This window comes from Homo sapiens, chromosome 11, assembly GCF_000001405.40.
Source record: "Homo sapiens chromosome 11, GRCh38.p14 Primary Assembly".
In the NCBI taxonomy this organism is placed as follows: Eukaryota; Metazoa; Chordata; class Mammalia; order Primates; family Hominidae; genus Homo; species Homo sapiens.
The window spans coordinates 125,872,364-126,154,947 of record NC_000011.10 but is presented as its reverse complement, the minus strand read 5'-3'; the positions used below and the strand labels follow the sequence as shown (position 1 = coordinate 126,154,947).

The following is a 282,584-nucleotide window of genomic DNA, read 5'->3' as shown; positions in this document are numbered from 1 at the left end:
TGATTACCCGTTGCTGGCCCACCTTCTCGTTCTGCTTCCAGCAGGAGCTCATGGGTCCTGCTGAGTGAGAAGGAGCTTCTTTTTATCGTATCAGTCATTGCTTCCTGGTCCTTCTAGCTCATACATGCCTGAGATCAGACCAAAGGAAGTCCAGCTCTTGGTCCAGGTCTCTCCTTATGAGCTGCACTACCTCCTAGGAAAGAAATGAACTCAAGGGAGAGCAGGGAAGGGCCCACTGGAGTAAGGGTCTCACTGCAGTTCTTCAGTTAGCAGAACATTTCTGTGTAATGCATAGAAGGGACTTTATGTTTACAGATGTACTCACCCGACTCGGATGAGATCATGAGTCCTTTCCTCAGCAAGAGGACACCTTTTCCCATAATACAGTGCTACAAGCTGCGTCCCCCATAGTACGGCAGGAAGCGAGGCATCTTGGGGTTGGAGGTGTGCAGTACAATGTCATCAGAGGTGGGACAGGGCCCATCACAGGGCTTTCTTCCCTAGTCACGGAGCAAACACAGTCCCCATGGGATGGTAGAGATACAGGGAAGAGGCTGCAGCCATTGACAAGTGGGTGCGCTTTGCACCCACTGCCACGCCCTGCAATCTCCTCTTCCCCTGCCTCAGCTGTATCTTCCACAGTCCTCAGCCCTAGTGGAAGTGTCTTCAGATTTATATGGTGCTATTTACTGGCGCTCTGCCAATTAGTGACACTTTGAAATTCCCTTATATGACGCACTGCTGCTCTGACAATAAACAAGTCATTAGCTGGGTCGGAGGGCAGCTTCCAGCTGGTTTTGATTCATTGTTTCTGAACCGGCTCAAGAGGCTCATTAAGATGCAGGGTCTCCAGTCCAAGGCTTGGGAAACCCTGAAGCTAGAAGCAGATGGGGCTTCTGCACAGCTAGGTACTGGGTTGCTGTTCACCTGCCCTTCCCTTCTGATGCCCCATGAGACTCATCCCCCACCACTGTAGGGGATACTAATTGCCACCACAGTGTCACCCTCCTTTCATAAGATACAGACACAGGACAAAGGCCTCAGTAGGGAGTAGATGTGAAGGGACAGCAGGGAATGGTGAAAGGAGGCTGGGTGGAAAGGAGAGACCTGGGTGCTAGAGGAAGGAGCGGCACGGGAGAGCTAGAAACTCCAGTGGGTGATCTGGGGTGGGGAAAAGGTGGCGGACATCTGGGCGAGAGCCCAGCCCATTATGTCCAGTTCATGTTCTTCACTTGCAGCTCCAAAGGCTGTGAGACCTGGAAGGGATCTTGGACAGCACCCAGGCCAACCCCTCATCTCCATTTTACAGATACTCAAGAAAGACGAAGTGACTTCCCAGTTCACTCAGCTCATACATGCCTGAGATTAGACTAAAGGAGGTCCAGTTCTTGGTCCAGATCTCTCCTTATGACCTGCATTAGGTCCTAGGAAAGAAACAAGCTCCAGGGAGAGCAGGGGAGCATCCTGCTCCAGGCACGTGCTCACTGCTGCTGTTTCTCCTCTTCCCTGTGCTTGCAACCCCTCCTTCCATCATGCCTCATGCCCTTGCTGGCTTCTGGATTCTGCACGTATAAAGGAGTCCTGTTTGGGTCTAAGGATGTCGAGTATGTGAATGGCTAAATAAGAAGGCTCATTACAGAGCACCATGCTAGGCACTGTAGGAGAAAAAAAGTGCTTGACATTCATGACCTGGAATGGAAAGCACAGTGAAAAAATTACCACTAAGTAAACATAGAACGTAAAGTCTGAGTCGTGAGCTCCACCAGCTGAAGCCATGGTGCTATTCCATGAGGGACATCAGGATGGATGTAGCTCTAGGTGCTAGGCATTATGGTTTTGATGCTGCCCTGGGGGCAGGTGACATGATCTCTAGTTTATAAGAGGAAGATAGCTAAAATTGAGACCTATGCAAAGACTGGGACCCTGTAAGAGATATAACCTCAGACAAACCAGGATCAAAAAAATACCAATCACAGGCTTAGGGTAGGGACAGTTAATCTTATCCTGACTGGGACTCTAAATAGAAAAAAGTCTTCTGTGAGAAATAGAAGCTGCAGGCCTGAACCATATGTGACTACAGTGTCTGAATTTCCACTGCTGGAATTCCCAAGCTGAGAAATTAATATAAAAATAGATCCCAGACCAGTAAAACTCATGGTGTATCAAGAGAAGGAAATACACAGCTATTCAGGAGGAATGTGCCCCAGAGCAACAGCATTTCACAGCAAAATCTGATCCCCTTTGAAGTTGCCCAAACAATAAAAAAATTACAAACCCACATCAGGAAATGATATACTATTAGAGAAAGTCAGCAAACATATCAAACTAGTTTAGCATTCCAATAAATAAAACAATGTAACAATCTGAAAGAGACTTTAAAATAACTATGTTTAAAATGATTAAAAAGGTGAAAACATAGAAACATAAAGAAAATATAGGATATTTTGGAAGAAACAGGCAAATTTGTTAAAAAACAAGAACTTTCTAGAAATAAAAAATATAGTCATTGAATTAAAAGCTCAATAGATGTGTCAGACAGCAGATTAGATGAAGCTGAGCAGAGAATTAATGAACTGAAAGATAGATCAGAGGAAATTACAACAAATGTAGCATGGAAACAGGAGAGAGAAAAAATGTGGAGGAGAAGCCAAAAAGGCATAGAGGATAAAATGAGAGGATCCAAATTACCTTTACAGGGAGTTGCACAGGAGAAGAATATAGAGAAAGGGACATGGCAACGTTCAATTTTCCAGAACTGATGAAAGGACACTGTCCTCAGATTAAAGAAACATTGGGATTTCTGGGGGAAAATACATAAGAATAAACCCACAGAGATATGGTAGAGTGAAACTGGATTCAAGGAAATACAGCCAGTGTGTGGAGGGATTAAGGAGAAAGGAGAGGTTAAATTTGTCCAGGAATATCTGTGAAAGTCCATGGAAAACTGAGACTTGAAGGTCAAAGAAAATTTTAAGAGGTTGAAAATATGGTAAGGCTGATGAGATTTAAGAAATAGGAAGAAAATATGAGGTTTCAGGCTCTCTGATTAGTTTCTAAGTAGGTTTTAATGCAATTCGTTTTGAATTAAGTTACTCTTAAGACTCTGGATACCTATTTGTAAACTAAAGGTTTCAGGGGAAGCTCTCCTGGCCTGCACATTTATTTCAAACCTAGTCTCTGTTCTTCCCAGTTGGGTCCCCTGCCCTGTCCATGACTCTTCAGTCCTGGCTAGGCACAAGTCACCCAGCTGATCCTATTCCACTCGAAAAACCACTCGTAATCAACAAATTGCCCTTTGAGGCCTCCCCTTCCTGTTGGGGGCTGAGTTGAAATTGGACTATCCAACCTTCCTCCCTCTACCTGTGGTCCTTGGGGCAAAGAAAAACCCTGCTCTGAAGTGGACAGCAGGGGCATGCCCTACTGCATCTGTGCCTGGTTAGCAGTGTCAGTGGCTTCAGAGGAACAGAAAAACCTGGGCATGGTAATTGGCTCATGAAAGCTGCATGTTGCTGGAGCGGGCAGGAGGGTCTGGAGAGGAATGGGCTTAATGGGAAGCAAATGCTGCAGAAGAGCCTGTGCACACCCTCCCCCAATTCACGGCCATTAGCATTCCTCAGACACCTGCAGGCGCTTGGCCCTAGCTGGGCATGGGATGTGCCGGCTCCTCCCTGCTGGCGCACAGAACAGAAAGATGAAGTTTGGTTCTCATTAAGGGGGCAGGGGTGGATGCGAGACAGGAGAACTCTTTCTTGTATCTTTTAAGAGCACGTGCTTTTCTTTGGTTGTTGTCAAATTCTGCTTCACCTTATGGTTGTTTACGGGTTCAGAGAAAGAGCACTAGACTTTGGGTTGAGTACCAGATCATCCTTTCCTAGCTTTGCAACCATAGAAACAGCACCAAATCTCTCTGGTCCTCAGCCTCCTCCTGGTTAGGAATAATGAAGGGATAATTCCTACGAACAGGGTTATTTTGAAGAATAAATAAGGTAGACCATTTGAAGGCACCGGGCAGAGAGGTATTATGGAATGGACACTCAGAAAATTTGAGTTTCCTTTATCCCAGATCATAAGTACCTTTGGAGAAGGAATGGTGTCTTATTCATCTTTGTAACCCCCAAGGCGTCTGTTGTGGTGCCAGACACCCAGAGTAGAAGACTGAGTCAATGGGGGTGCAGTACCCCCGATGCTGAGCTCCCCCACCCTCTCACTGGGACAGGACAAAGGTCAGCTCAGAAGCCAGATGCCAAGAAGAAAAAAAGACCGGGTCCTTGAAGAGTCATTGAAATGGGCCTGGTGGCAAAGCAGCAAAGGGGCAGGATGTCTATGAGGCCACTTGAAGAACCTACTCCACCTGGGTGCTGGGGGACGTGGTCCTGCAGGAGGCCAAGGGGACTGCACCAACAGAGGGACCAGCCCTGTCCGGGGAGGGACGGCATCTCCCTCTCCTCCCATCCCACGCTTGCAGGTGCCGGCTTCCGGAGGGTGCCGTGGTCTCTGGGGCTGGCTCCCTTCAGCCGCAAAGACCTCTCTGGCGGAGGCTTCCATCCACCTGCTCTCCAGCTGCTGCTGGTAGAGGCTTGGTTGACTTAGGCATCTTCCACGCATCTTTAATCTGTCTTCACTCAGTGCCAAACATCTGCGGAGGGGATCTACTGGCTGTTTATTTTCTGTTTGTCTTGGGTGTGACACAATCTCTATTCTTCACTTTAATGGCTCTTCTCTTTATTATTATTGTCTCAACCCCTCTATTTATTTGCTTTCCCCGAACACCAACTACTTTCCCTCTGCTCTCCTGGACTGGCCAAGGCCCATGCCAGCCCTCCCTGCTTCCTCTCCTCCCAGCTCAGGGCCCTGCTCTCCTGGCTATGAGCCTCACTCAGACCAGATGTGGTTTCCTCCTCCTCTCCTCCTCCTCCCTCTCCCTGTCCCCCTGAGTTGCCAAGGGCTGCAGGGGGTCAGGGGAGCAGAGAGGTTCTCCACCCACATCCTGTCCTGCCCCCGCCGTCTACTTCCCTGCCCAGCTCTGTGGCCCACACTAAAGAGGGAAGGGAGTGCAGTGCATGCCAGGGTACTGTTTAGTCCCTGTGATGAGGGGTGCTGGCAGGACTCCTACCCCTGACAGTATGGTCAGTAGGGGGCCTTGGTCGCCTCTCTGCAACACAGCTGCACTGGAAGGATTTGGCACAGTCCATGCACACTCTAGATCACTGATGGTGTCAAGGCCCCTCGCTTCCATATTGCCCAATGAGCAATATTTTACAACTGTGCTTTTACATCTACTGTCCCTGCAACCTTCGCCACAGCCTGGATCCTCACCTCTTCATGCCAGAGGAGTCTGAGGTTCTAGCATCGCTCAGCTGATAAGAGGCCAAGTCAAGATTTGAATTTAAATCTGGTTTGATGTGAAGAATGGCCAATTGGCTTAAACACTGGGGCCCGACTTTCTTGACCTGGCCTGGTCTGACCTGTCCCAACACCTGGGAATAAACCTCTTTTGGTGAATAGAGTCTGGGTTTGGGGGCAGCAGCCAGCCTGGGACACTTTTCTGTTTCTGGAATTATTTCTACCTCTGGCCATAATGGGTCACTGAAATTTGACCCCTGGGATTTCAGTAGAAGTGATAGTTAGAGATAATATTATGGCTCTCACTGTGCAAAGAATATAGACTCTACAAGGATACGGAATGCAAGAGAAACTGAAGGTGAACTTATCAGAGGGGAGAGTTGTGGCAAAACTTCAGACTCAATACAAAATCACCAATCAACTGTTCAACCAGGAGCAAAGCCAGGCTTGGCGGGGTCTGAGCTTTTACAATTTGGTGGTGGTGGTGGGAACTCTTTTTAAGTAAAAGAATTCACAAGTATGAACACAAATGTACCAGGATTCCTCCCAGGGCCTTGCAAGGATCCTGTGCAAAAGCCATTAGCTTCCTGGAAAATCCAGCCCTGAATAGGGCTAAAGTGACTTCAGACTGAGCACCTAGGCAGATTTTCAGCTAAAGCTGTAGTTTGGGACCAACTAGGACAGTGGTTCTCAATTCTGGTGGGCCTAAAACTCACCTGGGGACATGTTCAAATGCAGACTGTGCTTTACCCCCAGAAATTCTGCTTTAGTGGCGGGTCTGGGGAGGGGACTTGAAGTCTGCATTTTTGACGAGACCTCCAGGGGATTCTGAAACTGGACAAGTGGGAACTAAACTCTTGAGAAACATGGGGCCAGAAGTGGTGGCTCACACCTATAATCCCAGCATTTGGAAGGCTTAGGCAGGTGGATCACTTGAGACCAGGAGTCTGAGACCAGCCTGGCCAACATGGCAAAACCCTATCTCTACAAAAAATTCAAAATTAGCTGAGTGTGGTGGTGTGTGCCTGTGGTTCCAGCTACTCGAGAGACTGAGGTGGGAGGATTGCCTGAGCCTGAGTCAAGCCTGCAGTGATCCGAGATCAAGCCACTGCACTTTAGACTCTGCTCTTTGAGACTCTGTCCAAAAAAAAGAAATAAAGGGAGAGAAAGAAAGAAAAGAAAGAAAGAAAAGAAAAGAAAGAAAGAAATCCAGTCCCCACACTGTCATGAGGAATTCAGGCTGGAGAACAGGAATGTTCACCAAAGTCAGACAGCAAACAGGGGTTGAAGGTATAGCTGGGATCGGGGTCCTGTCCCCAATTTCTCGTTCTTTCCTCTTGCCAGGCTGTCTCTGATCAGACTTCACTTCCTGAAGAAGGTGAGTTATTAGCGTGGGGGGGTTTGCAAAGGGGACATGAAACTGGGCTTTCTCTAGCAGCTTCCAGAAAGAAAGAAGTCCTGGGCTGCCTGGGACTCCTGAAAGGTGAGAGACCCCATGGCCCCAGAGGCAGGGCCTAGATCCCTGGGGAGGGAAACTTAATTGCTGGCAGGTGCTGTAGGAGTGGGGCTGGAGCCCCTCCCAAAGTGCAGTGTCCATGGGACTGCAGCTCAAATGCCTTCCAAAGCTCCCAGGTCAAAGGTCACCATCAAAGCATTCAACTGGCAAGGCACTCTCATTAAGTCAAATATTGACTTGTCTCAATATGAACTTTGTTTGTTTGTTTGCTTTGGCCAGAGGTCTAGTCTAAACATGTAAATGACTCATCTGCTGATTAATGAACCTCTTCCCAGGAGTCTCTTCCTAAGACCCCTTAGCGAGCAAGAAGGCCAGAGGCAGGTAGGGAGGACTGGAAGTTGTCTCATCACTGCTCTGAGGAACAGGGGGGACAGTGGAGAACAGTGGGAATGGGGAAGATAGAGAGGCCTGGACTGATGAGAGCCACGGTCCCTCTGGTGTCTGGGGAGCCCCTCTGCAGGGGGACGCTGCCGCCAATGTCCGCTCTCAGGCTTGGGCACTAGAGGTGCTCCGAGCCGGCTTCACGCTTCTTGGAGGCAACTCCATCAACCCCACCAGGTCTGGGTCCTGCGGGGCAGGTGACAGCCTGCAGTGTGGAGGAAGCCAGCTCCCTCCTTGGACTAAAGGGAGGAGGAAACTGCTCAGTTTCAAGAGGGCTGAGGAGCCCAATAGGCTTAGAGTGTTGGAATGAGCTGCGTTCTACTGGGGGCTCTTCATTGCACAACCCCAGGGGGTGCCATCCACACAGTGTTCTAGAGTTGCGTGGCAGTGTGGCCTGCTCCTGAGAGCCCCACTGCGCACTCCTGCCCTGTTTACAGCAAGAAAGGGCAGGGGCAGTAGGGAGGGAGGGAGGGAGGAAAGGAAGGGGAGGGAGGGAGGGAGGGAGGAAGACAGGAAAGGAAGGGAGGGAGGGAGGGAGGGAGGGAGGAAGGGGCGAGTCTTCCCTGAATGCCGCTGCGGGTCAGGCTGTGGGTGGGGGCGCTCAGGTGGGCAGTGAGCGATAGAGGCTGGGCTTGGCTGGGGTTGGGAGAGGGAGGCCGCCAGAGGAGGGCCGAGCCCCTTGAAAGCTGCTATTGTTTGAGGTCTATGCTCAGAGAAGCCCTGAGTAAAAAGAGCTTGTTAGAGAGGCCCAGGCTGGAGACAAGCTGCTCTCAGAGAGCCAGTGAACCGTGCGAAATGACTTAAACTAACATCCCTGACTGCACCGGGCCGGGACCCAGGAGTCAGGGCCGTGGGCTCATCAGAAATTCATAGAAGGTGCCCCGCAGCTCAGCTTTCTCTGGCCGCCTTGTTCATTGAGCGGTTTTTTCTTTCCAGTCCCGCGGCTCTGAAAGGGAGACAGGGGCTGCCTGATGGGGAAGATCAAGTGGCCTTTGAAAACCTCTCTCGGAGTTTATTAAACCCAGGGGCCAGGGCAGGCCAACCTGGAGGCCCAGCCAGGCCTGGCTCCGCCCACCCCGGGCTCCCCAGAGGGGACCTGGCCTGTTCTCATGTCCCAAACTTGGCAGGTCTGTGCAGAGGGATGAGGGGGTGGGGGAGCGGGATCCTGAGGAAGATGGGAGGAGGTGAGGGAAGGGGCTGAGCACGGGTGGAGACCTGTGGCCCCCACAGACGACAGGGCCTTCTCTCTCTGGGCCCCCAGGACACCCCCTGCTTCCTGCTGGAACTCGTCTCTCCAGGAGCTCTCCGAGTGTTTGTGCTCAAGGTACACAGAGAGGAGAGTGGGGGGAGGAAAGGACTAGGGGGTCTCTGGGCTGCATCACAGCTTCCTGACCAAGTAAGGGCAGGAACGACGCTGCTCAGAGGATGCCTCAAGTTTCCAGAAGTCCCTCAGAGAAGGAGAGGTGAATGACCTCACCTGCCAAGGCCCAGGGTGCTCACCCAATCCCCGTCCCAACACACATCCCAGAGGGACTGGCCTTCGAGGCAGCACCCAGAACAGGGGGCTGAAGTAGACCCCTGGCACAGAACACTTCCCCGAGACTGCCTGATGACCCGCGAGGCTGAGTCCCTGCCGAGGACAGCTACGGGGGAAGGAGCCTTCCACAAACACCCAAATGAAAGCCTTCTGGGTGCCAGACCCCATCCCAGACACTGGGTACACAGGGATGAGCAAAGCAGTGGGTGTGTCTTGTTCCTGAGAAGACATGGGACCCTCTGTCATCAACATGTGTGAGTTCTTTTTTTTTTTTTTTTTTTTTGAGATGGAGCCTCGCTCTGTTGCCCAGGCTGGAGTGCAATCGCGTGATCTTGGCTCACCACAACCTCTGCCTACCAGGTTCAAGTGATTCTCCTGCCTCAGCCTACCGAGTAGCTGGAAATACAGGTGTATTCCACCATGCCTGGCTAATTTTTGTATTTTTAGTAGAGACAGGGTTTCACTATTTTGACCAGGCTGGTCTTGAACTCCTGACTTCGTGATCCACCCACCTCGGCCTCCCAAAGTGCTAGGATTATAGACATGAGCCACTGCGCTCGGCCAACACGTGTGATTTCTAAACCCCGCTGAGCCACTTCCTAGCCAGGTGACCTCAGGCAGTAACTGTACTTCTCTGAGTCCCAGTCCTTAGGGTGGGTGCAGAGCTGGTGTAGGGAGGGCTGCTAATCCACATCAAACTATAGTAACTCCTTTACCAGTTTATATCCTGGGGATCTGAGGGAGATTTCTTCTGAAAAGGTAATTCTGCTTGTTTAAAAGGTTGAGGCCGGCACACCTGTAATCCCAGTGCTTTGGGAGGCTGAAGTGAGAGGATCGCTTGAGACCAGGAGTTCAAGACCAGCCTGGGCAACATAGTAACATTCCGTCTCTCCAGGCGCGGTGGCTCACACCTGTAATCCCAGCACTTTGGGAGGCTGAGGCAAGTGGATCACTTGAGCTCAGGAGTTCGAGACCAGCCTGGCCAACATGGTGAAACCCTATCCCTACTAAAAATACAAAAATTAGCCAGGCGTAGTAGCTGGTGCCTGTAATCCCAGCTACTCAGGAGGCTGAGGCAGGAGAATCACTTGAACCCAGGAGGCAGAGGTTGCAGTGAGCCGAGATCGTGCCACTGCATTCCAGCCTGGGTGACAGAGCAATGTCTGAAAAAAAAAAATTTCCATCTCTTCAAAAAATATATATATGGCCGGGTGCGGTGGCTCATACCTGTAATCCCAGCACTTTGGGACACTGAGGCGGGTGGATCACAAAGTTAGGAGATCAAGACCATCCTGGCTAACACAGTGAAACCCTGTCTCTACTGAAAATACAAAAAATTAGCCAGGCATGGTGGCGGGCGCCTGTAGTCCCGGCTACTTGGGAGGCTGAGGCAGGAGGATGGCGTGAACCTGGGAGGCAGAGCTTGCAGTGAGCTGAGATCGCACCACTGCACTCCAGCCTGTGCGACAGAGCGAGACTCTGTCTCAAAAACAAAACAACAACAACAACAACAAAATATATATATATATATATATATATATATATATATATATATATATATATATATATGTATGTATGGTGGTGGTGTGCACCTGAGTCCAAGCTACTCAGGCAGCTGAGGCAGGAGGATTGCTTGAGCCCCAGAGATTGAGGCTGTAGTGAGCTATGATCATACCACTGCACTCCAGCCTGGGAGACAGAGTAAGACCCTTTCTCTAAATGAATGAATGAATGACGTCTTTAACCGTCAACCAAATTCATATCCCTCCTACCTCGCCTGCATTCACATAAGTCTTTTAATCTTTTCTGCCTTGTTTCATTGACAGTGGCCCCTCCCAGATCATTCCTGGGCCATGATGTGCCTCCTTCTCCCTGAACCCTCACTGGATGCCTCCAGAGAGTTCCTCTTTCCCAGCCCAGCTTTGGATTTGGAATCCAGTTCTGTCTCAACCCCTTTTTAGACTTCCCCTTTCAACAAGTTCAAAGTCCTTTACAGTTTTTCCTGAGCATCTTTTTCTCACATATATTTTTAGAGAATAAACAGATGGGAAGGGTCTGAAGATACAAACTGAGTTGTGTATGGTAGCAGTCCCTGAACCTTGCATGGATGGCAAGGTGTGAGGAATGGCCCTATTCTTTGTAGGTTGTAAGCCTCTTTCTCTAGGGCCAAGGCAGCTAACAAGAAGTTTGAAGGCCTTATCCCCCCACTCCCCCCACACCCCCCCTATTTAAGGCCAGGCCTACTTGGCCTGTTAAAAATATGGCTAGTCCTAGATCCTTGACCTAGCAATCCCATTACTGGGTATATAACCAAAGGAGTATAAATCATTCTACTATAAAAACACATGCACACGTATGTTTATTACAGTACTATTCACAATAGCAAAGAGTTGGAACCAACCCAAATGCCCATCAATGATAGACTGGAGAAAGAAAATGTGGCACATATACACCATGGAATATTATGCAGCCATAAAAAAGGATGAGTTCATGTCCTTTGCAGGGACATGGATGAATCTAGAAACCATCATCCTCAGCAAAGTAACAAAGGAACAGAAAACCAAACACTGCATGTTCTCACTCATAAGTGGGGGTTGAACAATGAGAACACATGGACACAGGGAGGGGAACATCATACACCAGGGCCTGTCGGGGCAGGGATGGGGGGAAAGGGGAGGGAGAGCATTAGGACAAATACCTAATGCATGCGGGGCTTAAAGGTGCAGCAAACCACCATGGCACATGTATACCTATGTAACAAACCTGCATGTTCAGCACATGTATCCCAGAACTTAAAGTAAAATTAAAAAAAAAAAATATATATATATATAACAGGTGCCTTGTCCAACAGATCCAGGAGCCAGGAAGGATATTGGGATGGGGAGGGACAGTGGTATTCCTTTTAGCTGACATTCTTGGAGTCAGCCAACCAAATCTGGGCTAGCAGAGAGGTTTCAGCTAATGTACCAATTTGTCCAGATTGAGGGTAACTGCCTGGGCACTCTGTTTAGAAGGACCCCAAGACTGTGTTGTTGTCATTGTTCAGAGAGCGTTAATAACTAACTCATGGTGCCTGTCATGGGCACAAGCTGGACGCATGGCAGAACTTGTGGTGTGTGTGTGTCTCCCATTCCTGGACCAAATGAAAAGAGGGGAGAGTTACAATTCCTTATGCTGGTCATAATTTTTCCTTTGAACAAAAGAATGAGAACAAATGATTTGACAACAGCCCAGGTGATTTGAATTTGAGAACTATGCCCAAAAGTTGTTACATGTGTTCACTGCGGGTTTCTTTTGGGAATGGTCATTCTTCAAGCTGGTGGGGAATTCCAAAAGAAATTAAACCTTAGTGGCTTTCAAACTATTCTTTTTTTGTTGTTTTGTTTTGTTTTGAGATGGAGTCTTGCTCTATCGCCCAGGCTGGAGTGCAGTGGCACAATCTCGGCTCACTGCAAGCTCCATCTCCCGGGTTCACACCATTCTCCTGCCCCAGCCTCCCAAGTAGCTGGGACTACAGGCGCCCGCCACCACACCTGGCTAATTTTTTTGTATTTTTAGTACAGACGGGGTTTCACCGTGTTAGCCAGGATGGTCTCGATCTCCTGACCTTGTGATCTGCCTGCCTCAGCCTCCCAAAGTGCTGGGATTACAAGTGTGAGCCACCACGCCCAGCCTCAAACTATTCCTTTACAGGCTTACAATGGTAGGCTTTTCTTTCAAAGAAATCTTACACAATGCATAAACAAATACAACAGATAAAGCTGAGCTGCTCTGGTTGAAATGGGGCCTGGGCATCAGGATGCACTACCAGTGCACCTTGGGGCCTATTTGAAAGCTACTAGTCTATTCTACTCTCTGCTTTTACGGGGGCTATTTTTATTTTATTTTATCTTAATTTTTGTATTTTTGAGACAGGGTCTGGTTCTATCGCCCAGGCTGGAGTGCAGTGGTGCCATCACGGCTCACTGCAGCCTTGACCTCCTGGGCTCAAGTGATCCTCCCACCTCAGCCTCCCGAGTATCTGGGATTACAGGCAAGTACCACCTCTCCTGGCTAATTTTTTGTATTTTTAATAGAGACAGGGTTTGGCCATGTGTCCCAGGTTGGTCTCCAACTCCTGGGCTCAAGGGATCCAATTGCCTTGGCCTCCCAAACTGCTGGAATTACAGGTGTGAACCACCACACCTGGCCAAGGGGGGCTATTTCTAAATATTTTTTGTAGAAATGCAGGACTTGAGATCCAAGAAAATATGACTGAAATTGCATAAAGATCTTAGCAGCAGTGTTACCTTTACATACCTACACACCCCACCATGATTCTGAGCAGTATCCTCAAACTCGCTCATCCTCCCACTCCCAAGCCATGAATGACCCCTGCTGGCTTATTTATTTCTTTATTGTATTTTAAGATGTCTTCATCCAGGCAGTTCCCCCACCTTGCTGTGCACCCCTTGATAATCTTGTCACATTCCCCCTCCCTCTTCATGCTCACTGCTTAATGGGCATCCCATGCCCTGGTCATTCACCTGGGCTGCTCCTCGGTGCCACTGTGGCTCCTCCCACTTCCCCAGCACTTGGCCCCCTCCCCTTGCTCTATAGGTCCACAGTGTACCTCCGATTCTCTGCTAGTTGGATGGGGAGGATGCAGTAGTAGCTCAGGGCTCTCTGCTGCAGTTCCTGGACAGCTTCTAGCTCTATGCCCAAAGCCCACTCCAACCTTCCCCATGTCCTTTTTCTGAGCTGTTCCATGCCCTTTACACGTACTCGCTGTCTGGATGCACCATCGTCTGCTTCTCTTGCCCCTCCCCTGTGCTCGTGCCCACTCCACGCCCTGAGATCCCTTCTGTCCGAACTTTCTCTTCCATTCCATCTAAGAGCTTTGTGCATTTTAGTTTCTTCCCAGGAGTCTCCTTGGATTGAGAGAAAAGAAAGTCATTTTTCCCTATCCCTCAACCCATTCATCCTTGCTTAGCACAAAGCCAGCACCTCGTGCTGGGCATCCTGCCAGGCATAGTTTATTTTGTACTCGGGCGCTGAGCTCTGGTGTCTTCCTGATTTATTTTGTGGTCTGTGTGTCTGTCCTCTGCATCCATCTGCATAAGCATGGCTGTTTGAGGCTGCAGCCCCTTAGGCAGGCATTTAATAAAGCTGAGCATGACGAGAGAAATAAATGGCTGTATTTTGCAGAGCGCAGGAGGGCTGGTGCGCACCAGCCGGGCTGGGATGGTTGGGATAAGGAGGTGACTTGTATTTCAGGCTTCTCCTCCTTGATGGGAACTTCGGGCCTATGTGAGGGGAACTTCCCGGCTTCCACCCAAGCCTCCGCATCCTGGGTTGGGGTCAGCGATGCCAGCTTTCCTGACAGCCCTGTACTAACCTCCCCACCTACTACCTCCCCAAGAAACAGCAAGGGGCTGGCTGCGGTTCAGTGCCTGTCAACCAATTCAGTGGGAAGGAAACATTAAACACTCCAACACTGCTTATTGGAGCTGGGTAAACTCAGCACACCACAGTTTACTTTGCTGTCAGAAATCCCTTAGCTTACCACAGAGCAGAACCCCCAGAGGACCAGGACTCCCAATGTCCCCCCATTCCCCACCCGCCAGGAGAGAGCTTACCTCTCCCTCTTCCCAGCTGAGACCCTTCTGTGTCCCTTTCTGCACCTCTGCCCCGCCGCCCCCTCTAGCTCTCATGCCTTCATATTTCCCCTGCCTTACTCCTCCTTTCCACCCAGCTCAGCCCTGTCCTTCCTAAACCCTCCTTCAGGCTTGGTGTCTTTCAGTAGCCAAATAAATTTCAGAGCACGGAGATGGGAGCCAGCACAGATGAGGTCCAGGCATTTTTTAAGGGGTAGAGTGAGATCAGGAGTCACCCTGTTTCTTCCCTCCCCACCCAGACTCCACACAGCCCTGGGCTGTGAATCACTGATTCAAAAGGGCCATGAAGTTAGGCAAAGGTGCAGAACTGTTATGGGGCTGGAGGAACATGCAGGTGGCATGAGGGCCATTTGGGTGACAGCAAGAGGAAGCAGCGCTGCTCACTCCTTCTCCAGGTAGGTACTTTGAGGGGTTATGAATTAGGAATGTGGGTGTCATATATTTGGGACCTAGCTTTGCATGAACTTGAACTCAAATGTTCTTCAACATAACAGCTACAACCTCCCTGGGGGCCGCCCCTGACCCCCACCTCTCCTAAGAAATTTGCAGCCTGGGCCAAGGTTTTTCTCTTTGGCTCCGCTTGGAAGTGCAAACCTTGTGGATTTGAGATGAAACATATGCTGTTCTGGAATGTGGCTGTTAGCCAAGGGAATGCTCAGAGGCCCCTGCAAAATTTGTAGCCATCTGCCTGGGGTTGAGCTGGGGGGGTTGTGACAGAGCATTTGGGGCTGGGAAGGAGCCATGGAGGCTGAGGGTACCTTCCGTTCCTCTACCCCACTTAGGACCAGTGCCTCTCTTATCATTCAAGTGGATCTCAATGTGCTGTATTCCTCCCCTGGGGAGACCCAAACCAGACTCACCCTCAGATGCCGTGGGCCGAGTGACTGGCTCCAAAGGGAACAGGTGCCAATTAGAATGGCATTTTGCATATTCTTTGAATGTTATTCATTTCCTGCCAAAAGACACAAACTTTCCCTCCTCCCTGCCCCCGTCCCGGGAACCCACAGTGTTTTCCGTTCTTCCTCTCCAGCTCTGTTCCACTCATAGTCCCCGTTTCTCTGGGGATTTTGCTGACCCTTCTTCTGGAGCTTCTCTTGGCCTCCCAGGCCCTGATCATCAATGTGGAAACCCCCCAGTAGATGCGTCTTCAGGCCCAGACTTCCCTCTTTGGAGTGGCCAGACAGCAAATGCTCAGACCCCCTCCTCCCCGTCGAACAAGCTCAGAAATCAGTTGCCCGGGAAGGCCCTGCCTGGACTTTCTTGAATAGCTGCAGGTCTAGGCTGGAAAGCCCCTGAGGAGGACTTATCACAGGGACTGGGTGTGTTGTGGGAGAGAGGCAGCTGGCAGAGGCCCCACCAAATTATGGGTTAAAGAGCTCCATTTGAAAGCATTTCTGGGAAGTTGTCAAGTGGAGATGGGGGAGGCTTAGGGAAATCTTAGGGATTGAAAAGAACCCTGGAGATGATTTCATTCAATGCTGTTTATTATTATTAATAACAATGGTTTTTAAATTCATTTTTAACTTCTGGAGAATCTAAGACCTAGAGGAAGAAGGTCGGTTCCCCGGGGTCATGGGGGTTAGCAGCCGAGCTGGATGACAAGCCAGGACTGCCAACTCCCAGTCCAGCGCTGCTTTCACAGGACACTGTCTCTGTAAGTGCTCTTAGGAGAATGTCACCATGTCCCCAGCATGCTGTGGAGGTGGCAGCTGCATCAGTGGACCTGCTGCTTCCCTGGCCTTTGAGCTCCAAGCCCAGCCTCTGCCGAGACAGTCACTGAGGACGGCTATTACCTGTCCCTCGGGTGAATCCCAGAACCACACAGGGGGTGCATCAGGCACACCTTGGGTGGAATACCAGCTTGGGTTGCTTCTCAGAGAAGTTGTTTCCCACTTTCAGCCCCTGCTACCTTATATGTGTTTCATACCACATGCTCTGCTCCTCAGCCGCGGCTAACTAGACCAGGAATAAGTACCCAAGGCCAGCCAACGTGTTGGCAATAAACAGCCATCCGGTTTTTCTCTCTTAAGAGTTTGAAATTAAAAAGCAGACTCTGTTTGGTCATAGGGAGCTCAAGTAAATGTCATGATCAAGGAGGACTTACTTGTTAGGGCCATGTTATAAAACCATAGGCAAACCAAAGTCACGAAGAGAGAAAGGCTGAGCCAAGAGACCACAGCCCAGGAGGAGAGAGAATGACGAGGCCGGGTACTTTGCTTAATTAAAGTCTCATATCCCTCATAGTTATCTCTACATCCACTTTTCATATGTGTTCCTGTGAACTGAGTTCTGCCGCTTGTGACTAAAAGCACTTTGGCCAGATGTGATGAGGTTGGGAGCATCTTCGCAAAAAGGTCCCAGATGTGATGAGGTTGGGAGCATCTTCGCAAAAAGGTCCCAGATGTGATGAGGTTGGGAGCATCTTCGCATAAAGGTCCCCCTAAAAAGCCCAAGCAATAAAAGAGTGGACAATGGCTACTAATGGCCCAGGCACATCCCCACTCTATCAAGGCAGAGCTAGGGCTTTGGAGTGGAGAATTAGGGATTGGTGATATCCAGTGGGATGTAGAGGGGAGAACTCAGCCACTGGTGGCTACTACTCCCTTCATCTTCCTTTAGGAAAATGCTCAAATGCTCTGGGGTAACCCTACCTTGAGAAGCCCTCTGCATCCTGTTTCACCTCCTTGAGAATGTGCAAATGAATGACACTCTTACCTTGAGGGGAAACCTCCAGTGTGTCCACTGCTATTGACCAGGACTATCCTCCTCTTCCCTGGAAATAACACTGTGTGTGTCTATGTGTTGGGGGATGGCAGAGGTCGGGGCTGCGGGGAACAGAGATGATGGAGGCATGGTCAGCTGATTGCCAGGATGTGAATTTCAGGGGTTAAAGGCACTCCATCTAACTTGGATCAACGATCCCAGGGCTGTTGAAGGAGATGACAGGCCCATGTGTGTGCCCACACTGGCTCCAAGCAGAGAGGAACCAGTTCTACCTCAAGACTCCCAGGCACCCCCGATCTGGAAGACAGAGCTCTATCTTGCTGCAAAGCTACATCTGCCCACCAGATGAGCAGTACCTGTAAAAACTTCCCACATCAAGCCTTGTGGGGCTAATGCCTCTTCCAGAGCCGCTGACAACAGGAAAATGATCCTAGCACTGCACTTCCCAAAGGACTCAGAGATTCTTGCCCTGGAGCCAGGAATGGGGAGTTTGATGTTGTGTTGTCCACAGACATTCCAGAAGGAAAGGGTTGCAGTAGGAGAAGGCCTGGACGAACAAGAGGAGGGACCAGGGAACAAAAGCAGATTCTCAAAGAGGTCAATATATATTGGCTAATTGCTTAATATTGGTAATAGTATTAATAACAAAAATCCCTACCATTTACTGAAGGCCTTTAGCATGCCAGGCCTCTTGCAGACATCGCTCCAATTCATTCTCACAGCCTTGCAGAATATGTATTACTTTCCCCATTCTACAGAAGAAGAAACTGCTACTCCCAGAGGGTATGCTTTCAAAGATCACAGGGCTGCCACCAAGCCTGCTGCTTCATGTCTGAGTGAAACAGAGCAATCTCCCAGATAACAGGAGACGGGTAGGTGGAAACATTTCTAAAATGGGGCTGAAGGAGAGCAAGTAAGCGCCAAACCTCGGTCCCAGCCCCTCTTGGAATTGAGTTAAAGAGAAAAGAAGAGCTAAGAGCTCAGCGTTCCTGAAAGCAGCATGGGTGTCTTTTTTAATAAACACGCCAAAGCTTGACTCTCTGAAAAGCGTGCCGTGCCTTTGAAAGTGGGCCCCTTGGAAAGCTGTGTTCTATCAGAGCTGCTATTGCTCAAAACATTTTCAGAGCCTCCTCTTGGGCAATGGCCTTCAGGGCTCACAGCACATTCCTTTGAAAATCTTCAGACCAGGCGCCGTGACTCACGCCTGTAATCCCAGCACTTGGGGAGGCCAAGGCGGGTGGATAACCTAAGGTAGGGAGTTCAAGACCAGTCTGACCAACATGGAGAAACCCCGTCTCTACTAAAAATACAAAATAGCCAGGCGTGGTGGCACATGCCTGTAATCCCAGCTACTAGGGAGGCTGAGGCAGGAGAATCGCTTGAACCCAGGAGGTGGAGGTTGTAGTGGGCCGAGATTGTGCCATTGCACTCCAGCCTGGGCAACAAGAGTGAAACTCCGTCTCGAAAAAGAAAAAGAAAATCTTCAGTGTGGCAAATCTTCCTCTTCATCCTCTGGGGCAGATTTAATTTGGGGGCAAGTGCCAGGAATCACTTCAGAGTTGAGTAAGCCAACTGGGGTGTCTTATTTGGGGTCCAAATGAAGTGCGACCCTAAGGCAGAAGAGTGCCTTGTGTGGTAGAAAACCCAGTGGAGCCCTTGGGGACAGGTTAAGAGATTAGCCCAGGAGCCCTGGAGCGAAAGAATGGCCTGCACCCTTGCAGGGGGTGCAGGGGAGGCCTTGAGCGAGATCTGAGGGCTCTTCATAGAGAGAGACACAATCAACCCTAATCAGGGCATAAGTGAAAACACACGGTCCCATAAAGTGTCCTGGGAAAGATGCCACGTTAATAAAAGAGAAAAATGCAGAGGAATGGGTGAGGAGGGAGCCGTTAAGAAATTGCAAGTGCCTATAAACTCTGCCCTGCAGCCCCCACCCCCGCCCCCAATCATGGTTCCAACTCGTTTTTCGTTAGGACTCAAGGAAAAAAATCTTAAAGAAACTAGCCCGTTTGTAGAGATAGCAGAGGACGGAGCTGGCCACCTGACTGGAGTCTTCCTCTGCTGAGCCTCTGTGTCCCCTGCCTGGCGGCTGCCCTTCCACAAGTCTCTGGTGTGACCGGCCTTGAGTTACGTTCCTCATTACATAGTACGTCTTACTAGAACTGCCGTCTGGCAGGCCAGGATGCTGGGTGCAAAAGAAGAGGGTTACAGTGGATCCGGGTGCAGCAAGGACCATTGTTTCTACTCTGGGGCATTTCTGAAACACTATTTAAGTAATAGGAGTCATTTTCTCCTTTATATCCCCAAATTGGCCTTGGGGACCAGCTAATATAGTGGCAGCTGGCCAAAGCCTTATCACATTTCCAGGCTCCAACCAAACAGGAAATGGGATTCAACTGTAGGCAGAGCGTTAGTTCTCAGGTGGGACTTCCTGATGGTCAATAATCAGAAAGCAAGCATCAGCAACAGTTCAGAGGGAGGGAGGAGACTTTGTCCGTACAGCGGAGGAACTCCCAGTTTACGGAGTAGGTTTGAGAGACACTAACATAAGCAAAAAAAAAAAAAAAAAAAAAGAGAGAAGGAATATGCCAAGGTCACTACATTGGCAAAGATTGTCAGGTAAGCATGGAATATTTAGAAATCTGGGGAAAGGCCAGGTGTGATGGCTCATGCCTGTAATTCCAGCACTTTGGGAGGCCGAGGCGAGTGGATCACTTGAGGTCAGGAGTTCGAGACCAGTCTGACCAACATAACCCTGTCTCTACTAAAAATACAAAACTTAGCGGGCATGGTGGCACACATCTCTAGTCTCAGCTGCTCAATTTGGATGGCTGAGGCATGAGAATAGCTTGAACCCAGGAGGTGGAAGTTGCAATAAGCAGAGATCACATCATTGGTCTCTGGCCTGGATGACAAAGCGAGACTCTGTCTCAAAGGAAAAAAAAAAAAGAAATCTGGAAGAAAAACAAATGAGAATGCATAGCCTAGCTAGAGTCTCATGGTATCAGTTACAGCAGTTTTAGGGAGATGATAAGTAGTCTTATAGCAGAGATGTGATGCCAGAAAAGAACTGGAGTGGCTGTGGAAATGGGGAAGGACATAGGAACGTGGTGACAACTCTTGCCATGCTTCGTAATTGTGGGGGACAGCTGAGCGGGGGAGATAGGCAGGAGAATGTGTCTTGCTGAAGTGGGGAGTTCACACTGGTACAAGTAATACCAGTAGTTTGTACAAGTGGTTTGGCTGCAGAATGGAGAGTTGTTCTTAGATTTTTGTCCTGAAAGAAGTCACCTAGGAGGCTGCAGAGTTACCTTCCCAAAGATTGAGAACTGAGCTACACTCCTGTCCTTGTGCCTGGTTGGCATGTCTGGGAGCAGTGTCTAACGGGCACTTGGTCCTTGGGGCCCCTTCCAGCTGAGGAGGTTTGACTCCTTGCTTTGAGATGATGGCGAAGCTCTTTCATCTTTCCTGCCCCCAACCCCAACTGCTGGGGGCTCGGGTCAGATGCAAAGCCGGGCTGACTGTCTTCACTCAGGAATCTGTGCTGAGACCCAAGGAACAGGAAGCAGCTGAGATGCCTCCAGTTAATACTGCAACCGGAATACCCTCCGCAAGAAGGCTCAGCCGGGAGACCTGACAGAATCGGCATTGTTCAGCCAGACAGCCGGGAGCAGCTGCAGGGCCCCCTGGGTCTCCCTAGCACTGGGGATTGTGAATAACCTTCATCCTGGGCTCACAGACATCCTGAGGAGATCAGGGAAGTGCCAGCCTGTCTGGTACCGGGTTGGGCAATAATCATTGGTCAAAGAGGATCAAGGACAGAGGCCTTTGGGTGCTTATAATCCTACCCAAAAGAGGTCACAACATGTTGTGGAAGGACAGATAAAAGAAGCCAGGAATGAAGGGACCTGTTCAGGCAGAGGTGGGGGAAAGGGTCTTCCTATCATCACTGGAGCAGTTAGCTAAACGCTCACCCTTCTCAGCCCAAGCTCCGGATGGCATTCATAGTGCAAGAGTGAATTTGCCATTGTCTTGAAAAATTGTTCCTCCCCAAGAGGGAGCCCAACCAGGAATTACATCAAAGGATCATAGTTCTAGAGCTAGAAGTGACTCCAGTGATCACGCAATTTATCGCCTTCACATTGCAAAAGTAAGGTAGAAAAGTGAGGTAACTGACTCAAAGTCACACCCCTCATTAGTGGCAGAGCCAGAGCTTAAAACCTGGATCTCCAGACTTGAAGGCCAGTGGTCAATCCATTGCTGGTCTGCATAAAGCTACTTGACCCAGCCCTCCAGAGGCTGGCATGGGTGAAGACTAAGGAGGAAGTAGCAGGAATTGGACAATATAATGGGTATACGTAAGTACAAAGTGATCAACTTACAAATGAAATGCAAAGTTACAGGAAAATGAGCCTTACAGATTTGGGAGTAGTGGAAAGAGGACTGGACTATGTATGAGTCAATAGACCTTGGTTTAGGTTCCCCTTCTACCACTTGCTCACTACGTAACTGGGAGAATTCTACTTACTATCTCTGAGCCACGATTTATTCCTCTGTTAAATGGGGCTAAAAATATTGTAAGATTCTTATGAGAAATAGCATGTGTAGAAGTACTTTGCATCCAAGAATGTGTTAGGCAAACGTTAGCTGTTGTGGTAATTACTGGGATGATCCTAGGGTAGGTTTCTGAGTTTGGAGGCTGGAATCGATTATGGCTGGGATACTCCTAGTTCTCTGAGTTTCCCAGTGGAAGAGGGAAATCTGAAAATTGACACGAGTTGCTACTTCATCTTAGCCAGCTTCGGATTCAACAACGGGAGCTGAATTAAGCAGGGAAAGATCTAAGCCTGAATGCAAGCTCAGCCACACAATGGGGAGCCTTACCATGAGGGGTCCCAGGCTCCGGTTTCTGCCCTGAGAATCCTGGCCTTCCCTGGGAGGGTGCCTCTTGCAGAAGAAATGAAGCCTGATACCTCTCAACCTGAACAGGATCCCTTGGAGCTGTCAGGAGTGGGAGGCATGGAGTCAGGAGAACAGAACAGGAAAGGGGGCTGCCAGCGTGAGGCCCACATTCTTTAGCCAAAGCCACTTGAATATGAAGGGACAGTGGGACCCACAGCATCCTCCCTCACAGGCCTGGTGGCACCACCCTTGACTTTTGATACCAGGCTTGGGTGCAAAGGTGTGTCTCAGGCATTAAACTAGAGAGTGCAGCCTGGGATACCTGGAAGGGGAAGAGTTTGGAGGTCTGTTGTGATCCAGCTCAATGCAGCAGCTTGTCCTAGGTAAGAGCCCTGCTGTGCGGGCTGAGGTCATTGCTGGCACGAGCTCCCCACTCACTGCAGACGCCTGCAGTCTGTTTTAATATCTGCAGCAACCACATTCCTGAGCAGGGTGGGTAAGAGCCTTTCTGGACAAGACTGCTTTCCACCAAAAATTATTCCAGTTCACCAGAGGCAGATATTTGAGAGAGAGCTGGATTTTTTATTTTTTAAGGAGGAAAATAAAAATTCAGAGAGAATGAGTAAAGGCAGGAACCAAGAGGAGAGCAAGGTCCTGAGGACCGGGGAAGGGAGGAGGGACCTAGGGTCGTGAGGGAGAGAAGACAGAATATACAGGCAGTGGGTGCTGGGAAAGAGCTCTCTCTTTGGATCTAGCCTGTCTAGGCCTTTCTTAGGTCCTGATGAGTTTACCTGTTACCATCACCATTCATTCATTCATACACTCAACTGACACTTGACTTCCACTCCATATGCCAAATGCTGAGCTAGGAAGACAGAGAGGTTGTATTAGCTATCTATTTCTGTGTAACAAATCCATAATACATCATGGTTTAAAACAACACACTTTTATTATCTCACAGTTTCTGTGGGCCAAGAGCCAGGGCACAACTTAGCCAGGTCCTTTCTTTAGAATCTCTCACAAGGCTGTAACCAAAATTTTGGCCAGGGTTGGCATTTCGTCTGAAGGCTCACCTGGGGAAGGATCCACATCCAAGTTCACATGTTTGTTGGCAGAATTCAGTCCCTTGATGGTTGTTGGACTGAGGGCCTCGGTTCCTAGCTTGCTGCTGGCCAGAGGATGCTCTCAAATCCTTGCCACGTAGGTCTTGCCAACATGGCAGCTTGCTTCATGGAGATATGCAAGCTGAGAAGGCTGGAGAGAGGGTCAGCCAGCAGAACGGAAGTCACAATCTTTTGAAACCTGAGGAAGGAAGTGACATCCCATTGCCTTTGCCATATTCTGTGGATTAGAAGCAAGTCCCAGGTTCCACCCACACTCCAGAGGAGGGCTTTACACAAGGGTGTGGAGGCTGGGAGACAGAGACCATCAGGGACCATGTTAGAGGCTACTTGCCCCCAAGTCAAAGTTGTTTTTGGCCTTCGGGTAACTCAGAGACAGCAATAATGACAATTATAATAGTAGTAGCAGTACAATAGTAATAATAATGGCAAAAGCAATGCATTGAATACTTACAGTATGCAGGGGCTGTACTAGCTTGTCATATATATATATAAATATATATATATTTGCTTATCTAAATAGAGGGGTATCACACACACACACACACATATACACCTGTATATACATATTTGCTTTTAGTTCCTTTTTTTTTTTTTTTTTGAGATGGAATCTCGCTCTGTTGCCCAGGCTGGTATGCAGTGGTTCAAGTGATTCTCCTGCTTCGGCCTCCCGAGTGGCTGGGATTACAGGCGCCCGCCATCACGCCCGGCTAAGTTTTTGTATTTTTAGTAGAGATGGGGTTTCACCATAGTGGTCAGGCTAGTCTTGAATGCCTGACCTCAAGTGATCCACCCACCTCGGCTTCCCAAAGTGCTGGGATAACAGGTGTGAGCCACCGTGCCTAGCCTGCTTTTAATTCCTAAGTAGGTATCATTATTATCCTCTTTTTAGGCGAGGGAACAGGGTATCAGAGAGAGCACAACAGTGAGAGATCTAGGAGTTTTTAACTCCGATTTATCAGACTTCAAAGGCTTTGCTCTTACTCTCTTCATGTACATGCCTCCCAGATGAATGGCAGTCTAACCCGAAAAGTGCTGTAATGGTCCCTCTGTTTAGGGGTACGGTGGAAGGCTTCTCAGAGGCAGTGACATGGAGGGAGCCCCCTGTAATAACAGCAGCAGGACCCGAGGGGGAGTTCAGGGAAAGGAAAGGAAAGCGACACAATCCTTTGCTCTTGAGGAGCCCTTGAGGCTCAAGTGAGGGCCAGACCCAAGGAGAAGCCTCAGGGCACTAGCTGGGAGCAGCGGCAAGTGCAAGCGAACAGCTGTTGGAGAGCTCCTAGGAGAATGTAAGCCAGTGGCTGTTTAGATTAGTTTTCTAATTGGCCGAGTGTTAGCAAAGCCTCTTGTGTATACAGTGGGAATAGTTAATCTTGTCTATTTGTATATCCACTCATGTTCTGTCACTCCCTGATCTTCTCAGCTATCTGCCTCTTACTGTGGGTTTTAAGCCAAGAGAGGGTTTAAGTCCATGGGACTCTTTCTATGCAGCCCCTAGAACCCGTGGGCAGCAGGAGGAGAGCCACACAGTAGAAAAAGGTTCAAGTGCTTCCCCCACTCCATGCTGCCCTTGTCCCCACAGGCCTGCCTGGCCATACAGCCCCACTTGTCCCCAGGTGGCCTCCCTTCCTGCAGTGCTCATCTCCCCAGCACACCACTCCAGTCACTAGAACACATACATTTGCACAAAGCAACCATATGTCACCTCGCAGCTTCATGACAAACCTGGAAGTCAGGTTTTATTATTCTAAGTGAGAAACCAGGAGAGAGGTTAAGCGACTTGCCCAGTGTCACTCACACAGCTGTGTGTGGCTGAGCCAAGGTCAAAGCTGGGTCTTGTGCTCCTTTATTCTCTCGCAAGGGCTTCTGGTCTGGCCCGTCCACCCCACACACCATGTTCACATGTTCATCATGCAATTCCTTGCTCAGGAAGCCGTAAAGCCTCCTCCACTGACTGCCGCCGCAGCCACAGGCTTCTGCCTCCCTTCCAGGGCCCTTGAGTATTTGCTTCCCTTTCCTTGCCATGAACCCATCTCCCCTCTACAGTGGGTTCCATGCTAAGAAGGCCAGGTTCCCAGACTCCCTGAGACATCCCAGGTTTCTCAGTTCCCTCTCTGATTAGACTGTTGCTAGCTTTATTTTTATTTATTTTTTGTTTCATTTTGTTTTTAAGATGGGAGTCTTGCTCTGTCACCCAGGCTGGAGTGCAGTGGTGCAATCTCTGCTCACTGCAACCTCTGCCTCCCGGGTTCAGGGGATTCTCCTGCCCCAGCCTCTCGAGTAGCTGGGATTACAGGTGCCCACCACCATGCCAGGCTAATTTTTGTATTTTTAATAGAGACGGGGTTTTGCCATGTTGGCCAGGCTGGTCTCGAACTCCTGACCTCAGATGATCCACCTGCCTCGGCCTCCCAAAGTGCTGGGATTACAGGCGTAAGCCACTGTGCACTGTGCCCATCCTGTTGATAGCTTTAGATTGGGGACCAAGATATAAACATCTCCCATCACACGCCAAGCCCAGGCACATGGAAAACGTGTGTGGCTTATTGATAATGAAGAGAGAGAAAGATGAAGATAAGGTAAGGGGGACTTTGAGGGATATGAAGGTCTTCTTTCAGATGCAGAGTCCTCCCCTCTGACTGAGGGACCTCCTGCCTAAGACATTATTCCCTTGCCTCCCCACATGTCTATCTTCAGACTCCAGGTGTCTGTTAACGATTTTCTTCCCTTCATGACCTGAGTGTGGTCAAAACATCTCTTTGTAGATGTTCCAGGCTCAGCCAGTCAGACATGCACTTAAACGTACAAATTTTTGGAGACATGGTGAGTGGAACAGGTGTGGTCATAGGTCACAAATGGGACATAATGGCAAGAAAAATGTCCACTGTTCAATAGCATTCAACACATAAGACTGATGCTACCAGATTTGTTTTGGGGAATACCATTCAGAGAATTTAAAGAAATGACTATACAAATGGGATAAAAGGTAGTTAGAGAGGTATTGACTTCCCCAATCTCTTACAGATCTTATAAATAGCCATAACACTATTGATTACACACTTTCTGTTTGCCACTGTAGTAAATGCTCTATAAAAATTATCCCATATTTAGTCTTGAAAACAGTTCTATAAGATAGCGTAATATTATCCCTGTTGGAAACTGTGGTTCATAGAGATTAAGTTGATTGTTTAAGACTACACGTATAGTGTAAAAGTCAGGATTAGAACCCAGAATGCCTGACCCTAGAACCCTTGTCCTTAATCTCTGATACCAAACGGACGGCCTCCATGTTTCCCTGTTTCTTTGCTGAGAGAGATTCATTAAAAATGCCTTTTGCTCCTCTCTGGCTGAGACTTGCAGTAAGAGGGAGAGAGAAGAGAGAAGCCCCACATCGGGGCTCCTCCCACTTTTTAAATAGGGGGATGGGGTCTGGGTTCCTTCTTACCTAGCATAGTCCTCTGCCTTAAAACTTCGCAAAAGTGGGCAGCTGGTAGAGTTGCATTTTTTAAATGCTCCAGGCTGTGTCTTCTTATCTCAGAGAGGCTTGATTTACTTTCCTCTATCTTTTCCCAGTCCAGGGCCCCGTGATGGATTTCACCTTGGACATTTGCCTTTGGAACGGTTGCTCCTTGCCAAGAGCACTCCCCCAGAGACAGATGGAGAAGGAGACAGCTCCGTGGTTCCCGTTCTGGGACTGGCCTTTTGCCTCCTGCCTCCCACAGCTCAGGTGGAGAGAGGAGGGCCCTGCCCTTACCGACTGGAGAGCATCAGGTAGGACTGCTGCTTAGCAAGAATAAAACTGAATTTCTGCAGATTTGGCCTGGGCCTGCTCTCACTTGAGATGTGTCAGGGGAACAGGAGAAGAGACAATAATAGTAAAGTGGTATCGACGTAGCGTTAATACTTTCCTCTTTGTTATGACTATTCGTATGTCTTTTCAAATTTAATCTTCACAGTAACTAACTGAAACAGCTTTTGTGTTCCCTTCTCACAGATCAAGAAACTGAGGGTCAGTGAGGCTAGGATGACACGGATGTGGAGGAAGGGCTGGCTTTCCAGCCTGTCTTCTGACATTAAATCTGTGTGTCTTTTATGATGCATCAAGGAGGAACGCATCTCCCCCATGGCTTCCTCTCACTTTTGTTTCTTCAAAAGAGATAGAGTGTGGCTCAGATTAGGGCAGCTCATCCTTTTCCAGTGGTGGATGCCAAGGGAGAGAGTTTAGCCTGAAGGAAGGGTTGTCGTGCTGAGCCAAGATCAGGGTCTACACCAGGCAGACTCGAAGTGGGAAGTCACACTTACAAGGGAGCGGGTGGCCAGCCAGCCCCCTTTGCTGTGCTTGGAAGAGAATAGCAGTGAAACAGTCTCTCCACAAAGCACTGGGATATGGTTTGACTGTGTCTCCACCCAAATCTCATCTTGAATTGTAGCTCCTATAATTCCCACATATCACGGGAGGATCCTGGTGGGAGGTAATTGAATCATAAGGTCAGATCTTTCCTGTGCTGTTCTCATGATAGTGAATAAATCTCATAAGATCTGATGGTTTTATAAAGCAGAGTTCCCCTACACAAGCTCTCTTGCCTGCCACCATGTGAGACGTGACTTTGCTCGTCATTTGCCTTCCTCCATGATTGCGAGGCCTCCCCAGCCATATGGAACTGTGAGTCAATTAAACTACTTTCTTTTATAAATTACCCAGTCTCAGGTATGTCTTTATTAGCAGTGTGAGAACAGACTAATACACATTTAAATCTTCAGTAATCATCATGCTCTGGGTAACACACAGTCACATAAGACTAGAATTCAAGAGAAAGGAAAGAAAGTAGCATTTTTGAGGTCTCCTGTGCAGTAGGCATGGAACTAGGGAGTTCACATATTTTGTTTGATTTTCATAACAGCCTTATAAGATGGGCTTTACTATCCTCATTTCAGAAGAGATTGAGGCCCAGAAAGATTAGATAATTTGCCTGTGGTCTCATTGCTAGTAAATAGTGGAGGTATAATTCAAATCCCAGTTATCTGTCCCTGCATCTGTTAGTAAACTAGAAGCTGGTCTTTCACATGTCTCCTGGAGAGTAGGGAGGTCTCTCTTCCAGAACCCAGGACAGTGCCTCACAGACCATAGCTTAACCTGGTAACTTCTACTTCCTAACCCATCCCGCACACATCCTGAAGATGTAGTGGGGCAATAGGTAGAGTTAGCAGAAGGAGTTCAGGTTGTTAGTCAGAAAGAACCCCAGAGTTCCCCTCTGGCTTCATGTCAATCTTTTTTTTTTTTTTTTTTTTGAGTTGGAGTCTTGCTCTGTTGCCCAGGCTGGAGTGCAATGGTGCAATCTCGGCTCACTGCAACCTCTGCCTCCCAAGTTCAAGTGATTCTCCTGCCTCAGCCTCCTGAGTAGCTGGGATTACAGGTATGCACCACCATGCCCGGCTAATTTTTGTATCGTTAGTAGACACGGGGTTTCACCATGTTGGCCAGGCTGGTCTTGAACTCCTGACCTCAGGTGATCTGCCCACCTTGGCCTCCCAAAGTGCTGGGATTACAAGTGTGAGCCACTGCTCCTGGCCATCAGTGTTTAAAGACAGGCACTGTGCCTTTTTCACCTTTGAGTTACTGGTGGCTGACAAATAGCAGGGGCTCAAGAAAGGTAAGCTACTGACTTTAACTGAGGAGACTTGTTTTTTTTTGTTTTTTTTTTGTTTTTTTTTTTGAGATGGAGTCTCGCTCTTTCACCCAGGCCAGAGTGCAGTGGCGCTATCTCAGCTCACTGCAAGCTCCGCCTCCCGGGTTCACACCATTCTCCTGCCTCAGCCTCCCGAGTATCTGGGACTACAGGCGCCCGCCACCACGCCCAGCTAATTTTTTGTATTTTTAGTAGAGACGGTATTTCACTGTGTTAGCCAGGATGGTCTCGATCTCTGAGAAGACCTTAAGGTTAAGATATGAGAACTTCAAAATCATAGAAGCTACAGTTGCAGATTGGCCAAAAGCATATAAATTCACTGGACACAACCCAGTGAAAAATAATGAGGAAAGGGGAATTGGGCAATTGGATGGAAGGCCTGGAAGTAGCTGCTACAGAATGTGCATCTGCAGGGATTCAGGAGACCCGGGTTCTAGTCCCAGCTCTGCCACTCACCAGCTGGGGGATCTTGGGCAAGGTGCTTCCTCCCTGTGAACCTCAGTTCATTTATTTGTAAAGTGAAGGATGGGGGCCGTATTCTAAGATCCTTTTGATTCCCACATTCTGGGAGTTTTGAATCATTACTTGCCTAAACACCTTCCCAGATTCCTGGGGAAAAGATAAAGAAGGTTGTTTCTTTTTAAAAGCTTATTTTTAAAAAAATTGACAAGTAAAACTTGTGCCTATTTATGGCATATAACATCATGTTTTGATATATGTATACAGGCCAGCATGGCTAATTCAAACTATTGAACATATGTATTATTTGACATCCTTATTTAATGGTGGTTAAGAACATGTAAAATCTACTCTCTGAGCAATTTTAAAATATAAGATATATTGTTTTGAACTGTAGTTGCCCTGATGTACAATAGGTCTCCTGAACATATTCCTCCTGTCTAACTGAAGTTTTGTGTTCTTTGATCAATATCTCCTCAATCCTCCAACCCAACAGCCTCTGGGATCCACCATTTTACTCTGTTTCTATGAGTTGGACTTTCTTACATTCCACATATAAGTGACATCACGCAGTCTTTATCTTTCTATGCCTGGCTTATTTCACTTAACGTAATGCCCTCCAGGTTCATCTGAGAAGGTTGTCTCTAGAAACAGAAAAGAGTTTCACCTCCAACCAGGGTGACAGGAGCAGTCCTACCTGAGAGCCAGAGATGGACTTGATGGCATGAGCCAGATCTTTTCAAGTCTGGGGGTGTTGCTGGTTTGAAAGTGGACATGGTACCCCATTTCTAAACCTCAGGCTCTCTGGACAATGCAGCTCAGCCTTCAGCTCCACCAGAGAGGCTGCAGTGTGTGAAGACAGCTCATTCTGCGGGAGGAGGAAGAGCAGAGAAACCACCACCCTATGGGTCGTTCTCAGATCCCTCGTGTGCTGGCTGTCTCCCACCCAGGCTCAGTTTGCACTGCTAATCTGTTACGTCTTTCTTGGTAATTTAGCACTTTCAGACAGTTATTGTTAGATTCTGTTTATTTTTCTAAACCTCACAAAAAAACCCATAATACAGCAAGGGAGAGTGGGAGGGGGAGTTTTTCTAGAAATATAAACTCAAGATTCAAATGCTCTTCCCCATCTGCAGGGCAGCTGTTGTGGAGCCTGGTCCATCCTGAGCACTCCAGTGTTCCATTTCAAGGATCTCTTCCTGGCTCCCCTCCCACCAGAGAATGTGGCCTTGGGATCAAGGCGTGGAGAGCTGCCAGCTACTGCCACCTGCCACAAAGCCTCATCACCCTTGCGTATCTCTCTCCCCTCTCCGTCCTCGGCATGGGGTCACATTGTGGGTCATTATTTCCTTTCACCAAGGTATGAGCAGAGGGAGAGAGGGCTGGAAAAAGAGACTCTCCCTTTGCTAACTGATGAGGGAGAAGTATGGGGTCCAAGTGGGCCTGCCCCTTGCCTAATTTTTGCCCAATTTTTTGGCCTCTGGAGTCCCTGGTAGACTTCTTAACTTCTTGCACACAAGGTTACCATGTGTCTAATTGCTCAGCTCCAGTTAGAGTGGTGGAGGGAAACTGGTATCAATGAATGAATGAATGAATGGATGGATGGTTTAATGACAGCTTGGAGAACCGACTGGGGTTTGAGCAAGAAACAGGAAGAGAAAGCCAACATCTTTTAGCTCACCAAATACTTTCATGCCCCTTGGGAGGAAGAAAAATGGATATGGGAAATGCAGAGCATGGAAGAGCTTAAATTGAGCATAAAGGACATAAAACTAGATAAGTAAGATCAGAAATAAAAGATGAGTCATCATCGAATCCAAACCTTTACATTTTCAGCAGAGGGTGCCAAAACCTCAAGGGGATAGTGACTTCCTTAAAATTACAGAACCAGAGTGAAGACTGGGGTCTTTTGACTCTTTTTTTTTTTTTTTTTCTGTCCCTAACAAAATGTTGCTCTTTTCTTCTCCATACTTTTATATTTTCAAACTCATTTATTCCAGAAAATTACCTGCCTTCTAACCTGGAGTTCCTCTTTTTTGATCTAAAGAAGTTATCCAAACTTACCTTGAGCTTACTGTCCTTGAAGCCATTTTGGCCTTTGTTTTGTGGCCTCAAGGCTGCCCTCACTTAGAAAGGATGAGTGACGGTAGCAGAAGCCAGCCAAGCAGGGCCAGTTTCTCCCAAGGCTGGCCCCATGAAAGGTTTGGCTTGGGTTCTCACCAGGGTCCACAAGTCTTGCCTCCTAGAAGTTTGGTCCAGTGGTCTGCAGTCCTGGGAATTTATGCCGTCTCAAACAGAGGTTTTCAGACCTTGCCTGATGATCCAGGGACTGGAACTGAACACACGTTGTACCTCTTTATAGCAACTTGGGTGTCCCAAACAGGACCCATCACTTCCAAGTCCCAGGCTAGGATTTTCTAACCAAGTATGTAGTTAGAGGAAAATTTAATCCACATGTATCTGACTCACTGATCTTTAAATCATCCTAGAGTTTGATTCTGGGAATGGTTTGATGTGTACTCTGCTTTTTTTCAACTTTTGGATTGGTGCACTGGCCAAGACATAATAAATAGCAACCCTGAGAGAGAGAAGGAAGCTTCAAGTAGAGGCATGACCTGCAGGCTCTTCCCTTCGTCCCAGCTGGAGACAGGCGCCCAGCAGGAGTAGAGAGTAGGCCAGAAGCCCAGAAATGTGCCTTAGGTTAACCTCACCCTCAGCCTCCTCTTCTGCTTGTATTTCTGGGATGCAGAGCCCGACTAGGGAAAAATCACTCAGCCTAAAAGATGGTAACACCACAGATTTATGGCATCTGATCTTTGTTGCACCCTCCAGGGTACAAACTAATCCCAGCTTGTGATTCCTACTGTCATCTAAGGTCATTCCAGGCCTTTTCCACTCTTCTGGAGATCTCGAGCACTTTTTTTCAACAATTTCTCATTTTGAAAAGAAAAAGGAGTCCATCAGGAAAGAATTTCCTCCATTGCCTGCGACGCTCTACAAACCTCCATGCCTCAGCCACCCTCGTTTTCCATGAGGTCTCCCTGTCAGGGCTGGTTCCTCAGATCTCCCCCCAGTAATCCTCCTTCATGAAAACCTCAGAGTCTCAGAGTCTGTTTCCGCTGATGTGAGCTAAGAATGTTTCAGGAAGAGGGGTATGTCATCGGGATCCCATTTCTTCCTGTGTCCTCCGGGACCTTGCTCTAAGGTCCTCTCTTTCGTCCTGAGACTTTTCTGAATCTTTAAGCTCCACCTCTCCTTAGCCATACATACTCATTCAAGTATTTCCCGTACTAAAAAACAAAATGAAACCTTCCTTCCACCTGAAGTCTCTATGACCCCTCATGTCTTCTCTTTTAGTCAAGCCTCTCGTAAGTGTCCCCTGTTTTTTCTCCCTTCATGTCACATTGACTCCACAACGCATTGTAGCCTGGCATGCACTGTCATCACAGAAATGCCCTCTGTGGGTCAGGCACGGTGGCTCACGCCTGTCATCCCAGCACTTTGGGAGGCCGAGTTGGGCAGATCACCTGATGTCAGCAGTTCAAGACCAGCCTGGCCAACATAGTGAAAACCCATCTCTACAAAAATATAAAAATTAGCTGGGCATGATGGCAGGTGCCTGTAATCCCAGCTACTCAGGAGGCTGAGGTGGAAGAATCACCTGAACCCGGGAGGCGGAGGTTGCAGTGAGCTGAGATTGTGCCATTGCACTCCAGCCTGGGTGACAGAGTGAGACTCCATCTCAAAAAAAAAAAAAAAGAAAAAAAAGAAAGAAATGCCCTCTGTGAAGTCATCAGGGACCACCTGTAGTCACATTTCAGTCTTTTCCTTACTGGACTTGTCCAGCAGTGTTTGACATCATTGACCTTCCCCGCAGTCCTGACATGCTTTGCCCCTTCGTGCTGCGTGACACTGCTCTTTCCTGGATCTCTTCTACAACTTTCTAAGATTCTTTTCAGTCTCCTTTGTGGGTCCTCTTTTCTCCAGTAGATGCATGCACATTGGTTGGGATTTCCCATGGCTACCTGTGGCTATCCAATGCTGTCTTCCCTCCTCCCTCTGCACACTCCCCACTTCCAGCTAAGCTACACCCTCATGCCCATGACCCCAGATCTGCATATCCAGCCAAGGACTTTGTTCTGAGCTCCACCTTAAGTTCTCTGAGACCAAAGCAGGACTCTTGCTTCCCTCTGAGTCTGCTCACATTTCTGAAGATCCGATCCTGGAGAAGGGTGTCAACATTTCCCAGGCCTTCTGCCTCATTCTTAACACCCAGTCTGTCTTGCCAGGTTTCCTGCTTAAGCATGCATCTGCCCACCTCTAGCCCACCCCCCCCAACTCTAGCCCACCTCCCCCAGCTTTTTTTTTTTTTTTTTTTTGAGATGGAGTCTTGCTCTGTCACCAGGCTGGAGTGCAATGGCGAGATCTTGGCTCACTGCAACCTCCGACTCCCAAGTTCAAGTGATTCGCCTGCCTCTACCTCCCGAGTAGCCGGGATTACAGGCGCCGCCATCTCGCCTGGCTAATTTTTGTATTTTTAGTAGAGACGGGGTTTCACCATGTTGGCCAGGCTGGTCTCAAACTCCTGACCTTGTGATCCTCCTGCCTTGGCCTCCTAAAGTACCGGGATTACAGGCGTGAGCCACCATGCCCGGCCTCTAGCCCCATTTTGGCTTCCTTAGATCAGGCTCTCACTTCTTGCTAGTCTCCCAGCTGGTTTCCCTTCAGCCTGTCCTGACCATAGCCGATCCATACTACCCATAGCCCCAAGAATGGTCTTTTTATAAAATAAATCTTGTCCATCACTCCCTTACTTAAAATGCTTTAGTGGCTTCTCATCACTCAGGGTAAAATCTAAATTCTTTAACATAGCATTAAAAAATCCTTTATGCTCTGGTCCCATCTGTCAGCCGAACTTCATTTCCCCCGCCAAGCTCTCCTCTTTAAGCCATAGCAGCACTGCCATTCATTGTCCGAACTCCCAGAACACAGCAGGCTTTCCTGTGACTCGATTTTTTTCTTGTGTCTTTGCATTTGCTCCTTCTTCTACCTACACTGCTCTTTCTCCACTTGTCCACCAGAAAACCTCCTATTCAGCTTTCCAGGCTCAACTCATGCCCTGTCTCCTCCTGGAGGCCTTCCCTGATTTCTCAAGGCAAATTCGAATGCTGTTTCCCCCACCTCCCCCTTCTGCATTCTGTACCTGCCTCCACTGCTAATGAGCATACTCGGCTGTGATTGCTTATTTGAAGTAGGAGCCTCTGCCCACCCCTGGAAGCCTAGACCTGTTGAAAGCAGTGTCTACACTTTTCATCTTTGTATGTCCTATACAAAGTATAGGGCCTGGCATATAATAGGCACTCAATAAACTTTTTTTTTTTTTTTTTTTTTTTGAGACAAAGTCTTGCTCTGTTGCCCAGGCTGGAGTGCAATGGTGCAATCTCAGCTCACTGCAACCGTGCCTCCCGGATTCAAGGGATTCTCCTGCCTCAGCTGCCTCAGTAGCTGGGATTACAGGTGCATACCAGTGCACCTGGCTAATTTTTGTATTTTTAGTAGAGACAGGGTTTCACCATGTTGGCCAGGCTGGTCTTGAACTCCTGACCTCAGTTGATCCACCCACCTCGACCTCCCAAAGTGTTGAGATTATAGACATGAGCCACTGCGCCCGGCCTACATTCAAGAAACTTTTTGTCGTTGTTGTTGTTGCTGTTTTTGAAACGGAGTTTCGTTCTGTTCTCCTAGGCTGGAGTGCAGTGGCATGATCTTGGCTCACTGCAACCTTCGCCTCCTGGGTTCAAGTGATTCTCCTGTCTCAGTCTCCTGAGTAGCTGGGACTACATGCACCCACCACCATGCCTGGCTAATTTCTATATCTTTTAGGAGAGATGGGGTTTCCATGTTGGCCAGGGTACTCTCAATAAATGTTTAATTAGTAATCATGCCTAGCTTTTATGGAGCACTTTCAACGGGGCCAGGCCAAGTGCTAAAGCGTTTTAACATCCCTTACATCACCGAGTTCACACAATCACCACTACCAGATGAGGTAGGTGTCATTATCCCTGTTTTAAAGATGAGAAAACTGAGACTGACAGAGGCTAGGTAACTCTCCCAAGCTAGTAAGTGGCACAGAAGAGTCACGAACCATGTTCTTCCCCATGAGCGCCTGCTGCTATTTGCAGGCAGTTACACAGGTAGAGTTTCAGGATGGCGAGTTCTGCGTCTGCTCTAAGGAACTGCCTTGCACACAGTCTGTCACACCCCAGGCCATTTAGTGTTTCCCTGTACCTATCAACTCAGGCCTTGAGGCCTGCACTTGGCAAACAAAATGTAGGCATTCCCTCTTCAGCCAGTCTTTGGTCCCATATCAAAGTCTTTTCTTGCCAATAGGGTCCCATAGTTGCTGCCCAGACCCTTCCTAGATTTGCTGCCCGATGTCCTAGTCTCCTGGCTGTGAGTTCAGCCTCCTGCCCATGCAGACTCACAGTCAGCAGCGCTCTGTAATGCTTGATTTCCCAGCCTTGTCTAGCCAGTAGTTGGTTGCAAGCCTTTAGTTCTGAGGAGCAGCCCTGGTCCACAGCCTTGGCTCTGAGCTGACCGCTTCCCGTGTAGCCCCAGGACTGTCAGCCTGCCAGTCCCCTGCCCCTGTGCCCTCCTGGCCTTGCTCTGAGTCTCCTGGCCCTGAGTGCCGTGTCTGCTCACATGGACGGCAGCTCGGGCCAGACAGCCAGAGAAGACAGAGAGGTGAGGGGACATGTAGAAAAGGCCCATAGTGTCTCCCAGCGAGGGCTATGCGGGTCTCCAGGAGTCCGGGCGAGACTGCCTCCTCAGGGTCCTCACCCCCACACCTGCGACCTAAAAATGCACGCCTCTGTGCCTCTACAGCCACCAGCCGGCTTTATGGGCTTTCTGACTTTGTTTTATTCCCCAATATTTTGTTTTCTTTTTAAAAATATATATTTTAATAGTTTTGGGGGTACAGGTAGTTTTTGATTATGTGGATGAGTTCTTTAGTGGTGATTTCTGAGAGATTGGTGCACCCGCCACCCGAGCAGTGTACACTGTACCCAGTGTGTACTCTTTCATCCCTCACCCCCTTCCCACCCTTCCCTGCAAGTCCCCAGAGTCCCTTCTACCATTCCTATGCCTTTGTATCCCCATAGCTTAGCTCTCACTTATAAGTGAGAACATATGGCTTTGTTTTCCATCCCTGAGTTACTTCTCTTAGAATAATGATCTCCAGCTCCATCCAAGTTGATGCAAAGGCCCTTATTTTGTTCCGTTTTATGGCTGAGTAGTAGTCCATGGTGTATATATACTACATTTTCTTTTTTCTTTTTTTTTTTTCGAGACGGAGTTTTGCTCTTGTTGCCCAGGCTGGAGTGCAATGGCATGACCTCAGCTCGCTGCAAACTCCGCCTCCCGGGTTCAAGAGATTCTCTTGCCTCAGCCTCCCAAGTAGCTGGGATTACAGGCGTGTGCCACCACGACCAGCTAATTTTGTATTTTTAGTACAGATGGGGTTTCACCATGTTGGACAGGCTGGTCTTGAACTCCCGACCTCAGGTGATCGGCCCACGTCGGCCTCCCAAAGAGCTGGGATTACAGGCATGAGCCACTGTGCCTGGTCTACCACATTTGCTTAATTTGCTTGTTGGTTGACGGGCATTTAAAAGGCTCCTCTTTTTTTAGAGGTAGGATCTCACTATGTTGCCCAGGCTGGTCTCAAACTCCTGAGCTCAAGCAATCTGCCCACCTTGGCCTCCCAAAGTGCTGGGATCACAGACATGAACCACTGTGCCCAGTCCCCAGCTCCATATTTTTGCAATTGCGAATTCTTTCTGTGCTTTCTTCTTAGCCTCCGTTAGTTTCTCACTATGACAAAGTTACGGTGCAAGTAAAAGAAATATGCTCTTGCCTGACAGGATGAATATTCTGCATTTAGCTTGTATTGCTATTTTATTGAATAATTATTGTACCTGACTACAATTATTATATTAACAGTACTCTCTTGACTGACAAGATGAATTTTTTCATTCAACTTTTATTGCTATTTTAATGAACAATTATTGTACCTGACTACAATTATTATAGTAACAATATGCAGTCATTGAATAAGGCTTGGGCTTTGGAAATATACAAAGTACAGATTAATCTGAACAGTGAAACTTTTAAATGATAATGCCTCAATTTTGTAGGTCGTTTTTATTATAATGCACTTTCTCACATATTCTGCTTCAACTCCGTAAATATGTTTTTTCCAGCTTTAACAAAGGGTGGGATTTTAAATCATGCCATCTCTGTCAGTCACTGTTGAAGGCAAGGGTGCTAGTGCTGGCGTCTTTATATATGCCATCTTATTAATCTTTACAGCAATCATGAAAGAGGGGAATTTCCCCCACTTTATAGAGAGAAGAAATGAGGTAAATTGCCCAGTCCTCCACAGCTAATAAGAGAAAAGCTGAGATCTGAAACCAGATCTGCCCGAAGCTCAAGCTTTGATGCCTCTGCTGTGCCACTCTGCCGGATGCCAGGCCTGTCTTGGTCTGTAGCTGTCTCTCAAGGCAGGAATGGATGCTACCACCACCCCTGCCTCGGTGCGCCTGCATTTTCTTACGTATTAAACACAAATTCCTGGGGGTAACTTCCAGTCTCTTTGGCCTAAGTGATTTTTCCTGTATTGTTCCCCTAGATTTAATACAGGCCTCCAGGTAACTGACATTTTCATCTGACTTCTTGTTAGGGATACCTGGCACTTACTGCAGGGCTGGCAGTCTCAAGACGCCACCCTTCCCAAGGAGAGGGCAAGGATACCTCCTGGGAAGCTCCCAGGGAAGGGTAAAGGCCAGCAGGACCTTGCTGAGAAGGTCCTTCCAGGACTAAGCGGGAGGCTTTACTGCCCAATTGTCATCTCTGAATCTGCCATCTGGGTGGTGTTTTCCCCCTTAAACTATCCCGGCCCCGAAGGGACACAACTGTGAAAAGAATCCAGAGGATGGGGGGAGGGGGGGCCTCTGTGGGGAAGTGGAAAGGATTTGGGGCCCGAGTTCTGATCTGTGAGGCTCTGTGAGGCCTATCCTTGGGGTTCGGGTCACCCCCTGCTTGCGGGAGGTTTTGCTGGTTGAGCCGGTGACTGGATCATGTCGAAGGTTTTTTTACTTCTGTAATGTTCCAAGTGTCTAGAGTCTCATTCCGGTGGTCCCCTCAGGATGAGTGGCTCCTAACAGAGCACCCCCCACCCCCCCCGGGACTGGTGGGCTGCCTGAGGAAGCTCCAAGCCTGGGTCCAGGTCTCTGTGCACCTGAGGCCCCAGCTCATCCCCACACCCAGGCAAAGGGTGACAGTCTCAGGCACTACTCTGATGTAGCCTGTTTGAGGCTGGGGCCCAGTGGGAGCCGCACGTGGGACAGGGAGCAGTCCCCGGTTCCAGGAAAGAGCACGAGCAAGTGTGTCTGAGTGTGTGTAAGCGTGTGGTGTTTATTTATTCTAGGAGCGGTTGCTAAGTCAGACGTGTTTGCCAGCAGAGGGCTGCCTGAGTGCTGTGTTTGTTTACTCAGCACAGTGCAGGGAAGGGTGATCGGACAGACAAGTGCAGGCTACAGCCGTTTGGTGGGGGGCACATAGCGTGAGATGAGAATTGGTCTTGGGGGCCGTCTGGCGTGGTCCCATTCTATGGGTGCTGCTGGCTGTTGAGAGCTGCCTTCCGGGACACAGGCCCTGCCTTCTTTGATGTGCCAGCGGCTCTCTCACTGACCCTCCTCCCAAGCAGGGTGGAGCTGCTCATTACCCCACAGGGCAGTGGGCCCTCCTTCCCTTCATGGGGCTGGGGGAGGGTTCCTGGCTACGGGGTCTCGGGGGTCCCTGAGAGAAAGTGGATAAAATGTGGGCAGTGGTATGAGGAGGAGACAGTGGGTTCTCAGTCCCATTCCTACCCTGTCCAAGAGCTTGTCCACCCTTAGTTAGGCTTGGCCTTTCCAACGGGCGATCACATCTTACCAAGACTGAAGTCCACTGCCTCCTAGTCTCCTGTCCTCAGTCTTCCAGGTTATAGATTGGTTATATATTCCCTATCTTCAGGAGAGAGTGAGAGACAGAGAGAGAGAGAGAGAGAGAGAGGAGGAAGGCAAAACAGAGACCCTCCTGACTCCCTGTCCACCCTCAGCCACAGGCCAGAGGTAGGGACTGGCTGAATTTCAGGGTCAGGACTTCCCAGCTGGGTGGCCCCAGAGGCCTCTGCCTCCCTCTTCCTGCCCTAAGGCCCCAGCACCACGTCTGTAAGTCTCTGAGAGAGCCCTGGCTCCCCCGACACAGGCTGGCTGGCAGCCAGGGGTGGTGTTCTGGCTCCTGTACCAGCCAGATGGGGTGGCAGGAAGGCCCTGTTAATCCCCAGGGAGAAAGCTCCTTGGCAAACAGAAAAAAAGTGGCTGCCGGCACTATGTCCCTACCCTGGGACCATGAAACACCATACCCCGAAGTCTTTGGGGCAGATTTTGTGCCTCTGTATTCTGCCCACACCTTCCACGGCGCTTGGGCTGGAGTCCCAGCTGGGGCTATGGAGTAGGGAAGGGAGACCGGGTTCCCCCTTCTCAGGTTAAGGCTTTTCTGTAATGGACAGTTTGCCTCTGCTTCTCTCAAACACCCTAGGGAATTGTGAAGACAGGGTGCAGGCAGGCACTAGGCCCTCCTCTGGGCTCCAGCCATCTAGAGCTCTTATTTGCTCTGAACTTTCCTGATAGTGTTTGGAGAAGCAACTGGGATTGTCTGGGTCCTCCTTCTACCCCATCACTCCACCACCCACCTCTGCCCCCATCATCCCCCACCCCCACCACACACACCCAGACTTCTGCCACTGAAGCTGCCTCTTCTGCTGGTGTGGCAAATAAGTGTGGAGAGAGTGAAACCAGATACAGAGAAGGCAGCCAGCTGGGGAGGTGGTGGGTGGTGTTCTGCCGACCAGGCCTCCTGCTGTCCTCCCCCGGAGCCAGGATGGTGGAGGTCCTGGGCCCAGCCTCGGTCTGCCTTTTCCCCTGCATGCCCAGCTGGTGTGCCACCTGTGAGGGGCTGACAGCTCCTTGCTCCTCCAGTGGTCTTGTCTTGGTCCTGGGTTTGGGGAACAGGATTCCCTGAGCCAGTCCCTCCCTACACTTGGCAGTTACTGGGGAAGCTGAGCACCAAGGCTTGAGCCATTTCTTGCTTTCCCTACCTGTCTCTGTCTCACCTCCATCCACATTCCTTGCAACATGGTACCAAAGTAAGGCTTTGAACTTGGGATGAGTGGGGTGAATTTCACTCTTCCCAACAGCAAAAATGGAAGCTAATCTGGTTTCATCTCAGTTTGTAAGATCCCTAGATTCCCAAGGGAGCTGGGAAACCTCACTTGGGTCTAAAAGGTCATTTAAGGGCCGCTTCCAGACCTGGCTCATGCTCCCGATTGGTGGTGGGGGGTGGAGGGGTGCTGGCTGGGATTGTGGTCACTGAAGAGGGTCAGGAGCAAGGGTCATTGGGTAGAACGGCTCCCTTTGTCCCACTAGGCCACGAATTGGTTCTGGCATTCCCAAGGGGAATGCTCCAAGCCAAGTAAGGGCCACTGTGTCCAGGTGGACCATTCCCAAACCCATTTCTATCATGGATCATTTTCCAGAAACTTTCCAACATGGGAAATCACAACTGAAGCTGGTTGTTTAGATCGGAAAATCTGGGTGTAGTGTCATTAGAAAAACCAGAGTCTCCTCACATGAACCTTTGCCTGCAACCTCTCCCTGGCCTGCCTGCTGCTCTCTGCCTGAGTCACAACAGCATTCAACAGCTTGGACACAGAGCTTTACAATGTGCCAAGTGCTCCCACGTGCCCTGTGGCATTTACTCCGCCTAGCAGCCTGGAGAGATAAGTTAGTGTTAGCTCCACCCAGCAGAGGATGGAAGCCCTGGGAAGTCACCGGCCTCACTGAGGTTGTACAGGCAGTAGGTGGCAGGACTTGAAATCTCGCGTCCTTTCCACGGAATCTTTTCTGCCAGCAACCCAGAGAGTGCAGGGGGAATCCAAACAGTCTGGTGGGCACCAACTGTCTTGGCTGGCTTCCAGCTGGGCCTTTAGTGGTGACTTTGGCACGCCCGCCCCCCCCAACCCTCTGTCAATCTTTAGGAGCTGGGGGAATAGGGGGTGCTTTCTAGGAGGCTCTGCTCTCTTCTGAGATGTCCCCCTTACTTCCTTCCATTCTCTCAGGTGTGGGAGTCACTTTTCTGTGTGAATACCAGGCCAAACTTGTCCTTTTCTTCCTTTTCTCAGAGTCACCTGCCCCAAAGCGCCCCTGTTCCTCCCTCCCTTCTCTGCCTCTTCCCCCGGGATACCTTGCCCTTGCTTCGGGAGTGGAGGCAGTGTTGCCCCAGCAGAGGCACCGGCACTGCCAGGGTGTCCAGCTTTGCACACGGCCTCAGGCGCCCTCACGTTAGCTTTGGCTTCTTGATGGATCTTGAACTCCCTTGGGATGCTTTGTGGGCTCCTGAAGGACCTCCCAGGATGTCCCCTCTGTCCTCAGACCTGCTATGTGACCTCAAACAGGAATTCAGACTCTTCTTGGCCTTCGCGTTCCAGAGCAGAAGGATATGGGTGCCCAAATCCAGACTCGGAGAGGCAGGAGTGAGGTGAGAGGCACAAAATACACCTTTTTTTTCCTGAGCAAAAATCTGCCTCAGGTCCACTCGTTTCCCAAGGGCAGCCGTGCCTTTCACCCGACAACCCGAGGACCCGCAGCCCCAGCCTCTCGGGGAAGGTGAATGTGCAAAAGCCAAGTTTATCCTGAGTAATGCAACGAATACACTGGAGGGGGTGGGGCCGCGGAAGGTTTTATCCAGAACACATGTTATTGCCACTATTCTAGTTATCTTGGATATTTCCTGCATGTTTGTCACCATGGCAACTGACAGCATGAAGCCTGTTTGCTGGGCCCTGGGGTCTGGCGCGGCAGCCATGTGGTGTCAATTTGGCCCTCTCTGCTTCCCCCAGCTCCTGTCTCTCTGTCATGCTGCTTTTGGTCTCCGCCTCTGTCTCCCCGCCGCCTGTCTCTGGGCTTCTCTGTTTTCTTCTTCCAGGAAATAGCTGCCCCTGCATCCCTCGGTGACATAGGTATAGACAGTGTCCAGCTACTGCCACCCTAAGCCTCCCCTTAGTCCACACAGACAGTCTGTGACTAAGGGTGTTCCAGAATGGATGGGAAACTTGTGTGGCAGGGGATAGGCAAGAGATTGGCCTTCAGTGGAGAAAGGGCTCAGCCCGGCTCTGGGCTCATGGTTCAAAATGAGCCCATGCTACCTACTGCTAGGCTGGGGGCTAAAGATCCCTTGAGAAGGTGGGTTTGGGAGACACCAGTGAGGAGAGATGTGGGCTTCTCATCCTGATGTTTCCTGTGTGTGGGAGTGAGGGGTCTCCATCACTCAGATCCTTCCTTCCCTAGGCTTTTGGAGAAGACATAGGTAGAATGGCAGAGAGGGGTCTCAAATTCACAGAAGAGAAGCCAAGGAGAGAGGAGCTTGACAGCTAAGGGGCAGTGAGGTCTCTCGGCATTATGGGCTGCCTGGGGACCTCAAATCCCCAGTCCTTTCTCCCAGGTCTCTGGGATGTGGCAAGGACAGGGTGTGGCAAAGACATGGCCAATGGCAGTGTCCCTCCATGGGGACACCAGGCAACAGGGAGGGTGTTGACAATAATAGCCTGCGAGGGAGCTGTGCCAGCAGCTTGGAAAAAGCACCGCGAGCAGACAGGCGACTCCATGGGAGATGAGGGCATCTTCTGGCCCCTCTCTCCACCCCCAGGTCTGGCTTCCCTTCATTCTGGGAAGCCCAGGACTGGGCAGTTGCCAGCCACTCTGCTTCAAGTTTTCTGCATCCACACTGCAGAGGCCTTCCCAGGCCACCTTCCCAACCTCTACATCTGTCATGTGCTGTTTCTTATCATGCCCAATCCCCAGTCCCCACGCAAGGTAGGCCTGGAAATTGTCATGCAGCCAGAGCCCCAGGCAGGGCTGGCACCCACTGCGGGACTGCTTGGAGGAGAGAGGAGGGGCTAGGGAGGTGGAGTAGGGTCCAGAACCTGCCCTGGCCACAGCTCCTGCAGGCTCAGCTCCAAGGCATGAGGGAGTCTGGAGTGAGACAGGAGAGCTGGGGCGAGGCAGCCATCATGCTGGGCCCTGAGAGGACCGGCCCCGGGGCCAGCAGCCCAGAGGGTGCTGCAAATCAGCCTTCTTTTGGGTCAGCATCATTCCAAGGAGGTCCAATTCTCTGGATGGGACAGGGCATTGGGAAAAGTCAAAGGGCAGCCGCAGTGTGGCTCTGGGGCTCAGTCCCTTGCGTGCAGGGACCCTGTGGGTTCTGGGAGCCACAAGGGCCAAGGGAAGGGACTGCCAAGAATTGGGTGGTGTGGTGGGGCTCGAGTCGTATTGGAAATGCTGGAGTCTGAATGTTTGTGTCTCTCCAGAATTCATGTGTTGAAACAAAATCCCCAGTGTGATGGTATTGGGAGGTGGGGTCCCTGGGAGGTGATTAGGTCATGGAGGCAGAGCCCCTGGGAATGGGGTTAGTGCACTTATGAAACAGGCCCCAGAGAGCTGCCCTGCCTCCCTTACCATGTGAGGATATAGCAAGAGGCCACCATCTATGAACCGGGAAATGGGCCCTCACTAGACACTGAGTCCCTTTCACAGGAGGCTACACAAGCCTGACTGAGCGGGGCTCCATTGGGCTGATGAGGGAAAGGAAGCTCTCCCTCCCAAAGCTCTGGAAGATACTGAAACCCAGGCAAAGAGACAACCCAAGGCTGCTGTGTTGTAGAGGAGAGTCACCAAGGACCCCGGGACCCAGAGTGTGGAGGGCATAGATGCAGGACGCAGGTAGCAAGAGCCAGTGTGCAGCCTTGGATGGTGCCAGAGAGGCCTGTGCATTGGACAGATAGCTGAGAGGGGCAGCAAGCGTTCTGGGCAGGCGTCAGGCAGGCTTTGCTCAGGGAGGCTGGCTTTGACCTACTTGTGCCTGTGGAGCTGGGCATGGAGCTGCCAGTGGGCCAGACTGGGAGAGACATGCCAGGTCACCCCAGCCTCAGGGACAGTCCCTCTTTCCAGTGCCAAGGGTCCAGCCAGAGTCTCCAGCTTTACTCAGAGTCTAAGGCAGTAGACGTTAGTCCTCACACTGCTCTGTTACCCAGAATGAGTCAATGACCTTCTATGGGCCTCTGTTTTCTGTTTGACTAATGAGGCTGGGGCGAGAAAGAACTGAGTTGCAGAGGAGGGAGTGGGTGCCCCTAGAGAAGGAGGTGGGCCTTGGAGGCTGAGAAGGGCAGTGAGGTTTGAGACGGCTGCAGAGGGCTCCAGAGACAGGCCTCCAGCTCACACCTCGAGGGCGAAGAGATTCTTCTGGAGTGGAGAGGAAGAGCCTCTGCACCCATCCCCATCCTCCCAGTCCTCCCCACGGAGACCACAACTCAAGACCCAGCTGTCCCCTCCCAGTGACTCAGGCTTTGGCTGCCCTCCTGCCCACATCCAAGCCCTGTCCAGTGCCCCATAACAGGAAGGGCTGTGGTGTGAGAGAGGAGGAGGGAAGGCTGCCCCGCCAAGGGCCTTCATGTCCAAGGAGCCATCTAGGTGGAGGAGTCCTTTGCACCCTCCTGGCCGTGTCACCCTCTGCCACCTCAGAAATGTGGGTTTGGCCTGAGGTGGGACTCTGTCCTCCTCCCTCTGCACTGAGCATGGAAGGCCACTTGTTTCTCATTAGCAAACTGCAGGATGTCACCACCATAGGGTGGATGTGCATTTTTGTCCTCTTTGCTGGAACGGTGGGGTGTGTGGGCTGAGCCAGGGACAGGGCAGAGGCGGTCAGAAGAGCTGACCAGAGCCTTGTGGGACCCAGGGCAGGGGCTGTGGTTATATGGGGCAAAGCTATTTGGAGGCCACAGGACACCACTGTCCCTGCTAGAACCAAGGGCAGCTATGCTAAGATTTGGAGAAGAGGGAAAGGCAGAACCAATGGCACTGTGGTTGTGATTTTTGGCAATAATTGTGGGCATTGATAATCATAACGGTAGCATTCATTTATTGAGGACCAGCCAGTGCTAGGTGGTTCATATATATTATTTCTTTAATTCTCTCAATAACTCTGTTTTACAGATGAGAAAACTGAGGCTCAAAAGGGTAAATAAATGACCTAGTTTTCACAGCAATTAAGCATTCAAACCAAGATCTGCACCCAGGTTGTCTGATATTTATGACTTTTCTTTCATTATGCCACATTGCCTCCTCTAGCCCAGTTGTTTTTTTTTTGTTTTTTTTTTTTTTTTTTTGAGACAGTCTCACTCTGTCCCCAGGCTGGAGTGCAGTAGCGCAATCTCAGCTCACTGCAACCTCTGCCTCCTGGGCTCAAGCGATTCTCCTGCCTCAGCCTCTTGTGTAGCTGGGATTACAGGCACCTGCCACTACATTCAGCTAATTTTTGTTTTTTCAGTAGAGACAGGGTATTTTTTGTAATTTTGTATTTTCAGCATGTTGGCCAGGCTGGTTTCAAACTCCTAACCTCAGGAGATTTACTTGTCTTGGCCTCCCAAAGTGCTGGGATTATAGGCATGAGCCACTGGGCCTGGCCTCTAGCCCGGTTCTTCATCTTTTTGTGCCATGGATGCAGTCCGAAGTCCATGGGCCCCTTCCTAGAATAATTAAAAAAAATAGATTAGATTTACAAAGGAACCCAATTATATTAAAATGTGGTTATCAAAACATTAAACACATGTGTGATATAGTAATATATGTGCTTTTTAACTAACACATGAAATAACAAGATTTCTGCCAGGCACGGTGGCTCACGCCTGTAATTCCAGCACTTTGGGAGGCCAAGGCGGGTGGATCACCTGAGGTCAGGAGTTCAAGACCAGCCTGGCCAACATGGGGAAACCCTGTCTCTACTAAAAATATGAAAATTAGCTGGGCGTGGTGGCAGGCACCTATAACCCCAGCTACTCGGGAGGCTGAGGCAGGAGAATTGCTTGAATCCGGTGGGCGGAGGTTGCAGTGAGCCAAGATTGTACCACTGCACTCCAGCCTGGGCGAAAGAGAAAAATTCTGTCTCAAAAAGAAAAAAAAAAAAAAGAAAGAAAGAAATAAGATCTAATAACTACCATAATTTCAAAATAGTGATGAATGTAAATACTATTTTGTATTATCAGCAAAAGCTGTAATGTGATTTTTCTTAACCTTTCTTTTTTTATTGTTATACTTTTTTCTGGGGTACATGTGCAGAACGTGCAGGTTTATTACATAGGTATACACGTGCCATGGTGGTTTGCTGCACCCATCAATCCATCATCTACGTTAGGTATTTCTCCTAATGCTACCCCTCCCCTAATCCCCCACCCCATGACAGGCCCCAGTGTGTGATATTCCCCTACCTGTGTCCATGTGCTCTCATTGTTCAACTCCCACTTCTGAGTGAGAACATGTGGTGTTTGGTTTTCTGTTCCTGTGTGAGTTTGCTGAGAATGATGCTTCACCCGTGTCCCTGCAAAGAACATGAACTCATCCTTTTTTATGGCTGTATAGTATTTCATGGTGTATATGTGCCACATTTTCTTTATCCAGTCTATCACTGATGGACATTTGGGTTGGTTCCAAGTCTTTGCTATTGTGAACAGTGCTGCAGTAAACATACGTGTGCATGTGTCTTTATAGTAGAATGATTTATAATCCTTTGGGTATATACCCAGTAATGGGATTGCTGGGTCAAATGGTATTTCTGGTTCTAGATCCTTGAGGAATCGCCACACTGCCTTTGGCAATGGTTGAACTAATTTACACTCCCACCAACAGTGTAAAAGCATTCTTATTTCTCAACAGCCTATTTATCAAACAGTTGTTTCCTGACTTTTTAATGATTGCCATTCCCATTGAAAAGCTGTAATGTGATTTATATTGGTAACAATGTCATAAGTACTGACAATGCCTATATTCTTAATTGAAGGAAATATTTAAGTTAGACAGTAGTGAAAATGAAGGTGTACGGATTTTCCCATCTGAGGTCACAGACCCCTGAACTCTATCTATGGGCTCCAGGTGAGGAAAGTTGCTACAATTTGTGTGCAGCTATTGGGTGGGTTCGTTGGAAACCCTCTCTTTTTTGTCTGGTTGGAGGGAGTGTGCAAACCACTTCCAGTGTGGGGAACGCTGTGCCAGTTGGGGACATCTTGAGTGAGTCTATGCCCCACCGACTCTGTCCGTGCCTTACCTGGGATTTAAGTTGCCAGATTTAGCAGACAAAATGACAGAAGACCCAGTTAAATTTGACTGATGCTTTTTCAGTCCATGTCCTGTGCGATATTTGAGACATACTCACTGTATTATTTTTCTATTGCTCTGTAACAAATGACCACAAACCGAACAGCCTAAACACAAATTCCATAGCTGGAAGTTCTGCACGTCAGCATGGCTCAGCCGCGTCCTCCGCGGAGAGTCTCACAGGCTGCAGTAGAGATGTCCAGGGGCTGCGCTCCTTTCTGGAGGCTCTGGGATGTGTCGGCTCCCAGCTCATTCAGGTTGCTGGCTGGATTCATTTTCTTGTGGTTGGAGGGCTGAGGTCCCTCTTTGCTTGCTGCCTCTCAGCTGAGGCTGTTCTCAGCTTCAGAGGCCATCCACATTCCTGGCCAGGTGTCTCCAAGCTATCTCCAAAAGCACGTTTCTCATCTCTGACTTCCCCTCCACCCCGGCCAAAGAAAACTGCTCTTGAAGGATTCCTGAGATCATAGTAGGCTCCTCCGGGTCATCTCTCTTTTGTCACATGACATAACAATCGCACTAGTAACGGCCAGAAACAAGAGTCATGGGACTGCCCTACAAGTCTGCTTGCCACTTACACTAAACACGTATGGGCTGCTTCTCTGAAATGAAAACTGCACTTGCCATCCCTGCTGGGATTAGATGCGCTGTGGACCTTGCCTCATGACCTGGGGCAATTCTTTTCTCGTCTGGCCCTCAGTTACCCCCTCAGACAACTCCACTGAATTATTTAAAATCTGCATGTATGGACTGGGCACCAGCCACCACGGGGCATGACATGTACATGACCCTTTTTCTGCCTTTAGGGTCTCACAGTCTAAAGGTGGAGACTGAAATACACATAAGCAAAAGGCTGAGAAATACGGTGCCAGGCTGGGCACAGTGGTTCACCCCTGTAATCCCAGCACTTTGGGAGGCTGAGGTGGGCGGATCACTTGAGGCCAGGAATTTGAGGACAGCCCGGGCGACATGGCGAAACTCCATCTCTACTAAAAAGACAATAATTAGCCAGGTATGCCACCTGTAGTCCCAGCTACTTGGGAGGCCGAGGGGAGGGGATCACTTGAGCCTGGGAGGTGGAGGCTGCAGTGAGCTGAGATCCCACCACCGTACTCCAGTCTGGGCAATTGAGCGAGAACCTATCTCAAAAGAAAAAAAAAAGAAAAGTGGCCTGATGGCAGAGATGGGGGCTGAGGGTGAGGAGACGGATAATCAACAGGCCATGGAGAACAGCAGAGGGAGGGAGAGTGGCTGCTATTCAACTGGAGAAGGGACAGAGGGGAGACTGGAACAGCTCGCAGGTGGGTGTGATTAGGACAGAACCTCAAGACTTGGACAGGAACAAGTGGGGAACAGCAACAGCGAAGGCCCGGTGGCGAGGGGTCCTGGTTCCCCCTGGGAGTGGTATATGCAGCCGAAGGATAGGGTGCCTGGGGCCTGGGAGTGTGGGGAGAAAGGAGGAGGGGACACAGTTCTGAGAGAGAGGTGGGGCCGGCCCGGAGGCCTCAATAGCTGCAGGAGCAGGAGGGTGCGAGAGTCCACGATGGCCACGGTGCTCACGTGGGAACAGAGCCACTGCAGCAAGGATACAGCTTCCTCGGCTCTGGCAGGAAATAAGGTCCTGTGGACCAGGCAGTTGGGAGACAGTCTTAAGTGGTGGACAGAGCTCTGGCCAGAGACAGGAGTCCTGGGTGCTGGCTTTGCCAGTTACTCATGGCGGGACTCTGGGCATGCTTGGAACATGGGAGTCCCATCTGGGAGCCAGTGTGCTTGGAGCAGAGCAGGCAAGTGGCACAGTGCGTGCAGCAATCACACAGGGCCTCGTGGGCCACTAACAGGACTCTGGCTTGTATCCTGGGAATGGCTGCCTTTGAGCAGAGCCCTACATGAACTGATTCAAGCTAAATGGAGAATTGCAGCTGCCCCGTGAACAGCCCATGTGCCCAATGCTGCCGGGCAGCCCGAGTGGAGCGCGAGAACTGCACCAGACGCTCCCTACCCCAGAGACTTGCCGCGCACCTGGGAGAAGCCACAGGGCAGTGTGTGTAGTGCTCAGAGCCAGGGCTTTCAAAACGGAAGATCCCAGCTCTGTGGGCTTGATGGCCTCAACAGTGACATGGTGCTGGTAGCACCCTACATGGTTGGGTTATGGTGCATGACAAATTGCCTGCACAGAGTAGGCACTGAAAATAATAGTAGCTAGTTATTTACATAATAATACAGGGTAGCAGAGCTCCTCATGAGAGGTGCAGGTGCTGGTGTTGGTGGTGCCGGAGGGACATAGGCTAACCTCCAAAGATGGCAGGACCTGGAGTCTCAGGTAGATGAAAGAGGAATGGGAGACGGAGCCCCGGACCTGGCAGGAAGAAGCGCAGTGCGTTCTCCACAGAGACACGAGGGTGAGGCCAGCATGAAATCTCAAATGGAAGCCTCCAGAAGCTGGTGGGGGTTGGGGGGAGATGCAGGAGAGGGCATGGACCGGTGCAGAATTAAGCTGGTGAGGAGGCCAGATTCTGAAAAGCATGAATGTGAGTTGTCTAATTGGAGGTGACAGGGAGTGGGAGAGGGACCAGAGGCAGTGGGAGGGAGAGCATGACAGACCCACAGCTGGGCTCAGCTCTTTCCCATCCCCGAGAAGAGTGGGAGGGGTCAGAGGAGGGGACCTCAGCAGGTGTCCAGGCATCCGGGAGCCCGGACTGCTATGCAGGAGGAGGTAGTCCTGTTTCTTCTGAAACCTGATCTTTCAGGCAGCTGTCCCCCTCAGCCTGACAGAGCAGGGCACATTCTTTCCCCAGGCATCATTCTCACCGGCCTCCCCCAAGGCTGGCTCTTTGAAAAGACAGAGCCCGGTTGGGGAAAGGAATGGAAATGGCAGGGCCCCCACGCATGTCCCAGGGAGCCCCTGAGGGGAAGTGCCCCTCTGGTGCAGGCAGCCCCTGACTTTCTCTCTTCCCACCTTAGAGTCTGCAAGCAGAAAGCCAAGGCCTCTACATTTGGGTCTGTGCAGCCTCTTAGGCTCTAGGCCAGTGATTCCCAGCCTGGACTTACCCAGTTCCTAAATGTCCCATAGGTAGCAAAGGAGGTTGGAGAGCTATTTTAGTGTTTATGAAAAATCTCCTAGAAATCATATATTTCTGCACTAGAGCTAATTTCTAGTCATTCTTCTGATAACAGCGTCAATGGCAACCCTCTAGGAAGCTTTCCTACCTGTGTGAGTCAGGTAGGTTCCCAGCCGGAACAGTCGAGTCCTGCAAATGGGGTAACTGAGGAGAGTTTAAGAAGGGACTATTGACAATGTGTTTGGCTGGATTAAAGGACACCAACAAGGGGTGATGAAACAGCTAGCAGCAGCAGCTCAAGTCCTCGTTCCACCATAAGTCCACAGGAACAAGGGAAGGGGGTAGCTACCAGAACTTTGCAAGACCTATAGCTGTAAGAAGGGGCCTCCTGACAGGCTCTGTGGCCTTCAGTAGAGGACCACAGCCACAGCAGCCCCAGATCCATGGTGGCTGATCAGGGAGGAAGCTGACCTCCTCCCCCTCCTGCCAGGGAATCCCACTGGCAAAAACTCAACTGGAAGAGACAGGGCAGAGGAGGGCGGTTGGCACAGTCCTTCGAGTGAGCCTGGGGCATGCAGCAGGGTGGGTGCAGGTGCAGAGTGCGTCTGGAGGGACAGAAGGAGAACATCTAGCCCACCTCCCAAGGCTGTGACCCCGGAACCCTGTGCTTGCCTGGTATGTAATGCTGTATTGTGATTGGCTGTTTCCTTGTCTGTATCTCCTCCAAGACTCAACTCTCCTGGAGGGCAGGGGCTGTGCTTTGTTCACACATACTCAATAAACTCCATTGGGTAAAATAAATAACAAGGCTGCTCAGATTCACCGTAACATCACATTTCTCTGCTTGGGATGCAATTAAATCATCTCCATGTGGAAGCAGCGGTTATCTTCTGCCATCAGCAGCTTCGGATTACCAGGTCTGTAGGCCCAACTAATAAAACACAAGCCAGCAAAGTTAATTAGTCATTTAATGAATTCAATTTGTCTAGCAGACAAAAATCCTTCAACACAAGTCATGAGGCGAGAGTGAGAACAATAAAAGGAGTCCTCCCTGCTGAAAATCTCTGAAAACACCCCCTCAGCCATGAGGGCTGGGCTATTTCGAGGGTGTTCACATTTCTTGTGTAACTCAGAGCAGGCCAAAGTATGGTTCTCCCAGGCCAACCAAGCCCTCAATTTCAAATACATCTTTGTGGAGGAGCCCCTATGGGTCTGCCTGCCTCTCTCGGTCTCTGCTGCCCCTATACAGCCCGGGCCACCAATCGATACCTCCAAGCTATCCGCTGCCTAAGAAGCACCAAGAGTCTCACCACCTTCCACCCCTGGCCAGCCTCACCTCCTTTCTTCTCTTTGCCCAGTACCCCAGATCTCATCATGCTTCTGCTCAAAACCTCATAATAGCTTCTGGTTTCACTTAGAAGGCAGTCCACGTTCCTTATCCGGCTGGGCTCCTCCCCACCCACTTCACAGTTGCACTTGGGCTGTCAGCCAGGACTGTTTCCCTGCCTCCTGCTCCTTGCTAGGACTGCGGGTCTCAGTTTCAATGTCATTTACTCAGAGGAGCCTTCTCAGAGTCTCCTGTTCTGTTCTCACGATGGCCTGTGCTTTTCCACCTCAGTGCTCAGTACAACTGGGAAAATTCACTGCAACTCATTGTGCGATTAAACAGGGCCTGCCTGTCCATGCTGCTGCGAGCTTAGTGACAGCAGGTACCTGGACTGCTTTCTCAACTGCTGGATCCCCAGTGGCCTGGTCAGTTACCTTCACTACACATTTGTTGGACAAATAACAAAGTAAAGGTCTTTCCTGGAATGCCAACAAGCTTGCTGGGGAGACAAAAGCTGACATATAAAACTCTTCAGAACAGCACAGGGTGATTTGGGTATAGCTATCTCCAGATACCTTGGCCCTTGTTCTTGGAGTTTTAGGAATTCAGAGAAAGGAAGAAAGGATCTGAAGGACCTAGTGAAGACTCTCCTTGAGGCCACTCATTTCAGGGAAGCGAAGGGAAGAGGGTGGGAGAAGTAGCTTTTGTTGTGTACCCAACAGACCAGAAATCTATAATACAATATCTTTTTCAAGCCTCATGATTGGCTGAGTTTTACAAATGAGGAAATTAAGGACAGAGAAGTAAAGTAAGTCATCCAAGGTCACACAGCAAGGAGGTGGCAGAGCCAAGAATCGACCCAGGCGGGTCAGATTCAAGCTTGCGTTCCTGTCACTAGGCATAGGACAGGAAGTGGGGTGGTAAGATGTCACCCCTAGGCCAAGGGGGCAGTGGTTTAAATGGGGGCTCAGGTCAGAAAAGCATCCTATCTATGGTAATGCGGGAACCTGGCTTTGTTCTGATACTGAACTCAGATCTGAGACGCCACCCAGGTGTATGTTATATGGGTTCTGAGAGGTCCAGCAGCAAGCAGGGCAGTTGGGCCCACCCCAGAGCAGCTGTACGCCCTTGGAGATGGCCTGAAATTGGCCAAGCTCTGGAATGAGGGTCTGGGCATTGCTCCCAGCATCTGACCTTGGAAGGAAGCAGAAGCAGAGCTGTGGTTTTGAAGATTTTCCTTCCCCAACGGAGACCCATTGCAGCCTGTTATGAAGGACCCAGCACAGGTAGAGAGAGCCAACAAGGTGGAATGGGGGGCTCTGGCTTGGTGAGATGGGGGAGGAGAAAGAGGGGTCACTCCTGCCAAGCTGACCTCAGCTGGGTAATGTGATCAGCCTGTCATGGTTCTGAGCCCTGATTTGGGAAGAACAAAGAGGCCAGGCCCCTCTGCCTCCTCTAGCCCAGGAATGCAGCTGGGGGCCAGGCCGTGACCAATGGGGAATGCAGGTTGGGAGCGCAGCGAATGCAGTTTGTAGAGCAAGGCTTTCATGCACTGATGGGAGCCCCACTCACAAAGCCAGGCTGACATGCCCCCGCGCTTCCAACTTTGATATCCCAGCCCCGCCTTGGGGGAGCCGCACATCCCCAAGCTGTCTGTGCCCAACTGCCCCGCTGTGGCCCTCGAGTGATGATGGGGTGAAGAGTGGAGAGCTCAGATCCCAACTCCCCTCAACCCCACCAGGATTCCTAGACACCAACATCTCCTTGTCCGTCTCTCTCCACCTCGGGATGTCTGAGGAATGGACAGGGGGAAACAGCCTCCAGCTCCTGAGGGCTGAGAGAGATGGATGGAGAGACAGAAAGATGGACCACGAGAGAGGCCGCGGGCCTCAGGCAGCCCCTGCTCTGAGCAGGTCACAGAAACTCCTTGAGGCCACCCACTCCAGGGAAATGAATAATGTTAGAGGTGGGGGTTTCACTCCTGGCTTGGACATCTGAATACTTTCTGCATTCCAAAGCTGCTAGCTCCCCTTCTCCAGCCCCAGTCTCTTTTCCCACTGGCCGATTCACTCAGTGTGGGGTCCTTCAGGACTGCCCTTTTCTGCCTTCTCAATTATCCACTGCCCCCTCCCTCCTGGTGTCTCTGTGCTCCTGCGCTTCCTCTCCTCCTGGGTGTTAATAATGACAGTGCTTTACAGTTTACAAAGCACAATCACCTGCAGTAACTCGTTTGATTCTTATAGGAGCCCTGTGCAGCAGGGACTCTGATCCTCATTGCATGCAGGAAGAGAAGAAGGAAGAGGAGGTGGAGGCTTGATGAGGAGGTGGTGGCCTGTGATGGCAAGAGTGAGATGGGGAGAATGTCCAGCGGGAGAAGTAAGGGCCAGGAGCTTGAAGGAACTGTGAAATAAAGATATTTCACCTTGAATGTATCCATGTTTGCCTGCTTTATCCTGGCTCCCTGAGGAAAGTTTGCTCTCATAAAAAGACCTGAAAAACACACTGAAATGCAAATGACTGAGGACAGCTTTCAAATGGTGCCTCTCAAAGAAGGTAGTTCTTTATTACAAATGCAATCTCGGCGAGGAGATGCTGGAGAATCTCTACCTTTAGAAGAGTCAATCAAGTCAAGAAGATGGAGCAAAGGGCTTCCCAGAAAGGTCCTTGGCCTTCCAAGAGTTCAAAGAGTCCCAGCCAGAATTCATAGAGAGGTGAATGTGAGAAAAGAAAGCCCCGAGTCACTCTGATTTCCTCTCCCAGCGACCCAAAACATTAGAAGCAGAGGCACCTTACAAATGATCTAGACCTTTGGTTAAAAACGAGATTCTCTATTGTCTCTGCCACTTGCATTCTTTCAGGCCCTCTGGCAGCTCCTAGGTTTTTGTCATCCCAGTTTCCTAATGAGAAAACAGGGCTTCCCTCTCCTGGATTCAGTGAGAACATTCCCAGCAAAGGATTCTGCATTGGTCCAGCTTAAGGGGTGCCCACCACCCCAGGACCAAGCACGGCAGCCCCGCAAATAGAAGACCCGGTGGATGCCTGGACTACAGGGTAAAGGATGCTGACAAGGAGAGGGTTCCCCGTGAGGAAAACATCACAGACACCACCCCTGGGTGGCTAATGAGCTGGGCAACCACCCCAAGTTGAGTCACTACAAAGGGAACTTTCGCTACAGCATTGTTTGTAATAATGAAATTTTATAAACTATCCACACGTTTATCAACAGGGAAACAAGTGAATACATTGGGATGCCTCTTAGGAAATTCTATGCAGCCGTGGAAAAGATTGAGGTAGAACTGTACATCTCTAGATGAAAAATCTCTATAATATAGTAAGTTTTTTTAAAAAGCATGCTTCAGTCATCCGGGCGCAGTGGCTCATGCCTGTAATCCTAGCACTTTGGGAGGCCGAGGTAGGCAGATCATGAGGTCAGGAGTTCAAAACCAGCCTGGCCAACATGGTGAAACCTCGTTTCTACTAAAAATACAAAAAATTAGCCGGGCGTGGTGATGGGCCCTTATAATCCCAGCTACTCAGGAGGCTGAGCCAGGAGAATCGCTTGAACCTGGGAGGTAGAGGTTGCAGTGAACCAAGATCACACCATTGCACCCCAGCCCAGTGACAGTATAAGACTCCGTCTCAAAAAAATAAATAAAAATAAAAAATAAAAAAGCTTGCTTCAAGGCAGTCTGCACAGTATCATCTCATTTATGTAAAATGAAGCAAAATAAAAGCCTATGTTTTTATAGATTTATGGACAGTATTTAAAATTCATTCTTTAAAAGCTTGAAGGGCTATACACCTCTATATTCATGGTTTTTTTAAATTTTTAACAAAGGCATATATTGCTTTTGTATTAAAAAATGAATAGAAATGAAAAGGAAAAAGTCTAATGCTTGTATTTTGTGCTAAGGAATACGCAGTACAAAGAAATTAAATGACCGGCACAAGATCATATGCAGAAAAATAAGTGATATTTAGACCCCGATCTTCTAACCGCCCAGGAGGTGGACTTTCTTTAAGCATCCGTCTGGTCTAGGTGCAGGGATGGGAGGGTCGTGAGGCTGCCAGGGGAACCCAGGCCACATGGCAGCAGGGATGTGTCTGTGAGGAAGGAGCAAAGCCTGAAGTTGAGGAAAGGAGTGGGTGTTGATCCTTTCTGCATCTTCCTGATGCCAGGGCCTCTTCCTATCACTCCCTGCTCTGCAAGCTTACACTGGCCAGAGGACACAGACATCTGAGGGCCAGGAATGGGTTAAGCCAGAACCTTCTCTGGAGAGGAAAAGGCCTTACTCTCCTGGAACATGGAAGGAGCTCAGTGGCTTCTCACTCCTGAGAAGTGAAGAGGCTCAGGTCTGAATCAATTAGAGTCTCTATCTAAAATGTAAACCAGGTTCCCAACCAAACGCCCCTTTTCCCTCATCCTGGTCTTGTAGTCTCATGAAGAAAAAGAGAACCTTTGGAACTGGTGCCCTTTGGAGGCCACAGCTGTTTGCTCCGTGGGGGCCCTGCCCTGAGGAGAGTGCTGGCAGCTCCGCCAGTCCCCTTCCTCACTCTCACGTTCCACTGACACAAACCCACCAGCAACCCGATGCCCAGGCTAACTCCTCCTCACTCCAGAGCCTCTGCCCAGCACCCTAGGCCTCTGATAGGAGTCATGCGGGGGAAATTTGGGGAGTAGAAGCCCCCAGCACTAATCTCAAACGCCTAAGATGCCCCCACCCCTACCATGTCTTCACAATTCAGGGTACCCAGATTTCTAGTGTCCCTCCAGCCAAACATGGTTTTGATTCCATTACCCTCTCCACTGTTTCACATTTTCTGGATACCCTCCTGGTCTCTGCACCATAAGCTTCCCTCCTGATCATTCCCTGATATGCTGTCTCTTTAGCTAGTCTCGCTTGCTCTGAAATCTGATGTGAAGGCAATTCTGTTCCAGTATTTTCTGGCTAGGTGACCTTATAGCACTTATGGCAAATTTATTTTTTAGGGACAAATAATAATTGTGTGTATTTATGGGGTGACAACTTTCTTAATATTCCTGTCTGGGCTTCAGTTTCTCATAAGAAGGGAATTAAAGTGAGGAATAACTGAAGCAACATATTGCAGCCCAGGGTGGAGCCAAGTGTCAGGCCCCTTTCCTGGGGCTCCTCTGTGCCTCATTCTGGCAGTCAATGAAGGGAAATAAGGAGCGGAAAACGAGGAAGGAGCTGGGGAGAGGAGACCACGGGGGAGCTGAAACCAGGAGGAAGTGTTTGCTGTGGGAGAAGTCGGGAATTCTGGCTGACAACAAACCTGGAGATGGGCTATTCCAGAGGAGGACGTGGTCCGAGCCATGGACACCAGGCCAGGAGAACAGGCCAGTGCACGGTGAAGCGTACCTTGAACCTGACAGTGGCTGATGTGGCCGAGTGGTGAGCTCTGAGGTTAGATCACCTTAAGCCAAAATGTGAAGCAAAGGTTTTGAAGCCTTGGCTCATGGTGAAAGCAATTTGGGGGAAGTAGTGGGAGAGGAGGGCTCTACCACGTACCACCCACTGTGAGGCCTGGAGCAAGAACTTCTCTAACTTCTCCATCAGAAGTTAGCATAAGGGCTGGGCACCGTGGCTCATGCCTGTAATCCCAGCACTTTGGGAGGCTGAGGTGGGCAGATCACCTGAGGTCAGGAGTTCGAGATCAGCCTGGCCACGGTGGAGAAACCTGTCTCTACTGAAAATACAAAAATTAGGCTGGGCGCGGTGGCTCACGCCTGTAATCCCAGCACTTTGGGAGGCCGAGGTGGGCAGATCACAAGGTCAAGAGATCGAGATCATCCTGGCTAACACGGTGAAACCCCGTCTCTACTAAAAATACAAAAAATTAGCCAAGCATGGTGGCGGGCACCTGTAGTCCCAGCTACTCTGGAGGCTGAGGCAGGAGAATGGCGTGAACTCGGGAGGCGGAGCTTGCAGTGAGCCAAGATTGTGTCAATGCACTCCAGGCTGGGCAACGGAGCGAGACTCCATCTCAAAAAAAAAAAAAAAAAAAAAAAATTTGCTGGGTGTGGTGGCACATGCCTATAATCCTAGCTACTTGGGAGGCTGAGGCAGGAGAATCGCTTGAATCCTGAAGGTGGAGGTTGCAGTGAGCCAAGATCACGCCATTGCACCCAGCCTGGGTGACAGAGCGAGACTCCATCTGAAAAAAGAGAGAGAAGTTAGCATGAGGTGGAAGCCCCAGGCAGCGGCTTGAAACTGTACTCCAAGGAGGAATTCCTGCAACGTGGCCAGGGCTCCATTTCTTCATATTAGGCTTATGGGCCCAAAATATGTTTGAAAACTCCATTGGGTGTACTGAAAACAAGGCCAAATGGTGTGAGAGGAGGTCTGTGTATGAGAAGGGCTCAACGAGAAGGAAAAACATCTAGCGAGAATGAAAATGAAGTAGTCATTAGGACTGGTGATGGAATGACCCAGAAACAGATGATCAAGACCCTTCCAGTCTTGAAATGAAGGCCAAGGTGGGCGAAGAGCACAGGTTCAGGGTCGGATCTCCTGTTTTTTTGTTTGTTTGTTTATTTGTTTTTGTTGTTTTGTTTCGAGACAGAATCTCACTCTGTTGCCCAAGCTGGAGTGCAATGGCACGATCTCGGCTCACTGCAACCTCTGCCTCCCAAGTTCAAGCGATTCTCATGTCTAAGCCTCCCAAGCAGCTGGGATTACAGGTGCCCGCCACGACGCCCAGCTAATTTTTGTATTTTTAGTAGAGATCGGGTTTCACCATGTTGGCCAGGCTAGTCTTGAACTGCTGACCTCAGGTGATCCACCCTCCTCGGCCTCCCAAAGTGCTAGGATTACAGGCGTGAGCTACCGCAACCAGCAGATCTCCTGTTTTGAGTCCTGGATGCAACCATGTGTCTTTGGGGTGGCTCCTTTCTATGCTTCAGTTCCTTTATTTGCAAAGGGAGATTAAAAACTCTGTCCTTATCGGGCTCCATGTAGCTTAATTAGCAAATGCACATAGAGACAGAGACAGTAAGGTATTAACAGAAGGGTTGGGACACAGAAAAGTATAGTCAAGAGGAAAGGCAGAACCAGAGAGGAGCATGGAGAAATGTCAGATCCTAGGCACAGGCAGGGGAACATGTGTAGGTGTGGCCACCTCAAGGACCTTAAACACCAGCTTCCTCCCCTCACCCCAGATCTGTCTCCAGGACAGTGTTGTCAAAGTCACACTCACCCCAGGACAGACATGTGGCCTCCTGCGGGAAGGGTTCTGTTCTCCCTATCCTAGCGCTTTTTTTGTTTTTCTGAATGCTTCTATTTGCTAAACACTGTGCTGAGAGCTTCACATACATTATATTTTATAATCCTCACAATATCCCAGGAAGGCAGATAGGTATGATTTAGTAACTACATTTTACAGATGTGCACACTGCAGCAGTTACATAGCTAGTAATTGAAGCCAAAAATCGAACACAAGTCATTCCAGAACCCAATATTGTTACCATTAGAGGATTCTGCAAGTCCTCCTTCAGGCTGCCCTGGGGCGAGGGAAGGCTCCAAAGGAGAACCCCAAGCATTCACAGTGGCCTCAGCTAGTGTATGATGAGTTTCCATATGCTGAAAATAGTGTCTGGCAGATCATAAAAGCTTGGTAATTATGTATTTATTTTTATTATGATTACTATTATTCTTATATTGGGGCTGTTTCCTGGGAGGCAGTCTAGAACAGTGGAAGTTAAGTTCAAGTACTGGCTTGAACTCCTGGTTAAACATGCCAGATGATGTATACTCTTTAACTCCATTCTTCCTGAAACCCCATTAAAACTAAACTAAAGTGTATTAGTTAGGATTCTCTAGAGGGAAGGACTCATAGGATAGATGTAGATATGAAAAGGAGAATATTAAGGAGTATTGACTCACACGATTACAAGGTGAAGTCCCACAATAGGTCGTTTGCAAGCTGAGGAGCAAGGAAGCCAGTTCGAGTTCTAAAACCTTAAAAGTAGGGAAGCTGACAGTGCAACCTTCAGTCTGTGGCTGAAGGCCAAGAGCCCCTGGTGAACCACTGGTGTAACTCCATGAGTCCAAAAGCTGAAGAACTTGGAGTCCAATGTTTGAGGGCAGGAAGCATCCAGCATGGGAGAAGGATGAAGGCTGGAAGACTGATATTCAATATTAACCATCACATTAAAACACAACAAAAAATATTACAAACTCACAAAAACTACGGGAAAGGAGATAAGAGCAACACAATTCTGGAGGCTAGGAAGCACATTTGACAAGTACCATATTAATAAGTTGGACCTGTCTAAGCAGGCCTGAGAAAGTTCAATCCTAACTCAGACAGGAACATCCTACATTATATCTCAGAAGCCTCAAAGACTCAGGAATGAGCGATATAAGATTCTTCTAGAAAGGAGAGGGGCAAAATTGGCACTGAAAACAAGATTTGTTAAAAGGTTGCTCAAAAAGTGGGTAGATGCCATGTCCTCTCCCCTGCTCCACACTTCCATCCTACCAAAGGCTAGACCTCTGTTCTCTAGAGATGATAAAATAGTTTCAACAGTTTCAATGGGACAGGAGGCACAATTTGCGACACATGAAGACATGGAAGTTAAATGCCAGTTTAGACCACCAGCCTTCTTCCACTGAATGGTAAAAGTTAGGCTTATATTCTCTAACAGGAGATAAAGTTTCCCAGAGAAACTTTGTCAAATGACATCAAGAGTTTCCCAAGGGAATGGCCCAGCTAGATTACCTGCAGTGAAATCTACACTTGGCAAGCTCTGCCCATCCAGTGGTAAGTACTACCACACAGCTGTTTGGTACCCTGTTCATAAGCAGTCACTAAGAAGCACCAGGCGTTTGAAAAAAGCTTCTACCAGCAAAAGGCCGAACAAACAAACAGAAGACAACAAATCTTGGAGAAAACAAAGACTATGCATGGGGAAGAAAACTCTTATGTACTTAGAAAGTTGTAATATTGCATCTACAAAATCAAGAATGGGACGCTAATAAAAAAAATATTGGCCAGGCATGGTGGCTCACACTTATAATCAAAGCACTTTGGGAAGCCAAGATGGATCACTTGAGCCCAGAATTTTGAGACCAGCCTGGGCAACATGGTGAAGACCCATCGCTATGAAAAAATACAAAAATTAGCTGGACATGGTGCTGCGTGCCTGTAGTCCCAGTTACTTGGAGGGCTGAAGCAGGAGGATTTCTTGAGCCCGGGAGGTTGAGGCTGCAGTGGGCTGTGATCATACCACTGGACTCCAGCCTGGGCAGCAGAGTGAGACCCTGTCTCAAAAAAAAAGAATGGAATTACTGGGGAACAAAAAAGAACTCTTGGAAACTAAATATGATAGGATAAAGTTTTAACAATCAATAGATGATTGAAAAATAAGTGGAGGAAATTAATCAGAAAGTAGAGGTAAGAGTTAGGAGAGAAGAAAAAAGAGAATTATAAGATGCATTCAAGAAAATATTCAAATTACAGGAATTCCAAAAAGAGATAATAGAGAAAATAGAGGTTAAAAAAGTAAATTAGGCTGAACATGGCAGCTCACACCTGGAATCCCAGCACTTTAGGAGGCCAAGGTGGGAGGATCACTTGAGGCCAGGAGTTCGAGATCAGCCTGCTTAATATAGCAAGACCCCATCTCTAAAAAAATAAAAAATAAATTATCTAGGCATGGTGATGGATGCCTGGTGTCCTAGCTACTTGGGAGGATGAGGAAGGAGGATCGCTTGAGCCTAGGAGTTTGAGGCTGCTGTGAGCTATGATCATGCCACTGCACCCTAGCCTTAGTGACAGAGTGAGACTTCATCTCTAAAAAAATAAAAATAAATACAATTCAATCAATCAGCCAAGCAAAGTGGCTCATACCTGTAATCCCAGCACTTTGGGAGGCCAAGAGGGGAGGATTACTTGAGTCCAGGAGTTTGAGACCAGCCTGGGCAACATAGTGAGACCCTGTCTCTATTTTTAAAAAATATATCTAAAAAATCAACTGATCAAAGGTATAATTCATGAACATTTTCCTAGTCTTAGACGTGAGTTTCCAGAATGAAAGAGCCCATTAAGTGCCCAGAATAATCAATGAAGAAAACCAACACCCAAAGAAAGTAAATTATGACATTTCAGCATATTAGCAACAAAGAGAGGATCCTACAAGGTTCCGGAGAAAATAAACAAGTTTCATACCAAGGAATCAGAATAGCACTGGAAGCTAGAAGACAATGGAGAAAGGCCAGCTACTTCCGAGGTAGAATTTTCTACTCACCTAAACTCCCAATCAAATGTGAGGGCAGAATGGAGACATTTTCAGATATGTGCCATGTGTCCATATTTTGTCTGTCATGCACTGTCTCAGGATTCCACTGCAAAGGATATGCTCCACCAAGAAGGAAGACATGTCACCCAGCACAAAGAGGACCCCGAAACAAGGGAACGGGAAGCTCCAATAACATAGTAAAGGGAGATCTCAAGCCACCAGCTTTGTAACAGACCCTGGGAACAACCAGTGCAGACTGGCCCAGCCAGAAGATCCAGGGATGATCTCCTGGAGAAAACGAGGCAGATAGACTAAGTCATCTCAATATTTGAGGGAATTGAAACGAGATTACTCAATCTGGGGAGAGTTTGGGAATACACCAGCAATAAATATACAGAAAACTAAACAAACAAAACCAAACGATTTTTAACTCTAGGAGGAAAATTTCGCAGAGGGAAAATAATCATTGTACACTCACGACTTGGCTGTGGGTAGCGTTTATGTATTCATGATAAAGTAAATATTGAATGTTGATCTAATGAAAATTACGATCTAATTATACTCGGGAAATGGCCAGCTGAGTGGGGGCGGGAGCTGCGTGCGTCAGTGTGTGGCAACGGGATGTTTTGGCAACGGAGAGAGAAAGAAATCCTCCCCTTTCCTTTTTTTTTTTTGAGATGGTCTCCCTCTGTCGCCCAGGCTGGAGTGCAGTGGCGCAATCTCGGCTCACTGCAAGCTCCACCTCCTGGGCTCACGCCATTCTCCTGCCTCAGCCTCCCCAGTAGCTGGGACTACAGGCGCCCGCCACCATGCCTGGCTAATTTTTTGTATTTTTAGTAGAGATGGGGTTTCACCGTGTTAGCCAGGATGGTCTCGATCTCCTGACCTCGTGATCCGCCCCCCTCGGCCTCCCAAAGTGCTGCGATTACAGGCGTGAGCCACCGCGCCGGGCCTGAAATCCTCCCTTTTCCTAACGAGAAATAGACAAAGGCCTAACTTAAGAAAAATCTAGGAAATGGTTAACATTGGAAAATTAAGCAGTAGCGATATAAGCTTGCTATTTAGCAAAGAAAGTAAAGAATCCGTTCAAAAGAGTTGAGAAAAGGCTGGGCCTGGTGGCTCACGCCTGTAATCCTAGCACTTTGGGAGGCTGAGGTGAGTGGATCACTTGAGGTCAGGAGTTCAAGACCAGCCTGGCCAACATGGTGAAACCCCGTCTCTACTAAAAATACAAAAAAAATCAGCCGGGTGGGGTGGCGCGTGCTACTTGGGAGGCTGAGGCACGAGAATCACTTGAACTTGGGAGGCGGGTTGCTGTGAGCTGAGATCGTGTCACTGCACTACAGCCTGAGCAACAGAGGGAGACTCTGTCTCATAAAAGAAAAGAAAAGAAAAGAAAAGAAAAGAAAAGAAAAGAAAAGAAAGGGTTGAGAAGGTTACTCCTGAGGAGCAAGAATTGGTGGGGAGAGGGGGAGTGATGGAGGGGGCTGTTGCGTTTCTTATCAAGTCTTGCAGAACTCTTGGTGTCTTTAAACTATGTGCTTGAAAATTTCTGATTAAGAGAATGTGATAAAAGATACAAGGAGGAACAGGAGGAGGAGGAGGAAAAAAAGAGGGAGAGCCTAAGAGTCTAGTAGACTGAGCTCTCCTGTATGTTGGGCAAATTATTTAATTTCTATTATTTTCTTCTGCAAAAATGAATATAATAGTACATAACTTGCAGGATTCTTTTTGTCTCTAATATGTGGTAACCACATGTCACTACTGGTTATTGGAAACACAGACCAATCTACCAAAGGATAAACACTCAGGTCTTGGTTCCTCACTTCCACCTGGCTCATTAAACTGTTGGGAGATCCAGTGCAGTAACTAAGTCAAACCTCACATCCACTTGGAACTAGGCCAAATGTGACTTCAATAACACATCCAGCATGGTGCCCAGTGTTGACACTAGTATGCATGGAGGGTTGACTCCATGCTGGTCTCTGTGCTAAAGGCGTCACATGGGATTGTCCTCCATCGTAACCACAGAATGTTCTTAATTACCAGCACAGCTGCATACACTGGGGCAACAAACAAACAAAAACAACCGTCACAGTGCATGTGAGTAAGCACATCAGGGCAGGCCTGAGAGACGGGAAAGGCCAGAGGCAAGCACTCTCCCTTATGGTGTGAAGCTTAGTGTTTGCGTCTTGTCCACTTTCAGAAAAGATTAGTGAGGCCAGGCACGGTGGCTCACATCTGTAATCCCAGCACTTTGGGAGGCGGAGGCGGGTGGATCATCTGAGGTCAGAAGTTTGAGACCAGCCTGGCCAACATGGTGAAACCCTGTCTGTACAAAAATACAAAAAAAAATTAGCCAGGTGTGGTGGCAGGTGCCGGTAATCCCAGCTACTCGGGAGGCTGAGGTAGGGAGAATCTCTTGAACCCAGGAGGCAGAGGTTGCAGTAAGCCAAGATCGCATCATTGCACCCCAGCCTGGGCAACAGAGCAAGACTCTGTCTAAAAAAAAAAAAAAAATCAGTGATTGTGTAGCAAGAGTAAGCCAGGATTTAAAGACAGAAGATCTGGTTTCAGATCCCTACTTCACCTATTGGGCAAGTGTTTCTTGAGACTGCTTTCTTATTTTTAAATTAAAGCTAAAACAAGAATATGGACTTTATTATATGGTTATCATGAAACTTGAATGAATTTATACACACACATATAATTTACCACATAAAGAGTAGCTTTAGGCTGGGCGTGGTGGCTCACACCTGTAATCCCAGCACTTTGGGAGGCCGAGACAAGAGTACTGCTTGAGGCCAGGAATTCAAGACCAACCTAGGGAACATAGTGAGACTCTGTCTTTACAAAAAATTAGAAAAATTAGTTGGGCGTGGTGGCACACACATGTAGTTCCAGCTACTTAGAAGGCTGAAGCAGGCGGATCAATTGAGCCCAGGAATTAGAGGCTGCAGCAAGCTACGATTGCCACTACCCTCCAGCCTGGGTGACAGAGGGAGATCATCTCTCAAAAAAAATTGCTTATATATTAAAAATATGTAACATAGTATATAAATATATAACTACTATTTGAAAGAGTAGACATATAACAAATACACAATAAATATATAACTATATATAATAGAGTCTACATACAAGTTATATATAAAACTACTCTTTATATGATAAATTATACTCTTGTCGAATAAAAAACAAATCCAGACTTGGTAAGAGTAGACTTTTATCCAAAGAGAATTATTGCAAGGCTGGGGGAGGGGAAGGGACTATTGCAATAGGGAGAAGGCCCTGACCATCCTTCTGAAAGCTTCTTAGGAATAAGGCAGACAGGAATTTTTTTCCTTTCTAGGGAAGAGTAAACAAGGCTAGAAAGAAGCAGGTGTGGGGAAGGGGGTGGGTGATGGGGCAGCAGGGTCAGGCAGTGAGGCAGGGGCTGTTTGACCCAGAGGCCTGCCTCTTGTCAGGAAGGGCTGTTTGCTGGCTCAGGCTGAGGGTGCCCAAAGTCCAGGGGCCTTGAAAAAGAAACTCTTCAATGAAGTTTGGTTACAAGCATTTTGTCCCAATTGATCCGTGGAGACAAGCAGCTTAGCTAATCATTGATGAGGCAGAGCAAGGGACTCTGGAGGGTCTGTGACTGGCCTTGTCATAGGTAAAGTCTTAATCTAAGTCATTTGAGGAAGGGTGGGGTTCTTTGCCGTAAGCAGCTTGCTTTACATATTTTTGGGGGTTTAATTTGCAATATAAAATTCTAATAGACACTTTTCTCGCTATTATTTACTATGAAATATTTGGTTCCCGTTTTTAGTGGATTCACTGTAAGTGGCCATTTTCCGGGATCAATTGCCCTCCAATAATGAGAACCTTCTGCTCAGCCCCAAGAGCCTGAGACTCACGCCGGATGTCGCTGGCCATGAGCATGAAATTCCTTCAAATTCTCACATTTCATCTTAAAATATTTTTATAATCTATAATATACTTCTGATAAATTACTTGTTAAATTACTTAAAGTTTTCCCTAAAGGTCTTTAACCAAAAGGATCCTCTTTCTTAAGAGCCATTTTTATCCTGTGGCTTCACACACCCTGTGGCATATTGGATGTTTCCCTCAGGATATAGAAACTTTATTTGAAAAGCTTGGCCATAAAGAATGATCCAAATTACTTGGGCCTTGATGTTCAGAGGGGAATGTTGCCAGCCAACGACCATACACAGCCATAGAAAGATCTCAAAAATGTTCTCTTAGAATATCTAGCTTGGAGCAATGCTCTGATGGCTCTTTGAGGAAAGTTAATTGTAAATGTACTCTTGAATTGCTAGATTGATTTATAACTTTAAGTCTTTTTGAGCATGATTAGATATCTGAACCCAAGGTCCCCTGATTATACTCCTATGTCATGTCAAACAGAAGATGTATCCCATCTCCATTTAAAGAACTCCTCATTTGGTGATGAAAATCAGTTTCTTCATCTTCCTTTTTTTTTTGACAGGATCTCACTTTGTCTCCTAGGCTGGAGTGCAGTGGTGTGACCATAGCTCTCTGCAGCCTTGAACTCCTGGGCTCAAGCGATCCTCCCACCTCAGCCTCTCGAGTAGCTGTGGCTGACTACAGGCATGCACCACCATGACCAGCTATTTTTTTATTTTTATTTTTTGTAGAGATGGGTCTTACTAGATAATCATAGTTTCTTTTACTGTGCCTTTACTACATATCAGAAACAGGGCCAGCATTTTGCATGCATTATCTCTAACTCTCCTAACAGCCTGTAAGGAAGTTGTTACTATCTTCTTTTAACAAATGACAGAACAGAAAGGTTAAATGATTTTGCTAAGGCCACACAGCCAGAAGGTGGAGGTTATAAGGCTCATACCCTTCCCATTAAAGCAGAATACCTTAGGCTTCATACTTGGGTTAGGTTCATAGTATCAGTGACCAGAATGCCCCTTACCCCAACTTTTTCAAATACCGGTGGTCTCAACCAGGTTTTGGAGAGAAACCGGACAACAGCCAGTGCAAGGTTCAGCGCCTCGATAACAGTCCAACGCTCAGAAACTCTACTCTAACTGGAGGAAGACCCTCCAACTTCTTTTTGCTTTCTTCTTACTCACCTTTTAGGGGCAGCATTTAATGATATGGAATATTCTTTCTGTTACAGGAATAAAGTGAAGTAATTTGTATTTAATAAAATTGCGCACGCTCTCTTTTAACCCATTTTTTTCCCCAGGTCGATATTTTTACATGGGGAGCAATTGGAGTTTTCAAGCTCAGCCACTCCATTATTGATCATTGATTTACTATCTGTGGTTGTGAACGAATCTGTCTAAACCAATAGAAGATTGAGGGGGTTTTTTTGTTTTGTTTTTTGTTTGTTTTTCTTTTTTTTGAGACAGAGTTTTGCTCTTGTTGCCCAGGCTGGAGTGCATTGGTGCAATCTCGGCTCACCGCAACCTCTGCCTCCCAGGTTCAAGTGATTCTCCTGCCTCAGCCTCTCGAGTAGCTGGGATTACAGGCATGCACCACCACGCCCGGCTAATTTTTCTATTTTTAGTAGAGACGGGGTTTCTTCATGTTGGCTAGGCTGATCTCGAACTCCTAACCTCAAGTGATCTGCCCGCCTCGGCCTCCCAAAGTGCTGGGATTACAGGCATGAGCCACTGCACCCGGCCAGATTGAGGTTTTTTCCTCACCTCTCGTTGGCCTTGACAAAGGGGCCAGGAAGTGGACCACATATGAAGAGTATAGATCCCTAGTTGCTGATGTACATATAAAACACGCATTTTGATACTGCCATGAAAATCAAAGTCCACAGGAAGTATTTCCTGGCAGAAATGTCGTTATAAACATTTTCCAAATTTTTAAATTATAAAAGTATTATAAAAACTCTAAACCAGAATGTCATTCTTTTTCTTTTTTTTTTTTTAGATGGAGGCTCACTCTGTCGCCCAGGCTGGAGTGTGGTGGCGCGATCTTGGCTCGCTGCAACCTCTGTGTCCTGGGGCTGCTCCTGCTAGGGTGTCACCATGGGTCCCCAAGCTGATGTGATGCTGTCAGCATCCTGTCGGCACCTCCTTGGCCTGTACCATTTCGGGGCATGCTGGCTGACATTCCGACTGCCAGCTTCTATATCACTTGCCTGAGGCCTTTCTTTGCCTGCTGCAGCCTGCTTTGCCCACATATGTGGTAAACCAGACACACCGGGGAATTCATGCTCCTAGAGCAGCCCTCAACCATTGATTGATGGGAGTTGGTATATATGCCCCAGCTCCCTCCCCGCCTCAGGTAGGATGATTCAGAGGCTGTTCAACACTCCCAGAATTCCTCAGTGGGGATGAGCTTTAATTCCCTTAGTAGGAACTAGCTTGGTAACACACCTTTTTGGGGGCCTTTTTTCCTTTCCTGTCTCACTTGCCCACTCTCCTACTAGTGTTTACTGGGATCAAACAAATGACTTGTATTTGAATCCCTTTCTCCAGGTCTGCTTCTAGGGGAACCCAAACTAAAATGGATGGGTTATGCTTAGATCAAACTAAAGTGATACAAGACCATTCTTTTGGGCCATTTTATCTTGTACCCTCATCAACGGAGTCTTATTACTGTAGGGTGTCAACTAAAGACATTGCCAATCCTGTTACTCAGCACTGCCTATACGAATTTCATTGTGAGAAATTTCTTCTAAAACTTACAGCTGGAAAAAATTTTGCTTAGCCTGACACGCTGGTATATTTCCTTCATTCTGGTAAAGAGAATTAGATTCCAGACATCTGTCTGTCTGTCTCCTTTTTTTCCTCTCTCTTTTCCTCTCCAGATTTGCCTTCAGGGAAGCTCAGAAGCCAATCTGGAGTCCAATAACAGCAAATATGCAGGACTTTATCCCCCGTGTATGTGTGTTTCTCTTCCCTAGTCTTGATTTCATTTCGTGTATATTTTCTGTGATCCTAGTTATTCATTCTTATTTGGACTTACTCCTGCTTTAGTGCATGCATCTCTTTGCAAGCCGCCAATACTCTGTGGAACTAGTGGCCATGTGAATAAGGTGTTTAAGAAGCACTTCTTTAATGAATTATATTTGGATGCTAACTGTGCAAAGATATTGTTATGAAACTAGAGAAGTATGAGTCTCCCCTCCAGAGCACCTTCTCACCTTGTAGGACAGTGCTTTTTCAACTCTCTGGTTTCTGTAATTGTCTCCTTGGATGAAATCTTACATGGAAGATATGGCAAGTCAATAAAAAGAAGCTGTTCTGGTTGAGATGTGTGAGTGAGGGGATAGGAAATCCTTTCACTCAGCTTGGGAATCCTCTTCCGCTACACCCCCTACACCCTGTCTTTTGGTCCCCCAGGCACCAGCTTCTAAACTTGAGGTCTTTGTAGAGCACTGGTTGACAAACAGCTTTAGAGACACAAGCAGGGTGTGGGCCTTTGATGCCAGGGCAGTGCTGGGGACAGCAGCTGCGCACGGAGCTGTTCTGCCGCCACCCAGGAAAGGGGGCGCTCACTGCTGCAGGCTGTCTACCCACCGGACAGGGCTGTTCTCCCCAAGTTTGCCTTATCACAGGCGCTGACCTATAGGTCAAGAAGCAGCCTCGGCTGGGCACGGTGACTCACGCCTGTAATCCCAGCACTTTGGAAGGCCGAGGTGGGCGGATCACAAGGTCAGGAGTTCGAGACCATCCTGGCTAACATGGGGAAACCCTGTCTCTACTAAAAACACAAAAATTAGCTGGGCGTGGTGGCGTGTGCCTGTAGTCCCAGCTACTCAGGAGGCTAAGGCAGGAGAATCACTTGAACCCAGGAGGCAGAGGTTGCTGTGAGCCAAGATCATGCCACTGCACTCCAGCCGGGCAACAGAATGAGACTCTGTCTCAAAAAAAAAAGAAGCAGCCTCAGGGCAGTTTCCTCCCCAGCCCACTCTGTGTCACTCCATAGCTCGCTGGGCCCTCTTCTGGCCCTCTTGACACCTCCTCAAGTCCCCTCCTCAAGCCTGGTGCGGATGGGCAGGAGCAGGCTGGGACAGAGGTGAAGATCCAGGGGCTGGCTCGGCAGGAGAGGCAGGTGTGTGAGGAGACAGACCTCTGGCTCTGCCTCTTTTTCTGGAAGCTATCGGTTCTAAGCTTAGACACCAATGCACCCCCCACCCCCAGCCCGCACTGTTTGTCTAATAAGGAAACCTTTTTGACCTAGCCAGTTAAAAGTCCCGGCCCTTCACCTCATTACTGCCAAGGCCAGAACTAAAGAGGTGAAAGCTGGCAGCCTTGGGCTGCCTTCAACTTGGCAACTGGCCCTCAGGGTCTGTGTCTCGAAGTCCCAGCCTTTCAATAGGGCTGTGTTTTCAATCCTGCTTACACAAAGCCGCACGGTCTCCCTCCTGGGCCTGAGCGCGCCATTCTCATCTTTCTATGGGGGATTAAGGGCTGCTCTCTTGTTTGAGTGTCACTCTGCCTTTGAACCACTGTGGCTTCATCTGGTTTCAGGCTCAGCTTCCTGCCAGGAAGTGGATTTACCTCTGATTTGCTGTTACTCTCTCTGCAGGATGATGCTGAGGGGAGTGAGTTCCTTTCTCCCCAGACACCACCACCAGCTCCCCGCTTCCACTCCCCTCCACGGCTCTCCAGCTTGAGCCCTTGACATAGCTCCCAGCTCCCTCCTCTTCTGGTGGAATTCTCCTCTCACACAGGGAAAGCGGAGACTCTAAAGATAGGGGAGCCCCAGGCTGGCTCACTGGGGTTGCGGGGGAGGTTGGAGGTGAGGGAGCTGGAGCTGGAGCTGCCTGAGAGACTGAATGTGCACCTGCTGGGGCTGTGGAGGAAGGTCCTGGATTGAGTCAGGGCTGCTTTGGGTCTCTCTGGGGTGGCAGCCTGGAGCTATTCTCTCTCTTCCTGAAAACTCCAGAAAAGAGTTGAGACAGATGCTTCTTCCCTGGATGCTAAGCTTAGACTGGAAACCAGATCTCTTGAATACAAACCTAGAGACATTTTTACCTTCTCCGTGGAGAGTGTGTGTGTGTGTGTGTGTGTGCGTGTAAGAGATAGATAGAGAGACAGAGAGAAAGAGAGAGAGACAGAGGTAGGAAGGAGAACAAAAGTCAGGTGATTTTAGGTACACTGACATCCAGGCAGAGGAAGAAGATTCTTCCTGGAGGGGAGCCAGTTGCTCTACTCTAACAGAGATCAAGAGAAATATCAAAGTATAATTAGGTCGGCGTCGGACTCCATGTGCTGAAAGCAGTAGTTCGGTGGCCCACAAAATAACCTAGGTTTTATTAATGATTGGGGGAGGGTGAGTTGTGGTGGTGAGAATCCACAGTGGCCCCTATTTCTGGAAATGCAGCTCAGGGGTCTGTGGGTGGAGTTGTTCCTGGATTCTTTCTAGATCTCAGGGGAGAGAAGCTAAAGAGCAGGGTGATCTTGCCCTGGGAGAGAGATACCATCTCTGGATGAAGACAGGTGTGTTTTCTTGTTTGCTTGTTTTGTTTTATGTGCCATCCTCCTACATTACCAGTTAGAAGAGAAAACTGCACTCCAAAACTGGGAGTGAAGAGTCTGAGGGGCACTGAGACTGAGCCAGGTGCGCATGGGTGTAGCGGGGACTGATGGAGAAAGGCTCCAAACATTCTTACGGGAGGAGGAGGATGGTGTAATACAGCTAAATGCCAATGGCAAAAGAGCTGAAAGGGGGGTGTAGCTCAAGCGGACAGAGGCAAAGAGAGAGCCCTTGGCCGGCGCCTGCAAACACCACCCTCCAGGGCCTGGCCCTCCCCTGTGTGCCCTGTTGTGGGCCTCAAAGGGTGCTGGCCCAGGCCCTGTCTGCCATTCCCTTCACAAAGCCGGGGTTGTGTTCTTGGCAGGGCTGGGCCTCCCCGCCATTGAGGTCCCGGCTGGGGCTGCCTGCCCTGGGAGCCTCCCTTCCCAGCCAGAGGCCCTCGATTTGTCCAAGTGCCAATACCTAATGAGGAGCTCATTTGAATCCATGCAAAGTACCAGGGAGCAAGGAGGCATGCTAATTAAAGTGATTGCTGTTCTTTAATTAAGCAATAATTCCCCCAAGGAGGGCATTATCATGCAAATAGAGCCCTCTTGGGTGAGGTAAGGGCTTTGGGCAACAGCTGAGGTCTGTTAATAAGGCCCCTGGGCATCGGAGGGCAGGCATCCAGAATGCCCCATTGAGCTGGGTGATAGAGCAAGGGAAATAATCACCCCTGCGCCGCACTGCCTTTTGTCTCTCCAGGCTTTGGCTGCGGAGCTGTGGGAGGCGGGGACCCTGCACCCCCTGCTGTTCCTTTCCCTTCCTCTCCCTTTGCCTCCTCTCCAAGAAACGTTTTCAGAGCTGTGTGAGGTGGAGAGGTTTGTAGGACAATGTCTAGTTTGGCCCTTCACACAATCGATGTCCCAATCATCAGAGCATCAGCCCAGAAGAGTTGGAATGGAGCCTCCTGAATGTTCATAAACAAGGAAGATATTGCAAGAGGCTGAGCTCTGTTGGGCCACTGTAATAAAATGGAAAGAGCACTGAAATGAGCCATCGACCTGGGTGACTGTGGGCAAGCCACTTTCCTTCTTCAAGACTCAGTTTCCTCATCTTTAGAATGGGTTGCTAGTAACTACCTGACGCAGTTATCATGTGAGTAAATGAATGTGAACGTGTAGGGTATTTAAACCCGTGGTTCCCAACCTGGAGTGATTTTTGCCCACAGAGGAAGGCTGCCAGATAAAATATATTTTGATATCAAATATATTTGCTAATTTTGATATCAAATTTATTTGCTAAATCTGACAACCTTATCCCAGAGGACACTGGCAATGTCTAGAGATATTTTGCCACAACCAGAGGAGTGGGTGCTACTGGCATCTAGTGGGGGGAGGGCCAGGGTTGCCGTTAAACATTCTCAACTGCTCAAGAGAGTCCCCACCACATGGAATTATCTGGCCCAAAATATCAATAGTGCTGAGCTTAAACAACTCTGACCTAAACAATGCACAACAAAACTGAGTTAGATGAAAAAATACATAAAGAGATAGTAGATTTTCTGAAGCAGGACCATAGTAGTATGGTTCTAAATCCCCTAAGATACTTCTGTTTTCTTGAAAGAAAAGGTTTTAAATAGGCCAGGCACGCTGTGGCTCAAGCCTGTTATCCCAGTGCCTTGGGATGCTGAGGCAGGAGTATTACTTGAGGCCAGGAATTTGAGACCAGCCTGGGCAACACAGACTCCCATTTCTACAAAAATAAAAAAGAGAGAGAAAATTAGCCAGCCATGGTGGTGAGTGCCCGTGGTCCTAGCTCCTCGCGAGGCTGTGGCAGACAGATCACTTGAGATCAGGAGTTTGAGGCTGCAGTGAGCCATGATCATGCCACTGCACTCCAGCCTGGGCCACAGAGTGAGACCCAGTCTCTAAAAATAAAATAAAATAAAATTTAAAAATAAACAAATCATGGAACAGACTGAGGCTCAGTGGCACACTGATACTGGCAGTTCCACGTAAGAAGAGGACCAAAGAACACGCTGGCAAGGTCCAAGAAGTTTCAGAGACAACACAAAGCCAGCCCTGATGTAAGGGGAAGGCGACTCTTCATGCAGAGAGCCCTGGCAGAGGCACCAGGGCTGAGCGTTGAGGGCACAGCGAGGCAGTTGAGAGCAGGTGTCAATGACTCTGGCACTGTGAAGCTGAGAGTATAAGAGGAAACTATACTCCTACCTTACCTTTGACAGTAATAGTACTCACATAACTAATACCTATGGTGAGCGTGCTGGTCTAATTCTCACAACAGCCTAGGAGAAAGGTGCTATTATTATCCCTATTTTGAAGATAAGGACATTGAAACATGGGAAAGATAAATAACCTGCCCATGGCCACATACCTAGTAAGAGCCAGGATTTCAACCAAGGCAGCATCTGAAGGCAGCACAGCTGCGGAACCAAGTCTGGGAAAATGAGACTTCCGCAGTGATCACAGATCTTGATATACAGTCATCCTGCAGCATGGGAGTTAGGCCCTCAGCAAAGTGCCTGCTATGTCTGCCTAGCTGCCGGGTGGGTCTCCGAGTGGTGTCTGCATTTGGGACATCCATCACTCGGCTTTTGGGTCCCTGGACAGACAGCTAGAGGGCAAGGCAACAAGTGGGGAAGGGAGTCACCAAGCCTGGCTTTGTCACTCACGGCTGACTCATTTGCTGAATAATGGCTGGTCCTCTCCCCTGGAGCTGGGGTGGGGGTAGTCTGGTGCTTCTAGAGCTGCCTTTGTAATGGTCTATGTCTTAGGTAAGGCTGGTGTGTGGCTCAGGGGGTGGCAAAGGCAGAAAGTCAACAAACCAGGCAGTCCAGCCAGGGGGAAAACCAAACCTCCTGCTCCCAGAAATCTTGGCCCCTTTTCAATTTTGTGTTCACTCCCAGCAAAATAAATGTTTTGTGTTACAAGGAGACGGAGATAGTATCTCCTCAGCCCTACTAGTTTAGCACTGCCTCTGCCAACCTCTCACTCTACATTTGGCAGGGGGAAAGAGTGAGGAGAAAAACAGGACCAGGTTCTGTTTGCAAAATATTTTCATCAGTCAAAAAACTGCCGGGGTTGTGAATATTAAATAAACCCTGACTCATGGAGACATATACCTTGCTTTGCTTTGCTGATAGGTGGGGTAACAGACAGCGTTACATTACTTTAGAAGTGACAGCTCTAACATTCTGCAGACTTCTCAAAACTGCTCTGGCTTTTTCTGAACAAAGAACAATCCACAAAAACGCCCATGGTTTGCAATGCATAGGAGTCTGTTTACAGGATCACAGACTCAGGCCCTCTCAAAAGGGACCGGGTGAGATCATCCATTTAATCACCTTCCACCTCCAGGTGGGGCTGGGTGGCCCGAAGGTCTTCCGCCAGAGGGTTTAGTGAGAGCATGGCCCAAGTCTCAGGCCCCTATAGTGAGTTCCCTAAGGGCCAGCTCCATTTTTTCCATTGCAGAATTTATAAGTGGGATTGAAATGAGAGCATAGTGTTGCTTTGCCAGGAACAAAGATTGTCAGTGTGTTTCAGTCACTAACCTAAGACACCATAATATAAGCCAGTCCCCCAACCCCCACCTCTAGCCAGTCCCAAAGTAAAACAGTTCACCTAAGAACGAAAACAGTAGTAGTGTAGTGAACACTGACATTGAGCTTACTACTTGCAAGACACTGTTCTAATCCTCACCACCATGAGGCAGGCAGTAGTGTTACCATCATTTTGCAGAGAGGAATTTGCCTAGTTTCCTTATTCTTAACTCAGGCAAGGTTCCCACCCTACCCCTTAGCTTCCTGTGAGTCTATAGGTTGTCCTTCCCATTCTTCATGAGAACAGTTTCTTCCATTAGTCTTGAAACAGTGGAAACCAACTCTTTCTTTCTTTTTTCTTTTTTTTTAATTTGAGACGGAGTCTCGTTCTGTAGCCCAGGCTGGAGGGCAGTGGCGTGATCTCAGCTCACTGCAACCTCCGCCTCCTGGGTTCCAGTGATTCTCCTTCCTCAGCCTCCTGAGTAGCTGGGATTACAGGTGCCCGCCACCACGCCCGGCTAATTTTTGTATTTTTAGTAGAGACGGGGTTTCACCATGTTGGCCAGGCTGGTCTGGAATTCCTGACCTCAAGTGATCTACCCGCCTCGGCCTCCCACAGTGCTGGGATTACAGGCATGAGCCACCGCACCCGGCCAGGAAACCAACTCTTTCTGTAGTTATTTTCCCAAGAACCATTTCCATCTTGCTCTTTAAAAGCATAACCTCCATACTCAGCTAATTTTTGTATTTTTCGTAGACAGGGTTTCTCTATGTTGGCCAGGCTGGTCTCGAACTCCTGACCTCAGGTGATCCACCCACCTTGGCCTCCCAAAGTGCCGGGATTACAGGCATGATAATCGCGGCTACTTGGGAGGCTGAGGCAGGAGAATCGCATGAACCCAGGAGGCAGAGGCTGCAGCGAGCAGAGATCACACCATTGCACTCCAGCCTGGGTGACAGAGCAAGACTCTGTGTCAAGAAAAAAAAAAAAAGCATAACCTCAGTCTCCATCATAGCCGATAAGTATTTATTTATGTGCTGCTTTGCATGGTTTCTAATTGTTTTGGAGACACATTTGACAGACTGTACAGCATAGTGGTCTCAAGGGCAGATATGCAATTGTATTCTTCCACAGGTGCAAAGCTAGTAACAGATAGAAGAAACTTGGCCGGGCGTGGTGGCTCACGCCTGTAATCCCAGCACTTTGGGAGGCTGAGGCAGGCGGATCACGAGGTCAGGAGATAGAGACCATCCTGGCTAACATGGTGAAACCTCGTCTCTAATAAAAATACAAAAAAAAAGTAGCTGGGCATGGTGGTGGGTGCCTGTAGTCCCAGCTACTTGGGAGGCTGAGGCAGGAGAATAGCTTGAACCTGGGAGGCGGACGTTGCAGTGAGCTGAGATCGCGCCACTGCACTCCATCCTGGGCGACGGAGCGAGACTCTGTTTCAAAAAAAAAGAAATTTGATAAACATTTATTGATTTGCCTGGGTCTCTGGCTGCTCAAAAAACATGGTGTGTGATGGGAGGCAATATATACTGACCATCGCAGGAAAACAGCAAAATATGAGGCAAACAGAAGGAACTGTAAGAACACTACATTTTGCTTGATAATACCTTGCACGTAATAGGTGCTTAATAAGTGTCATTAACTAATTTTCGTATACTTTAAAATTAGTAGTAAGTTGACTAAAATTAAGAACTATGGCAATTTTAGGGCTCTAAAGTCAAAGAGAGATGTAGGGGAATAGAAAGTAGAAAGGAGAAGGTGATCTATTCCCTTGCCTTTGTGCTTTTGGTCATTTTTGCAAGTGCGTGTTCTGTTCAGTACCTTCTGAGCATCTTGTAGGGAAGCCTGAGGGTAGAAGTCTGCACAGATGCAGGCCCTAGAGAAAAGCACAGGCTGAATTTCTAAACTGTGGCTGCTAATGCTGATAGAGAAGACGGGAATGGCTGCCTTCTGTTTGACTTCCTGCTGCAGACAGGTAGTAGGGTTCCAGGACACATCCAGGTGGGTCGAACATCCCAAAGAAGTCCTGAAATGTTTTCTGTGTTAGAGGATGACAAAGCTGGATTCTGTGTCTGGAGGGGGCCCTAAAGGTTCCATACCTTGTGGTCAGGAGCCAAGACACTGACAAGTGAGAGGGAAGAGTTGAATAAGGACCAGTCTTCTCTAAGCCATCCTCATGCATGGAGGCAGGGGATGGGCCTCATGAGCTCTAGAGGGTACACACAGTCCCCAAAGTCATGGAGCCTGACGGTTGGTAAAAAAAAAAAAAAGAAAATTGGCCGAGTGTGGTGGCTCATGCTTGTAATCCCAGCACTTTGGGAGGCTGAGGCGGGTGGATTGCCTGAGCTCAGGAGTTCGAGACCAGCCTGGGCAACATGGTGAAATCCTGTCTCTACTAAAACACAAAAAATTAGCCGGACGTGGCAGCATGCGCCTGTAATCCCAGCTACTCGGGAGGCTGAGGCAGGAGAACGACTTGAACCCGGGAGGCAGAGATTACAGTGAGCAGAGATCGCGCCATTGCACTCCAACCTGGGCGACAGTGCGAGACTCCATCTCAAAAAAAAAAAAAGAAAAAAAAAAGAAAATTATCTCACTCTGGAAAAGATTCCAAAGTCCCAACATTTCATGTTGGTTCAGTTTCTTTCTTAGTTCTCAACACCCCCACTCCATTCCTCCCTCTAGGGTAAGGCCCCATTGCCTCCTCCCTCTGGCATTTGTGAGCACAGCATCTCCTCAGGCACAGTCCTTTAATCAAGGTGGAAGCCCTTTGTGAAGGGGCAGTGGAGAAGCTGGGCTGCTAATTGGCTCAGTGATGAGCTTTTGACGAATCCATTAAATGAATGGAACAGAGGGGTGGGAAAAGAGGTGTTCCTCAGTGCAGGTGGGGGTCTGAGAAGGACAGGAGGAGACATGTGAGCAGGCCCTTCTGCAGGTCTTCCCATGCCCCCTCCCACTCTGGGACCATTCACACAGGTCATAAGTTGCTCATCTCAGCCCCTAGAGCCCTTGCTGGTCACCAGGGAAATTACTGACTTTGGGACAAGCTGTGAAAAGTGGCTGGACCTTAAGTGTTAGTAGCACAGAGAGTCAAGTGCCTGCTGTGAGCTGAAAGATGAAAAGTCAAGATCCCCCAAATACAGGGACCTACTAGAGTATCTGAAAATCTGCTGCTGCATAGGGATCTCTTAGATCCACAGAGAACTAATTCTAAAGCTTTTCTCCATTTTTCATACCTTAGATTGAATTCCTTCACTCAAGTCTTTTCAGTCTGAAAGCATGCAGAGAAGCCTATGGCCAGTTTACAGTTATGACCAGGAGAAACCGAGAGAAAATTGCTGTCTTTTTCTCCATTCCACTCCACTCATTGAAGAAGGCAGTCCTTTTTGCAAGGAGGCAAGGAATGGTTGGTAACAACTTTTTTGTTTTGTTTCATTTTGAGAGACGGAGTTTCACTCTTGTTGCCCAGGCTGGAGTGCAGTGGTGCAATCTCGGCACACTGCAACCTCCGCCTCCCGGGTTCAAACGATTCTCCTGCCTCAGCCTCCCAAGTAGCTGAGATTACAGGCGTACGCCACCACGCACCACGCCCAGCTAATTTTTTTTTTTTTTTTTTTGCATTTAGTAGAGATGGGGGTTTCACCATGTTGGTCAGACTGGTCTTGAAATCCTGACTTCAGGTGATCCACCCGCCTTGGGCTCCCAAAGTGCAGGGATTACAGGCGTGAGCCACCGCACCTGGCGGGTGGGTAACAACTTTGTAACAGCACGTCCACGAGGAATAGATTGAAGGGGAAGGGAAATGGCCCCAAGTTTAAGTTTTGTCCATCCCTCTCACCTTCCCTGTGAACTTCCCTTATTCAGGTATCTCATTCCTCTGTGTGTGTACTCTCCCTACTTGGTTTCCCACCTTTTCTGACATAAATGTGAATGCAACGTCTATATCCAAACAACTGTGAGATGTCTGAGTCCATTAGAGCTGCTACAACAAGATACCTTACACTGGGTAATTTCTAAAAAGTGGGAATTCATTGCTCACGGTTCTGGAGGCTGGGAAGTCTACAATCAAAGCACCAGCAGATTTGGTGTTAGGTGAGGGCTCATGATCTGCTTCGAAGATGGTACCTCCTTCTGTGTCTTCACATGGCAGAAGGGCAAAGAAAGCTCACTTGAGCCTCTACTCCTATTCATGAGGGTGGAGCCTTCATGACTTAATCACGTCCCAAAGGCCCCTACGTCTTAACACTATCACACTGAATAGTAGGTTCTGACATATGAATTTGGGGGGAACACCAACATTCAGACCATTGCAGAAGAGCAGCCCAAGGCAGGAGCGACTAGCTTCTTTAGTCTCCTACCTCTGCCCCAAGATGCCAGAGTTCCAGACACTCTTCTCATGGTGTCCTCTTCCTGCTCATGCCCTGGTCCAGCCTCTCTCTGGCCCCCAGGGAAAGGTACAGCTGACATGGAGGCGCAGAGTCAGTAACGCGGTTTCCATTTTTTCCAGGAAATTTGGTTCCCAGAACCCCCAGAATGGGACAGACAGTAACTGGGGAACAGGCAGGTAGTAAATAAGCTGGTCAAAGATCTGGCCAAGGGGAGAGAGAAGATGAGGCACAGAAGAGGGAAAGTGGGAAGCATGAGGCTAGCATGAGGACATGATTTCGGGGAAGACACAGGAGCCTGACTCCAGAGGGCTCAGTGCAGAGCCATTGTCTTTGTTTTTATTTTTTATTTTTCTTGAGATGGAGTCTCACTCTGTTGCCCAGCCTGGAGTGCAGTGGCACGATCTCGGCTCACTGTAACCTCCGCTTCCTGGGTTCAAGTGATTCTCCTGCCTCAGCCTCCTGAGTAGCTGGGATTACAGGTGCGCGCCACCACACCCGGCTAATTTTGTATTTTTAGTAGAGACGGGGTTTTGCCATGTTGGCCAGGCTGGTCTCGAACTCCTGGCCTCAAGTAATCTGCCCACCTTGGCCTCTCAAAGTGCTAGGATTATAGGTATGAGCTACGATGCCAGACCCAGAACCAATGTCTTTTAAGGGCTATCAGCATCGATGCTATTTATAAGTACTTAATTTTTTTTTCTTTTCTTTTTTTTAAATAGATAAATAGAGATGGGGTTCTTGCTACATTGCCCAGGCTGGTCTCAAACTCTTGGACTCAAGTAATCAGCCTGCTTGAGCCTCCCAAAGTGCTAGGATTACAGGCGCAAGCCAAAGCGAGGGGCCAGTACTTTTAACTGACCAAGAGAAGAGGAAACACTTGGTTAGATAATGTAAAAGCAAAACTAGTAATAGAGATTCAAGAGATGTTCCTGTTCTTTGAATATATGTATGTATGTGTTTATTTTGTTGATAAGCACTCATATAATGCTGAGCATGGGCCAAGCTTATCTTAATCCTTATAAATCTTCTAAAGCTATGTCATTTATGAATAAGTATCAATATGTAGAACAAATATTCTCCATATTACTAATATGTAATAGATGATACTACAAATCAGTAATTCATGTGTGTTCAAACTTTCACTGCTAATGCATGATAGTTGCTAACAACTGAAAAAATAAGAGAAAATTTTGACCTATAGGAGTAGAATTCACAATGATTTTTACCACAATGATGATGATGGTGATGAGAAAAATAATAATAGTGGATTTTTATTGTTGATTATGTACTTGTTATATGTATAATAAATAATAAAAATTAGTTATTGTTGGTTATGTCTGGGCCAAGTACTTTATATGCATTATTTCACCTAATCCTCAGAACAGATATAGAAAATAGGTACTATTAAGGTCTTTTTTTTTTTTTTCTTTTTTTTGAGACAGGGTCTCACTCCATTGCCTAGGCTGAAATGCAGTGGTGCAATCATGGCTCACTGTAACCTTAAACTCCTGGGCTTAAGTGATCCTTTTGCCTTAGCCTCCTGAGTAGCTGGGACTACAGGTGCACACCACCATGCCTGGCTAATTTTTAAATTCTTTGTAAAGATAAGGTTTCACTACGTTGCCCAGGCAGGTCTCAAACTACTGGCCTCAAGCAATCCTCCTGCCTCAGCTCCCCCAAAGAGTTGGGATTATAGGCTTGAGCCACTGCTAGACCTATTACTATTTCTTAGATGAGAAAACTGATGCACAAAGCACGTTAAGTGATCTATCCAAGATGCAAGTTAGTTGTCATAGCATTCCTTGCTTCTGATACAGGAAACGTTCACAACTGATAAGGAACTGCAGGTGTGGAAACCAAGCTGATGAATAATAATGATGCCCATTATGAGTCAAGCACAGTACCAGGTGCATTTTATACACCTTAAATCCTCAAAACAACCTGGCAACCTATGGTGTATTTACACCCGTTTTACTGATGAGGAAATTTGCCTAACTTCCTACAGCTTTTATGGACAACTGGACCAAACAGAAGACCTCTCCTACCTCCAGGGACTAGTCATTTTATCCAAATCTTGTTGGTCCAACCTGCGCTAGAGCTGTTAAAGTGGTCAGAACTTACTCTAACAATGCCAGCCCCTTAGAGACTTTGACAGACTGTAGTTCATTTTTCCTTTGGAGAGGAAAAAGAGAAATTCTACCACGGAGACTTAGTGATTGGCCCAAGTCCACACCGCAGACAGGAGGATAATGAGGGAGCTGGGATAAATTATACTGGACAGGTTCCCCAATTCTCAGCTTGGTTTTTTTTCTATGAGACCATCCAGCCTCGAATAACTCATTCATTAGCTCCCTATCCTTTGCAAATATCTCCAACTCCTTGCCATTCTCTTTCAGGCCCTTTGCTTTCTTTCACATCGCAGACAGGGGCTCCTTTGCCACACGTAGCCTAATGACAGGGAAGGTGGCATTGTGTCTGCTTAGCGCCGGGCTCCCGTACAGGCCTTTCTCTTTCCTGTAAAAGGATCTCCACATTCTTTGCTAGTGCAAAGAAGATGTGGAAAGTCATTTTCTCCTGACCTGGTATATGGGTAAATCAATCTAGCATCACAAACCCAGTAACAGAGTTAGGTGATCTGTGTGTAATGGTTTAGGCAGTGAGTCTCCGGAGCTTAGCGCCAGTTCAGCATAAAAAAGGCCATAGAAATCCCTCTCTCCGTGAAATCCTCTTGCACACAATTCAGGAAATGTACAAGACAGTGAGAATACAGTCAACCTATTGGAATTTCTTTTTCAAAGAAAAAATAGATTGCAAAGGAAAATTGTTGATTGCCAACCTTCCAGCCTTGTCAGGAGAGTTATCCTGCAGTCAGTCATTAGATGTAAAATTCCTAAGCCTTGGGGGATGGTCAGGTCATTTGATACCATGTCAATATCAAGTTACATCATAAATAATTGGAACTTCCTGAATATTTAACAAGAACTTTGTTGTGTAAATTTGGAAATCAGCCAAATTGAGACAACTGACTTACGTTATTATTTAGCCCTCTGGGTCTAACTCATTGTGGGGGTTTAGTTGTTTCGAACTTTGGTCCTTTTAGCAGAGAGTAGAAAGGCGTTAAACCAATTGACTTTTAGATAGTCAGTTTCCCTTCCTTTTTTTGGTTTTAAATTGATTAATGCTTTTTTCTCTGTAAATAAGACCAAATAAAAATCCAAAGTCATAACCAAGAGAGAAATATATGAAATTGCTGTTTAGTTTGCAAGCCTTTAGCAGACTAAGTCAGCCTGGTGATGATCAACTTTGACCACTCTTGCAGTTGCTAAATGGGCACTTTCTGACATTTGCTACCTCTGTCAGATCATTTCTAGTCCAAGAATATTCTAGAGGCTCCTAATGTTCATTTGAGTTGGTATCAAATTCTAGACAATAAGATTTGAGTTTCTTCTGGATGGGAATCTATAATTAAGGTTTCATAAACCATAAGATAACAGTATAAGTGTAAAGATTAATTATGGTTATTATCACCTAAAGAATAAAATCCCAAGTTCTTATTTTACCATTCAAACCCTCTCCTATGCAGCCTCATCCTATCTTACTAATACTGTCTCCCATTGCTTCTCCCAATCCCTCCTTGGCAATAGTCCCCACTTCTCTACTTCTCTCTCAGTCTTTCCCAGCCTCTAGACTTAGGCTAAGCTTTCCTTCCTCGTTGAAGCCTTCCTTCCTCTGCTTCAGTTGGAAGTTATTTCTGAAGCTACCATTTACTGAGACCCTACTCTGTGTCAGGTACTGTGCAGAGTACTTGCAGATAATGTGATGCATTATCTCATTTAACTCTTGAAGGGCAGGTATTAATTTCCCATTAAATTTTTTGTTTGTTTTGGATAAGTAGCCTATTTGCATGGTTCAAAAATCAAGACAGTATAAAAAGTTACACTTTTTTTTTTTAAGATGGGGTTTCACTGTGTCACCCAGATTGGAGTGCAGTGGCACCATCTCGGCTCACTGCTACCTTGACCATGTCAGTCTCCCAAGTAGCTGGGGATATAGGTACACACCACCATGACTGGCTAATTGTGTATTTTTTGTAGAGATGGGATTTTGCCATGTTTCCCAGGCTGGTCTCAAACTCCTGGGCTCAAGAGATCCACCCTCTTCGGCCTCCCAAAGTGTTAGGATTACAGGCATGCGCTGCTGTGGCCAGCCAAAAGATATAAATTTAAAAGTATCTTATCCACCTTCCACTATAAGTAATCATTTTTAAAGATATTCTTTGAATAGCCAGGTGTGGTAGCGTGTGCCTGTAGTCCCAGCTACTCAGGAGGCTGAGATGGGAGGATCACTTGAACCCAGGAGGTCGAGGCTGCAATGAGCCATGATCATGCCACTGCATTCCAGCCTGGGCAACAGAATGAGACCCTGTCTTCAAAAAAATAAATAAATAAATAAAAGGAAAGAGGTCTTCTTTGGTTCCTTCTAGTGGTTCTTTATGCAAAAAAATCAGTAAATACAAATATATAATCTTATTTTCTACCTCTTAGAAATTAGAGCATAATACTGCCCATAAGATGTCCTGCACCTGCCTCTCTCTTTCTTTCTCTTTTCTTTTCCATTTAACACATATTCTAGAGTACCCTCCACAGCAGTTCTCTGAGAGCTTCCCTTTTCTTTTTTCAGTGGCACAGTATTCCATTGTGTGGATGTAGTTCTTGATGGTGGACGCTTGGATTGTTTCTAATCTGCTATAAACAACAATGCAGTGAATAGATTTTTCATATGAATGCAAGAGTATCCGTAGGACAAATTTCCAGACTGGGACTGCAGGATCAAAGGGTAAAAGCATGCTATATTTTGATAAATATGGTCAAATTTTCTTCCCTGGGGTCATACCATTTTTCATTCCCATCAGCAACGTATGAAAGTGCAACGCACGTATCACTATCTATAGTTTATATATGAGAAAACCGAGGCACAGAAAATAAAAAATTAAGTGGTTAATAACATTCAGGCTGGACCTCAAACTTGTGCCTGGCTGTATTCCTCTCATCTGGTGTTTATCAACTAGTGATTTGCACTGTTACTTGTTTTATATATACATAGGCCTAAACTTTCTAAAGCTTTAGTATAAACTCTTTAGGTTTATAACAAAGATTTTCTAATAAACAGAGTCTGGTCAATCACAGGTGAGAATGAGGGAAAAGGGAAATCGGATAGAAACAGCTGGGAAACAAACGCAGGCGATCTGTTGTTATGAGGCCCTTGCGTTTGATATATCACACAAGACCCAGCTGAGCCCTCAGTAGGTGCTTCTGCTTGGCCACGAGGGATGGTTCCAGACAAGTAGTGTGGACAAGCCATGCTTGGAGCAGTCCATGGATAGAGGATGGGAGGAGTTTATCTGTTGCCCTGCTCCCATGCCCTCCTCACATAGGGGAGATAACACACTGCACTTTCTTTCTTTCTTTTTTTTTTTTAAATAGAGATGGGGTTTCTCAATATTGCCCAGGCTGGTCTTGAACTCCTGGGCTCAAGCAATCCACCTACCTTGGCCTTCCACAGCATTGGGATTACAGGCGTGAGCCAAGACGCCTGGCCTCACACTATATGTTTGAGTTGTGTTGCTTAGCCCTCTCAGCAGATCCTGGGGAAGCCAGATTTCAAGCTCTGCAGTGCCTAGAAATGGTGCAAGGGACACAGAGTGAGTCACTGCAGGGTGTTGGAGACAGGTGAGGCTAAGAGAGTCTGATGAGGCCACATAAGATGTCTTTCTTTTTCTTTTTTGAGATAGGGTCTCACTCTGTCATCCAGACTGGAGTATAGAGGCGCGATCTTGGCTCACTGTAACCTCCGTGTCCTGGGCTCAAGCGATCCTCCTACCTCAGCTTCCTGACTAGCTGGTACTACAGGTGCATGCCATTACAACCGGCTAATCTTTTATAATTTTTGTAGAGACAGAGTTTCACCATGTTGTACTGGCTGGTTTTGAACTCCTGGGCTCAAGCAATCCATCTGCCTTGGCCTCTCAAAGTGCCGGGATTACAGTTGTGAGCTACCACACCCAGCCAAGATGTTTTTAATACAGGTATTTCCTTGTATGTCTTTAATTTTGTGCTTTATACTTAAAAGGTGCTCAACAAAGTTTTTTCTTTTTTTCAGTTTATTTATTGAAACTTTACACATACACTGTTTGGCTGTAGAATTCTAAAATCATATTTTCCAAAATGTTTTTTTTTTTTTTTTTTGAGACGGAGTCTCGCTCTGTCGCCCAGGCCGCACCGCGGACTGCAGTGGCGCAATCTCGGCTCACTGCAAGCTCCGCTTCCCGGGTTCACGCCATTCTCCTGCCTCAGCCTCCCGAGTAGCTGGGACTACAGGCGCCCGCCACCGCGCCCGGCTAATTTTTTGTATTTTTAGTAGAGACGGGGTTTCACCTTGTTAGCCAGGATGGTCTCGATCTCCTGACCTCATGATCCACCCGCCTCGGCCTCCCAAAGTGCTGGGATTACAGGCGTGAGCCACCGCGCCCGGCCTCCAAAATGTTTTTAACCCAAATTGCAGAATGATTATAGCAAAGGAATACATAAGTCATTCAATTTGCTTCTCAATGTGTTAAACACAGAGAATTATTTGCTCATTTGGTAAACATTACCTCATCCGCTTCTTCACCTTCTTCATCATAAACATCATCATCAACTTCAATAGCTTCTCCAGTAAAGTATGACACTGCTCTTGGGATTATACGCTCACGTAAAAAGTGACCTATTTTGAAGTCTGTGCAAGGATTTCAGCATCATCATCCAGATCTCCACTCTCAGGAACTTCAGGAGGGGCAAACAAATTAAAGAGTCATTGGAAACTGTGTTAGTCACAGTATGAACTGTCCCACTTCCCTTGTGTTTCTGCTTCTTCTTAATGGTTTTCAAAGTGACATTCTTTCCTTTTTTCCAATCTATCTGGCACCCTGTGCAACCCATAATTTCTGGTCCATCAAAAGAAAAGGGATCAGAATCATCTGGTTCTGACCTCATCCTGTATGTCTTTGACAGCATTTCATTTGTAAAATATTCATTGGGTTCAAAGTGAAATTCTAAGACAAAATTCATAGGCTGGTCAGCATCTGAGAGCTTCACTTTAGTATCTTTCAAGTGTTTCAGAATAGGTTCATCATGTTGTTGAACCATATCACTGAACAAGTCAACATTCTTAGAAACAGTTAACCAAAATTCAGGAATTTCTTTGGGGTCTTCTTTTTCTTCATCCTTTTTCTCATCTTCGATCTTGGCCTTTTCTTTCAACTCCTCTGAAATCTCATCTTCTTTATCTGGTTACCATTCACATTGTTCTTCTGTGGGTTCATAAATTTCATTAATAATCTCAAATCGCTTATCAAATAGAGGCTGATAGAGAACAGCATATTCCTTTCAAGATCGTGAACTTCCTCATAGAATTTGGTTTCTATCTGTGCACATTTAATTTAACTTGCAGGTTTTTGAGAGCATTCACTCGTCTTTTAACTACCCTAGGCAGGCTTTCAGTGTATCCTGTTGGTGTTTCTACCAGAACATCAAGTCTTTCTTGAAGGACTGCAAGAATCTGAGGACTTTGCATTATCTGAACAGTTAGCTGATGTGCTTTGATTTTTGTTTCTTCACCAGTTTCTTCTTCATGTACTTCTTCAACATCATCCAAATCTCGATCAAGTTCAGATTGTCAGTGTCTGCCATGTTATAAGAACTCCAAATATCGGCAGCTAGTATGGGAAGCCAGGAGGCCTGAGCTGCGCAGGCAGTGACTCAGGGCGGCAGTGGCGGCAGGAGGAGCAGGAGGCGGCACTGCGAGCAAATGGTGCTAAAAAAGAACAGATCAGTTTAACTGATCAATTTATTTGAAGTGATATTAATAAAAATACTTCCCATTATTGTAGGGAGACATTAATGTGTAATAATTAAGAGTCCAGCCTCTAGACACAGATTACCTGAGTTTTAATATGAGCTCTGACACTGACTAGCCGTGTGACTATGGTCAAGGCACTTCATGTCTCAGTTTTCTCATTTGTAATTTGGGACTAATGCTTAAAATAATACTTGGTGCACAGAAGGAACTATATAAGCATTAACTATTATTATTATAAATAGCTTTTATTTATGTTAAAAACACTTTTATCCAGTGTTTGCTACTTGCCAATCACTGTATTAAGTGCTTTGTGTGTATCATCTCAATTAATCCTCCTAGCAAACCACTGAAGTAGGTCCTATTAACAACTCTATATGAGGTATTATTACTCTTTACAAATGATGAAGTCATTTACAACTTTACAAATGATGAAATCAAGACTCCAAGAGTTTAAGTTATTTGACCAAGATCAAATAAGGTACAGTCAGAATGTGATACAAGTTTATGGACTCTAGTTACTCTATTATGTTATTCTTGGAGAACCATTTTTGTTTTTGTTTTTGAGATGGCGTCTTGCTCTGTCGCCCAGGCTGGAGTGCAGTGATGGGATCTCGGCTCACTGCAAGCTCCGCCTCCTGGGTTCATGCCATTCTCCTGCCTCAGCCTCCCGAGTAGCTGGGACTGTAGGCACCCACCATCACGCCTGGCTGATTGTTTGTATTTTTAGTACAGACGGGGTTTCACCATGTCAGCCAGGATGGTCTTGATCTCCTGACCTCATGATCTGCCCGCCTCGGCCTCTCAAAGTGCTGGGATTACAGGTGTGAGCCACCGCGCCCGGCCTTGGAGAACCAATTTTAACATGTATTGAGTATTATAAAAGCACCCACTTCAGGCCTGGAATGTATTAAATGTCACTTAGTATCTAACAACCTTCCCACCTCATCCCTGAGGACTTGAGTACTTGGCTCATGGTATTTCATTTATCAGCCTCTCAGTTCCTTCAATATGTCCCCTGACGGCATAAATCATCCACATCGTCCACCAGCACCGGTAAACATACTAGATCTAATCATTACTTGGAACTGTTCTACTTCTGAAATGGTAAACTCTGGTTATTACCAAAGACTTCTTGGTTCTTTCTTACTCAATCCTGTAACAACAGCTCTTTAATGTCATACATATCTCCTTTTCTTTAATTTGTAATTTTTCCAGTCTATTATTCTTCTCAAACCTCTTACACCTTTTCCACTGCCTGGATTCTATGATTGCTGTTTTAAAAATTTTCTTACCAATACCGTGTGTTATTTTCCTTCTTGTACAACTTCCAGAAAAACTTCAAAATTGGGTTGGTGTTATGCTTTTCCCCTTCTACCTGACTGATTAAATTTTGATGGAGAAAACCACATAATCATGCAAGCTCCATCACCATACATTAATGGTCTCCAACCTCAGCCAGGCCCTCAGCATCACTTATCAATTCTCTGAGTGATTTTCTACTTTCATTTTTCAACTCTCATTTTTCCTAATGACTATTCCAAACCTTCACCACCTTCTTCAAGCATCCTTTTCAAGTCCCATACCTTGAGTTCAGTAAACAGCCTTTGCTCCAAATTCATCAAGATAATTGGGGGCTTTAGTTATTGGAGTTTTAGAGATCCATCCTTGGCTACAACTTTCTGGTTCCATATTATTCCTGAGAGATCGCTTCCACTTTAATGGTATAAACACTACTTTATGCTGATGACGTTTAAATCCGTATTTCCACTTGGAGTTCTCTACATAGTGGACATCTGTGGTTGGAGGCCCCATAGTGTCTTAGTCTGTTTCTGCTGCTATAACAAAATGCCTTAGATTGGGTACTCTTTAAGCAACAGAAATTTATTTCTCATAGTTATGGAGGTTGGGAAATCCAAGATCAAGGTGCCTGCAGATTCAGGGTCTGGTAAGTGCCTACTCCTTACAGATGATGACCTCTCTGTGTCCTCCCACGGCAGAAGGGACAGAAGGGGCTAGCTAGCTCCTTGAAGCCCTTTTATAAGGTCATGAATCTTGCTCATGAGGGTGGTCCTCATGACTTAGTCAGCTTCTAAAGTCTCCACCTCTTAATACTATCACCTCTTAATACTATCACCTCTTAATACTATCACCTCTTAATACTATCACCTCTTAATACTATCACCTCTTAATACTATCACCTCTTAATACTATCACCTCTTAATACTATCACCTCTTAATACTATCACCTCTTAATACTATCACCTCTTAATACTATCACCTCTTAATACTATCACCTCTTAATACTATCACCTCTTAATACTATACTCAATACTATACTGACCTTGTGTTCACACAGCTCCCTGTTCATTGCACTGAAGATGTCTCCTTGTACTTACCCACGTGTGTGTCTGTATCACAGTTAGACTGTGAGCTCTTTGAAGCTTGGGACTGCACATTGTTTCTTAATGTTGAACAAATGGATGAATGATTCATTAATGAAAAACTGTTTTACACCTGAAATGATTTCTCTGCTTTACAAAAAAAGGGGGAGAGGAAGTAATTAATATCAACAAACATTGTGATTTTTTTCTTAGTCTGACTATGAGTAACAGTAGGCATAGTGAATTCAAATGGCACTGTGAGATCTGGAGGTGCACAAAGTGCATTATGTCCCAGGAGAAGAACCTGGAATTCTCTGTAGCCACAATAAATTTGCAAGACTTCTATTAACATCCACACAAAACTCTCATTTCAGTTAAATCCTCTATAGAAAGACTTACTTGCCGAATGAAAAATCGTTTACCATAGCTTGTTAATAACATATAGATTCTTGGTCTCCAAAAGTGAACAATAGAACAGTGGAGGACAAACTAGAGTTAAGAGTTTTTTTCTGGCTGGGTGTGGTGGCTCACGCCTGTAATCCCAGCACTTTGGGAGGCCAAGGCGGGAGAATCATCTGAGGTCAGGAGTTCAAGACCAACCTGGCCAACATGGCAAAACCCCGTTTCTACTGAAAATACAAAAATTAGCCGGGTGTGGTGGCACGTGCTGTAATCCCAGCTACTTGGGAGGCTGAGGCAGGAGAATCGCTTGCACTCGGGAGGCGGAGGTTGCAGTGAGCCAAGATCGCACCATTGCACTCCAGCCTGGGCAACAAGAGCACCCCAGCCTGGGCGACAGAGTGAGACTCCGTCTTAAGAAAAAAAATTGTGTTTTTTTTTTCCGTCCTGTACTGACTTTCTTTCCAGGGGCTTTACAAAAACCCTGAATCTAGCTAATGCAGAAAGCTAACCTGCTTGAACAATACCACACTTTCAAAGCATTTCTTTTTAAAATTCACGTAAGAAGGTAAGGGAGGACTGGCATATTTCTCCTGAAGTTCAGTACTGAGTATTTATAAACTTAACTATTATTAGGGATCCTTTTGTAGTTAAGCTAATAGTAAGTAATGATGATGGGGAAAAAAAAGAGCTAACTGCTAATAATAACAATTTATAAAGAAGTTACAGTCCTTGAATGCCCACTGAGTGGCAGGTGCTTTTCACAAAGTATCGTATTTACGCTTCACAGCAACATTTTGAATAGAAATTTATTTTTCCTTTTTCTGTTTGAACAACTGAAGTTCATTGAGTTCAGATAACTTGGGGCAGGTCCAACGGACGAGTTGGAAAGACTCTGGGGCCAAAGGCTCACACCACGCCTCTCCTAGCCCCTGAGTTTTGCTACCTGCTTGCGTTTATGTGCAGGCAGGGCGGGTGGGTGGTGGTGGGGGAATCAGATGAAGCTGCCTAAGGAATTAAACATGGAAAGTGGTGGAAAGGCGAAGGAGGTATAAGCGGTGGGCCGCTGGAACCCTAAGAGAGACCAGGCAAGAACCGGGAGAAGGGATGCACCCGTTGGCGGCTCAGAGAACTTAGGTAGAGGCGAGGGGCGGGGCGGGGCGAGGGGCGGGGCCTGAACGAGGCTAGGGCGGGGCCCGAACGAGGCTAGGGCGGGGCCCGAACGAGGCTAGGGCGGGGCCTCGGGGGACAGAGTCGACCATTTGGAGACCTGCCAGAAGAGCCGTCTCTCCAAGGGAATGAAAGGTGAGGGGAGCGTGAGTGCAGGCATGATGGGAATCTCCGTGACTTGGTAAGGCAACTCACCCTTACCTGTCCTACACCCAAGAAAAGCCTCTTCTATGCTCCCCTGGGGTATCTCTCTTGCAGAGTAGGCAGGTCAATGACGAGGAGAGGGTCCTGCCCAGAGCGTGCCCCCCTCCGTCACTTGGTACGGCCCGTGCCCCCGCCGCTGATCTGGCAGGCTGCGCGCGCACACTCCGGCCGGGTGCGGGCCGGCGGGGCACAGCGGCCTCTACGGCCCGCCTCCGTCAGTCATTCCCCGGTCCCTCCTCCCGCTGCTCGCGTGCTCCGGGCCGGCCCAGCACCCTCCGAGTTACGTGCCCGCGCTCCCCGGCGGGGAGGAGCGCAGCCGCGGGGGCGCGCCCCGGTGACTCCGCCCCTCAGCTCCCCTCCCCTGAGCCCGGGAGCCCGGCTCGCGCGGCTAGGTGCGAGGAGACCCGGGACCCCACGCCCGCCCGCCCTGCCCAGCGCCCCAGCCCCGGCGTGCGAGGCGCCGCTCCCTCCTCTGCCCTGCGCGGTGCATGGAGGGGCCCGTTCGGATCGCAGCCGCCGCCACCGTAGCCGCCGCCGCGCGCGCGCGGGGGGATGACCTGGGGGTGGCTTTCCGAGCCGGCTGCAGCGCAGGAGGTCTGGAGGCTTAGCCAGCCCCGCGGAGAGGTGCGGGGGTGGGGGTCCCGCCGCAGGGTCGGAGGGAGGGGTGGCGCGCGGGCACTGGGCTTGGGGGGCCTTGGCTTAGGGGACGGGAGGTCCCGGGGACGGGCGGGCCGGCGTTCCCTGGAGGGCGTGGGGGTGCAGGGCTGCGTGCGGGGTCTGGATGCTGATGCTTGCCCGGCGGGGAGCCCCGGCGTTCCGCGTCCTCGGGGGCTCGGAGGCACCTCGCGGGAGGAGGCGGGGTGAGGTGTCAGTGACACGACGAAACCTCTTCTTGACGATGGTCCTCGGGGGCAGGTGAGATGCCGCAGAGCGGGGAGCTAGGGCGCCCGCGCGTTTTCCCAAGGGAGCCGGGTCCCTGGCCTCTCTCAATCTCCATCCCTGCAGAGCGCCCGCGAGAGACAGTGATTTATGTGTAGGGAGAAGCAAGAGAAATTTCCTGCACAATGTATCTTTCTCTGCCTTCACAAGACTCACTGACTTCCCAGCCCCAGGGAGTGTATTTTTCCTTCTCCTCTGTAAAGCTTTCTGTGGATTGCATTATCATTTGCTAAATACATTACAGCTCGCTATTTATTTCAGTCGGCAGCTTCCAGACCTTTGTTGCTTTCTCTCCACATCTAGGAATTTCAGCAATAAATCACTGAGGGGGATAGATAGACTCTCTTGCCCTTCCCTTCATTGTTCTCCCTAACCCCACCAAATCAGGTGGAAGGCTCTCCAAAAGGAGCTGTTTCCAGAATGCCTGCCCTTCCTCATCAGGACGACAGAGGGTGGCAGGTGCTTTAAGGGCAGACTGCTTTCCAGTGGGAATCCAGAATTTAGAGAACCTCATCAACAGAAAGTCAGCCTTTGTGTCCCAAACCAGACACCTTGAAAAACAGGAGGTTGGACTAAAAGCTCACATGAGATTTATTTTCAGGCCTATGCCAGTAAAGATGAAAGACGCCAAGTCAGTGAATTCTGATTCCTTTCGGCGCTGATAACATAACCCTCAAATTCCCAACTGACACTTGGCATACCTAGTGGACAGTGTCTCCAAGGAGAGGAAGGTGGGGAGGGTGTTAGAAAATGAAATGAGTTTATTGTCAGCATAATTCTAAACATTCTATGACATTTTGTAGTTCTCCCCCACCCTCAGTCTATTTTTAGCTGAAAATTTGGGGATAGTTCAACTTTTAAGATAAGATGAAAGAAAACCTTCAAAAAATTTTCTGGAAATTTTAAATTAGTGCTTAACTAGAAAGCATTCTTTGGAACCCGAGAAGCACCAAATACTGCAGTCTCTGTTATGCACATGTTGGAATGAACTGCCTCATACTTGAAGTTATATGAGAAGGATGGAGAAAACCTGTTTCATTTTGTAAAGACGTGCCCTGGGTGTGTGTTTGGCAGTGTGTAGAACAGAAACATTTATATTTCTATTAAGAAACACACAAATGTATACTGTTTAACTTTCATGCAAAAACTTCCCAGTGTTTGGGAAATCTGTCTTTGTTTGAATAGTTTAGTCAGCCAGGAGAATCAGTTACTAGAGGTACTGTGCTGTTGTTTGTGTAATAACTCACTTGGGATGCTTTGATTGATTGCCATGGTTCTCATCAGCCTCCTCTTCTGTGCAAAGTACTTAAACAGCTCTGACTCTCAAGCCTTCAAGTACAAAGAACCCTTAGGACTTGGATACTGATCTAGCTTGTGTAGCTTGGCTTCTAAATCTAGCTTACGCCTTGCTTTCTTTGCAGGTGGTTTGACTTTGCAGGAAAAGAATTAAGTTCACTTTAAGATAGGACTTTCTCCTCCAGATCGTCAGGGTATATACAGCTGAAGGCAGTAGGTAGGAATAGGAACTAATGTCCTAGGGCTTTGTTCTAAAGAGAGCAGGTAAAAATTTGTTGACTATTTCTTGGGCTTGCTTCTTATTTTCCCACTTCGCCCATCTGCCTTCATGACTTTGTAGACAATTTCATGTATGGTTTTGTCGAAATGTAAGTTGAAGTAAAATTTTCCTTCTGTAGAATTTTTTTTTTTCCACGAACGTTTAGACTAAAAATTGGTGATTGTTTCGAAGTTAAATACTAGGGAAATGATTTCAGGAATTAAATATTATCGTAGTAAAAATCAGGGAAGCGTTAGAAAATAAATAATGAGTTGAAAAATGTGTTGCTTTAACGTGTAATGATATGAGCCAGCGCCTTGTGATCAGCTATGGCATGATGTAGAAGTATGGGTAAGACAATACAGTGGAGCTGTAGATGAGCTGCGTACATGGTAGCCCCCCTTTAAGTAAATGAACTTAATACAAACTAATTAGATTAGAAACAGAATTTGGAGTATGGTTGCCAAATATTTTGAGTTGAAGGACTTGCTTTTTTACAGTATTTTTTAATGGGGAATTTTTTCAAGAAATTTCGTGAACTTGAATTTGAGAATGTTTTATTTTTACTTAAATTTTTATATTGTATGTAATCATTCCATGTGATAAGTTTTTGTTGTGTATTTGGCACTAACTCACTTTCAACAGCACAGGGGAGGGCTTTACTTGATTCTTTTTTGTTAAAAAGAAGGGATGGTGTATGGAATATTCTTAATGTCACTTGAAAAATATTGGATTACAATTAAATGAAAAACTGGTTTCTTGGTTTTTTTTTTTTTAATCCTTCAAGTTTTCCCTCATTGCTTGTGCTCTTTCCCCCATTGTCAGGCTTAAAACATACAGTATCATTGTCATCTGTCTCCTGAATAATGGTCCTGAGGTGATATTATTAATGTGGCTTTTTAAAATCAAGCTAATTATACTTGCCTAAAAGAGCCACATGTGTGTGATTCTAGCTGCCTGGTGCCTTTTGAGAGCCCTGGAGACAAGCTAGTGAATAGAGCTGAAAATTCATTCTGTATTTGATTAAATGGAACAGACTCGCTGCTCCTTACCCCAGCGGGGGCTATGAGATCTCTTGATCCCCGAAGCGGCTCCAAGACCCTGGGAATTCCATTAGCGAGCACCTGAGGAATTTCTGCCCTGCAGTGCCTTTTTTGTATGTGTGTATGTGTGTGTGTGCAGAGGGAGTGGAGCAGAGCGGGGATTGGGGGGATGCGGGCAGGGGGGGTTGAGGGGGTGGAGGGAAGGCTACATTAGAAGACTCCATATGTTGGCAGATCTAAAATCAAGGCATGACTTAACAGCTTATCTTGTAAGAGAAAAGCCCAACCCAAAGGCAGATTGCTAGTCCGGACTTTATTACAAGCAGGACTACAGTGATGTGTTTTCAGCACTGAAGTGAACTCCAGTGTAAGTACAGAAAGTGGCTTCTCTGCTTTCCCTCCGAAGCACAAGCATATACACGTTGCAGACTTGGTAAGTTTTCTTTGAATGATCTTTTGATAAATATGTAAAATTATCTTACTGTTTGGTCTTGCCTGTAAAGGCTGATGTATCGTTTTAATAACTTTCAAACTGAGAGCAAAATCAGACTTCATGTGAAACAAATGGTTTTGCAGTGATGAAATGCTTGTTTTAATAGGCATATTTTAGTTTACTATTGATAGAATTTGATTGTTTCTGTTACATTATTATTATTATAGAATTCTAATTTAGATTATGTCTTTTCTGTTGTCTTTTTAAGAATTGTATCATTTCTAGTGTTTCTGAGGCATTACTTTGCAGACTTGCTAGCAGCGCCAAGTAAATGAAAATCTATCTGCCAAAAACATTCTGTAAAATCTTTGGAGCAAAATTTTTGAGAAACATTAGTGTGTCTTCCTTCCCAAGTCCCTTTTCCCCTGCCTCAAATAATGTTTGGGCACAAACTTTTTTTCAGAATATTAGCCCAGTTTGTTTCTTGTGTACTTTTCAAGGAAGACCAGTTCTGAATGGTGGATGGTGTAGTTAATTGGTTTTCATCTACCAAGAATGTGAATTCCAATGCTCCTGGTTTTCAGCTAATGCAGAATGCAGTAGCATATTTGATGGTTCATTTGATATATTTTGTTTCCAAGTAAAGTCGTGTTGTAAATAGTGCACAGTCTTTTCCGTCCTACTCCCATGTAGCCCTCTACCAAGTTCTCCTCACAATACAGTGTGTTCAGAAAATAAAGAAGCCTTTTTGAAGATATGTTTAGCTTTTTTCCACCTTAATCCTGGGCATTTCTCCTACTACTATGGCCAGATTGAAAGGACCCTTGAATGAATTGGAGTAAACACTGCAGTTTGTGCCTGTCCGCATTCACAGCTGTTTAGTCGCTTTGCTGTGCGGTATATTTTGATGGCCAGAGAGAATAAAAAAACTAGCCCAAAGAACATTTTGTTCTGCTGTATATCTGTTGGAATGTGAGTAGGGACTCCAGTGCTTAAGAGCCACTGATGTGCCTTTCATCTTACTCGAGAAAAAATATATGGGTTATATTACTGAACTTAGCTTACATATTTTGTTTATGTTTTGTTACTTGGAACTGTGAGGCCAATTTTATTTTTATGTTACCCTAATACAAACAGAGAATTTGGACGCTGACATAGAGCTTGCTTTTCAGCTATTCTTGTTGTAGACCAGCTCACTTCTTGTTATTTATGTGAGCCTGGGCAATGATCTTGACTTAAGCCTTGGGGGTCTTTGTCTGTAAAATGGGTATAATAACAGAAATTATGTCTTACCATTGTTGTGGGATTAAATGAGATAATGAAAGTCAAGCACTTGGCATATAGTAAAACCTCTGTAAATGTTAGCTGCTGTTATTTTTATTAACTCCTCCTGTATATGTAAGTGTACATGTATTTCTCAGAAGCTAGTAATAGTGCGGGCACGTGAAACAATACAGCTTTCTTAAATTTGCAGCTGAAACTTAGAAGGCACTTGGACATTGTGTGTAATTTTTTTCCAGTTGAGGTGTAACATAGTAATATCACAAGTGTACAGCTAATGTATACTAAGTGAACAGCTAGATGAATTGTTACATATGCACATGTCTGTGGTAACCAGTACCCAGATGGAGATATAGAACATTTCCTTGGCCTTAGAAAGCTCCCTGGTGCCCATCCCAGGCAGCCCTCCCTCTTGCTAGCAGGCAGCAGCTATTCTGAAGAGTTGGAATAGATGAGTTTTGCCTGTTCGTGAACTGTATGAACATGGACTCCTACAGTATGTAGTCTTATGTTGGAGTTCTTGCACTGCTCAATAATGAGCATTGTAATAGACATAAGCCTGTGAGATTTATTCATGTTATTGAATAACATTTATTTATGTATACAGTACTAATTCATGCTTTGTAAATTGTTGTAGAGTCTTTTGTGCGGTTTGAAATTCATAATAATTCATTTTATTGGCACATTGGATACACAGTCTTTGGGGGAAAAAAGAAAATAACACTTCTTCCTACATTACTAGAAAATCAGATCCCAATGGCTATCTTAGGAAAACAACCATGACCTCATTTTTATTCACAGAACTGGGTTTATTCACTACTTGAAGGTATAATTACCTTCAGTTACAATTCCATAAACCAAATACTTTGAAAACTGTATTCATTTTTATGTGTGTGTTTTTAGGAGGGAGCCTCAAAATAGGGGAAAAGGACCATCTAAGGTAGCTTATATCCTTCATGCTTAGGACTAAATGCCGTAATCAACACTTAGCGTTGTACAGAAGTAACCACCAGTCCAGCATTAGTATAATATTCTTTGAGTTTAAAATGAAACAGTACAATGCTTTTCTGAAGAAAAAAGAAAAGTCCACCATAAAAGGAAGAAAGTGGAGCTAGGATGTTATACTGCAGGAAGATTTTGAGGAACAGGACCAAGCACTTATATCAGGAAGAAGAGTTTTGGCCACTAACCTATTAACAATTGTGGTCAGGCTATGCCTATACATTCAGAATTTGTTTGTATTGTTGAAATTCTCTAATATGCTAAATAAAATTTATTTCACAGACAGACAAGATGATTCAGTAGATGAAATCAGAAGGGTTTTTGTTTGTTTGTTTTAAATTTTGGAAGGGACTTTGGCTGTGGTTAATAGCTTGTATTTCTGTTATTGGAAATGTTGATTAAGGATTTTGTGGGTGTTCTGCTTGAACACTAGCCATTTTTCTCTCAGGAGACATTGTATTTTTCAACATTTATAATTTTATTAAATCTGACTATTCATAGCTCTTGACACAAGGTCATTCTTCACATACAGCCATATGCAGGATGGGTTCCTCTGGACTGGAGAAGGGCAAATTGTCCCCTTTTCTTCCTAAATCAGACCATCCGTGGTCAGGATTTCATTGGGGGTTGGGAGCGTTGAAATAGTGATACATGATTCATCTTTTGATCTATAGGCGTCCTCAAAGATGCAGATTATGTTTCAGAAGAAAGAAGAACTATCCAACAAATAGAGCTGCCTCATGTGAAGCAGTGCTGTTTGGAAGGGGCATGGACTCCTGATTCCTGGAAGTGTTGTAATGGCATTTGCAAAGGCTGCTGTGGGAAGAATCTCTTTCTTGGGTGCAACATTGAACCAAATAACCTCTAAGGCATTTGTAGGACTGAGGTTCCATGAAATAGGCTTTTATGGTATGCCTAGGCTACATACCCACCACGTACATGATTTTGGAGGTAGGAAATATGTTAAAAGTTACCAACAGCCATTGGATAAATACATTTTTTAAACCAGCTCCAGTTTAAAGTTGGAGATTGCCTCGACTTGCTGGCTCTTTTCACTTTAAATGTAATCCTTAGTTTATCACTAACAAGTAAATGTCGGGTATTCTTTCTTCCTTACTTAAATAGGGACTTTTTCAATATTCTAAGTGTATTGGTATCAGAAATGATAATACTTAAAAGTATAGCATGTACTACCTTTTTATATAGGTACACATCTGAAGCCATTTGTTGGCCCAGTTATTTATTCATTCCTACAACAAATTATATGTAAACATTAATAAATGTCCCTCTTGTCCCTCCTCCACTGCAACTTTTCTAAACTTGAGTTACAAGAGAGATAAATAACTCATATAGGAGGAGAAAGGCCGGTATCAGAGACGTGTCCAAGTATCAAAACCATATTCAAGATCTTTTCTGGGATCCATAGATATTTAACCATGTACACATCTTGTATCTGTAAATATAGTACTTTATGTTAATCACTGATATTTAAAATGATGGAAGGAACTGTGGGATCCTGAACCACCAAAATAATATTTTCTCCATTTTATAAAACAGAAAAGTATATTGAATTTTTACTGTTTTATATTTATGTATGCCCATCCATACCAATTCCATCCTCCCTGTAGCTTAGAAGTGGGCCTTCTTTATCTCTTGTCTGTTACCATTACCTTACCCCTCCATCCTCCTCCTCAAACTTTGGGAGAGGGACAGAGGAGATTCAGCATGTGAGATGAAAAAAATGCCTTTGCAACTCCTGCTTAAACTGCTACTAACTCATCCCCTTGTCTTCAGTTTTGGTTTGCCCCCTTCCAGATCATTGATTTTTCTTACATTTTGCCTGAGTAATGATCTTTCTGAAATGTAAATATGTGATCACGTGACTGCTTTCATTAAAATCCTTTAAAGTCCCTGAATTGCTCACTTGTTGAAGCCCAGGTCTTTAATTGGATGTACAGGGTTATATGCCTACTGGAAGCTTCTGCCATCCCGGCTGCTTTGCCTTCCATGAATATACCATGCTTTCTCGCAGGCTGGAAACGCATCTCTCCTGGCACTGATACGTATCATAATTGCATACGTGTCAGTCTCCCCTTTATTCCTTAAGGACAATGTGATTTTCCCCTATGTACCATTGGCCCACCCACCCCTTTCTTTGCACTCTGCTGAACAAGTACTAAACACTCAGATATCCTGGATGGCATTAACGTGCATTTGAATTTCTGGGTGAGCGAGTGTGTTCAACTGCATATTCTGATTCAGTAGGTCTGGGGTGGGGCCCAATATTCTTCCTTTCTAACAAGTTTCCAGATAATACTGATGAGCTGGGTGGAGCACACTGAGTAGAAAGATGCTGAACCATCTTCTCTAGATCCATGAATGATTTCAACACACGATTTTGCTCGTAAAAATTCAGTGACATCAATGACTCTCAAGTTCAGGGAGTGATACCACAGCTTCAAGTAATGAAGATAAACGAAAGCTTTAGATAAAGAAAAAAACAGTTACATATTGAAGATGCTGGGACATGCATTATCACACTATGACTGGAATCCTTGTCAAATATTTTGAATATTTTAACAATTTTATATATTTAAAATGTATGTAGTAGTTCTGTGCAACATTATTCAGTGCCCAGAGAGCTGATGTCATGTTTTGTCTTTTTGTATTTTGCAGGGGTTCTCCTGGGTATATAGGTACTAAAAAACATATTCAGGATTGTGTCTCTTGCCAGGGAAATTTCTGACAGTTACTGGCTTTTTACAGTATCAGAATAAAAGTAATTAGAATTTTTTATTTTACTGTAGTTTGGTATCTGTTCAGTGAGTAATTGTACACACTGCCTGGTTAGAGGTAAAATTGGCAAGGGGAACGAATGTTTAATGGATAAAATACTGCTTTTATCAGGCCATGAAATTATTGTAGTGACATCAGAACTTGGCAGTCTCTTATTCCAATAAAAAGAAAAATAGCATTGCAAGCTGGGGATAAGACATTTTTCCTGCCCATTTAATTTGGCTTCTTTTCATGATTTTGGCCTTAGGATGTGGGTATGACAAAACAACAACACAGTGAATAACAGGCAGTAACAATTAGGGAGTGAGCGTGGTTTCAGCTGGAATGGACATAGGGTTTATCAGTAACCTCTGTTTCCGTCATTCTCACTGTCCCTCTCCTGTTGGTGACTATGAGAGTATGAGAGTGGGTATGGGGAATCCTCGTTTAGAAAATGGGGTTAAACCTCACCATGTGGCTCGATATGGTATGCAATACATTACATAGCTTGCAATGTATTGAAAACATCTGATACTGGCTCATAAAATGATGATGTGGCTGAATGTCTGAATGTGATTATGTATGTGACAGTACAGTTTTGCAGGAAAGGTGCCATTTATCCCTCTGTGTAAAAACACCAGTCAAATAATATCAGATGACCGATCAGAGCGGTTGGATTTGATTTAGTGTTTCCTCCTTCCCATTTCATCCTATGCACTCTCACTGTGCAATTAGATTTCTAGATGTGGCCATGATATAACGACAGCTCATTATCAGGATTTCGGTTTGGTGTCCTAGCATCCGAGCAGTAGTTCCAGTAAACCCTGGGACTACTAAATCTGGAGGAGGTATTTTTATAGTTCTTAATAGATTACTAAACTCCTGAGTAGGGCCACATTAGAGTCTTAACTGCTATGTTGTACCCATGATTTACCTCCTGGGTGCATCTTACTGTGTGATCGCCTTTTTAAATGGGGTCATTTTATTGTTTCTTCCATTAAATCTTGGATGTTCATCCAAAAGGAAATGGCAGGTTTTCTTCTACAGTAATAAGAATTATAGTGAGGTTCTGCTGAGTTGGTTCTGGTGGGTGAAAGCATATTTTAAACCTAATTGTGAATACAGTCGTCCCTCAATATCCATGGGGGATCCATTCCAGGACATGACACCCCCTATTGCCTGTGGCTATCCAAATTCTTAGATGCTGAAGTTCCCTGTATTTGCATATAACTTATGCAGATCTTCCTGTTTAAATCATCTCTAGATTACTTATAATACCTAACACAATTTAAATGCTATGTAAATAGCTGTTATACAGTATATTTTTAATTTTTAATTTTTTTTTTTTTTTTGAGACGGAGTCTTGTTCTGTTGCCCAGGCTGGAGTGCAGTGGTGTGATCTTGGCTCACTGCAACCTCCGCCTCCCAGGTTCAAGCAATTCTCCTGCCTCAGCCTCCCAAGTAGCTGGGATTACAAGCACCTGCCACCATGCCCGGCTAATTTTTGTAGTTTTAGTAGGGACAGGGTTTCGCCATGTTGGCCAGGCTGGTCTTGAACTCTTGACCTCAAGTGATCCACCCACCTTGTCCTCCCAAAGTGCTGGGATTACAGGCGTGAGCCACCACGCGTGGCCTGTATTATTTTTTATTTTTATTTTCCAAATATTTTTGGTCTGTAGTTGGTTGAATCCCTGGATGAGGAACTGTGGATACCAAGTGTCAAGTGTGTATACCTCTACTTAACATATTTTCAAGTCATATTATAATTTGATTAGAATTGTTCTGATCTCTAAATCAGTAGTTTGATTTCTGTTTATTGAAAATTAGGCATACTTTCTTTTTCATAGTATGAGTCCTTTTTAAGGTTACAATAAAAGTAAATAGATCAGATTTCTACCCTGAGTTCCCAATTCCAAGCTCTAGTCACCATGTTTTAAATTATTTTATATTTTGGTTGGGTTCCTCTCTTAAAAGAAATTGCAGTAATCATGTTTTGACTGTATGTAGGTCTTTTGTATAATTTTCATAATACATTTAGAGCTAAAGTTTTTTTTGTTTTGTTTTGTTTTGTTTTGTTTTGTTTTAATCCCATGGCTAACTAAAGCCAATTTTGAGTCATTATGAGATTGACTGTTAACTGTGGTTTCCTATTAGGCTAGCAAACACAATTGATGTTATGTGTTATTTCTTTTGCGTTTGAGGATGCATTTTAAAAGAGCTATTGTTGGCCAGGTGCGGTGGTTCATGCCTGTAATCCCAGAACTTTGGGAGGCTGAGGCGGGTGGATCACCTGAGGTCAGGAGTTCAAGACCAGCCTGGCCAACATCGTGAAACCCTGTCTCTACTAAAAATACAAAAAATTAGCTGGGCGTGGTGGTGGGTGCCTGTAATCCCAGCTACTCGGGAGGCTGAGGCAGGAGAATCGCTTGAACTCGGGAGGCAGAGGTTGCAGGGAGCCAAGATTGCACCATTGCACTCCAGCCTGAGCAACAAGAGCGAGACTCTGGAAAAAAAAAAAAAAAGAAAAAAAATAGCTATTGTTATAGCGATTAGGTCTTACAATAATTTCGCATTTGTTATTATGACAGCAGGTGCAGTGGGGGTTTTAATTATACAATACAGCTTGTGCAGAGATTTCATATCAATATTTTGTGGTATCAGATAAACGTTAGCTCAGGGTTTGGACTGCATGTATCTTAGTAGTGTTAATAGGAGTCTTGTAGCTAACTCCCAAAGTGGATTTCTAAATGTGAACCTTGGTAAATCCAGGCTAATGCATTCCACCCTCCTTGAAAGTAATATCCAAAATTATCTTAAAGAAAACACTATCTGTGTTTTACTTGTTATTTTAGGGTGTGTCTTCCCAGATAGGTAGATTGTTAGGGAAAAGATAAGGAAGTGATTACCCTTATAAAGTAGAAACTATAACACTTGGCTAGATTCACGTTTCCTTAGCTGTACGTGAATACAGGACACTTAATTCATTGTGATTACAGGTGTCAGCTGGCCATGGAATCAGAGCAGCAGCCACCACATCTCAAATGCTACAGGCCTTTAACAACCAAGAATGAGAAACTGATTTTTGAGTTTTTCATTTGTGCAATTAAGGATTTTTTTTCCTTCATGTTGAAATGTGAGTTTTCTGGAAAAAAAAAAATTTACATCGAGTAGGCGAAGTCCCCATTTGCTTGTAAAGGTTCTTTCTCATTCACTGAGAAATACTAGTGTCTTTTTCCGATTCACCTAGAGTGAATGTATGCTGCATGTGTACTTGGGCAATTTAACAGTAACTAATATGGTGTCAGAGGAGTGAAGTATTGCTTTTTGCAGAGCCAGGTCCTTGTCTGTGTGTGTGCCCTGCAGACTATAAGAATGGAGGCTCCAGGGGATTGGGAAAGAAAAGTCCTGACCCAGGCTGTGCATGGCGTGCACAGACAGGCTTAGGAGGAGCCACGGCACACCCCGTCCTTGGTCCCCTGCTGAGGAGTTTGTATTTCGGCAATTACAAATCTTGTTTTGTGGTTCTTTTTATTCTGTATACAGCATAATTTTCTCCTTTCCTGTTTCTGATAATGATCATTTCTTAAATAACTTTTATAGAGCCCTTTGTATTTTGGAGTATTTTACAGACTTTTTTTTGTTTGTGTGTGTGTGTGTGTGTGTGTGTGTGTGTGTGTGTTTGCTACTTACAGGAAATGTATGAGATTGTAAAATCTTTGTTAGAATGGAAATCATGAAGACTAAATGATCGAGCATTGATATCATATAAAAGTTTTAATCTAGTTCAAAGTTAGGTGTCCTTCAAAATACCTCTTTCGCATGTTGGAGAAAAGTGTTATTTGGAACTTTAGTCTTTCTTTTTAGGTTTATTTTAGGTTATAATTGCACAGTTGTATGTGTTTAGGAATAGATTAAAATAGCTAAATTCTAAGGGTGCTTTTTTTTTGTTTTTTTGCTTTTTTGATCTTTGACATTTCTAAACCACAAGCTCTGCATTCTAGATACTATTGACCTAATGGAAAACATTGAAGCGCATTTTGCCTAAGGTAAAATTGACTCCCTGGTATCTTATATTTTTAAACTCATTCTTCTAAAGTTCTTCTAAAGAAGTCATTTCATTTTCTTTTCCCCTAGCCACTGGGATCCTTGCTTTTTAACGCTTTTCTTTAGAGCAGGCAGAATACTTGGATGCTTAGAAATTCTTTAACGGTACATCCTGGCTGAATATGAAGTATGAAAGCCCTTTCCAATTATATGTAAAGAAGTTAACGAGGAGGATGTTTTAGTTCGTTATTTGTGTCTTGGTTATAGAATGAATACAAAATCTGAATTGGGATGCTCTTTCTCTTATTTTAACTGTTGTTCCATGGTGCCCCTGCACCCAAAATGGGGCCGATTATATTGAAACAAAATTTGTTTTTCAATTTCTTGGATGTGTTACAACATGAATTCAGGCTTTGCAGTTTTAAGTGATTCCTTTAGTATTGCTTTTGTCAGTTGTTAACTATTTCTGTTTTGTTTTATATCACTGTGTAATGCAGGCCAAAACAAATGTTTTGGCATTTAATGATAGCTAATTGGTGTAGATTAAAATAATTATTAACTGTTTAATGGGATAGTTTAAAAATGACTTTGATGACTTCTGATGACCATATTGAGAAGGAAGGAAAGAAAAATAGATGTTCCTCCTCCTCTGTTGAAATGAAGACTGAGTTGTAATAGCAGTGGAGTGCAGCTCCCAGTAAGAGGTGTGAGGCTGTTTATTTTCACTCTGGAGATGTATATACTACAGAAGGAAAACTCTGGCCTTGCTTAACCTAAGCAAGTCATTACTTATCTACGATCTGTCAAGCAATTTGATTAAGGTTGACAGAGCTCATATAATATCAGAACCAGGCCCTCTTAATGATTGATGATGCTTGTCTGTAAGTTTTTCTTTTTTTAATTTGAAAAGAGAAAAATTGAACAAGAAAGACTACTTGTTCAGATCTCTAAATGCCCAGTATAAACTGTCTGTAGTATTTTTATCTATAGTGAGCAATATGCATTAATTTGTATGCTGTTTTTTAGGTTATAATTAAATGGCTTAAAAATAATAATTTTTCAGGTCTGCAGGTTAACTTGGCTTTTAAAGAATTAAATTGGGCTGGGCGCGGTGGCTCACGCCTGTTGGCTCACGCCTGTTGGCTCACGCCTGTAATCCCAGCATTTTGGAAGGCCGAGGTGGGCGGATCACCTGAGATTGGGAGTTTGAGACCAGCCTGACCAACATGGAGAAACTCCGTCTCTACTAAAAATACAAAATTAGCCAGGTGTGGTGGCGCATGCCTGTAATCCCAGCTACTTGGGAGGTTGAGGCAGGAGAATTGCTTGAACCTGGGAGGCATAGGTGGCAGTGAGCTGAGACTGCCACATTGCATTCCAGCCTGGGCAACAAGAGTGAAACTCCATCTCAGAAAAGAAAAAAAAAATAACTAAATTGTTGAAATTTTAGAGAACCTGCTTCATATCTTAGTATCTTTCTTAACATGGTTTTCTTTGATGCTATATATTCTTTATGTAGTAGAATTTTTTAACCTGCAGGAAATTTTCCTCTTCATTCTCTAATGAAATTGAATTATTTGGAAGTCTTTGGCTTTAACTTAAGGGATTTTTGACGCTTTGCCTTCTAACTATAAAATATGATTTGGATGATTGTAATAGCATATCTGGGGTGTTGAACGTTGCTGCTGACCTCTTTGCTCGAGTGTTCCTTATCTCATTCCCATTACCAACAGATTAATACAATGTGTGATGGGAATGTGCCAAGTGTTCTTGGCAACACTGTAAATCATTAGTCTACACTGTTGAGTCCAACTGAAGAAGACCATTTCTTTTCTTTTTTTTTTTTTTGAGACAGAGTCTCACTCTGTTGCACAGGCTGGAGTGCAGTGGTGCGATGTCGGCTCACTGCAAACTCCACCTCCCAGGGCTCAAGCGATTCTCATGCCTCAGCCTCCCAATTAGAGTAGCTGGGACTACAGGTGTGTGCCACCATGCCTGGCTAATTTTTGTATTTTTAGTAAAGACGAGGTTTCTCCATGTTGGCCAGGCTGGTCTTGAACTTCCGACCTCAAGTGATCCACCTGCCTCAGCCTCCCAAAGTGCTGGGATTACAGGCAGGAGCCACCACGACGGCTGAAGACCATTTCTTGATTTTTATCATTTATGTCATTCACGTACTACTCTCTGGAAGTAGATATGGGATTGAAAGACATCCACATCCTTATTTTATATAAACGTAGCATGTAGAATTTGTAGATTAATGAAATGATTGAATTTAGAATGAATTTGTGTTACATAAATGGGAGCTTTAACCTAGGCATTTTTGGGCAGTGTATTATAGCAGTTTAGACTAGGGTAGGTCCTGGAGTCAGAGAGCCTGGAGTCAAAGCCAGGCTCCACCATATTCTAGTGATGTGAGCCCTCTGTGCCTTGATTTCCCCATCTCTATATGGTGGTCCATGGGGCTATGGGATCATCCCATTTAGTCTTTACAGGCAAAATGAGGACACAATAGCTTGGGCTAGTGATTGGCACTTGCTAGGTACTTACTGCATGCGAGCAGTTGCTGTTGCTGTTCTGTTGTTCTGTTTGAGATGGAGTGCTTTTATTGACAAAATGTGATCTTATTGTGGTACAGGTTACTGAGAGACTGTCAAATCAAAATCAAATGAGTAGGATTAAAATTGAAGGAGCTCTTGCCGTGGGAGTAACTAGAATTGATTGTATGTGCTTGGGTTCGTGAGGACATGGCTCCTGGGAAAGAGAGCAGTTAGGGGAGTGCTGTAATAGGTAATGGTGAAAGTTTGGGTAAATTCCTGTATGTTCAAGCAACTGAACACCATCTTGATTTTCTTGCTTTAAATTTTCAATTTTGTTACTCTCCCTTTCCCCCTCCATCTCCTGAAGCTCAATGTAAACATTCTTCAGTTTAATACCAGGTAAATAACACTGATTTTTATAAGAGATGTACTTCATACCTAGCTTTACTAGGCTAGGTATGAAGCAAGGGATAGCTAAAAGCAAGGGGATAGCTATTGTTAGAATTCTTTGCTAACTTTACTGGTAATAGTTTTCTCCCAAAAGTATGAATGTTGTCATCGATGGGAAATCCCATTACTTCCTGGAATTTTCAGATGTATACTTAAATACTGAGCATGATTGTTACATCTGTTCTTTCAGGTTTCCTACTTTTCTTTTGGGCTTACATGTGTTTGGAGCAGATAAACACTTAACTGTGATTGGCAGTATTAAAACCACCAGTAAAGTACCATCCTCAAGGTGCCTCACAGAAAGAAATAGAGTAGAAGTGGGGTCACCAGAGCAGAGATTTGCCTGGAGATAGACCAGTGTGCATACTGTCAGCCCCACCCAGACACTCCCGTTTTGTTTCTAGCTGGCCAGGATAAGTACAGTGGAAGTTGACCTCAAGTGGCCATTGAAGATTGGGATTTAGTAATGGAGGGGGATCCAAAAAACTGGAGCCAGAAGGTGTTGTAGAATCGGAAAATGACAAGGGGGGCCACCGTCGCCCTTTTTCAGCTGGCTCTTGCCTTTCTGTCTTCAGCAGTGACAGTAACAATGCTTCAGAAAGTAGATGCTTGTCTTAAATATTTTTAAAAATATTATTTAGATAAGTCTCGAGAATCTCATTCTTTTCTTTGACCCCACAGATTGGTCTAATTACTGAATTTTTGTCACTGGTCTACAGGTCTTCAGAGCAGCACAGTAATTTTTGTAGCGATATTGAACATGTATGCAGGAGAAAACATTGTACCACAGCTCTAGAAATGCCTGGACTTTACGATACTCTGTGGGTCCCCTAAAATAGAGGATAAGTTTATTGCATTGCATTTATAGAATTTTATGAGGGTAATGGTCTTCATGGCTAGGGTAGCATTTATAAGATTCTTATAACTTTTTTGATTCTAGGGAATGGGAATCTTGTATTTGAAACTACAATTCTTATCCTACCATCCCAATACCATTCTTAGTCCAGATTTGTGAAGATGTGTGATCAAGGAAACAGCTATGTGTTTGGCTAGTTGTAATGCCGTTTCAGTGAATATGTCTTAATTGAGATGATAATATTCTGTATTTTGCTAAAAAGGGGCTAGCACTTAACCTTGAATGTGACTTTTTTTTGTTTTTGTTTTTTTTTTAGGACGGAGTTTCGCTCTTGTTGCCCAGGCTGGAGTGCAGTGGCGTGATCCTGGCTCACCGCATTCTCTGCCTCCCACATTTAAGCAATTATCCTGCCTCAGCCTCCAAAGTAGCTGGGATTACAGGCATGTGCCACCACGCCCGGCTAATTTTGTATTTTTAGTAGAGATGGGGTTTCTCTGTGTTGGTCAGGCTGGTCTCAAACTCCCAGCCTCAGGTGATCTGCCCACCTGGGCCTCCCAAAGTGCTGGGATTACAGGGGTGAGCCACTGTGCCCAGCCGAATGTGTGACTTTTTTGAAAAGGAAAAATTATTATAAAATCCTAATGTTGATTAAATAATTCTTATTTTTAATCTCATATAATTATTTATAAAATAAACTAAATGGAAACATCTTATAAAACTAAAACGAATTTCCAAAGTAAATACTGGCTCCAAAATCAACACAATTCAAAAATTTAAAATAATATTTTAAAAACGTTTAGATTGCTATTGTTATGTTTAATGATTGAGAACTATTTTTGTTTATTTTATATTTCCTTTGTCTGTTTTTTGATTCTTTTGATATTAAGCATGATTACCATTATTTTTTCTTTTTAACAATTTTCCCACAAATTTAAGTGCTTTAAACATTTTAAATTATTGGCCGGGCGTGCTGGCTCACGCCTGTAATCCCAGCATTTTGGGAGGCTGAGGCAGCCGGATCACGAGGTCAAGAGATCGAGACCATCCTGGCCAACATGGTGAAACTCCGTCTCTACTAAAAATACAAAAAAATTAACTGGACATGGTGGCGCGTGCCTGTAATCCCAGCTACTCGGGAGGCTGAGGCAGGAGAATCGCTTGCACCCTGGAGGCGGAGGTTGCAGTGAGCCGAGATTGCACCACTGCACTCCAGCCTGGGCGACGGAGCAAGACTCCGTCTCTCTCTCTATATATATATTTTAAATTATTATAGGTACCTAATAGTTGTATGTGTTTATGTAGTACATGTAATGTTTTGACGAAGGCATAACAGTGTGTAATGATCAAATCAGGGTAATTAGGTTTTCTTTGTGTTAGGAACATTTCAATTCCACTCTTTTAGTTATTTAAAAATATACAATAAATTATTGGTAACTGTAGTCACCCTGTTGTAATACTGAATACTAGATTTTATTCATTCTATCTAATTATTTTTGTACCCATTAGCCATCCCCACTTTATCCCCACCTCCCTGCTGCCCTTCTGAGCCTCTGGTAACCATCATCCTATTCTCTGTCTCCCTGAGTTCAATTTTAAAAAATTTTTAGCTCCCACATATGAATGAGAACATGTGAAATTTGTCTTCCTGTGCCTGGCTTATTTCACTTATCATAATGTCCTCTGATGCCATCCATGTTTTTGCAAATGACAAGATTTCATTCTTTTTATGGCTGAATAGTATTCCATTTTGTGTATATACTACATTTTCTTTATCCATTCATCCGTTGATGGACACTTAGGTTGATTCTATATTTTGGCAATTGTGAATAGTGCTGTGATAAACGTGGGGATGCAGATATCCCTTTGATATATTATACTGATTTCTTTTCTTTTGGATATATATCCAGCAGTGTCATTGCTAGATCTTACCGTAGTCTGTTAACAGTGAATTTGTTTTTAACAATCCATTATTTTGCAGGGCAGCCACTTTAAAAGTACTCCCCGATATATAATACCAAAGTATGAAGAAAACCCATTCAATGAAAACTTTTTGTTATGTATTAATAATTACTTTTTGTTGATGAACCATATTAACATGGGATCTGTGCAGTATGTGTGTTCCTGCTTTGTGTAAGGTCGTTTCCTATGTCGTGCTTTTCAAGTTTGGCACACCAGTGCTGCCATGAACCGGAAGATAAATCTCCCACGTTTCTTTTTACCTGTTTCAAACTTTGTTTGTACAGCATTCTATAATGTCATGTGGCCTTCAGATGTCATCTCTGTGATCCAAAAATGCAAATGCACCTGGGCACTGAAATTTTGGGACCTGTCTTTGGTTGATGTTCCGGACTTCGCTGGATCAAATTATCACCATAATTTATTGATCAGCAATGCATAACCACAGTGACCTTTTTTTTCAGTCAATTTCATACCTCCTGAAATCCATCCGCAGATTAGAATAGAACTAAAACCTGGTAAGTTTGAGAATCTTCCAGAATGACACATGGCCATCGATTCACACTGAAGTGAGTGGATGTAAGCGCAACTGTGTACTCAAGGCCTTTCTTTTGCTTAGGAAGCTGTGTATGGCGCGGGAAGGCTTAGGCCTGGGGTTGCCCTGGGTGCAAACCTCACCCTGTCTTTATTTGCTGTGGTCCCTTGGGGAGGCTATCTGAGTGTTCTTTGTTTTCTCATTTGTAAAATGGAAATAATACCTATCCTTAAGTTTGTTTGAGGATTGGTAACAATGTCACTGGTAGAGGGTCCTGACTGCAAGTTGTCCAGGTTCTGGGCATTTTGAACAAAGGATTGGACAAAACGCCCAGCAAAGCAAAGAAAGAATGAAGCAACAAAAGAACGAAAGTAGGGATTTACTGAAAACGAAAGTACACTCCACAGTGTGGGAGTGGGCCAAGCAGCGGCTCAAGGGCCCGGATACAGAATCTTCTTGGGTTCAAATACCCCCTAGAAGTTTCCTGTTGGCCACTTCATGCTCATCTCATGTCAGTTAAGTGGTAGCCTGCAATCGGTCTGATTGTTTGCAGGAAGGAGCCAACCAGAGGCCCAAGTGAAGTTACAAAGGTAACACTCCTGTGCAAACATCTGATTGGTTGCTTTTTGCAAAGTTATACTTCTGTGCAAACGAAGACTCAGCCCACAATCAGTCTGATTTGTTGCGGACAGCCAGTTTCCCACCTGCCATGCAGAAAAGGTCAAAGCGAGTAGCCTCTGGTTCTTTTGTTACTTAGGTGTCGAAAGTTAGGATTTTCCTTTCAATTTAGTTCTAGGAAGTCGGTGTGAAACAGCCTTAGGTTCCCTGCCTCCAGACCCTATTCTCCTGCCTCAATAATGTATGTAAAATCGGCCAGGCGAGGTGGCTCACGCCTGTAATCCTAGCACTTTGGGAGGCCGAGGCAGGTGGATTGCCCGAGCTTAGGAGTTCGAGACCAGCCTTCGCAACACGGTGAAACCCGGTCTCTACTAAAATACAAAAAAAGAAGCCGAGCATGGCAGCGTGTGCTTGTAATCCCAGCTACTTTGGAGGCTGAGGCAGGAGAATCACTTGAACTGGGGAGGCGGAGGTTGTAGTGAACTGAGATTGTGCCATTGCACTCTAGCCTGGACAGCAGAGCGAGACTCCCGTCTCAAAAATAAAACTAAAGTAAATAAATAAAATCTTTGAACCATAAACTTAATAATTAGTAGTTATAAACCTAATAATTGGTAGCTGTTATTATTCTTTGAATAATCTCATAAACCACTTGTTCAATAGGATGCATAAAAAAAATATATGTTTCTGCACAATCCAGTTCTTGTCTGCTTTGTGGAAGAAAGAGGCTGGGGTGGATTAGATTATCAGAATTATTTGGCAAGATTTTTCATACTGCATGTGTCCCACCTTCTTGCCACTTACAGGTGACCCACAATTACCACTGGGAATGTGGCATAACTGCTGTGCTGAGGCAGAAAAATGAGTACTGTTGACTAAAAACAGTTGAGTCTTTCTTGGGCAGCTCTGATTTAAGTACTTGTACAATATTTTAAAATCCTAATCTTATAATTGCGTATGAAGATGAATTTATGTAAATAAATCAGCAAATTGGCCGGGCTTGGTGGCTCACGCCTGTAATCCCAGCACTTTGGGAGGCCGAGGCAGGCAGATCACCTAAGGTCGGGAGTTCGAGACAAGCCTGACCAACATGGAGAAACACCGTTTCTACTAAAAATACAAAATTAGCTGGGCGTGGTGGCTCATGCCTGTAATTCCAGCTACTCAGGAGGCTGAGGCAGGAGAATCGCTTGAACCTGGGAGGCAGAAGTTGTGGTGAGCCGAGATCACGCCATTGCACTCCAGCCTGGGCAACAAGAGCGAAACTCTGTCTCAAAAAAAATAAATCAGCAAATTGATATTGCCTAATATTGACAGGGAACAACTCACATGCAAGCTGGATTAACCTCACGTGTATGTGTAGGTTAAATTAGCATTGTGGCAGACTGTTTAAAAAGTGTATTGACTTTCCTTACATATTTACCAAATTTAAGACTTAAAAAGTGTTGGCAAGAGGCGGGATAGATTGACCTGATGGTTTTAAGAAGATTTATTAAACTATTTGTGGTTTGACCCAGTTAGTTTGTCCACTACTGTTAAAATCTACTTAAAATTTATCCTAAGAAGTTATCCTATTTAGTACTAGCATTATGTGGTAGAATTTTGTTTTAACATAGTTTGCTATTACGTGATTTTGACTATACAGAAGTTCATATGTTGTAGGAAGCCCAACTATGTTCAGTAAAAACCTGACAGTTTAGCCAGTAATGCCCATCTGTGTCATAAGTGTGTGAAGAGAGTCTGTTGTGTTTGTTTTGGCTACAGATCCTTAGAGCATCCTAAATGTAGAGATTTCCATTTACCCACAGTTGGTCATATGCCTTTTAGAGCTTTTAAGATCATAATGTTTTTGCAGCCCACCAAGTCATTTCTATTTGTGAACAAAATAATAGTGCCTTTGGTGTTGTTTGTGGTCTTTTTCCCTTAGGTTTAAAGGGACCCTTTTGTTAAACTATTTTAATTTTTGCCCTTTTTTTTTTTTTTTTTTAGACAGTCTCACTCTGTCGCCCGGGCTGGAGTGCAGTGGCACGATCTCGGCACACTGCAACCTCCTCTGCCTCCCAGGTTCAAGTGATTCTCCTGCCTCAGCCTCCTGAGTAGCTGGGATTACAGGCGTGCACCACCACGCCTGGCTAATTTTTGTATTTTTAGTGGAGACGGGTTTTCACCATGTTGGTCAGGCTGGTCTGGAACTCCTGACCTTGTGATCCGCCCGCCTCGGCCTCCTAAAGTGCTGGGATTACAGGCGTGAGCCACTGTGCCCAGCCTGCCCATGTTTTTACTGTAGCGCTGCACCATGCTCTTGGTTAGTCGCCTTGACTTTAGTACCTTTTTTTTTTTTTTTTTTTTTTTTTTTTTTTTGAGACGGAGTCTTTCTCTGTTGCCCGAGCTGGAGTGCAGTGGCACCATCTCGGCTCACTGCCAGCTCCGCCTCCCGGGTTCACGCCATTCTCCTGCCTCAGCCTCCCAAGTAGCTGGGACTACAGGCGCCGGCCACCAGGCCCGGATAATTTTTTGTATTTTTAGTAGAGACGGGGTTTCACCGTGTTAGCCAGGATGGTCTCGATCTCCTGACCTTGTGATCCGCCCACCTCGGCCTCCCAAAGTGCTGGGATTATAGGCGTGAGCCACCGCGCCCGGCCTTTAGTACCTATTTTTAATTATATATCCTATAATCACTTTTTAAAAATTGTTGTAGTAAAACATAAGTCATTGTGGTTGTTAAGTAACTTCATAATTCCCAGAAAACATTGCTGAGTTTCTCACAGTGTAAGTTCTTTCATTTATCACAATTTACTAAGCACTCATTTTGTGCAAGGTATTTCCCAGGTGGTGTCTGTACAGTGATGAGCAAAATAGACAAGGTCCCGTTTCTTATGGAACTGACAAACTAGTGGTTAATCTAGTTCCTCTAGAAATTTTTTAAAAAGTTATTTTTTAGAGCAATTTTAGATTCACGGCAAAACTGAGTGGAAGGTACAGGGATATCCCATATACCCCCCGGCCCTCTGTTCCCAAAGACCTTTTTTGCATTTATGTGACCTGTGAGTAAGCTAGTCTAGCTCTTTTACTTATTTATTTATTTATTTGAGTATAGTGAGTCAGGTAGGATCATCTGCTCTGTCCGTTCATGACCCTTCCTTGGCTATGATTTTTACACAGGGGAAATCAGATTAAAATGAAAGTGAAGGCCATAAGTGCGGAAGGAAAACAGTTTTAAAACATGATGTTGGAGAGCAGTGTGCTGAGAGCGAGCAAGGGGGCAATGGGGGGTTTCGAGTGGAATGTAGGGCTGCTTGTGATAAGGGTCCTGCCTCTGAGACATCAGCTTCCCAGCAAGGTCTAAGAGTTCGGCTTATTTTGGAGGGGAAGCTTAAGAAGACAGGGATGGGACTCTGAGACACATTGGGTCTTTTTGAGTGGCAGAAACCTGTCACTGCTGAGAAGAGTGATAATGCTGCTTTAGGGAGACCATTGGCTGACACTGAGGATGAAGAGCTGAGGAATACCTGCGTTTACAGATGACTCAGCCTGTTTCATAGCCAAATGTGTGGTGTTGAGCAGTTGTAGTATAATCCTACTGATTTAAGACAGTGAAAATGTTAAGTCTCTAGATTAGTTGTTTTTTGACACTGATCTTTGAACCAGCATGATCTTTAATGAAGGTTTTATATTCGTCTGGAGTGAAATGAGAAGCAGCTAACCAAAAAACTTAAGCTGCATTTATACTGAAATTACTTCTTGCTTACTACTTTGTTTTCTAATGAAATACCAATAGTAGATGGCAGTGACTAATTTTTAAAAAATGTTTTTAGGGCAGATTTTGGAAAGCTTACATAGGATATATAGCTGTTTTGTTTGTAAATTTTCTGTTTATTAAAATCCCAAAGTTTGGGAACCATTGCTATAGTTTCCATTGAGTAAAATGACCTATGTACAATTATCTGTCTTGGAAAATGGTTTCTGTGCTGTTTCTCATGCTAGATGCTTCTTCACCTGTAAGATTTATGCCCAAGTTTTTGTGATGCCTCAGTATCAAGTAGGGTTCTCTCTCTCCAGCCATAGACTTAAGTTGGCTTTTTATTCTTCTCCAACAGAAATGGAAATAGCTCTCTTCGTTTTAGGGGCACATTCATTGTTCCATGTACTGAGGTTAGGAGGCGAGTACCTAAAAGCCTCTGTCTATATAAAAGCTGCTTTGTTGATGTTTTATTAGTACTACTGTTGGCTCTTTTAATTAGTAATATGTTTTATTTGCACCCCGAGGCTGTTCAAGCAAAGAAGGTAATTTAAATCAACAAAATTATTTCTTATGTTTTGGAATACCTACACTTGCCATCTGATCCTTTACTCTTGAGGTACTTACTTATGTTGGCAGGGAAGCTAGGAAGAGAGAAAGATGTTTATGTGGAGTTATGAAACATCTTAAAACGTAAGTTCTTGGAACACTTTGCAACTAAATAGTTTTCAAATTGGAAATGCTCTTTGTTCATAACCAGAGATTCTTTTTTTTTTTTTATTTTGAGACGGAGTTTCGCTCCTGTTGCCCAGGCTGGAGTGCAGTGGGACAGTCTCCGCTCACTGCAACCTCTGCCTCCTGGGTTCAAGCGATTCTCCTGCCTCAGCGTCCCGAGTAGCTGGGATTACAGGTGCCCGCCACCATGCCCAGCTAATTTTTGTATTTTTAGTAGAGACACGTTTTCACCATGTTGGCCAGGCTGGTCTCGAACTCCTGACCTCAGGTGATCCTCCTGCCTCGGCCCCCCTAAGTGCTGGGATTGCAGGCGTGAGCCACCATGTCAAGCCTGAGATTCTTTTTTTAAGATAAATACTGAGTCTTCATGAGAAGACCTATCTCTTCTACTGTATACATATTTCTGACAGTCTTTCCAGAATTCTACAGATACCTCAATGATTGTTTGACAGTGGCTGTGACGTTCACAAAGTAAAGTTGGCTAGGGAAATTTCTGCAAATTCTTTACCTGAATGTAAAGTGAAAGGCCCGCCTCTCCAGGTTCTTAGAATGAAACTGAACTTCACGTCTCCTACTGTTTTTTTTCTTTTTAACTTAGCTTTTTGATTTTTTTGACTGAACATGAACAGTCTTTTTGCTTGCAAACTGAAGTGATGAACTTAAATGTTTAGAGCTGAAATTTTGTCGACTTTGGATATCTTTGCTGTTTTTTCCCCCTTTCCTCTTAGTGCAGTCATTTTTGGAGCCTGCCATAGATGAGGCAAAACTATAGTGTAAGATAAACTTTTAAGTGTTTGTGTGTTTTTTCATTTACACATAGCAGTTGTAAATATTTGTCATAGAATTCCAAAGCTGGAAAAAAACTGTGGAGTTTTTTTTCCTTTTGCAGACAGAACCTAAGCCATACTAAGTAAGTGTTCTGCCTATCATACTCTGGGAAAAGGAGATAAATCCATTTAGACTACCAACTGATAATTTTGTTTTAAATATATTGTTTTAGAAAATTAGGGATCCTGTCATGTTTTGAAACTTTTTTATACCAAAAAAGTTTTAAATTCAATTGCTTATGAATTGCTATACAAGAGTTGAAGATGTCAGAGATTGAGTGTTTTAAGAAATGAGGTCAAGGTCTCTGTTATTTTATTCTGCTTTATCCCCCACCCATATTTGTTCCCTAACTACTTTGAATATAGGTACTCAATATATTTTTGCTCTATAAATGAATGAAAAACTGCTCTTTGCAGTTTTAGGTTGTAGATTCCAACCCCACTCATAGTCTGTCCTTAGAAAATGGGTTGAATGGGCTGGGTGCAGTGGGTCACGCCTGTAATCCTAGCACTTTGGGAGGCTAAGGTGGGCAGAGCCCTTGAGATCAGAAGTTCAAGACCAGCCTGGCCAACGTGGTGAAACCCATCTCTACTAAAAATACAAAAATTAGCCGAGCATGGTGGTGCACACCTGTGGTCCAGCTACTCGGGAGGCTGAGGTGGGAGGATCGCCTGAACCCAGGGAGGTCAAGGCTGCAGTGAGCCATAATTGTGTCACTGCACTCCAGCCTGGGCAACAGAGAGAGACTCCATCTTCCAAAAAAAAAAAGAAAGAAAATGGGTTGAATGAAGAGATTTTAGAAAATTAAGGATCCATCCCCCAGCATTCTTATAATCCTCAGACTCAAATTAGTTATATGATGTTATATAAAGAATAAAGTTGTAGGCTGGGTATGGTGGCTCACATGCCTGTAATCCCAGCACTTTGGGCGGCTGAGGCAGGCAGATCGATTGAGGCCAGGAGTTTGAGACCAGCTTGGGCAACATGTGAGACCCTGTCTCTACAAAAAGTGGAAGAATCAGCTGGGCGTGATGGCTTGCGCCTGTGGTGCCAGCCACTTGGGAGGTTAAGGTGAGAGGATCACTTAAGCCCAGGAGGCAGAGGTTGCAGTGAGCCATGATTGCACCACTGCACTCCAGTCCGGGCAGCAGAGCGAGACCCTGTCTCAAAAAAACAACATGAGTAAAGTTGTACGTTTTAAGAAAACTCACTAAAAACAAAAGAAACCCTCATGTTGTGCACAGAAGTCCACAATGACAAGTCCTTCAAAGAAGAGTGAGGCCTACAAGGGTATATACAGGTAGAAATGTATTCTATAAACATAGGGTCTGTTATTGTTTGACTATGAAATATGAGTATAGTATAATACAAAAGCCTTAAGAACTATGCCAAGACTTATACATGAGAATTGTTTCTTTAAAGAAGCCAGTTACCTTGGGAAACTGCATATTTAATCTCTTGTTACTCTTGTTGTGCCAAGAAATTTGGAGTCCTTTTAAAATTACCTTTATTGCTTGTGGTACATTAAAGAAAGTGTTTGATGTTCTTGATTTTTTGGAAATTGATTTTTTGGAAATAGTCATTAATGAATAAATTGGGTCATAATGTTGGAGTTAAGACTATATGTGTTTAAAAATCAGATGTAATCATAATGAGAATATTCATGCCTGCTTTATACATTGATACCAAAAATAATTAATAAGGGATTATGTTTTGCACAGAGAAGCATCATTGGAATAAGTTTTATCTGGGTTCCAGGTTGGGTCTATCTGCGGCTGTGTTTTTTTAGTAGTATGTATACATATGTGTGTATTTATATGTGTGTGTATGTACCTTTTCTGTATCAGTGTCTGTGAATTATTTCTTTGACCATCCTGCCAGTGTTGTGTTACAATCTGGCCACTGCCGCTTCGTGCATGTGTGGCCTAGCAGAGTTGTTCCAACAAACTTTGCTTTATTTTTGATAGTCAGGCCGGACCTGATGCCAAAGGCCACTTCTCGGGCTTTTCTGCTTGGACTAAAACTTCATGCTATGTTGTGTTATGTTTACAAAGATATTGTGATCCTAATTGATTTGTTTTTCTATTTTCTAGTTTCATCAGGGCATTGTATCCTGATGGTTACTTTGGTTTTAACTGCCTGGCACTGATTTTGAGTTTTCAAGGGTGCAGGTTTTCCTGACATAGGCCAATTTGTGTTTTTACTTAATTTTAGACTTGTCAGTCAATTGGTGCCAATTATGTACTAACTGCATAGTAATCTGTGATTGACTTGTATGTCAGCTTATGAATGTGCTTGAAGAACCCCTTTATCAATGCACAGCCTCTCTTCCATGGTAGGATGACAGCTTTGATGAAGCTGTGTCTGACCTAATTCCCATTACCAGTTTGAACAAAGCAGGGGCTGATAAGAAATCTAGATTTCTTCCATTATTTTATGTGGCCAAGTTTAAAGATGGAATAAGGTACTTGGAAACTAGTATTAATATGTTCTAGGTCTCTAGGAAACTCGTAACTTGACGGTAAGATAATGTAAAAGTCATTGTGGCAGAGACCCAGTGTTCAGCCAGCGTTGATTCAAGTTTATTTGCAGCAAAGATCCTTTTCCAAGATTTGTTTTTTTCTTATCTGCCTTTTCAATGCTTGACTGTGTATATTTGAATAATGTACTTCATGGAAATGAGTTTCTCCTTGAGGATTTTTTCCTTGTTATTAAAATGGAATCTAAGCCAAACCCCATGAGGGTGAGTCTTTTGTAACTGCCAGGGAAACTCTTATACTTAGGTTAGTCCAGTGCATAAGTCAGTAGGGTCTAAGCAAAGCGCTGGACCTGTTAACAACTACGTTAATTATATTACCTAACACCTATATGGGGCACTTTTTCAAATGTTTCCATATTCCTCCTGCTCATCCTCCAGCAGAAGTTAGTCAAATGTGTGTCTACATCTTTGCAATAGCTAGTTCTTAGCAAACTTAGCTTTTAGCATTTGTTTTGTGGTTACCATAACGGTTATTTTTTCCCATAAAGCCAATTCCAGTGACAAACTTGAAAAGCTACCAAGTGCTGGATTTGTGGAAGTGTTGACTCCATGGGACTTGCAAAATAATCCCCTTGAAATTTTCTATATTTTGTCTTTTTAATAATCTCTCTCACGCTGCTTTTTAGAATTTCACCATTTGTATGCAGCTATGCTTTTAAATATTTATAATGCTCCTGTACAACCCACTGTGGATGCCAGGATTATCTTCACAATTCTTGGCTTCCTGTGCTCTAGTGGCAGGAAGAAATAGTCTCTTAGAAAGAGAGTGGAACAGGAACACTTGACTTTTTTTTTTAAACACACAAATATTGTGAATAGAACCTAACTGAGCTTTTGCCCCCTCTCCTTTGGTGTAATTAGGACCACATTGATTCCTGTTGCAGCTGGCAGCCCCTCACTGTTGCCTTTTTCTGCGTGTGACCCTTGATCTCAGTGACCTTTCCTGGGGTTCGTCCTGGGCCCTTTTCATTGTGTTGGAGCTGAAGAGGCTCATGTGGAGTTGATTATTTCTTTGCTCATTTGGCCTTTTTGGTGCCATAACTCCAAGTCACTTCCATTTTCTTCCTCTACTTTTGGCAGTCCACGGTGAAAGGAAATGCTTTCGCAGGCAGCAGGATCGTTTGTATGCTTGGCTGACTCGACTGAGACTTGGGAGAAGTGGGGGAAGGGTTGCGAAGTCTGTAGGTGTGAACTTTTTTTTTTTTAAGTTGATCTGAATGATTGCACGATCATTAATAAGTGCTTATAAAGTAAGTACTGTGGAAAGCTGCATTTCACACCCAGGGGCTTCATCCTGGCAGGAAGAGAGCACTCCCAGTGATTGGCAGGGGGCCTTGGTGTCTGAGATCCTGCAACTTTACTTTGATGAGATTTATATGTTCCTCCTATGGACTGGGAGTGATGCGGCAGGTCAGAAGATACATCATTGTTAATTGCACATGACTGCTTTAAGAAATTCTTAAGTTTCTAAAAGAACCCCCATACGCCCCAGAGAGTAGCATGCTATTAGATAGTATGTTTGTTGCGACTAGACTTGTAGCACTCTGTTTGCCTCTCCTTTCCTCCTGTAGAATCATGGAAGATGTATGCCAGCTGTTACTCTCATTTTGGGAGAACCCCTGTGGACAGCATGAAGACCGTCCCTAATCAAAGCCTTTAGTAAGCATGAAGGAATGTGTCTGATTACCCTACACTGTAGTACCTTGGAAAGGTATAACAGTGTGAAATGTGAAATTAAATCACATTAAGAAACTCATTTTTAAAGTCTGACTGTTTGACTCCATCCCTGGAATATCATTTCTGTCTTTTCCTTTTTTTTGCTTTAAAACTTTTTCATTAGTAGTATTGATAGTGTGGTTTATTTTGAATGAGGAGTTTCTGTCCCTTCAAGCATGATAGTTTTGGGATTCAGCCTGAGCCATAGTTCCGTGTGTCTGCTGTTGCCCACCAGAGTGTCATCTGCGACCCAAATCTCTTAAGAGCTTCAGGCTTCTTTCTGCTTGCCTGCCCAACCTTCCTTAGAACCCCACTTACCTCCAGCTCCTCTTGTTATCTCCACACCTTCAGACGCTCTCCATTCCCTCTACCACCTCAAACAGCAGCAGCAGACCACAGAAGACCCTGCTGCTCCCATCTCAGTAAATGCACATCATCCACTCACTCACTTGTCTGAGTCAGAAGTCTGGACAGCAGCCTCGATTCCTTATTTACAGTCACAGCAGTGGGGAAATAGAGCAGTGGACAGATGAATGGATTCCAAAGATGTCCTAGGTCCTAGTGGTCTATTCTTTTCCAGTCCAACTCATTCATTATCAAAGTCCTGTTGATCACAGGGCCTCACTCTGTCACCCAGGCTAGGAGTACAGTGGTGCGATCATAGCTCACTGCAGCCTCAACCTCCTGGGCTCCAGGGATCCTCCCACCTCATCCTCCCAAGTAGCTGGGACTACAGGTGTGCACCACCACACCTGGATAATTTTTGTATTTTTGGTAGAGATGGGATCTCCCTATGTTGCCCAGGCTGGTCTTGGAATTTCTGTGCTCAAGTGATCCACCCACCTTGGCCTCCCAAAGTGCTGGGATTATAGGTGTATGCCACCGCTCCTGGCCTCTTACGTCTTTTAAATATGACCGTGTCTTAAAAATTTTTGAAAAACCTTTCAAATTTATCCCGTGATATTTCTCCAGTACAGGTCCCCGTATCTCTCACCATAGCCTTCTAACTTCTCTTATCCTCAACTGTTTTCCACATTGCAGTGTCAGCGATTTTTCAAAGGTACGGGACTGATCATGTCCTTGCCTGCTTAAAAGCCTTTGACACCCTCCTCTCAGAATAAAAGCCAAACACTTTAATATGATTTATATTGTTCTTTACACTCTTGTTTCTGCTCATTTATGTTGCTTTCCCCTCACTGTGTCTTATCCTTCTCTTCTTACTGTATTTTCCAGCCCAGACATCCTTACTCTGATTCTACAAACACACTGTTCCTTCTGCTTGAGATACTTCCTTCCTTCTCTTCCTCCCTTCCTCTACTCCATCCCCCAAACGTATCCCTCTGATTTCACCTAGTCAGTTGTTTCCTCTGAGAAGTCTTCACCTCTCCAAGTACAAATCTAGGTTAAGTGAGCCTTCTCTTTTTCCTGGAGCACCTGTATTTGCTTTATTCTGTTGCTTACCTGTCCCTTTCTCATGTAACTGCTTTAATCTCTGAAAACCTTTATTTCCTAAAAATTCTGCCTTTTAGTGTAAAGCATGTCTATTGCTTTTCATGGAAAGAGTCATGATATGTTCTGTCCCAATCCAAGATAGCCAGATTTCACAGATAGAAAAACATGTCAATGGAGCAGTGAAAGCACATTTGTAGAGATGGTAAAAGATACTTTAAAAGTAAATAAATCCAGTTTGTTCTTAAATAAAATGCACTGAGTTTATTATGCTTGTCAAAGGAGGAAGAGAAGCCTTGAGGCTGGTGAAAGAGGAATGGTGAGCAATTCCTTCACGGGTGGTGTAGAGTCAGGAAATGGATTTTTGGACACTGGAAGTCATCTTAAGGCTCGTAGTTACCTCGCATTCAAACTGCACTTAGAAAATAAAAGCACTTAAAATCACCTTATGGCAAAACAAAAGCTCAACACAAGAGTGTTTCACAACTCGCGGAAATGGTGCACACACACTGCAGACAGAAGATTAGTAGAATCTCACTAATTAGTGGAATCTCACAGAAGATCAGGAGAATGCCCACTGTCCTCCCCCTCAGTTGGCATCTGAACACAAAGCACAATGTTTGAGGTCATCCAAACACAGCAAGCAATTCACTTTTTTCTACGTGACGTGGTGTAAAGTCTAAAAACTGTGGTATTATATAAATTGGTGTGTGCAGCTTTGCCTGAAGCTATAATATCACTTTTTAGAGTGTTTTCTTTAGTTTCTGATTGGAAAAGTTGTACTGAATAAAACGAAGCTGTATTTTAAAAAAAGTGAAATAACTTTCTAAGAGCCATTATTGCAAAAAGTTGCTATCTGAGCCATTCCCATGTTAGACGAGTCTGTATTTTAATTGCTTCCTTACTTGTCACATGTCCTCACCTGGTTGTAAGCCTCATGTGGGCAGACACTGTGTCTCTTTTATTCATGGTTGAGTTTCCAGGATAGCTCAGTGCCTGGTATATAGTAAGCATGCACCAAGTATTTACTGAATAAAAGATGAATTCCTCTGCTTTGAACTCTTTCAATACTTTTTACTCTCTTATTGCATTTAAGACTTTTTTCTTTATTCTGGAGATAATTATGTTCGTGCCCTTCTTAGTTGAGCAGTTTCCTTTAGTTTGGTATATCTTTGCACCCCTCATAGGTTCTTGCCCAAAGTAGATGTTCTATGTATTAAATGGTTTGATTGAATGAATACTTACTTGAAAAGCAGAGTTATTTGAGAAGTTTGTGTAGGAAATGATGTTAACTTCTTAGTTAAATTAAATATTCAGAATGAAGAAAACTGACAGGAGATTTAAAGTTGCCTGTGGTTAAGGTCAAGGTAGCCCAATGGGTTAAAAAACAGTATATACTATATTTGACTTCCATAATTGAAATTGGACTGCACTAATCTTGATAGTACTTAATGAAGAATTTTTAAGTAGACATGTTTTAGTTTTTCTTTGTAGTTCTGAAAATAATTTTTTCTTAGCTGATCAATAGCATATTTTGAGATAGATTGTTTGAAAATCGAGATGAATCATTGTTTTAAAAAAGGAAATTACCATGTTTCATACAGAATAAGATTCTTTTTAAAAAACGGAATCTAACTTAAATAATTTCCTATTTTGAAGAACTATAACTGATCTCAAAGCCAAGTTTTTGTTCACAAATTAATCACAGTTATTTCCTAAGCTTGAAAGAAAACTACAAGAAAGTTTGAAATAGGAGGCTAGGAAGAGGAATGATTCAGAAAGACAGCCTTCATCATCCTTATGAAAGCAAAGGCGTTGCTTCAAAAACAAAGTAATCAAATCTAGAAATTCAGGAAAGACTTTTCCCAAAGGATTATTCTGGCAGCATGTTGAAAAGGGGTTATAAAAGCAATAAGTTCACAACCTGAACAATAAGTTAAGTAAACGTTAGGAAAGTATTTCCTTTCTTATTCTAAGATGAGGTATACCTTTAGCTTCCCTCTGCCCACAGAAATGCTCTAAGCTTGGCATGGCATATAAAGTAGAGCTTATAGGACAGATTGCCTTCTATGTGGATGTGGGAGAAAGGCTTAAAGAAAGCCTTATAACTTAGGAAACACCAGCTGTTGTTTAGTGACATTTGGACTTTGGGAGCAGTACTTGTGCCACATGAGACTGGGGAGCCTCCAGAGATTTTTACAGCATTGAGCAATAAGTTGTCCTGCTTTGTAGATGGTTTAATGGTTTTACTACACTTAGCTGCATTTTGTGTGTTTGTGTGTGTGCATGTTCTACAATCTTTTTCCGGAGAGACTGTACTACCAGGCGCTTTCCTGAGAGCAAAGGGACCACTAAGCATCTTCTCAGACAAATCACCCACTCAGAATGTCGGTGAAAAGAATGGAATTGTGTTGGCCACTAGCTTTATATGAAGATGGGAAGGAGATGGAAGAACTTTCTCGTGGTCATGCTAATTCCATTTGAGACCACTGGGTTCGATGAGCCCGTCACTTCTGTTTTTCACATAAGGAATCAAATTCAAATTCTAACCTCTTCACTGATTTTATTACCTCTAGTAGATTAGGGAAATAGAGATACATATATATATATATATGTTACATGGACAAGAAAAGCAGTAAGAAAGGGAGAATACGGTTTTGAAATGAATGGCAATTTACTGTTTTGAATGTCAGCAAATATTCCCTTAGAGTGTCAGCAATTTTTGCATACAAATTTATTTTGAGAAACATGTGTAATGAGTTAAAACCACACGGTGTAATGACAGTAACTCCTTATTCTACTATATAATAGATTATGGGTAAAAAGCGAGATTTTGTGTCCACGTTGTTTTTTGTCATTGGAAGTTCAAGGATTGACAAGGTTTGATGAATATGGCCTGCAATGCCCATGCCTTACATTCTTTTTCCAGTTACTTTTATGTAACTTTAGAATATTGTTTAAAAAAATCCCTAATAGAGAGTGAAAGTTGCTTTATGCCTTAGCAAGTATTTTAGTTCATTACTCAAAGTCAAGATTCGTATCCACACTTTGCTTACCACAGTGTGAGGATCTAAACCATATGTCAGTGATGGGGAGTTACCTTCATGTGCCAATTTTGGTTGTGAGGGATGGGGTTGGCTATTGGGGGCCTCTTTTTGGAACACGACTTGACAATATGTATTAAGAGTCTTGAAAATGTTTGCACTCCCTGATCCAATAATTCTATTCCTAAAAATGTCCTAAGGGCATAATTAGAAGAGTGGTTTAAGATTTATGGACAAAATATTCATAGAGTGTTATCTAGAATAGCAAAAAAGTAACATATATATATATATACACACACACACATACATATACACATATATAAAAATGTAGCCTAACTATCCAAAAGAGAATGGTTAAGTAGACTAAAATACAAGACATAATAAATAAATAAATAAATAAATAAATAAATAAATAAATTCTCCGCAGCTGTTAAAAGTTTTATTTATGAAGAATTTTAATAAGGGCCAGGAGCAGTGGCTCATGCCTGTAATCCTAGCACTTTGGGAGGCTGAGGCAGGTGGATTGCTTGAGGCCAGGAGTTCGAGACCAACCTGGCCAACATGGCAAAACCCGATCTCTACTAAAAATACAAAAATTAACCAGGCATGTTGGCACGTGCCTGTAATCCCAGCTACTTGGGAGGCTGAGGCAGAGAGTCGCTTGAACCTGGGAGGCGGAGGCTGCAGTGAGCCAAGATCATGCCACTGCACTCCAGCCTGGGTGACAGCAAGATTCCATCTCAAAAAAAAAAGAATTTTAATAAGGAAAAATGATCACTAAATAATAAATTAAAGCATTTAAAACCCTAACATGTATTATCACAATTATGTAAATACCGTACACCACATATATGAAAAAGATGAGAAGGAAGTGCATCAGAATGTTGACATGCTATCTATAGGTGGCGAGATTGTCGTGTTTACTTTCCTTTTTATACGTTTATGTATTTTCTGCACATTCTGTATTGAATGTGTACTTTTTTCGGATGAGTATTCATAGAAATTTAGCAATTCTTGTAAAACCGACATATAAAATATGCGAAGAAAACTTGAATATTTTGTTTAAAATATCACCAGGCATTATGTTGACAACATAGAGTGCTTTAAAAAAATTCAAAATAAAAGTAACCCTAAAGTAAAAAAAAAAAAAAAAAAAGGCAGAGTGATTTAAGTCAGAATTCTATTCTATCTGACATGATTTAAATCAGAATTCTGTTTTAAATTTTTACATGAGGAGATTTGAATGTTATGTTCACTAGAACAGAGGTTAAGCACGTTTGGCAAGTAATGTGCCCATGTTATGTGTGGTGTAGAGTAGGATGGTTGTCCTTATCATGGATTGTTTTCTCTGCTGGTCATTATTTCCAGATTGAAAGAAAAGATAAGGAGGATGGGATAACAACTATGTAGAGGAAATTAGGGTTATTGTCTCCCTTGCCAAGGTCAATTTCTGTAGGTGAGAAAAATGACTTATACATTAAGGCCGCTGACTTGTGAATAAGAAGATGGCAGAAACCTGTTTAGTTATGGTAAACTTTGTCAAACAAAATTGTGTTTATTTGCCAGAGCAATGTAGGGGAACTTAAGTACACACACATGCATTTGCATGTATATATACACACACATATGAATAAATTATATATTTGGTTTTCTAATAACTTACTAGTTAAATAACCATAACACTAATATTAAGGGTTTCTTTTTTGATAAAGATAGTACTTTTGAAAATGATGTACCATTGAAAGATTTTCCAGTAGTACTAATGGATATACTGTGATTTCTGCGTATCTAAACTTTGTGTGGTCAGTAATGTTTATTTGTGAGGTTGGGCCTGGGGTGCTGTTACTGGCTGTTGACTCTAATGTCGAGCTACCCAACTCCATAAAACAGCAGAATCCAACTCCTTGTTGTCATTATCACAGCTCTTTAACAAACTGAGCAGGCTTGCCTTGGGTACATGTAAACCAAGCCAACACGTGTTTAGTAAATGCCTTTTCTGGCCATAGGTTCTTTCCAACTTCCAAAATCAACTGAGAGCACGTAGAGAGTAACCCAATAGAAAGATAGACTTAATAAAGAAGATTCCTGTGTGATAATATTTAGGTAGCTGTAATGAGCTGTGAAACTTTCAAGGACAACTATAAAGTCACTGAGTAGGTCATGCACTAGGGTTAAAGTTGACTCTGAAATTTGTTTCACTGCTTTTTAATAAATAAATAGCTGAAAGATTTGGCAAAAGGAAGAAACAATCCTTCTTGTCCTCATTCTCTCAGGAAAATGTCTCCTGTTAACAAGTTATTTGAATGTTTACTTTGCCTTGACTGCTTTCCAGTGGTGTGTCAGTTCTTACCCTTGAACCAAGTGAGAATTCAAATAAACCAAAAAAGTTTTCACACAGCTGGACTCTTCTGCCGCTGAGTCATTGCCAGTAGTCCCTCTCCCACTTTTTAAAGGAGGTCAGCAAGAAAAAACTGGAAAAGCAGATTCATAACCTGATATCCACGAGCTAGAGAAACTTGAGTTTGCACCTTTTAGATTTTAGAGTACTTGGCATAGAGAAGGTGAGCAGATTCTGGGAGATACTATTTGATTTATTAAAAGCTGTACTTAAGGTGCCTTCCTCTGTATTACTACCTAATTTTATTAATGGTTAGCATTAACCTTTCTTTGCATGAATGAAAATGCACATAAAATTCTCATTTCTAAAATGTCATTAATGTAGCACAGTCATTAGATTTTGTTGTATTCTATAGTCGTAGGTCCAGTGTCTAGCCCTGGCTAAGCAGGAACATGGGGCAGGATTCGCAGACATAGTAGCCTAGTCTAGCATAGTGCCTGGCATATAGTAGGCACTTACTGTATTTTTTGTTGATTTTTAAAATTATACATATGAATGAATAAGTGAGTGAAGGAATAAACAATATAGCTAGAATATACTAAATTCAGATGAGATGGCAGTTCTCACTAAACACTAGTCCTTAAGGTACTTCTGGGAATTGCATTCTATTGTATTCCTTTCATTTTAAGAAACATTTTTGAAAAAGCTACTTTCTGCTAGGCACTAAAATTTTGTAAAGCTAAATATGATGTCATTGTTGCCTTCAAAGAGGTCACAGTTGTGTCACCAGATAAGTTACATAAGAGAGTATTGGGTGCTGTGGTTACGCATGTCCCAGGTGTAGAGGTAGCATAGAAGAGAAAGAATTGGCCATATCTGGAGAATGGCATGGACATTGTTAGTTTTACTAGTTTTATTTATCTTTTATATTGTCTATCTCTCCTACTTGAATATATGGTATACATTTTTTGTCTGTTACTTATTTTTATATATACATTTTTAATTGCTCAATTCCCACCTCCTAGGATAGTCTTAGCATATGATAAGCATTCAATAAGTATTTGTTGCATAAATGATTTTTGATAGAAATAGCAGACTGCCTCCAAAAAGTATGTACTGATTTTGTTTCCACCAGCAATATATATGATAATGATTTTTGCTCACATTCTTGCCAGTGCTGGGTTTTGTGAAACTTTTTTAGTTTTACCAAATGTGCTATACTGTCTCTATAGTAAAATACACACACACACACACACCCCCCACAAACAAACCATCTCTTGACTACCATTTGTCTTCAGCAATTCTCCCTGTTTTTCTGCTGCCTTTGTATAGCAGAACCCTGGAAGGAAGTGTCTGTGTCTGCTTTCTGTTTCCTGTCTTCCCATTCTACCCTGAACTACCATCACGCTTTTGTCTTTTCTCCACTGAAACCAGTCTTGTCAATACCACCAATGACCTTCAGTAGTCCTTTCTGATGGTGTCTCATCTTACTCTGCTTCTCATCGATGTTTGAGACCATTGATCACACTCTTCTTCTAGAAATATTTCTTTTTCTTATTTTTTAAATTTATTTTTATTTTTTTGATATGGAGTCTGGCTCTGTTGCCCAGCCTGGAATGCAGTGGCACAATCTTGGCTCACTGCAACCTCCACCTTCCAGGTTCAAGCGATTGTCCTGCCTCAGCCTCCCGAGTAGCTGGGATTACAGGTGCATGCCACCAGGCTCGGCTAATTTTTGTAATTTTAGTGGAAACGGGGTTTCACCATGTTGGCCAGGCTGGTTTCAAACTCCTGACCTCAAGTGATCCGCCTTCCTCAGCTTCCCAAAGTGCTGGGATTACAAATGTGAGCCACCGTGCCCAGCCTAGAAATATTTCTTATATTCTCCCTGAACAAATAGATTTCTTTCTGTTTCATTCACTACCTCTGCTGAGTGTCCTTGGCTACTTCCCATCTCTAAAGGTTGGAGTATTCCAAGGCTCTTCTGTTTTATCTCTTCTCCTCTCCTCAGTCCTCTAAACATATTTTCCTTAGAGCTCAACTAGTGCCAAGGCGTTCATACGTTTAAGATCTACATTTCCAGCTCTGACTTCTTCCTACAGCTCCACACTCACACATGCAACTGTTGACTTGACAGTAGTAGTTGGATGTCTAATAGATAGCTCAGACTTACCTTGGCCAAAACAGAACCAGTGATGAACCCTCTCTTCTGTCTCTCCTCTAGTCTTCCCCATTTCAGTAAACAGGGCTATTATTTATTTTGTGTCACCAAAACCCAAGTGTATCCTTCACACATCTGTGTCCCACACTCTATATCCAAGCCTTTGACATGTCCTGTTGGGTCGACCGTTATAATATATTCTGAATCCAACTACTTTTCTCCACCTCCACGGTTGACTCAGTGTTGTAACCACTGTGTCCTCATCTGTCTCCGGGGTGATTACAGTATGTCCTGCTTAGTCTCCCTTTTCCACTTCAGCCAGTGATCTTTTTAAAGCATAAATAACATTACATCATTCCCCTTCTCTGTGTCCTCTAAGGGTTTGCTCTTGCATTTAGAATAAATCCCACGATCTTTACCATGGCCTTCAAAGCTGAATGTGATCTGGTCCAGCCTGCCTCTCTGGCTTCATCCATTACTATCCTTTTCTTGGCTTATCCCACTGTCACAATAGTGCCAAGCCCAATCCCAACACAGGCCTGACCTTGATATTCTCTGTGCTTGACCAATCCATGAGCCAGGAGTCCTCCATCTGAAAAAAGGGACAAAAACCAGTAGTACCTGTCTCACAGGGTTGTTGTGAAGATTAAATTCGTGTATTAAAGCACTGAAATGGTGTCTGGCACATAGTAAGCACTCCGTAAATGTTAGCCATTATTTTGTTGTTTTCCTTACAGTTACTATTTTAGGGGATGTGAAAGAGGAATACATGTTGGTTGCATTGAGTTTTGTATGTTTGTGAGATGTGTAAGTAGAAATGCATTATAGGCAGTTGAATGTATTCATTCAGAGTGATTAGTTCTGTGTAGTAGGAGATATCCTAGGACCTTGGAAGAATGAGCAAAACTTCTAGCTCTAGTGTCTAGAGATCAGTCTGTGAATTGGGAAGATCTGGATAATTAAGTGCCTGGTATTTGACGTACTCTACACAGAGCTTTCAAAATAGATGGCAGCCGTCATGCTCACAGCTCCAGCTGCTCAGACGAAAGATTTCAATGGTTTAGATTTTCTTTCCTTTTTCTTTTTTAGTGAACCAAGGACTGGGTTTTGCTCTGGAAGCCTGTCCTGATTGCTTCTGTAATCTGGCGCTATGCATCCGGATCTTGGACCCTTATGTACACTGCTGTATGTTACTCTTACAATTCTGTGCTCTTCTGTGAGTTCAGGTAAGAGTAGAATTGGGGAGGGGGTGGTTTGGCCTTTACTCATCTTAATCCTATAAAACATAAATTTGTACTTCAATGCTTTGTGATAATGGTGCTATCTAAAGATGTTTCTAAGATTGGTTTGACCAACTACATGATTTAAAAACTCGATAAATTAAGCAATTTAAGGATCTCTTGGTAGTGCTTTGGGCATTAGCAGGCCTTCCTGTCCTGGCCCTTATAATTTATCCCTTTCATTTTTTAAAAAAAAATACATATTTTCCAATCATGCTTTTTTTAAATAAGGGGATATGTCACTAATTTCTGAACTTGGAAAGAACAGGAATAAAATGCGGACTAAATATACCAAAGAGAAGTTTTAGAATCAGCATGATACTGTGTTCAACTGGGAGTGAGAGAACTTGGTTCAAATCCCAGGTCTGCCACTTTCTCTTATGAGCTTGCCTAATTTATTGTCTACCTCTTTGGGTTACTGAAAAGCATAAATGTGTTTGTTGTTAAATGTGTATGTAAGCCCCATGCCTAAGACATGGTTCACGTGCATTTCTTTTTATTTTAGACTTGGGTAAAGATGAATATATAAGTAGATACAAATACAGTGATGTTTATTCATTGAGTACTATTTATTTTTAATATCTGCTAAAAGTACTATATAGCTGTATTAAATTTAATAAGGGGAAAATTGGTTTTGTGGTTTTACTTTTGTTTTGCTAAACAACCACCCCAGATTCAGCCAAAAGAGATACTTCCCCTTAACTTCATTTCTGATTAAATATTCTATAGAAGTAGATTCAGCAATTTATTGATTTTTTTTCTCTTAAGTATTTTATTCTAGAAAATTAACAACTATTTCTTCCCCCTTCCCACTCTCGGGTTGGAACAGAAGGATCTGCATGGATACTTCAGTGCAAGAACACCCTCGCCTTCCCATGTTCCTGGAGTAATAGAAATAACAGACGAAACCATTTCAAATCCCAAATAAAAATACGAAGCCCTATGTTTAAGAAAGGATAGCCTTTGTATTTCAATTGTGGCTTCCTAGCTTTCTATTTCTGTTTTCTTAAAACTTAAACATTGTTTTATACTGAAGGGAAGTAGTAAGGAAGTACCACAGCCCTCATTTGTAGAAAAACTTGCTCTCGTAAATCAAATCCTGTTGGTAAAATAGGGGAGAATTCTTTTTATTTGGAAAGTCATCTTCACTTTTTCAGGTTCTTAACTTCCAGTTCTTCCAAGTCACTTTATTAAAAGAGCTGTTTGCCATTTCCTTCTTTCTTTTTTTTTTTTTTTTTTTTTTTTGAAGCAGGGTCTCCCACTGTCACCCAGGCTGGAGTGCAGTGGTGCAGTCATGGCTCACTGCAGCCTCCACCTCCTGGGCTCAAGCAATCCTCCCACCTCAGCCTCTGGAGTAGTAAGAACTACAGGTGTACACCACCACATTGGCTAATTTTTGTATTTTTTATTGAGATAGGGTTTTGCCATGTTGCCCAGGTTGGTCTTGATCTCCTGAGCTCAAGGATTCACCCGCCTTGGCCTCCCAAAGTGCTGGTATTATAGGCGGGGGCCCCAGGGCCCAGCTGCACTTTGCTATTTCTTATTAATAGGATTGATATTGTATCTGATTTATATCATCAGCATTCTTGTCTTTTGTACCCTAATTGTTAAGTCCTAGGCTAACATGTTGCTCTTTTTTACTTCCAACAAATAGGCTTATAAGAATTTTGCTAGAACTTTTACAAGCATCAAGAACCATAACATATATAAAATAAAAGATTGCCTTTAGTTATAAAGATACAGATGAAATGTGTTTAATGTAATCTTCTTTCTCTCTCCTCTTTTCTCCCCTGCTTTCTTTGCATATGGGGAATATTCCCTTGTAGACTTGGCACCTTATTTTACTTCTGAGCCGCTCTCTGCTGTCCAGAAACTTGGTGGACCTGTAGTACTGCATTGTTCTGCTCAACCTGTGACCACTCGTATCTCATGGCTGCATAACGGAAAAACATTGGATGGAAACCTGGAACATGTTAAGATTCATCAGGGGACTCTGACAATTCTTTCTCTCAACTCCTCTCTTTTGGGTTACTACCAGTGCCTTGCCAACAATAGCATCGGTGCCATTGTGAGTGGCCCTGCGACAGTATCTGTGGCAGGTGAGTTTAATTTTGTCCCTGTTAGGTATGGGTTTTCTTGAAATTACTGTTAGTGCTTATATTTCTGAAGAGGGGAAAGACCATGGGCTTTGGTGTAAAGCATATAGGAGTTTTTATCTCAGCCTTGACTCTTGCTGTGAGTATATTGTGGAAGTGCACTTAGACCTCTGTGAGCCTGGCCTCATGCCCTCATCAGTAACAATGATATGGAAATGATTTTTTTAAAGTTACGCAGTTAGGACAGTTTTTTTTTTTTCTTTATAATCTCTGCAGCTTTGCCAGGGAAGGACACTTTTTAAATGTGAATTCTGAACAATTTCTTTGTGAGTGCTTGGAAATCCATGATATCATTAACAACAAAAGCTGTTGTCTACTCTGACAGTTATTTCCTGGAGTCCTTTGTCTTTCTTTCACATCTAATTGTTTTATTTGCCTTGATTACTGAGTGATTTTAATATATTTAATTGAAGCCATGGTTAAAAAGCAGGAAAAAAGTAACTGTAAAGAAAGGAATGTTGAGTATTGAACTTACGGAAAATCTGGAATGCGTGGTTTTTCTTAGTAAGTTGGAGCCATCTGCGTTTCAAACGGTGATGGCTTCCAGTAATGGAAAACGTCTTTGTAAGGGCACCCCTATTTACAGAACAAATCTGGATTCCCCAGGAGTAGTGAGTTTGTCATAACTGAGAAGAGTAAATGTTTTTGTAGAGCTGTGACCCATGGACAGCTGTAAGACACACACTGGAGGGCTGAATTCCTCGTGGCAGGCTGCTGAGTGCTTTGAGCCCTGGAGATAATAAAGAGTCCCCTGCAGGCTCCGTCCGTAGTGAACTGAGACTGAGAGGAATTGAGACCAAGTTAGTAGATTCAGATAATCTAAATAATGATATCCTTCCTTATTTTTTTGATGTCCTAGGTTCATTCCAGAAATCATTTTATTGCAATGTGAATAGCTACAAACAGATTAAAGATCCGTAGGGAAAGTGAGTTTTGATGGGGCACTGGATTGAAAAGGATTTATCTTGACTGAATGGGAATAATTATGCTTTATGGTTCTAGATGTCTTAGGAGCAGTTTATATTTATTCCCTAGAAGCATTGACTTATGAAAAAGGGTGCCGTGACTTCGGTCTTAGCCCTCAACCATGCACATGTGCCCCAGCTGCTTTCTTTTCTTTTTTTTCTTTTTTTTTCTCTTGAGACAGGGTCTCACTCTGTTACCCAGGCTGGAGTGCAGTGGCTCTCCACTGCTTGGCTCATCACAGCCTGAACCTCCTGGGCTCAAGCGATCCTCCCACCTCAGCCTCCTGAGTAGCTTGCCCCAGCTGCTTTCTGAGATGAAAAGATCATGCAGCCCTCTGGACTGGGGTCAGCTGCCACAAAAGGCCGTGCTGCAGATGTTGTTTCTAATTTGTAAATTTCCTTTGGGAAAAAGAATTCAAATTTGCATGTATTTATTTATCTGTTTCCTTATATATTTCAGTTCTTGGTGATTTTGGTTCATCCACAAAGCATGTTATTACAGCAGAAGAAAAAAGTGCTGGTTTCATTGGCTGCAGGGTACCGGAGAGTAACCCCAAAGCTGAGGTGCGCTATAAAATCCGGGGAAAATGGCTGGAACATTCCACAGGTGAGACCTTTTGTGAAAAGCCGGTGGCACACACAGAACAAATGCTCATTAAATAAGCTACTTCTAAGCTCTGTGTGCTAGGGACGAACTGTGGATACAAGAAGGCATGAGTGGAGAGGACTAAAACAAATGGTTACAATATACAAATAATTACGGCCCCATACCCTGAGGCCTCACTCCCTCAGTTCCTTCAGACCCCCATCAGATTTCACTTCCTTGGAAAAGATAGCCCTCATGGTCCTATCTAAAATAATATGCCTGGTGCTCTCTGGCCCCTTTATTTCGTTTTGCTTTTCTTTATAGAATTGATCACACCTGATACTGTGTTATTCATATTTCTGTTAGTTTATTATTGTTTGTCTTTTCCTCTGACCTCCCCACATACCCCTACTGGAATGCCGGCTGCATGCATGCAGGGTTTTTGTCTGCTCTTTTCCTTGCCGTAGCACTTGTGCCTGGCCATTGTTGGCAGAAAGTAGCCCCTTAATATGTATTTGTGGAAAAAAAATGAATGACTAGACAGTGCAGGAACACCATGTGACCAGTGCTGTAGCTAGAGGTTTGCCAAAGTCAAAGCATGTTTCTTGTGCTTTGAGATTCACTACCGTTAACATGCTTCTGCTGGGTTTGGTTTGCTATGCTAGTTCTGTAGACTTTTTTTTCTATTCTGCCTTGACTTTCCCTTTCCTTCATTTAAGAAATTTTCCTTGATTGCTTCTTTACCGCTAATCTCATGTCTAAATGTAACGCAGGCTGGCCGGTGGCTCACGCCTATAATCCCAGCACTTTGGGAAGTTGAGGCAGGAAGATCACTTGAAGCCAGGAGTTCAAGACTAGCCTGGGCAATATAGTGAGACCCCCATCTCTACAAAAAATTTAAAAATTAACTGGGTGTGGTGGCATGCACCTGTAGTCCCAGCTACTTGGGAGGCTTAGGTGGGAGGACCGCTTGAGTCCAGGAGTTCCAGGCTGTAGCGAGCCATGCTTATGCCACTGTACTACAGCCTGGGTGACAGAATGAGACCCCCATCTCTAAAATAAAATAAGATGGAATAGAGCATAATGATCAGCCTTTGTGAGTTTTAGTTGTGCTGTGGTGTCCTTCATAAAGGGAGAGGCCTAACTGCACTCCCTTCCTTCCTCAGAGAATTACTTAATCCTTCCATCAGGAAATCTTCAGATTTTGAATGTATCCTTAGAGGACAAGGGATCATACAAATGTGCAGCTTATAATCCTGTCACACATCAATTAAAAGTTGAACCTATTGGCCGAAAGCTCCTTGTGAGTCGTAAGTATTTGGGAGAATAATGGTAACTGGAAGAGGAAGAGTCCTCATAAAAAGTTGGGCAATGATAGTTCATTTTTTTTTCAAATCCTGTTTGTTTATCATAAAAAGTCTTACCAAAAAAGTAAATACAGGCTAGGTGTGGTGGGTCACCCCTGTGATCTCAGCACTTTGGGAGGCTGAGGCAGGTGGATCACCTGAGGTCAGGAGTTTGAGACCAGCCTGACCAACAGGGTGAAACCCTGTCTCTAATAAAAATACAAAAATTAGCTGGGTGTGGCAGCACATGCCTGTAGTCCCAGCTACTTGAGAGGCTGAGGCAGTAGAATCGCTTGAACGTGGGAGGCAGAGGTTGCAGTGAGCTGAGATTGCGCCACTGCACTCCAGCCTGGGTGACAGAATGTGACTCTGTCTTAAAAAAAAAAGTAAATACATGAATGCATTATAGAAGAGTTCTGTACATGCTTTAAAAATGTAACTTACAGAAGGGAATTTTGGCCAAGGTGACAGAGTGAATACATGTGGAGAATTTTGCCCTTTGTTCAAACAAGAAGAAATAGAGGAGATACAGCTTTATAGTAGTGGTCATTAAATTGATGTCTGTGAATTTTGAAAAAAAAAAAAAAGAGATATGTCTGTCCTCTTTCTTTCAGATGTAATGAAAATCACTGTTGATTTTTAGGTTATGGCGGTTGAGTTGAGGTAGCACCAATAGAGCATAGCAGAGGCGTGGCTTCTGAACTTGTTGGGAATTCTGCATTTCCAAACTGCCAATTCAGAAGTAGCCCTAAAGGACCACAAAAATCTTTTAATCCTCAACTAAAAAGGATTTAACCACCAAATAGGACCTTGTAGTATAAAGAATACATGGGAAAATGGTGATGCCCACAGGTTTGCTAAGCAAGAGATTAGAATCGAAGACTTACTAATAATCTCTCATCTCCTTTCCTTTTCCAGGTCCTTCTTCAGATGATGTTCACATTCTTCACCCCACCCATTCACAGGCATTAGCTGTTCTTTCTCGTAGCCCTGTAACCTTGGAGTGTGTGGTGAGTGGGGTCCCGGCTCCTCAAGTGTATTGGCTAAAGGACGGGCAGGACATTGCACCAGGAAGCAACTGGAGAAGGTTGTATTCTCATCTTGCCACTGATAGCGTTGACCCGGCGGACTCCGGAAACTATTCCTGCATGGCGGGAAACAAGTCTGGAGATGTAAAATATGTGACTTACATGGTTAATGTACTTGGTAAGATGTTAGTTTTTAATTTTTTTCAAATGAAGCCATTTTTCTGGTCTAACTGATACCTGAAGGAAAGATCTATTTGTGAAATTGAAATAGGGAGTATCTAGAACTATCTATACCCTAGCCAGAACAAGTTTCATTTTTATAATGGACTGCTGAATTAGGCCATTTTTCTGGGTGGCATAGAGCATTTCGCATGGAATATTCTTCGGAACCTCACCCCCAACCTCGTTGTACAATATAGAAATTATTCTCCCTTCTTCATAACATGGAGGAAAAAACTGGAAATCAGGAGAATGGAAGAATCTAGCCTATATCTGTGTGTAGTATCCAGTAATAGTAACTAAGACAGAGTACTGATGAGAAAATGTCAGGCCAGGCATGGTAACTCACACTTTGGGAGGCTGAGGAGGGCAGAATACTTGAGCCCAGGAGTCCAACACTATCTTGGGCAATATGGCGAAACCCCATCTCTACCAAAAATACAAAAATTAGCTGGGTGTGGTGGCACAGGCTTGTAATCCCAGCTACTTGGGAGGCTGAGGTGGGAGGGTGGTTTGAACCCGGGAGGTGGAGGTTGCAGTGAGCTGAGATCACGCCACCGCACTCCAGTCTGGGCGACAGAGCCAGACCCTGTCTCAAAAAAGAAAATGTCATCTCAAAAAGAAATCAATCTATTTAATTTAATTTTCTTTTTTTGGGTGCTCTTACCAATGCCTGGGTGATAAAATTGAATTATTTCCACCCACATTTCTATGTATACTTTATTTCAAAGCTATTCCTTTGTTTCTAACCAGCTACCTACCTCACTATCATGTGTAGCTGCAGAAAATGTTTTCCTTTATTGAAACAGATTTTCATGAAAAAATTAGGTGGAAAGTGGTTTCATAGTGAATAAAACTTTTGTAAACTCTTTGCATGTATTTATAATATTTATAACCATGGCCTGCTATAGGTTAGCAACACTGGAATTAACATAAGTGTATGACAAGTGGGCTTTGGAATTCAGTGATTAGGACTGGATTAATATGCATAATTTAGACTGAGGCTACAAATTCTGATAAATGATACACTTGTGGGTAATAAGTGACTTTAAGGATCCCTAAAGGAAGTTTTGTTCTTTTATTTTCACCATTATACATCTAACCTCAAAGTTGAATTGACCGTAAACATAATTTAACCTCTGAGTAAAACGTTCTTCTGTTTTGGCTTCTGTTTAGTGTGAAATCCAGGGAAATTGTTACTGTATTTCAAGCTAATCACCTGAAATAAATGCTAAGAGAAGCCCAGGATTAGAAACTATTTGTATATATGTGTGTATTCGCGTATGTTGTGGGGAGTTAAGTGGGTGGTGTAATCTATGAAAGGAGACTATATCTTATTAGCAACATATGGTTTATCCTATTAGTGGAACATTTCTAATTTTTTTCTTGATTACCACAGCAGACAGAAGAATGTGAATAAACAATGCAACTTTGTTTCAACTGGTTATTGGTAGAGAGAAGATTTTTATCACTCGAGTGATAATTTAAGAAGTACATTTTGAGGGCTAGAGTTTAATTTGTGTGTTTTATTTTCAGAACATGCTTCCATTTCTAAAGGACTACAGGATCAGATAGTGTCTCTGGGTGCCACAGTACACTTTACCTGCGACGTTCATGGGAACCCAGCCCCCAACTGTACCTGGTTTCACAATGCACAGCCTATTCATCCTTCTGCACGACATCTAACTGCAGGAAACGGACTGAAAATCAGTGGGGTTACTGTGGAAGATGTTGGGATGTATCAGTGTGTAGCAGATAATGGGATTGGATTTATGCACTCTACTGGAAGACTTGAAATTGAAAATGGTAGGCTTTTAGGTCGTGCCAGTCATAAGAACTTTTATTTTACAGATGGGCTTTTGTTGTGGTCAAAAATGAAATTATTTTTACTAAAAGAAAATAACCCTAGCACCGTACAAGAACGGTGTTCATTTTCCATGGTCCTGGCTAGTGACAGGTAGGCATTTCCATGAAGAAGTAATCTTATTAATCAAGCTCATTAAAAAAAGTTTTTAAAAAATTTTCAACAGATTCTGCCTACTTTAAAAATCTATATGGTACAATCTCTCTCTTACTCTTATTCCCTAGACAGTCAGTTCCTCTCTTTAGAAATAATTAGTTTTATCAGTTTCTTGAGCAGCCTTGTATGTAGTGCACATATGAGTGGTTTCACACAACATGAGAGAGTGTGTGTGCATTTTATAACAATACCTTTTTTTGTTTTTTTTACCTAAATAGTGGTAGCATTCTTTACCATAAATTTTTTACTTAACATCTTGGGATATCTTCTCATATGGTACATAAAAAGTATTTTCATTCCTTTTTAAAAAGTTGCTGCTTAGTGGTCCATTGTGTAGTTGTAACAATTTGACTAGTACCTTATTGATGGTTGTTTTTAATCTTTTGCTATTACAAATAGTTCTATAATGAATGCCCTTCTACAAAGATTATTTTGCGCCTGTGTGAGTATTTGTAAAAGAAATTCCTAGAAATGAACTTGCAGAATAAAACCATATCTGTGTTGGTAATTTTGGTAGAGATTACTGAATCACTCTCCATAGTCGTTATCAGTGTACACTCCCACCAGCAATACTTAACTCTCCTTGTTTCCTCAAACCCTCACCAACATGGGGCATTGTCAATTTTTAAAGTCTTTGCCAATCTGATAGGTAAAAAAGAGAACCATTTAATCTATATTTCTTTTATTACAAGTAAAGTTGGGCCTCTTTTCATGTTTTTGAGCCCTTTAAATTTGCATTTCTGTGTATTGACTGTTCTTTGTCTTTCGCTCATTGAAAAAATTAGGTCGTTGGTCTTTTTTCTTCTTGATTTATAAGAGTTCTTTATCTGTTAGGGAAATCAATTGTTTATGATATGAGTTATAAATATTTTAAATTTCAGAAAATCAATATAATATGGACCAAATGTTCTGACATTAGTGTAAGTTATTTAGAAGTTAATAATGAAAACAATTTTTAAAAATTGGCATGTATTTGGACATTTAAAATTATACTTCTCAATAGTTGGATCAAAAAAAGAAATCATAATGGAAATTTAAAATACTTTGAACTGGATGATAATGAAAATGCTACAGATCAGTTTTGTAAGAGACAGTCAAATGGAATTTAAAAGGAAATTTATAGCCTTCTGTGGCTGTAAAAGAAAATTAGTAAGACTAAAAACTACTGAGTGAAGTAAAAGGATAACAGAATAGATTCAAAGAAAGAAAAAAAGATCATAAAAATAAGGGCAGAAATCAATTAAATAGAAAACAAAGATAAAATACAGAGGATCAATAAAGATAGAGGTTGGCCCTTTGTAAAGTCTAAGAAAATGGACACATCTTTGGGGAAAATGATCCAAAGAAAAGAAAGAAGGTACAAATAATATTAGGAACAAAAGAGGGCTATAAATACAAGTCTTACAGCAATTAAAGATAATAAGATTAAGCTAAATTTTGTGACAAAAAATTATAATAAAGACAGAAATGGACAAATTCTGAGGAAAAAATGTAACTTAGCAATGCTGACTGAAAAGAAATAAGCTTGAATAGTCCTACACCTATGAAAGAAGTTGAATTAGGAGTTAAAAATCTCACAAAGAAAATAAGGGGCCAGATGATTTTATGGAGGTTCTACCAAACTTCGAAGTGATAGACCATTTCAGATATTGTACAAAGTGTTCCAGAGAAGAGGAAAAGATGGAAACTCTCCAGTCTTGATTCCAGAACCACAATAAGATGGTGCAAGAAAGGAAAATCAAAGCCCAATCTCATTTATGAACATAGGTGTAAATATCCTAAATAATATATCAGCAAGCCAGGACAGTGTAAAAAAGAAAATACGTCATTTCTGAACAGTTATCCCAGGAATCCACTTGAAAATGTAGAGTGTCATTCACCCTATTTATTGAATAAAGGAGAAAAACAGTATGATTATCTCACTAGAGATGGAAAAACATTGGACGTAATTAAGTATCCATGTTAGACACTTAGAAAAGTAGAAATAGAGTTGAACTTTCTTAATAAGGAGTGTCTAACAAGGACTTACAGGAAACATTGCATTTAATGGTGAAATATAAGAAGCACTCCCTTTGAAAATCTCTTCTGGCCATCATTATACTGGAAATCCTAACCAGCACAGAAAGACATGAAAAAGAAGGAAAGAACCCAGATCATTGTTAATTTACAGCTGGATATGATTGTCAACATGGGCTATCCCAAATAGTTTGCTGGCCATTATGATGGCTGTTGTATGTCCTATTATAACCTATTATGATAAATAATAATATTTAGCAAGGTGGATGGATGAAGACCAATGAACAAAAATCAGTTGCCTTGGCCAGGTGCGGTGGCTCACGCCTGTAATCCTAGCACTTTGGGAGGTGGAGGTGGGTGGATTGCCTGAGCTCAGGAGTTCGAGGCCAGCCTGGGCAACACAGTGAAACCCCGTCTCTACTAAAATACAAAAAAAAAAAAAAAAGCCAGGCATGGCAGCGTGAACCTGTAGTCCCAGCTACTCAGGAGGCTGAGGCAGGAGAATTTCTAGAACCCGGGAGGTGGAGGTTGCAGTGAGCTGAGATCGCACTACTGCACTCCGGCCTGGGCGACAGAGCGAGATTATGTCTCTTAAAAAAAAAAAATCAGTTGCCTTTCTGCATACCAGCAACAAACAGAAAGTATAATTTAAAAACCACCTTTTTTATATCACAGCAGTAAAGCACAGCCAGTTATATAGGAAGAGATATCAGTTCCTCAATATTATATATTGTATTCAGTATTATATAGTTATCTGGTCTAAAAATTTTCTGTGGATTTATGCAATTCAAATTAAAATCCCATCATAATATTTTAAGGACCTTGACAAACTGATTCTAAAATTTATATGCATAACCCAATGCCCAAGAATGGCAAAGACACTCGAAGGAGAAAAAGAACATGGGAGACTTGCCTTAAACATCTAAAATATCTGTAGTAATTAAGAAAATATTATATTGGTACAGAAACAGATAGACTCTTGGAACAAGATAGAGACTTTCAGAAAGACATTTGCATGTAAGGGCTTGACTGAGCCGGCATTGCAGATCAGCAGGGAGGAGACCCATTTCGCATTTTGATGTGGGATAATTGTTATCAGCATGGAGGTAAAAGTGAAACTCAGGGTCTTACTCACATTGTATAAAAGATACATTCTCAGTGGATTAAAGATCTAAATATGAAAGACGAGATGAAAAAGGTTTTCAAGAAAACATTGAAGAATGTATGATCTGTGGGTAAAACTTTTTAATAAGACATTTTAAAAGGCTCATTTTAAAGGATGACCACATTGAAATGAAAACATCTTCCTAATAGATACTGTTAAAAGCTGAAAAGAAAAGCAGTACATTAGGAAGGAGATACTAGTCACATGCATACCTAAACAAAAGAACAGAATCTAGTATATACAGAGAACTCCGAATCACTGCAGAAAAGATTCATGACCCAATAGAAAAACTGACAAAGGCATTTCACAGAGGAGGAAAATTAATAATGTCGCATAATCACATGCAAAGATGTTCAGCCTCATTAGTCCTCAGGAAAATGCATGTTCTGACCAGTGAGATAGCATTTTACACTCAGTAGCTTGGCAAAAATCCAGAAATCCGGTATCAGTTGTTGGTTGGTTTTGTCAGACATGGGAAGGAGGACTGGAGAAAAAGACAGACATGCTAGAGAAAATGTCATTTACTTTGATCAATATTCCATTGTAAGCTCTCTTCAAAATACCTCCAGAGAATACCAGGACCAAAAGGAAAGATTTGGTGCCACTTTAATTTAGAAACAAAAATTCTGTTCATGCCTATGGGAAAAAACATACAGGTATCATCAGTATCAGCTTTTATTGAGAACAGGTTTTTTTCTCCCACGCTTTTTATAATCAGATTCCTGCCTCCCTTCCCACCCTACCCCACAAAATTGACCATTTTCTTGAAGGAAAATTATCTACTTTTATACTTATTTACACATTTTTCCTGTTAAGGTCTGAGGTTTCAACCTTATATGTTCTATATTTGCAGTGGTCAGATATGTGTAGTGTACCTTCAGAAAACTCTCAAAAGATTTCTTTATATATATTCCTTTCTTTCTGAAGGACAGGAAATTTACGTAGGAAATGTTTAGGAGCCCACAGCTATGAAACAACTCTACCATTTATTGACAGTCTTACTTGGTGAAAGTTGAGAAGGGAACTAATAAGGAGGTAGCTATCTTGGTTTTAATCATTACTCCCACATTTACGTGATAGGATGAAGTTGTTTTGCATCGTAGGTACTACAATGTTCTTCATTTTTCATATGTGAATTACTTTTTTAATAGACGGTGGATTCAAGCCAGTTATAATTACGGCACCAGTAAGTGCAAAGGTTGCAGACGGAGACTTTGTTACTCTGTCCTGCAATGCCAGTGGGCTGCCGGTTCCGGTCATTCGTTGGTATGACAGCCATGGATTGATAACCAGCCATCCATCTCAAGTCCTGAGATCGAAATCCCGAAAATCACAGTTATCAAGACCTGAGGGCTTGAACCTGGAGCCTGTGTACTTCGTCCTGTCCCAAGCTGGTGCAAGCTCTCTCCATATTCAGGCTGTGACTCAGGAACATGCGGGGAAATACATCTGCGAAGCTGCAAATGAACATGGTACCACACAGGCAGAAGCATCTCTCATGGTTGGTGAGTTGCCATTATTATTTATTTTTAGTTGAGTAATTTCCTTTTATAATAGAAGATAAAGTGATTTGAAATATGTTATTTTAATGAATCCAGCAATCTCTCTATATTTTTTCCTGATGACAGTGAAATGTAGAACTGTATTTCTTGGTATTTCACTTTATGTGAATCACATGAATTTTGGTCTCTGTTTCTGATGTGTTTGTTAAGATTGTAGGTGCAATACAGAAAGCTCTCATTTGGGAGCAGGCCCAGAATATAACCTGTCTTTGAGATGAATGCTTTTGGTTTTCTAAGCTACCGAAAATGATATTGCAGACATTTTTTATGCCCTTGATAACTACAGTATTGGGTCTAAAGGACTGGCCTTCATTGAGAATGTAGAGTTGTGGTACTATTAAGTAATACCTGTATGTATATATTCCCTGTGTCTTATCCAAAGTTATTTTCTAATGGGATGTATAATATTAATTCTTCATATTTTACTGATTTTTTGTGATGATGACTTAAAAACTATATATGATTTTTGATGTACTGGTATATAGACTATTAATATTCATGGAAATGGACTCAAACTTGACTTAATTCAAATTCAGACCTTCCATCAGTAGGCATTTAGGGCAGCTTTCCCCAACAGCTAGTCAGTTGGGTGTAGATTGTCATCTTATTTGTCTTGTGAGAGGCCCAACATCAAAGGCAGTACTGCCTTTAGTTTTGGGTAACTGAGGTCTCTGACCCTGGCCTCTGCTTTAAGGGGCTTAGCGTGGCTCTCTTCTGCCTGGGGCCATGGTCCCACAGGTTAAAGAGCCCATAGGGTCGAGGAGCAGTGCTTATGCTGAGCTCAGAGCCCACATTCCTCCTTCTAGACAGGTCTGGGGCTCCAGCATTTCCTGCTTCAGTGAGTTCACAGTCTGGTCCCCACAGTTCCTCTCCCCTGGCCCATCCGCCACAGTCTGGACCACACGACCAGTGTGTGGGCACCCTTAGCCAGAGCAGTGGTCAACGGGGGGTCCTTGGCAGAGGAGTGATGGTTGAAATAAAAAAGAGTTCGTATGTGCACATACGATTTCCCTTCACGTGCAAACAAGGACGCCCTTGCTCTGAATGAAGCTGGAGGCGGAGGAGAAGTGGTGGAGACCAGGGACTTCCCCTTATCCTCTTGTGCATGTTAGAGGTGGGAGAGATGTGGAGGCTGAGCACGTGGGCTGTGTCAGAATCCTGGCTCTGCCACTTAGCAGCTTTGTAACCCAAGGGCAAATCACTGCACTTCTCTGTTCTGTTTCCTCATCTGTGTAACAGGTATAGTGAAGGTGCCCCACTCATAGGGTTGATGTGAGAATCCAAGGAGTTAATGCGTAGTAAGTGCTTAGAATGGTGTCTGGCAATAGAAAGCCCTCCATTGATACTAAGTATAAAGTTATGATTGTTACTGTCTAATTATTATTAAATTACAGTGATCTCTTGTGGCAGTGTTAAGGGAAGGAAGAAATAGTTACTGATTTTAGAAACATTAAGAATCCTTAAATGAAGAAAGTAGTTCAGTGTTACATAAATTTGCACCTATAAATGAATGTGCGTGTGTGTTTATATTTCTATTCCTCTAGGCAAAAATAAGAGTGGCTCTGCTCGAAATTGTTAACTGCATGACAGGTGTAGTTGCAGGAGCTCCTTGGGTAGAATTTAGCTGAAGCGATTATGTGAATACAGGGTGTAGAGAGACAGATGTCATAGTTTTATGGCTGATGAAACTAGATATTTTGTCGAACTTCCTCACCTTAAATATGAGAAATCGGAAGCCCTTTGAAGTTATGTGAACTAACTTTAGAAGATCTTTAAGATTCCCCTGTGCTCCAGGATTTTATGTCTCGATAAATACTACTTTTATGTATGGTAACCCCATCAGCTGTATTCTACCAAAGAGGTCCTACGTTGTCTTTTTTTAATTTTCTAGTATAATTATTAAGATCCAACCGAGTTTATTAAAACTCAAAACAATACATGACAACTCACTTCTTTGCATAGGAATCTGAGCCTTATGAAATTCTAGCATCCTGACAAGTCATTTGACTACTGTACTGTAAAGGGGAGAGCAAGCTAGGTTAGAGAGAGAGATAACTCTCTCCCCAGCCTTTTGTTTTTTCCAGAGACTTTGGGTTTTTGAGGTCCTGGATGTACAAATATTTGTAGAGTGTGTGGTACTCTTTAAAACTATAATGAGAGTTGGTGCGGGTTTCCTAAATAGTTTGGGTTGTGAGTTGCTGGCAGCAGTGGTCACAGTGGGAGCATCTTTGACAGATATGGTTGTACTCCCTCCCTGTTTAATTAGTTTCCACTTAGAGTCATTAAATTTATTTACATTGCCGTAGTTGCATCAATCTCTTTTCCGATTCAAAAAACATTCTACCTTAAAAGATGCTAGATGCCTGTTCTACCCATTTCATAGAGTTCTGAAGATAAGTTGAGATAATACATGCAAAAACACCGGGGAAGTACTGGTAAGGTCTTTTCAGTTGTATTGAGTGTATCTCCCAAGTGCCCAGATTATATCATTGAAACAGAAGAAGAAAGTTAATTGAATCCCCCTTTTAATAAAAGTTCTGGAGAGGTCTCATTGCATCTTAAGTCTTACAGAAATGGAATTTTGATACTCAGACAGTGGAGAAGCTGCAGCATTAACGTTTTTCTCATGCTTCTGTATGAGGCATGTGGCATTTAAACTCTTTTACAGCCAGATCCCACTTCCCAGTGGAAAACTGCCCGGAGGATCCACTAAACTTCTAATGATAAAAAGGTCCTTCTCCACTACCTCAAGCCACAGTTAATTATCTCCACTTGCCGAGTCCTTCTGTCTGCATTAGCAGGCACCAGATCACACCCTGAACATCAGTCCGCAGTCTGACTCACTAGATAAACACTGCTGTTCCAGGAGCAATATTTTGAAGTTGTCTCAGTGAACTTAATTAGTTTTCTTCTACATTATTTCCTCACTAGCTTCTTGTTTTCTCTGATGGAGGATGCTTCTGGGACACCCTTTCTCTCTTTTAAACTAACAGAGAACTAACCTTACACTGTCAGTCCTGTTTTCTGTTGGTTCTCTACTGCAGTGCAGCCCTTCTCCCAAAAACACACCCATCTTTTACCAGGAATCTGACTTCATTTTGGACATAAAAGTAGTACGTTGTTTGCTCTGCACTCTTCCTCCACAAAAGGAGTGAAAAATAGAATTTTCTGTTGCCAGTATTAATAGCACTTTAGAGAAACCAAGCCGTCACTCCTTAGGTTTTATTGTGCTGGCAGTATATTTGTTTTCATAAATTGTTCTTTCTTATTATTTTTTTTTTCACAGCAGCACCATGAACATTCTTCTGGCAGCCTTCACTTAGTCTCTCTGAACCTTAATTTCTTCAACTGTAACATGGGAGTATTACCATCTACCTAAGAATGTTTGGAGAATTAAATGAGATTATGTTTATAAGATAGTACAATGCTTGGCACATAATATGTGCTCAGTAATTATCTTTGACTGTATGCAACCTATTTTTTTTTTCAGTGCAAAGAAATTATTTTTATCTTCCTCTGTATATTCTGTATGCTGTTAGTAGTAAGTGTTAAGGCTGCCTGCTTGTTTTATCTTTTTAAATTTTTTTGAGAGGTGTAGTTGCAGGATCCCCTTGGGTAGAAGTTAGCTGGCCTGTTGCCCAGGCTGGAGTGCAGTGGCACGATCATGGCTCACTGCAGCCTCAACCTTCCCAGGCTCAGGTGATCCTCCCACCTCAGCCTCCCAAGTAGCTGGGACTACAGGTATGCGCCACCACGCCTGGGTAATTTTGGTGTTTTTTGTAGAGATGGGGTTTCACCATGTTGCCCAGGCTGGTCTTGAACTGCTGGGCTCAAGTGATTCCCCTGCCTCGGCCTCCCAAAGTTCTGGGATTACAGGTGTCAGCCACCATGCCTGGCCAACTTGAAATCTTCTGAGGTTAAACTGGCAAATGATTATTACTAAAAAGAATACTCTTAGAGAACAAGGAAAAAATAAGAACGTTTAACTGCTACACTATTGCATCATATAATTGGTTTTTCAAGTAATTCATTTGCTCCACCATGAGAAAAGATTGCAATTAGAGGTTAAACATTTCCATGAATTATAAATGGCAGTGTTACCCGTTTTAACTTCTGGGGCTCAAATTGTGCTAACAATACAAGTGAGGGCAGTCACGTCACAAACTGGGTAGAAGACAATGAAATGAGGAGTATCTTCAAGCTGTCTCCTCTCTCTCTCCCTGCAGTTCCTTTTGAAACAAATACAAAAGCAGAGACAGTCACACTTCCTGATGCTGCTCAGAATGATGACAGAAGTAAGAGAGATGGTTCAGAAACTGGGTTACTGAGCTCATTTCCGGTGAAGGTCCATCCCAGTGCAGTGGAATCAGCACCAGAGAAAAACGCCAGCGGCATCTCTGTTCCTGATGCCCCCATCATACTGAGCCCCCCACAGACCCACACACCAGACACGTACAACCTGGTGTGGAGGGCAGGCAAGGATGGTGGGCTGCCCATCAATGCTTACTTTGTGAAGTATCGAAAGGTAATGTCTTGTCGTTTATCATCTTTCTCGGCTCACACCTGAACGTTCTTTGTATAACATATACTGTTGCCTTTTCATTTGTAGAATGGCAGGAAACAGAACAAGAGTCTTCCAGACTGATGAGTTTGTCAGAGAGATCCCAGTCATGCTGGATTTACCAATCCTAGGAAAGCACTGAGAATGAAGTATAATTTCCCCCCAAATTGGAATTCTAGGAACCCAATGATGTCTTTACATGTGTATTCAAATGTTTTAGCCCTTCAACATAAAGCTCTATAACCACTTTTAAAACACAAATTCCTTCCCTCTCTAAGGTAGTAGAATACCATTTATGTAGCAAATAAAGCAGTTTCTTATTAAAAACAACTGTTTGAACAGAGTTTCTGGCATAATTTATGCCAATTGTTTGCATTTCAAGTTTTTTTTTGTTTGTTTGTTTGTTTTTTTTTTTTTTTTTGAGACAGGGTTTTGCTCTGTTACTCAGGCCACAGTGCAGTGGTGTGATCTCGTCTCACTGCAACTGCTGCCTCCCGGGTTCCAGCAGTTCTCGTGCCTTAGCCTCCCAAGTAGCTGGGATTGCAGGCATGCACTACCACACCTGGCTAATTTTTTTGTATTTTTAGTAGAGATGGGGTTTTGCCATATTAGCCAGACTGGTCTTGAACTCCTGACCTCAAGTGATCCACCACCTAATCCTCCCAAAGTGCTGGGATTACAGGCATGAGCCACTGTGCCCAGCTTCAAGTTGCCTTTTTAATTGTATTAAAGTCATACATTGTTAGGTCATTTTTGGTGGTAAACCTTGGGCCTCTCTCAGTTAACTCTTCAAATATCATTTTCCCCATGGGCTTGTGTTGGAGCAGAATGGAAAAGCTCCTCTCTGTTTAATGAGACCAGTACATGAATGAAATGGGAGGGATGCATTCCATATTTAAAATCATTTTCTTTGTCCAAGAAATTTTAGTATACATTGTTGAATGGTAATGTTTTTAATGACTAGGAAAAATAACATGATGATATTTTAATATGATGATATTTTAAGGTTTATGTACTATTTCCAACCTGATGAATGATTCTAGATAAAGAAGTTTTGCTAGTAATCTCATCTACCCTAATACCTCCATGCAATATTGTTTCTTGGTTCCATTAATCAAGAAACAACTGATTAGATCTTTTTATTTCCTCTAACACATATTGAACAGTGTCAAGACATGAAGCAAGAATGCTGGAAATATACATAATTATATAATTCATATACATATAACATAATATAATATTGTCTTAATTTACCATGTATCTATTATGTGTATTATATAATTACCAATGATACCTATTATTTTATACTTATTTTATTCTTCATTAGCCCAGGAAGAAAGAAGGCATTGTTTCCATTACAAGTAAAGGAAACAGAGTCTGGGAGGGCAGTAACTTGCTTGAGGCCACACATTAGTGGTCAGATGCAGAGCCAGGAGTCTTTCTACAGTGAGAATTGCAGCGTTCTTGCAGCAGATCTTCTATTTCTTAATATGAAGAAGTATTGTGTCTTTTTTACTTACCATGCTGTATTACTTCTTAAAACTCTTCTAGAATTAAATGAATCCTAGTTTTGATCAAATGTGACCGAAAGATTTCCTATCCTCCATCTCCTGCTTTTCTTTTCTGGTGTGTTTTCTCTTGGGCAGCTGGATGATGGGGTTGGCATGCTGGGAAGCTGGCACACGGTTCGAGTCCCAGGAAGTGAAAATGAGCTCCATTTAGCTGAGCTGGAGCCATCTAGTCTTTATGAAGTCTTGATGGTAGCAAGAAGCGCAGCAGGTGAAGGCCAACCTGCCATGCTTACCTTCCGAACCAGCAAAGGTGAGTGAGGGCTTCCTTTGGAGGAATGAGCTGGCTGCCCTGATGTCAATTTATTAGTGAGAATTATTAATTTATTTTTTTTGAGATGGAGTCTTGCTCTGTCACGCAGGCTGGAGTGCAGTAGCACAATCTCAGCTCACTGCAACCTCCGCCTCCCCGGTTCAAGCAGTTCTCCGGCCTCAGCCTCCCGAGTAGCTGTGACTACAGGTGCGTGCCACCATGCCCGGCTAATTTTTTGTATTTTTGGTAGAGACGGGGCTTCACAGTGTTAGCCAGGATGGTCTCGATCTCCTGACCTCGTGATCCGCCCACCTCAGCCTCCCAAAGTGCTGGGATTATAGGCGTGAGCCACTGTGCCCAACCAGAATTCTTTTGGATAGTAGAAATTCCTATATGTAAATTCACTAAACGACCCTATTATAGCCTCCCCCTTCCATTTTGGGGTCACATTTACGTGATTGTATTGTCCTATTCTATAGAATATTCCACAGATGTTTTTGAAAGCTTATGTTATACAAGGCAATGAGGATAGATGATATAGGGAAAATGAAGATGGTCAAAATGAGATCCATCCCGACAGAGCTTATACTTTGATAAGAAAGCTAAGATGTGTAACTTAATACCAACTACAAGACAGTATTCAGTTCAGCTAATATTTATTGAATGCCTTTTACATGTTAGGCAAGAAGCAAAACAGACAAAACTTGTGGCCTTGTAGAGCTTACATTCTAGTTGAGAGAGACTTACACGTAAGTTATAAGTACATTAGAAGGTGTTAACAGAGATATAAGTTAGGGGGTGGATACAGGAAGTATATGGGGTAGGAGTTGTTAACAGTTTAAGCAGGTGGCCAGAAAAGTCCTCAATGAGCGGTCGACATCGGAGCAGAGACATGAAGGAGGGGAAGTAGAAAGCCACGTGTCTCCCTAGAGAAAGAACATTCCCAGCAGAGATGGCAAGTGCCAGGGCCCAAGGTTGGGTGTACATGGTGTTCACTAGGAACACGATGGGGCTGCTGTGATGGGAGCAACGTGGGTGAGGAGGCTGTAGGGGAGAGATCCCAGGGAACAACGGGGTGTCCACATCACACAGCACACCATCCACCTTGGGACGACTTTGATTTTACCTCTGAGTGAGCTGAGAAGAGCTGGAACATTTGAGCTGGCTGGAGTCTGGATAGTGTGGAGGTGGGCAGGATTGTAGGCAAAGAGACCAGAATATGCCAAGTACCACAGGAGATTTCCAAGGACAGTGCTGGGGAAGCACAGAGGAAGGATATTCTTTCTGCAGGGCGGCTTGTGAGGGAAGGCTTGATAAAAAAGATGCCATCGTGGCTTGGCTGTAAATGAACAAAGAGACGTTAGTGGGTAGAGAAGGGAACTGGGTGGAAGAGTATTTTAGTATGGCACTGTAACGAAAAGGAGGTATGAAGATTGAGAAGAAACCAACTAGTGGCTTTTGAAAAAGACCCTTTCATCTAATTACTAAGTCTGGCCAGAAAAATAACGAGTACTTTCTATCTTAAATGTATCTTGAGTTCATTTTCATAATCAGTCATTAGGTGTTCATGGAGTCTGACCTATAAATACTGAGTAATCATGCATTTCAGTTTTTAACAAATCAATTTCACTTTTTGCCTCTTGAAATATTAAAACAATGTGAGGCTTTTCCTTAGAAAACTTAGCAGAAGCTCTTTAATGGTGAGTTTTATAGCTTAGAATTAAGAAATATATACAGTAAAAAGAAAAATGGACTAATAGTTTGAACACTTAGTCATTTGGCTTTTTCACCTATTTTTTTGCATACGTAAAGTTAGAATGAAGAAAGACATTTTAGCTTTATTTTAAAGATACTAGAAAAAAACAAAGTAATTTTTGGTCAGTTCCTCAGATCAGCTAAGTATTTATGAAGTAGGTCTTACATTTAGATGCTGTGTCTGATAAGTTCATAAATTTATAACCACATACCAGGTAAGTTTCACAGTACTCTTTTTTTTCCACTTTACATACATATATGCTTATGTTACTGTATATGTTTATTTACCTTTCTAGAAAAAACAGCGTCATCAAAAAACACCCAGGCATCCTCTCCACCCGTGGGCATCCCTAAGTATCCCGTTGTTTCAGAGGCTGCAAACAACAATTTTGGAGTGGTACTTACAGATTCCTCTAGGCACAGTGGAGGTAAAAAGAAGAATATTTTATTGTTTCTTTACAAATATAACTGACCTGCTTCAGATTTTGGGAGGTGGGGTGGAATAGGGTGTTTGTTTATTTTCATATCTTACCATACAGTTCTTTTAGGTTCTATTTCAACAATTTTAATGTCCTATATTTAAACTTTAGCATCTCAGTATCATGATTAGTACTTAACTTCATTAACTCTGACTCAAAATGTTCTGGTACTAAGTTTTTAGAACTCAAGAAAGGAGTTTTGTGGCTAGGCACTGTGGGAGGCTGAGGTGGGCAGATCACTTGAGACTAGGAGTTTGAGACTAGCCTGGGCAACAGAGGGGGAGACCCTGTCTCTACTAAAAATTCAAAAAAATTAGCTGGGTGTGGTGGCACACACCTGTAGTCTCAGCTACTCAGGAGGCCAAGGTGGGAGGATCGCTTGAGTCTGAGAGGAAGATGTTGTAGTGAGCTGAGATCACACCACCGCACTCCAGCCTGGATGACAGAGTGAGACCTCAAAAAAAAAAAAAAAGAAAAAGGAAGGAGTTTTCTGTTTCTTCTCTGGTAAGAGAAGGACATTTATATTTTGAACTCTGAAAATCTCACTTTTCATGTGTGTGACTCATCAAAATGTATAGTGGTACCTGTGGTAAGTTATTTTACTGAAGGATTACATGTTACTTTTTATTTTTATTTTTTGCTATATCTAGTTAATCTTATGGTTTTTAAAGGTCTTAGCTGTATAATTTTCAAAAGACTTTTTTAGTATTTCAATTTCACACTTATATGAGCACTACACTTATAGCCAGGTGTGCTTTTTGTGATTGTCCTAAAACATCAGGCAGGACATCTAGGGAAGACTTAAAATTTCATTGCTAAGCTCTGAGAATTTTCAGACTTCTCTTCCATATTTTTACAGTTTTCCATGAATTGATGTCAGACAAAAGCAGGTTATAACACTTTGAACTCCCTCCGAAGCACCTCTGTATCTTCAATATCATGAATCTCTTTTACTTGAGTGCTCTTATCTTTGAGGCACGTTTCAGCTACCTTAAGCAGATTACGTATATGAGTATTAATTTCATGTGAATAAAAGTAATGTCTGAAAAAAACCTTACCATTTATTTTATACACCCTCTGGCAGATACTGTATAAAATGCTGGAACAGCAAAGATAAAATAATCCTTGCCTTTAAGAAGTTTACAATATAGGCCTAGCATGGTGGTGCACAGTGGCTCACGCCTGTAATGCTAGTGCTTTGGGAGGCTGAGACAGGAGGATCGCTTGAGTCCAGGAGTTTGAGAACTGCTTGAGCAACGTAGTGAGACCCAGTATCTACAAAAAATTTTAAAAGTAGCCATGTGTGGTGGGGTACACCTGTAGTCCTAGCTACTCAGGAGGCTGAGGCAGGCAGATCTCTTGAGCCCAGGAATTTGAGGCTGCAGTGAGCTATGATTGTTCCACTGCACTCCAGCCTGGGTGACAGAGTGAGATCCTGTTTCTATTTTTTTAAAAAAATTACAGTATAGTGGATGATATAAATACCTAAACCCATTAACAATATGTGGATAATATAGACAAACTGATAACAATTTTGATTGCTTATGCTCGAGATTATACCCTTGGTGTTATGGGTTCACGAGAAATATCTAAGTCAGTCACTCAGTGTAGACAAGGGTGAGTAGATAAGAGAGGCTTCTCTGCATCATAAGCTAAACTTCAAAGGAGAACGACGATACAGACAGATGAAACAGCAAAAGAGTTTCTAGCAAAGACATCTCGACAAGTGGCTGATATGTTCTATTATGTTTAGAGATTGAGAGGTTAGAGATTTTATTTAGTGTGACTGGTTACTGTGGGGAATGCCTTGTGTGATATGCTTCAAAGTTGAATCTTTCCTTGAAAGCTATAGTGAACCCCAAAGGATGTTAGAGAAGGAGAAGGGAGGAATAGCAAAAGAAAAGGCTAGAGAAATAAGGGGAGTGACAGTGTGGATGGAGGAAGGGGAGGACCTGTATGAGAGATTAAGGGAATGGAGTCCACACTGAATGAGAAGGAGAAAGATGATGGATTGGGTGTGGGCACCAGAAGACCATTTACCAAGATAAGTAGTAAGAGTTTTTAGGTGAAGATTATGGATTCAGTTTTGGAAATGATGAGTTTGGAGTTGTCCAAGAAGAAATAACCACAAGAAAAGATTTATTTAATATTCAAAACAACCTAATGAGGAACAGATTTCCACATCTGTTTTACAGATTAGGAAACTGACACATGAGGAGGTTAACCATGCACGATGCCTCAGATCGTCCAGAAAGTGGAGAAACGGCTTGCTACCCAAGTCCGCTTCTAACTCCAGTGCCGTCTTTCTTTTCTACCTTGTTAACAGTCACATGCTATTTCTTTTAGATATGGAAGGTATTATTTTCCGTGCAGACATTTTCCCCAATAACTTTCTTTTTCCTATTTGAACTGTGGTGTTTGGTGAGTTTTGATTTCAGACGAATCAACATAAGGAAGTTGTTTGGTTTTTCTAGTATTAAAAAAGATTCACTAACCATACTATTCATTCTGTTTTCATTGCTTTCTAACTTGAAAGGAATACAGTAAGTATCACTCAGCATTGCCTGCTTTGAATACATTCCTCTTTTATCCCTTAAGCAATTTATTTTTTTTAAATGCTACAGTTTTCTCCATACAAATACCACATTCAACTTTATTTTCTTCTTTCGTATGTATTTGTATGGTGGGTTGAAGACATGTTGAGGTGGAAGGGTGTTGCTCAATTGAGGAGCATGGCATGGGCTAGAGATGGGGCTCCCTAGTGGCTTTCTCAAAGTAACTAGCGTCACCATGGCCCAGAGTTGGCCCTCCACATTCCAGCTCTAGAAACTTGATTGTCAGCATGCCAAAAGATCACTGGTCTCTCAAAAACCGGCTCATGTCTATCCAGTTCACAGATGATCAAGGCAAAGCAGAATGGCAATTACAAATTTGCAATGTCACTGTCATACAGACCGGATTATTTCTGTCAGCATTCTTTCCTTGTAGGAACCAAGTGGGAAGCCAGTTACAACCACAAGATTGCTTGTTGTGTTAGCCTGTTTGTGTTGCTATAAAGGAATACGTGAGGCTGGGTAATTTATAAAGAAAAGAGGTTTATTTGGCTCATGGTTCTAAAGGCTATGCAGGCATGGCACCAGCATCACTTGGCTTCCAGTGAGGCCTCAGGTTACAGTCATGGTGGGAGGTGAAGCGAGAGCAGGCACATCACATGGTGGGAAAGGAAGCAAGAGAGACGCCACATGCTTTTAAATCACCAGCTCTCGTGTGAATCAACAGAGCGAGAACTTGCTTACTACCATGGGGAGGGCACCAGGCCATCATGAGGGAACCACCCCCATGACACAGACACCTCTCACCAGGCCCCACCTCCAACATTGGGGATCACTTTTCAACATGAGATTTGGAGGGAATAAGTATCCAAGCCATATCACTTGGTCATCAAGAAGAGTTAGATACATGGTTTCAATGGCTGATGAGCTTACTCCTCATGTTTTCACCTCCTGCAGAGTCTAGACCATCTACCTGGTGTGTTAGGGCATTCCCTTTCCTTGGCAGTGCTAAGTGAAAACTGCTAGACCCTAGCTCCCTGACCCCCTTTTCTACATGTTCACGTGGATCATGTTTTCTGCTAGCACTTTTGTTTAATGACATATCCTGTCTTCCCGTATTCATCCTGAGCAGCATTCTCTCTCCCCTTTATTAACAGTATTGATTTTATCAGTCAGATTTTATCTCTCTTTGCCACTTATAGTCTGTATTTTGGAGTAACCTTCCTATAGCCTTGAGGTGTATTAAGATAATATGGAATAGTAATAGTATAAGAATTAGTAGATTGCTGAGTGCATTTTGTGTAGCTTGGATAGATGAAGAAAAACATTTAAATAAGATAACACATAATTATGAAGATTTATTATAAATTTTAACCACAATCAAACTTGAAGCACCAAATAATACTTACATTTTATTTCAGCCATGAATCTGAATAGCATGGTCAAAATGATCATACTTGTTAGCTTTCAGTTTTTCAGAGCTAATTATCAAATTTATAGATCATTTTACTTTCTCTTTATTTCCTGTATTCCCATTAGATTTTCACAGAGGACAGGAAGACTGCTGTAAATGTTATAAACTCTGGCAAAAAGTTTGGTGAAGAACCTTTAATAACATGAAGTTTGGGACTTATCCCTTTAATTTAACTATGTTATTCTTGTCTCTGACATGGTGGGTTATTGAAATGAACGTTTCCGTGTTTAGTTCCAGAGGCACCAGATCGGCCTACCATCTCCACTGCATCAGAGACATCAGTCTATGTCACTTGGATTCCTCGGGCAAACGGGGGTTCTCCAATCACTGCCTTCAAAGTCGAATATAAACGGATGAGGACCAGCAATTGGCTGGTGGCAGCTGAAGACATCCCTCCTTCCAAACTTTCAGTGGAAGTTCGTAGTTTAGAACCAGGTAGTAATATTCAAACGTTTCCTTTTACCATCGATGTGAACTTTAGATCCATATATTTATATATTTTGAGACAGGGTCTCACTCTGTTGGCCCAGGCTGGAGTGCAGTGGCATAATCATGGCTTACCTCAGCCTCCCAAGTAGCTGAGACTACAGGCACTCACCACCGTGCCTGGCTAATTTTTGTGTTTTTTGTACAGACAGGGTTTTGCCATGTTGCCCAGGCTGGTCTTGAACTCCTGGGCTCATGCAATTTGCCGCCCTCGGTCTCCTACTAAAGTGCTGGGATTACAGGCGTGAGCCATAGCACCTGGCAGATGCATATTTTTAGTAGTCTTATATTTTTTTTCGAATTGTTAAAGTATTCACGCTTATTGTATAAAAATGTGAAAATAAAGAAAATATAAAGAAGAGAATAAGTCACCTAAAATTCACCCATTCAGAGATAATCATTGTTTATATTTCGTTGTATTTTTTCTTAGCCTTTTTTTTTTTTTTTTTTTTTTTTGAGATGGAGTCTCCCTCTGTCGCCTAGGCCGGAGTGCAGTGGCGAAATCTCGGCTCACTGCAACCTCCACCTCCCATGTTCAAGCGATTCTCCTGCCTCAGCCTCCCGAGTAGCTGGGATTACAGGTGCCTGCCACTACGCCCAGCTAATTTTTGTATTTTTTAGTAGAGATGGGGTTTCACCATGCTAGTCAGGCTGGTCTCAAACTCCTGACCTCAGGTGATCTGCCTGCCTCAGCCTCCCAAAGTGCTGGGATTACAGGCGTGAGCCACCGCAGGATCGTGCCATAAATATTGTTTTATTATCCAATATTCCCCATATTTTATCGTATATGTTTTCCAGTATCATTAAAAATTCTTCACAAACTCAACTTTTAGTAGAGATTTACCTTTCATATAAATAAATATACCATAATCCACTTACCTATTCTTTATTTCTGGGCTTTAGATTATTTCTGTTTATTTACAGTTAGAAATACTGTGGTGTACATCTTTGTGTGTGTGTGTGTGTGTGTGTGTGTGTGTGTGTGTGTGTGTGTTTTGCTGTGACTGAATAAGAGGAAAATTGCTTGTTATTTGACAAAAATTATTTGATCTGATGCTGAATTTCAGCACGGTTGTAATACTCAGTGCTTAGTGTTGTGGACATGAGTCAGTGATGAACACGCGTTTGTTCTTTAAGTTTTGTTTCAGCAGAGGAACCCTCCCCTCCCCACAAGAATCTTGAGGCTATATGAGAGAAATTAAACCATAAAAGACAAAAAGCATAAATAAACTTTCTGTACTTTCATTCGTTTAGGTTTCATGGCAATTTTTTTCAGGACTTTTAAATGTACGTTAGTAGCAAATGCCTGTGGCTGTCAAAACAAGCAACATGCGCAGCATAGGATCATGTAGGTATAGTTGGGAGAAGCATCAGTTTTAAATGTGGTTGAAGCTAAGAAACATTCCATAGATTGAAAACACTGTCTTCAGAAGCTCAGTAATTATTTTTGAGCTATCAGGAAACTTGCTTTAGGATTTTAATTTATTCTTTAGGTTCCGATTTTCAGAAATTCACAGTCCTCTACATTTTTTAAAGTTCCTAATATCTAATTCAAACAATTCCTTCCACAGTAGTTAAATCTGCTCCCTCTTACTCTTACACTGTTAGCAGTGAAACCAGAGTGACATCTGCGGCCGCCCACACAGTGCCTCTTTATGAGTGTATTCACCGTATTAAACCGTGCTTCAGTTGTTTCTTTTAAAGTGAAAAGAACCTAGTTTTGGGGACAGATAGTTCAACTAATACTGTCATTGATGGGTATGACTTAGAACAGGATGGTGAAAAGAGCAAATGTCCTCTTTCCTATTCTCTACCTGCTTCTTCCCTGAGATGTCATTAATCTTTTGCAGTGCTCTTTCTTGGTGACTCCTAAGAAGGTCTTGGGATCTTGAACACCATGCACGGAGCAGCCACTCCCAGTTGATTGAGATTGTCAATTGGGTTGAAATCTATTTACCATACAGGCTTTAGATACTTTAGTATAGATAGGTACTTCAGCACAATTGCCATATTTTGACTATTCTGCCTTTAGTTGTCTTATTATAGCTTTTCTTAGTTATGTTTTTGTTGTTGTTGTTTGTTTGTTTTTGTTTTCCCTCAAAGGTTCAACATACAAATTTAGGGTCATTGCCATCAACCATTATGGTGAGAGTTTTCGGAGTTCAGCATCTCGTCCTTATCAAGTGGTTGGGTTCCCCAATCGCTTTTCCAGCCGTCCAATAACTGGACCTCACATTGCATACACAGAGGCTGTCAGCGATACTCAGATCATGCTAAAGTGGACGGTCAGTACACATCTTCTGGAATGAGATTTTGTGGTTTGGTCATGTTAACAATCAATTTAATATTCTCATGACACAATACAGTAAACAGCAAATTTTGAACTTTTAATTGAGGGGAAGTGCAAGGGCACCAATATTTGTCTAAATAAGAGCACATATTTTGAGGAGGGGCAGGGTTAAAAGGAAAATTATTGTTTCCTCGGCTCTTATCCAAATGTTGTTAACTTAATTGCCATCATGATTCATTTTGAACCAAATGTGCTTTTATGCTTTTGAACCCAGGGAAACGTACTGCCTTATTTCTGTTTAACCTCGCAATAAGCTAAATGCTTTTAATACCTTTGAAGTAAATTAAAAATGGCCATTATTAGTATGTTTGCAAAATGAACCTAGAAAAATGTGACCAAGTAGATAAAGAAACCTTAATGAATGAGAAGGTTACATTAATTTTTCTCTTTGACAAGTCTTTGCTTCTGTTTTTTAGTACATTCCATCAAGTAACAATAACACTCCCATTCAAGGATTTTATATCTATTACCGACCAACAGATAGTGACAATGACAGTGATTACAAGAGGGATGTTGTAGAAGGTAAGTCCCCTGGCACACTGGAGTCCCTGTAAAGGCGCTTTGGAGAAAGAAGGTTTATGAATATAAAATGCATCATCCCAAATTAAGACAGTACAAAATGGAATGGTGTATGTGTTATTGCTGTTGAATTTGTCCCAAAGAAAGCCACCTTTTCCCGCTTAATATATGCAGCACCTTATATTCTGGTTGCAGAAACTTGTACAAACATTTGGGGGAAATATGATTAATCAGTAGTAGTTCATCTGAAAGAAAATTTTGATTTCTGTTTCATTTAAATGAACAGTGACCTGAGTATAAAAATCCATTATAATGTCTAGCTACTTTAAAAAAATATTATCTCACTCATTTTCACTGGAGTCTGTCCTAGAAAGATGATGTCTTAAGCATCTTGCTCACTTGTAGAGATGCTGAGAAATTGGAATGCATGTAGAAAAGAAAGAAAACAGCTAAAATGGTGAAGAGTGTTGAAACTGCTTTTTTTTACTGCATTTAAATAGAATCCACAATTTTGCCTATGGCCTGAAGGCCCCACCTGACCTGGCTGGCCCCTGCCTACACCACGTCTCTTGCATCTCTCCCTTTCTGGCACTTCCTTCAGTTTCCTTGTGTGCACTGAGACGTTTTTGCCTCAGGACCTTGGCACAGGGTAGTTCCTGTTGCCTTTACCTAGTTGTGTGCACAGAAAAATTGTCCCACTTTTCAAAATGTTTGACAGTCAAGTTACAGGGAGTGAACTCTTCCCCATAACTTCCCCTCGGGTGACTTCCTCTCATTTGCATGAGAGGGTACCTTGCTGTAGTTTCTAACCATACCCTTTATGTTTATTTCATAGCAGTTATCAAAGTTTAAGCACGTGGTTGTGTGTGTGTGTGTGTGTGTGTGTGTGTGCACGCACGCGCGCATGTGTGTGTGAGAGACAGAGACTGTGTGTGTGTTTGAAACTATTTGCTTAAAGTCTGTCTCCTCTACTAGATGTTAACTCCCTTGTGAGCATAGGACCTTTTCTCCCACTGCTATGTCCAGCCCCTACAGTGGTGAGGTGGCCAGTATTGAATTCATGTATGAATGGAGTCCACAAAGAACAAGGGAATCTCTAACGATATTCAGGTTGAAAAAGACTAGCAGAAGCAACACGATAGCTACCTTCAGGTATTTACGGACTGTTATGTGGAAGAGGAGCTGAGTCAATTGGGGGAGGGGAAGTTGCAAGAAAGCAGCGTAAGAAAGAACTTTCTGACGTAGCATTTCTAGCATAGGTTCCCCCACAAAGTCGTAAACTCCCTAATGTTGGAAGTGCTCAATTGAAGCTGAATGCCCGCTTCTCAGTGACATCTTGGAAGGGATTCTTGCTTTGGGAGGAAGGCTTTTTCCAAGGTCTTTTTTGCACTCCAAGATTCTGATTCTTTGAAATAAGAAATGTCCTAGTGAATTATGTCAGAAAATTGCCATAGGCCAAGGTTATTTTCCATATGACTTCTTGACATGAAATACTGCATATAGTTTGTGTTATAATAAATTACATTATGCTGTATCACATTTCTTAAAATACTGTAGCAGTCCTTTTCATATTTATCCAGTGGAATGACTTTTGTAATATAATGAGAAATTTATGATCCAATTTTTAATGCTCAGCACATAGTAGGTGCTCAATAAATATTTTTTGAATGAGGGAATGATTGTTTCTTTTCTGCCATAACTTTTAGTGCCAAAACTATTCTGTGCTCTTAGGACTCACGATAGTAGCTGTCTCATGGGAAAGCAGAGCCTGGAAGGGGCATAAGGGGATGTTTGAGGTGGGGGGCTTTCCTGTGTTCTCTTTGTTGACTTAGATATGGGTACCATGAGCATGTCCAGCTTGTGAACATTCATTGAGCTGTACAGTTATGTAGACTTTTCTGTATGCATACTTTATGCCAGTAAAAAGCCTATTTTTAAAAAGAAATGGAAGGATAATATTTAGGTTGGTGCAAAAGTAAAAAGTAATTGCGGTCTTTGCCATTACTTTTAATGACAAAGACCGCAGTTACTTTTGCACCAACCTAATAGTGATTGTCCTCCATTTGGGGCCTGTCTAGGTCTTCCTTTTATTTCACTGGGTTTAGGGCAGTGGGGACGTCAGAATTTTATTTTAAGAATTTTTTGACAGAGGCTAAATATTTGCCATAAAATGGTTCTAAACAAGACATGTAAATAAAATGAGTATCTGTCTTTGTCTCTCTGTTTTTCTCTCTCTCATCATCATCACCCTTCTTGGTTCTATGTTCTAGAAATATCCACTAATAAACAGTTTTCCAACTATATTCTCTAGTCAAATCTTTGAGCTTTTACAAAATTCTGTAATATGCATATTGAGCATGGAAGTTGGAAATTAAGAAGCTTTTATATCTAGTAGTAGTGTCTGCAAATGTGAGTTTTGCCTTAGGTTCACAGAGCACTTGTTTATAAATGTAACATACTGAGCAGTTAGATGTTTAAGTGGACTTCACTATGCTGTGTAATTTGCTTATTCTATATTTTCAAGTTTATGCATTTGAAATTCTTTTTGTAGCAGTTGGAAACTATTGGTCTGTTCTCCAAATCACAGGAACAGAAGTATTCATCCTTTGTACTTAAAGTTTTTTTTTTTTAAGTTTTAGATGACTTGTGAATTGACCCAAAATTTAAACTTTTGAAAATAAAATTAAAAGTCAAATTGTAAAAGAGTACAGTAAGAGAAGGACAATTAAGCTATCCTATTTTCTGAATTAGGTTCCACATTTAGATAAACTATAAATGTTTCCAGCACACCTGTGTTTTGGTGTTGAATATTTTTATCTTCTAAAGTTAAGTCAATTCCAAGTAAAATATCAGTCATTCTGATCTTTAAGTCTGTGTTTTGGTTTCTCTCTGAGGTAAAGCCTTACCTTTTCTAAAATATCCTTTGGGAAAATAATTGCCTATTAATCAAAGGATACATGCTGGTTGGTCAGTTTTAAACCTAATGATGTACTTAGTTGTCTTATTCATCAATGATCAGTAAAATTATTTCTCTTTGCTGATATTTCCTATAATTTTAGCCAGTGGAAGAATAACTATAACAATGGAATATTAATCTAACAAGATATGTATCATTTTAACTATTTTTCTCTTCTTAGTAACATATCAGAAGCCTAGTTTAATGCCATTTTTATGAACGCTATGAAAGGAAAACTTCAAATCTAGTGTAGTAATTATTCAAGAGAATATTTATAGTGTAGGTGAGTGTAGGGCTGGGTTGGGAAAGACCCAAGACTACAAAAAAAGAAGTTTTTTGGAAAGCCTTTGGATTTCAGAGACAGATCTATTCCATTTTCAACCAGTTTTGGAGTCAACATCTTTTGGGGGGTCCTTTTTACATTTATAAATGGGGCGTAGAACTCCTCACTTTTGAGCCTTTCAGAGACGATCCTAAAACAAGCAGATTTTCTTCCTTAAAAAACGCGGGTCTGTACAAGTGAAGGGTTTTGTACTGTTGACCTGAAAAGAGGCTTGTACTTTCAGATTGAAATATTTTTGTCTGTGTTCAGTTAGAAAGGAGTCTGGCGATATTGGTCCTGTTCAGCCAAGTAGATTTAACTTGCATGTGTGGTTTTGTTTTGCTTTTTTTCTCCCCCTTTAATTAATTCTTAAATCAGTTGGGGGTATACTTGAGTTCCTAAGAAACAGTGGAGACAGTCTGAAGAGATGTTTCCACAAGGGATTAAGGGTGCTTGAAGAGTTAATTTAATCTGGCAAAAGTGTCCCTGCTTATGAAAGATTGTCACAGGTCCATGGAAGTCAACATGAAGAGTGATTTCTACTGGAGTGTTCAGTTTAGGAGTGTTTCTAAATGAAATGTTGGCTGTGTGCCACGGATAACAGAATCATTCTGCTAGAGATACTTGTGTGGTTTGGAGATCTTGACTCAAAAGAAAAGCAGGAGTGGGGGTGGTGGCCAAGAGTTTCCCAGAGTAGATTTTGCTTTTTGGTGATCCTCAGCAGTTTATTCAGGCATTCGGTCATATGTCAGTTCACGTTGCATCCATGACAGTGGAATTGGGAGCTTTGCTAAGGCCATTCTTGTAACTGGTCAGTTGCTCTGGGTAGTGTACCTTTTGCTGGTCCCAAATGTCCTGTTGCTTTTTGGTGGGGGAACATGGATTGACTTGCTGGGTTAAGATAGGGATGAAAGGACTTGGGCTTTCTTTCCTATGCATGAAATTAACATGTATTTTATGAAAGACTCCCACTAATTATTTTTAGTGAAACAAGTATTATTGCCAACACACAGATATAGTTTTAGGTCAGTTTATCTCCTCTCTTTACCTTTTTTTCATGCCGTGTAATAGAAATGCTGTTTATCTGTGGTGCATTAGTCAAATACTTACTATTAAGTACATTTTTATTGCACAAACTACTGGATGGTAGTGGATGCTGCTCCAGCCTCATCCTGAAAACATTAACTAATTATATTGACATTATCATTTAGGCTGTATGATGTGTAAAGCCTTTTATTTTTCCTTTTAGGTTCAAAGCAGTGGCACATGATTGGCCACCTGCAGCCAGAAACCTCCTATGACATTAAAATGCAATGCTTCAATGAAGGAGGAGAAAGTGAATTTAGCAATGTGATGATCTGCGAGACTAAAGGTAGGAGAATTTTTGCTTTTCCCTGGACAGTGATAGAATTCCAACCCTGGATTACTGCTTCTGACTACTGATATATTCTGGGTTTTGTTTTGTCTTGTTTTGAGACACGGTCTCACTCTGTCACCCAGGCTGGAGTGCAGTGGTACAATCTCAACTCGCTGCAACCTCCACCTCCTGGGTTCAAGTGATTCTCATGACTCAGCCTCCCAAGTAGCTGGGGCTGCAGGTGCGCACCACCACGCCTGGCTAATTTTTGTAATTTTAGTAGAGATGGGGTTTCACCATGTTGGCCAAGCTGGTCTCGAACTCCTGGCCTCAGGTGATGTACCCACCTGGGCTTCCCAAAGTGCTAGGATTACAGGCGTGAGCCACCGTGCCTGGACATGACTATTGATGTATTTGCCTAAGGAAGTTTCTGCTTTGGACCATTTTCTAGGTGCATACACTTAGACTGTCCCAACAAATGTATAATATGTGGGCTAGAATGCTTGTTTAAAAAATAGTTTACATAATCATTAATCCTGTTCATTAGTTTCTGTGTGACTCTAAGTAAATCACCTCCCTTCCCTTTTCTTTATTTTTATTTTATTTTATTTTTTTTAGAGACGGCATCTCACTGTGTTGCCCAGGCTGGTCATGAACCCTTCCGTTTTTCTTTACAAAGATATTAGAAATATTTGTTGACTACTTTCTAGATTGCTGTGAGAATGAGAATACTAACAAAAGTTTAAGAATATTAAGGAGAAGTGCAACATATGTTAAAGGTGGTTTCTTGAATGACAGATATGTAACTTCTATCTACTTGTTTAATTAAGTGTAGTAAAGTTTAGAATTAGCAGTTGCTGATTCTAAATTGAACATTCTCAACTCTGCCTACATAGGTAGATTCACTGTCAAATGTTGCCGTCTTTAAGAAGAGAAGACACCACAGGGGAACAATAGAAATAGCTCATTAGATGTTTACGAGCAAAACCACTCGTCCACAGTCTCAGTTAATCTTCACAACAACTTTGAGAATACTGTCAACTGCAAGGAACACGACAATCTCCTCTCAGTAGGCTTCAACAGTGAGGAAATGTGTTATCCCCAAAATAAGCAGCCCAGAAGTAGGTAACTAACTCCAACGTTGTTAGTTCAGGAGGCTGAGACAGGAGAATCGCTTGAGCCTGGAAGGTAGAGGTTGCAGTGAGCCAAGATCGGGCCACTGCACTCCAGTCTGGGCGAGAGAGTGAGACCTTGTCTCAAAAGAAAAAAAAATTCATTTTTTTCTGTCTTTCCTGTTCGTCATGTTCCCATTGCCACCTTGGCTCTAAGACTAGCACTGCTGATAGCTCGCCACAGTTCTGGGCATCACCTTTAAAGTGTTATCATATCTGACCGTGTCTATTTTCAGGAACAAGGAAAATTTCCCCCAACGTCCTCTACTAGATCTTCCCACCAGTCTCATTAGCCACAATTCAGCCCCACACAGCCCCTAAACCATTGACCAGATTTATCCCAGAGTTCTGTGGGGTTGAGGTAGACACCCAAACAAAATTGGAGCTCTCGTAACATGATAAAGAAGGCTGTTGAGTGAGCTGGGCAGCCATCAGGGTCTCTACAGGTGATCTTATTATTCCTTTTTAAAAATGAGGACATGAAAAAGTACGTTTTTAAAAAATGAGGAAATGGAGGCTCCAAAAGATTGAATGATAAGCCAAGGCTTAGTTCCAGCTTTTAAACTCTAAACCATGTGTGTTTCTGCTGCAATACTCACATCTTAAGCCCATATTTAAACATATATCCATATACCTTTAGACTTACCTTGAATTTCATTTGTTTAGCATATATTTGAGTGCCTTTTTGGACCAGACGCTGTGATGTGTTCATGGGATACTTGGAGTAAAGTTAAATAAAAATGAAATTTATCATCTCTGTCCCCAGGACATTTAAGAATCTAGCCAGACAAAACATAAAACATTATAACTGTTATTTATAATAGTATAATAGTATAGCTGTGATTACAATAGTATACCTCATTTTCTGACATCAGTAGGGAATGAAAAGGTTCTACCTACAGACTTTCAGGTCAGTGGAAAACAAAAAACATCTTTGAAATGTTAACTATTCATATTGAATGACTTTTACGTAATTACATATTACATAATTCCCAGCCTGTTTACATGGAAGATCTCATGTGTACTTCAACCTTTAAAAAATGACTGTAGGTTCTTGTGAACAATGACGGTTTTATCTTGAGTAATTGAGGAAGGTTTTCAGGGATGACAGAGGCGCTGAAGCCTGGCCGTTTTCCCTTCCCACCGAAGATCAGAGACTGCTGTGATGTTTCTTTTAGTTCTTTGGCTTCTCTTTATGTTTTTCATCTCACCTTTCTTTTTTCAGGCTGTTAGCTGTCTCTTCCTATCAGTGTTAATGGATCTCACTCACCCTTCAGTGCAAGCCATCTGTCCTCAGTTTTTAACTTTAGCAAGGGGTTGGAAACCAGATCATGAAGCTTGGTAGAATTACAAATGAATTAAGAATAAAGAAAGAGTGATTAAACCTGATGGACTTCCCTAGGAGTAATCATGATCTTTAATATATGATACGGAATATCCATTGTGCCTCAGAAACTCTTTTGTTTTCTTTAGGGTTGACCAGGACATAGAATTGTATAATCTAACATACCACCTCAAGTAGAAATTTCCTTTAGCATCTCTGCCAAGTGTTCATCCAGCTTTCAATAAGAGAAAACACCTTCTCTTGAAAGATGACTTCTTTTCTCTTGAAAGATGACTTCTTTTCTCATTCCCAGCTCTGTTTTGTGTGGTTGATGCTGCTAGAAAATTGAACCCCAAGTTAATGTTTGTTGAATAGATTTTTTTTTTTTTTGAGATGGAGTCTCACTCTGTCGCCCAGGGCTGGAGTGCAGTGGTGTGATCTTGGCTCACTGCAATCTCTGCCTCCCAGGTTCAAGTTATTCTCCTGCCTCAGCCTCCCAAGTAGCTGGGACTACAGGCACATGCCACCAAGCCTGGCTAATTTTTTGTATTTTTAGTAGAGATGGGGTTTCACCGTGTTAGCCAGGATGGTCTCGATCTCCTGACCTCGTTATCCGCCCAGCTCCGCCTCCCAAAGTGCTGGGACTACAGGCGTGAGCCACTGCACCCAGCCAAGTAGATTTTTATTTTTAATTTTCTTTCCTGGTTTTTCCTCTTTTTTTTAAATTATACTTTTAAGTTCTAGGGTACATGTGCACAACGTGCAGGTTTGTTACATACATATACATGTGCCGTGTTGGTTTGCTATACCCATTAACTCATCATTCCTAATGCTACCCCTCCCACATCCCCTCCCCCCATGACAGGCCCCAGTGTGTGATGTTCCCCGCCCTGTGTCCGAGGGTTCTCATTGTTCAATTCCCACCTATGAGTGAGAACATGCAGTGTTTGGTTTTGCTCAGAATGATGGTTTCCAGCTTCATCCATGTCGCTACGAAGGACATGAACTCATCCTTTTCATGGCTGCATAGTATTCCATGGTGTATATGTGCCACATTTTCTTAATCCAGTCTATCATTAGTGGACATTTGGGTCAGTTCCAAGTCTTTGCTATTGTGAATAGTGCCGCACTAAACATACGTGTGCATGTGTCTTTATAGTAGAATGATTTATAATCCTTTGGGTATATACCCAGTAATGGGATTGCTGGGTCAAATGGTATTTCTATTTCTAGATCCTTGAGTAATCGCCACACTGTCTTCCAGAATGGTTGAACTAGTTTACACTTCCACCAACAGTGTAAAAGCATTCCTATTTCTCCACATCCTCTCCAGCACCTGTTGTTTGCTGACTTTTTAATGATCGCCATTCTAACTGGTGTGAGATGGTATCTCATTGTGGTTTTGATTTGCATTTCTTTGATGACCAGAGATGATGAGCATTTTTTCATGTGTCTGTTCAACTGAGTAGATTTTTAAAAAGCTGCTTTGCTTCTGTGGTTTGTTGGCACCATAACAGGAGATTCGGTATAATAAGCAATAATAACAGCAGAATTGATTGACCACCACTCTGAGCCAGGCTCTAAGTGCTTTCCATGGCTTAACTCATTTACCCTTCATTACCACTAGATAATTGACAGAGCTCTTACTAATATCCCCATTTCAAAATGTAAAAACTAGCTAGGCACGGTGGCTTACGCCTGTAATCCTAGCACTTTGAGAGGCCAAGGCGGGCGGATCACTTGAGGTCATCAGGAGTTTGAGACCAGCCTGGCCAATATGTTGAGACCCTGTCTGTACTAAAAATATCAAAAAAATTATCCGTGCGTGGGGGCACATGTGTGTAATCCCAGCTACCTGGGAGGCTGAGGCAGGAGAATCGCTGGAACCTGGGAGACGGGGCTGCAATGAGCTGAGATCACACCATTGCACTCCAGCCTGGGCGACAGGGTGAGACTTTGTCTCAAAAAATAAAAAATAAATAAAAACTGAGGTTTTGGAGGTAAAAATCATACAGCTAATGATAAGTGGAGGTGAGGTGTAAACATAGGCTGTGTGCTTCCAGAGACTGGCACCAACCACTTTGCTCTACTGCTTTTCTGTGACATTTAGAGACTTAAGAACATATGATTTGGGAATGAGAGAATGAGGTTTGAGTCCCACCTGTTACTAGCTTTCGTTATCGCTATTACCCAGAACACCGATGAACCGGGTAAAAGTACTGCACCTACACGGGCTCCAAAGTCTTTGTTTTTGGAATGCTTAATACTATGTGTGAGGTTTTGGAATGTCATTTTTCTAGTAGTCCAAAGCTATAACTTCTAATATTGGTAGTGAATTTTATATACATGGTAGAAGCATAAAATATGTAATCCTGAGTCTTGTTTAGCTCAAAGTGTATCTGACAGAAAGGAGTTTTTGTTCCATCCATAAGTAGAAATACTTTTTTTTTTTTTTTTTTGAGACAGAATCTCACTCTGTCTTCCAGGTTGAAGTGCAGTGGCGTGATCTGGGCTCACTGCAACCTCCTTCTCCCGGCTTCAAGCAATTCTCCTGCCTCAGCCTCCCCAGTAGCTGGGATTACAGGCACCCACCGCCACGCCCAGCTAATTTTTGTATTTTTAGTAGACACGGGGTTTCCCTGTGTTGCTCAGGCCGTTCGCAAACTCCTGAGCTCAGACAGTCTGCTCACCTCGGCCTCCCAAAGTGCTGGGATTACAGGCGTGAGCCACCACGCCCGGCCTAAGTGGAAACACTTTTATTTCAACTCTGGGAGTTTTCTCCAAGTACAGTTAAGCAGATAATCATATAGCAGTTTGGATTAGACCAAGTGCATATGTTCCTTTGCCTTTAGGATTTCTCTAAAGTTTGTGGACTAAAACTTTGGCACATCAAGTTTTTAAACTTTGGAGCCCTCTTTGTGACTCATTGGTGGTCAGGTCATCTCAGTAACAAGAGTAAACAGACTGGCTTGCATTCCTAACCAGACCTCCTTCAGAGAGTAAACCATTTCATGGAGTCTGTATTCACTCTGACATCATGTTTTCCTTTATATTTCAACTAGTGAAACGTGTTCCTGGAGCTTCTGAATATCCTGTCAAAGACTTGAGTACCCCTCCAAATTCTTTGGGAAGTGGAGGAAATGTGGGGCCTGCAACCAGCCCTGCCAGAAGCAGTGACATGTTATATCTGATCGTTGGCTGTGTGCTGGGCGTCATGGTCCTCATTCTGATGGTTTTCATTGCAATGTGCCTGTGGAAGAATCGCCAGCAGAATACCATACAAAGTAAGTCACTCATAAATATCTCCTTCTCTTTTTCTAAAGGTGGGTAGACAAATATTGTCAGAATAAATATTGATTTCTAACACTGTTGTATATTAGTGTCATGGTATGAAACACATTAGATACTCTTCATTCAGAGGAGATGACTTTAAAACTGTTCTAGCTGTCAGCCAGAGTAAGTGGAGCATCAAATTAAATTGCCCAGCAGACATAAACACCAAAGCCAAAACTAAGCAGGTCTCTAAGTAAATAGCTGACTTATTGCTGGGAAACTCCGGCTTTGTTGGACCACCAAAGAGGACGCATATTTGAAGCCTGAGCTCTGGAATTGCTGTAGGAACACCTTTACACTGGTACAGAGCTTGTCAACAGGGAATAGAAAAGCCATGATGGAAAGCAGGTAGTGAAAACTTGTCTAAGTCACTGTCACTGAATGACACTTCACCGATGAGGATAACGCAGCCCTGTTTCTGTACCTGATGGACTCAAGACTGCTCCAGCATGGCGTCCTCTCCCTGGAGTGTGTCTAGGAATACGTGTGCTTGAACATCGATGATGGCCCTGCTTTGAAATAACAGTGAAGTAACCTAGAACCCCCTTTCTCTTTTCTCTTCCTTCAGTTCTCTTCACCTCACTGTCCTACTTTTCCTGTTATCTCAGCTATTATAAAATAGGGTAATCAAATCAAGCAGAGAGTTTAGTCTTTGGTGGGAGGAAGTTTTTTGGTTTCCCCTTTGGCTCCAGAATAAGGAAATGAAAGAAAAGTGAGGGAGGACCCCAGCAGGCACTTCCAGTGGCTGTTAGCCAGTTCTCACGCATGCTCCCCTTTTAGTTACCAGTTCTGGGGGAAGAAAGTACTCTGTTTGTATTGAATGATGCCTTCCAAGAGATAGGGGGAGAGATGGTGGCTGCATCAGGCTGAAATGGATGGTGATCATTTGATTTTCTAAGTGGTTTTAATGCCATCGCCTTTAATTGTGTGAGTGCGTGTTGAATCATGAAAAGAGAAGTATTAATCTGAAAGGGATGGTGATCATTTGATTTTCTAAATGGTTTTAATGCCATTGCCTTTAATTGTGTGAGTGCGTGTTGAATCATTAAAAGAGAACATTAATCTGGTCGTCCCAGCCATATTAATCAGATTAAAGTCATCCTACTTTGTGACCTGATAATGTTTAAAAATGGAAAATTCTCATGGTGGTGTTCATTCAGTCATTTATTCAAAAGATAATCATCGTCTTCTGTATACCAGGCACTGTTCTGGACAGTGGAGATGTAATGGTAAATAAAATAAACACCACCTCTGCCCTCTCAAAGTGTGTAGCTTAGTGAGACCACAAGCAGGTGTACTGAGACTACACACCTGGGCGAGAGCACACAGTAATGTGGGCAGCTAAGGAAAGGAGGGACACCTAATCCAGCCTTGGCAAGCTCTCCTACCTTCGAAGAATTTATCCAGACTCCAACAACAAATCCTGTACAGTTTGGACACTCTAGTTTCTAAGAGATACTTTACTTTTTCTAAATATATCTGGTAGATGTGCCTCTGGAAATCAGTTTTGAGGCAGTCATTTGTATGCTTTTAATAGAAGAAAATAGAAGGCTGGGCGGAGTGGCTCACGCCTGTAATCATAGCACTTTGGGAAGCCGAGGTGGGCGGATCACGAGGTCAGGAGATCGAAACCAACCTGGCTAGCACGGTGAAACCCTGTCTCTACTAAAAATACAAAGAATTAGCCGGATGTGGTGGCACGCACAAGCTACTTGGGAGGTTGAAGCAGGAGAATTGCTTGAACCCGGGAGGCAGAGGTTGCAGTGAGCCAAGATCACGCCATTGCACTCCAGCCTGGGCAACAAGAGCGAAACTCCATCTCAAAAAAAAAAAAAAAAAAAAAAAAAAAAAAGAAAATAGAATCACTTTTTGCCTTTGGTACTCCACACCTTCCAAATTGGCTGTAATGACTAAGGAGCTATATGAATGATCAGTGACTGTATATACAACTCCATCCTTTTACTTAACAGAGTTGTTTATTGCTACTTGAAATACCCCACCTAAAGCTAGTCTTTTGTTGTCATTTTATGCAGTTTTTTTCAGCACTTAGAAGTATAATATATAGGAGTTTAAGCACTTTTTCCTAGTATTGCCAGTACTCTGATAGTTTCAGCTTGCCCAATATATTCATTCTCTTTTGAGTAATTTCTCCCTAGGTGATTTTTCTTCCCGTTAACAGAATCATAATTAACTCAGAGTTCACAGCTATCTCTACACTCTATGGAAAATAATAGCAGTAACTTTATTAAAGCATGTCTTACAAGTAGGCTTTAAGTGAACATTTTAAAAATGTTTTTATTTTAGTCTATTTGTAGTTTCGTAGGGGTTTTATCTGTAAGACCTTCTCAGCAAGAAGATTGTCCTTTTTAGTGTCTTACTGTGTGCGTGTGTGCGTGTGTGCGTATGTGCATGTGTGCATGCGTGTGTGCGTATGTGCATGTGTGCGTGCGTGTGTGTGTGTGCGTGTGTGTCTTTTTTGTTCTCTTTTAACAGAATATGACCCACCAGGATATCTCTACCAAGGATCAGATATGAACGGGCAGATGGTGGACTACACCACTCTCTCAGGAGCAAGTCAGATAAATGGAAATGTTCACGGAGGCTTCCTAACCAATGGCGGTCTCAGCAGTGGCTATTCCCACCTTCACCATAAGGTCCCCAATGCAGTCAATGGAATTGTGAATGGGAGCCTAAATGGAGGGCTTTACTCCGGGCACAGCAACTCTCTAACCAGGACACACGTGGATTTTGAACATCCTCATCATCTAGTGAATGTAAGAGACCTAACTATAAATAAAAGCCCCTCTGTCCCTCAGGGTGCCAAGTACTAGAACAGGGACAGCATGCTTGGCTTTGTTCAGTATAGAAACCTCACAAGTTTCCTCGAATGGAAACAGCATGGATCACTGGCAGCCCTTTGATCCAGAGTAGTCTTTGTAAGTTGTTTTCTATTGCCAGGTAATAGTTATGTTCATCAGTTTAGTTTCATTTTAAAATTATTTAACACTGAAAGTGGAATACCAGCAGTGAACAGACTGGAAGTTGTTCTTTAGATGAAATGGAAATACCAAATACTTTAAATTTGATTTATCGAGAGCAGGGTCTTGAAAATGCAAATGCCGAAAAGAGTCAGGCAGATCAGGAAATTGTGGGAGTGAGATGGTAGCACTGGAGGCGATGGCCACCTGGAGAGCACAGACAGTGTCTTCAGGAAGCAGCCGCGGTTTGACACTTACAGTCGTCATGGACTGAGGGCGCAGTGTTGCCAAATTTTCTGATTTTTCAAAACCTCTGTAAATCCAAGTGAAATTGACAGATTTTTACATGCTGGCACCTAATTCAAATTTTTGAAAACATACGTAGGCCATGCCAAACATCTCTGCAGGCCACCGGGTTGTGACTTCTGACCTTTCATGGGCTTCTTTTGTTTGTTTTGCCCAATATGTTTTGTTGTTGTGGCTGGTAAGCTTTTTACATTTTACAATGTTAGTATTCTTTAGCCACACAAAGAGTGATAAACCCTTAAGACAACCTTATTTCAGAGATAACTAGTTGATAGCGTTTAATTTTTGAAATGGTAGTAGAATGACTAGCATATTTTAGACTTACGTGGGGTTCTCTGCACTAGAAAGTTTGATTTATGACATTGTTTGGATGCACATCTATATTACTTTTGATCAAATAGATAATTTGTTTAATTGATGGAATTAAGCATTCAGTTTTTGTCATTGTTCTGATTACAAATAAATTTACCATGACCCACAATGTGCTACAATTTGAAGAAGCTTAGAGTTTTTTTTCCCCCCATCTTCAGTTTATTAAAGATTTATTAAAATCTATTTGGAGAACAAAACTAATATATACTCATATTTTAAAGCTAGAAATTGAATAGCTTTTATGTGACCTAGCTTTTGTATGTTGTGGAAGAAATATTAATTTGCTTTAATGCATCTCATTACTAAAAGAGAATCATGATTTCACTATTTTGTGTGGAAAGATACAGCATGTATTCAGACTTTCTAAGCTTTTTTGGTCACCATTCCTAGTCCAAACTACTACCATTGTCCAAGAAAACTGAAGGAGAGAGCATTAACATTTGAATAGCACACACTGTTTCCATAAGAAGAAAACATAAGGCCCATGTTCGCTTTAGTGTTTGAACACGGAACCTTGGGTTTTTTGAACAATGAATTTCTATTTAAATAATAGGTGCCCCATTTGGTGTACAATGTCAGAAGTTATCTGTGATTCTAAATTATTCGTTTTCTTACTTTTCTGGGTGGGGGAAATAGAGAAATTTTAACAGTGTTAGTGACCCTAAAAATCATTGCACTAACTTCAACGTGTTGAGGGATTCAGAGAATCCGTAAGTCACAACGTTACCCTGCAGGTTGTGAACTTCATTTTCTGAGCCTTTCAGGTTTTCCCTCAGATGGAATATAGTATAGGAGAGTTCTTTCTCTCGATATGTTCTTAATAATTCCTGTTGCTGGTTGGATCAGAAACACTGAAGGAAATTTTCAGGACTTTTGGTTTGCTTAGATTCTGGCTACTGTTATGAAATGAATGGAAATGGAAAGTATTCTAGGAAAAACAATTGCCTGAACTTTTCCTAACCTTGAAGGCCTGCTTTGGGTTTGGGTGCAGTGTGACAGCCTCTCCCACCTTTTATCAAATTCAGTTCTGCTGTTTTTCTTCTGAAAGCAGAATTCTGCCTCTGACTATCAGGCTAGTTTAATTTTTAACTTCATTTTTGAAGAACCTTGCTGTCTGTCAAGTGAACATTTTACAATGAGGTATGTGTTAATCTGGGCATTTTTCTTAATTGCTGGGCAGTTTCCGCCAAAAGCAACATCCAAATATTAACACACCCCCTCCAAGTCATTGCTGGCTGAAGATCTACTCCATCTGGAAAAATATAGCATGCTTTAAAACTTAGCGTTGTCAAGTGAACAGACCTAATTGAAATAATTACAGGAAAATGAAGATGAGTTTATCATGTGACATCATCTACACAGGTTTTACACCCTGTTTCTCCAACTGGTATCACATGAAATTCTTCCCTGACTGCCAAGAAAGGGAAAATGAATGGAGGCTATAACATATAATGTATTTTGAGCCCACTAGATTTGAAGGGAAGTGACTAAACTTTTCCCTTCATTTATTTACCTTTGTCTAGTACAGAAATACGTAGGAAAACATGGCAGTGAAGTTTTTGGAATACAGTTAAATCTAATGCAGAACTCTCATTCACTCCTTTGTGAATATGGGTCAGTGATATTCACAATGACGTTGCTCTGGGAGTTGGTTAGAATATACTGTGTGCCCATTTATGGTTGACATGGCTCATGTGTATTTGTGATTATTTGGCTACTGGTCTGTGAGTACCTTCAGCATTCCTTCTTCTTTTCTTTTTCTCTGACACTCCTTCCTGTCCAGGGTGGTGGAATGTACACGGCCGTGCCTCAGATTGACCCTCTGGAGTGTGTTAACTGCCGAAATTGTCGAAACAACAATAGGTATGTTAATAATGTGTCTGCACAAGCTGTTGTGAATAAGGCATATGCATCCTTTTATTTTTCCCTTCAGCAAAGAAAGTTCTTGGAATTTTACCTAGGATATAAAGTTCAGGATTTGCAATCTTAAATTTAAAGCTGTTACTAATTTTTTGCCTCTGCTTTCCAATTTTTGTCTTTTTGTGCCTCGGTTTCTTCAGCTATATAGAAACCATCTTAAAGGCTCTATTTGTCACTGAAATATTATTATAAGGCTTAATGTTTTTGAAAATTTTAAATTAGAGTCATTCTCTGTTATAAAGACTTTATCTTTTCTCACCTTTTATTTTCTACTCTATGTTATGGGATGTTATGAGGATGAATGACAGTGTTTCTGAGTGTTGGGGGGAGGGGGGAACCCTCTGTATATAGTAATTTTTTTCACAGTAATGTTACTGAAATTTTCCTACCAGATTATCCAGTGTTTTTTTTTAATTCTTAAAATCTTAAGAAAATTAAGCAGCAAACCCTTGCTTTGAATTTTGTGTTTTAATTTTAAAAGTGGTATGTACTCACAATATTTCAAACAAGATAGAAATATGGAGAGCAATGTGCATTTAACACATAGGATACTCGGCACACTTTCCTACGACCTCTCTCTATGGTAATCCCAAGGATTACCAAGCTTTTTGTTGTATTAAAGTTGTTTCAGAAATCTTAGTTCTTTCTTTTACATAATGATGTTATTGAATTACATGGTGTCAAAAGTCCTTCCTTCTCAGTCCTAAAACTCTACAACCAAAAAGATTATGTCATAGTTAGTACATAAAATAACTGGAGTATGGGTGGGAGTTTAGATATTTTATTATTGAAATGATGTTTGACCTATATATTTAAAATGGATTAACAGGTTAAGAGTTGTCTCTGGGAGTTATTGAAACCAGAACTTGAAGAAGGATCAGGCCAACCATCAAATTAAAAATACGTTGTTCCAGCCTGTGTTTTGAGAGTTGCAGAACAAAAGCAACAGAGCTTCTTGGAGATTGTTTGTTATCATTTACTTAACCCATTTCAGGGTGTCTATAAAAGAGCCATCTGCTTCTTTTATGTACTAAGGTTTGCTTGTTACGTATTTAAATTCTATATGACCCTGGTTTTGCAAATGTTCATAACATTGAAACCACATTTTTGTCTTGAGCTTTTCATGGACTTTACCGTAGTTTGTTAGGCAACGTGCTAAAGACCTGGTAAAGGTGGTTCATGTACCTGGCGAGTAATCAGACGGATTTAGTTACAAGTGGTCTTGCTTAAAATTTTAACGTGTTTTCTTTTGTGGTTCTTGGTCATCAGCAGATCTTGGTTCTCCTGGACAATAGAATGGTATAACGACAGGATCTCTGGTCTAAGAATAAGTAGACCTGGGCTGTGACATAGCTTAAACCTGTGATCTTGCGAAAGTAACGTAATGTTTCTGAAGCTATTTCCTTAACTAAAAAGGGGAAAATTGTCCTAGGTAATGTAAGATTGCTCCCAACATAATCTGACGGTAGTCTCTGGCAATTTCCTGCCAATCATGTCTTTTTGATGAAGTATCATCTTAATATCAAGAATGCATCCCATTTCCTTAGAAGGACTTATATGACCTCTGCCATTTAAATGACCTTGGCTTTGTGGCTATTTGTATGTGTAGTGTGTGTGTGTGTGTGTGTTTGTGTGTGTGTGTGCATGTGTGTGTATGTAGTATTTTAGTATTTTCAAGTTTTTATTATACAGTTTTTTTTTCCTTTAAGACAATGAACAATTGTATTTCTATTAATTTTCAAGTTAATGACTTACTACATTTCATGTGTGTGGGTTTTACTGTTATCTGGGAATTTAGGTGAATTCTCTTCAGCTTGGAACACCAGATTCTTTTTCTTCCTGGTTTCAATTTTCTTCCTCATGAGAATCTGCCTGTTTAGTGCAAGTCTTTACTTGCCTGCATTGCCTTCAAGGTTAGCCAGTGTCTCACCTGGCTCCCAGGAGCAACTGTATGATTTTGACACTCAATAATTGGACAGATAAGTATCAATAAGTACCTACCTTCAGCTCTAGAAAATTTGAATTATTAAATTTAAAGATTTTAAGTCTTTTCACTTTGGAATTGAGAACAGGTATCTCCTCTTAAGATCTTACAAATGACAAAATTTGTAAAAAGCTGTGAATGCCGAAAGGTAGATGATACGTGGTTTACTCTCAAAATATAGAAAATTATAGTCAATTTATGCTTTTAGAATATCGACATTGTTACTATGAATGAGTTTGCATTTCTGAATATCAGCTGAAATAGTGTAAACATAAAAAGAAGCGTGATTTCAGTTAAGTTATATGAGGGCTATCAAGTGGGCCTCATATGATTTTTGGCTGTTCAGTCAAACAAAACAAAACAAACATTTACTGAGCACTACCCAGGCTCTGGACTAGGTTCTGAGGTGTTTCCCCGTAGAAGGAATGTAAGAACAGTCATGGACGTAGAAAGGATAATGTTTACATAAGAATGAATAGGCGACTTCAGTGGTTCTCAAACTTTAGCGTGCATCACTTGAAACACTTAATAAAAACGCACATTACTAGGCTCTACTCCCACTCCTATTCTTAGACCAGAGTTTCCCATTCAGCAGGTCTAGGGTGGGGCCTGAGAATTTGCATTTCTAATGAGTTCGCAGATGGTACTGATGCCCATGGTCCTGGGACCATGCTTTGAGAACCGCTGGAATAATTTGATCGGCTGTGAAGTGCAACTAGAGAATAGTAGGATATTGAAATTGGACAACTGGACTGAGTTTATATAGTGGATAACCCTGAATGTGAAGGTTTAGTAGTTTATTTAATAAACAAGTCCTATTACTTAATAATAGTCCTATTAAATATTATTTATTAAATAAGCAAGTTTATTTAATAAACAAGGCCTTTTATTGAGTGCCTGTCATGTACTGGGTACTGGCCTAGGCCCTGCCTTCAGAGAGTCCATAGTCTAACAATAGTGATTCTCAGACAGAGGTAGGGATATAGTGAGTAGAGTTTGAAGAAGCACGTTGAGTTTTATAATTTTATATTTAAAGAATAGAAAAAAATCTCTATGTCTGTAATGTCTATGTATACAAGGGTATGCAATTTTTATATTAATCAAAAGGGGATATGCGTTAAATGTTGAGAAACACTGGGGTAGCAGCATCATAATTGTTGCAAAGCTTATTGAGAACAGGAATGATCTGTTCAGAGATATGCTCAGGCTGGATGAAAGATGGCAGTGCACAGGAGGGAAGGGAGGGAGGGGATCAGTGAGACATGGGGAATGGGGATGAAGAGGAAGGGATGAGTGAGACTGCAGACATGGAGTCTTCAGGACTTGGCCATTGACTGACAGGGATCTAGAAAAACAGAAGATTCCAGATGTGTAAGAAGTTTCAAACATGGATGATCTGGGTGGTAGTCATAGTAATAAGAAACTTAATAAAATGATACATCATAAAAAGGTGATAAATTTGGTTTTAGAGTTGAAGTATGAGTTGATATCTTAAGGAGAAAGATGAAAATGCTGGTCTTGGCTTCAGGGGGTAGAATGGAACTGTGATACAGATTTAGGACCATTTTAAGTTCTATCCAAGTAATAGAACTTAAAAACAGATGAGACACCAAAGGAGACAATATCCTTGGCAGATTGATTATTTTTATATATTTAATTATTTGATGCATTTATTTGCTTTTATTATGTATTTAAAGTGATTAGACATTCTTTTTATAAGACATCATATCTTTTGTTATTTTTTCTTACTGCCTTAATACATCTTCAGAGAATAACAGAGATGGGAAAAGGAGAATGATAAAATAAGGAGAGTAAAAAAGAAAAAAAGAATTCCCTCCCTCCCTCCCTCCCTCCCTCCCTCCCTCCCTCCCTTCCTTCCTTCCTTCCTTCCTTCCTACCTACCTACCTACCTACCTACCTACAAATGTTTGCTGCAGGTCTCTAGTGAGCCAAGCACCAAACTAGGTACTGGGGATATGGCAGTGAGCATAACAGGCATTGCTCCTGCCTGCGTGGAGCTTAGAGTTTAATAGGGGAGACATATCTTTTAAGAAAATGACATAAATCGGCGGGGTGCAGTGGCTCACGCCTGTAATCCCAGCACTTTGGGAGGCTATGGCGGGCGGATCACCTGAGGTCAGGAGTTTGAGACCAACCTGGCCAATGTGGTGAAACCCCATCTCTACTAAAAATACAAAAATTAGCTGGGCATGGTGGCAAGTGTCTGTAATCCCAGCTACACCGGAGGATGAAGCAGAAGAATCACTTGAACCCGGGAGGCAGAGGTTGCAATGAGCCAAGATCACGCCACTGCACTCCAGGCTGGGCAACAAGAGCGAAACTCTGTCTCAAAAGAAAAAAAAAATGACATAAATAATAAAAATGAATATGTAATTAAATCTGGATGCTTTAAAGGAAAAGTAAAGAATGTGGGAGAGAGGAAAGCCCTCTGTAAGCAAGTGGCATTTTGCTGAGCTCTGAAGATTTATAAAATTAGGTCTAAGGGAAGGAAATAAGTTTAGAGCTTTCCAGGCAAAGGGGACCATTTATACACAATCTCTAAAACAGAATGCCTGAATCCTCAAAGAACTTAAAGAAGGCCAACATAGCAGAAACCTAGTAACTGGAGGAGTCAGAATTAAAAGGCGAGTGAAATCAGATCACACAGAGCCATGGCACATCTGTGGATGGTTTTAAGCAGGAATTCGTTTTTGTTTTTGTTTTTGTTTTCTGAGATGGAGTCTCACTCTGTTGCCCAGGCTGGAGTGCAGTGGCACGATCTTGGCTCACTGCAACCTCCACCTCCCGGGTTCAAGCAATTCTCTGCCTCAGCCTCCCAAGTAGCTGGGATTACAGGTGCCCGCCACCACGCCCGGCTAATTTTTTGCATTTTTAGTAGAGACGGGGTTTCACCATGTCAGTCAGGCTGATCTTGAACTCCTAACCTCATGATCCACCCGTCTTGGCCTCCCAAAGTGCTGGGATTACAGGCATGAGCCACCATGCCCAGCTGAATTTGGGTTTTTAAAGAACACTCTGGATGCAGTTTGGAGACTAAATTGGATGGGGCAGGAGAGGATACCTGGAGACCAGTTAGATGGCAGTTGCAGTAGTCCAGATGAGAAACAGTAGACTAGCATAGTTGTAGGGAGAGAAAGAGAAGAATTTTGAGAGAATTAGGATTTAGAAGGAGATGAGTCTGAATGAGTCTGAGGGATTTAAAAAAAAAAAAAAAAAAAAAAAAGACCAAGTAATTGGTTGAAGAGGCCAGTGGAGGAAGCAGTTGAAGATGATGTCTAGGTGTCTGGGCGCAGTCACTGAGGCAGAGAACACTGCAGGAGATGAAGAGGAGCTGCCCCACAGTATACTTCTGGAGAGTTGTCCTCTGAGATCTGGTGGTGCCTCTGCAATTCGCCTTCTTTATTCCACAGATACTGAGAACTGGAGAAGTCTTGCATGGGGCCTTTTCCGTACGGACTCTTACCTGCTCTGTGCCCTGCCACTCCAGGTTCTTTTTTCTCTGCCTTCTCAGTTGTAAACTTAAGCATATTTCTTGGAGTGAGCTTTTAAGAAACATTGCCAACCCTTGACCCCTTTTATCACCCATCTATTTTAGTAATAACCATCTGGAGGGAAAACGTTGCCTCTATTATGTAAATGAGAGTATGATGTGAAAAGTTGAGAGCAGGTGAGGGGAGGGTGCACTGTATAGATCTGTGGGGAAGTTGTAGTTGATTCTGGGGCTCTTGTGACATGCTGTAAATGACCGCTTGCCTCACTGGGTTCCATGACCTTGAATCCTTTTTAGTTTCTTTTGATTTTCTTTTGTTTTTTTTGAGACAGAGTCTCACTCCAGTACCCAGGCTGGAGTGCAGTGGTGTAGTCTTGGCTCACTGCAACGCCGCTTCCTGGGTTCAAGCGATTCTCATGCCTCAGCCTCCTTAGTAGCTGGAATTACAGGCGTGTGGCACCATGGCTGGCTAATTTTTTTGTATTTTTAGTAGAGACGGAGTTTTGCCATGTTGGCTAGGCTGGTCTCGCACTCCTGGCCTCATGTGATCTGCCCGCCTCGGCCTCCCAATGTTCTGAGATTACAGGCGCGAGCTACCGCGCCTGACCCCTTTGCAGTTTTTAAGAGTAATATGTAAAGCTCACTATGAATGCCTAGAAAGAAGCATATTTAAGGCAGCTTTGCAGAGAGCCAGTTCCTTACACCAGAGACCTAATCAAGAAATCCTTGTGCCATTTGGGCATTTCAAGAGTTAAATGGATTTTAATCAAAAAACATCGAAAGCTTTCTACCCTTCTCTTCTCTTCTCCTGAATTCAAAAGGCAGTAATGCAGTTCTGGATATGTAATTAAATGTGGCTTATCAGTTGCTTGGCTAGTTTAATGGAAAGGGATTGGCATTAAATCTGGTCTTTTTTAGCATCAGCCTTGATAATTTGTAAGAGAGAGTAGAGAGGACACTGATGAAATTCACAGATGAACGGACCGAGAGACCCCATCAGGAAGGAATGAGAAATTAACTCGAAGGGTCGTAGAGAGACTGGAGATGGACAGGAAGTCTCCCAGCGAAAATCAGCTTGGAAAAATTATATAATTCATCTGGGAAAAAAAGTACAAATTACATGGCTGATAGTCAAGAGAAGTAGTAAAACTACTGGGAACGGTGCTTTAGAGAACAGAGATACTACAAATGACTTCAGAGTTTTGTATAATGACAACCTTAAAAGTCTGTGTGTTGGATTTGGGAATGCTCTTTCACCAACTTGAAACCCTCCGTGGATGTCAGATGTCCTCCGATGACAACAACATGTAGAGATGAATATGAGAACATTAATTATTATTATTTATTTATTTATTTATTTATTTATTTAGAGACAGAGTCTCGCTGTGTCGCCCAGGCTGGAGTGCAGTGGTGCGATCTCGGCTCACTGCAAGCTCCACCTCCCAGGTTCACGCCATTCTCCTGCCTCAGCCTCCTGAGTTGCTGGGACTACAAGTGCCCGCCACCACACCCAGCTAATTTTTTATGTTTTTAGTAGAGATGGGGTTTCACTGTGTTAGCCAGGATGGTCTTGGTCTCCTGACCTCGTGATCCGCCCGCCTTGGCCCCCCAAAGTACTGGGATTACAGGCGTGAGCCACCGGAGAACGTTAATTATCATAGCAGTTCTTTCAGGCCTAAGGTTTGATCTACCCAGTTGGTTTGCTAAGTATTAAAACAACAAGTTGTCCAGTTCACCTGAGCTTTTTCTTCCAGCAGAAAACAGGCATTCAGCTTCTCTTCCATCTATGGTAATCTCCCTATTTCCCTAAGAAATTCAGAGTGCTGTGTTGAATTTTAAAAATTGATCAGTGCTTTCCTTTTGGGGAAGTTATATATCTCCCCAAGTCTGTCTCGTACTTCTAAGATGGAGACCTAGCGCCTGTTGTCAGGGAGTCCAGCTTTTTGTCTTTCTTTATAAGCTCGTGTGTGTCTGTCAACTTGCCATGTTCAGGAATACACTCAGTCATTTGTTGTCACTCAACATTTACTGTCATGTTTTATGTGACAGCTGCTGATAGATTAATTCCCAAAAGGAAACTCCCACTCTAATGCTGCGGTCATCGCAGCATCCAACAGAGCAGATATCGAGAAGGGAAGACGGCCATGGCCCTGGAGCGGTGCCATCAGGGTTCTTTAGGTAGTAACTGATAAGCTCCCGAAAATAAGAGCTGGGTCAGCAAAATGACACAGTGACTAGTGGAAACAGCAGAGGTGAGTGGAATTTTAACATAAACTACTGGCCGGGTGCGGTGGCTCACGTCTGTAATCCCAGCACTTTGGGAGACTGAAGCAGGCAGATCACGAGGTCAGAAGTTCGAGACCAGCCTGACCAACATGGTGAAACCCCATCTCTACTAAAAAAACAAAAATCAGCCAGGCGTGGTGGCGCGCGCCTGTAATCTCAGCTACTCTGGAGCCTGAGGCAGGAGAATTGCTTGAATCCGGGAGGCAGAGGTTGCGGTGAGTCGAGATCGCGCCACTGCACTCCAGCCTGGCGACAGAGCAAGACTCTGTCTCAAAAAAAAAAAAAAAAAAAAACATAAACTACCACCAAGATGTAACTATTTCCGAAGTCTCAAGAATATATGCATGAGAACAAGTATCACACATCCAAGAAATTCACGGATAGTTCTTTCCCTCTAGGCATAATCAAAAGAGGAAACTTAATGCAAAAATTATATAGTCATCTAATCAGAGTAATTCTGTACATAATCATGCTTAACAAATATTCAACTGTGTAATCAGAAGTGGAATACTTCGAATACATTCTAGAAAATATTTCAGAGGTGCTGTATAGTTTTACAAGAATATTCTTCCAAGCACAATCCTACACTACTCTTCCAATCTTCTATTTCCTAGTCTGCTATTCAGAGTGTTGCTTAAAGAATATTTTATTATTTTTTGTGATACCACAATAGTCATTTTCCTATCTTTCAGATTGGTCAGACAGGCCTTTCCTGTGTTACTAAAAGGTATCTTAGTAAACTAACAGGTCCCAGACCACCTGAGGTTTTACAAAACAGCTTAGATTTTTGTATGTAGCAAGATGCATAGAGCTCCATTTACTCAATGTTTTTAAACTTAAGATTAAACAAAGTAGTTTCATTGAGCTAGAGAAAACTCAGTAAAAACTTTTATTCCACCTTAAGCCAGTAATAACTGCATTTGAAAGACCATTTGAGAAGCCTAAGATAGTGAAGTTACAAACTATTTGCATTATATAAACTGTAAAATGTGCATTGTGAGAGCATTTTATTGAATGTCATATGTTTGCAGACATTTGTCCTGTTTTCTTATTTACTACCTTAGATTTGTCTCTTAAGTTTACATATGTACAGATATGATTTTTGTGATCATCTAATTGCTTTGGAAATTTTAACTAAAGCATTATTAGTAAAATATTTGTTTTCACGGTCCAGGCGTGGTGGCTCACGCCTGTAATCCCAGCACTTTGGGAGACTAAGGCAGGCGGATCACCTGAGGTCGGGAGTTCAAGACCAGCCTGACCAACATGGAGAAACCCTGTCTCTACTAAAAATACAAAATTAGCTGGGCATGGTGGCGCATGCCTGTAATCCCAGCTACTCGGGAGGCTGAGGCAGGAGAATCACTTGAACCTGGGAGGCGGAGGTTGCAGTGAGCTGAGATCACGCCATTGCACTCCAGCCTGGGCAATGAGAGCAAAACTTCATCGCAATGATAATAATAATAATAGTTTTCATATATCATGTCTGGTTATATTCAGAACAGACTATGTTCCTTTTTAGCAGATGATGTTCTTTATGCCTGTATCTCAACATGTAACCCCTAAGTTAAAGCCATTTTTATGCTGACACATGTAGACATCTGGAATTGAACTAAAAGTAATTTAACTGAATCATTTACATTTGGTTAGCTAATTGGTTAATTACTGATGATTATGAGTTAAGATTCAGTGTACTAGAAAATTTTAAATCAATGTGGTTGATGCTGAAATTCAGGTCACAGTTGCTTTACAGATCTAACTCCCAAGTATGTTACCGTCAACACCACTCTAGTGACTGAGGATCATAGTTCAGAATAAAGTAAACACTGCTATGATTTCCTGTTTTACTTATCTGAAAAACAGATGCTAAAGAGTAGGTAATAGGAAATTGTACTTCTCTCTTGCTAAATATCTGGAATTTCTTTAAGAAGTGTGTGTATTTCATACGCCTGTTAGCTCCCCATAAAACCTGTGTCGACACGCTGATAACCACACTTGTGGTTGGCCCTTGCGCCTCTGTCTCGCCCGCTCCTCCAGTCCTGCCCCATGTGTAAAACTTCACTGTCACTCTGACAGAAGTACTTTACAAACTATTAGTCTGCCTTTAGACTTCATTAAAAAATCTCATTCTGTAACTTGGCTTTAAATTAAAGACAAGAGCAGAAAAAAAGAAATTAAACAGAAGGAAGCAGAAGGCTTTGAGGGCATCTCATTGTCTGGCGAGTCATCATTGTTTTGTTATATCAACATTATGAGTTCATTCAAGTTCAATCTGTATAAACAGGTTATTAATTTCTAATATTTTGTAGGGAACTGTCCTAGGTTTTCAAATTCTGGCAAATATGTGTATATGCATTTTTTTTCCTGTATCTTAATTTTATTTCTTTTAAATGAAAACTTTTCTTTCTGATCTGATACTTCTCCATCTTTAAAATATAGGTTTTAGCCAGGCGTGGTGGCCCACACCTATAATTCTAGCACTTTAGGAGGCTGAGGTAGGAAGATTGCCTGAGCCTAGGAGTTCAAGACCAGACTGGGCAACATAATGAGACCCCCTTCTCTACAAAAAAAATTTAAAAATTTTTCAGGAATGGTAGCACGTGCCTGTAGTCTGATTGAGTCTGATGCAATATGGAAGAATATACTGGGACTAGTCTCTACCTAGAATGTGGGAAGTGCCCTATTCTCATAGCCTCAGCTGCTCTGGAGGCTAAGGTGGGAGGATCACATGAGCCAGGGAGGTCAACGGTGCAGTGAGCCATGATCGTACCCAGCCTGGGCAACAGAGTGAGACCCATAAAGAAAATACAGGTTTCTAGTAGCTTTTTATTACCTCCAGATTCTTGCAGAGCAATGCGACATCAAGGCAGAAGATCACTTAGTGTATTTTAGGCCATCACTGTTGAGGGATTTCATTAAGTACCTGACTGTGCTGTGTGTCCTAAGGTATCTGACACTGAGAACTGTCATTGCGTTTGCTCCAGGAGATTGAAGTGTAAGTCAGACAACTTTGAAGCAGACAGATAATAGAAGGACCTTACAGATCACAGAATCAATATTGAACTAGGACAGAAATAACTATCATTAAAAAAGCAAAAAGTCTGATGTTCTAATGTTTATCATTTTTAAAAAACATTTTTGAGGTCCTATTGTGTGTCATTTTCTATGTGCTTGGTGCTAGCCATTATGACATTAGTTAGAGTTTAATGTGAATTAGGACTTTTACGACTTTCCAGACAATACAAATACTTTAGAACATTTTTAACTCCATTTCCCCCTCCAGTGTTTTGTGTTGTTTTCTTCATATGTTTGTATTCTAAAAATATTTAAAATCCTCTAAGATATTAACATTACTGCTTTTGCAATCCATATTTATTCAGAATTCCCTGCATTCTTTTTTTGTTGCTACTCATTCCTTTCTGTATTTCCTTTTTTTTTTTTAAATCTGTTGCTAGTCATTTTCCTTCAACTTGAAGAACTTCCCTTAATATTTCTTACAGTACAAGACTGAAGGTGACAGATTTTCCCAGCTTTGTTGTCTAAGAATATCTTTAATTTGTCTTCCTTTTTGAAGGTTTTTTCTTTTTTTTTTTAACCTCTAATTGACTTCTAGATTGGCAGTTACTGTCTTTCTGTACTTTAAAGACATTATTCTGTTACTTTATTGCTTCCATCATTTCTGTTGAAAAATCATCTGTACAGCTATTGTTGTTCCCTTTCAAGGTAATACATCTTTTTCTTCTGGCTGCTTTTTTTGATTTTGTCTTTGTATTTTGCTTCTACCCATTTAATTATTGGCATTGATCGGTGTAATTTTCTTTGTATTCTGCCTGGGGTCCACAGAGCTTCTTGGATCTGCGGCTTGAGCTTTCATCAGGTTTAGAAAACTCTTAGCTTCTGTGTCTCCAGTGCGGCTTCTGTTGCATTCTCTCCTTTCCCCCTGCAGAGAGACTCCAGTTAAATACAGAGTTTTTCGCCATACGGTGCCTCCTCTGTTCCTTCAGCTGCTTTCATATTTTCCATCCCTTGTCGTGGGAACTGATGTGCTTCGTGGTCAGCAATCCTCTGTTCGCCTGTGCCCAGCATGCTCTTATCCCCATGTCTTGAGTTCTTAAAGTTCGGTTACTTTACTGTTAATTTCAGAATTTCCAAGTGATTATTATTATTAGATTCTAGTTCTCTGTTAAAATTCTTGTCATCTACTTTATTGAATGTATTCATCCAGTTTTTAAAGTCTTTGCTCACTCACTATCTGCATCACTTGTTTTTCTCTTGTTCTTGTCTCCTGATGTGCCCAGTACTTTTTATCGAATTTTTTTTTTTTTTTTGAGATGGAATTTCGCGCTTCTTGCCCAGGCTGGCGTGCAATGGCATGATCTTGGCTCACCACAACCTCTGCCTCTCGGGTTCAAGCGGTTCTCCTGCCTCAGCCTCCTGAGTAGCTGGGATTACAGGCATGCGCCACCACGCCTGGCTAATTTTTTGTATTTTTTAGTAGAGACGCGGTTTCTCCATGTTGGTCAGGCTTGTCTCGAACTCCCGACGTCAGGTGATCCGTCTGCCTCGGCCTCCCAAAGTGCCGGGATTACAGGTGTGAGCCACAGTAACCAGGCTTTTTATTGAATTGTACACATCAGATATACAAACTTGCAGAGTTTCTGGAAGATGTTTTCCCCTCTAGAAAGGATTTACTTCTGCCTTTGGCAGGCAGTTGGACAAAGGCCAGATCACTTTAAGTCATTCTGGGATTGACATGATTTGCTCTTGAGTTGCAGTCTTTGTAAAAGCCCTCTCTGCTTTCTTCCTGCTTCACTCTTATTTTTAGGGTGTAGCCCTTCAAGGGTCCCACTTAAAAGCCTAGGGTGTTTACTGGGCCTTTTCTCCTTGGCAGACGCTGAACTCCAATTTTTGTCCTCCCAGTGCCATGAAACAGCCAAAAGTTCTGCTCAGCTTCTTATCTGTCTCTTTCTTCTTGACACCTTGTTTCCTCCTGCACTGAATCGAGCAGATGCCTCCAGAAGAAAAGTGGTGCTGATGCTCAGGGCCACTCGGACCTTTCCTGCAGAATCTCAGCCCCTCGAGTACTTTGGTAGCCCTCACATGCCTTTAACAGATTTAAGACAAAATTCCTCCATTTTTTTTAGTTGTTCTTAGCAGGAACAATCAGAATTGTTCTGATACAAGCTAATCAGCCATAGCCAGAAGTCAGGAATTTAATTTTTAAGAATTATTTTTGGCCAGGCGTGATGGCTTACGCCCGTAATCCTAGCACTTTGGGAGGCAGAGACGGGTGGATTGCCTGAACTCAGGAGTTTGAGACCAGCCTGGGCAACACGGTGAAACCCCGTCTCTACTAAAATACACACAAAAAATTAGCTGGGTGTGGTGGCATGCACCTATAATCCCAGTGACTTGGGAGGCTGAGGCAGGAGAATTGCTTGAACCCGAAAGGCGGAGGTTGCAGTGAACTGAGATCACTCCATTGCACTCCAGCCTGGGCAACGGAGCGAGACTCCTTCTCAAAAACAAACAAAAAAAGAATTATTTTCAACAAAACGTGGCAGCCATATAGGTTGCCCCGACGAAAGATATTTCTGATCTTTTGATATTAGAGTCCTTCTTCCTCTCTAATTCCATAATTGTTCTCTAATGTAATTTTCCTGATTATGAGATGATTGAGTCTGATGCAATATGGAAGAATACACTGGGACTGGTCTCTGGCTAGAACGTGCAAAGTGCCCTATTCTTGTCAGCCACACATGTATGACTTATCTCAAAGTTAATTGCTCCCCGTGTCTTTTATCTTTTCTTAGATAACCCTACATTATATTGATTATATTGTAACCTTTTTTTTTTTTGGTCTGTCTCCTTTGCTAGACTGGGAGCTGGAACTCTGCTTTACTTACCTTTGAATTTTAGACATCAGATACACAAACTTGCAGAGTTTCTGGAAGATGTTTTCCCCCTCTAGAAAGGATTTACTTCTGCCTTTGGCAGGCAGTTGGACAAAGGCCAGATCACTTTAAGTCATTCTGGGACTGACATGATTTGCTCCTGAGTTGCAGTCTTTGTAAAAGCCCTCTCTGCTCTCTTCCTGCTTCACTCTTCACTCTTTCAGTGCCTACCACGATGTCTGACCTAAGGAAGGTATTTAGCAAATGCTTTCTCAATAAAGGGTTCTTTCAGATAAGGTTAGTTATATAGATGTATAATCATTAAATTCTCAGCAGTAGTAGTTTGAACTCACAAAGGCTTTTCTCCCCACGACCTTGCCCCACATTTCACCCCGTTTAGAGTCTGTAGATTCCATGCATTGAATACATTCAGGGGGACTTGAGGGTTCCCTGAGTATTGGGAGACTAAGAACAAAATGCAGGAAAGGAAGACACTGATCACATGGACATTTTTAAGTGGGTTTCAGATTAGTGCTCACCTTCGCCAGCATCCAGAAAATTTTTCTATAAGTTCAGGGTTGAATAAAATAGACAAGAGAGTAAGTTGGGAATGCTGTACTCTTCTGTAGTCATGACACATCTAGACCAGTGCTCTGATTGTGGCTCCAGTTAACGTCCTTCTGCACCAGAGCTTTCTTCACTATTTATTCACTGAAGACATGTGTGGAAACACATAGGTTACATCTAAATCAGGCATTTTTTTGCTATAGAATTAAACATTAAAATCAGAGTCGTATTAGAAAATACCATACTCAAATTATTCTGCACAGATGAATACTTGTCACACTTTACTTACCAGGTGTCTGGTCTCTGAATTTAATTATCTATATAGTGAGTATATTTCTCTATTTGAAACTAAAGTTGGAGTTATTTAAATTAAAGATTTGGTTTGCTGACAGATATCTTATTCTCTTTCAGGTTCATGTCTGTCTTCATGCTTAAGATTTGGTATTTCCAGTAACTTGAACGAGTGTAACTGCTAGCAACAGTTGATTAGACTTTTACTGATTTTTCTTTGCCCCAGAAACATATCAGCCCATGTTTAAAGGATGCAAATCCAAATAATTCTTATCTTCATTGCCTAACGTTATCTAGCTCCAGGATACTACTGGTCAGTCCTATGTGTTTCCTACCTAACATGTCCAAATCAAAGCCCAGTGCAATGTCATCTCCAGACTTTTCTTACTCCCAATTATAGGGGGGAAAAAAAGTGTCACTAAGGCTCCAACTTCCAGTAATGGTAGAATAGCTTGATCATCAACAGATAATAATGATAAAATCTGGATAATTTGAAAGTATTGGAGAATAAGCAGAAGCAGGCAGAAACTGAATAAGAGTCTACCCTTGAAATAAAATGTGTGAGATTTATGAGTTTATGGGTTTCTGTCTGAAAGCATTCTCCAATCTTGGGGCAAGGATACAAGCAGAAGCTATCAGAGAACTGAGTGTGATGCTAACAGAGCAGCCAGAAAATTAAAAGGAAAATCTAGTTTAAAAAAAATTATTATATATGTGAAGAAACAGGAAAATGTGATAATTACTTAAGGGAAAAAAAGTCAATAGAAACAGACTCTGAGATGGACCCAGATGTCACAATTAGCAGATAATGACTTTAAGCAGCCATTATAAATATGTTCAAGGATTTAAAGGAAGGTATACACATAATAAATGAACATATAGGGAATTTCAGCCGATAAACAGAGCCGGTACAAAAGACCAAATGGAAATTCCAGAGCTAAAGAGCTCAGTAACTAAAATGGAAAATTTACTAGATGAGCTTAACAGCTGTTGGAGACCACAAGTTAATGGACAAGAAGATAGATCAGTAGAAATTGTCCAGTCTGAAGAACAGAAAGAAAAAAATTAAAGAAAACACACATTGTACGTAAAGGCAGGAAGTAAAAGTAGAACAGAATTGACGTGAAATACTCAGTGGTAATAAATTCCAGCAATTCTGTGAAGAAAAAAGTTGAAAAATTAAAAATTCCTAGATTTTGAATGTCTAATCCTTATAGCGTTTCCTCCAGGAATGAGGGGGAACATATAATCTGATTTCAAAGCAGTGTGTTTTTGGTTAACTTTCCTAAGGTTGTTTCTTTCGTGTGGCCATACATTTCTTAGCTTCCTGTCCTCCTCTTCCTCTTTTATTCTCTCATTCTTCCCAGTAGCTAATGGCCTTTTCCTTCTGGGTGCTACTTTTGGGAGCCAGTTAATAATGAAGTAGATGACTTCTGACAGTGGACTAAGACAAAGGAAGCCTGTGTGCTGGGACATTGAATAAGAATGCATTCTTAAGTATTCTTTTGGTGTATTCTCCTGTTGTATGGCACTTTCACTATCATTTTGAAATTCTCAGTATTTCAAATCATAGTGAATCATTTAGTTGTTTTTAAGCATCACTCTTTCTTAAGAGTCTGTGAATACAGAATACCAAATGATATTTCAGAATAGGCTTATTTTAATTATTGGTTCCTCTAGACACAATTCTGTTTCTTTTGGTTTAACCTCTGCAGGTGTTTCACCAAAACCAACAGCACTTTCAGCAGCAGCCCTCCTCCTGTGGTCCCTGTGGTAGCACCTTATCCTCAGGATGGTTTGGAAATGAAGCCCCTCAGTCACGTGAAGGTGCCTGTATGCCTGACTTCCGCAGTCCCTGATTGTGGCCAGTTGCCGGAGGAGAGCGTCAAGGACAATGTGGAACCAGTCCCTACTCAGCGTACCTGCTGTCAGGACATTGTAAATGACGTCAGCTCTGATGGCTCAGAAGATCCAGCAGAGTTCAGCAGAGGTCAGGAAGGCATGATCAACCTTAGGATTCCAGATCATCTTCAGTTAGCTAAGAGCTGTGTATGGGAAGGTGATGCTTTCAGAGTTTCCCCTCTATGATTAGTTTACATATTTCTTGGGAGACTGGGTGGGGTGCTGGGTCCTTCAGGAAAAGATAGGACTCAAGATAAAGGATTCTTTGAAATTCTGTTATTACTCATGTCCTTCATCTCAGGCTGTCAATCCCATCACACTTTGGAAAATCTATTTGGAAATAGGCTTTGATTTCATTCGTAGGGTAGCAGAAGACTTGCTGGAAGAATGCATTTTGTGAACATGAGCCCCTTTTTGATTTGAGTTGGTTCTGGAGTTGTAACCTTTCTTTCAGGTGGTTATTTTAGGGCTTTTAAGGGGTTGCTTTACTTCTCAGGTGAATTGTATAGCTTCTCATGAGAGCTCAACTTTATTTTAAACCTTTTAAACCTTCTGTCGCCCTCAAATTCAAACCACACACAAACCAGGTTCTATTTATGCTCGTTTTTCTTTCTTCTTGGCTCAAAGTGTGAAGAAGTTTTTAGACTGCTTTGTAAAAATCAGCCTTTATCATTTGATAATGCTCCCAAACCCTGCTGTGTTTCAGGAGACAGCTGTGCCCATTCAGAAACAGAGATCAACATTGTAAGTTGGAATGCTCTTATTTTGCCACCTGTCCCCGAGGGCTGTGCTGAGAAGACAATGTGGTCTCCACCTGGCATTCCTTTAGACAGCCCGACAGAGGTCCTTCAGCAGCCCCGGGAAACCTGAGGACATGCAAACAACCAGTCATGTTCCAACTTCAAGCCGGTAACTGCACACAACAGGCCTGGGAGCGAACTGTGTGAAGGACCTTAATTCAAATCAGAGAAAATCATTATTTATTTTTTTGTAGTAGTAATGTCATATGAATGTATCTTAAAACGTGTGCCCTTTTATATTATTTATGCCTTAAATGTTTTCTTCCCCATTCCTTCCTCCCCCTCGGTAGGAAACAACCTTGTTTTGCATAGTATTCAGTCACCTGGAGGGCAGAGGGGTCCTTCCATGTTTTCTAACAGCTATAGTGACAGCAAGAGCTCCTCATGCAAAGGATCCCATCTCTTGGCTGCTTCGGCTAGGAGGGAATGCAGGGGCCCGTTGAAGGTTGCCACCAGCTGGGTTTTCAGGTGGAAAATGGTCTTTCAATAGTGTATTCTCAGACTTTTTTTTGTTTGTTTTTTGAGATGGAGTCTTGCTGTCATCCAGGCTGGAGTGCAATGGCTCGATCTTGGCTCACTGCAACCTCCGCCTCCCAGGTTCAAGCAATTCTCCCGCCTCAGCCTCCTGAGTAGCTGGGACTACAGGCACCTGCCACCACGTCCAGCTAATTGTCTTGTATTTTTATTAGAGACAAGGTTTCAGGCTGGTTTTGAACTCCTGACCTCAAGTGATCCACCCGCCTCCGCCTCCCAAAGTGCGAGGATTACAGGCGTGAGCCACCACGTCTGGCCTGTATTATCAGACTTCCTGAGAACACTTTGAAATCAACTGCAGTTGTGACCCATGTTTATAATAACAGACCTGGCTGACGGATTTTACAAGAGTGCCTTCCACAGAAGTGGTAATGTGACCTGTTGACTTTGTATCTGCACGTGGGCACGAGTGATGTTCAGTTTGCTAGGCACTAGTCATAGTGTTATGGACGTGGTGGAGTGTAAGGTCTTGATGAATTACGGCAGTATGCAGAAAAGGAACCAAGGCCAGAGAGACAAATAATGCCTCATGTCCCACTGCTTTAAAATTACATTAATTTATAAAATGGCCACTATGGGCTCTTTTTGACTGTTTCTCGGAGTAGGAACAAAATAAGACATTAAATGGTGGCTTGAAGAGAAAGATACACATTTTCAGAAGAAAGAAAGGGGAGGGCTGCAGGGAGCCTGTCTTGGCGGGAGCTCTCCAGTCTGTTGGATTAGCACAGGGACACGCTTATGGTGCCATGACGCCGAAACTAGTCATCCCCCATCTCCAGCATAGGCAACGGCCTGCAGGGGTGAGTGTCAGAAAAGACTTACTTTGGAAGAAAAGGGTTTTTTTTTGTTTGTTTGTTTTTTGTTTTTTTTTGTTTGTTTGTTTTGGGTTTTTTTCCTGAAATTTCCTGATACCTTTTTCAGAATGTCACCCTTGTAAATAGGCACCTAAAGCCAAGTTGGTCAGCAGAGCTCCTGACCACGGCTGCCTCTGCGTGACAAGGACATTTGCAGCTGCCTTTGGAAGGCTCTTCACATTAAAAAACAATAATTATGTAAGTGTGTTTCATAGCTTGAGTCAAGCTTTCAAGGATCACTGCTCCTTTGTGCATTGTGCATCCCTTTGGGGAAAGAAACAGAAAATTATTCTCTTTCTATAGAGTCAAGCAATTCCAGCAGAAGTGAAGAAATGTTAGTTTCCCAGAAATCGCAGTGGAATAGAATACAATACTGTGTTAACCAACTTTCTGTATAAATGCATCAGTATTCCCTTACATATGTCTATATATTTTATAATAGAACTGTTAGTGAAAATGTGCTTGTTTAAGCTGGGTCACTATGCAAGAGTTACTTCCAGTAGAATGTAGTGAATGTAATTCCCTAGTCGGATATTAGGGATGCTGTAGACCCAAGTTCTACATTCCAGATGTCCGTGCCTATAGTATACTGGATTTATTCTTCATGTTGCTTAAATGCAGTTAGCTCTGGAGGGGGATAGCTGCATCCCTTACTTCTGTGACTAGCAAAGGACAAAGTCCCAGCGCACAGAATATGAAAACATACCCTGTGTTAGCCAATCAAGTTACAGCAATGCTGTCACAAAGGGAGTTTTAGAAAACTGGGGAGTCATTGTCCGTAGACAGCCATTTTGATTTAGGAAACAGGTGTATTAGCATGAGCCTTAGGTCATGAACTGCTTTTAAAGATTGAGTTTGAATATGGGATCTGTCCACGAGGAAGAGAAAATGGCTTTACCTTTAGGACAATCTCATTGTGGACTGCTTTATTTATATTATTAGTAACGCTGTTTTAAGTGTTATTCTTTTTATTGTATTTTATTTATAAAAAATGCCTTTATATATTGAAATATATAAATATATATATATAAACACACACACACACACACACACACACATATATATATATATATATAATTGCCTTTATATTTAGGCGGTATGAGTTCTCCCTAAGCGTGAGTTGGCTCTGCCCTGCACAGGCACCCAAACAGTCCTACCTAATGTCACTTCACCAGGAAATGAGAGGACATGGTACAGTGTGGGAGACAGCACTAACACGTGCTGAATAACTACTGTGTACCAGGCACTGTGCTCGGTGCTTGTTACTGTTAACTCATTTAACCCCCACAACTCATCTACAAAGTTGGCATTAAAATCCCCAAGTCACTCAGTGAGCCATGGGACCTGAATCCGAACCTAGTTTATCTGGAGCCATAATCTGGGCTCCTCCCATTTTTCCATACTGCTTTCCAAAAGCATTGTGGTTCACTCTTTGGATGGAACCAGTCCCGTTCCGTATGCTGTGATCTATCCCTGCCGTGGAATTCCTCCGAGGCTCCAACTCCGCAGCCAGAGAAGCTGCTCTCTGGCCTCCGCGGGCAGAGCTCTGCTTATGACTTCGTCTTCCAGAGGTCCACATTTCTCCCCTTGACGCCCCCTGTCTACCACCTCCACCTGGAAATTTGATCTTTACTGTGCTCAGTGATCACGAAATTGGTCAAGCCTATTCATGTTCCTTCTCATCTAGAATTCTGTGTGATTGTTTTAGCATAAACTGCCCCGCTCCCACTGTATCATTTCACGATCTCCTTTTAATGTTTTTCTTTCAGTTTTGCACTGACAGTCTGGTGACAGGTGCTGCCAGGGTGCAAGTTACATTGCAATGTTCTAAACCTTTTGAAGTGTTCTTAGCAAAAGCCTTTCTTTCTGGGTGTTTTTGTCGAATGAGTCTATGAAGACTCAATGCATCCATCTTGGGCTGATCATGCCACAGATCTCATTCCAGCTATAGTACTGCCAAGAAGTGAAGTTTATCATTGAATTTTACCTGTGTTGCTCTCTTTTAAAGTAATGACTTTGAGATGCATGCTTTGTATCATATTGAAAAGTATGTTTTATTTTCCTTAAAGTTGTAATATTGTGTGTGAAACTGTACATATTTTAAATGATGTAGCTTTGGCAGGTTTTATTTGGTTGATATGATTTTATATTAAAAGAGAAGGCTGCTTTCATATAGCATAGCCCCTGAAGGTGGGAATACTCCCTGTTTGTACAACGCTGCTTATAGTTTGTGATTGGGGTGGGCGAATGTCTTCCTCTGAAATTCTTTGGAACCCCCCACCCCTGTCCTCCCCTGAAACTCCCCTGTGCACACCCCTCTGTTCTGACTGCAGAGATCAAGGCCCTGAAGGAGCAGGATCTTGGGCAAGTGTTTTAGGGGACGCTGAGAACATACCTGACCCTGGGGGCGATGTGGAGGCAGGCCCACCTCCTCGGGGCAACTTTGCGTTTCCTTGGAGGGAAGGGAGGTGGGTAGGAGAGGAGCTTGGGAGGATGAGGAGGAGCGGTCCCGCCTCACACATTGTCTATTTTTACCATTAACCGAGCGCCACATGTTTATGAACTTCAGGATAGAAATTTAGCCTCCTTGTGAAAACGTTTTGTTTTACTGCCCTAAGAAAATACACATCTCTAGGCTTGTCTGACCAGAAAGCCAGCAAAGTCTTTTGCATCGGGTGTGGCCCTTTTGTATTTTATTTCCCATATTTAAATAAGCCTTCCTTAAACCCTAGCCCCAGTCCTGAGAGCTTTGAGGGTAGCCGAAACCCCTTATCTAATAAAGTCTAACTCTGTGAGAACCACAGAATCTTCTTAAGCTTCTCAATTTTCTGTCTCCTTTCAGGCGCCACGTCCCTTGTGCTGGCGGGTCCCCCGTTGGCTTTCTTGCCGTTTCTTCTCATCTGTGTCTCCTGCAGAGGCGGCTCGGAGTCCCGAGTCTTCTAGTCAGTTGAACAAGCATTCATTTGTGTTTTCACCCAGATTACAGACACACACACAAACAGACACACACACTTGGAGCTAGTGAGTCATGCTGGCAGCTGACATTGTGACTCTGGAACAGCCCCGGTGCTCTGTGGGCCAGCTCCCCCAGCCTGGGGGCGGGAAGCTACATCTGCAGTACCTCTGCTCCGTATCTTGTGGGCTGCGACTCCTGGAGTCGGACCACTGCAGCGTCAGTGATGTTCGTAAGCTATGGTTGAGCAAAGGAACACACACCTACACACCTTGCTTCTTCCCACTAGCCAAACCTGGGACCCAGCCATCAGCCTGTCTCTGTGGGAGTCGCAATGGAAGTAGCCCTCTATTGGCGTGAACATCAGCTCTGATTTATTTAGGAATTGCTCCATCCACAGACTTTTTTTCTGGAAGCAGCTAGCTTGCTCATACTTCTATAGCACCACAGATCCTTCCCAGTACCATGGCTTTCACTTGCCCTCAGACACCCAGAGATCCCTGTCTCCCCATTGTGGGTCCTCTTCCTTGTCCTGCCACCTCTGTCTTCCACAAGGTGGGCCAGGGCTTCTCTTGTAACCATGTCACTTAGGGACACTGCAGCTGGGCCTTGTACCAGTTGTGAAGACTGGGTATTAAGTGAAAGTGGTAGTTGGTGTCTTAGCTACGTTGGTTTTATGACCAAAGTCTGACAGAAGGGCTCTTCCCAAATCCCACCTGCCCTCCCTAAGCCTATTTGCATCTTCCTCTTTGGGCCTTATGGTGTTGCAGTCACTGTGATGGTGACATTCACTGGAGAATCCGTGGTTTCTTGTGCAGGATCCAAACCTGGGGTGGTGGTTGGTGTTTCAAGGCCTATGAAGAGCATATGTGGGCAAAGAACAGAGGGATGCTTTGGGAGTGTCCAAGTGTTCCCAGAGCTCAAGAGAGACCAAGCATCACCCTCAGCACCCAGCACTGGTCTCCTTGTACACGAGTCGTCTTTTTCTGGATAAGGTGCTTACCTGCCGGTGCCTCAGCATCTTCTCTGGAACCCCTCTGTTGGTGCCTTTGCTCCCTGAGAGTGAAGTGGGAGAGTAAAGTTAGTGGCAACTCACTTCCCTCGCTTTCCTTTCCAACTGGAGGAAAGCCCTGGCCCCCAGGATGACTGGGGTTCCACACTCACGTGGGAACAAGCAATTGACCAAGGCCTGTAGGAAGGAAAAGAAAAGGAGCATTACTTGGCCAGCCCAGCAGAGATCCCAGGAGAATGGCCGTCTCTTTCCCAGTGGGCTCTGTACTAGGGCCTCAGGAACCCAGAAGGGGATGGCCCCAGGTGCCTGGGTTGGGGGTTAGAGCCCTGCATGGCAACATCTAGCACTGGGGAGAGGGTCTGAATTAAGGAAGAGCCTAGATTCTTCTCCCCCGGGAGTGCTGCATCTCTCCTTTGGATAGGTCAGGGCCTGGCCACCCTGTGGGGTCAAGCAGCCCGTCCCTTCCGATTCCCACTCACGGGGGAAAGTCTCTGGGTGCCGGGCAGCATACTGGAACACCAGTAGAGAGGCCACCGTTGCTACCACCATTCCCGTGCCTGCTGCACCCAACACCGCTGGGTAGGCGCTGAAGGGGGGGTCCGCTAGGAGGGGAGAGCACAGGTTCCATGGTTTAGAGCCACTGCAGAACTTGGGCCACAGTGGCTCGTAGGGAACCACTAGGGTTCTGGAGAAGCGGTGCCCTGCTCATCCAGTTCCCCCTGCAGCTGACATGGGGACCCAGAGAATCCTGGAGATCAGGTCTCTCCCAAGGAAGGCGGCGCTCTGTCTGCCTAGTGCTCTGGGGTTTGACTCTCCTGCCAAATCCCCTGTTTCTGGTGCAGAAGACAAAAGGTTGGTTATCTTGGCGGCTTGGGGCTGAAGGGGAGCATGCCGTAAAATCAGGAATTCCCAGGATGGAGAGGGGGCAGCAGGAAGCTGAGAGCCTGCTTGTAGCCCTGGAGGGGAGACTGAGGCACAGAGTCGGCTCCTGTTCTTAGTCACCAGCACCTTTTCCTTCCTCTCTATTCTGATCACATGAATTAGGGTTCCTAACCCTCAGCCTGGAGCCTCCCAAGCCCCCCAGGGAGGGACAGGAAAGAGTCGTGGAGATTATCTGAGGGGAGAGTGGAGAGAGAGGAGGACGGGCTGGGGATGGGAGAATTCAGTAGGATGCGAGCAAAGGAAGAGAGGAGGGGATGCCCTGTGAAGAGGAAGATGAACCAGGGGCCAGCGCTTTGGAGAAAAGGTGGGTCCCTCCCTGGCATTAGCTGGCACCTGGTATCTTCACCTCAGAGGGATGTCCTGCAGTGTGGTGATTCAGAGCCAGGATGCGGAAGGCATAAAGGACCCCGGGGTCCAAGCCCCCCAGCCGCCGTCCTCGGCTCTCTGGCTCGATGTCACTAGCTGCTGTCTCCCACGCCCCAGCTCCTGGGCCCAGGGCACTGGCCTTCCGCTGCACCAGGAAGCCCGTCAGGTTCCCGGGTCCTAAGATGGCCCATTGAAGCTGCACCTCTCTCCGGTGCCTCCCGTAGGTCAGGCGGCTGATGGTGACATTGGGAGGAGCTGGATATCCTGGGTGAGGGTGGGGACAAAACAAGGGACATGTATACCTACAACCACGTGACCTTGTGCCCCCAGATTTGCTCCTGTCAAGAGACAGCCTGGCAGTGTGGACAAGGCACTGGATTGGGGTCTGTGGACCTGAGAAGCCCTGCCTTGTCCCATCAGTTTTTTTCATCTATAAAATGAAAGGCGATCCTGCCTGCATGGCGTTCTGTTTGCCGTGAGTGCAGCAGATTCACGCGCATGTTGCCCATCTATCTCTTGAGTCCTGCCTATGCCCAAGGAAGCTCAAGCGTCCAAATTTTGGAGCAGGGAATCCTTGTGCCTTTCCACTTAAAGCACTCTGTGGCTGTTGGTCTCCCAGCCCCCACCTCACCACACACACGCATTCAACCCCTCACTCACTCAGGACCTCCAGCAGCACACTCTGACTGCTATTGCCCACGGCGTTGCGGGCCACGCATTGGTAGGTGCCCCTGTGGTGTGCCGGGTCAGCATCGTAGATGCCCAGGCGCAGCTGGGCACCCTCAGGGTGCAGCATGAATCCTGAAGTGCCGGGGTCCACTTTTTGTTGTTGAGGCCCCAGCCAGAGGAGCTGGGCAGGTGGTGTGCCCCCGCGGAGAGAGCACTCCAGCCAGGCCTCTCCCCCCTCCAACACTGACACGCGGGGCTCAGCCACGTCCAGCTGTGGGGCTTCTGCGGGGACAGAGAGGATGAGGCCGGCTAGTGGGAGGGCTTGGGGACAAGGTGCTGGCCAGCATTGGAAGGCATGGAGAAGAGATGGAGCGGGAGAGCTGCGGAGTTGACAATGAGGCTTGTCTGGGGCCAGTCTGCCTTCTCTTCAGGTTCCCATTCTATGCCAAGTTCCTGTCACAGTGTGCGCCAGGGCTCGCTAATATATGATGAAATCAGCAGTGTTCCTCCCTGTTCCTTCCCTGCCCCACCCTAGCCTCGGCTCCTGCAGGCAGGGCCCTGCCTTACTAGTCTCTGCATGAACGGCCCCTTCCAGCACCTGGCCTCCCTCCCACTAGTGGCCCCCCACCTCCCGGCTGGCTCCAGGCATAGTGCTGGGACCATAGCAGGTGCTCAGATTTTATGGACTGACTTATTAAAGACCCAGACTCTCAGGTGTCAATGAATCTCCTACGATGGAATTTCCGGTCCTGAGACCAAGTAATAGGGAAGGAAATATTTGGGGTTGAGACCTCCTTAGAGCCCTGAGAACATGCTAGTTACCAAGCCTTTGGAGACCAAGAGGTAAAGCATTCTGTGAGAACTGTTGTGTGTGACAGCTTCTCTGTTTGCTTTTCTCACATTATTTTTTACTTTGATATTTAATTCTTTTTTCCTGGTTGCAGTAAATAGACTGGCAGAGCCAGATGAAGATAAGGAAGAACCAGACCAAAACCAAACAGAGTAAGAGAGGTAGAGAACTGACTTCTGAAATATTAATATAATCAGGCACCTCTCTTATGCAAATCCATGTAAGTGAAGATTATGCAGTTGGCATTTCCACTTCATCTAGATCAGTGCTATCCAATATTGTAGTGACCAGCCACGTCAATATGGGAACTTGAAATGTGGCCAGTCCAGATTGAGATGTGCAGTAATTGTATATATACCAGATTTTGGAGACAAGATATAAAAAGAATGTAAAATATCTCATTAATAATTTTTATTATTACATGTTGAAATGATATACTGGATATATTGAGTTAACTGAAGTGTTTCACTTGTTTCTTCTTCTTTTTAAATGTGGCTGCTAGAATATTTTAAATCACATATATGGCTCACATTATATTTTTATTACACAACTCTGACCTAGCCTAACCCCCTCATTTTATGGATCAAAGAAAACTTGAGTCCCTGGGAGCTCAGCTCCTAACTACCTCCTAGCTTCCCCGTCCGCACTGACTCACTTTCCATGCCAGCACAGCCACCCCCTAAGATCTCTTTATCCTGATTCCAAAGGGTTCCTCCTCCTGTCCCAGCCCCAGAACAAACTCGCTAGCCCCTACTCACCCAGCTGGAGGTGGCAGTGGGGGTCAGGGGTCCTGAGCAGGTGAGTGCCCCGGCAGGTGAACTCTCTGCCAGCCAGATCTTCTTGGGCCTGCAGGAGGTGAACGGCCATCGAGGAGCTGCTGCCGCCCAGGGGCTGCTGCTGTTCGTCAAGCCAGCCCAGCGTGGCAGGGGGCTCGCCGCCAGGCCACTCGCAGCTCAGCATGATGAACTGGTCCCCCATTGTGGCTGTGCTCCAGCAGGTAGGCCTCCCGAGAGGCTCCCCTGGAAGGAATGATGGCTCAGTATGGCCCTGTGGAAGGAGGAAGGGCTTGGCAGTTCCACCCTATCCCCCTTCCTTCATTGGTTCCTTCACTCCCTCCTTCCTTCATTACTTTGTCACTCACTCATTCACACACTCATCATTTATTGATCATGTGCCAGGGAAATGGTGGGAACAGACATTAAACAATTATTATGATTTGATGTGTGCTAGAATATAGACAGAAAGACAAACTCCCTGGGGCTTCCGGAAAGAGGACAGGATGACATCTGGACTCTGTCTTGGCTGATGGCTGGGAGTTTCTCTCTGCACACTTGGCAGAGAGAATGCTGAAGGCAAGTTTCAAGCCCAACATGCGTCAGAGCGGTAGAAGTGCAGTGTAAGGGCGGTGAGAGCCTGCTGACCCTGCAGGCAGGGACAGTGGGGAGGTGTCAGGGCTCCAAGCCCAAAGTGAGGGGAACAGAGCACAGTGTGGATGGGAAAGATGGGAGATGGGGACTGAGAGCTGAGTGCCGCCCACCTCCTTGTTACATGGCGTGTTTTGGAGCCTGCGGTCTGGAGAGCCACCCAGATCCCAGGCCCCCCGCCTCTACCCTGACCTCTACCCACACTCTGCCTGGAATGTCAGAGCCCTGGGGTTTCCTGTGTCCACTCACAGAGCATGACTGTGCAGAGGGCAGGCGGTGCCAGGGCTGGGTGCTGGCCAGTGCAGGTGAAGACGCTGCCACTGGGGAGCTGGGCGGCTGCGTGACTCCAGGTGACGTTGCTGGGGGCAGTAGGGCCAGGTCCCTGAGGCCCTTCCCACTGCAGTTGGGCAGGCGGAAGCCCCCCAGGCCAGGCACAGAGCAGGGTCACAGCCTCAGGGCTGGGATGCACTGCACAGGAGGGCTGTCCCTCAGGGGGATCTGGATGGGGAAGTGGGTGAGGCTGGAGCAGGCTCCACTGCCAGTGCCCTGCAGCCCCCAGGCCCAGGCAGGGGAGTCTGGAGGCCAGGGGTGTCAGTGGGTAGGGGAGCAGGGAGAAGTGGGTTAGGGGAAAGATTGAGTCTCTCTGAGGGGCTGGTGAGGAACAGGCTGAGCTCTCAGGTCAGGGGCAGGAGGTTACCGAGTGTACAGGAGTTTGGAGTCCCCAAGGAATCCCAGAGGCCCCATGGAGGGCCCTATCTCCCATTCTCGTCTCTGTCCCTGGGCACCCAGGAGCCAGCACACCTTGCCTCACTGCCATCGCCCTTCTCTGTGCCTCAGTTCAGTCCGCAGGGCCATGGGAATAATCACTTAGCGGCGGGGTGCTATGTAGTGTCAGTAGCTTCCCCCTCCCTTCCCCTTCCCCTTCCCCTTCCCACAGTTTTCTTCTCCTCTTTCCCTGCCTCCAACTCCACTTGGTTGGAGACCTCCCTCCAACAAGAGCAGCTTTGGCACACGCCTCTCCACGGGACGGCGGGGTCTGCCCCAGAACAGCCCCACAAAGGCTCCAGCGTGAGTTGTCCCCAGGACAGGTCTGGGCGTCACCCGACCCCCACACTCACAGTAGATGGTGAGCTGGACAGTAGTCTGGGTGCGGGTGTCCAGGTAGCTGTTGCGGGCCAGGCAGGTGTACAGGCCTGTGTGGACACGGCCAGCTCTGGCGATGACATAGGTAGGCCCCGTGTGGACTTGCGTGTGGTCACGGAGCCACACATAGTGACTAGGTGGGTTGGAGGCAGCCAGACAGCTCAGGGTCACCTCTTCCCTCTCACTGGCCCAGAAGCCCTCCTCAGTGAGTCCCAGCGGCTCCATGGTGATCACAGGCTTGTCAGGACCATCTGGAGAGCAAGGAAGGCCAGTTACACCTCCCCAGCTTCATTCCTTCATTCACGCACATGCTCATCTCTGAATGTATGCATCCATCCTAGGGGCATGTAGTATGCACTGGCCCGTGTCCACCCCAAGGCTAGGCCCTCTTAGAGCTCAGAGTCCAGGGGCCATGGGCACAGTCCAGGGTGCTCAGGGCTTATGTGTGGAGGTGAGCACCCTGGGCTGTGGGCACTTCCTGGAGGGACTCCTGGGTTGGGCCAAGGTGGGGCAGAAGAGAGGTAGGGGACCAATGCTTCCCATGTGCCTGAGACTGAGGGGCTCTTGGAAGCAGACATTCGGCCACTGTAGACTGCAGAAGTAAGATACTACAGTGGGATGATGTCCTGAACCCTATCCCAGCAGCCACCTCCTTTCACTTCCTTGGACTCCACCTTCCCCTCTCTCCTGCGTTCCAAGCTCAGGGTCACCATCTTCGAAGCTCTCCCTGACTCCAAAAGAGTTCTGAATTCTTTGCCTACTTCCAGTCTGCTCCTGCCTCTTTCGCAAGAACTCTCCTGCTCACCTGCCTCAACAGTCCTCAGTTCACAATTTCCACAAACCGCCACGGTGAAGACCGATAAATAGGACGCCATTCGTCCTCGCTCCTTAAAACGTCTAAGACCAGCACCGTCCAATAGGCGGATGCCAGACACAGATTTTTTTTTATAACACGTTCTAGTAGCCAAATCTTACGTAAAAATGACCAAACCCGATCAAGCAGAAAACAAAAACAAAAACCACCAATAGGTGTTTTACTTTAAGAATATATTTATTTAACCAAATATATCCAGAATGTTATTTCAATATATAATCAATATAGAAGTTACGGATATTTTACATTCTTTCTTTTGGACTAAAGCTTCAAAATCAAGTGTGCCTTCCATGCCTACAGCACAGCTCAGTTTGGATTGGCTCCATCTCAAGTGACCGAAGATACACATGCGTGGCTGCCATGTGGGACAGCGAGCTCCAGGCCACCCTGGCCTTCATCTTTCACCCGGGGCTCCTGACTTCTAACTTCAGGCTTGCTGCCCTCTCCTCCCACTGTGGCCCCATTCCTGTCTCCTGGGGTCCTGTTGGTTTCTGAGAGCCCTCCAGGCTCAACCTAAAGGCAGACTCTCCAGGCCGCCAGTGAAATGGTGAGTGAAATTGTAAGCATGAATGTATGCACGTTTTCCTGGAAAAGGGTGTCCTTGACCTTTATAAGGCTAACAGCCTGGAACTAGAGCTGCAGTGGGCAGCAGGGGCACGGCACCCCGTGACTCTTGCCTGCTGGAGACTTTTAGAGGGCGAGGCACTCCTGCAGTGGAGGGATTTGGGGAGTTCTGAGGTGTGGAAGGCTGAGTGTGGATGGGGAGATGGGTGTCAGCCCTGACAGCCCCCCCACCACAGTCTGACTCACAAATGACGTCCAGGAAGGCCCCGTCACTGCTCAGCCTGTTCACGGAGTTGCTGGCGCTGCACATGTACCACCCTAGGTGTGTCCGGTTGACAGGGTCCAGCTGGAATAGTGGCTCAGTGACCCCCACCAGGGCCTCTCCAAGGCCTCGGGGTGCCCGATGCTGCCAGGCAAAGGTCACGGGCTCTGTGCCCTCCCGCACTGCACACGTGGCCACCACGGAGGCTCCCTCCACAGGGGACGGGTTACTCAGTCGCACTTGAGGCTTGGACACCGGCACTGGCCAGAGGAGGGAGAGGCCCGCTGTGTTATTACAGACCCAGGACACGCCCAGCTGTGTCCAGCGCCCCCACCCCTGCTGGCTGGGGACTCACCAGCCCACCCACCCTGACCATCCCTTCCTCATCACCCCAGCTTTCCAAAGTCCCTGGAGTGGGGCGCCCTTTAGAACCTGGGTCCCGCACACACACAAAGGGAATGGGCAGCACACTTCCAGAGAAATCCAAAGCAGCCCGCGGACCAGCTGCAGCTGGGGCCAGGCCCTCACCCAGCACAGCCAGCGTGAGGTGGGAGTAGGCAGCGTGGAGCTGGCCGCCAGCCACGTGCAGAACCTGGCATAGGAAGTGGCCACGGGCACCCTCGTGAAGCTCCCCCAGCACCAGGCTGCTGTTCCTCAGACTCACGACTCCCAGAGCCGAGGCGATGGCCTCCACCTTGGACATGGCTCCATCGGTGACGGCCACAGGCCGGGGAACCAGGGAGCCCAGGGGGGTGAAGCTCCAGAGGACCAGCAGCGGGGCAGGCCCTGAGCCACAGGCCAGCTCCACGGAGCCACCTCGCACTCCCTGGACAGACACCACCTCCTCTACAGGGGCCTCGGGGGTCGGGTGGGGCTGGCCTGGGGAGAGAAGGGGCATAGCAGGACTTCTGGGCTGCTCTGGGCTCTCCTGCACTCCCTGCCTTGCCTGGAGCCTCTCTTTTTGGTTCTGCAGTCCCAAGCGGCCCAGGCAGGGTTCAGGAAGACCACATAAAAGCACTTCTGGAGTTGGTGGGCAAGAGACAGTTTGTGTGGGAGCCTCTGGGTTTCCTGTTTGGATGCACTGAAGGAGGGGTTGACTGAAGTCAGAGAATGGACTGGAGCAGACATCCCCACTCCTCATGGGTCACTAGACCATCCAAAAGGCAGATTCGTGGACGTCACCCCAGACTATCAAGTCAGACACTCCCAGTGGTGGTGAGGGGGTCAGGGCCCAGGAATCCATATTTGTAACAAGCGCCCCAAGATCAGTCTGATGATCAGTCCCGTGACGATGGTGACCCTGGAGATAAGGAGATCTGCTTGGCCACTGGTGGCTCGGGGTCTGGAGTTCCTGTGTAAGGATTCCAGGAGGATCCCAGGGCTCCCTCCCACCCTGTTCCAGTTGATTGCAGCAAGGGAAAGAGGACACCGCCCGCATCAGCCCATCCAGCATTCGTTCAACTAAGCATAGAGTGCCGGGGTCACAAGGACAAATGAGCCCCCCACCCCTGCTCTCATGGAGTTCCCAGTCTATCAGGGACCAGCCATTAAGTAGTTCCTGTGGAGTAAGTCACTTAACAGGTGTTCTCGGCTCAGGGCCCAGCCCTCAACCCCAGCCTAAGCCCAAGTACCATGTTCCCCGCTGTCCCCTCACATGTGGCCAGGGTGGGCCTCATGCCATGAAGTGCTGAGGACCTCAGCAAATTTGCATGAAAGTAAGTCTCTGGGGCCGGGCTCAGTGGCTCAGGCCTGTAATCCCAGCACTCTGGGAGGCTGAGGCGGGCAGATCACCTGAGGTCAGGAGTTTGAGACCAGCCTGGCCAACATGGCAAAACCCTGGCTCTACTAAAAATACAAAAATTAGCTGGGCATGGTGGCACACACCTGTAATCCCAGCTACTTGGTAGGCTGAGGCTGGAGAATCACTTGAACCCAGGAGGCAGAGGTTGCAGTGAGCCGAGATCACACCACTGCACTCCAGCCTGGGTGACAGCAAGACTCCATCTCAAAAAAAAAAAAAGAATAAAAATATGTAACCCAGAAACCAATTTCTTCCAACCCCATGGACATTGCTTTGGCCCAAGATGCCAGCATCTCTCACCTGGATTATGGCAATGATCTCCTGATTGCCCTAATCCCCCTCAAAACCAGGGAGCTTTCTGAAACCTGGATCTGACCATACCACTCCTAGGCTTACCACCTCACAGTGGCTCTCAGGATGACTCCAGCTTCTCAAGGTTAAGCAGAGTGCTCTCACCTACGTGGCACATAGTAGTCGCTCAGTGAACGCTAGTTAAATGTCTAGCCGATGAATGACTGAACGGACTTCATGGAATGGAGTGCAAAAGGAGGATCCCCCAGGAAGTGGCAGGAATAATGGGATGGGAGTGGGAAATGAACCCCCTGGGGGGTCTGAGTATCACTCACCTGAGGCCCTCAGGTGCAGAAGGCAGAGGTGTATCAGCAGCAGGAGGCTGACTGGGCTGTGCTGGGCCCTCTGACCCACCATGGCCCCATCTCCCTGATGGCCACCCACCTGAGGCTCCTGCCTGACCTGTGGGCCCCTTCTACCCAGAGCAGAGCCCAGCCCTGGGAGGATGGTGGTCTGGCTCAGGTTGCCAACTTTAGCCCTGCCCATGCCTCCACCCCTGCTCTCCTGTTACCCTCAGTGCCTCGATGACTCGTTAATTATTTACCAGATGATTCACCCCATCCATAATGCAGAATTGGGGAGGGTAGGACGTGGCTGGGGCAGACCCAGGGGAGAGGACCACGAGCTCCCTGCATTTTCGCTCAAAGGATATTGTAAAATTAGAATCACTGGACAGAGTTGAGAAAGGCCCCCAAACTCTTCTGGTCCAATTACCTGCCCAACACAGGACTCCCGACCACAGGGACCTTGAGGTTCAAACAACCTTTAGGTGGAGTGGCGGGAGGAGCTGTGGAGTCAGACAGCTGGGGTTGGTGATAATCTGAAAAGCGAGGACGTTTCCGAGCCTCCCTGGGCCCTAGCTTCCTCACAGATAAGTGGGATAATAACACCTTCTTTGTTGTAAAGAGTATATTGTGAATATCAAATGACAAGACTTAAATTAGCACACGGGGGTGCTTTTTGGGTGCTGAAATGTGCTGTTCCTTGAGTCGAGTGAGGGTTACAGTTCCTCAAGCTGTACGTTTATTTTTTATGTACTTTACAAATCTTTGATATAATTCATGCACACATATGTGTTTGATATCATTCATTCATTCATTCATGCCTGTCCACACATGCGCTCATGCACACACACGGATGAACAGTGCCCAGCATGCAGTAGGTGCACCATTCATGCTCCTAGCTAGATTTGAACTATCAAGTCTGGATCCCGGAGCTGGGCTGGAGCCCAGCATTCCTGCTGTCCAGGGCTCTCTGAATTCTCTGTCTCTCTAGCTCTTGGAGCATATCCTGTTGTCTAGCTGTCTCTGAATGACAGCCCGAGAGGGGGTCAGATTTTTCCATCCTCTGGTGGCAGGGTTAGACGGAGGATGAGATTCCTGAACCCCAGTGAGAAGGGGGATCTGATGTCCGGTTTCAGGTTCTCCAAGGCTCAGCCAAGACAGGAGCTGTCAGAGTTGAATTCCAGGTGGCTCCTCCAGGGCCCAAGATGTCACTGTGGCACTCTGGCTTCTCACTTGCCTGGGACAGTGGCTGCATGAAGAGGCTGTATGGACAGACCCCTATCCCACCCTCACTCGATCCACGGCCAAGCCCTTCCATGCCTTCCTCAGGGTCTCGAGTTCCCTTTCCCTCCTAACTCAGCTATGGAGCAGAATGGCAGGTGGTCCCTGAGAGTCAGGTTTGACTGCCCCTGGTGACCAGTGCATACGGGCCACTCATTTGATTCCCCCACTCCCCAGACTGGGAATCTCCTCCGATCTCCCTTAGAGGTTCCTATGGAAATAAAGTGTGGGGATCCGGCAGCACTCTCCACCTCAGGGTGGCCGGCCCCTGTCTCTGGAGAGAACGGGAGAATTCTAGCCATGTGAATCAGGGGAGCTTTAAAGGATCCTCTGGCAGTGGCAAGAGCTTGTGCTGATGCAGAGTTAGTCTACGCTGCTTGCGTTATCAGCCCCCCAGCCTTTTCTCAGCTGGGGCATCAGGAACACGGAAGTCAGGTGGGGCTCCTCAACCTGCTCTTTCCCCTTAGGAAGGGGACCCTCGAAGGGAGAGTCAGGGAGAGAGGGTATATTAGTCAGGGGTCTCCAGAGAAAGAGAACGAAGAGGTTGTATGTATATACAGAAAGGGATTTATCATAAGGAATCGGGTCATGTGATTATGGAGGCTGACAAATCTCAAGATCTGCTGTCCACAGGCTTGAGATCCAGGGAGAGCTGAGGTTTCAGTTTGAGTCTGAAGGCAGGAAAAGACCGCAGTTCCAGTTCAGGCAGTCAGGCAGGCGGAGTTCCATCTTACTCAGCCTTTTTGTTCTGTTCGGGCCGTCACCTGATTGGATGAGGCCCACCCATGTTGGGGAGGGCAATGTTCTTTACTGATTCTATCAATTCAAATGTTCATCTCACCCCAGAACACCCTCCCGAAACACCCAGAGTGATGTTTGAAATATCTGGGTACCCCATGACCTAGCCAAGTTGACACATAAAACAGACCATCACAGAGGTGAAGCCTACCCCCATCCTGTGTCCTGGCTCTGCCAGAACAGGAACCCCATGGCAGAGCCACAGCCCCTGTCTGGAAGAGAAGAGATGTGTCTGGAATGGGAGAACAGGCCCAGGGCTCCTGTCCCTGCTGCCTCGGGAGGTGAGGAGCTGGGAGAGACAAGGTGAGCTGGTTCCTTGCTTTGAGAGACAAGAAAGCGCAGTAATGAGAACACACATTTATCTCTTTATTACTGTGTGACCTCAGCATCTTACAGAACTTCTCTAAGCTTCAATTTCTTCCTTTAATGGTTTTCCTGTGAGGAACACATGAGATTATGCATGTATAGCTCCTGCCTCTTAAACTTACTTATACCTCTTAACCAAAGAACGTAAACAATGAATTGAACAAATGTTTCTTGAGCGTCTAAGTTTAAGGCACAGGGATGGGGTCAGATTTTTCCATCCTCTGGTGGCAGGGTTGGAGGCCTGACAAGAGATCCTCTCTTTCCCTCCTTCCCCCCTTCCCAAGGAGCTTCATCCAAGCTGAGGTCACCTGGAGCTGTGCTCTGCACTGTGCAAGCTCAGCAGCCGGGCCCTGGGGCAGGTAAAGCTGTGGATTCCCAGGTTCTGGTGCCTGCTTCTCATCGTCCCCTCCTGCTCAGGGCCTGTGCTCTCCACCCTCACTGCGTGGCCTCCATCCCCAGCCTGCCTGGGCCCCCAGGGCTCACATCAGCCTGGAGGGAAGGACAGGCAACTGTGTGGACTAAGGGGCAACCTGGAGTCCCTGGAGTGGCCTCGTAGCTGAACTCAGAAATGAGGGGCTTATAAGGAGGGACTCAGGACCTAGACTCCAGTAGTTTGAGGTGAAATTCTGGAGGACCAGGCTGAGGTTCCAAAAGGGCTGGTGGGACCCTCCTTTGCACGCAGGAAGCCCCTCTGCCACCTCCTCGAAAGAAGGCCCTGCAGCTCCTCCCGGGGGAACGTCAGATGGGCGCTGCATGAACTTGGGTGAGCAACCCGCTCCGTCTCCATCTTGTGGCCTCATCTGTGAAATGAAAATAATAATAACTCCCTCTTCAAGTTATTGGACAAATGACATACAACCACCAGTATTAAACCCCTCACAAGCACCCAGCATGGCACGCAGATACATTGAATCAATGTTAGCTCTCGCCCTCCTTCTCTTTAAGTTGAATGAAAATCTGCTTCCCTGACACTTCTATCCTTGGGGAATTCTTTCATGGAAGTTTTGTAAAATTACTCAAACCCCACTCACTTCCAGATGAAAGTCATTCACTATTTGAAACTGCGTGTGCTGCTCTTCTCTTCTCCACCTAAATAAATAATACTAGTCACCATTTGTTGTACACTTACATACACCAGGCGTGGGTTAGGGGTTCCCAACAGCCCCATGAGAAAGCATTGCTATTCATATTTTATGAATGGGCTCAAATGCTCCCCTATTTTCTCCCCATGGCTTGATTTCCTGTGCCCCAGGTTGCTCCCCGTCTTTGGACATTCTCTGGTTCGTCCCCGTCCACTCTGAGACTGTGGCTCACTCAGTCTGGCCAGGGGCCTGTGGAACTGCTAAATCCCTTCTCTTCTGATAAAAATGCTCAAAGTCTTGCTCAGTTATTTACTGAGTTTCACGGATCCCCCTCAGCTAACGTTTATCCTGTATCAGGGCATGTTGGCTACACTGCCCCCTTGAGGCCTCCCCTGGCTCCTGAGGATGGCTGGGCACACCTGGCTCTCCTGAGAGGAAGCGGCGGCTCCCTGAGTCTCCCTGTGTCTTTGGACGAGGCAGTGGTGCGGCTGGAACAAGCGCCAGGTGCCTGCAGCTGCCTCCTCTCCAGGACCCTCCGCTGTGCATGGGCAGCAGCTACACCAGACCGTGGGTACTTGGTAAACTCAGGGACAGATGACGCTTGTCTCGCACCACATCCCTGTGCCTCTGAGCCAACCTACAGGCCCCTCCTTTTGTGCTGTGGGTTTTAACCCAGCTCTCCTGCCTTGTGACCATTTTGAATCCTGATTCTGAAATCATAGGGCTTTGGAGCAGCAGCATGTGAAAGGACAGGGACAGCTGGGCTGAGGAGGGGAGCAGATGCTCCTGGAGGAAATGGCTTCTCCATGTGTGCTGTTGGGCCAGCCCGGCCCTCCGGGACCCCAGCAGGAGACCAGCCGAGGGCTGCAGAGGAAATGGGTTAGAGGCTCCACAGGCAACGTGTCCCCGGCTGTGTTCATGGCTAAGGAAAGGAAGGAGGACAACAGGGACAGAGGACAGGCAGGGGCCACTGCCTAGTCACTTTGTAAACTGATCCTTAGAGACTAGAGAGGAAATGAAGGAGGCCCTGGATGGAAGGGTTGGGAACAGGAGGTGAACAGATCAGGAGAGGAAGGAAGGGGAGGCAGACGCAGGCCAAGGCTGAGGCAGTGACAGTGCTGGGAGAGCACCTGTTGGGGCCGCAGGGAAGGAGGCCTAGTTTCTGGCGCCAGCTTCACCTGGGAGCTGACCCTCCTTCCATCTGCTTTCCATTCCCGGAGCCCTTTCTCAACCAGCCCTACCTGGGCATGTGGAGCAAAACACTCATGGCTTCTGTTTCCTGATTGGTTAAAAATGTGATTGCAATGCTCACCCTGACACTGCTCAGAGCTGTTGTAAGAGCGGGATGGTGGATTAGTAAGAGCGTATAAGCTGCTGTGCAGAGATGTGAAGAAAGAGGAGAGCTGGAATCACATCAGGGTTCAGATCTTGGTTCTGTTCCCACTACCTGAGTGACGATGAACAAGTTACTCACCCACTTCAAGTCTTAGTTTTTCCTCTGTGAAATGGGACTAATTGTTTATTAGATAATATTAGAAGCCAGGCACGGTGGCTCTCGCCTGTAATCCCAGCACTTTGGGAGGCCGAGGCGGGCAGATCACTTGAGGTCAGGAGTTTGAGACCAGCCTGGCCAGTATGGTGAAACCCTCTCTCTACTAAAAATACAAAACTTAGTCGGGTGTGGTGGCGTGTTCCTGTAGTCCCAGCTACTCAGGAGGCTGAGCCACGAGAATCACTTGTACCTGGATGGTGGGGGTTGTAGTGAGCCGAGACCACGCCACTATACTCCAGCCTGGGCAACAGAGAAAGACTCAGTCTCAAAAAAAAAAAAAAGTTAGAAAATTAATTTTGTTATATGTGAGAATAGTTTTTTGATGATGTAAGACAATGTTTCTGTTTTTTAATGAATACTAAAACACTCAGCAATGAGATGTCCCGATGTCTTTAGCTTACCTTAAACTACTACGCAAAAACAGACCAGAAGCTGCTTTCACCAGGCCTCTAGCCCTGCATTGCCATGGGGATTCTTGCAGGGAAGAAGCTGTACATTAACATCTTCCTAATTTTGTAAAAGTTGTGTGAGGTATGCCGGGTGGTGGAAGGGGTGAGATGGAGAAAGGAGAGTGCCTTTGGGGGCAGTTAGAGCAGAGAGGAAGAGATTTCCCTGAGTTTGGGGACAGTTCAGAGGTCACTAGGTACCTGGGAGAAGAAGAGTCTGGAGACAGCAGGCCAGGACCCCAGAGCGTACAGGACTGGAGAGCTATTGCTGACTGCACAGGCCCACAGAAAGCTTGGACAACGAGCAGGCCAACAACCACCACGATGGACCAGCAGTTAGAGGCCTTCCCTTGGTTTCATCCCTCCTAAGTTTCTTAGTCAATTTGTGTGGCTATACTAGAATACCTGAGACTGGGTAATTTATAAAGAACAGAAATTTATTTTCTTACAGTTCTGGAGACTGGGAAGTCCAAGACCGGGGCTCCAGCAGGTCCGGTGTCTGGTGAGAGCTGTTGTCTTCCAAGATGGCGCCTTGTCACTGCATCTTCCAGAGGAGACGAAGGCCATGTCCCCACATAGTGGAAGGCAGAAGGGCAAAAAGGGATAAACTCCCTTTGTCAAGCCCTTTTATAAGGGCAGCTACTCCCATTCACAGGGGAGGAGCCCTCGTGGCCCAACCACCTCTTGGAGACCCCATCTCTTAATACTACCACACTGGCAACACCTGAATTTTGGGGACACATTTAAACCATAGCAATAAGCCCCCGGGTTCTGGTGGGACGCTGGAAAAAGGCAGGAGCCCCAGGAATGAACTCAACTCTACTTGATTTTAGTGAAATAGAGAAATGGATATTTTTGTGCACCTAAGTTTATAGAGTAAGAGTCACACCTACTGCACCACTACGATTATTATTATTAGCGTTGCTGTTGTTGCTGTTTCCCGGGCTGTGACACTAGGCCTCAGTGCATTTGAGTGCTGTCTGATATGAGCAAAGTGCTCAGGACAGCTGCAGTTCCTTCCCCCAGGAAAGACTCCTAGCCCTTCAGTTCCCAGGTTCTTCCTGGGTTCTGCCCCATCTGGCAACAGTGCTGCTACCAGGCCGGGAATGACAATATAGGGACAGTTCTCTGTAGTTGAGGGTCTGGTTGGAGGTCCCTGGTAGGAGTCTGTCTGGACCCAGCACAGGGGATGCCCACCAGGCCAGCCCTAGCCTTCAAGGGTGGGCCAGACTTTTGAGGTCTGTTGGGGAAGCCAGGGCCCAGGGAAACTTCTAGCTGCTCTCTCCATCTTCAGGCTTGTCACCTCCTCTCTATCCCCTCCCAGTGCCCTCCACCCAACCTGGCTAGATTCTCCAAGTTCCCTGGCTGAGGAGCAGGAAGGAGTGGGGAGTTTCCATAATGTCTCTGTAGAGCTCCAGGGTGAGGCTTGGCAACTGGAAATTGTCAGTCGTCTCCTTGGCGACCAGCAGCCAAATAATTCTGGGAATGGAGGAGGGAAGGGAGCTCTCAGCAGGGCGGCCAAGAGAGGCAGCCCTCACTTCCCAGAAAACTTCAATTCCTCATTACCTGTGTCAGCTGGGGTTCAATCAGGAGACAGAAACCACACCAGTTAGTTTGAAAAGAGAATTCAGCATAAGGAACTGATAATGAGGTATGAAGTTGTTAATTAGGTAAGGAGAGGGTAAGGAGAGAGAAGAGTAAGCTTTCATGGGGGTTGCACCTGCAGGAGCAGCTACCACTCCAGGGCTGGAGAACCCTAAGGAAGAGTTTTGAAGGAGGGTTCCAGAGCCTGTGACCCAGACATCTGAGGAGGGGGCTCAACTCAGCGGGAGCTGGGGTCTCCGGGTGTGAAGAAAGGACTCCTGCACCCAGACCTCTGCGGAAGGGGCACCTGCCAGCTGGTGCTGGGGTCTCTCAGGTAGGGATGCAGGGCTGGGGTGGGGTGGATGATGGAGCTGCAAGTGTTGGGAACACTGCAAACTGGATCAGGTGCTGCTCCAGGAGGGGCCTGCTGTTCCTGGGGTGAAGATGTGTTGCTGGGGTGCCCTCACAGGGAACACACAGATGCAAACAGGAAGGAGCCTGTCCACACTTCCTGTCCCGCCTGCAGCCTCCCTCTAGTGACTGGCAAAACAGAAATGGAGTTGGTAGGGTCCAAGCCCAACATCGCAAAACTGGCTGCAGAAGATACAGGTCCAGAGCTGAGAAATAAGAACCTTGTTACCCCATTGCTGGAAGTTCTGGTCTTCCAGCTTTGTCGTTAGTGGTAAGAGCAATGCTGAATGCGTAGTGGGTGCTCACCTAATGTTGTTGTCTGGCCACTGCCTCAGCTGATTCCTGAAAAGGCACATGGACAGGTAAGGGACAGGCCCATCCCTCCCCTTCTTGGCTTTATTCTGGCCTGTTTTGAAGTTACTGACATTCACAGGCTCTGATAGCTGGAAGGAATTTTTTAATGGTAATGATGAAAACAACAGCAGCAAAGAAATATTACAAGTGGCCTAAGGAAAACTATAAAGTTACTGGGATCAAATCGTACATTAAAAGTACAGGACAAGATAAATAGCCCCATAGGGCAGAAATAGAACAAAGTTCAGAAATTTATCCCCGTGCGTATGGATTATAGGGTACAATAAAGGTGGTATTTCAAACCAGTGGATTCAAACTATGGTTTCTTTAATAAATTGTATAGGCACAGTTGACTCTATGTCTGAATGAAAAAAAAAGGTTACGACCTCTACCTCATTAAGTTATTAAAACAAAATTTCAGATCCGAAAGATTTAAATATAACATTTAAAACAGTTTCATGAGGAAAAATATTAGAATATATGATCTAGAGTTTGAAGAGATTTTTCTAAATAAAGTAGAAAATTCAGAAGCTACAGATGAAAAGAGAGACATAAGAAGCTTAAATTTTAGAAAGATAAAATATACCGCTGGGATCATGAGGTCAGGAGTTTGAGACCAGCCTGGCCAACATAGTGAAACCCCATCTCTACTAAAAATACAAAAATTAGCCAGGCATGGTGCCACGTGCCTGTAGTCACGGCTACTCAGGAGGCTGAGGCAGGAGAATTGCTTGAACCCAGGAGGTGGATGTTGCAGTGAGCCAAGATTTCGCCACTGCACTCCAGCCTGGCCAACAGAGCGAGACTTCGTCTCACAAAAAAAAAAAAAAAAAAAAAAAAAAAAAAGATACCGCTGAGTGCAGTGGCTCACACCTGTAATCCCAGCACTTTGGGAGACCAAGGTGAGCAGATCGCTTGAGCTCAGGAGTTCCAGACCAGCCTGGGGAACATGGCGAAACCCCGTCTCTACAAAAAATTCAAAAATTAGCCGGGTATGGTGGCGCATGCCTGTAGTCCCAGCTACTCGGGAGGCTGAGGTAGGAGGATGGCTTGAACCCAGGAGATCAAGGCTGCAGTGAGCTATGATCGCACCACTGCACTCTAGCCTGGGCAACAGAGTGAGATTTTGTCTCAAAAGACAAAAGACAAAAAAAAAAAAAAAAGAAAACAGAAAGATAGAAGATACTATATGTAAAGTCAAAAGACAAACTATAGACTGGAGAAAATATTTCAATATGTACCACCAATAACGAGTTAATATCTGGTACACAAAGATCCTGTCTGTCAATAAGAAAGAGAAATAACCTAGTAGAAAAATAGGCAAAAGATAGAAATAGGTGATTCATGGAAGAGAAAATCCAAATGGATAATACATTTATGGAAAGATGCTGAACCTCACTAATAGTCAAGGAAATGCAAATTTTAGAGATGGGATACTGCTTTTCACTTATCAGAATAGCAAAACTTAATAAGAATGATCATACCTAGGGCTGGAGAAGATGAGGGAGAAACCACTCTTAATCACAGCTGGTGGATATGTGAATTACCCCAGACTTTTGAGAAAGGGACCTGGTAAAATATATGAAAACTAAAAATATACATCTCTTTGAGCTATGTAATTTTTGGAAATTATGCTATGGGGGATAAAAAGCAAGCTTTAATATTTGAGGATATGCATACAAAAATATAGCATTTTTTTGTAGTGGCAAAACCATTAGTATTGATTGAATGATATACATATACCCATGTAATGTAATGTTATACATCTTTTAAAACAATACATTACAGAAGGACAAATGCTCTAGGATTCCACTTAGATGAGATACCTAGAGCAGTCAAAACCACAGAGACAGAAGGTAGAAGGGTGGCTACCAGGAGCTGGAGAGGGAGGGGAAATGGGGAGTTGTTTAATGGATATAGAATTCCAGTTTTGGAAGAGAAGAAGTTCTGGAGAAGGGTCGCACAACAATGTGAATATAGTTAACGCTACCGAACTATATACTTGAAAATGGCTAAGATTGTAAATTTTATGTTATGTGCATTTTACTGATTAAAAAAAAGAGAATAAATTAGAGGGATTTTCACAATGTTTTGTTAGGTGAGAAAAGCAATCTGCACAGAAATCTATGTGGTATTTGTAAAATAAATGACGATAAAGGTAAATAAACGCCTGCTGGGTAATCCAGACCTGCCTGGCCGCGCCCAGAGTCGTCCAACTGCAGAGCACTCTCCAGGCTGGTCCAGGCCTAGGGCTCCGGGCAGGGGCTGGTGTTGAACTAAGCTTACCGGCTTTGCCAGCCCTAGGTGGCAAAGCACCCTTTAAACAGACTTCTGCCCTGGTGTTCTCCGTCTCGACTCTCCTCCCCCAAACGCTAGGCCTCCACAGGTTCTGGCACAGCCAGCCAAGTCCCACAGCTGTTTCTAATATTCTGCACACACTTTATTGAAATGAGAAGCCCCGTTTATCATCCTTCAGGCCCCTGCTCCTCCTGATTAGGTACAGATGACCTGACAGTCAGTGGGGCCTGAGCCAGCAATCAAAGAGGAGATTGTTCTAAGCCAGGAGGTGAGAGGGGCAGAGGCCTGGGAAGCCGAGCAGGGTCCAAGGAGACTTGGGCCAGCCAGGAGGAGATGGGGGAGGTTCTCAGGCTGCAGGAAGGAGGGGAGGGCAGGGCTGAGTAAATTCTTCAAGGACCCCTGGTTTGCTCATCTTCTCTGGCCATATATTCTCTCTGGCCTCCGAGCCTTCTTCAAAAGGCTTGCATTCTATGCTAGAAACATCTCCTCATCTCCAGTCTCCAAACTCAGCCCCCATTTTGCTTTACTTTCATCTCTCAACAATACCAGTAAACCTCTCTGGATGTAATAAAAAGACAGGGCATCTCTCTACCCTTGGCCTCTCCATAATTCTACTCTTCCTAGAGCTACAGAATCAAAACTGAAATATTGAAAACAACCTAGAAATCACCTAAGTGTCAATCCTACAGCTCCCTCTACAGCATCCCTGACCAGCGGCTATTCCAGTTTATGCCTGAGCATTCTAAACTGTGCTGTCCAATATGGTAGCCTCTAGCCACATGTGGTTATTTAAAATCAAACTAAAATTTCATTTTTTTGGTCACACTAGTCACATTTAAAGTGCTCAATACTACAAGAAATATGAAGGGTCGCATATTTTACCACAGTTGCAAACTAACAAGTTAGTCTGACCATTTCATGGATGCTGGCAGAAGACATGAGACTCCTGGGTCAGAGACAAAGAACTTTATTATTTATAGCAATATCAGTAACCAGAGTATCAGTATTTTCTTGCTCCAGTTTCCTGAGCTCCAATTGCCACAGGGCAACATGAATGAGGCCAAAGGATACCCACACATACAGTGGGTTGCTGTACAAGAAAGGAACCCTGAGTTTAGGAAACCTGGTTCTTTTGCAATGTGCAGTAAGCATCTGCCCTATGTGCTGGAGGAAGACATTGTCTTCCAAGACTGCTGGTTACATATTAATACAAAAATCCTTGAAAGGTGTCCAGAACAAAAGCAGTGCCTCTGCTTACAAAATGTGTAGAAATGCGGCCGGGCACAGCGGCTCACACTTGTAGTCCCAGCACTTTGGGAGGCGGAGGAGGGCGGATCATTTGAGGTCAGGAGTTCAAGACCAGCCTGACCAACATAGTGCAACCTCGTCTCTACCAAAAATACAAAAATTAGCAGGGCATGGTGGCGCGCACCTGTAATCCCAGCTACTCAGAAGGCTGAGGCATGAGAATTGCTTGAACTCAGGAGGTGAAGGTTGCAGTGAGCCAAGATTGTGCCACTGTACCCCAGCCTGAGTGACAGAGTGAGATTCTGTCTAAAAAAAATAAAAAATGTGTACAAATGCACGAGACCCATGGGGAATTGTCTCCCAACACAGTGTGGATATGAAACACTGCCATCATTGCAGAAAGTTCTATTGGACCTGCAGGGCTCTAGGGAATGTGGAACTCACTTATTTGCTAGGTCCTTTCCATCATTTCTGAATCCTGGCCCAAGGAGTCACAGAAAAATAAGCAAGCACTGCCACTTTGTTACAGGAAAGAGGTCCTGATCCAGACCCCAAGAGAGCGTTCTTGGATTTCACGCAAGAAAGAAAAGCAAAGTGCAAAGCAAAAGCAAGTTTATTTAAAAAGTAAGAAATAAAAGAATGGCTACTCCACAGACAGAGCAGCCCTGAGGGCTGCTGGTTGCCCATTTTTATGGTTATTTCTTGATAATATGCTAAACAAGGGGTGGATTATTCATGCCTTGCCTTTTGAGACCATATAGGGTAACTTCCTGATGCTGACATGGCATTTGTAAACTGTCATGGCGCTAATGGGAGTGTAGCAGCGAGGACGACCAGAGGTCACTCTTGTGGCCATCTTGGTTTTGGTGGGTTTTGACCAACTTCTTTACTGCAAGCTGTTTTATCAGATCTTTATGACCTGTATCTTGTGCCGACCTCCTATCTCATCCTGTGACTTAGAATGCCTTACCCAACTGGGAATGACGCCCAGTAGGTCTCAGCCTCATTTTACCCAGCGCCTATTTGAGGCGGAGTTGCTCTGGTTCAAATGCCTCTGACAACTTTGCATGCTCATGTGTAAATTTCAAGGTGTTTTCCTTGAGGCAGATGTTCATCACATTATAATCACTGTCTTTCTGAACTCAGCCATGAAAGGCTCAGTCTGATTTCATGTGCTCTGTCCTCATAATGACACTGTGAGAAGAGGAGATCAGAGTAATCCAGGAGGGGCAAATGGCTCTGGCAAAGGCCCAGAGGTGGGGTGAGCAGGGCATGGCTGGAGGGGCCGGGGGGCACACAGGTGAAACGACCAGGACACTCTTAAGTGGTCAAACACTCTAGCAAAGCGAACATTTACTGGCATCAGGATAACAGAAGAGTTTGAGGGGGAGGTTGCTGAGCCCCACCCCCAAGGGCTTCTGATTCATGAGGTCTGTGGTGGGGCCCGAGAATTTGCATTTCTAAGAAGTTCGTAGGTGCTGCTGCGCTGCTGCTGCTGCTGATCTGGGGACCACATTGTGGGAACCGCTGCTCTAGTGTGATAGATGCACTTTGGGCAGCATGCCAGTGACACGTGGATGGACAATTCTTTTATTTGTTCTAATGCATATTGGAAAAATGCAACTAGCACATCAAACTAGTTATATTTTTAAACAATCAGTAGATTTAAGAATTTAGTTACATATACATGTAGCTGTGTGTAGTGTGAAGACTAGCGAAGATGGTGATGGTGCTATGGGAATGATTGAGGTTTGGGCAGTGCTGACGCAGGAAAGGGCCAAGAATGGGATTCAGACAGGCCCCAGTCAAATTCCACTTCCACTGTGTGATGGCAGATGCAGCCCCTCAGCTTCCTTGTTTATGAAATGGCATTACTGCATTTCCATGAGTGTTTCTCAGGATGTGTGAGGATCAGCTAACAACTAACTAGCTCTTCCCTCCTTTCCATCCTTCCCCAGGAGGAGGGCACAATCCCTGCCCTTGGACTGTTCTCATTCTAGGCGACAGGCTCTGTCACCTTTAAATGCCAAGAAATTGTGAGGGCCTATTAGAATCCCAGGTCCCCACCCTTAAGACAGAAACCACCCCTCCCTCTGGCTGAAGCCTGAGGATTCCGGAAGGGGAAGCAGGCTTGGGCTGGGGAGCAGAGGGTCCCGCAACCGTCCTCCCGGATGGGCAGGCACAGACCCTGGGCCCCCAGCTCCCCTGCCTCCCTGGGCTCAGGCGGCACAGTGCAGTCCTGTGGGGCAGCAGTGCCTTTTCTAATCTTGCTGTCTTAGGTTAATATCAAAGCTGCTTGGCGAATCCTGAGCCCGTGCCCATGTGAGGTGGGTGGACCTGGGTCTGGCCTGGAGAATCCATCCAGGACCGAATACACGTTCCTTTTTCAGGGGCAGTGGGCTCCATCACAGGGCCTAGTCTTAATGGTAGTGGGGCAGCAGCAAAGAAAACCAATGACTTAACAAGGAAAATTAAAATATTCTTGGGATCATCAGCATGGAGAAACCTCTCTGGAGGTGCCCTCCAGGAAGCTCATACTCCAAGCAACTGGTCTTGCTCCTGTCCAAAGGACTACTAATGGGAGGGGTGACGATGGGAGACATGCAGCGTTTAAAGTGAACCCCTAAATCCATGTTTTTGGCGGAGCCCTCTAGATTCTAGTGGTGTTTCCATCACACCATTCATTCCACAGGGCTTTCTGCTCCCTTCCCTCCTCATTTTAATGATCTCAGACAGACATAAAAATGGCTGAGCTCAGCATAAGTGACTGAGACATGAGCATTGCCTCAGGGTCCCCGTGGACCCCAGCTGGGTACCATGCCGCCCTAGGTTCTACTTTGACAGGATAAAGTGAACTCATATATTCAGTTGTTTTAAGTGAGCTAACGCTAGGCAGTGCCAGAGGACGAAGACATAAATCTTTCCTAGAGCTCAGAGTCGCTGCCAAACACCTTGGATAAAACTTTCTGCTTGTTCAAGATGGTTTTTCCTCCCCTCTAAAAATGAGGAGGGGAAAAGTACTAAAAAATCTAAGGGGCTAGCGGGAGGGTGTTAGCAGATTCTGGGACTGACAAACTTGTCAACGCTTTGGCCTCATAAAAATTCTTTTTGTAAGAAAGGCAAACTTTTAAATTGATTTTTCTTACCGCTCTTAGTGGGTGCCAAGGGTGTCACTGGTCACCTGGTCTGCCTGTGTGTTATCCCTGGCTGAGGAATGAAGGCTTTTCTTATATCTCTGCAGGCTTCATTTGCATCAGAGGTGGGACAGCTTGTTACATATCACCCTTGGCTGTGATCATAGCCTCAGATGCTTCTCAACTGGAGCAAACTCAAGCAGGCTGTTTGAAAACATTTTGAAAACCTCCCAGCCAGAAACCTTGTTCCAGCAGTGCAGAGCAGCTCAGGTAAGAGGCAACGAGTGGTGTGCCCCACATGGCCTCTGTGTGGCTGAGAATGAACTGCTTTTTTCCCTTTCACTGATTTTCTTTGCAGTTTTTATTCTTTGCAAACACTTTATAGCAAGAAACACGTGAAAGAAAGTCACCCACACGCTTATCAGCCCTATAATTTGTCAAATGGCTTTGTGTTTCTAAGTTTCTTGCCTATACACATACCTTTTATTTTTATTTTTTTATTTTCTGAGACCCAAGTCTCACTCTGTTGCCCAAGTTGGAGTGCAGTGGCGTGATCTTGGCTCACTGCAACCTCCGCCTCCCGGGATCAAGCAATTCTCGTGCCTCGGCCTCCCAAGTAGACGGGACTACAGGCATGTGCCACCACACCCAGCCAATTTTTGTATTTTTAGTAGACAAGGGGTTTCACCATGTTGGCCAGAGTGGTCTCGAACTCCTGACCTCAGGTGATCCACCTGACTTGGCCTCCCAAAGTGTTGGGATTACAGGCATGAGCTCCTGCACCTGGCCTGTACACATACCTTTAAAGTATAACTGTGACCAGGATTCTAGCACCCCTAACCCCACTCTCCTTTTTTTCAGCCAAGAATCCTCACCTAGATCCGTGTTCTAAAACTTTGCTACTCAAAGTGTGGTCTGGAAACTAGTAGCAGCACCACCCCAGACCTACTAACCTAGAAATCTGCAGGTTAACGAGATCCCCAGGAGATCATATTTATGTTAAAGTTTGAGATAGAGTGCTCTCAGAGATCCCCAGCCTTTCTGCCACCAGGGACTGGTTTTGTGGAAGACAACTTTTCCACGGACAGGGGTGTGGAGGGAATGGCTTCGGGATGATTCGGGTGCATTGCATTTATTGTGCACTTTAATTTCTATTATTACGTTGTAATATATAATGAAATAATTATACAACTCATCATAATGTAGAATCAGTGGGAGCCCTGAGCTTGCTTGTTTTGCAACTAGATGGTCCTATCTTGGGGTGATGGGAGACAGCGACAGATCATCAGCATTAGATTCTCAGAAGGAGCGCGCAACCTAGATCCCTCACATGCACAGTTCACGATAGGGTTTTGTGCTCCTATAGGAATCGAATGGCGCTGCTGATCTGACAGGAGGCAGAGCTCACGTGGTAATGTGAGTGATGGGGAGGGGCTGTAAATACAGATGAAGCTTCGCTCGCTCACCTGCCACAAACCTGCTGGGCAGCCCGGTACCAGTCAGTGACCCGGGGGTTGGGAACCCCTACTATAAAACACATTAGCTAAGACAAAACTCTACTACAAATTGGGGTTACACAATTTCCTCCTTCCCTCCTTCTTGCCATAGTTGTGCAACATCTAGGGGGTGCTAGGCACTGGGTTGGGTGCTGGGCCTGACAGAGAGCCAGGTCCATTACAAATGGTCTCTGTCTTCAAGCCACGCAGGCCTGTCAAAGGCTGAAGCATGATAGCACTGTGGTGTCAGGGAGGAATAGGATTGTAGAGCTGGAAGAGTCCTGGGGAGGTGGGGCCCAGGCAGGTGATGTGGCTTTGTCCATGGCCACAGAGCAGGTTCATGGGCAGGCAGGACTTGAGCCCAAGCTTCCTGCCCTCACGTGCACTCAATCTGCCAGCAGAATTCGGGCCCCTGGCAGACAAGTTGGCATATGGAGATGCACAGAAATGAAATGCCCGAGCTTGTTGCCAGGTCCTCCTCCGTCAGGCACGCCCCTGGAGACCACCTCAGCGCCGACCCTCCCTGCCTCTCCCCTTGGCTAGCACAGCCTCTTGCTCAGGTGTCTAAGGGGCTTTGCTCCTAGCATATCTCCTGACCTTTTTGAGACAAGAGAGATCTAGCATTTGATTCAAAACTGTAAAGAAATCTATTCTCCACAAAGTAATGTATGGACTGAATACATTACTCCTGCCAAATGGATCCCATCAAATAAAATATCAGAGGAACTTTTGGAAATTGGTTAAATGGATCTAAAACTAATCTTGAGGAATAAACTGAGTAATGACATTTTTTCAAATATGAGAGATAATGAAAATAGCCAAGAGGGGGAACAAGTCCTTAAAATAAAACACATTTTATAACAATAATACATAAAACTGTGGTGTTGGCCCAAGAATAAACTGGCATTAAGTAGATACCCAGAATCTTGTTTTATGTGTCAGGTATGTAGAAATTTAATATGATAAGGAAGATATAATAATAGGAAATAGAGGTTTCTTGGTGATATACCTCACACCAGAACAAATTACAGATGGACTAAAGCTGAGTATCTTTTTAAAGATAAAAATCACAATAACTAAAAATAAAATTAAACATGTTTTCTAGAGCAGTGCTAATATTCTAGAACCAGTAGACAATCAATTATTGATATATTTCATTACAAAAAATTAAATAACTTTGTGTGAAACAACTATAACACATTTTAAAATGCAGTCAGACTGAGATAGACAATATGTTGTCAGTAAAATAGAAGGTTAATGTCTTTATTTTATTTGGAAAAATAAATTCACACATATATTTCACACAACTTGACAAGGAAACCATTAACATCCCACAAGATAAATGGGCAAAGAACACTACAGATGCTTTTCAAATGATGAACCACTTTAAAAAATATAATCTTGCTTGTACTAAGAGAAACATAAACCAGAAAAGTTACCAAGCAATTTTAAAATGAAAATATCCCTTGCTGGTAAGGTGAGGTGAATTTGCTGTGCAACTATATATTGGTATAGCCAGTCTACTGAATGCAATGTAGCTCTAACAAAATCTGTTAAATGCTGTTAAAGTGCTTCTAGTTTTCGACCTGGTACTCGCACTTAATGTCTCTAATCTTAAGAAATAATTCGGAATATTGGGCGAGAAGATATTTACTGCAGCATGATTTATAATTAAAGCTTTGGAAAAATGGACATCCTATAAATGTTCAACAAAGTCAGCTATATGCATATTCACTAGATAGGACAATCTGGTCAATTATTATTTTGAAAATATAATCCCAAACACTGTGTGGTAACATGAAAAAAAACTTGAATGTTTCAAATAAAAAGATATAATACTATAATTAACCACAGATGTTTATATTAAGAACAGGACTATATCAAGCTGATAATTTTTATGATAAAGTCATTGGATTGTTGATATTTTGCTCTACTTTGCTGTTTCATTGCTTTTATAATATGAACATTAAATTAAAAATAATCCACATTCAGCCTAAGCTTTGAATGAAGAGATGGTCACATGGGGAAGGAACCAATGCATCTGAACGCTAAGACAGGGTACAATTAGAAGTTAACCACCCCATTTTCATTTGTGGAAAACAATCTTCTTTTGTGCAAAGCTTCTCAGACTCATGTTGCTCCACCTGTGTAGCTATTGTGTGTAGGGTCATGGAAACATGGTATCTTAGAATGGACAGAGTCTCCGAGATCATTTTATTCTGAACTCCTGGTTATTCAAGAACCAGAACTACAGCATCTGATTAACTATTCATCTTCTGATTGATTGAATGCTCTCATGAATGGGGAGTTCACCACCTCACAAAGCAGCCTGCTCAGTCTGTGCCTTCTAAATCATGCCTGAGGCCATTATACATGACCTATACATGTTACCTCCGAATATAACAGAAAGCAGAGATTTCAAGCCATGATCACACACTAAGGAGCTGGAGTGAGGCAGTACCATTCTTTCTAGCAATAGAAAAATGTTAAGCTCAAAATAGGAGACCATCCTCATTTATGAAAATTATATTCTAGAAACTGGAATAGAGAAACCCATGGTTATTCTACTGAACAGAAATAATTATGGGCAAAGGTTAATTCCCAAAGAAAAATGCTACAGATAGTTGCCACGCTTCTCTAGAGACTTATGAAAACTTTCAGTTCTTCTGAATACAAGAGGGAGAGAGAGCCCCTCTTCAGAGCTCATCTTTATTATATCAGAGCCTCTGGCTGTTTCTACCTCAGCAGAGATGGAAGGCTGATAAACTGGTAAAGGAGGGCCAGGCAGTTCCAGACATGGGCCTGTGGGCCCCTCCGTGGGTTTGCCAAACACCATGGGACATCTCTCAGCCAAGAATCATCCCAGTTCACGTGTGTTTTCTGTATTTCACTAGAAGAATCTAAAAGTTTAATGTTTAAAGGGGGATGGAAAATCCACATTAAAAATGGAGAATGGTGCTTCAGCCCCACCCACATTTAAAACTGATAGTTTGCAAAGCAGTAAGAGAAACCAGCCAATGGCTCAAACTGCATCTCTTCAGGCAGACACCAGGCAACACAGTGAGGGGCAGCGAAGGAGGGTGTGGGAAGTCCAGACCCATCCTTCTGAGGGACCCAGGCAGCACAGGAGGGTGGCAGGGGATAAGGCAGAACCCCGAGGGTGAAAACATCAACCTGCGGATGTGAGCAGCAGAACGGGAAGAGGAGTCAGCAGACAGAAATGAGAAGGGGAGGCTGGGCGCCGTGGCTGATGCCTGTAATCCCAGCACTTTGGGAAGCCAAGGCGTGTGGATCACCTGAGGTCACGAGTTCGAGACCAGCCTGACCAATACGGTGAAACCCCATCGCTACTAAAATAACATACAAAAATAAGCCAGGCGTGGTGGCATGTGCCTGTAGCCCCAGCTACTCGGGAGGCTGAGACAGGAGAATTGCTTGAACCGGGGAGGCAGAGTTTGCAGTGAGCCGAGATCACGCCACTGCACTCCAGCCTGGGCAACACAGTGAGACTCCATCTCAAAAAAAAAAAAAAGAGAAGGGAAAATGTCAAATTCTCTCAGCCACGGATTAGCAAAAGTATAGAAAATGTTGGGGTTGAGTGCCTCTTGGATGCTTTCTAGGGCAAAAAGTTCGTATTCCCTGTAGCATAGAACAAGACTGTGATGATTTCATAGTCTGTGGGTTAATATGATATGAGGGTCTTGGATAATACATCATTATTCCCCAGAAGTAGTGGAGAGTTGAAGTGAGAGGGTTAGGATTGAAGAGGATCTGACCTTTCTGTTACTCCCTTGGGAAAAGCAGTATGTGCCAGATGGCTGGGCTCCTGAAGACCCTCCTGCAAGGCTGAGCATGATGGGCTGTCTGTACAATGTGGGTGAGAACATAGTAATGCCCCCCGGTTCAGAGAGCAAAGTGCAGGCCCATCCCAACAGCTGGACTGTCTCTGCAGGGGTTCTCTTTCTAATCTAGGTCCTGCCTTGAATCAAAAGGAAGGAGACTGAGCCTCTCAGAGGACCAGGAACCAAGCCAAGGCTTGACAAAACCAGCCTCTCTCTCTCTGCTGTCTGGAAAGGTACTGCCCACCACCCACCACCCCCATCACTCCTCTAAGATTTTCCACTGTTGGTCATATGTGCAGAGACTGCCAGCAGCTTTCATGGTGACCGAGCTTTGCTGAGGAGGATCAACACTTTCTCATGACCAAAAGCAATAATGTCTCTTGAAAAGCGGCTGTCACACATCCTACCAGACTATGACCAACTTATTTGCCTTTCCTATTATTAATGGTTGCCTTAGATCCAGCACCTAACATCATAGCAGCCGTGTTCCATGCGAGGTGTTCACTTACCCACTGGAAATCACAGTCCTGCTCTACGTAATCATGAATTTCAATATGCTAACAGTATTAAGCTGGCCAAGATAAACTTAACGGATTTGGTTTAGTATTTGGTGCCAAGAAACATACAGCTGATGAACCCAGCTCACAGTTGCACTGAAATCACCTGGTGTTTCCTTGCCTCTCTATCTACTCTGTCCTCAGGCAGGCACTGAGAGAGATGACCTTGGCCAGGCCATGCAGGAAGACGGGAAAATTGCTTACAGCTCTGACAGGAGCTGCACCCTGCAAAAAACAGCCTTTGGATTGTTGACTCACCAAACTAGCCAGTTCGTGTTAATGCAGCTGTGACACAGGATGGCTTTGCTGCCTCCTAGGTGGTGAGACAAAGGGACGTGAGGAGGGGGCAAAAGGGAACGCAGAAAAATACCTGGTTCATGCAGACCTGTGGGAACAGCTGCCAAACAAAAATTACTGAGGACATTTGTGAGGGTAACTGGCGGAGATCTTACCAGAGATTTGAACTGTAAAGGAAAGTGGTAAAGTTTTATTTAGGACACCCCAAGGCGGAGCTGAGCACGGTGGAAGGTCCAACTCGATTCTCGAATAGTAAGAGAACAAAGTATCTGGATACACTTCTCATGCTCATTCATCCTGTGCCATGTAATTGGGGTTCAAAACTAGGATGGAAAACCTAAAAAAAAATTATTAGTGAATGAGGAAGTGGCAAAAGAAAAAAAAATTTACTCAACAAAGACAAAGGTTCCTTGGGCACTTAGAATGCACTGGGCACTGTGTTAGGGGTATTGAGTGGACAAGAGTGATCACCAGCTTCCAGTCCAGAGAGAAGGGCAGATGTAGGATAAGGAGAACCAGGATGGACACCGAGCAGCAGGAGTTCCATGTGTTACAAGTTCTGTCCCCAAGGGCCTCTCTGCCTGAGGGTCTCCCGCTGGGACGGCCATCTTCGTTACCACTGCTCTACCTGCACTTGCGGCTCCCTTATGGAAGTGGGTATTTCTGGGCTCTGCCCTCGGAGAGTCTGCTTTCATCTGCATGGGGAAGGAAATCTGTATTTTTTTCCCCGGGCTCTCCAGGTAATTATGGTAAGCTGGGTCTGGAACACTTCCTCTCGTAGACTCAGGTTAGAAAGTTGCTGGGTGGTACAAAGTCCATGCTGAGAAGGCACAGTTGAATACATCCTGCTCTCCTGTAGGAGATCCTGAGTGTCCTCTCCTCTGGGAGCCAGCCTAGATGGTGTTAGGGTCCCTCCTCTGTGCTACACTAGTGATCTGGGCCCGCTTGCTTTAGCACAGTCTGTTATCATGCTGGCTTATTCTAGGTCTCTGCCATTAGGCTCTGAATTCCAACATGGCTGTTGTATCTCACTCACCTCCTTTTCCCTGGTGTTTGGCATAAAGGGTATACAATAAATATCTGTTGCTAAATGAGGGAGGGGAGCGCGTTTTTTTTGAGATAGAGTCTCACTCTGTCGCCCAGGCTGGAATGCAGTGGCACGATCTCGGCTCACTGCAATCTCGGCCTCCTGGGTTCAAGTGATTCTCCTGCCTCAGCCTCCTGAGTAGCTGGGATTACAGGCACGCGTACCACCACGCCCAGCTAATTTTTATATTTTTAGTAGAGAAGGGGTTTCACCATGTTGGTAAGGCTGGTCTTAACTCCTGACCTCGTGATCCGCCCTCCTTGGCCTCCCAAAGTGCTAGGATTACAGGTGTGAGCCACTGTGCCCAGCCACGTGATGATTTTTATGTATTTCTGAGCCCTGCTCTCCGGGAGAAAACATGGGCAGGGTGACATGGAAGAGGGATATCAAAATAGATATGCCAGGAACCACCATGCCACCGATGACAGGGCCACTCACTGCAGCCACTGGTGCAGTTTGGTGCCGTGACAGAGCTGGTACCGGCGCTCTGGTTACAAGATCCGCTCCGGCTTTCTGGGGGACTCTCCATTTACCCCATCTTCTCAAGCTCACTACACTTTACTTTTGAGTAGGAAATATGAAAAATTAAAAAGTATCTCAATGGGTCTTGTGGGAAAATGTCCAGGATTCTGACATACCTTTAAATTCTTAAAAGCAAAAAACTTTTGCTCTCTAAAATGTTACTTCTTTAATAGGGTATGTGGGTTTTTTTTTTACCCTCCCGACTGCTTTTAAGAAATGCCCATAATACAGCCACACTTTTAGAGACTATGAAATAACTGATGAGGGAGTAAATCTTTAATTTGAAGAGAAGCAAAATAGAAAAATACTCTGAAATTCTGTATGTCCCTTGAAACATTAAAGAAGTAAAATACTCTTTCTTTCAAATGGTTTCACTTTTTAAAAGTTTTAATCTGTACTTTCACTTAAGAACATGCATGTGCATGCATGGGGGAGTTTAAGGCGGGGAGCGGGGAAAGGCATAAATGGCTGGAAAGGGCACCTGTGAGTGAGGTCTGAAGACATGGGCTTTTTCCTACTCGCTCCGCTTCCAAAATCAGCGAAGCTCTACCGCCCTCTTGTGACACAGTAAGATGCTCCCAAGAGGCACGATCTGCTCAGATTGTATCAACCAAATCCAAAAACACCCCCATAGCCCACATTGAGACATTACCTGTACAAAGATTAGAATAAGAAATAATCTTGCCTTTTTTTTATTCAAAAGGATCACAAGCTTCACATCAATTTGGCTTCAAAAAGACCTCATGTCTTAAAACTAAGTACCGTGACATTTATTTTGCCATCTGTGACAGTTTCACGTCGAAAAAGCCTCAACATAAAAAAATTACCTTCAAAACCCACTGAGACATTCTCACATAAACTAGGATACTGCACAAACAATAAAGTTCTTTCTTCAATAGTCAATCTTTTCAATTTCATCCATGTCTTCAGCGTTGAGTTGCTTAATACTGCTGTCTAAAAGAACAAAAGAGAACAGAACTAGTCTCATGTCAGGGTCTAAATGGAACTTCATTCCATCCATATTTCTGAAGACAGTGATACCTCGTATAAAAAGCCTTGGTATAGGAACATAAGGAAGGAAGGGTGCCAAAATCACTGACCAATACTAACTCAAACAGCATCAAATGCACCAGACCATGGAATGTATGTATCTAGATACGCTGGGGCAGAGAAGGCCAGAGTGGAAGTGAGGAGAGCCTGGGAGGGACTGAGGCTCTTCTACTGCAGTCACTTCCTGAGACCAGGGCCTTAGAAGCTCACCATAGCGACAGTGGCCTTAACACATCTTCCTCACCCTGTCCTCCCCAGTTAGCCTAACACAGGGGCACTTAACCTACTTCCCTGAAAGGTCGGTGGATGTGCTACACTCAGTCTGCCAACCTGTGAAAATTATATTCCAAATGGCATGTGTGTGCCTGTGTGCACTTCCCTGGGGACAGCGCTTATTGCTTTCTACAAGGTTAAGTACCACTGTCCTGGAAGGTGTTCCTTCTCCCCTGCTCCCCAGCCACATCCATGGGCTTTGGGGCACAGGACAATTTGAACCATGGGACCTTTTGAGTTTCCATCAGAGAAATCTGCCAGTCCAGAGTTCCAGCAGGCCATCATCAGAGCCTGCCTTGTTTAGATGGGGGGCTGGAGGAAAGGTCGCGGACTTCAGAATTTAGGACTTTCCTGTTTGGGAGGGTGGGCAAGAGGAGGGAAAAAGCGTAAGTAAAAGAGGAGAACTGAAGAGAATCTTAAAGGATGTTACTACTTTGCTTAGGGAATTTCTTTATAAGATACGAAAATCTGCTTCTGTAATCTGCTCTGCCTTCACAAGATGTGAAATTCTGACTCCAGAATGAGTTATAACATGTAAATCTGAGCTCAAATTTTATTTTTTTGAGACGCAGTCTCACTCTTTCGCCAGGCTGGAGTGCAGTTGTGCGACCTCAGCTCACTGCAACCTCCGCCTCCTGGGTTCAAGCGATTCTCCTGCCTCAGCCTCTCCAGCAGCTGAGACTACAGGCATGTGCCACCACGCCCAGCTAATTTTTGTATTGTTAGTAGAGATGGGGTTTTACCATGTTGGCCAGGATGGTCTGGATTTCCTGACCTCATGATCTGACCACCTCGGCCTCCCAAAGTGCTGGGATTACAGGTGTGAGCTGCCACACCCGGCCTGAGCTCATATTAATTCTGCTTGATCAAAATAATTTTTAATTACCATATAAGCATTATTTAATCATCTGTCTCATATTAGAACCCTGGTCCTGTGAATTAGAAGCCTTCCAGCTCATGCATTCTGCTTCTACTACTCTCATGAGCCCCTGGACTCCAGCTCTCCAGCACACATCATCACTGTCAGACCGGCAGGTCTGTAGTTCATATTGTGAGGGTGGTGCTACTTACTAAAGTGGTCCTGGATTTTCATGAGCGAGGGCAGCTCATCTACTTCAATCATGTTGAAGGCAAGGCCTTTTTTCCCAAAGCGCCCCGTCCGCCCTATGCGGTGGAGGTAGGTCTCATAGTCCGGCTCCTCTCCTTGTTTTACAGGGAGATCAAAGTTCACAACAATTGTGACCTGCTTCACATCAATCCCTAGAAGAGGAAAAACACTGTAGGGTCCTGCAATGCTTTCCTCAGTACACGGGCCATTCAAGTACCACGTCTGCCAAGGGAATTCCTATTTATAGAGAAAATTTAGAAATCCAACCAGGGCTTATGTAATTGAGACAGGTACTTTGGTTAGGAAGTTTGCTTGCATGCTGTGATGTCTATGATGCTAGATGAGCGTGTCCATAGAGAATGCTACAGAAATGTAAATATACACAAGGCGTGTGTGTGTGTGTGTGTGTGTGTGTGTGTGTGTATGTGTGTGTGTGGTGGAGAGGTGCCCTCACCAAGCCCACAGAGCCACCCTCTCCTCTCTGCTCCTGCTGTGCCAAGTCCCCAGCAGGCCCCATAGTCTCACACCCGCTTGCCCGTCATGGGGCTCTGGCTCTGCTCCGTTTCATGGCTACTGTCCTGGTCAGGTCTTTTGAGCCCTTGCCTCAGTGGTTACAACAACTTCCAGACTGGTTTCTCACCACTCTCTTCCCCTACTCCTCTCATCTCTCCTACGATGGTCACCACAGCAATGTCCAGCACACTTACGTTCAAAACCCACTGCCCAAATTGTACAGGAAAAGTACAAGCAATTCAAGACTGCAAGCCACCTCAAGTCTCATCTCTTTCTCTCCTGACTCTCAAATACAACACTCCAGTCAAGGTCTGGCCATTTCCTGAACAAACGTAAATTCTCATTCAACTGAACTGCTACCCTTCCTGCAAAACTTTTTTCTTTTTTTTTTTTGAGATGGAGTCTCGCTCTGTAACCCAGGTTGGAGTGCAGTGGCACGATCTTGGCTCACTGCAACCTCTGCCTCCCGGGTTCAAGCGATTCTCCTGTCTCAGCCTCCCGAGTAGCTGGGATTACAGGTGCCCATCACCATGGCTGGCTAATTTTTGTATTTTTAGTAGAGATGGGGTTTCACCATGTTGGTCAGGCTGGTCTTGAACTCCTGACCTTAAGCAATCCACCCGCCTCGGCCTCCCAAAGTGTTGGGATTACAGGCGTGAGCCACCGCACCCGCCCCTGCAAAACCCCTTTCAGATTGAAGGCTGCCTCGGAAGACTTCTGCACTTCCCCTCCCCACTGTACCTTCCTTCTCAACATTAACAAGCTGTCCGGGTCAGGATCCTTGCACTCCTTGTACTGTGCCTTGACCTGGAGCTCTCTGTGCCTTCCTTCCTCTAGGGTCTAGGGTTACGCTGTCCAATATGATAAATGTTAGCACCATGTGGCTATATTTCAATTAAATAAAATTAAAAATTCAGTTCCTCAATCACACTAGCCACATTTCAAGTGCTCAGGAGCTGATATGGCTAGTGGCTACCCACTGAAGAGCACAGAATAGAACATTTCCATCACTGCAGAAAGCTCTGTTGAATAGTGCCAGTGTAGAGAGGCAAGAGCCTAGGCTGTGAGCTCTTAAGGGATAGAGACATCATCCTTTTTTCAGGATACCTTTCCCAAGAGCAGAGTCAGCATCCACTCCTAGCATGGCAGGTTGTCAGTTCTGTGTGCTAAACTAAGAATGAACTAGGAAATGTGGTATGAGTATGGGGTGCAAGCAATGATTTAGGAGGGATGAAGAAAGCCGGAAGGCCCTTCTCTTGAAAAAAAAAAAAAAAAAGGATTTTTTTCACCAGTAGTCAACACTTTTAAGATGAGAAACTCCAGAGAGATGCTCAACATCATTAGTTATCAGAGAAGTGCAACTTAAAACCACAATGAGATCCCAGTATACAGCCACTAGAATGGTTAAAATTAAGAGTGACGTTAGCAATTGCTGGCAAGAATGCAGAGCAACTGGAAGAGTTTTACAGCTTCTTATAAAGCTAAACGCACACCTATCATAGGGCCCAACAACCCCACTCTTAGATATTTACCCAAGAGAAATGAAAGCATATCTCTAAATACAGACCTGCACATGAATTTTTGTTACTGCCTTGTTAAATATAGCCACAAACTGAAAGCAGTCCAAATGTCCATCAACTGGTGGACAGACGAACTGTCAATAGAATACTATCAGCAATGAAAAGGAAATGAACTGCTGGTGCATGGAACAATACTAATGAAATTCATTAGTATTATTACGAGCATTATGTCAGGTGGAGGAAGTTACACAAAGGCTATATACAGTATGATTTGATTCTGTGTCTCCAAAAATATGGAGACAGAAATCTGATCAGTAGTTGCCAGGGGCCATGGGATGGAAAGGGAGATTGGCTGAAAAGGAGTGTGAGGAAACTGGGGAGATGGAGATGCTCTGTATTTTGATGACAGTGATAGCTGCATGATTGCATGTTTGTCGAAACTCGCGAAACTGTACACTTAAAAGGAATGCATTTTATCATATGCAAATTAGAACTCAAGACCTGACTTTTAACACACACCTCGGGCACAAACATTAGTTGTTATGAGAACCTTCTCTTTCCCATCCCGAAACCTCTGAATGATGGAAGCTCGCTGCTCCACGGTCAGCTCCCCGCTTAACAAAGACACCTGGTGGCCATCCTGTATCATCTCCACGGTCAACCACTTAGCGTTTCGACGAGTCTATGTAAAAAGGCAAAACCCAACACAGCACCCCAAGATTAAGCAAAGCAGCCTAGCTGTGCTTGTGACACCATGCATGCAGGGCGGGGGTGGGAGAGGGCTGCAGAGGAGTTGAGCTTCACCTCTCCCTCAGTCCTCCAGGGCCTTAAAATGTGGCAGGGCATCCTCCCTCCGCCTGTGTTTCTAAGGCTCACATCCTCTCCACCAGTCAGACCTCTGGCTTTCTCACGCATGAAATGGAGATAAATGTGCTACATCTGCCTCACAGGTGCTATGATGACAAAATGATATCATGTAACAATGGCAACAACAGACACTCTAAGAGTGCTTGCTTCCCATGTGCCAGGCATCTGGCTGAAATCTTTATGTGCATTATGGTAAGGGTCATGTGTTTTCACAACAAATTAATGAAGTAGCAACCTAATTTCATTTAAAAAATTAAAAACAGGCCAGGTGCGGTGGCTCACACCTGTAATCCCAGCACTTTGGGAGGCCAAGGCGGGTGGATCACCTGAGGTCGGGAGTTCGAGACCAGCCTGGCCAGCATGGTGAAACCCCGTCTCTACTAAAAAAATACAAAAATTAGCCAGGTGTGGTGGCAGGCGCCTGTAGTCTCAGCTACTCGGGAAGCTGAGGCAGGAGAATTGCTTGAACCCAGGAGGCGGAGATTGCAGTGAGCTGAGATCATGCCATTGCACTCCAGCCTGGGCAACAGAGCGAGACTCTGTCACAAAAAAATAAAAAATAAAACAAATTAAAAATTAAAAACAGACAAAACTCCCAAAGCTTAAAAATGTTATGTAACTTGCCCAAGGTTGCATGGTTAGCCAGTGGCAGAGCTGAGCTTTCTTTTATTCTACACATATGTTTTTGGTGCTGTCCATGTGCCAGATAGGTGCTGGTCTAGTGCAGTGGATATGGGAGTGAATGAGAGAGAGGAGACCCTGCTGTCGTGAAGCTTAAAGTGTTTACGGGGTAGTGAGAAAATAAAACAGATGAACATGAGAATGTCAGAAAGCAAAAAACAAACATAAAAACGGGGTTTTGTTAATAGTGAATAACATCCTTCACCTGATAAAGGGTATCTGTACAAGGTACAATAAACATAAGCTGAAATGGGGAAGTGTTAGAAGCAGTCCCTCTAAAAGAAGGCCCTGTGTTTAACATCACTTTGAAGATCCTATTCCATTACTTAACCTTTTTACATTTCACCCATAAAATACAGGTAATTTCTGTTTAGAGCTGTTCTGAAGATTAAACTGGAGACACACAAGAAGTGCTGAACATGGTGCCTGGCTCTAGGGCACTTATTGTCGTCCCCCACCTCGGCCTGTAGGCATATCTGGGCTCGATGAAGACACATCCACAGAGTGTACCTGGCAGAAGATGATGGCCTGACCAATGGTGATGCTGCCATAAATGTTGCACAGAGCTTGGTATTTGTCTTTCCTGTGCTCACACAGCACGTAATATTGCCGGATGTTGTTCAGTGTGAGCTCCTCTTTGCGTAACTTGATAACATTAGGGTCAGGGATGATTCGCTCAGCAAAGTGCCACACAGAGTCCTCAAAGGTTGCTGAAAAGAGGAGCATTTGGCATTCGGAGGGTAGAGCTCTGTGATAGAGGAGAGAAGGCTGTCACCAAGCTGCCATCCCATCACTCTTCTTCAAGCACTTCATGCCACTGCCATCAGCCGCTGCACGCACCCCTGTTCCACGTGAGGTGCTGCCTGCAATGACCAGCTGTATCTCCAGGCAGATAGCCAAGGTCCTGCCCCTCCTTGCCACCAAGAATTTAGAAAAGTATATAAACAGAATGTGAAGCATAGGGCAAAGTTTAGGTATATATTCTGGAGGTTCTGAGATTTCTCATGCCAACTTCCTCCTTAGGAGAGGCAGACTCACGCAGCCACAAGAAGGGTAGACTAGATGCTCTTTATAGTTATAATCTCACACAAAGGTAAATGGAGATGAAGGAAACAGAGCCAGTTATTTGACAGCAGGCATTATATATCTTGGGAGGGAAAGAACAACCACAACTAACTTGATTCAGAATGGGAAGAACTAGATACAAATTAAAGGGGAGCAACAGGGGAAAGTACAGTGACTGAAATGTACCCATTCTGAACCCAGAATGAATACAGGGCTGATTCACATAAAGTTAAAAAACAGGTGAAATAAATCTGCGGAGTTAGCAGTTAGGATAGAGGCTAATCCTTGGGAAAAGAGAGGGACCAGTGAGCAGAAAGGGGTTATTAAGAAAATTCTAGGGTGCTGGTAAAATTTTATTCCTTCATCTGGGCTGCTGTTACAAGAGCATGGCTTCTTGTGATAAATCACTCAATGGTACACTTATCATTGGTGTATTTCTCTGTATATATTTCATATATCAATAAAAAGTTAACTTTTTAAAACAAAATAAATGAGAGAGACCAGAGGGAAATCGGCTCTTTTGAGAAGGAGACAGAGCACTTTGAGGAATAAACTGTTAGTGCTAAAAGAGAGTGAAAGAGACCATATAGTCCAGTGATTCTCAAACTCAATTTTAAGCCTAGGGTCTCGATCATCAAACAACAATCCGATAGACCTCTGGTCAATGATGTCAGACCGTCTACCTGTGTTATCTTCTTAGCTGCCCAAATCCCACTAATGTGATCATAAAGAGATAAAAAGAATCCACGGAAAATGTGGAGAATGGGAGAGAAGAAACTGGTGGATAAGTTATCTAAATACATTTTTGGAAGACGGAAGGGGTGGTAAATGAGAAAGTGGATGAAGCTACACCATGAGCACTGCAGAACACAGAGTTGATGAAAACGCAGCTAACTGTTCCCTCAGAACCACCGGGAGGTCTAGGAGCTGTGAGCTACAGGAACCAGAGAATCAGGGGGAAAGAACTGAAAACAGGACATATGTTAGAAAACATGAGGAAAACTCTGCATTCCACATGCTAGAGCCTCTTGGCCACCTGCTGGGTCACAATCCTGCATCTGGAGAAAGATGGCACAAGGATTTATATCCTAAGGCTTGGGCCATTTTGCTGGGATAAATATTGTGGAGAAGTAGTCTCGTTTGAAGCTTAGTGAAAGTTTAAGAGTTTGGATTGTTACTCACAAAGAAAAAATGTATATAATACATAAGGAAAGAAAACCATGGCTGTTCTGTAGAACACACTGGATTTTGAAGACTTAGTATGAAAAAAGAATGTAAAATATGTCACTAATAATTTTTATATTGATTAACTTGTTGAAGAGATATTTTGATACAATGGGTTAAATAACATATATTTATTAATTTCATCTCTTTCTTTTTGGATGTGGCTATTAGAAAATTTAAAATTATACATGTGGCTTGTATTAAGTTTCTGTTGGACATCACTGGTTTAACCTGTTTTAAGCAAATGGAAGGAAGACTATAACAATGGACGGCTGATCAACCAACATAAATGCTCTATCTAATTATTACTTAATATTCTCTTGAGTATAAAATAAAAGAGACTTTCTTAGAAAGCCCTTTTTGGGGCCACGCATGGTGGCTCACACCTGTAATCCCAGCACTTTGGGAGCCTGAGGCGGGTGGATCACTTGAGGCCAGGAACTTGAGACCTGGCCTTGAACTTAATGTCACCCGGATATCCAGGCTTTTGTTTATGACCATTTTTTGGTCATAAACAAACTAGCCAACATGGAGAAACCCCATCTTTACTAAAAGTACAAAAATTAGCTGGGTGTGGTGGCACGTGCCTGTGATCCCAGCTACAGCTACTCTTGAGGCTGAGGCAGGAGAACTGCTTGAACCCAGGAGGCAAAGGTTGCAGTAAGCCAAGGTGGCGCCACTGCACTCCAGCCTGGGTGACACAGTGAGACTCCATCTCAGAAAAAAAGAAAGCCCTTTTTCACTACTAAATATTTCCTGGAGTTCTGAATTTTTCATTTGCTATTATATAAAACAAACCAACTTATTGGTAAGAGGATGACAAGAAGGGAACCTCTTTTGATCTCTGCTGAAAATTATTTTAAATAGGAAGGCTGAGGCAGAAAATACGTATAAGGAGCAGGTGGATCCCCCTACTTTAGGTAGCTAGGCCTGTGGAAGCAGAAGATTAGATGTTTATTCTGTGCAGAAATTCCAGATTTGGGGATACAAGCCTTAGTAGAAAGTGGAGGCAAAACATATGGCTGAAAAGAGGAGATCAAGTGAAAATATGCATACCGAATGGGACGGCCCTCTCAGCCTGTTCCCCTGCCTTGCTCCCAGAATGTCAGCAACCAAGGGTCTATCCCCCAGAAAAGAGAACAGAGACATTACATAGTCCTAAAGACCTCCAGATGACAATCGTCACACAGTAGGACTTCCCAAGTGGCAGCCCCAGCCATGCACACAGAGCTGTCCGTTGGAATTGTAGCTTCTCACCCTAGATCATGAAAGGCTAGCCAAGTGTCACCACATATAAAGAGGAACGTTCTGCTGTGAAAGAGGCTGTAGCAAACAAAAAGGAAACTTGGATAATTCACAATGTTAAAACAGAAAAAATTTTTAAATACTAGAATTAATGTTCTCAGAGAGACAACTGAAGATACTGCATCTGTAATGCAAGAAGAGGAAGCTCTATAAAAAAAAATCAGAGACCACCACCAGTGTGATTGAGACAGACAGAAACGGAATGCTCAATGACTGTGTTATTTTAATGACAAATGGAAGGAAACACACAACAAAATAATAACCCTGTGTATGATTATTTCTTCTATTTTATATCATTTTTTTTTTTGGATTGTTATGATTGTGTCCCAGATGGGCTCTCTAAAAAGTTGGTCACTTTGGGGAAAGAGATAACTGAAGAAATTTTCCCAGAAGTGGCAGGCCCAGGTTTTGAGAATGAAAGGGTGCAGTATGTGTCTAGTATGATGAATGAAAAAAGACCTGAACCAAAGTATGTCACTGAAAAGTTTCAGAATACCATAAAGAAAGAAGACTCCAAAGGCTTCTCGCGAGAGAAAAAAAAAAGGTCATAAACAAAAGCTTGGAGATCAGGGTGACATTAAACTTTTCAGTAACAACAGTGGAAGCTGAGGATATTAATTATATATTGAAGTTATTTTTAAAAACTTTTCTGTTTTCAACATTTCTCTGAATTTAGAGAGAGAATGACACAGGATTCCTATCCGGGCAAACTATTAGTCAAAAGATCAAATTTACAGGTACAATAAGGACATCTTCAGACATGTAAGGGCTGAAAAATGAATCTCTTTTATATTGTTTTTCAGGAAGGCATTAGAAAATATACTCCAGCATACTGAGGAAGTACTCCAAGAAAAACGACCCAAGATATAGGAGATTTAAAACTTAAGTGAGCAAAGGAAAGACCCATGATGACAGCTGTACAGCAGATCTACCAGACTGAAGCTGGAGAGAGGGAGCTTGGAATATTGGCAGGAAAAAAGAGAAATGGATGGTTTTTTTTTTTTTTTTTTGAAATGGAGTCTTGCTCTGTCACCCAGGCTGTAGTGCAGTGGCGTGATCTCGGCTCACTGCAAGCTCCGCCTCCCGGGTTCACGCCATTCTCCTGCCTCAGCCTCCCAAGTAGCTGGGACTACAGGCGTCTGCCACCATGCCCAGCTAATTTTTTTGTATTTTTAGTAGAGATGGGGTTTCACCGTGTTAGCCAGGATGGTCTCGATCTCCTGGCCTTGTGATCCACCCGTCTCGGCCTCCCAAAGTGCTGGGACTACTGGCGTGAGCCACCGTGCCCAGCTGAGAAATGGATGGATTTTTAAATTTTATTTTACTATTTGGAGATATCACAGACATATGACACATACGATAGAATAGCTAAGGGAAAATTAAAGATCCTTACACAGTGATACTAACAAAATGAAAAAAAAAAAGCAAAAGCAATGATTACTTCTAGAAGAAAAAGCTTTACAAGAAAAACAGCCCTTTATATTAGTGCCATCTGTATCTGTGGGCTCTGCATCTGTGGATTCAAACAACTGTGGATCAAAAATATTTGGAAAAAATTGTGCTTGTACCGAATGTATATGGACTTTTTTCTTGTCATTATAAATAATCTAGAAATGATTTAAAGTACACAAGAGGATGTGTATAAGTTACATGCAAATACTACAACATTTTACATCAGGGACTTGAACATCCACAGATTTTGGCACGTGCAAGGGGTCCTGGAACCAATCCCTTGTGGATACGGAGGGGCAACTGTAATTATAATAATACGCTGTTTGGCTCAGCAGTGAACAATACTTACACTGTCACATGATATCAATACTGACAGTTACTGTAACCTAATTCATGACATAATTACAGAGAGGTAATGGGGGGATAGGAAAGGTAGAATGGGTGGTGTTTTCAAAGAACTCAATTCCCACTTCCTATAATGGGAAATCAGTTGACAATGACTATACATCAGGAAACAGCAGTATGAAAATATTATTTACAAGTATGAAGGTTAATATCAGAAAAGAGAAGTATTCTCTTCAGGTTGGAGCAAGGGGTTACTGTTTTTCATTACAAGTCTTTCAATACTAATTGAATTTAACATTGAGTATGTAATACTTCATTAAAAAATACGTGATACAGATTCCTAAATCCCACTTACAGAAACTCTCATTCAGTAAGTCTGAGGCTGCGTCCGGTAATCTGTAGTTTTAAATCCCTCAGGTGATCCTGATAGAGAGGCCTAGGAAAATGACACGGCTTTTTACAAATTAGGGGGAAAGTCAGGACTAGATTACCAGTCTCCTGATCCCACATTACTGTGTCCTCTACTCTATCTCAATTATCCATTGTATTCTCACTAGGCTTTAACAGATCCTCTTTAGAATTTTGGCCAAAATATAGAACATATTGGCAAATTTGGTGCAGATGCACTATATATTAATAGAGTCCATCTGTAAGCTGTGTTGCAAAGTAAAGCACTCAGGCAAGATTACAAACTGAAGAAGCTGGAAAACTATAGCAGTCTGAGGGACCCTTGAACTGGTGAAAATAATGTAAAAACTCAAATTTATTTTAGAGGTGAAGGTGGTGAGGAGTTAAGCAATAAAGATAATGTGGAGGAGTAAACAAATGAAATTCCCCATCTGGACAGAAGGCTGAGGAAGAGAGGAAGACTCTGAAGATTACCTTTGAATACGAATACTATGATCTGAGAATCCTTGAGTGTCAATCATCACATCTGCTTCATCCAGGACAAACACACGAATCTTAGTCAAATCAATCAATTTTAGTTTAAAACACCAATCTAGGACAGTCCCAGGAGTGCCAATTATAATCTGTTTAGTGATGTCGGTGCCTCTGGGAACTGGGGAGAAAAGGGTTTTAAGCACTCCTTCAGATGCAAACAACTCCAACAGGTCACAGTTCAGGGCAGTGCAATATAAAGCTCATAAGCAAAAATACAGTTTGTAATAATTTTCCAAGTGGAAACCCCGAGGGTCATTGTGGTTTTTGATTCTGCAGAATTTTTAGGATAAATTTCTGACTTTTTCTTAACTGTGAAAAATGGCACTTCCCCAAACAGAAAACAACCAAAATGTCCATCAATAGGTTACATTAAATAAATCATGAAATATTGGGCAGCTAGTCAAAGGAACAAACAGTATGAAAAAAAGTCCTTCTATTTTTGTAAACACTCAGTGAAAACAAATATAAATATGGGCATTTGTATGTGCATGTATGAGCTCAAAAAAAAAAAAAGCAAAACACAAAGGCTTGCCTGTTTACTATGTGATCTTTGGCATTACGTTTCTGGAAGGCAATGAAGAACAACTTTCACTTTTAATCTTTTTGTCTTTTAAAGTTTTTTCCCCATTATAAGCTTATAATATTTTAACGAAAAATCCAAAAATAAAAGCTGTCCTGCACAAAACAACCAAGTGTTGAATTACGGACAAAGGCATCCTCTTGCAGGATGTGGAAATGATGTGGCTAACATTTAGTGGGTCCTTACTACGTGCCAGGCATTGTGTACAATGCTTTACCAACGTCATCTCAATTCTAATAACAACTCTATGACATGAGTGGTATTATTTCCCCCATTTAGAGATGAGAATGCCAAGAAGTTATATAAAATGCTTATTCGTGGTGAAGCCAGGATTTGAAAAATCAGCCAGGACTGGCTTACTGGTACATACTTCGATTCCCTCGAATGGCATACATCACTTGAACATCCACACAGAATTTTCCCATCTGCTCAACCACACGGCCAGTTTGCAGAGCCAATTCATAAGTAGGAGCTAGGCAGAGGCACTGTGGGATAGAGAGAGAAGAGGGGAGGAGAAAGGTTCTTACAGGCATCTTTCAAATTTCAACTGCAATAAAAATTTGTACAGGGAGAGGCACAGAAAGGAAATTGAAGGTTTTGGTTGAATGAAATATTTTTAATTGGATACAGTTTAATAGTTGACAGATTTGAGGTGAATGTTGAGTATGAGAAGGGGAAGGGGCCAAGGAATGGAGAAACAGCTACCTTTTACATATTCCTCTCTAAAGGGTTATTTAGAAACACAAGTTACTAGTCACCCTTTTTGGAGTGGGGGAGGCATAGGAGGGGGAAGAATGGGATGTAGGGAAGCTGGGAATCAATGAATGCGAGGCAAATTACAGTTCGAGCTCTATCCCATAGCCTCTCATTTGCTATTAAAAGTCTGTCTATTTTTGAGGTTGGGCACGGTGGCTCACACCTGTAATCCCAGCACTTTGGGAGGCTGAGGTGGGCGGATCACCTGAAGTCAGGAGTTTGAGGCCAGCCTGGCCAAAATGGCAAAACACCACCTCTACTACAAATACAAAAAAATTAGCCAGGCGTGATGGCGGGTGCCTGTAATCCCAGCTACTTGGGAGGCTGAGGCAGGAGACTCACTTGAACCCGGGGGGGCAAAGGTTGCAGTGAGCCAAGATCATGCCACTGCACTCCAGCCTAGTTGACAGGGTGAGACTCCATGTCAAAAAAAAAAAAAAAGACTGCCTATTTCGGGAACACTCCTTGCTTGATCCAATCTGTTTATATTATCTATATCTTTACAATACATAATATGATATATATAACATAATATAATACATAATAGGCAGAATATTCCCCCAAACTCTGTTATTCCATACTCCATAAAAATGGTGGTTGCTGATGAATAAAGATGCTGATGGAAAAAAACGGTAATATCTAATGCACTTATATGTGTCAATTAGGAATCTGTGATAGGGAAACATAGCCAAAGGGCTAAAAATATCTTTCCCACACATTTTTCAAAATGTGCTCCAACATAACTTATCCTACATAATTTTTATTGATAATATCAAACCCTAAACATAAATTTCACTGAACTTGTCTAAAATGCGTAAGATTTCCTATGCCTTACCTATAGCTGACCTGGCTGATCAGAGTGGAAGCTTACTGAGAGAGCCTTGGTATTCCCCACAGCACTTAATGCATATGGGTACTCAGCTTGTCAAGCAAATAGGGAGAGACGACCAGATACTTTTCATGAGTGGAAACTACACTAGGAGAATGGTAAACCGGGTACCAGTGCCAGTCTTGACTCAGCCACTCTCTGGGGACCTCAAGAAAGACACTTCCCTCTCCAAGCATCAGCCTCCTCCTCTGCTAGAGTGAGGTGGACTACCTGACCTTCTGGTCCTGCAGTTAGATGGCTATAATTATTGCATGCTTAATTTATGCCAGGCACTGTGCTAAAAACGTAAATTACTTCATTAAATCCACATGATGACTTTATTCAATGTTTAATGAGTGGTTTCTACAAGCCAGGCACTGTGCTAGGTATTAGGATTTAAGGGTGAACAGATCAACTATGATACATTCCTTTACAGATGCTATCTTTACAGACAAGGATTAACAGACTCAGATTTATTAACTTGCCTAAGACATTCAGTTAGTAAGTGGGAGGCTAGCATTGAAACCACTCAAGACTATAAAGCCTGTCCTCTCCATCACTGTCCCATGCTGCTACCCAATGCTCTATGATTTTATGAAAACATGTCTTTTCTAAATATTTCATCACCATAGTAACCATATCATTGCACAGGAATATCACCTATTACTAAATTAGCACTGGTAGTGCAAGCATTCCCAGTCTTCTCTCAGCCTTCCCTTACCTGTGGGAACAATTCCAAGGCATTAACTCTGCTTAACATTGCCAACACAAATGCCGCTGTCTTTCCTGTTCCAGACTGGCTCTGTGCTATGAGGTTCTGGGGTCTGTAGAAAAGAGAAGACCACTGGGCATAAACTGAATACAAGAGAGTGGGCATAAACTGAAAATAAGAAACTAAACATAACCAAGTAGAATACCACTACCCTGGAAACTCACGGATGTGCCAGCATCATAGGGAGAGCCATCTCTTGGATTTTAGATGGCCTATTAAATCCCATTGCATAGATTCCTTTTAGTAACTCTTCCTTTCTGTCAAAAAAAAAAATCAAACACTTACAGATTATAGTTGGTCAGTAGCATCAGAAATACATACCTGAAAGGTGCATTTCTAAATTAAGTCACTTTGCAGCTGAGCTTTAAAACTAGTATTTGGAGATAGATCATTCATACCTCAACTTCCAAACATAAACAATCATGCCTGTAGAGCTGGACCACTAAAATAATAAGCTACGCCATAAGCCTAGGCGAAGGACAGTGGTAAAGGCCTTAAGTCAAACCTTCTGTTGAACAAAGCAAAAATGGAAAAACTCATCGCATAAAAAGAATATATCTGCTTGCCAAGAGAGTTATATTTTCTGCCTAAGCAGAAAACTAAGTGACATTTACTGTTTTGTTCCTTTTCACGAACGATATTGACATTTTTAACAGTAATTTTCAGAGAAGACAAATTTTTATTTAGGTGATTCTTATATTAGTTCTTTCTAGGAGTAGAAGACACAATATTACTCCATCCTTCTGAGGCAATATTTTAAAATGCAGCTTTCCTGAGGGTCTTAAGAAAAATGCCAGAATGAGGATAAATCAAGTGGACTACAACACTTCAACTTTTTTTTTTTTGAGACGGAGTCTTGCTCTGTCGCCCAGGCTGGAGTGCAGTGGCGCGACCTCAGCTCACTGCAAGCTCCACCTCCCGGGTTCACGCCATTCTCCTGCCTCAGCCTCCCGAGTAGCTAGGACTACAGGCGCCCGCCACCACACCTGGCTAATTTTTTGTATTTTTAGTAGAGACGGGGTTTCACTGTGTTAGCCAGGATGGTCTCGATCTCCTGACCTCGTGATCCGCCCCCCTTGGCCTCCCAAAGTGCTGGGATTACAGGCGTGAGCCACCGCGCCCGGCCAACACTTCAACTTTTAATGACATGCACATTTGTGTGTGCTTAATTGGTAGAGGACTGGTAGCCCATCTTAAATCATGGGTAGGCTTCTTCTACCATTTAGAAAATGTCTGGGAACTAGGATTTTGGATTTTTACCCTTTACATAAGTAGGTTTCAGTGCTTTTCTCGTTCTGTAAAAATACATTTTTTAGCGTCAAATGATAAATCCCTAGGGAATGCAAACCCATTTGGGAAAGTTATTCAGTTTAATATCATTTGAAACAAAATATAATCAGGAAAGTAAAAGTTTGTGACTTATCTATAGTGGGTGAAGGAGGATGTCTGGGTCATCAGAATCTGGGTTCTGATATGGAGAGGGGCAATCTGGCTGTGCCTAGCTTAGCTATCTATCCCCCTGAGCACTGCAGGATGAAAATATCTTACTATCAAAAATGTTCTCAATTTGCCAGGCAACTTGAGTATCCTAATGTTCTTCTTTAGAATATCCTTTTTTTTTTTTTTTTTGAGACGGAGTCTCACTCTGTCACCCAGGCTTGGAGTGCAATGGTGTCTCGGCTCACTGCAACCTCTGCCTCCTGGGTTCAGGCGATTCTCCTACCTCAGCCTCCCGAATAGCTGGGATTACAGGTGCGCGCCACCATGCCCGGCTACTTTTTGTATTTTTAGTGGAGAGGGGGTTTTCCCATGTCGGCCAGGCTGGTCTCAAGCTCCTGACCCTCGGGCGATCTGCCCTCCTCAGCTCCCAAGTGTTGGGATTATAGGAATGAGCCACTGTGCCTGGCCTGAGCTATATTTTGATTGCATGGAAAATGTACAAATCTCACTTTAATACTGAATATTAAAAATTAACTGGGCGTGGTGGTGCATGCCTGTAGTCCCAGCTACTCGGGAGGCTGAGGCAGGAGAATCGCTTGAACCTGTAAGGTAGAGCAGTGAGCCGAGATCGTATCACTGCACTCCAGCCTGGGGGACAGAGTGAGACTCTGTCTCAAATAACAAAAAAAAATATTGAATATCAGAAAACAAAGAGGAGATCCTGATGGTTTTTACTATAAGCAGATGCGTTTGTTCTGTGGTTTTCAGCATTTTTCCCATATTAAAAGAGTAAAAATACTCACAGCCGCAGCTCTTCAAATGTCTTTACTGAGTAAAGTGGAGAGCTGGGATCCTTCTGTAAAACTTCCACACGGTGACTGGATTCTACTAAGGATTGATGGATTAACTTGTTTAAGAGTGAATTAGCTGCCAAATCCACTAGAAAAGCAAAAATAAAAAAGAGGACATCAAGCTTCCTGAATGACATCAAATAAGTTGCTCTTTCTCTTTCAGTGGTTGTATACCAAGCAATTGCACCTACGCTCATTTTTCCTCTAAAAGAGGGTTCCAGAAAGAATGATATAGCACTGAGGATTCGTTCTTTATGAGGATTCAGTTTCTTACGCTCTGTTACTTCACCATCCTCTAACTTCAAAGTAGCCTAAGTCCATCTCCATGAGACCAAATCCTTGACAGATGGAAGTTCTGAACCCAATCCCTGCATATTCCATTTCAACTTCCTTTAAATAAATACACCTTACTCCTAATTTAGTGTGTCTCCTGATAGTCACTATAAGAAAACAGAAGCAAAGACAGGCCTTTTCCAATTGAGATTATATTATTCACTCACACTATTAAAGTTATAAACGGAAACAGAATGCTAGTAGATACATGCAAATGAATTCATCTCCTACCTACATCTTCTTCATCATCTTCATTGATGTTATTAATAGAACCATCTGGAAAGGATGGAAGAGAAACAATACAAGTAAAGACAAATGCTGAGCACAAATGTAAAGCATGCTATTCAATTTTTTCTTCCTGACTCTTCAGTGTCTACTGGCAAGAAGAGTCATTTCATGGAGGAATGGACGAAACGATTGGGAAGGTAATGGAGAGTGCTGAATGTCACACTAATGAATCCGCGGTGTTTCACTTGGCAGGGACGTGATGAAAGCAAAACAATACTTTTTAATCATTGAGGTCGCTCTGCTTTGCCCTAACAGCACTCACCTATGTTTCGGACTGCAGTACTCTTAATACCCCAAAGGTTCTTCCGGGGTTGGCTGAGGTTTGAAAACTATTGAGAGACACAAATTTCAACCAATATTAGGATGCAAGCCCTCAAGCAGCCCAGTGCTTCCCTACCACAGGGGCTGGGAGGGATTCAGGGAAGGACACCCGGGTATTGCTTCCTTTGCAATATTAGGTAGCAGCAGATTCCTTTCAAGGTTGGGTTTCCTGTATGAGTTACCCTAAAATTGGAGATTTTCTGTATTCCCTGTACATGCAGTTTCTCTTTCCTAGGCCTCTAGTTTAGAGTTGGGCAGTACTTGGGGCTCACGGCACCAACAAGGGGAGGGTGGCTAGGAAAGTGCGCTGGCAAATGGATGGAAGCGAGGTGAGGCTTAATGGGCAAATGGGCAGAGTAGAAAACTCGGGGTCTAGCTGGGACTACCAGCTGCGTTCCCACCCTGGATTTCCAGGGGTCGTCATTTTTGCCCTTTCTAACCAAAGGTCTTGCCTCTCGTGGGGGTGGGGACGGGGTCTCCCTCTGTGGCCCTCTTCCAAACCCTTCCCGCATCTCCCCTCCAGCATCTGACGCCCCACTTCGAACGCTCGCGGGCTCTCCCTCCCCTCCCAGCCGATCTCCCTCTGCGAGTGGGAGCTCCACCCCCGCGGCTGTGGCCCCCCGGCTCGGTGGCGGTTACGTGGCTGTTCAGCCGCTCGCTCTCCGCCGCCCCTGCGTCGCCTCCCCACAGTAACGACGCCATGGCTGCGATTGCTGCTCCCGCCCCCAGCACGTGCTTCCACCACCGGCGCGAGGCGGTGCTGGCCCCATCCGCTGGCCAATGGGCTTCCTTAGGGGGCAGGCGTCCGCGTCCGCGCCCGCGACCACCGCGGTGCGGCGCGCAGGCGCTGGAAGGCTGGGTGGCGCGCGGAAGGGGCGGAGGGCAGAGAGCGGGGCGGGGGGCAGAGAGCGGGGCGGAGGGCAGAGAGCGGGGCGGAGGGCAGAGAGCGGGGCGAAAGGGCGCGGACCGGAGGGCAGAGGGGGCAGCTTCCGCAGAGTGGAGAGCGCCCCCCGCGCCGCCCCGCGGCCCGCCGCTCACACAGCCCTCCAGGCGGGAGCCCCCCGGACTCCCCGCCGCGCTTTACGCCCCGTGTCGGTTTCCCTGGAAATTTCCGCCTCCACATCACAAGATGTCAGAAAGGTTAGCGAATTGGTTAGCAAAGTGGAGACAAAATCTGATGAATTTGATATGACGAATGACCTCGAATGCCACAGTTGCGGAAAGGAAGCAGAACTGTTCAAGCTCTAACTGCTGTTCCTGCCCTAGATACCTGTGATGTTCCACATAGGCTTTTTAAAGCTTTTATTCTGAAATGTGGTCTCTTGTTAAAAACATTACCTTTCGGTATAACCTCTACGTCCTACATGCGTTTGCATAATCCGGTATAGATCCCTGGATCCCTGGTACTAATGATTTAATGACCGCTCAATTTGGACGAAAGAACCAAATTCCACCTCCCCCCCGCCCCCCAGTTTTCTAATTGTAATTTTGAGATTTTGATCAGCATTTCTGGAATTGGGGGCAAAAATACAAAAACCCACACGAAACTGCAGTCATGATCTCTCCGTGGTGCTGAAGCAACGCTCCCCGCTCTGTTCGGTCACTCTCAGGGCACCTAGTCGTTTGTTTTGAGATTATCATATTCATTTCAGCTTTTAATTTGAATTCTAATAGTAAATGTTTTTGTCTCTCAATGGTAACTTTCTTCTCATTTAACTAGGTATAAAATCGAGCCAAGATCTTCAATCTTTTAGTTTTCGTATAAGGATAGCAGAATTTGAAAAATTACCTTTTTTCTATTATTTTAGCGTAGCACTACAATTCCTCCTTTTATTGCTGTCCCGCCACAGGCCCAGATTCTGCCCTGTGGGCGGAGAAACGGTAGCTGGACTAGAAAACCTCAGGTAGATTCTAGCACCAAGCTCGGTTCTCAGAACTACATTTCCCACAAACTTGGACTACACCTCCCATGAGGGCTCGGGCGCCTGCGCAGAAGACGCACAGTGACAGCTTCCTTTCTCGGAAACGCGGCGCGGCCGGCTGCCGGAAAGTAAGTGTGGGATTTTTGGAGTGGGTTACTTTCTGGGTTCCACAGGGGAAGGGACAAATGGACACACTGCTGAACGGTTGTCTGTTGTCTTCTTTTTGCCCTCTTTCACATACTTTGGTCTTTTCAGGAAAGCATTGCCGTATGGAAATGAGACCTCGCTTAAGACCATGTATTTTTCTTTTGTGCCTGGTACTTTCTGGAGCTCTCGGTGGAAACTCGCCGCAGTAGGGTCGTCTTTAATTCCGTTGTGACGGGAGCTTCAGTGGTACTTGTACTGTGGAGTACAAAAGTGCTCTGCTGCCCCACTTAGAATTGGGTGCTCATAAAACAGTAGAAGTTGAGAACCCAGGAGTATGTGGGAGGCTGTGGCAGCAATTTTCAAATTATTTTGGGGATTGCCTTACATACAGACCACGATTGCTTTCTAGTGATCATAGTGCGTGTCTGCTAATCCTTTGGACAGTACTCCCTCTTCTTCCCTTTGGATTAATATAAAGTTTATCAAGAGGAATGCTATTTATGTGTTAACCCACTGGTTCCTGAGATTAGGACTTTTTTTTTTTTTTTTTTAAGACTGTCGCCCAGGCTGAGTGAAGTGGCGTGATCACTGCTCACTGCAGCCTCTACCTCCTGGGCTCAAGCGATCCTTCCACCTCAGCCTCCAACTAGCTGGGACTGCAGGCGTGCGCCATCTTGGCAGCCTAGTTTTTAATTTTTTAATTAACACACGGTCTCGCTGTGTTGCCCAGGTTGGTCTCGAACTCCTGACTTCGAGCGACCCCCCCTCCCCCCCGCCACCACCCCGTCTTGGCCTCTCAAAATGTTGGGATGACAGGCGTGAGCCACGGCGCCTGGCCCAATGTATGGAACATCTGGTGATGGCCGTTTTAGTTTGTAATTGGTGCTTAGGGGACACACGAATTCCCTCTCTGTGGTTACTTCGCAGCCCTGGCCAGGGTGTTACTTTAAACGTCTGCTTGGGAACTCCTGCACTTCACCCTGAATTAGGGTAAGGTGTGCTGGAAAAAGCACTGTAGTGTACCAAGTCCTGTTTTTGCCACAAATCTGCCTTATGACCAACTAGACTCACTCCCTGGCCTAGTTCTTTAGTTAGCACGGGAGTTGAACTTTGGAGACTTTGGTAATGTTGGACTTTGAGATCCAAATAATCACTGGAGTGTTTTGCATGTTAAAATCACCATGTAATTTTTGACCTCATAAAAAGTCGAGGTATAAATACAAATTACCTTTAATCCCACTACTCGTTAGGTTTTGATCTTTCCCTGTGTGTACTGAGATCATCCTGTATAGTTTATGATACATTCATGTCACTTAATTTCACCTTCCCATATTACTTTCCCAAGATTCCCAATGACTATTTAATATTCTAATGTCTTTAAAGACATTTACTATTCCACTGTTGGTGGACAGTTTGCAGTTTCTACTTTTTTGCGGTGAGTATATCCTACATGTACCTGAGTCATTGATTACTTCTTTTCCAGACAAATGCCTAACAAATAGAACTGGGTGAATGTGTGAATTATGTGGCTTTAAATGTTACAGGGAAAATGATTTTCGCAGATAGTAACGGTCAAGGTCATTCACCTTTATGTTAGAACTTTTTCTCTGTGAACAAGCAAACTGTACTATCATTCTTCTGGCCTCTGGTGTTAAAACTGACAACTTTCAGATTTTAGATGGTCCCCGTTGGGTCAGAAATATCAAGAACAGATAAATTACAATTTAAGGTGAGCAGAATTCCTATTTTGATCTGCACCCAAACAGGCTAGGTTCATATTGGTATTTATGTTTGCATCTGATTCCAGATGTTACTAGTTTGAATTTCTACTGGAGTAGGAATACCCTTCCAAATGATGCATAATTCCTACAAAAATCTCAGGGGCAAATTATAAAAAGAATGGTATTCCAGAAATAACAGCTGGCAGGCAAAATATTAATGAAATAATTCTGAAATAAAACAAGTTTGAATCCTGTATGTTATATGGTACTGTTTTGGGGCATTTGTTAGAAAGTATTTTAAAGCTACTTGGATTTGTTGTACACCTTTAGTAATGAGGCTATCCATGTTGTTAACCTCTCCCATCCTTTAGGACTATGTAAAAGGCAGGTTTTTGTTCCTTCTTTTTTTTTTTTTTTTTTTGAGACGGAGTCTCGCTGTCGCCCAGGCTGGAGTGCAGTGGCGCAATCTCGGCTCACTGCAGGCCCCGCCCCCTGGGGTTCACGCCATTCTCCTGCCTCAGCCTCCCGAGTAGCTGGGACTACAGGCGCCCGCCACCTCGCCCGGCTAATTTTTTGTATTTTTAGTAGAGACGGGGTTTCGCCGTGTTAGCCAGGATGGTCTCGATCTCCTGACCTCGTGATCCGCCCGCCTCAGCCTCCCAAAGTGCTGGGATTACAGGCGTGAGCCACCGCGCCCGGCTTGTTCCTTCTTTTGAGCTCTCATCATAGCCCAGGTTCAAGATCATCTTAGGCAAGTATTTCATGAAATAATGTTCAAGTTCATGAATTTCCAAAATTCTTTAATTGGTAAGTGTAATGCCCAGCAACTTAAAAAACACACACTGAAGCACAGCAACTCATATTGATAGGTAAAAAAAGTTACAGGACACAAAGGGCCCTTACTAATTTGACAAAATAGAAAGACCAGGTCTGTTGTTCTTTCTCTGATATGATTTATCTTGCAATTGCTGGATTTGAGTGGCAATTTGGAAGTATCATCTGATACCAATGTGATATATAGCTAGGAAAGACCAATGATAGGTGAAGTCCTTACCATAAAATGTTTCGAAGAGCTTCTCAAGACAGTTGTTTCTATTTAAAAGGGAAGATATAAAGAGCTAGGTTATCTCAAACAATCCTGTGAAAGAAGTTTAAAAAGATTTAAGAAGGAGAAAGAGGGAAGGGAAGCTTCCTGGGTATGACACCATTTGCAAGGTCACAACGAACACCCCAACGGAGTGCAGACCTTTTCTTCTCTGTTGGTACTAGATAATTGTTTGGGACATATATATGCTGAGGTTTGGATTGGGGTTCTGCTCGACAAAGCATCTGCTCTCGGACACCCCAGCGTAATTCCTTTCTATGATCTTCACCAGGTAAACGTATTGAGTCCCAGTCCCGTTTGTACTCAAAATACCGGGCTACCCGGTCTGTCTTGCCCCGGTTTCGGCTTAACTGGTCCAGCTTTGGGAGAATAAAGGACTTGGGTCTGCTGGCAACAATCAGGTCTTGTTCGTAAGCTGGAGAGCCCATTCCTTCTCTTTGTAGAGAGCAAATGAGCTGATCTTGAGAAATTCCTTGGTATTCATGTGGTAGGTTAAATTTTTGTGAAACATCAAATGAAGATTCCTTGTCTTCCTGGAACTGTACATTCATCAGCCTTTGTCTTAAGTCCCAGAGATCCTGATCATTTTCTGTACCAGATTCTGATTCACTGATAATCGACTCATCTGTTACTAATACTTCCCCATCTGGCTTTCTGCGCAGCACCTTTCTCTTCATCACTGGCTTTCGGAGTCTTTGGGAGGCCTCAGAGACTGTTTCTGAAGGGACATTACTTTCTACATGTGGGTACTGTAGTTGCACAGGAAGAGCAGGTCGCTTCCCTGGGGCTACTGAAGCTTTACTGTAGGGATCATATTGGATAGATTGGGCTTCTCTCCTGACATCTCCTTCACCCTGCCCTGCACAGATGTGGGTAAAAGCTGTAGCAGCTGCCAACATTCGTTCTTCTGGATCCATATTAGCCCATATTTGTCCATCAGGTAGAAGTTCTTCCATTGCTTCCCCTACACTGTAGGACCTTCTGCAAGAGATAACATTGGTCAGTTTTCTGATAATAAATTCCCAGCTCATAAATTGCTCATTCCCTTATCTCCGTTTTATAGCAGTCAAATGGAGAAAGAATGGCTAAGGCCATCATAAATTCAATACAGGGTAGTATCAGAACAGTTTAGAGGGGCATTAACTCAGTTCTAGGGAATCTATTACCTGCTTTCATTTCCACTCTTACTCCTGCTTTCTACTGTCTTGCCACCTTCAGGTCCTAAAACAGGACAGTATAGTTCTGGCATAAGAAAAGCTTGAAACTACATGATATGGGGCATACTGCTTAATGCACATTATGTAACAGGTACTTAGGGAGTACTTTATGTGCCTGCCATTGTTCTATGTGCTTTACATTTATTAATTCATGTAATTTTCAGCTGTGGGATTATCTGCTTTTCACAGATGAATAACATGAGGCACAGGGAAGTTAAATAACTTGCCCAAGGTTACTCAGCTAGTAAGTAGTGGAGCTGAAATTCTAACTCAAGCAGTTTGGCTTCAGACTGAGTCCCTGCTTTTAACCATAAAAGAGTGATTTGATCTAAAAAAAAAAAATCACAAAAGCAGTGTTGTGTTCTCTCACACACATATAATGTGTATATACGTGCATACATATAATTTCTATGCTTTAATAATTTTTTTTTTTGAGATGGAGTCTTGCTGTCACCTAGGCTGGAGTGCAGTGGCATGATCTCGGCTCATTGCAACCTCCACCTCCTGGGTTCAAGCGATTATCCTGTCTAAGACTCCGGAGTAACTGGACTACTACAGGTGTGGGCCACCACGCCTGGCTAATTTTTGAATTTTTAGTAGAGATGGGGTTTTACCATGTTAGCCAGGCTGGTCTCAAACTCCTGACCTCAGGCAACCCACCCGCCTCGGCCTCCCATTACAGGGGTGAGCCACCGCGCCCAGCTGTCTTGGTAGTTTTAATGCATCTTCAGTTGCCAGCTAAATCTGTTTATTCTAGTGTCTGAAATAACTTGGTATCCACATCAATCAGCCACATACCCAATGCTAGTTTCCTGACTGGATCTGAGATAGGTATCTACTGTCCACTATTTCCTGTGTCCCCACTATTTTTCTTTTTAAACTGAAAAACTAATACATGCACATGATAATTTTAAGCAAGGATTTTCCCTCCCCCACCAAGTTTTACTCTCAAAGGCAATTTCTTATGATTTATCTAGAAATTTTCCATATTCACATGTACATTTTTTTTTAATACCGTAAAGGACAACACTACACAACTCTTCTGAACCTTAAAGATAATCTTGGTTATCCAGCTATATCAGCACAGGCCGACATTCTTCATTTTATGTTGCGCGGAATTCCAATGTATGAATGTATCATAAATTTAGTCAGCCATTCCCTTACTGGTGTAATTTAGGTTTATAGGTTTACTGATGCTAACACGAGTATCTTGCAAGTTTTTATCTATTTGTGCAAGCATATGAATGGATTAAATTTCTAGACATGGGAGAGGTGGGCCAAAAGGTATGTGTATATTCAATTTTGACAGCTGTTGCCAAAATGTTTACCTCCAAAGAAGCTGTACTGACCATACATTAATAGAGCTTGTGTCTCTATTCCCTCTCCAAAGTGGTATACTATCAAACTTTGTCTTTGCAGTCACTTCCTTGAAAAATAGTTCATATCCTTTTGCATTTATCTCAGCTGAGTAAAATTGAGCATTTAAAATTTTTTTTAAAAAATTTTTATAAGCTTTTTTCTTTTTGTTTGAAATGCTTGGTCTTTGCCCATTTGACTCTCAGGTTGCTGGATTTTTTTTTTTTTTACTTTTTCATTAAAACTGATGTATATATTCATGAAATATATATTGAGGAAGGTCGCACTTTACCATCACTTATTTTTTTCTTCTCAGTTTGTCATTTGCCTTTTATTTTTTGCTGGCAGAAGTTTTTCCTTTTAGGTCACATCTTTTTCTAGTGTCTGGGTTTCTAGACTGTTTTGCTTAGAAATGCCTTTCCTACTCCAGAATTTCAGAAAAAAGTCATTCCATGTTTTCTTCTAGTACTTTCAGTTTCATTTTTTACAATTTAAACTTTTAATCTATTATAGATACAGAAACTCATAGTAAAAAACTAAGCTACCTATACTTAGATAACATGGCCTTAGAACAGATGTGGAGATGGTCTTCTCTAACTAAAGTAACCATCAGTCACAGATTGTCTAGGACCATCCCAATTTTAAGGATGTAGTACAGTTGTCCTCAGATTATTGAAATATTACAGGAATTTCTACACTGACATCTACATTACATCAGACTGACTTTTTAAACTATTAGAGGCACAGAAATCTTTTATCAAAATATGCATTTAATTCAGCTTTAGAAAGGGGTCAGAGTGCTTAATTATCTTTTTTTCTCCCATCAAAATTGCTTAAAGTGAGAAAATCTTGTCTCTAGCTTCTACTTCCAATGTGAAATACAACCATCGGTAAGCTTCTTCAGTTAGGCTAGCTTCTATTGCACCACCTAATATTCATCTAATGAATATTAGATGATGGAGCATACAAGTCATTTATTTGAGATAATGGAAAGCAATAGAAACTCAGAGCAGATAAAAGTAGCCCATATAAAGAAATCTTATGACTAGCAAATTGAACAAATACAGTGAGAAATCAAATGGAAATGTTTTAGAGAAAAAAATCTGTAACATCAGTCCTCAATCAATTCAGTGAAGATAGAGAAATGAAATCTATAGACATTCTCCCTGAATTTTGACTGCTTTAATGAAACCTTAATAATGACAACTGAATAACAAACAGTTCTTTCCCTCTGTGAACTGGCCAGACAGGATGGAAAAGAATGCTATCTGTGGATGATCAACCCACAATAAAGCTAATGCTTGTATTCCTGGAAAAGCAAAAGTATATTCTTTGGGCATTAAATTAAATCTTATATACCATTAGAACATCATCAAAGGAACTAGCATTGAAACTGTTGTATCCCTTTGCTCTCTTTTCAGACAGGGCAGACCTGTATGGTTCGTTTATTCCTGGGGTTGTCATATCATGGCTTATAATGACACAGACAGAAACCAGACTGAGAAGCTCCTAAAAAGAGTACGAGAACTGGAGCAAGAGGTGCAAAGACTTAAAAAGGAACAGGCCAAAAATAAGGAGGACTCAAACATTAGAGAAAATTCAGCAGGAGCTGGAAAAACTAAGCGTGCATTTGATTTCAGTGCTCATGGCCGAAGACACGTAGCCCTAAGAATAGCCTATATGGGCTGGGGATACCAGGGCTTTGCTAGTCAGGAAAACACAAATAATACCATTGAAGAGAAACTGTTTGAAGCTCTAACCAAGACTCGACTAGTAGAAAGCAGACAGACATCCAACTATCACCGATGTGGGAGAACAGATAAAGGAGTTAGTGCCTTTGGACAGGTAAGGGCCAATACACTGTTTCTCAAAGCAAGCAATACTAGGATATTCTAGGTATACACACTGAGTACTGAGATTATTTGTGTCTCTAAAACCCAGTATCTTTGTCTAACTCCACAGGTGATCTCACTTGACCTTCGCTCTCAGTTTCCAAGGGGCAGGGATTCCGAGGACTTTAATGTAAAAGAGGAGGCTAATGCTGCTGCTGAAGAGATCCGTTATACCCACATTCTCAATCGGGTACTCCCTCCAGACATCCGTATATTGGCCTGGGCCCCTGTAGAACCAAGCTTCAGTGCTAGGTTCAGCTGCCTTGAGCGGACTTACCGCTATTTTTTCCCTCGTGCTGATTTAGATATTGTAACCATGGATTATGCAGCTCAGAAGTATGTTGGCACCCATGATTTCAGGAACTTGTGTAAAATGGATGTAGCCAACGGTGTGATTAATTTTCAGAGGACTATTCTATCTGCTCAAGTACAGCTAGTGGGCCAGAGCCCAGGTGAGGGGAGATGGCAAGAACCTTTCCAGTTATGTCAGTTTGAAGTGACTGGCCAGGCATTCCTTTATCATCAAGTCCGATGTATGATGGCTATCCTCTTTCTGATTGGCCAAGGAATGGAGAAGCCAGAGATTATTGATGAGCTGCTGAATATAGAGAAAAATCCCCAAAAGCCTCAATATAGGTGAGTTAAAAATAAAAAATAAATGGCACATGCCTGTAGTCCCAGCTACTCGGGACGCTTGAGGCACAAGAATTGCTTGAAGCCAGGAGGCGGAGGTTGCACTGAGCTGAGATTGGACCACTGCATTCCAGCATGGGTGACAGAGGGAGACTGTCTTAAAAAAAAAAAAAAAGAAATAGCATATCCTCCTCTCCACCGTAACTGTCTAAATAACGAAGTCACTGATTCTGCCTTCATGAAGCTTTACTCTGAATTGTAGAATGTTATGAACATGTAAGAGGGAGCAGTGTATTTTAATTTCCTCTCATTGTTCTATCCCATGAGTAAAGAGGCAGGTGTTTTGACCAGGCTCCTTAAGTAAAAAGACATTAATTTCTACATCATTGGTGTTTCTGAATTTATGTTAAGAGGTATTACTGTTAGGATGTGGTAAAATTAAAATGAACAAACTATTCATATTAAATCTTGCTTGTTTTATATCACTGAGTAGTCATCCTACTGTACTTCTGAATTTTTCCTAATTTCCTATTTCCAAAATGGTAGGAAAGAAAGAATAGTCAAGATTTTTCATTTGAGAACAGGCTGAGATAGATACCAATAATTTTACTCATACTATACAAAATTGCAATGCCATTAACAAATTTGGAAAAAATACCAGCTGTTTTTAATTTTATAGCAGTATGATGGAGCCATGTCTTGTTAGCACTGACATTTACCTTACATAGATCAGGTTGATCTATGATTTGTTGCATTTTTCATTATTGTAATAAAGGTGTTCAAGGTTAGGGATGGTGAGATATTTTCTCAGCTATTAGGCAATATTAACATCAATGGTGGCGCCCTACCCGGCTCCCTTAACGCAACTAACCCTTAGTTTTTAAAGAACTGTTAGATGGATGTTATGTATTCTCAAACTTTCTTTTCTCTTTTTCTCTAGTATGGCTGTAGAATTTCCTCTAGTCTTATATGACTGTAAGTTTGAAAATGTCAAGTGGATCTATGACCAGGAGGCTCAGGAGTTCAATATTACCCACCTACAACAACTGTGGGCTAATCATGCTGTCAAAACTCACATGTTGTATAGTATGCTACAAGGACTGGACACTGTTCCAGTACCCTGTGGAATAGGACCAAAGATGGATGGAATGACAGAATGGGGAAATGTTAAGCCCTCTGTCATAAAGCAGACCAGTGCCTTTGTAGAAGGAGTGAAGATGCGCACATATAAGCCCCTCATGGACCGTCCTAAATGCCAAGGACTGGAATCCCGGATCCAGCATTTTGTACGTAGGGGACGAATTGAGCACCCACATTTATTCCATGAGGAAGAAACAAAAGCCAAAAGGGACTGTAATGACACACTAGAGGAAGAGAATACTAATTTGGAGACACCAACGAAGAGGGTCTGTGTTGACACAGAAATTAAAAGCATCATTTAACCATAGACAATTTGCCAGGATCTAGGAACCACCTAATGGTAGGTGGACAGAAAAGGAAAAAAAAAAAAATTTACTTGCAAGTACTAGGAATTCAGATGATCAGCTCTTAAAAGAAAAAAAAAAGCAAAAAGACTAAAGCCCTATTAAGGAAGTTATTGCTTTAATAAGAAATTTCAAATATTCTCTTATCCCGGTCCAAAAGGATTAAGCGATTAAAGAACGTAAAATGGAGATGTATTTACATACACCTGGAAACCTGTGCCTTGTATTCAAATTCATTAAAGCCTAATCCTGCAAGTATCTGATTTGTTGTGTTTTTCTCTCCAAAGCAGATAAGATATTCACTACTCATCTGAATTTTCATAAAGTGCTGCATCTGAGTGTCTTATTTTCTAAGACAGAATTTAAGAATATTAAATTCATTTAATTAAAGATTGGATAAATTGGTTTAATGCCAGGCACAAAGTTACCTACCTGGAATAAAGCACAGTACCTTATCTTACAAAGCATATAAATCTAGTGCAGAGGTTGGTAAATGTTTTCTGTGAAGGATTAATGAGTAAATGTTTTAGGCTGTGTCAACAACAAATGGCCTCTATTGCATACATGTTTTTACAATCCTTTACAAATCTAAAAAGCACTCTTAGTTCATGGGCCATGGTGTTTGCCAAGCCTTGGGCTAGTGACTATAGGCAAGTTCTTATAGAGGAGATATTGAAGCTAGATCTTGCAGAACAAGTGGGAGCCAGTTAAAATGAGGATAAAGAACCACTTTAAATGTGTCTAAGTCAGAAGATCCAGTTTGTATAAAGGGTTAGAGATGACAACATATGCATTCAGGCAGCTCAATTCTTTAATACGGCTTGAGAGTGACAAGAACATAGTTTAAAAAGGTAAGCACAGGTCACATTTGTAGAGCAAAGACATTCCTTAAAAAGCTTAGATTTTGCAGGGCCACTGAAAAAATTTACATGCCCGATAGAATTGTGTGGCAAAAATATTGCTCTGAGTATTCTGTGGATGGGAAGAGGGCAAGATTGGAGGCACTGTGACCAATTAGGGGGCTGCTGGAGTAATGGAGGCAATAGATGATGAAAATGGCCTAGAAGAGATTTTTAGTGAGGCAAATGGACAGAAGTAGATGAATTTAAGATTAAGAAAGTAGAAACAACAGGACTCAGTGAATAAATATGCTGTTCAAAACTAGGGAGGCTTTCTAGATAACTCCTAAGTTTCAGATGTGAGCAAAATGAGTGGCTGGTAGTACCACATACTGAGAGAGGAAAAATGAGATAGAGCTTTGCTTGTTCTCAAAGTTAATAAGTGATCCTCAAAATATTACTTGTGAACACCAGTATTTATTCAAAAGAACTCAGAGTTGTCTTAAATACATTATCCTTTGCAACCATAAAAATAATAAACATCAAAGTTTGAACTCAGACCTTCTTCCTCAATAATAATTTTCATTACTAAAGTGAGTGTTCACCACATTTGGAATTTTTACAAATGCCACCTCAGAGAATGAGTAATTTTGCAAACTTACATTTGAAGGCTTCTTGTTTATTTTACCTATGATGACTGTCTTGACTTATGTAGTCACTAAATTCTTACTCTTCTAGATTGGATAGTATAATCTAGTCAACCTTGAAAGATTTTACTTAAGATCTAAGACCCTGATCCTCTAATTTACAATTCTACCATGTTTATGAGATCCAAAGTTTTACTTACCAACCAATAATTAGTTTTTTCCTACCCATGTTCAAGACTTCAGGTATACAAATATGTTTTCTATCCTCAAGCTGCTAGTGCAAATAACACATGGGACAATTAAAAACAATACTAATATATAAATCATAAACTAATGCTGCATAATTGCTACAGAAGGGGGGTGGACCACAGAAATAGACTTCACTGAAACAGTTCCAGATTTAGGAAGTAAAATAGCATACAAAAGGTGAGGTGACCCTGTAGTACTAAAAAGTACATTATAATAGCTGTTATATCCTAGCAGACAGGGAACCAGAAAATACCCCATTTTAGAGATGGGGAATTAGTGGTACAAATTACTTAAGATTTATTCAAAATTGCCCATTGTATGATCCAAGTCTTCTGGATTTGAATCATTATCACTGCTTTTTGGGACCCAGTCTATCAACACTTCATTATGTCCTGAGTATTCTTAAAATATAATTACTTTGGCCTTTACTTTTGATTTAAAGATCCTCTTTTTCATGTAATCAATGATCATGGTGGAATAACTTAAATATGTAAGTGCAAACCAAGGTTTTTTTTTTTTTTTTTCAATTTCTTACCTTATTTCAATGTATCTTGATTGGTATTTACATTCAAGTAAAAAAAAAACCTAGAAAAGAAGAATAGAGTTTAAAAAAATTAACTCTGAAGCAGTGATACATGGAACAAAATGCACTAACCATAAGTCATTGTTAGGATACTGTGTAGAAGCAAAGGAATCAGAAGATCAGGGTCTTAGATCTTAAGTAAAATCCCTTCAAGTCTGGCTAGATTATATTATCCAATCTAGAAGAGTAAGAATTTAGTGACTACATTTTTGGTAGTTGCCATAGAAAAAGTCAAGACAGTCATCACAGGTGGAACAAATGGGAAGCCCCCAAATGCAACTTTGCAAAAGTACTTGCTCTCTTAGACAGCATTTGTACAAATCCGAAGTCTCTGGCCCATGGTAAGGACTAAATAAATGTTGGAATAAAGGAACTATTTAGGTTGTGAAATTTAAATGACACTTTTTATATATTTATACATAAATAACGATTTGTGAGACTCTGGGCTAGGAGGATTTTTGGCAGTAAAGCCAAGAGTTAGTTTTTTTTTTTAATGGCATGTGTCCTACTATACAGTGATTAATGTGTTATTTCCTCTGCATTTCAACTGTGTCACACTCCTATTTTTTTCCTTGAACATATGAAGATGATGTTTGCAAACAATAAATAAAATAGAAACTTTAATAAGGTCCATAGGTAACTGTCAGTTCCTTCTCTTTCTAATATAAAAGATCGAACAATCCTTTCTCTTTAGAGGGAAACTTTCACATAAAAGCTAGAGCAACTTGTATTCTGTAAACACAGACAACATTGACCGAAATACCTAACCATATCTTCTCTTCAAAAGTCTTAGTGACTCAGCATCCTAGGGTTAGCTAGTTACAATCAAAAGGATTTCAAGGGTAGAAGGGGCAAAGACTTCAAAATGAGATAAAGGGACTGGGTCAGTAGACTGCTATAGGGAGGCTATTGCAGAGTTATAACAAATTTCTCCACCTCTGGGGAGGTAAGCAAGCAGCTTAAAGAATCACAGTATTAAAACAAAACAAAACATCCTACCACAAAGGCAAACAATACCATAATGAAGGCAAAAGAGACAACAAACTGGGAGAAATACTTGTAACACGTTTAAAAATCAGTAATTTGAATTCCTCTTAGAAAGCTATTAAAGGGTACACATTATCAGTAAGATAGGGGAGAAAAGACAGATGCCGTACCAAACGAATAATAACTAACAAACAGCTGGGCGCAGTGGCTCATGCCTGTAATTCCAGCACTTTGGAGGCTGAGGTGGGAGGATCGCTTGAGGCTGTGAAGGAGTTCAAGACCAGCCTGTGCAACACAGCAAGACCCCCATCTCTCAAAAAAAAAGAAAAAAGATTAGCTAGGCGTGGTGGCATAAACCTGTAGTCTCAGTACTATGGGGGCTGAAGCAAGAGGACCGCTTGAACCCTGGAGTTTGAGGCTGCACTGAGCTATGATCTGGCCACTGCACTCCAGCCTGGGCACAAAGCCAACGTCTGTTTCTAAACAGCAACAAAAATTAATAAACAGAAAACATGTTCAATTTCAGTAATGTGTATAAAAGCATTAAGACATCATTTCAGATTGATAAGATTTTTTCAGTACCCGGTGCTGGCAAGTGTGTGAAGAAATAAAAACAAGCATCCTTATTATGCCCTGTGTGTTGGGGATAATCCGTTTTTCCAGAGGGCAGTTTGGCATTATTATTATTGTTGTTGTTTTTTGAGACGAGTCTCTCTCTGTCGCCCAGGCTGGAGTTGCGGTGGCCTGATCTCGGCTCACCGCAACCTCTGCCTCTCAGGTTCAAGCGATTCTCCTGCCTCAGCCTCCCGAGTAGCTGGGATCACAGGCACCTGCCACCACGCCCGGCTAATTTTTCTTCTATTTTTAGTAGAGACTTGGTTTCACCATGTTGGCCAGGCTGGTTTCAAACTCCCAATCTCAAGTGATCCGCCCGCCTCCGCCTCCCAAAGTGCTTGGGATTACAGGTGTGAGCCACCGCGCCCGGCCCAGTTTGGCATTTTGAATCAGAATTTAAACTGTACCACAACTTCTAAGTCATAATCCACTTCCAGGAATTTATTCCAAGGACATAAATTGGACAAGAATGCAAACATGTATACATACAAGTGACCACTACCATACCATTTTATGATTATGAAGAGACTGGAAACAAATGTACATTAGTAGGGGACTGGTTAAATAATATATGATACAATACAGCCATAGCAACAAACGCCACGCATCCATTAAAAATGGTAATGCGTATCGACACTGACAGAGAAATGTGTTCCCAATTTATTACTGACTCAATAATGTATAATCTGCTTAACTGACGTTCTTTTAAATTAACATACTTTATTATATTTGTAACATGCAATTATTTAAAACACATTTTATAAGGAAATCACATAAATATAAGGTATATATTATGAATATATCTGAAGTAAACCTAAATGTGAACAGTGTTTGATGGTTATCTGTGACTGATGAAATTTCGAGTATTTTCTTTCTTCTTTACACGTACTAAATGTTGCTCGGATTGCTAAAAACATGTACATACTATGTTTGCATTCTTGTCCGATTTATGTCCTTGGAATAAACTCCTGGAATTGGATTATGACTTAGAAGTTATGGTACTACTTGAATTCTGATTTATGTTTTTCTTTTCTCTTTTTTTTTTTTTTTTTTGAGACAAGAGTCTTGCTCGGTCGCCCAGGCTGGAGTGCAGTGGCGCGATCTCGGCTCACTGCAACCTCTCCCTCCCGGGTTCAAGAGATTCTCCTGTCTCGGCCTCCCGAGGAGCTGGGACTACAGGCGCCCGCCACCAAGCCCGGCCAATTTTTGTATTTTTAGTAGAGACGGGGTTTCACCGTATTGGTCGGGCTGGTCTCGAACTCCTGACCTCACGTGATCCGCCCACCTCGGCCTCCCAAAGTGCTGGGGTAACAGGCGTGAGCCACCGCGCCCGGCCTGAATTCTGATTTATAATGCCAAACTGCCCTCTAGAAAAACAGATTATCCCCAGCACACAGGCCATAAAGGTGCTTGCTTTCATTTCTTCACTCTCTCAGCAGCATGGGGTACTGAAAAATCTTACCAATCTAAAAAGATATCTTAATGTTTTTCTTTGCCTGCTTAGTGAGATTGTATACTGTTTAGAATAAAAAAGATTTATTTCCATTTCGGGGTGGACAAACACCTTGGACGGTTCCATGCTGCAGTCCACAAAAGGTGCAGCTAGAAGGCGACAAGACACGCTCCGCCTTTCAACGGCAAAGCTCGCAGTCGCCCCGCCTGGCCGTGGGCGTGGCTTGGACCCAGGTCGCTAGCGGCCTTCGGGACTCCCCTCCAGCCCTGGGGCCGTCCCCGGCCTCCGCCTGGTCCCAGGGGCGCGGCCCAGGAGCTCAGAAAGGCCACCGGGGCAAAGACCGCGGCGGCGGCCAGCGCACACCGTGACCTCCAGGGGCTGCGGCCCGCCGCGCACATCGCCTGTAGCTCACGCTGCCCCGGCCGCCTCCCTCAGGAACGCAGACGTTGGGGACGGCTCGCCAGGCAGGACCTGGAATCCACGGAGGGAAGCTGCCACTCTGCACCGTCCCGACGGTGGGAAAAGGAGCGAGGGCTCCCGCCGCAGTGGGCCGGCAGCCACCAGGTCCCCGCGTCCCTCCGCTTCCGGCCTTCGCCCGGCTTACCCGCGTCGCGGAAGTCCGCTCTCTGCACCGCGTCCTGCCAGTCGCCAGCAGAGCACCGCAGATTCTGTTAGCTTTCGCGTAACTTGCGCAGGCGCACTGCCGGCCCACGCGCCGAGCCTGCGGTTAACCGCCGACCGCTGAGGTTTAAATCCGGAGAGCGAACCGGCACCCTTGGCCCGGTCCGCCCTCCCTCTTATTGGTCCTGAGGGTAAACGTCCTCCAAGTCTGTATCCTGATTGGCGCACATTTTGTCTGGGCCTTCTCCGCCGGCGGGAGCATGCCCGGGATTTCCAATGTGGCCTTAAAAATATCCGAGCCCGCCTAGCTGAGGCGCGCAGGCAGCAGCCGTTGCTGCGACGCCTCTGGTGTACTAAATCTGGAGGGGAGGTTGGGCCCTCGAAGAGAAGGAGAAGACCCTCAAACCTTGGCTAACGGCGACATAGCTGGCTTTTTGGAGAGGCCGCCTAACGGTCTGCCACTTCATTGGAATCAGCCTCCGCCCTTCTCAACTGGCTGCTGCGGGGCCAGTGGTGCCGGGAGACGAGGGCGGGCGCTCAGGGACGGTTCGAACAGTCTGGGGTGAGTCCGCCTGTGCGCTCTAGACGTTTCCTTGGGGCCTGAGAGAGCGGCTGTATGAAACCCTGGCGCACTGAGCTCTTCCTTTCCTCTGCATGGTGTGCAGGGCCCTGGCGTGACCCGTGGCTGCGTCTCCACAGCTCCTCCCACGTTACTCTAACTGTGCTCCAGCCACCGACTGCCTTGCTCCGACATGCACTTGTTTTCTTTTGGAATGTGCCTGTCTCCTTCACATGGTGTTACTCTCAACTTTTTTTTTTTTTTTTTTTTGAGACGGAGTTTCCCTCTTGTTGCCCAGTTGCCCAGGCTGGAGAGTAGTGGCGCGATCTCAGCTCTCTGTAACCTCTGCCTCCCAGGTTCAAGCGATTCTCCTGCCTCAGCCTCCCGAGCAGCTGGGATTACGGGCGAGCACCACCATGCCCGGCTAATTTTGTATTTTTAGTAGAGATGGGGTTTCACCATGTTAGTCAGGTGATTCTACCCCCTCGGCCTCCCAAAGCTCTGGGATTACAGTTGTGAGCCTCTGTGCCCAGCCACTAATTTTTTTTTTAAACCCGATGTTTTAACTCTTTTTGCATCTGTACCTGTAAAAAAAAAAAAAAAAAAAAAAAAAAAAATCTAGTGCTTGGGGATTGCTGAGGATGAGATCTGTAAAAGCAAGAGGAGAGGCCCTCAGGGTTCAATATCCTAGTCAATACCAAGCAAACCTATCTCAACTGGTCTTGAGTCCTGAGCATTGCATTTTCCACCTTAAACAAATAGGTGCTAGTTGTCAAGTTCATCTTACACCATTTCTTAAATCCAGGATTCAGTGGGAGGGGAGAAATGTTTAATCCTTTTCCTCCAAACACTTCGTATTATCTCTTACTCTCCCTCTTTGCCTCAGGGCCTTTGTGCTACCTCTAAGGCACTTTGAATTTGTGGGAGGAAGAAAATGGAAAGAACAAAGGAGGGAAGATGACAGAAGTAGGTTGTGGAGATTTGAGTGACTGCCCCTACATCTGCAATATCATAACACTCCTTTAGTGCAGCGGTCCCAACCTTTTTGGCACTAGAGACAGGTTTCATGGAAGACAATTTTTCCATGGCTCAGAGAGGGGGTATGGTTTTGGGATGATTCAAGCGCATTACATTTATTGTGCACTTTATTTCTATTATTATATTGTAACATATAATGAAATAATTATGCAACTCACTGTAATGTAGAATCAGTGGGAGCCCTGAGCTTGTTTTTCTGCAACTAGATGGTCCCATCTGGGGGTGATGGGAGACAGTGACAGATCATCAGGCATTAGATTCTCATAAGGAGCATGCAACCTAGATCCCTGGCTTGCGCAGTTCACAATAGGGTTCACGCTCTTGTGAGACTCTAACACCCCTGTTCATGCGACGGAAGGCAGAGCTCAGGCAGTAATGCCAGATGGGGAGTGGCTGTAGAAACAGATGAAGCTCCTACGGCTTACCCCCTGCCTTGCGGCCTGGTTCCTAGGTGCCTGTCCGTGGCCTGGGGGTTGGGGACCTTTGTTTTAGTGCATATATTCTTTTCTTTCCATAGGAGCAAATTTAATATGCTCAGGTTTTATCTTATGCCAGCATGACTTTTTCTTTGGCTTTGAATCTCCAATCTGTCTTAGAAACCAAAGAGTAGATGGAATCATTTTTCTTCCAGCTTTGAACATCAGCATTCTCCTTATGGATCCCCCAGTTCGTTTCTTTTTCTTTTTTTTTTAATTTTTTTTGAGACAGAGTCTCTCTCTGTAGCCCAGGCTGGGGTGCAGTGGCACGATCTTGGCTCACTGCAACCTCCACCTCCCAGGTTCAAATGATTTTCATGCCTCAGTCTCCTGAGTAGCTGGGACTACAGGCGTGTGCCACCACACCCAGCTAATTTTTGTATTTTTAGTAGAGACAGGGTTTCATCATATTGGCCAGGCTAGTCTTGAACTCTGACCTCAAGCGATCCGCCAGCCTCCACCTCCCAAAGTGCTGGGATTTCCAGCGTGAGCCACTGTGTGCAGCCCCAATTAGTTTCTGTTATCCTTTTTATTAAATTTTGATCTTTGAAAACGTTTAATACATAGCAGCTTGAAGGATCTACTCCTGAATATTTCATATTGCAAGTGGTATCTTGTGTTCTACCCAACCCTGGTTTTTTTGTGGATTGCTTAGTCCTCCAATTTTTCTTAGATCTGATTTAATAATGCTTGTGGTTCCCAGAAATCTACTGAACCCCGGTCAAACCTTAAACAAGAAACTTTAACCATGACCACTTAAAATACAGTATATAGAGAAAAATCCTACTCTGCAAACCAAATCTCATCTTAAAAATTTGTTATGGAAAATTTCAAACAAATGTTAAAAAACCATACATAATGAAGCCCAGTGAACTCAATACCAGATTCAGCAATGATTAACTTATGACCAGTCTTGTTGCTTCTATATCACCACATACCTTGTCTTGTATTATTTTGAAGCAAATACTGAGTATCTGAAATCTAAATATTTCAGTATGATCTCTGAAAAATTAAAGGACCTTTTAAAAGCATAACATAATACTATTTTTGTTTGTTTGTTTGTTTTTGAGACGGAGTCTCACTCTTTCACCCAGGCCGGACTGCAGTGGCGCTATCTCAGCTCACTGCAAGCTCCACCTCCCGGGTTCATGCTATTCTCCTGCCTCAGCCTCCGGAGTAGCTGGGACTACAGGCACCCGCCACCGCACCCGGCTAATTTTTTGTATTTTTAGTAGAGACAGGGTTTCACCATGTTAGCCAGGATGGTCTCGATCTCCTGACCTTGTGACCCGCCCACCTCGGCCTCCCAAAGTGCTGGGACTACAGGCACCCGCCACCGCGCCCGGCCAACATAATACTATTATCACACCTAAAGTAGTTAATATATTTTCTTACTATCATCAGATATCCAGAGTTCAATTTTCTACTTGTCTTTCTTTTTTTAAAGTTTGCTTAACTGGGTCAGGATCCAGTCAAATCCACATGATATGTCAAATCCATATGTTCTTTAAGTTTCTTTTATTCTTTAAATTTCTCCCTCATTTTTTTCCTTGCAATTTATTTGTTGAAGGAACCAGGTTATTGGCCCTGTACAATCTCCCACAATCTGGATTTTGCTGATTACATCTAAGCAGTGTAGTTGAATATGGCTTCCTTACCTTTTGATTGCAACACAGCTCTCTTCCTTATGCTTTCCCCAATTAGGTGTTGTTGGTTTATCAACTCATCAACTTCTTTATGAACTCAAATATTGCTTTCAACTGGTTGTATCATCATGCTTGTTAACCACTCTTTTTTTTTTGAGACAGAGTCTCGCTCTTGTCGCCCAGGCTGGAGTGCAGTGGCACGATCTCGACTCACTGCAGCCTCCGCCTCCCGGGTTCAAGTGACTCTCCTGCCTCAGCCTCCTGAGTAGCTGGTATTACAGGCGCGTGCCACCATGCCCAGCTAATTTTGGTATTTTTAATAGAGACAGGGTTTCGCCATGTTGGCCAGGCTGATCTTGAACTCCTAACCTCAGGTGATCTGCCCGCCTTGGCCTCCCTCCCAAAATGTGAGGATTACAGGCGTGAGCCACCACGCCCGGCCAAGTTAACCACTCCTTTATGATATCTTTGCTTACCTCACCTCTTTGTTGACATTTTCAGACAAACTTTTCAACTATAGTCCTCCCTTGTCTGACTAATTACATCCTGTCGCTAATATTTTCAATTCTTCTCTGTTTAAGTCTTCTCAGTATTGGAGGCAGAACAATAATGGCATAAAGAATAACAAAATGAAAATAACCAGCTTTCCCTTGAGACTGCTGCTCCCTTCTGTCAGCCTTTTTGTCCATTCTCTCTTCCCTATTTTGTTTGCTCAGTTGCTCCTTAAGTCCCTGCATTCTGGATTCTACCCTCATCAGTATATTCAAACTGTACTTTCAAAGGTCACCAGTGATCTTGGTAGTCAGCTCCAATCGTCTTGCTCAGCCCTCATTCTTTTTTACTTCTTAAAAGTATTTGATAAAAAGGCGGGGCGCATTGGCTCACGCCTGTAATCCCAGCACTTTGGAAGGCTGAGGTGGGCGGATCATGAGGTCAGGAGATCGAGACCATCCTGGCTAACACGGTGAAACCCCGTCTCTACTAAAACTACAAAAAATTAGCCAGGCATGGTGGCCAGCACCTGTAGTCCCACCTACTCGGGAGGCTGAGGCAGTAGAATGGCGTGAACCTGGGAGGTGGAGCTTGCAGTGAGCCGAGGAGATGGCGCCACTGCGGTCCAGCCTGGGCGACAGAGCAAGACTCTGTCTCCAAAAAAAAATAAATAAATAAAATAATAAATAAAAAATTTAAAAAAGTATTTGATAATCAATTCTGCAAATATTTAATGAACACCTGTTGTAAGTGCTGTGCTATGTCTTCGTGATTTGATAGTGAATAAAAAGACACAATTTCTGCCCTTATGGAGCTTTTGGTCTGATAGGAGAAATTGACATTGATGAAACAATCACAAATTACAGTTGTCCCTCAGTATAATCTGGGTATTGGTTTCAGGGCCCCTGCATATACCAAAAATCCATGCATACTTAAGTCCTAAAGTTAGACCTACAGAACCCACTTATATGAAAAGGTTGGCCCTCTGTATACCCAGGTTTCATATCTCTCAAATACTGCATTTTCCATTGCCTTTTGTTGAAAAAAATTCACGTATAAGTGAACCTGTGAAGTTCAAACTTGTGTTGTTCAAGAGGCAACTGTATTATAAAATTACAGTTGTGTTCAATGCTAAGGAAAGGCAAATGGTTCAATGAGAACATTTAATAATAGGGAGATTTGGCATAGTGTCACTGAACCAAGAATTGAAGGATAAGTAGGTGAAAGGACGTGGAGGGAAGTGAAGAGGGTGAAAGGAGTTTGCTAGGTAGTGGGAAAAGCATACTCAAAGGTCTATAAGAATGGAAGAGTCAAGAAACAGAAAGACCAGCAAAGAAAATAATGGTAGAGATGAGACTGAGAGATAGGCAGGGGTCAAATCATGCAGGTCCTGTAGGCCAAGGCAAGAGATTTGATAAGAGCTATAGAAACTGAAGTGTTTTAAGCAGGGTTGGGGCATGGCTAATTAGTCAGATAAGGGCTACATATTCAGTTTTGCATTTGAAATTATCTGTTGGCAGCACTGAGGAGAATGGATTTGAAGAGGAGAAGATTGTATGTGAAGTCCAAGTGGGAGATAGTTGGATTATTCCAGGTGGAAGACTGTGGTGGTTTAGGCTAGGAGGATAATAGCCAGAGATTTCAAGAAGGGGATAGAGATAGTTAGTTGCTAGAACTCATGATGACTTGAAATGGATTGACTGGGGTTGGGATGTGAAAGAGAGGCAGGTCATGGATTATTCATAGGATTCCTGTTTGTGCAGCTGGATTCTGTTTTCTGAGATAGGGAATACAGGAAGAAAACTGTTTTGAGAGGCAGAGTTAGATTTTGGGCATGTAGAATTTGAGATACCCTGGGGACTTCCAGGTGGAGATAAAAGTAGGTAGAATATAAGCTCATATTATGGTATCATATTATCTAGGCACAAATTCTGCCTCCTCTACTCCCTGGTTTGTGATAAGGACAAGTTACTTAGCCTACTTTTAAGAAGTAAAAAAGAATGAGGACTGAGCATGGAGCTTAGATGAAACATATGGCCTGGAGATATGGATGTATGACTCATTTGCATATAGGTGGATGTAGTTTAAGTAAAGGGTAAGAATAAAGTCTTCCAGGGAGAAAGTGCAGAATGAAAGAAGGCAGCCTGTGTGATACCAAGTGTGTTCACTGCCTTCTCCTGAAACTCTCATTCGTGGAACTCTGAGAGTACCCTGTCCTGGCTCTCCTCCCACCTCTTTTCTGCCACTCAACTATTGCTGTACCCCAAGTATTGATCCTTTCCGTTTTTTTTTTTTTTTTTAAACCTTGGAGAGCTTAATGGTTTTGTTGCTTCCACTATCCATTTTATGTGGAGTAATTTCAAAATCTGTATTTCCAATCCTTACCTCTTTCCTGAGTTTCTAATATCTACCTTAGCTGTATTCTAGAATTTCTACATAGATGTCTTTTCATCTTCCCAAATGCAACATATCTGAATTTTTTTTTTTTTTTTTTGAGACAGAGTCTTGCTCTGTTGCCCAGGCTGGAGTGTAGTGGCGCAATCTCAGCTCACTGCAAACTCTGCCTCTTGGGTTCATGCCATTCTCCTGCCTCAGCCTCCCAAGTAGCTGGGACTGCAGGTGCCCGCCACCACGCCTGGCTAATTTTTTTGTGTTTTTAGTAGAGACGGGGTTTCACCATGTTATCCAGGATGGTCTCAATCTCCTGACCTCATGATCCGCCCGCCTCGGCCTCCCAAATATCTGAAATTTTTATTACTCATCTTTCCTCTCTGGATTCACCTTGCGATTCCCCTGTTTCTATCTGTGGTATTAATCACTCCCAACACTTAAGCATTTTTTACTCTTTCTCATCCCCATTTTTCTAACAAACATTACATTATTCAGCTTTATTTCTCTCCTTTCCATTTCCTTTTTGCTACTAATTACTAGTTCAGTCCTAATTATTTCATTCTTGGATTCTTTCAGTAACACATTTAATAATATGGGAGGACATGACTATCAAAAGATACGATTACAGCAAATTTAGCTTCAAGTTCAAATTGGCTTTTATTTGTGATTCCAGAATCAACACCTCATTTTATAAAATAGAATGAGTGTTCAGATGAAGTGAGCAGAGGAGTTTGGCTTCATAGGCAGAAAAGGGTAGAAGAAAGCAGAAATGGAACAAAAAGTAGATTGGTCGGTTCAAAATTTCTTTCCTTATAGTGTTAAAACAGGGAACATCCTCATCATGCTAGCTTAGGTAATCCGTACTCCTGATTGGCTGCTATGAATCTTCTGTTTTTGGAAAACTGGCCTGTTTCAGAGGTCAGTTTGATTATGTGGCACCTAATGTGAACGACTTCATTCTGGTTGGTTTGATCTCTTGGAACCTCGTGCAGGAAGCTAGTCCAAACAGTGGCCTCCCATACTTTGTTTACATGGCATAGTTCAGAATATAAGCTCATATTATGGTGTCATATTATCTAGGTACAAATTCTGCCTTCTCTACTCCCTAGTTTGTGATAAGGACAAGTTACTTAGCATCTCTTTGACTCAATTTTCTCACTTATAAAATGGGGATAATACACTTGAGCATGGGAGGTAGAGGCTGTAGTGAGCTATGATCACACCACTGCACTCTAGCCTGGACAACATCTCACCCAGGCTAGAAATCTCACCTTTGAAATCTCTTAAATGATAAGAGTGGCTTTTGAATGCTAGTGAGATGACTGGTTGCAGGATGGGGGCTGGTCACCAGAAAGACCGAGGCATGATGAGTGTTGGGACTTTCAGCCCCATCTCCCAGCCACCAGGGAGGGGAGAGAGGCTGCAGACTGAGTTGATCACCAATGACCAGTGTAATCAATCATGCCTATGTAATAAAGTTTCCATAAAAAGTTAAAAGGATAGCTTGTGGGGAGCTTCTGAATAGCTGAACATATAGAGGTTCCTTGAGGGTGGCATGCTCAGAGAGGGCATGGAAGCTTCATACCCCCCTCACATGCCTTGCCCTATGTACCTCTTCCAGCTGGCTGTTCATCTGTATCCTTTGTAATATCCTCCGTAATTAGTGAGTTGATGTAAGTAAAATGTTTGCCTGAGTTCTGTAAGCTGCTCTAGCAAGTTAACTGAATCTAAGGAGGGGGTTGTAGGGGCTCCCAATTTATTGCTGGTCAGTCAGAAGTATGGGTGACAGTCTACTACTTGTGACTGGCATCTGAAGCGGGGGGAATTCTTGCGGGCCTGAGCCCTCAACCTGTGGGATTTGACCCTATTTCCAAGTATATAGAATCATAATTGAACTAGAAGACACCCAGCTGATGTCCACTGCAGAGCTGATTGCTTGGTGTGTGGGGAAATAACTCCCACACATGTGGTGTGGGAAGTGTTGTGTTGAGTGGTATGTGAGAGTGGAGGGGAAAAAATGTTCACTAATTCAATTTCCTTTGTAGGGTTGTGATGAGAATTAAATTAAAAAGTGCATGTTAGCACAGTGTCTACCAAGTAATAATAACTAAATACATTATAGATATTGTATAGTATTGTTATTCTTTATTCTTACTCTTATTAGATGAATAGCTCCCTGCCTTCCCTTATATCTCTCTTGGCTCAATCCATCCTACGTCATTGCCAGATGAATCTTCCTAAAACTTTAATCAAGTTATTCTGCTTAAGCACTTGCAGTGACTTCTCTTTGCCAGAGTAAATTCAGTTTGCCTGGGTTCCTGCACAATCTGGAGCCATCGTGCCTTTTCAGTCTTATTTCCCCTCTACTCAAGTCCTCTACTCTAGCTAGTTTTGTTTCTTCGCTGTCCTGAAAGCCACTTGGTTTATTTAACTCTGTGCCCTATACTGCCTTCTTTATCTAGATTGACCTCTCCTCTCTTTCCAAATCCTGTGGAGCTCTTGAATTCTCAGCTCCAACTCACCTCTTCTACCAAGCCCTGCCTAACTACCCTTAAGCCATCGGAATCTGACCATCTTTGAAATTTTTGTAGCACTTGCTTTTATTTGTCATTTAACATCTACAACATTTAGATCGAGACTGTTACTATTCTGTTTAGTCTTATCTTTTCTTCTTGAGATGCTCATTCCTTTCCAATCTTACTTTCTGATATTTCATAATGTGAACCCTTCACCAGTATGTTTACTAAACACTCAAATGTCAGCTCTGATGATGATGGACAATCAAAAATGTCCCCAGACATCACCAAATGTCCACCGTGAGGTCAACATATCCAGGATTGAGAATCAGCATCTAGTATTCACAACATCTAGCATTGCTACATGATGATGATGATGATGAAGAGATGATGTACATTTCCACTGATAGTCATACACGGCCTTCTCTGTTTATGTCTTTCCAGCAATCACAAAGGCAGTGTGTTATACAGGAAACAGCAACAAAGGATCAGGAATCAGGAGACTAAAGTTCTGGTCTCAGTAATTTGCTCTCATAATTTGGATAAGTTAGTCAGTCTGTGTTTCAGCTACTTCACCTACAAAATCAATAGTTAAATGAGATATTGTTAATTGCTTCCATTCTAAAATTCTTTTCTTCTTAAATCTATTTTTTAAAGGCCAACTCATTTTTCTCAATTATTCTTACTTACATATTAAGCATTTTTACTCACAATTTGCCTTACTGTTATTACTTTTCCAAGTATATGTGTCTTATTCTCTCAAGAATATTAAGCTTTTTGGGGCACCATATGTCTTACATTTGTTGTTATTCATAACATCTAGTATTGCCACATGTACAATGAAAATCAAGTTTGGTTGAATTAATTTTGCTTTATTTTCATTTTTGGTAATTTTAGCCTTGGGATCCCTCAGAAGAAGAACATTTAGTTACTACCTTTCACTTAGTAATTTATTTCACTTAGTTCCTGTCCTGAAATTACTAATAATAAATGAGATTCCTCATTTGGGAGGGACAGATGTTGTAAATGTTGATGCAGAGTGAAAGATATTAATGTTGTAAATCAGGGTTTCTCAACCTCAGCACTATTGACGTTTTTGTCTTGATACTTCTTTTTTTATTTTTAATTTAATTTAATTTAATTTATTTTATTTTATTTTTGAGATGGAGTCTCACTCTGTCGCCCAGGCTGGAGTGCAGTGGTGCAATCTTGGCTCACTGAAAGCTCCGCCTCCCGGGTTCACGCCATTCTCCTGCCTCAGCCTCCCGAGTAGCTGGGACTACAGGCACCCGCCACCACGCCCGGCTAATTTTTTGTATTTCTAGTAGAGACGGGGTTTCACTGTGTTAGCCAGGATGGTCTTGATCTCCTGACCTCATGATCCACTTGCCTCGGCCTCCCAAAGTGCTGGGATTACAGGCGTGAGCCACCCGCCCAGCCTTGTCTTGATACTTCTTTGTTATGGGGGCTGTTCTGTGCATTTTAGGATGTTTGGCAGCATTCCTGGCCTCTACCCACTAGATGCAGCAGCACTCTTTCGATTGTGACCATCAAAAATGTCTCTAGACATCACCAAAAGTCTACTGTGGGAGTTACAACATCCAGGATTGAGAATCAACTATTTTAAATAAAAGGAAGACTAGACATGCCAGATTGTGAGTGAGGTTTTCTTGTATTTCTTTTCTTTTCTTTTTTTTTGAATTTTACTTTAAGCTCTGGGATACATATGCAGAATGTGCAGGTTTGTTACATAGGTATTCGTGTGCCATGGTGGTTTGCTGCACCTATCAACCCGTCATCTAGGTTTTAAGCCCCTCATGCATTAGGTATTTGTCCTAATGTTCTCCCTCCCCTTGCCCCCCACCCCCTGACAGGCCCCCATGTGTGATGTTCCCCTTCCTGTGTCCATGTGTTCTCACTGTTCAACTCTCACTTATGAGTGAGAACATGCAGCGTTTGGTTTTCTGTTCTTGGGTTAGTTTGCTGAGGCTGATGGTTTCCAGCTTCATCCATGTCCCTGCAAAGGACATGAACTCGTGAATGAGGTTTTCTTTACATCATATTTCTTTGTATCTGATTTACTTCTTAAATTTTTAGAAATAAGAGATCCTCTGTCACTTTATCCAATTACCTCCACTGGTAACATCTTGCAAAACTACAGTGCAATATCACACAAGGATATTAACACTGATAAGGTCAAGATAAAGAACAAAGTTCCCTCATGTTGCCATTTTATATCCACACCCAATGTCTTTCCACCCTAACTTCCTATTTAAATGGAATCATACAGTATAGAACTTTTTGGGATTTTTTTTTTTTCACTCAAAAAATTATCTGGAGATTCATCCAGGTTGTTGTTCTTTTCCATTGTTGAGCAGTATTCCATGGCTTGGATGTATCACAGTTTGTTTAAACATTTACCCGCTGGGGGACATCTGGATTATTTCCATTTTTTTTTTTTTTTTGCAATTTTGAACAGTGTTACTATAAACATTCACATACAGATTTTTGTGTGAGTATGTTTTCATTTCTCTGGGATAAATGCTCAAGAGTACAGTTGCCTGGCTACATGGTAGTTGCATGTTTAGTTTTAAAAGAAACTGCCAAACTAATTTATTTTCATGTACATTTTACATTCCCATCAGTGGTGTATGAATGATGCAGTTTTTGTGCATCCTCACCAGCATTTGGTGTTGTCAGTTTTTAATTTCAGCCACCCTCTAGGTATGTAGTAACATTCCATTGTGGTTTTAATCTACATTAAATTCAATGTAGCTAATAATGTTGAAAATCTTTTCATGCATTTTTTATTTGAATATTCTCTTTAGTGAACTGTTTTCATGTCTTTTGCTAATTTTCCAGTTGTATTATTTATTTTTTTAATGTTGAATTTTCAGAGTTCTTTATATATTCTAGATACTAGTCTTTTGCCAAATAGGTGGTATGAAAATATGTTCTCCTGGTCTATAGGTTGTATTTTTATGCCCTTAATAGAGCCTTTCACCAAGCAAAGCTTTTAAAATTTATTAAGTCCAATTAATTAATTTTTCCTTTTATGGATCATACATTTAGTGGCAAGTCTAAGAACTCTTTACTTAGTTCCAAATCCCCCAAATTTTCTCCTTTTTTTCTAAAAGTTTTATATAGTTTTACATTTTGTATATTTAAGTCTGTGATCCATCCTGAGTTAATTTTTGTATAAGGTGGATATGGTTTGGATATGGTTTGTTTGTCTCCACCAAAACTCATGTTGAAATTTGATCCCCTATGTGGTGATGTTGGGCTGTGGGACCTAGTGGGAAGTGTTTGGGTTTTGGGGGTGGATCCCTCATGAAATGGCTTTGCATTCTCACTCTGGCAACACAGGAATGGATTAGTTCCCATAAGAGTGGGTTGTTATAAAGCCCAGATGCTCTTCAGGTTTTCTCTCTTTGTACCTGTTCTCTTCTCTTTTGACCTTGTCTGCCATGTTATGACACCCTCACCAGAAGCCAGGGTGGCCATGTCCTTGAACTTCCAAGCCTGCAGAACCATGAGCTAAATAAACCTCTTTTCTTTCTAAATTACCCAATCTCAGGTGTTTAGAGAATGGTTTACCCTTAGAGAATGGTTCTGGTGAACTTCTGGATTTAAAATCTCCTTACTAATTAAGTACTGTTTTAACTGGGGGCAGAATGTGTGCCTTAAAAGAACGTAGGGACCTAATGGCTGTTTTCCTGCTGATGGGACAGTATCAGAACTAAAATTTGGCTTTGGAGGACATTTTACTCCTAATTGTTGAAGGCAGTGTTTTCGCATTCACAGAAGGGGCATAAAGCCTGGTCTCTAGTATAGGGGTGCAAAAAGGGAGGAGAATTGGGAGGCTAGAGTGTTACAGCAATGGACCAACGCTGTGCCTCATGGAGAGGATTCCTATTCCACTAGGTGGCGACGTTGACCTAGAAATACCGTGCGCTTCCCAGAGGAAGGGTAGAGGGAGAAATGCTTATTGAGAAGGGCTCTTTGCTCCTAGAAAATGACAGAAAACAGCATTCCCTTGTGCTATATTCTCAGTTACTATGGCATTCGCTAATCTTTCCTAACAGGACTATTTTCCTGAACTGTAAAAATTCTCAAACACTGCATACACAGAGAGGATAGGAGACATGGCCTTTGCGGATAGGAAATGAGGAAATTTTGCGATAGGACAGCTGTAGATCCTGTTGCGGACACCCAGCCGGGCAGTTGGAGGTGGGGTCAGTCCAGAAGCCTTCAGATAACACCAGGGTGTAGTCCTGGCGAGAAATCTTCAGTTGCTTCAGGACCTTTTCTAGCCCCACGCGACGGCTAGGTCCTCCGTGAGAGAAAACTGGTTCGAGAAGCATGGCCAACATTCCCAATGATCCGTGAGTATTGAGAAGTTCTCCATGTTCTCCCAAGCAAGCCTAACATCTGAGACTTCCCGCATGGCGGCCGCCCTATTAGCATTTAGGTGGCTATAGGATGCCCATTGTTTGAACTTAAGATGGAGGCCGAGAGCCTCCAAATGAAAGGACAGAGTTGAAAGTTAAGTTCTGCGCCTGTACTCACCCCTCTGATGAATATACCTTCTGTTCTGATTCTGATCCTGGGCGAGTCCCCACAATGAAGTGGTGTTGTCTGTCTGGGGAAATAACTGAGGTTCGTTGTCTCGCGCTAAGGAGAACAAAGATGTGGGCACACAGGGAATGGGTTTAAGAGCAGAAAGTTTAATAGGTGAAAGAAACAAGAGGAAAGCTCCCCTGTGCAGAGGGAGGGGGTTCCGAAGGGATCTCCCGGGTTGCGGTGGGAAGCGGCTGGTTTTATAGAGGGCTTGAGGAGGCAGTATCTGATTTACATAGGGCCTAGGGATTTAGTTGGACCAAGTGTGCCATTTACATAGTCCACAAAGAGGCTGGCCATCCCACCCTAATCTTTCTTTTATTAGGCAGATGTGGTTTCCACCTGGCCGGTGCCATGACACCCACACACATGGCGACAAGGAGAAGGGAGAAGAAAACCTATTTGTTGTATATACCTGGCTTTTGGCACAGCTGCCGGGATTCACCTGTGCAAGTTTCCAGCTTGCTTATCTATGCTTGCAGCTTGATTTTTCAGGCTACTTTCTGTTAGAAAAGAAATGATTTGGGGGCTGCTTTCTATTAAAAGAAAAACCTTACCAAGGACTCCTGTACCCTCACTATCTGCCTAAATAATTTCTTAACGCCTATATTATTCCCTTTAAATAAATTTTTTTGTGGTGTTTGTCTTATTGTTATTAGGTTATGAGAATTCATTATACATTCAAGAAATATATAATTCATTATATAAAAATAGTTTTATAAATTAAATATAAATATATAAATATATAATTTATTACATAGTCAGGAAATATATTCAGTCCTTTTTGGGAAATATTTTCTCTCAGTCTATAGTTTGTCCTTTCTTATACTTAACAGTATGTTTTTTAGAGCAGAAGGTTTTACTTTAAAAAATTATTAATATTATTTTGACTGATATCTTTGACTAGAACATTACTGGTGTATAGAAATGGCACTGATATCTGTACATTAATTTTGTATCTTTAAACTTTAACTGAATTCATTTATCAAATCTAAGCGATTTTTGGTGGAGTCTTTAGGGTTTTCCAAATATAAGATTATATCGTCAGTGAACAGGGATAATTTGACTTCCTCTTTTTTAATTTGGATGTCTTTTATATTTTTCTCTTGTCTGATTGCTTTGGTGAGGACTTCCAGTACCATGTTGAATAAGAGTGGTGAAAGTAGGCAACTTTGTCTTGTTCCAGTTCTTGGAGGGAATGCTTTCAACTTTTTCCCATTTGGTATGATGTTGGCTATGAGTTTATTATATGTGACTCTTATTATTTTGATTTATGTTCCTTTGATGCCTAGTTTGGTGAGGGTTTTTATGATAAAGGGATGCTTAATTTTATCAAATGCTTTTTTAGCATCTATTAGATGATCATATGATTTTTGTTCTTAATTCTGTTTATGTGATGTATCTTATTTGTTGATTTGCAAATGTTGAAGCATTCATGCATTTCTGGTATAAAAGTCACTTGATTGTGGTGTATTATCTTTTCAATGTGTTGTTGAATTTGGTTTGCTGATGTTAAATACAGTGAATTCTAAATTTCTCTTCAAAGGATCAGTATGTCAGTATGTTCAGTTCTTTGTTCTCCATTTTAAAGTTTAACTTCCTCATTCTCCTCATCTCCTTGCCTCTAGTTTCAGTAAACAACCTTTT

The 282,584-nt window shown here is 44.0% G+C and overlaps 6 protein-coding genes, 6 long non-coding RNA genes and 1 pseudogene across 40 annotated transcripts, besides 15 other annotated features; 6 read left to right on the top strand and 7 right to left on the bottom strand.

Moving 5' to 3' along the window:
• Window positions 6,739-7,385: an enhancer, noted in NCBI's record as "H3K27ac-H3K4me1 hESC enhancer chr11:126017458-126018104 (GRCh37/hg19 assembly coordinates)". NCBI's record gives its function as "activates a minimal SCP1, AML or CMV promoter by ChIP-STARR-seq in naive H9 embryonic stem cells {active_cell/tissue: H9 hESC(naive)}" and the evidence as "EXISTENCE:reporter gene assay evidence [ECO:0000049][PMID:30033119]".
• Window positions 6,907-7,051: an enhancer, noted in NCBI's record as "145 bp enhancer 115 fragment used in the MPRA reporter construct; PK_construct_1821". NCBI's record gives its function as "activates an SV40 promoter by MPRA in HepG2 cells {active_cell/tissue: HepG2}" and the evidence as "EXISTENCE:reporter gene assay evidence [ECO:0000049][PMID:23512712]".
• Window positions 6,973-6,986: a transcriptional cis regulatory region, noted in NCBI's record as "HNF4 motif; enhancer activity is reduced when this motif is scrambled". NCBI's record gives its function as "necessary for full MPRA enhancer 115 activity {active_cell/tissue: HepG2}" and the evidence as "EXISTENCE:site-directed mutagenesis evidence [ECO:0005528][PMID:23512712]".
• Window positions 7,386-8,033: an enhancer, noted in NCBI's record as "H3K27ac-H3K4me1 hESC enhancer chr11:126016810-126017457 (GRCh37/hg19 assembly coordinates)". NCBI's record gives its function as "activates a minimal SCP1, AML or CMV promoter by ChIP-STARR-seq in naive H9 embryonic stem cells {active_cell/tissue: H9 hESC(naive)}" and the evidence as "EXISTENCE:reporter gene assay evidence [ECO:0000049][PMID:30033119]".
• LOC105369591 (uncharacterized) lies at window positions 14,305-31,142 on the top strand. Of its 2 annotated transcripts, none has more exons than XM_017018656.2 (4): window positions 14,305-14,829; window positions 26,755-26,952; window positions 30,145-30,314; window positions 30,464-31,142. In XM_017018656.2, exons 1-4 carry the CDS (start codon window positions 14,603-14,605, stop codon window positions 30,691-30,693), a joined length of 825 nt encoding a protein of 274 aa, XP_016874145.1. In that variant the 5' UTR covers window positions 14,305-14,602; the 3' UTR covers window positions 30,694-31,142. The 2 variants fall into 2 exon arrangements, with proteins under 2 accessions (XP_016874145.1, XP_016874144.1); XM_017018655.2 differs by having other exon boundaries at window positions 30,127-30,314.
• On the bottom strand, window positions 17,131-19,458 carry LOC124902783 (uncharacterized). The gene is made up of 3 exons (XR_007062937.1): window positions 17,817-19,458; window positions 17,515-17,705; window positions 17,131-17,259 (listed from the first exon to the last, which is right to left on the bottom strand). It is a non-coding gene; the product is annotated as an uncharacterized LOC124902783 (long non-coding RNA).
• LOC124902784 (uncharacterized) lies at window positions 22,988-31,487 on the bottom strand. The gene is made up of 2 exons (XR_007062938.1): window positions 31,392-31,487; window positions 22,988-23,362 (listed from the first exon to the last, which is right to left on the bottom strand). It is a non-coding gene; the product is annotated as an uncharacterized LOC124902784 (long non-coding RNA).
• Window positions 31,488-49,044: 17,557 nt separating this feature from the next.
• On the top strand, window positions 49,045-54,443 carry LOC124902782 (uncharacterized). Its single transcript, XR_007062936.1, has 2 exons — window positions 49,045-50,157; window positions 50,804-54,443. It is a non-coding gene; the product is annotated as an uncharacterized LOC124902782 (long non-coding RNA).
• LOC107984407 (uncharacterized) lies at window positions 51,507-52,392 on the bottom strand. The gene is made up of 2 exons (XR_001748432.2): window positions 52,025-52,392; window positions 51,507-51,619 (listed from the first exon to the last, which is right to left on the bottom strand). It is a non-coding gene; the product is annotated as an uncharacterized LOC107984407 (long non-coding RNA).
• Window positions 77,803-78,304: an enhancer, noted in NCBI's record as "NANOG hESC enhancer chr11:125946539-125947040 (GRCh37/hg19 assembly coordinates)". NCBI's record gives its function as "activates a minimal SCP1, AML or CMV promoter by ChIP-STARR-seq in primed H9 embryonic stem cells {active_cell/tissue: H9 hESC(primed)}" and the evidence as "EXISTENCE:reporter gene assay evidence [ECO:0000049][PMID:30033119]".
• On the bottom strand, window positions 86,347-87,555 carry NAP1L1P1 (nucleosome assembly protein 1 like 1 pseudogene 1; annotated as a pseudogene).
• Window positions 91,495-91,584: a silencer, noted in NCBI's record as "silent region_4047". NCBI's record gives its function as "represses an Ori minimal core promoter by ATAC-STARR-seq in GM12878 lymphoblastoid cells {active_cell/tissue: GM12878}" and the evidence as "EXISTENCE:reporter gene assay evidence [ECO:0000049][PMID:35858748]".
• On the top strand, window positions 91,613-198,127 carry CDON (cell adhesion associated, oncogene regulated). Of its 14 annotated transcripts, none has more exons than XM_017017873.2 (20): window positions 91,613-91,676; window positions 131,411-131,547; window positions 133,428-133,700; window positions 135,183-135,329; window positions 136,475-136,618; window positions 137,573-137,860; window positions 139,438-139,707; window positions 144,254-144,607; window positions 148,891-149,189; window positions 150,872-151,046; window positions 153,098-153,229; window positions 157,538-157,741; window positions 159,896-160,077; window positions 160,559-160,664; window positions 165,189-165,311; window positions 170,855-171,076; window positions 173,619-173,899; window positions 176,565-176,644; window positions 192,950-193,293; window positions 193,843-198,127. In XM_017017873.2, the coding sequence occupies exons 2-20, from the start codon at window positions 131,472-131,474 to the stop codon at window positions 194,004-194,006; spliced, it is 3,864 nt and encodes a 1,287-aa protein (XP_016873362.1). In that variant the 5' UTR covers window positions 91,613-91,676; window positions 131,411-131,471; the 3' UTR covers window positions 194,007-198,127. The 14 variants fall into 14 exon arrangements, with proteins under 14 accessions (XP_016873362.1, NP_001428095.1, NP_058648.4 ...); NM_001441166.1 differs by having other exon boundaries at window positions 91,647-91,676; window positions 192,950-193,224; NM_016952.6 differs by having other exon boundaries at window positions 91,647-91,722; window positions 192,950-193,224.
• Window positions 91,655-92,324: a silencer, noted in NCBI's record as "silent region_4046". NCBI's record gives its function as "represses an Ori minimal core promoter by ATAC-STARR-seq in GM12878 lymphoblastoid cells {active_cell/tissue: GM12878}" and the evidence as "EXISTENCE:reporter gene assay evidence [ECO:0000049][PMID:35858748]".
• Window positions 94,525-97,788: an enhancer, noted in NCBI's record as "VISTA enhancer hs1641". NCBI's record gives its function as "enhancer in: hindbrain (rhombencephalon)[10/11] | midbrain (mesencephalon)[10/11] | forebrain[10/11] | other[7/11]" and the evidence as "EXISTENCE:transgenic organism evidence [ECO:0001131][PMID:17130149]".
• On the bottom strand, window positions 198,629-208,904 carry VSIG10L2 (V-set and immunoglobulin domain containing 10 like 2). 3 transcript variants are annotated; one of them, NM_001365077.2, is made up of 12 exons: window positions 208,811-208,904; window positions 206,912-207,262; window positions 206,368-206,643; window positions 204,659-204,934; window positions 203,790-204,038; window positions 202,875-203,135; window positions 201,258-201,548; window positions 200,565-200,861; window positions 199,769-199,891; window positions 199,442-199,466; window positions 199,281-199,333; window positions 198,629-199,131 (listed from the first exon to the last, which is right to left on the bottom strand). In NM_001365077.2, the coding sequence occupies exons 1-12, from the start codon at window positions 208,890-208,892 to the stop codon at window positions 199,034-199,036; spliced, it is 2,382 nt and encodes a 793-aa protein (NP_001352006.1). In that variant the 5' UTR covers window positions 208,893-208,904; the 3' UTR covers window positions 198,629-199,033. The 3 variants fall into 3 exon arrangements, with proteins under 3 accessions (NP_001352006.1, NP_001378900.1, NP_001378901.1); NM_001391971.1 differs by lacking the exons at window positions 199,442-199,466; window positions 199,769-199,891; window positions 201,258-201,548; ... (3 more) ...; window positions 206,912-207,262; window positions 208,811-208,904 and having other exon boundaries at window positions 200,737-200,861; window positions 202,875-203,159; NM_001391972.1 differs by lacking the exons at window positions 199,442-199,466; window positions 199,769-199,891; window positions 200,565-200,861; ... (4 more) ...; window positions 206,912-207,262; window positions 208,811-208,904 and having other exon boundaries at window positions 202,875-203,159.
• Window positions 212,655-212,814: a silencer, noted in NCBI's record as "silent region_4045". NCBI's record gives its function as "represses an Ori minimal core promoter by ATAC-STARR-seq in GM12878 lymphoblastoid cells {active_cell/tissue: GM12878}" and the evidence as "EXISTENCE:reporter gene assay evidence [ECO:0000049][PMID:35858748]".
• On the top strand, window positions 215,906-231,529 carry DDX25-AS1 (DDX25 antisense RNA 1). Its single transcript, NR_199024.1, has 4 exons — window positions 215,906-216,262; window positions 223,481-223,643; window positions 228,842-228,944; window positions 229,413-231,529. It is a non-coding gene; the product is annotated as a DDX25 antisense RNA 1 (long non-coding RNA).
• Window positions 219,121-219,685: an enhancer, noted in NCBI's record as "H3K27ac hESC enhancer chr11:125805158-125805722 (GRCh37/hg19 assembly coordinates)". NCBI's record gives its function as "activates a minimal SCP1, AML or CMV promoter by ChIP-STARR-seq in primed H9 embryonic stem cells {active_cell/tissue: H9 hESC(primed)}" and the evidence as "EXISTENCE:reporter gene assay evidence [ECO:0000049][PMID:30033119]".
• Window positions 221,037-221,990: an enhancer, noted in NCBI's record as "H3K4me1 hESC enhancer chr11:125802853-125803806 (GRCh37/hg19 assembly coordinates)". NCBI's record gives its function as "activates a minimal SCP1, AML or CMV promoter by ChIP-STARR-seq in primed H9 embryonic stem cells {active_cell/tissue: H9 hESC(primed)}" and the evidence as "EXISTENCE:reporter gene assay evidence [ECO:0000049][PMID:30033119]".
• DDX25 (DEAD-box helicase 25) lies at window positions 226,105-251,620 on the bottom strand. Of its 3 annotated transcripts, none has more exons than NM_001330438.2 (12): window positions 251,518-251,620; window positions 249,670-249,736; window positions 249,351-249,395; window positions 248,739-248,874; window positions 246,660-246,752; window positions 246,445-246,547; window positions 244,470-244,584; window positions 243,460-243,637; window positions 237,697-237,934; window positions 236,158-236,320; window positions 233,569-233,757; window positions 226,105-232,128 (listed from the first exon to the last, which is right to left on the bottom strand). In NM_001330438.2, exons 5-12 carry the CDS (start codon window positions 246,719-246,721, stop codon window positions 232,067-232,069), a joined length of 1,110 nt encoding a protein of 369 aa, NP_001317367.1. In that variant the 5' UTR covers window positions 246,722-246,752; window positions 248,739-248,874; window positions 249,351-249,395; window positions 249,670-249,736; window positions 251,518-251,620; the 3' UTR covers window positions 226,105-232,066. The 3 variants fall into 3 exon arrangements, with proteins under 3 accessions (NP_001317367.1, NP_037396.3, XP_047282805.1); NM_013264.5 differs by lacking the exon at window positions 251,518-251,620 and adding an exon at window positions 250,368-250,440; XM_047426849.1 differs by lacking the exons at window positions 226,105-232,128; window positions 251,518-251,620 and adding an exon at window positions 250,368-250,440 and having other exon boundaries at window positions 233,561-233,757.
• PUS3 (pseudouridine synthase 3) lies at window positions 251,742-261,463 on the top strand. Of its 7 annotated transcripts, none has more exons than NM_001441240.1 (5): window positions 251,742-251,778; window positions 254,104-254,269; window positions 258,618-259,041; window positions 259,159-259,278; window positions 260,662-261,463. In NM_001441240.1, exons 3-5 carry the CDS (start codon window positions 258,664-258,666, stop codon window positions 260,692-260,694), a joined length of 531 nt encoding a protein of 176 aa, NP_001428169.1. In that variant the 5' UTR covers window positions 251,742-251,778; window positions 254,104-254,269; window positions 258,618-258,663; the 3' UTR covers window positions 260,695-261,463. The 7 variants fall into 7 exon arrangements, with proteins under 7 accessions (NP_001428169.1, NP_001428166.1, NP_001428168.1 ...); NM_001441237.1 differs by having other exon boundaries at window positions 259,159-259,724; NM_001441239.1 differs by lacking the exon at window positions 254,104-254,269.
• HYLS1 (HYLS1 centriolar and ciliogenesis associated) lies at window positions 254,302-271,334 on the bottom strand. Of its 5 annotated transcripts, NM_145014.3 has the most exons (4): window positions 270,931-271,334; window positions 263,476-263,525; window positions 255,790-255,844; window positions 254,302-255,604 (listed from the first exon to the last, which is right to left on the bottom strand). In NM_145014.3, the coding sequence occupies exon 4, from the start codon at window positions 255,577-255,579 to the stop codon at window positions 254,680-254,682; it is 900 nt and encodes a 299-aa protein (NP_659451.1). In that variant the 5' UTR covers window positions 255,580-255,604; window positions 255,790-255,844; window positions 263,476-263,525; window positions 270,931-271,334; the 3' UTR covers window positions 254,302-254,679. The 5 variants fall into 5 exon arrangements, with proteins under 5 accessions (NP_659451.1, NP_001128265.1, NP_001411293.1 ...); NM_001134793.2 differs by lacking the exons at window positions 255,790-255,844; window positions 270,931-271,334 and adding an exon at window positions 267,183-267,280; NM_001424364.1 differs by lacking the exons at window positions 255,790-255,844; window positions 270,931-271,334 and adding an exon at window positions 267,183-267,280 and having other exon boundaries at window positions 254,302-255,601.
• Window positions 266,703-267,092: a silencer, noted in NCBI's record as "silent region_4044". NCBI's record gives its function as "represses an Ori minimal core promoter by ATAC-STARR-seq in GM12878 lymphoblastoid cells {active_cell/tissue: GM12878}" and the evidence as "EXISTENCE:reporter gene assay evidence [ECO:0000049][PMID:35858748]".
• Window positions 267,193-267,242: a silencer, noted in NCBI's record as "silent region_4043". NCBI's record gives its function as "represses an Ori minimal core promoter by ATAC-STARR-seq in GM12878 lymphoblastoid cells {active_cell/tissue: GM12878}" and the evidence as "EXISTENCE:reporter gene assay evidence [ECO:0000049][PMID:35858748]".
• Window positions 267,333-267,382: a silencer, noted in NCBI's record as "silent region_4042". NCBI's record gives its function as "represses an Ori minimal core promoter by ATAC-STARR-seq in GM12878 lymphoblastoid cells {active_cell/tissue: GM12878}" and the evidence as "EXISTENCE:reporter gene assay evidence [ECO:0000049][PMID:35858748]".
• Window positions 267,523-267,572: an enhancer, noted in NCBI's record as "active region_5702". NCBI's record gives its function as "activates an Ori minimal core promoter by ATAC-STARR-seq in GM12878 lymphoblastoid cells {active_cell/tissue: GM12878}" and the evidence as "EXISTENCE:reporter gene assay evidence [ECO:0000049][PMID:35858748]".
• LINC03136 (long intergenic non-protein coding RNA 3136) lies at window positions 272,093-281,592 on the top strand. Its single transcript, XR_007062935.1, has 2 exons — window positions 272,093-280,702; window positions 281,263-281,592. It is a non-coding gene; the product is annotated as a long intergenic non-protein coding RNA 3136 (long non-coding RNA).
• Window positions 281,593-282,584: the final 992 nt, after the last annotated feature.

Bases quoted from the DNA above. Each gene is read 5' to 3' on its own strand.
- LOC105369591 (XM_017018655.2), top strand. From the start codon at position 14,603: ATGAGGTCCAGGCATTTTTTAAGGGGTAGAGTGAGATCAGGAGTCACC. The intron at 26,953-30,126 runs GTAGGACTGCTG...TCTAAACCTCAG, and splicing joins TACCGACTGGAGAGCATCAG to GCTCTCTGGACAATGCAGCT. The intron at 30,315-30,463 runs GTAATTTAGCAC...CCCCATCTGCAG, and splicing joins AATCTGTTACGTCTTTCTTG to GGCAGCTGTTGTGGAGCCTG.
- CDON (XM_017017873.2), top strand. From the start codon at position 131,472: ATGCATCCGGATCTTGGACCCTTATGTACACTGCTGTATGTTACTCTT. The intron at 157,742-159,895 runs GTAGTAATATTC...TTTCCCTCAAAG, and splicing joins AGTTCGTAGTTTAGAACCAG to GTTCAACATACAAATTTAGG. The intron at 176,645-192,949 runs GTATGTTAATAA...TAACCTCTGCAG, and splicing joins AATTGTCGAAACAACAATAG to GTGTTTCACCAAAACCAACA.
- VSIG10L2 (NM_001365077.2), bottom strand. From the start codon at position 208,892: ATGGTGGGTCAGAGGGCCCAGCACAGCCCAGTCAGCCTCCTGCTGCTG. The intron at 206,644-206,911 runs GTGAGGGCCTGG...TCCTCTGGCCAG, and splicing joins CCTCACGCTGGCTGTGCTGG to TGCCGGTGTCCAAGCCTCAA. The intron at 203,136-203,789 runs GTGAGTGGACAC...CATTCCTTCCAG, and splicing joins CCTCTGCACAGTCATGCTCT to GGGAGCCTCTCGGGAGGCCT.
- DDX25 (NM_013264.5), bottom strand. From the start codon at position 250,430: ATGGCGTCGTTACTGTGGGGAGGCGACGCAGGGGCGGCGGAGAGCGAG. The intron at 249,396-249,669 runs GTGAGTGCTGTT...CATCCTTTCCAG, and splicing joins TACTGCAGTCCGAAACATAG to ATGGTTCTATTAATAACATC. The intron at 232,129-233,568 runs GTAAGTAGCACC...TTGTTCTTTTAG, and splicing joins GAAAATCCAGGACCACTTTA to ACAGCAGTATTAAGCAACTC.
- HYLS1 (NM_145014.3), bottom strand. From the start codon at position 255,579: ATGGAAGAACTTCTACCTGATGGACAAATATGGGCTAATATGGATCCA.
- PUS3 (NM_031307.4), top strand. From the start codon at position 258,664: ATGGCTTATAATGACACAGACAGAAACCAGACTGAGAAGCTCCTAAAA. The intron at 259,042-259,158 runs GTAAGGGCCAAT...CTAACTCCACAG, and splicing joins GAGTTAGTGCCTTTGGACAG to GTGATCTCACTTGACCTTCG. The intron at 259,725-260,661 runs GTGAGTTAAAAA...CTTTTTCTCTAG, and splicing joins CCCCAAAAGCCTCAATATAG to TATGGCTGTAGAATTTCCTC.